Here is a 270237-nt window from a genome sequence, read left to right as displayed (position 1 = left end):
TTGTCCTCACTTCACTCTAGGAGCACAGGAAGGACATCCACCTATCTATTTTAGTAATTAGTTTTCCAGTTGGGCTGGGCAGCACAAGCAGAGTGGAACAAAATCCATCACCTTCAAGCTGGTAAAAAAACCCCCAACCTGTATATAACTCTATATTTTTTCCAGAATCAGTATTAGTTATTGTATAATTATGTTTAGTAATACAAGCCTTAATGTGGTAAATGTCTCTGTGCCATAATGTATTGCAAGTAATTTTCTTCATGCAAACCTACAACAAAAACCCTGCATCCTAATGCATCCTGTATGTTTCCTGACGTTCATCCATCTTCATGACAGTTGAAAACTGCAGTAATTTTCTGATAACATTGCTCCACTTATGAAGCCATCACTTACACCTTCAGGTGCCTGATCCCAATGTACTACCTCCTTGAAAATGTAATCATTTTCCTGCATGCATACAAAATTAATTAAAAATTAAATTTCAATATTAAAACTTTCTAGTATGATTAATTAGAATCCCACATATTTACCCCACTACATTGCAAGTTCTTCTGTCCACAGCCTTCTTCAAGTGAACCCACAAGTTTTATTTGATTTAGTTCTGGACTATAGCAACTTTAGTTTTCAGTTACAATTATTTTGTTAAATTAGATAGTTTTTTCTTCATATTCAGCATTCTAACAGACACTTGGACCTCAGGAAGGGTAGTCACTGTCACAACAATGGCTACTGGGGATCTTAACAAACAAAATTGATGTTTTAGGATCAAAACATCAGGTGCACCGACCCCATAAGAGTTGATGATTTTGTCTACCTTGAACAGTTAGTTTCCTTTGAGTAATCCCAGATTTTGAAGATGCAACCACCATGTTTCTGTGGTAAACATATCTTTCACAATTGTAGCCATTAAAACATCAAGTTTGGTTTCATCAAAGCAAAAAAAGCCCCCCCCCAAAAAAAACATTGACATGGTTTTGGTAAATTTTAACCAGGGCTGGATGTATTCTTTGACAGAAAAGGCTTTTCTCTCACACCACTTGTTATCACATATAGAAATCCTTGCAGATTTCAATTTAGGTTTTTTTTTTGTGAATTTGGAAAAAATAAAAAATTTTAGTAAAGTCCCTTTGTCCCATATTTTCTACTGACTGTCTTCACTGTTTCAGTGCTGTAGTGTGTGGTACCTTCTTATGACATAGCTTAATATTTTTCTGCTTCAACTTCTCTGCAGACTAGGGTTTTAACTAAAGAAAGCAGAGTAAAAATGTCAGAAAAACCCTCAGGTTAGATGAATTTTATTTACGGTTAAGTAGATTTCCAGAACTGAAACTGAACAACAAAAAGCCATAGCAGCTTTTTAAATGTATGTTTTAAATCTTTCACAGATTTGTGTTTCTGTTGAATTGTACAGGATTAAAGGTAAGTATAATCAAAAATCTGAGATTTTAACAAGGGTGTGCACACTTGTGAGATCCACAGTGTTAGTATTAACACTTATGATATTATTTTTGACTTTTAAAGATTGTCCAAGGTTGATCGAGTCAAGAGAATTGAGACAGACTGAAACTCTGAGTTAAACAGCAACCAGGAGTCGGTACACAAATACACACACACCACCTAGTACTACCTTGACCTCACATTCCTCATTCCTGTCAAAGGCAAACAAACCTGTGTTTTCTGGAGTGGTACCAGATTAGATTGTTGGGTCAATCTTTGTTTCTTTGTATGAATGTCTTTGTCAGTGTGAGAATGATTGGAACACAATTTCTCACTGGAACATTTAATGTTCCTAGAAGGAAGGAAGAAAATAGAAGAGTTGACAGGCTGCAGCATTGTGCAAATGTGTGTGAACCCTCAAATGTATTCCCAGAGGTGGGTGCTATTGGATACGTGTGCAGACAAGTTATCAATCATTCTCTCCAAGGATTTGAGATGGGTAACAATATTCTAACATTTTCTCACACGGTGCAGCATTTGTACAGCATTCGATCATTCTTTCTGTTGGATGGATATTTCATTGTTTCTCTGCAGTTACTATAGTTGTACTTAGCCATCTAAAAGTAAGACTCACTTTAAACAATTGACTTGATATTAGCTCACTCAAGTCTCTCCACTCATAGGAAGATGTGCAAAAAAAAAACCTTGAAAAAGGAATAATGTTAGCTGTTGTTGGTTTATAATATTTGTTCTTAATGGACTCAAACAGCTTTGCTCTCCGAGTGTGAAGGTCACTGCACTAATTGCCTGGTTGAAGCTTTAAACATACACGATTTCTATTTTTATTTTAAATAAAGTTGTTGAGCACAACAGTCTTCTGCATTCTGTTTTACGTGATTGGATGCTGTCACAATTTTATTTTCCCTTCTGGGATTAATGAAGTACACTAATACACAGTACCGTAAAGGTATTATTACAGCTCATGCGATTTTATTTTGTCCTAAAACCAAGGTGAGTTTTTAGAATACGCCAGTAAACTTATAATACCTTAATAATTATGATAAAGAGGAGGTATTTAGGGTGATTGAGCAGCTTTAGTAACTGCATGGGTGATGCCAATTAGAGCAACAGAAGGGCAGCACATCTGGCCAAAAATGCTGAGTGTATGAGAAAGAGGCAGCGCACATGGCAGGATATCCAAACCTTATCGTTATCCTAACCAACAGATGAATAGAGGGAAACAGATGTAGACTTTCCTCCATCCTGTCTGCCACTTCCTACTACAATACATCTACAGTGTCTGCATATGCGAAAAGATAGCCGTTCTCTTTTTTGCTTTCACTGCCACAGTGAAAGCAAAAAGCCGAAAGTGGTGCTTTGGCCATCCATAAAACATGAACTAAAATGTCTGTCCTTTCATAGAGTTCATCTGCTTCTATCTGGAATGAAAGAATGTGACTGTAGATTAGCTCAACAAGGCAGATGATGGGAACGGATGGAAATCATTAACCTGCAGTTCCTGTCCGACTGTTGATTTTAAACTTTCACTGAATTTCTTTTTCATGTCTATTGCGGTTCAACAAAATTACATGCCTTGACAATAAGCGTCTGTAATATTTACATTCTGTAATGTTTAGCAATTAGCAAACAGCTCAGGGGCATTTCAGTGAGTTAAATACAACAATTAAACTCTTACTAAACTATTGGAGTTGTCCAGGGGACTTTTAAAAGGTGTCAGCTAGAGCAGCCCATTCAGCTGTCGAAGCTTTTTGCTACTGAAGTTTTCTTAATATGTGTCTAACTATACTTTTATTTGCAATTCCTGTAGTTTCTGAAATATTGTAGTTTCCTGGGTCATCCTTTGGATTTAAATTTATTGTCTTTTAATCACAGTCCAAAGACAAGTGGGTGTAAAAAAAAGAAGAAGGAAGTATTCCTGTCTAAAGTTTTTGCTCCTATTTCTGAAAACATTTTCCGAATTATTGAAACCACAAGCAAAACAAATCCAACAGCTTTTCCTCCCTTGTGGATGCAGTAATGACACGTTACCAGCCCTAAATCCTTCATCTCTCTGCTCATCCCAAACAGCAATTTTCAGGCAGTTCTTCATGTGAAACTTCACAGAGGCCTGACATTTCTCCCGACAACAAAGCTCCTTGCAAAACAGTAAGAATGCGGCCATAGTAATTAAGCCTGGTCTTTAAATAAGCGAGTGTGCTGGTTGTGTTTGTTTTGATTTTGACATTTTAGAGGACTACCGGAAGATGTGAGCAAAGCCGAGAATTAATGTTCGCCTGAAGTCTTAACTGCTTTGCTATGTGTAAAAGTTGACTTTAAAAATAGATTATCTTTCCCGGAAATTCAGGTACAAAATCCCCACTCAAGAATTTGCATGTCTGAGTAGAAGTTTAATGTTTCTCCCAGTCTGAACACTGATTACACAATGGCATACTGAAACTTTGCAGCCAAGGTGAGTGCAGGTATGCAGCCTCCATGTCGTCCCCAGCCTTTCTGCAGATCGCCTTTGATCCTGAACTACAGGGTCAAGCCATTACAGAGTCTGAGAACATTCCACAACTTTTAATAGATCACTGCTGAGATGTTTTACATTGCAAAATCCAGAACAGTATAACTATTTTGAAGAAAAAACAAGCAACATTATTATTAATTTGCCATTTTCTAAGATAACTGAGGCCTACGTCAAATACAGAGGGAAACCTCTGATGTAAAACCATCCACAAAAACAGTGAGGACAGATTTTCTTTCCCCACAAACAAAAGTCAACACTAATATATCTAGAAAGTATTCATAATGGTTCAGTTTTTCCACTTTTTGTTATATCATTGTTTTTTTGTTCCTCAAAATTCTACACATACTGTACATACCATATTGTGACACTTGGAATAGAACGTTTTGGAGTGTTTTTTGCAAATTTATCAGAAACAGAAAACCAAGAAATCATATTTACATAAGTATTCACAAGCTTTTGTAATGAAGTTAAAAATTGAGGTGTCTCTACAACTTAAATAAAGTCCACCTGTAGTAAATTCTGTTGATTGGACTTGACTTCATTTGAAAAGGCACAGATCTGTCTTTATAAAGTCTCTGTTATTCTTGTTTAGGTTAAAACTTTCAGCAGAGAATGATTCATTGCTTCACTGTCTTTTGAGCTTTGCTTGGGACAGGAGAGTCTGTTAGGCATCCAAGACACTCCAAGACAAGAAAAGTATTTGAAGACATCATAGCTCCCAGATATGATTTTACCAGCATTTTAAAAATCAAAGCATGCATGACAGACTGTGACATCTGTCAACATACCGCAGCAGCGGTGGATTAAATTTCATTTCTATCGTGAGTGAAGATAATTGCACTGTTCGAAAAAGCAGCGCCATCACACGCTCACTTAAAACCAACCTATGAAAAAAAGGACCATTCAGACCATTAAAAATATGAATTTTATTAACCCTTTTTGAGACAATTTAAAAAAAAAATACATTAAAAAGTGTGTGAAGTACCAGAAAAGACAAACATGAAACAATAAATTGTTATGAAAGTGACAAATTCCTGGAGAAGACAGTTTTAAACAATCAGCAGATTTACAGCTCAACAGGTTGATAAATCCCAGTCAGTACTTTTATGTTCTGCTGTTCTTAGTTTTTAAATCAACTTTGATTCTCTGGCGTTCAGGAAGGGCAAACTGGTCTGATGTCTGGATGACAATTCTCTAGAAAAAAAATCAGAATAGAGAATCATTTTAGCATATTTCCCACACTGTGATTGGTATATTAAGGAAAATGGTTTTTGCACTTTGAGAAATGTCGTGCAAAAATTTAATTTACAACATCAAGGCCCATTGCTACCTTCTCTGGACCAATGGTAGGAGAGAATTACTTTTGGAAATCAAACTCTTGACGCTCGACACTTTTAGTTTGACAGAGAGCTAAATTGCTTTCTAAGGAACACCAAGTTTCTTTATGGATTCCTGATTCCAGCTGGGACAGAAATATTACAGTAAACTATCACAGGAAAAATACTCACTGTAGCACTATGTAAATGAAACTGCACCAAGACCCATAATCTCACTCAGCCTATGGCAATTTTCTCATCACTCAAACTACTCAAGTCCAAACAAACCACAAAGATTAATGTTTACCCCACAGCAGACATATTCCAGATTTGAATATCATTAAAAAGTTATTTCAGTAGCTCAGTAATTTTTTTAATTCAAATTATTATATACTTGTATGTAACATTCAGCACACAGAGTAGTATATTTTACTTCTTCAATTTGATAACTATTTATTATTGATAATGTAATTACCACAGATAAGCCATTTTACATTTTCTACCATCTATCACTATCTTTAATTTTTCAGTACTCCTTTTGGGTGCCAGTGTAACATCTTCAACAGATAGTATGATGATTAGAGCTTCCTGTACAGAAAACTGCAAAACTAATATTTGTTTTTATATACACCTTGATGTTCGATTTTACTTAAAAGCAGAAGCAGTAGAACGGGGACTGCAAGGAGTGTTTTACTTTCATCTGTGCCATGCACGCTATGAGCTCAGAAATGCTCAGATTAAAACATCAGTGTGTTTGAGAATGAAGTTGTGGTGAAAGCATTTATTGTTTAAATGTGGGAAATGTTTTTTAGTCTGCATCTTTGAGCCAGTTCTTTCAGGCTCATTTGTTACAGAGCATAAAGAGTAATTAGTATGAGCAGGTTAGCCATGGCGGCTTTAGTCTACATGTGGTAACAGGCAGAACAAATCTGACACAAAACAGCCATTTAGTATGACCAGCGGTGTGGTTTTACTAAAGACCAACTCCACAGTAAAGGGTTCCCTGACACTGGCTCCGCATTATAACTCATATAAGCAAGTCTTTGCAGACTTAAACGCCCCTTCTAAGCACCAATGAACTGGGCTTATTCATTTTACCTGACATGAGTACAAAATGAAAGAAAGAAAAGAGAGTACTGTCAGTGCATACAAATACAATAGCAGCATAGAACTTGGCAGTCTCACAGCTCCATGCTTTTCAAGACTCCATCCATTTTCTAACAGTCCCTAGTGGGGTCAGGAGGAGTGCTGGTGCCGATCTCCAGTGAACATTTAAGGCGAGAAGCGGGGTACACCCTGGACAGGTTGCCAGTCTGTTGCAGGGCAACACAGAGAGACAGGATGAACAACCATGAGCACAAACACTTAGGGAGAATTTAGAGAAACCAATTAAACAGTCGCTGGACTGTGGGAGGAAGCCGGAGTATTACGCATGCACAGGGAGAACATGCAAACTCCACGCAGAAAGACCCCGAGCCGGGGACCTTCTTGCTGCAAGGCAACAGTGCTACTAACTGCACCACTGTACAGCCCCTTTTCAAGACTCAAAACGTCAAAAGTCTGACTACATTTGTCCTCACAGTCATTTTTGATTAATAAAAACATTAGCGAAATGTTCCTTTTAGTAACTTGACTTAGTAAAATGCATTAAATAGATTAATTTCTCACAAAGATATTTTCAAGCCTTCACTTTGGTTAATGATGATTTTCTGCTTACAGATAATGAAAACATTTAAGATTAAAATATATTGAATATGACTAAATACACAAAGGTTCACTATAAATGTCCTGCCCATTTTTGTTGGAGGTCAGGTTTGAAGAATGAAATCTAAAAACGTGGATATATGAATGGATGCAGATAGCAATATAATGTCTGAAAATGTAAAAAAAAAAAAAATATATAAAATATAAAACAACCCTTGTCCTTACTAGATCTGAGCATGGTGAACATACAAAACAGAAGGAAATAAAGCCCGGATTTATCTTTAGTCTGTTAAGATGTCTGCGACTGCTCCAAGTGACCTACTTTAGTCATTCGTTTTAGACAACACATCCTCTGAACTCAAGTTAAAACAGTAAGAGTAAATGGACTGAGTTTGTTTAGTTCTTATCTAGACATACTGACCAATGAAAGCACTCGTCACACTGAGGAACAGTCATGCCACATACATGTTTAAGAAATAATACAAAAATATTAGAAAAACACAAAAAGAAGCAGAATTTCTCAAAATGTAAAAGCTTTAATAAATATTTCTTGGAACAGCTTGGAAAATTAATAAAACGTTTTGATTTCAAAACTGATAGAAATCTTATATCGCATCGTTAGCATGTTTTAAAGTGCTTTTAAAGAGATAAAGTACCAGAGTAACTAGAGTTTTCTCTGACAGAGCATTCATGCTGCTTTCACCAAAACTCTAACACTGTCACCTGACAAAACTTTGAAGTGCCGTTTGCTCTTTTAACAGTTTTACCATTCTCTAGTGACCTCTGACACCAACAGGAAATTTTCTTTTTTCAGACTATCTTCGGTTAATTCAAGAGTTGATGAAAATCTCAGCTGATCAGTGGTTTGTGAAACATTCCCATCAGACCAACAGTTACACACATTTAAAGACCCTTATGTTCTCCCTTTTTCTCTATTCTGACACTCATTTTGAATTTCCACAAATCCTCTAGACCTCTTCCCTTCCAGAAGCTGAAAACACACAATTAATTGAGCCACTGTTTGTGCTAACAAGCAACTGAATAGGTGTAACTAATAAAGTAGCCTATAAGTTCTAAACACAAATCTGCATCACTAGATTAACTTTATGAATTATAGAGCCAGTTTACAATACCTCCTGTTCACTACAGAGCATTTGTAAACATCATTCACCTGTGCCGATATCAGCGACCCATTTTAGTTGCATTTGGTAATGATATATTAACTGTGCCTACTGAACAGTTTTATCCAACATAAATGGTAATTGATTTTAAAATATAAGATGACAAAACTATTTTACTGCCAAACAAATAAACCATTCTGTATAGGTTTGAAGACAATAACTTAAGGTAGGGGCGAAGCTCAAACAAGTGTGGTGGGAGGAAGGAAAAGCGAGATAAAGAAGAACACCCACCTTCAGCAATGGTTTGACTTAAAAATACTGTTTGGTGATAAAACCAGCCAATAACTTACTGTTGTATCTTTTGATGTCTGGTCAGTGCTTCCTTTCTTTGTATGGCTGATTATTTTTACCAACAAATGTCTTTTTGACAACTTGGTGACGGGCTCTATCTTTCCAAAACAGAGACAATAGACTTAGTCATACATCACCAACCTTTACAGCACCATCTCCCCCCATCCTGTCCTCAGCAGGTGTTCGCATAACAGTATCAGATACAATCTAACATATGGGTAGAGGAGGTAGTGGGAAGTTACTAAAGAACTCTAGCATGACTGTTTATTTAAAACACAAGGAGCGTAAGATCAGGGTAAGCATTCAGGGCTTCTCAAACACAAAGTTTTCCTTTCTCACCATTCAGAGAATGTGAAAATAGTACTAGCAAGATGCAAGAAACCACTTTCAGTCCACAAACATGAAATACATACACTCTACAAATGCAAATTTCTGCTGGAAGGTCACATACATCCCAGGAGTTTCAGACTTGTTCAGTTTTCAACATTCAATAAACCCTCACTTGAGAAAACTAATTTACATTTTATGATGGTTATTTTGTACACAATGCATTTGTTATTTATCATATACAAGACACAACCTTTCTTTTAAGATTATTGGGTTTTGGGATTTCAAATAAAAGTTAATCTTTGTTTCTGTGTACTGTAAAATGTAATTATTTCCATTTCATCCATAAAAATAATAAAAAATAAACAAAACAATTTTGCAGCAATATATATATATATATATATATTTTTTTACCTTAAGACAGAAAATGGTCAAACTGAAACATTCCTGAATGATTTTATATTTTAGTAAATTGAATTAATGTACCTTTATAAGCATCAAATGTAGCAACATAAAATCTAAAAGATAACAGATTAATAAAATTGTTGCTAAAAAAATACATTCTAGAGAAAAGACTAAATAAACGTAAATTAAAATTTGCTGTCTAAGCTAAACTACATTTAAATCTGAGCCAGGCCTCAGCAAGCTACACATCCATTTGGGTGTAGAAAACAGCTTAAAAAGGGTCAAACATGCTGAGAAAAGTGAAAAAAAAGATGACAAGAAATATGACCATGTAAAAAATAAATACCTCTACACTCCCTGGGCACCAGAGGACTTACAGTGTCTATTGTCCTTTTTTCGCCAGACTCCATTTCCTTTTATATTTCTAACCTCCAAGTGTTAGCATTACAGTCATTAACTGTGACCTTTTCCATTCACTGCACAGAGTTTCATTCAAACAAAACCTTTTCAGGATGATTGAAGATGGGCAATGTCTTATGACACGTTTCTAGGCAACATCTTACAAGCAATACTTTTTCTATTTTTCAATAAGGAATGACACACACCTTGTCACCTTGGGAGAAAAAAATGATAACTGTTACTCAAAGTAATTTATGGCCCACAAATCCAATCTACCTTCTGTGTACAGCTAGCATGAGTGGGACCCGTTTTCTATTTAGCTACAAGACATCTTTTCTGTGCTTCATTCAGAGATTTGTTACTTTTTACTACTTTCAAGATGGACACAAAGGTGTGGATAGAAAGTAATTAACTGCAATATTTTATACTAGCTTTAATAGGCCTTTCTCATAACTGGAAGTACCGTCTCCTGATGTTGGGGCACTTCCTGTTTTTGCCAATCTATGCAAGTACATTAAGGAAAAATTTATTTTTTCAAAATCTTTGCTTAATTTGCCTTCCTTTTCATTTGATGATGAGGAGGCAATCACAGTGGTGGATTTGCAAACCAATAAACTACTCACAGATATCAAGGTAAGAAAAGACGTAGCTTAGCATACCAACCGCTAGGTACAAGATAAGTAAATATAACCATCATAATAAAGAAGTCTAATTTAGTGTGCTAAATTATTTGGAATATTTGAAGGAGACATGGCATAAACCTTTAAGTTATATTAGCATTCTGATATGTTTGCCATTGCAATTTGTGAAAGAAAACATGCTAGATGTTAGTTATGAGATGCTAGACGATGCTTGATACTTGATGCAAAAGCAACATAAGTTAAAAAATCGTTCTGCGAAAAGGTGCCAAAATGTGGAAATTATTTCAGATTTAATTTTCTTCTTATTTTGAATAACATTTAATTTGAGCAAAACCTTATAGCTAAACAGAATCTTCAGGAAATTTAGTAAACAAGTTTTGTATTTCTTCTCCACATAGCTAGCTCTGTTGCTTCTGCCAGGCTCTGACTGTTTGAGAGAGCCTGAAATGCTAGAGGCAGAGTCTTTGATCAAACAAACACCGAGGTGTGGGATATCAGTGGGACTCTTTCTTTCTCCCCTTTTCACTTGAGTGTGACCTGCAGAATCTTGGTATTCACATTGTTAAAAGTTAGTACAGCTGAAGCCAGCTGAAACACACACCAAACAACAGCCGGGAATTGCTGGGAATCTGGAATGATGTCATAAATAAGAGACTAGAATGGTGTAGGGTTTCAAGGGAATAGTAATCTGCAGACAGTGCAGAGGGTGCCGGGGCATTTTGCTAAAAGGTTAAATCAGCAAAAAGTGGATCCATTATTACATCATAACAATATTAGCAATTAAAGTGATCATATTTCAAACCAGCTTAGTGTGCCATCATGGAGTTTAATTGTGTTTGTCAAAGGACCAACCAGAAAACTAAGATTGATACCTCAAGCTTTTAGATGGAATAATGGGAGACTGAGGACATGTGATGTCCCTTCCATTAAATCTGCCCTTGAAGAGAAAAACAGGGCAATAATTTTGAGCACATTTAAAAAAGAAAAAGCTGAACTGATGATCTACAGTAGTTTTTTTCCCCTGCTCTTTTTACTGCTCTTCAAACTAGAATACTTTGTTATGTGGATGGATTTTTTTCTCAAGACTACAGTGGCGAAAGCAACAAATAGCTTTTTAAGGGAGGCATGTGACACTCATGTTTATTAAACATACATGCTGACAGGCAACAGAAAGTTGACAATTTTTAATTTCCTGCGGAACATCCCTGGACAGGGATTCTCATATCACTTATATTAGAAACCCCCACTGACAGCAACTACCAAAGTTGTCAGCTGTGACTCTGAATCTGTAAACTTAACTAAAACATTGTGTGATTCATTCTGACTCTACCTTAAATAACAGGACACAATGATTATAGTGATACTTGATTGGTTTGGATTTGTGCAGATGGGTCCCTTTTGTTTGTCTTGGCACCAAACACTATTTTCACTGCTGCTTTGCTTCTTTGCATAGAATTTGTTCTGTCTGTGTTTGATCACTCATCCATCCTGTAACCTCTCAACACTCTTACATAACACCACATCACACAAACAAGGACAGGAGTGTGGTGAATATATGTTTCTCAAGAACAACATAGTTAGCAATATGCCATTCTCCACTGCTCGAAGGATAAACACAAAAGCAAATTAATAAGTGTGCCATAAAACATGTGAACACAACCAGATTCCCCAGGTGGGAGGGGAAGAGAAGTGAACACAACAGTGGCTCCCACACTGCTCAGCATACGACCCACAACACAGAAGGATCAGATGACAAGCCTCAGCCGACAAACACACGCCAAGCTTGATGCACTTTTTTTTTTTTTTTTCAGCTAGTCCCCTTCTGGCAGAGAGCAGAGTCACGTGTGCACTGCCGCTATTTTGTGGGGAACATTCTGCCTAATTAGGTTAAGCTTCTGCATTTTAATTGCAGTCCTCATAAACAGCGGTTATGACTTTAACCCCCTCGCTGGACACAGCTCATTTGCAGCTTTTCATCCCTTAACCTTTGTTGGCATTAATAAAACACCAGCATCTCTTAGTTAAATAATTACTACATCCTAAATAATGTTTTGTATTGCGCTTGTAAAATGAAAGAATAATAAAAGTCCAACATGTTTCGGTATGTCATCTGAGGTGTGCCTTAATTTTAATTTATATACACACACGCAGCTTCCATGAAAAAAATGCAAAAAGAACCCAGTGCATTTAAAAGAATATTACAAATTTATTCTGACCAACTACAACATAGAAAACATAATTATATATCCAACATAAAACTAACCTGATGCAATTATAGCAATGGGAAAATGTGTTTAAACATGGAACAGCCTGTTCAAATATAACTGCCAAATAACTGGTTGAGCTAGTTACCTGGCACTTTTGTTAATTTATGAGTTGCTTGTGTTGAAAACATGCTATCCTGCTTGCTGTTCTACTAAATACTTTCCTGAAAGAGGACAGATGGATGAGCATTTAACTTTGTCAAAACTGACAGTGAAACACGAACAATAAATCTAGTGATCGTTGTGCAAGTTTAGGCACTTATCCCAATCCATTTTCACTGTATCCGACAGGATACAATCAGGTTACTTGGGTAGAAAAGTATGCCAGAAAAAGGTGATGGGAGAGGTAGTATTATACCTGAGCCATCAGGGAAGATCTCTGTGAAAAAGAACCTAGAACATGGGATGGGTGGAAATTTCTCAGCATTACTTTTCAGAAAACTCAGAATAAACAATAAATTATGTTCATTTTAACTGTAATAGTTTTACAGCTTCCAGCTTGTCTACAGAGACAAAGGCGCCAATTCTACTGCTAATATAGTGTTTTAGGAGCTTGAAGAGTTGGTTGAACTTATTTACTGCTGTTATGTTCTAAAGCACAAATGAAACCAAAAGACACCCATAAAGGAACAAAAATTATTTAGAGATTTTAAACAAATCACTGCTGTGTTTGTATGTCCTGCTGGGACACATTTTTTAGGCTTGATTTAATAGACATCCATTATCACGGACCTTTGCTGCATGTTTCCCAGCTTGGCATCGTTAAGGATGGTCAGTCAAAATAATGTTTATTAATTGAAATGGTGGCACCACAATGCATTTAAAGCAATAAGTAGATTTTAAATTGTTACTTCTGTGCAGCGACTTCCTGGAAAATTCTTGAACAGGACATAATGTTCAGAAGGTGTGTAGCTCACCAAACAGGAAATTACAAGTTTATTTTTGTGCTGCAGTGTTCCCGCCCTGCTTAGGTGTATGAGTCAAAAACTCAACAGGAGGCATTTCACTTTCCAGAATTTGTGAGTCTGTCAGTCACACAAATTCATTTCATATTTGAAAACTAGAAACGCAACAATTTGTTTCCAGCTGTTACATCGCTAATCCATAGCAGCACATATCATAAGAAAACCATGGTTACTAACACATTTGTTGTATTTGCACCATTTATTTATGGTCTTATTCAGTAAATAAAAATTTTTTGACATGCTTTCTGGAAAAAAAAAGTCAATTAATTAAAAAGAAGCTCTGACACCTTTTCTAGACAAAACAAAATAAGATTTTACTATAATATGCAAATTTAGAACTACCGTAATCTTATTTTTAAATACCTTTCATTAGAAAAAAAAAACTCTTCAAGTTGTGCCCTTACCTTTTTGTTGTTCTCAATTGATGACTTAATCTAGAGATGATTGATCTGATCGATTGACCAACAATTAATTGATTAGTGGCCATTTTCCTAAAAATCAGAGTTTTCTCTTGTACCAAGAGGGTTGTCCTCTAAGACGGATGGCTTTTTACAATATGCTAAATAAAAAAAACAAAACACACAAAAAAAACTGAACACGTCAATATATTTTGACAAGTGTTTTGCGTCAGCTGACTGAATGTATGAAAACTTGTTTTCCCACACATTATTAAACTTCAGACATATTTATGGAATACAACAAAAGAGGAGGTTGTTGAATAAAAATAGGGTAAAAATAACAAAATATGTGCCACACATAACCCTTAACCTAGTTTACAACAAATAATTTATATTAGTGTCAGCCCTCTAATTACCTCTCCTGGAGTCTAACAGTTTAAAGGAAGTTTAGAGGAGGAAAACAGATTTTTGATGTGGGGGATTACAGTCTGAAAAACAAGCCCCCTTCCAATAACCAAAGCCTCAAACAGGATTGACTGAGAATTACAAGCTGCTCATTTGATTGTGTGAAACCTGATAAACTCTGATGTGGCTGCCTCTGCTTACCATACAGACTTTAACTCTGACCACAGCTTCATCTATCAATAAAATAAAAAGTTTTACTCTGCAAGTTTGAGCTTTTTAATGACCATTTAGGCCTTCCCAGCCTCTTAAAAGCAGGGTTGGTTTGAAAAATCATGACTATTGGAATTAAACTATGCAGTATTGGCATGTTTAACATGTCCTAAAACGTTGCTGTTTTGGTATGCATATCTTTATAGAGAAATTGTCGATGAGGGTAAAAGCGAGTTTCCATACTAATTCTTAAACCTTCTTCCTAACATCAAAGTATTGAGGTCAGGCTACAGTCTGTGGTATATGGTTTCATATAAACCTTTGTTAAAGTCAAGTCAGCATGTTGTAGTATACTGCGCATTCAATAAATGTCTTCATTGGATAAATAACTTACTCCCCAAAGGAATATGAATTGACTGCAGGGTCATGTCCAGCAGAAATAAACTTTTTCTTAGTGTTCTTGATGTTCATTGTATGGAATATAAGAAAACACAGAGCTAAGTTTAGGGTTAAGGTGATTTATTTTGCTTGTTGTTGGGAATTTGCAACACAAGTGGCTGCAACCTTTCTTCAAACTCTTAGGCTTATTTTTATACTTGAAATAAAATTGAAAAAATTTAAAAATCTTATAGCAAAAAGACATCATGCCTCCTTCGTTTTCCCTGAGTGTAGAACAGCTTTCAATATTTAAAGCTACTCGACAAGCAAAAGTAACTTGTTAATCTTACCTGATGAGAGCTGCATTGATTGTTTCATGGGGTTCTCCACTTTGAGAAGCATTGGTGGACTGGGGACTTGAAGGAGTGGGGGAGGAAGACCGAGGCAGGGTGGAGGAGAGAATCGCACTGGAGTTAGGATTCTGGTCCACTGAGCTCTTCTCATTTTGAGGAAGACGACGAGATTTTGCTCTGGCATGAATACGGATGGTGTGGTTGCTACGACGATGAGCCACTTTGCCAACAGACCCTGTACCAGATCTCTTAAAGGTTTGCTGATATCTTTAAACAGAAGCACAAAGAGTAGGTTTACATGAGCTCCCATGTGTTTGTTCACCAATTGAAATTTAGATTAATACATACAATAATATTTTTTGCTTTAAAATTCCCCATGAAAAAAAAAGGAAAAGATTTCTCTAAGAATGACAAATTTCGAGCTCATTGCAAGACACCCGGGAGGAAAAATGGATGGCATATTCTTCAACTCCATGATGACAGAAACATGTAAAATTGTCAGACTTTCCTTTGTGTCATTGAAATGTTGCAGTCAAGCCTGGTGAGTTTTAACATTTTGGACTCAATCATCTGTGTCAGATATGGGCAGAAAAGCAGCAGAAAGCCCAACAAGCCACATAGATTATTGGAATGCAGGACATGAATGCATAGATCCTTTAATTCAAAGAATTTTTGGTTTTAAAAACTTTTGGAAAAACTATTGTCTTAATCTTTTGAGTGTTGTGTTGAGATGAACCTGGCAGGTAAAGTGTCCCAATATTGTTGGGTCTTTTCTTTTAATTATTGTGAGACTGTAAGAGCTGCTGTCAATTAACTGTTAAAATGACCTTTTTGTGGTTTGTTTGAATTAAATGTAAACATACTGTAAATTACTTTTATTTTCTGATGTTATTTTTATGTACTGGAAAGAACTATCAGTCAAGTTAAAATATTACACCACTTCACACAAAGGAAGCTATGGCAAAACAGTGGTGGGCAAATTCATTAAATGCAGTTTTGCTACAATTATGAGTAGACTTCTTTACAATGCAGAGCTGTCAAACATTTATCATAATTTCTGAACCCTCACATGGTCTTTTTAAGTCACTGACATTCTTTTAAAAGTTGAAGCGAGTTGAAGATTGTCCCGTTGCCTCCTCTTGTCTACAACTAATTTGCCACCAAATAACAATAATCCCTTTTGTGACCCCTGATGACCCACCGCATGCTTCAAATAGCCTGATCCACTCGACACAAGGAGCAAAGCTGCGAGGAATTACAAGCATTCTTGAAACATGGGTGCAAATATGTGCATACATACACATACGGGAGGATGCACAGATAAATACAAACACACAAACCACCAAAAAGGTACCAAATGTTTCTGCTGTCTGCCGTGTGCCGACAGGACAAAAGGAGCAGTATTACAATGAGAAGATTAGGGGACTATTGAGAAATTCTGAATGTGGCTGGGAGCTGACCTGCTTCATCACGAAGAAACAAAAACAGGAAGACTTTGTGGAATAGCAGAAATTTTTAACATTACTGAAATAGGTTCCAGGCCTCCAAGAATATCATATAAATCAGCCCTTCAATAAGCGTGCATCTCCATATGTAGCGAGCCTGATTTGCAAGCAAACAGCTGCAAAGTGTGTATCGTGTGTGCGTGACAATCAAAGAAACATTAAATGAAAATAAATTAACTGGAAACCAACAGATCATGAAGGATTTGCATGTTTTTATTTGCAAATGTGTGTCTGTGCTGCCATTTTCCAGATAATTTGACAAAAAATTAGAAAACAATACAAAAATGTTTATTGAATAATTCAAAGTTAATGTATAGAACTTGGTTTTATATAGGCCTCTCTTGTTATGATGTTCTGATCAGTGGCCAGCTGACCAACAAAACCTGGAAAAGATGAACTCTTAACTCAGATTTAATCTGAGGCTACATCACAGAGAAAAGGTGATTTACAGCCCTTATAGCTAAAGGGAAAAAGCATACAGTATATTGTGTGAATCAAGATTGAGCTACTTCAGTGAGAAATAAAAAACGTTGACGATGAAAAGTGAGACAGTCAGATAAATTATAGCTAGTGCAATTAAAAGGATCATAAAATGTTGAGAAAACGATTTATGGCATCATAAACATTAAATGAGCATGAACTTCAGAAAGCTTTACTATACGTTTCATGCGCTTGATAATTCTCGTCTAGTCCATATTTTTTCAAATGCAACATCCACATATGTAGAAAACAGCAGAGTACTGCTGAAATATGTTGGTACTTAGGAGTACTATGTAACTTCTAAACCCAAAGTCAAATAGGAATAATGCTTTCATCAGTATACTGAAAATAAGTAGCAGCAAATTTGTTGTTTCAAGCTCGAAAAAATTGAATGTTCTAACCTTTCACTTTTCCCACAGCCAGCAAGATTTTTCCCATTAACAGGGGCTACAGCCACCTCTCCACCACTCCCTTGTCCTTCAGGCTGGTTGGTACTACTTTTCTGCTTGCTCTGCCTTTTCAATCTCACCTAAAAAAAAGACAAAAACCCCCCAAAAAACTGGAATAAATCTCATATTGTTAAAGACAGAAATATTGGGATGCTCAATATTCATTAATTCTGGCAAAATGAAATGTATCAATTTCCTCCTTGTGTTTAATGTTTTAATCCTGTAACTCTGAGGTTAAGAGTCTCTTTGAATGGTTTGTGTAACTCTAAATACTGACAGAAGCACAAATCCATTAGAAACAGTTATATTTGAAAAGTGTATTAAAACCGCATAAATGTCATTGATTATTTTGTCGTATTTTAACAACTTATGTAGTTTCACTGGCAGCCAACACAAATTAGTCTCCTGTTATGACTTTTGTTTTTTCCAATTCCAGATCATGCAAACTAAATCTAAATCCCCCAACAAAGGAAGAAATCTATGATCAACTTCTAGACCACCATGCGATTCTAAAGGGCAATCACAGCCACAGTTTACAAGTTTGTAACAAAATAATTATATAAACACTTGGTTCCATACACTAATAATCCTTTGAGTAGCAAGCTGAAGTATCAAAGTGCATTTTCTGGGGGCTGAACTTAGAAAGACCTTGCAAAGCAACCAATTTATGTGGTAATTAGTGGCATTTCATAATATTGCTGCACATGCAGCATCTTCGACCCTGGCCTGATCTGAATGGTTGAGGAAAACAGTGTTATTACTCTGATGCCATTAAACTACAATGAATTCAGGGATAGTTTTAAAAAAATAATTTTAGACCCATAGCAACTAGCTATAGCAAATCACAATCATTGTATAACTATAAAATTTTAAATTACTTGTTTTTCAGGAGCAAGTATTCTCCAACACTTGTAGTTTTATAATCATAAGCCCCTTGTTGTCAAATATTAGGAAAGATCAGCTCAATAATGGGATAAGCCGTGTTGTGTCAAAATGTTTTAAGTCACATGCTAACTTTGTGCGATTTTCTCACTCAAGCCTGTTTTGGCTTAAGCTCAAGGCATTAGACCCTAAATTGAGCTGAGTCTTTAAAAAAATTAATTTGGCTGACTCTGAAGATCAGAATCAATTCAAGAGCTAAATATAATCTTTACCGTTAAGGAAAGAGATTTTAATAATAAAGTCTCGGAAAGCCAGAGGAGACGGAAACATCCTTCCTGGGAAATTAGACCAAAAGCCACACCCTATTAAGCAGATGTTGAAGAACAACATTGTTAACCTACGCACCTGCAGGCCACTTTATTAGGTACAGAGTGAGGAATAAAGGAGATTTAAAGTCAGTATAAACTTCACATGGTTATTGACGCCAGACAAAGTGGTCTGGGTGTTTCAGAAGCCACTGATTTACTGGCACTTTCACACAACACCATCTCTTAGGTTTACAAAAAGAAAAGGAATATATCAAATGTGGATGAAAACGCCTTGTTGATGTCAGTGGAGATAAGGCAGACTGGTTTGAGATGATAGAAAGGTAACAGTAAATAATATAACCATTTGTTGTAACCAATCTCACAATGTGTGAAACCTTAAAGCAGATTGCCAGAGCTGCTGAGCAGCACAATGGGTACCACTCCTTACAGCCAGGAATGGGAAACTGAAGCTACAAATCACACAAAATCACCTGAATTAGTTTTGGAAAAAAAATTGTCTGGCCTAATGAGACTCAGTTTTTAATGGAAATATTCAAAATATTGAATAGAAAAGTAAAAGCAGCAATCCATTCAGCCTCATTTCAACTGTTCAAGCAAGTGGTCGTGGTCCAACGGTGAGGAGTATATTTTGCTGTAAGGAGCTAAGGCAGTTCTAAACACAGTTATATTGGCTTTGCTAAATAAGCTTTTGATTAATTAAAAATAAAAAAGAAGCCAAGAGGGTACAGCAAACTGGTTTGGTACAAACACTAGTAATGGTGTTACTTGGAGTGTCCAACACCTCTGATATTCCTATTAATACATCACGGTTTTTTAATGCAAGGAAAAATAAAAAAAATAAATAACAAAAGCAATATCCAGTTGAACGGTTTTGTGCTTTGTTACTTTTTCATGGTGATTGTGATGACAAATGAGGCAAACAGTCTAGTTCTTGTTTTTATGCAGAGTTAAGCAAATTGTCTGCTTGCTGCACTGTTGTACTGACCAAGCAGATAAAAACTAAACAATGAGATGCATGGATAATATTTTTACCTGAGCTTGTGTAAATGAAGCTGAGGCTCGACTCTGGAATATGTGCCCAGGACTCCGGTGTCTCGGCACAGCCAGTGTTTGTGAACACTTCTCCTCAACTCCCTGTCGACCCAAAGGGCTGAGAAGGTGCCGGTGCACCACGCGCATCACACGGGTCAGTAAACTCACACCCTCTGGAACTGTGTCTGCATGTGGAAGCACCATAGTTTGTTATTTATCAAAATGCGTTCAGTTTATTTAGGTTCGCCACCATTACAAAGCTTTTGAGTTGCAGGAATCTAAACTGTAGGAAATCTAACTGAGGAATAATATTTGTTTCATTTCCCAAACATTTATTGTTGAGCACCTATTAGCTACAGTGAACGACAACAACAGTCCAATGCAAAGTTAGTTTCACAAAACAACTTATCATTCCACCACAGAATAACCCCCACTGACTCGGTGAGTGTACAGTACACGTACTTTGGAGTGTGAATATGTCCTTGTTGTACACAAATGAATGTTATCAGTTCCTCACCATATTTACTCAGGGGGGAAGAATCTGTCTGCTTAGGCAAGCTGTGAACACAAAGACTCACTTGTCCTGTCCCTGATGCACACAGTCACAGTCATGGACTCTACAGCTTATATCTCCTGTTTATGTTGAGGAATATTTAAGCCACCACTTTTAGTAAGGAAGCTAAGATCTGGTGCTTCCCCCCCCCCATCTTAACTGATAACAGCAAACTGGTAACGAGACTAGATTGTGATTTATTTGGAGGGTATAATAGTAGCTTTAGGTTTGTATTGGATATAGAAAGCATGAAATAAAGCCAAAAGTGTTTCTAACCATAAATTCAAAAAAATATGCTTAATATTAGTAATTTTGCATCAAATAAAAAAAAAGAAAGCCAGAGTCCTAAGCTTTTATTGGATTATTAAACTCCAAAGAAAACACATCAGTGATCATTCAGATGTGGCTACAGACTGAAAATGTTGAGTTTTCAGTTCTGATATTTACACTGCACACACCGACACTTGCTACCACTGATGCCTTATAATACAACCTCCTTTGGAGATGATCTCTTAGGAGGTGAGTGATGTTCTTTTCTTAAAACCAAGCCCCCTTTTAACACCTACACAAGCAAATACAGTAAAAGAGTTAAAGAGAGTATGAATAACCTTCTCTCTGAAAGGGACTTGATGAAACCTGTGAGTCCCTGCAGCCTCTAAAACCAATGTTTACCAGCTGCCTCCTTCTTAATTCTCTCTATAATATAGTGACAAAGACTTTGGATAAAACATTACAAAGAACTGTCTGGTAGAAGAGGTCCGACTGAAAGGACTGTTGAGCAAGTTTGTACTTGTTAACTTAAAAATAAAACATCACTTGTTGACAAGCTCAAATGACTTTGTGCCACTAAAATCCTCTCATCTTTCCAGAAAACATTTATTTAATTGGGTAGCTGAAGCATAGAGTAATGCATGAACAGACTCTAAAGCAAAACAGGAGATGAAACTAATGTATAAATTAAGTGTAAATCTATATAAAGACATTTGCTCACCTTTTTTAGAAGTTTTCTTGCCTCCAGATTTTGAAATATGTCGTGTCTCATTTTCTGTTCCAACTTCGTTGTTCATGTTCTGTGGGTTTTCCAACTTTTCTGTAAGAAATAAAACCAGTGCCAACTTTTTGTACAGATGTCTTGGATCAAAGCAGTATTTTGCAAAAATGCATTCAGATGAACTTGTTCATTAGTAGAGTTTATATAGTTAAGAACGTTGCACTAAACAGAACAGTTTTTCCATGTTTGTGAACATTTTTCATTATTGCTGTTGGTTTTTAGCTATATGATAAAACACAAAAAATTGTGTTTGAGAAAAAATGCTTTGAAAAGTATCTCTGTGTTGATTAGATGGCATTAACCCTCAGAGGGATGGGTGACAAGATCCTACACTTTTGTATAAGTTGATCAAAATCGACCAGTATTAGAATCAATGTGTTTTAGGGCTAATTGTCATTTTGTTAAGGATAATCATTTGTAGTATAAAAGTTGGATGCATTTGTAAATCAATATAGCTACCAGGGTGTGGAGGAAGAAGAGTCAATTATAATCAATGTTGCTTGAGATCCAATGTGAAGTTGCCACAGTCAGTGGCAGACTGGTATAATCAATATGACATTACTGTGATTGATTTATATATAAAAAAAATAAAAATAAAAAAATCCACAGAGGCTCTTAAAATACATGGACATACTATTGATCAGGCCTTCAATCTTTATTTTAATTTTCAGAGAACATCTTGGGATTTACATTAGCTCCAAGCTAAAATTGTAAAATTAACAGATAAACACTGTTAATATAAAATGTCTGGAATGAATCTTTACTATAAACAAGTTTTACTTTTTTTTAAAAATCCTTGACATAAATAAACCTTTTAATTATATCTAATTTACTGAATTACCTGCACATGTCATTAAATGTATTAGTCATATTGCATCAGATTAGGACATCTCTAGCAACAGGTTAACAAACAAACTAATCACCATTTCATGAATTCTGAGACAATTTTCCCCAAGAACAAACCAAAAATTGAGATAAACAAGTCGACAATGTTGGTAAAGAAAATCTTGCTCTGGTTAAACATACAAGTGTCTCAGCACTGTCTCTCAAATATATCCCACTGCACAGCTAAGACAGATTTATATGATCCCCAGTTTAACATTGACAATGATTTTCTTCTTTTTTTCACAAAACTATGCCATTGTATTAGGCAAAATGCATTCACTTATTTTTAATTCCCTGATGATATAATGATTATTTTAGGGCATCACCATAATGATTTCTGTTTTCAAAGTCAAATTCTGGCTTTGTCCTTCCACCCAGAAAAGACAACGTTTATTCCAAGTGTTGGACTTTATCTTAATCTCTATAACATTAAGAAGGTCAGAATATTATCTCAACTAAACATATAGTTTTTGCTTTAACTATTGTTTTATGTTGATCAAACATTGACAAGGATGTTTGATGTATTTGCTTGATTATTTTGATGATGTTTATTGCATGTTTCATAATTTGTAACTGTATGATGTTTTCATGATGTAAAGCACTTTGAATTGTCTTGCTGCTAAAACTGTGCAACAAAAACTTGACTTAAAGTGAATTTGATTTTCTGTCAAAAATCACTCTGAGCAGTTATAACTTAGAGTTGGGACGCATGTTTACCAAAAGAATGGTAAATGGTCTGTACTTGTATTGCACTTTATCAAGTCCAGAGGACTCCACAGCACTTCATTCATGTACACATTCACAAGCTTAAGAGATGACGTACTCCTCTAATTTTCATATGCCTGAACAGAGGTTTTGAGGATAAGGCCTTTGCCAAACAGGAAGAGACGATGATAAAGTGTAGACCTAATGCAAGGTCTTTGCAGAATTTTGACTAGGGTCATCTTTGATGTTAAAGCAACTCAGTTTCCCAGACACACCCTCCCTTTTCCTATAGCCCATGGCTCTCACCCTCTGCCTCACGTCTCTGTCTCCTTCCTCCCCTCCCTGCGATCCATCTCAATCACCGTCAGACATCAGTTAAGGAGGGGTTCCCTTCCACAGCAGAAATCAAAACACTGACGTGTCACAGCATGTCTCCAGTCAACCACCCAAAAACCAACCAAGATAAAAACATAAGGCTTAAGAATATCCATGGTCTGAAATAATATGGTAAATAATTTCAAACTGTAAGACTGAAAAGACATCCACCACGACTGAATACGCATAAATATGCAGCCTCCCTTTATGAAGCGTCTTTGCAGTTGACAAAGTGATTTAACAGCATGCAATTTACAGTAAAGTCAGTTACAAGGAAGTAGGTGGGTTTATTTGGAAGTTCATTTTCAATACTAGCATGCAGTTGCCTCTTCTGAACTTTGGTGTTAGTAGAATTGTCACAAACAAACAAGAAACAAATCTACAAACAATTCTATATGTTTAATATTTGTTTTTGTTGAAGACATAAATCCAGACAGTGGAAGTATTAACACGGGTGAGCTCATCTGAGCAGTTTCTGTATGACTCAAGTGGGTAATGAGTAGGCCTGAATGAATGTGTGACTATGTAGGAGTGATTTATTGTTGAAGCTAAGCCTTCTGCAGGCACTTCTGCCCTCACTAGACTTGCCACCCAGCAGCCAGACACTCAGTCAGTCCTCCTCAAACAACTTTAATTAAAGTAAAACTGAAAACAACTTTGTTTCATCACACAAAACAAGCTGCACTCAGCATATCATAAAATGTCACAAAATAAAATGCAACACTACTCCTGGTCTATACACAGTATTTGCTTACTATTAGAAAGATCCCAGGTTCATGAAATCAAGCATAGCACAATGAGTTGAGTCTTGACAAGGTCTATTTTAATATCAGAGGACTAACAGGTCCAATTTACAACATGCCTGGCCCTGCCATGTAGTTAGTCACACTAAATAAAATATGGAAACATGAAGTCAAAGGTTTTGGTCAGAACTACAGTGGTGCTCAGCTGGATAATGGAAAGTTGCTACAGACATATTAATTTACTGGTTGTTCAAATATATTTCCAAATAAGAACACGGTCATGAAGTGGGAACTGCAATCATGCCACTCATCACTATTAAGGTAAAGTTGTTTTTACAACAATCCACAAACCGCAGAAGGAAAAAATGAAAATTAGAAAGCAATTAGATTGTTACACATTTTATTTCTAATTTCTGAGAGACCACAATGACAAATTTTGGCTATCATACTTTGAGAACCTCATAGCCCATATTACCTGCATATAGGACAGAAAACGTTATACCACCAAACAGGGGAAAAACAACTTATTTGACATTTGTTGTCATTTTGGCATAGGATACAATTTTTGTCTCCAACTGTTAATGCTGTAACACCATGATTAATCAAAATTCCCCACAAATATTTTACTACTTTATTACTTCAAACACTTTTAAGAGACCTAATCATGTCATATAGGAAAACAAAGTTGACAACATAACTTATTGCAAGCTGTTCCTTTCTTCCCGTCTTTCCTTTTCATAGTAGAAGATTATTGCATTGTTATTCTACGTTTTTTGGGTGCGACAAAGGCCTCTGTAATATCTCCACGCATTATTTAAAAACCATAATTCATTGGGTATTGGCTAAGGATCAAAGGAAATCCTTCAGATGATTTAATCTTGGATCACGCTCAGTCGCTGTAACTCAGCCAGTTTGGAATATGATAGGTGTTTCCAAACACAGTGCCGTCTTGTTGCACAGGTTCTTCAGTTTCAGTAAATCAAAACATAGATGCAACAGAGACTGGGCAGCACTGGTTTAGTGCCATTAAAGCTACAGTATGTAACTGAACATGAATGAACTGAATAAAAACATAAACATCACATATTTGTTGAAACTGTCATTATGCGGTGACAGTATGGTATGAGACAGATAATCTGTGAAAACCTTTAGCATCTTATGCATCACCATCTGTGCCAGCTGTGTGCTTCAGTGACAGTCTGTCCAGCAGGATGGATATCAAATCGAAATGCAAACGATGCAATGAAGACATTTTGTCCAGCTTATTTAGTAGCCCATCTACTGTTACAGTAGGATGATAGCTTTTTAAAATGAGTTGAAACAAGGACATAGATGGGGCCTCACTTTGTAACCGAAAAGACAAATAACTTTAGTCACCTTCAAATTAACAGCTGGTCTTAAACAATCTGCTGAGGCAGAGATGTGATGACTGCAAGCTGAATCATGTTCGTGAGTCTAAAACATGGACATCTTTTAACCTTCATTACTTTCTCTTTCCGTCTCTAAATGATCAGCACCTCAAAACTGCTATTGAGCAGTGTCAGTGAATTCCCAGGCTACAGGATCTGCTGATCCCCAGGCCTTGCATCAGAGCTTTTCAATCCAAGCTACAGGTGTTCTGTCCCAAAGGACGTCAGAGCTTCAAACACACTAAAACACAACCTTCAAACGGCTGCGTGTCATCAGCATTAATGGCTGGACATTGAAGAATCAGCAGTGCTGTGTTATCTGAAACTGACTTTCAGAGAGAAAGAGTGTGTGGGCAGTAAAACACCCGTTGTCATTCAGACCTTCTCATTAAATCCCTGAGTCATGGAGGAAGCTCCAGACTGAGCTCACTGACTCCGGCATTTACAACCGTGCGTCATTCAGGATATTATCTTATGTTTTTATTTGCTAGTTTTAAGTCAACATAAGTGGTTTGTGTGCCAAGTCGTACATATAGTGCAGCTTTTTCAGTGATTGTAGGTTAAAGAGAAAATACAATCTGTTAAATCTTTTACAATTAGAAAGAAAAAGAAGGGAGACATGAAAGGCTAGAGAAAGTGATGAGATGCAGAAAGAAGGGAGAAAGTCCCAAAAGAAAATAAACAAGATGTTAGAAAAACAAAGCAGGATGCTCAGATGCTTTTGCGTTTGTAGAGATTATGCTGATGTACCCTACTTTCTAAATTAAACATACAGAAATCTCCCTCCAAAACAAAGAAATGAAGCTTTTCTGCCTCTTTCACAAGGAAACATTTCAGACAGTACATATAAAATTGTATCTCTTTTTTTTCCCCATAAGGGAGGTTTCATAGCCCTGGACAAATTTTATTTTGTAAAGGTGATAACAAAAAATGATATTGGGGTTGAAAAAGCTGCTGATCCTTGAGTTAGATGAGTTAAATTATCATAAGAACACTTTACACCTTATATTAGGACTTTTTGCTGTTCAGCATGACTGACAATAAAATAACAAAGCTGAAAGTATACGTGTCAAAAACCTAAAGTATAACTGTACACTGGATTACAGAACAAAGGCAGCAATTTGTTAGGGAGTCTATCTTAGCCTTTCCTTTAAAAAGCAAATAAAATAAAAATACCAACAGATGTGCTGGAAGTGTGAGCATTTGGTCATTTTATCCTTCTGGCTCATCATGAGCATCAAAGTTGGTTAAAGATTCTGGGCCTAATCACGTCTCTTTAAATCTCCCTAAGATTACACAGGTTAAATCAACAACCTATAGAGTAGACTAATCAATCAAAGTATGTAAGTGTACTATAGTAAGTCTCAAAAACCTTTGCTCATTCTAAAGATTTGATACCTTTTTCATTCTACCTGCCAAAAGACAACCTGATTAGCCTGTAATTATAGAAAACTGAAAAAGCACAAAGATGTGTGAACTCAGAGAAAAATGCAGTCATAGATTATAAATGAAAGAATGGGGACTTCCAGAGACAAAACAGAAATGGTGTATAGAGAGCAAGATGGAGGATAAGGCTGGAAACAATAACAAAAAGAAATAAAAAAATTCATATCTTTAAAGTTTTCTCAATTTTCTGGCCTCCAGAATAATGTCATGATAACTGTAAGTAGCCTACTATATGAATAAAGTGTACAGATAAATTCAGAATATCACTATTCCAAAATACTGTGGGATGAAAACTTTATCACAATTTATTATAATGTGTTAAAGCTCTTAGTACGGTAATTATTATTTTATTTCCACTGCTTTTTATGTCTGTTTCAGGACATGTATGTCTACAAAGAGTAACAGTTCTTCAGCTAATAAGAGTTAAAGGACCAGTGGATGGAGGAAAAAAGATAAGGAGGTTAAGGAAATAAAGCATTCAGCAAGTACAATGCTGAGGGATGGGGCCAAGGTGGCTGTATGTAAAGTAAACATAAAAGCAGTACGGAAGCTTACACAATAAGCTACAAAAATGGTTCTCCTTACCAATGCATTAAATGGTTAGACAATTTACAGCCACACAATAAAAATAAAATGTTTTTAGAAATTAGATTTTAAAGGCTATGTTTATATTAACCAGTGCTTTCCGTAATAGTGGACTGCTATGACTGCCAAATCAATCACTTTCTGCTTAGATGGGACGCAGGACAAAGCTATTTTAAATACTGTTAAATATTTAATGCTCAACCTGTATGATTCCTCTCAAAAATAAAATAAACATGTAATAAGATGCCAGGATGAGATCTTGTTATATTAAAGCACCATGATATTTCCCGTCAATTTCAAGTTTCTTTGTGTACTATACTGCTCTGCTGGCATGTGACCTTGCCTGGAAAGGTCAGTGTAAGCTGTTATAGCACGCATCAGATACAAGAATCAATGTTTTAAACCTGACACCTTTTATGTACTGAGGTTCTTATTTTGAAATCAGAAAGAGAGGAAGTCTTGAGTGGTTATTTTAGTGATATAAATGGCTGATGAAAAACAGATCACCTACAAACTATTTCAAGAAATAGTAGAAATACACAAATCCACGGACCAAAATTAGGCAATTATCTGCTGAACTGACTATAAATGATGACCTTTATGTTGAAAATGTAAAAATGTAACATTTTATTTATCCGTATAAAGGCAACAACAACATTAAAGAGATGGTCGTCATTACTGAGTGAATAATGGATCATGTTCCTTTGGAAGTATTAGTGAGAAATTTAAAACTGAAGCTAAGGGTACACAGAAATGTAAGAAACTATTTAAATCAACAAAGCATTTTCTAAAATATAGTGAAATATCAATACAGTTTCTTAAAGTTGGAAGAAAGCGTTAAATTCTCAGAAGTAAACAAGACAGCTGAGTGAGGTAAACTGAATTTGCTTTGCTTTATGTTTTTGAGTTTTTTCATCTGTCACTGGACATACTGCCAGGCTTTTGGAAATAACTAGTGATAAAAGGTGCTAAATAACTCAATGAAGTATGATGGGTGTTAATGTATAGAAAGCATCTTACCAATCTGAATGATCAACTGAACTTGATCAGTTTATGATTACATGGTTTTTGATTACATGGTGGTGAAACCATGTAATCAAAAACCATGTAATCATTAAGTTAAGTAACTGATTGAATCCATCTCTGCCAGTGAATTGAACTGCCTGTGTAGCTTTGTATATAAATGTGAAAGTTTTTTGTAAAGTGCCCAATATATTTTGTGAATAAATACCATATAAATGGACTGAAGGAAGTGAATTAAAGTTGTTTAAAATTTAAACTCTAGTTATTTTATCTTGTTTTATGTTAGAAAGACCCTTAGACATTCATGTTGAGGTTGTACATCTAATATAAATAATTCCTGCTGATGTGAGGAATTTGTAATATTTTAGTCTTCAAAGAGAAATTGGAATCAGGTCACACATAAAAGCCTGATTGGTCCATCTTTATTTTTCAACATTGCAAGAATTCATGCAACCGGCCACTAACTGCTAAAGGAAACCTCTTAGGTAAAGTTCCCACCAAAAGGTTGTTTAAGGCTTCTGGACTGCATTTGATTATTGCAAGTTTAAATTATTGGACAGACTGTTCAAACTGACATTGACCTACACAGTGATTCCTAAAACCTTTACTCTATTTCTTAAGATATAAAAAGAGAGAATTAGCTTTTCTTTGACATTAGGATCAACTTAGAATTAGATTAACATAAAATCTAAAATATATAGATTAGTCAGTGTAAAATGAACTGGAACATTTTACACTGATTAGAGATTATTTAAAAGTCAGATTTTTTTTACAGATCTAATTTATAAAAATAAAAACATACGGAATCTTAAACTTGCCAAGAAAATTTACAAAATTCCCTTGCATGACCTCCATTATAAGTAAGCTACCTGTAAAATGATATCAAAGGACTGTGATATTATTTAATCTAGCTTCTTAATAATCAAACTATGTAAAAATACTTCATTTAAGACCACTTTGTTTGAAAGGTTTTCATTAACATGTTCCTTTTTTTCCCCAAGCAAACATAAGGATTACGGACAAATACTTCCACCCACACTCACTTGTCACAACAGTTTGTAATAATACTTCAGTTCTCAAAGGGATCAACATCTCATCTCACAAACTGTATGTTCTCATTAATCAGACAGGAGCCAAATCATTCCTGTGCTTCCCACTTGCGTGAAAATGACAGACAGGTAAAGCTCCCTAAGGAGTGTGGTATTAAATGATGCTTGGGAATACTAAGTATTTAGAAGGTGCATAAGGAGAAGCGAAAAAAAAACAAACAAACCATTGCCTGCAAAGATTCAGTCAACAGAGTGCCAAAAGCTCAATTAAAAATGGAAGAAATGGAATGAAAATGCATCAGATCTTGATCCTGTAATTATTTCACATGGATAGGTTTAGACAACCACCAGACAAAACAAGGAGGAGTGGAAAATACAGACAACTGCAGCAATGTTCAGAATGTTAGCTAAAATCTAAAAACTTCCCTAATTAAAACCCAACACTCTGACCTTTGATAGTACATGATAAGATGAACTGTTAGACTGTGGCCAGATAAGCAAACATAAACGAAATGCTAAGATAAAATATAGCTGAAATAATGACAAAAATAAATAATGACAAAAATATTTTTTAAAAACTTGTGACGTATGTGGCTGACCCAGAAAACAGTTACTTGCATTCATTCAGGCAAAGAGAGCTTAAGCAAGTGTAATGTCATCATCATAAAAGATATTAGATGTTAGAAACTGCATTAAAGATTTATCCAAGATGGTGATGTGATTCAACAACATGATACAGTGCTGGTTTAGAGCAACAGATTGGTAATGTAAACGTTGTGTTATTAGAAACAAAGAGGTTGAGGGAATATCGAAAGAGCTACAGAAAGGTTTCATCAATCCAAAAGAACACTCAGTTTACGGGACATTACACTCTCAAACTTTCCCCATCTACTCTTTATATTGTTCCATATAAATTCATTTCCCTGCCAAAGGTCAGTTTTAACATCTACACATATTTTGTATGTAAGAGCAGAGTCTTCTTACATTATTTGGCAAGTAAAATATGACCCACATTGATGATTTGCATGCGTGCAAATCATCAAAGGCTCTTTGAAATATCATGTCCTAGATATTAGTAAAAGTTGACACAATTAAGATAATCCAGTAATCTTTAACAAAGCACATCCCCCTCTTTATTCACAAGTCTTTCCCTTTGTGGAATTTCATCCACTCCAAATACACACGCAACCTTTCGTTGCTTCAGTTTTATGGCAAAATTCCAAGACAGCCACAGGGTGTAACTGCAGAAGAGGGAAAATGGCAAAAATTTTTTTATTATTGTTGCACATAAGGAGAGCTGGCAATGTGAATATTCATTCAAAAATGACATCAGACTGGAAGGGAAACTTTTGGTATCTAACCCAGGAAGATATGAGCCAAGACCAACATATTTTTCCTGTTTTTTTTCTCTTTTCTCTTTCTCATATTTCATGCCCCAACTGTGGCTTTTAATCCCATTAACAGACACATATCCTCAAAAAGAAGAACTAACCAACTCTTAAATCGCTGACTACCTAAAGGGAGAAAGAAGCGGTGTACAAGCTTCCTTTCATCAAAAAAAAGAAAAAAATCATCACTAAGTGTTTGGAAAAAAGGTATTTACTTTCACATTAATACAATCCCCATTTCATCCACACACATTTTAGAATAAAACCTGATAAAAGAAGAACACCCACTGCAGTTTAAATCTCAAAAGCTGAGTGAGTCATCTCTAAAATCATGATCTGCATATTGAGTCAAAGTTTTTTCCAAATTATAACCTCAGTGTAATCCTGAATTTTAACGCACAAGAGTTTAGGTGTCTTAAGTCAAGAAAAAGATTCAGGGAAGTGTACCCTGAATGTCATCCTGCTTCAACACATCTAATTCAAGCTGACAACAGATTAACAGGATTCTGCAAAAACTGGCTAAATTCAGGTGAGCAGAAAAAGACTAACGGTATCAAAGTGTCACTCCAATTCAACTTTTTAATACAGTTAGGGATCTTCCATGCATAAAAACTATTAACTGCTACTCAAAGATTATATCAAAGTCGAACTAATTAGAAGTAGAATATAAAGAAATATCTGATTGGAATTTTGAGGTAGTTTAAGAATGCAGTCCTTTATTTTCTACAAAGTAAAGAAAAAGTGTGTGTTAAATTGACAAAAGCTAGATAAGCTAAATGCAAGCTACTATGTGCCTGTCAAAATTTATGAAATTAAATGGCAAAAGTCCTGCTCACAAGATTTTGCCTAATAACAGGGCTGGATCAGCCCTAGAGGCTGATTGAGCAGGTGGCATTCCACCTTAACTAGGAGAAACAAATACTTTGTGAAGAAGGAGGATTACAGCAGGCTTACTAGAAAGCAAGGCTAGTCTGAGGGTCATAAGTAGGCTAAACACCCTTAGAGGTTAAATAGGTCACATTCCTGCAGGACTAATGGATACAATTCAGTTTCAACAATGAGATATATTACCAGAAAATTGCCAAGATAGCACTGACATCCATGTACCATGTTCATTTAAAACCTGAAAAATATAATTTTTACTCCTGAAAAATATTCCCTTTTATAAAAACACACAGTGCAGTAAAGTTATTATTCTGAGCCTGAATCATTTATCATGATACCAGAGGGGAAAGTGATAATAAAAGCAGCTCGTTAAGTGATTCTAGGTGGATTCTGATACTGACTGTGCTTGTAGATCCCTGGACTGTAAGATACACACAAAAATATGCACAAGCATTTTAATATACATAAAGCAGTGCATGTGTCTGAGGGAGGCAGATGGGCAGAGGTCAAAGTACTGTAAACAGTGACATGGAATGAAATGGAGAGGGATGAAAAAGGAAGAACTGAAAACTTTACCAAAGTACTTTTCAAATCAAAAGTTTGCATAAAAAACTTACTTATTTATAATTTAATCTCTGGAATAGTTTAGGCATGAAAATAAAATGTCCACAAAAACATGAAATAAGTGAACAAAAATAATCTTTACCTTTTTCAATAACAAAGGGTTAGATGACTAAAGCAGACATGAGTTAGAACACCAGAAAATGTTTTTTTGTGTGTGTATGTGTGACATAATTAAACCTAACCATGGTAGAATATTGTTGTCCTGCTGCTATTTTCCATTTGCAAATTCTTGAAACACTTCCAAGGCAGTTGGTTTTCAAAACATGCAAATGTTTCCATTTCTAAAATAGAACAATTTGACTAAAAATATTCTAACTGCATGAGTGTGAGGGCTAATCCAATTTCCTTTAAAACCACTAAGTTACGGTACTCTATCTGGGACAATAAATTCCATCATAATTTTAGATTTTGTTGTGACCACCTATAACTTCTTGGATTTGGTTTGTCTGACATTGTCTGTCTTGAAACCAAAGCATCTTCTCTAATTTCCCAAATATAACTAAGTTTTGAGTTTTAATTGGCAGCAAGTCAAGTTATGAACATTGAGGAGAAAAAAAAAGATTGAAGCATATAATTCTGTCTGTAATGTATCTTTATACATAAAAAGCTTCAGTTTTAGAATTGATTTACTAAAACAAATATTCTAATTTAATCATATTCATTTGTCTTGAGTTTAATTTGATCATCTGGATCTTAGAATGTCAATATAAGAATAATTTATTGATGTTAAAAAGATGTTGAGAATCAACCTTGAATGCTACTGGGTGCATTTACATTTGTGCCGTTCAAAATGTTCAATAATGTTCCTCAACAGAAAATAAATGAAATTTGATACCCAATGACTATAAAAACAATGATGCCAGCTACCTTTTCATGGATTAGGCAGTTTATTCCTTAACATTGCATAAACAGAAGACGTGCTTACATAATATCAAAATTAAGTTGGAATAATAGTTTTCTAATCTACTGTGTGCAGTTTCTTTAGGCTTTTGGGTTGGTGATGTAACTTCTCATAATGTTAGGTAACTTCATGCAAATGCTAAAATTCAAGCACCAAACAGGTTTTTGATTTAATGACTTCATAATTAGTTGCAAAACAGATGTCCTTGGCCCATGGCAACCTGAGCATTAATGAGTACCAGCCTTGCAGAAGAGTGTGAAGAGTGAAAGAAAGAGTCTAATTATGATAACAAAAAAAACCTCTTTCACACACGTTCCTTTCTCATCAAGACCAGTGGGCTTCCTTGTCAGTGATGATTCACTTACATTTTAGCAATGGTTTGGGTACCTGGTCTAGTCATCAAGTCACTACGATTAACCCATCAATCACAATCTAGATGCATAATAGAAGCATATAAATATTGGCCGGTCTGCTAATGGTAAAATGCATCTTAATTATGCAGCAGTGACTGTGGAAGGTTGTTTTGGTTGAAAATAAAGCTGAGTCACTGCACTGAGGCCAAAGCAGAAGGCAGACAGGAAGACAACGGAGCAGGTATCCTGGGAGCCCGCTGAGGAGAACGAGTCCCTGGCATCTGCTACAGTACAGGGAGAGAAATAAAAAAAAAAAAGAGAGACAGAAAAGCTCTGGGGTAGAAATGGAAGATGCATTGGGAATGAAAAAGATGCAGTTAAAACAAAGAGAAAAGAGATTTTTCTGAAAAATTAGAAGAATGATGAAGGAGAAAGATGGCAAGGGTCATGAAGTGGAAAAATAAGGAGGTGCAGATTAAAACAGGAGGAGAAAGAATGGAGACAAAAAGGAGGAGAATAAAAAGAGGTAAGCAGTCTCTAGAGGACAGAGGAACAAGCCTTTGTGTTCTCAGCCCCTCTTAGCCTGAGTAAGCATAATTTTAAATCACATCAACTTTCTTTAAATGCTGACTCAGCCTTCTGTTATGGACAGGCAACAAATGTCTGCTCTCACTCGGACAACGCTAACTGCACAGGCAGGCCAGGCTGGTTTGACCTTTAAGAATGTTTCTTTTTCTAGTTTACTACAAGAGCAACGAGAATGAGCTGGTACATTTAAAGATTGTTTTCTTTTTATCTGTGTTGCAAAAGTGACATTGGTTAGTCATCTATGACACATTTGGTATATTTATTTAATTTGAATTAAACACCTGCTAAACTCACACTTAACAGTAATTTGATAATTTTCAAGTAAACTTTCATATTGGCCCCAGTATCATCTACTATTTTTGCCAGTCTGCTCTTGACACAGTAAAACTAAGTAAGCTGGTAGACAGATTATTTTGGATGCTGCAGTTTCCAAAATGCAGCAGAGAAAAAAGTGGGGAAAAAAAGTGGGAGAAGCTAATATTGTATATTTCTTCTTTATAGAAAAAGAATAATTAATTACACTATAAAACATGTAATTCAGAAAAAACTGAAAATATTTTAGCAAAAAGACTGTCCATGTTAAGTGCAATAAAGGCGTAAAACTCAAAAACAGCGTCTTTGTCAAATCATTGTGATTCTGTTTTTATTTGATGATTCAGCAGTATTATAGTTACGAGTAACATAAAAAATGTTCAAAAGGTTCAGCAGAAGTTATTCGTGTTCAAAAGCAAGGAGAGGAAATTCTTTCCCACCATTTGATGCCGTTTCAGACCCAGCGTAGCATGACAAGATTAAACAATGTGACGTAATGAGAGGACCTCACATACAGGTCCTGACAGAGGACGTTTTTTTCTCTCTCTCAGATCATTTAAGCAACCTTGCAGTAATCCTTAAAACAAGCTCTATAAAATCTTCACACTCCTCTCTCATTACGGACAATGTTGCTTTTTGATGCTAAAAACAGGACTTAGAACTGAGGTAGTGTTTGCATCTTTGCATTTCAAACATTTCTCTGAGGAAAGTTTCAAAATTTTTGTGCAATCTCATTAAAAATGCCCCAATGTGGAGATTCAAGAAAAAGGAACATCAAGAGCTGATAACCTGAACTGATGAGATAGTAAAAAGCACTCATAGATAGAATTATTTTGAAATGACAACATATAGAGGGAGTGAGTGAAAATCTGATAGAGAGAAAGAGAGAAAGCAGTAAAACAGCATCAGTAGGCACCAAATGAATCAGCTCAATTTTCCCAGCTGTCTTGAGGGCTAGACCATCTGACAGGCCAGAAAATAAGGATGACTCATCTCGATTTACTGAGACACACATACATATATATTATATACGTATATATACAGTACAGACCAAAGGTTTGGACACACTTTTTAATTCAATGAGTTTCCTTTATTTTCATGACTATTGACATTGTAGATTCACACTGAAGGCATTAAAACTATAAATAACACATGTGGAAATATGCACTAAACAAAAAAAGTGTAAAACAACTGAAAATACTCCTTATATTCTAGTTTCTTCAAAGTAGCAACCTTTTGCTGTCATTACTGCTTTGCACACTCTGCATTTTCTTGATGAGCTTCAAGAGGTCGTCACCTGAAATGGTTTTCACTTCATAGGTCAACCTGCCCTGTCAGGTTAATACGTGGGATTTCTTGCCTTATAAATAGTCATGAAAATAAAGAAAACCCATTGAATTAGAAGGTGTGTCCAAACTTTTGGTCTGTACTGTAGTTCTCACTATATAGTGAGATATAGTTATCTCTCACTATATGGAGGTAATCCATATAGTGATGGATTATCTCCAGTATAACGATCATACTCGCACACACTCACAGTAAAAGGTTCTTCTCCTTCATCACTTAAATGTGCAGCAATTTAATTGTTTTTTTTTTGGATGATGCTTTCAGGTGGCCATTTCTGTTTTTGAATGTGCTGCTCTTGTTGCTCTCAGCACCTTTTACATTGCCTCATTGGGATGAATAAAGTTTTATTGAATTGAATTTACAATCCAAGAGCATAAAAATGGTTTTGAGCCATTAAATTGTATTAAAATATGTAGATTTCAGCATTTTTGGTCTCTTTAGGAAAGTGTCTGATTTTCCTAAAGAGAAGCCAGACACTAAACCGTTTGTGGGCTCTCAGTTTTAAGGCTCAGCAAATAAAAGAAAACACACAAGCAAGACTAATACCCTGCAGTCACCAACATGTGACTCATCTATTAGCCTTTTCTCAGCCTGTCAGGATGCACCAACACACACACAGAAGCATCTGTGCACAGAGGACTCTCACACGCACGTTCATAAGACACTTGCATTCCAACATGTCTTTAGAGAGGATCAGACTCCGGTGGTGAGGGGTTTCCAGATTGTGTGTGGGTGATATCTGAACAAGCTTCAAAAGACATCAGCGCCTTTGATCTTTCCAGTTACACTCTCAGACTCTCTTGTACACATGCATGTGCACATCAGATTCTTTTTTTTAACAGGAATTTTATGTCTGGTTTTCTGAAGAATTCACTTTTACAAAAAGTCTGCTTCCATGAGCGGCTTTAAAAAAATAAAATAATTAATGATGTAAGCAAAACCAGAAAAGTTTGTTTCTGGAGTATTAGTTATTCACTTTCACATGCTTGCTAGCTATTTCATATTTATCAATTAAGTTGTTGGAAATATTACTTTTATAACAAGTAATTGATATTTTTAAAGCTGGAAGGATTTTTGAATCAACTTGAACATGTTTTTGATTAGAAAAAAGGTGAATTATTAAGGCAATGTTCTCAGGTACATGCAGAACCATTATTCAACCACTTACAGAGTGAGAAAAATGGCAGTGAAACAACAAAGCTAAAGTAAATTATCCTCAATAAGATACTAGTGTTTGATAAACATAACAGGGTTCAAATGGTCCTTTTTGTTCTATGCTAGATCTTTAGCTAACAAGACCTTCATGCTACACGATCTGTTTACTTCTTGGGATTTGGATTTTTTATTCATCACAGAAACTTGGCTACAAGAAGGTCAGTTGTTCCCGTTCTCTGAACTTCTACCTCAGAACTGTGCTTTTATAAATTCTCCCCAGTTGACTGGCAAACGTGGAGGTCTGGCTGCAATTTTTAAATCCAGTTTCCACTGTCAACAATCATCTAGAAATTCATTTTCCAGTTTTGAGCTCCAAGTTTTTGAAGTGAAATTAACTGAACCAATTCTGTGTGTGGTGGTCTACCGTCCGCCAAAGTACAACAAGGACTTTATTCATGAATTCTCAGAACTTATGGCATGGATTACTTTAGAGCACGATCATATTTTAGTTATAGGTGATTTTAATATACATGTATGCTGCCCAGATAAACCACTGGTGAAGGACTCTTTGGACTTGATTGATTCATTCCATTTCACACAATCTGTGGTTGGGCCAACGCACTTAAAGGGACGTACTCTGGATGTGGTGTTATCACATGGGCTTTGTTTGGATATCATTGAAATCCTTCAGACATGTATTTCTGATCATTTGCCCGTTTTATTTTCTATTAATATTTCATCTTCTGTGGATACAAACAACACTAAACCCCTACTTTCTCATACTGCTCTTCAACTAAATGCAGACTTGCTAATACTACATTCCCTACTGATAGGAATCTTGATATTGAAACTCTTATTCTAAATTTTAACAACGCATGCTCAAATGCTCTAAACACAGTAGCTCCCTTGAAAACTAGAAAAACTACAAAAGAACCTTTTAGAGCCGTGGCTAAATGAAACCACTAGTGCACTCAGAAGGGAATGTAGGCGAGCTGAGAGGAGGTGGAAAATTTTGAGAGACAGTTTATTTAGTTATCAGAATAATGTCAAATTATCAAAATCTAAATACTTCATTAATCTTGTAGCTTCAAATAGGCACAGGCCTCAAGTCCTTTTGAATGTCCTGGATGGGATTGTTAATCCCTCGATTACATCTGGCCCTTTAGCCTCTGTTGAACTTTGTGAGGCTTTCTCCAAGTTTTTCACAGAACAAATTGTAGCTCTTAGAGGCTTGAATATCCTGTTAGATTTAGATTCCCAAGAAAAGCCACAATGCATAGCTACTCTGGAGCATTTTCAGCCAGTTTCTTTAGATGAACTCATCTCAGTTATTAAGCATCTGTGGCCATCAAATTATCCTTAGGATTGTCTTCCTACTCGTCTGATAGAAGACATTTTTCTCACTTCTGGCCTATATATCTTAATGGTGATAAATGCCTCACTGCAGTCAGGTTGTGTCCCATCAATACTTAAACATGCTGTGGTTAAACCCCTTCTTAAAAAACCTAATCTAGACTCAAGTGTACTAGCAAATTTTAGGCCCATTTCCAAACTCCCTTTTTTATCTAAGGTCCTTGAACAATTTGTTTTTATTCAGCTTGAAATGTTATCAAAAGACAATAACATAACAGAAATTTCAGTCTGGGTTTAAAGCTGCTCATAGCACTGAAACAGCTTTGCTTCGAGTGTATAATGATCTTCTTTTAACAGTTGATTCGGGCAATGTCGCAGTTTTATTACTTCTAGATCTGAGCACAGCATTTGACACTGTAGATCATCAGATTCTCTTACATAGATTAAAACATTGTGTTGGCCTGAGAGGCCCGGTATTTGAACGGTTTAAATCATATTTAGAAAATAGAACGTTCTCAGTTCTTCTTGACCAATGTTGTTCTGGGGCCAAACCTTTAAAGTACGGCGTTCCCCAAGGTTCAATTTTAGGTCCTATTTTTTTTATTTTGTATTTATTGCCTCTTGATCAGATTTTCCATAAATTTAATGTTTCTTTTCATTGCTTTGCAGATGACGTCCAGATTTATATGCCCTTTAAACTACAAAATGGTAAAAATGAATCTCTTCAGCTATTGATAGATTGTTTAGCTGAAGTCAAATCTTGGACGGAACAAAACTTTCTTCACCTCAATCAAAGTAAAACTCAAGTTATATTAATTGGTCAAAGTCTTCACACTACAAATCCAGATCTGATTCTTGGTTCTTTAACTTGGTTTTGTCAGACCTCTGCTAGGAACCTTGGTTTTACGTTTGATAGCTGTTTACAGCTAGATAAACAAGTTAGCTCTGTCGTTAAATCAAGTTTTTGTCACCTGCGGATTTTAGCAAACGTTAAATCTTATTTTTGTTTTAAGGACTTTTAAGAATTTATCCATGCCTTCATTACATCTCGTTTGGATTATTGCAATTCATTATATAGAGGCATGGATAAATTATAGCGACTTCAAATGATCCAGAAGCAGCGGCACAGCTTCTTACAGGAACCAGGAAGCGTGACCATATAAGGCCCATACTGGCCTCTTTACACTGGCTACCCGTCTTTTATCGAATAGATTTTAAGATTCTTTTATTAACTTATAAAGTTTTAAATGGGTTAGCTCCCCCTTATCTTTGGGACCTTTTAAAATTTCAGTCTGTGTCCAGAACCCTACGATCAAATAATCAGCTATTACTGACAGTTCCTCAGACTCAACTTAAGAGGAAAGGAGAACGGACTTTTTCTGTTGTTGCTCCTATTCTATGGAATAATCTACCTTTCCAAATTATATCTGCCCACAAACCTGGATCATTTTAAATCGCTTCTCAAAACTCATTTTTATTCTTTGGCATTTATTTGAAGTAGTGTTTTGTTACTCTGTTTTTATCAATTTGTGTTATTGTCATTCTTGTACAACACTTTGGTGCAGTTTTACACCTGTTTTTAAAGTGCTATGTAAATAAATTTGACATAGGAACAAACACGCAGTGTTAGCATGTCTTTTATGCCCACTTTACCTGTTTTGGGTTCATGACGGCTCTCATCCAGCACCAGGCTATTCATGCATTTAAGCTCCCAGTCCTGGACCTCAGTTTTCCACAGTGCAGAAACCAATACAGTATACTGGGCCCTGCAGAAGAAAATGTGTTTGGAGGAGAGAGAAATAGGGGTTAAGAAATATGACTGGAAGTTGCTGATCTGTGTCTGCATGCATTTAAGAAAATTAAGTTAAAATACCACAGATTTATACTGGATCCAGTAACAAGTTTTTTGTTACTGGATGGGTTTAGTTGAGCACACAAGACAGTCTAAAACAAGTAGGGAAAACAGAGTAGGAATGTAGATCCGCATATACAAAATGTTACAGTGAGTTTAGTCTTCACAGATTCACCCATTTCTGGATTTTTCTCTGGAAAATAACTCCTGTGAATATTATTCACAGAATATTTGTCAACTAGCAAATTTTTTATATCTAACATATTCTAAATAGGGGTGCATCGACTGCAGTGTTGTGGCCGATCACTGATCCTTAAAAAGCATGATCTGCCAATTCCGATTTCTGGAAAATAATCTTATTCCAAGTTATTGTAACCACCGGTGATCCCTACATGATATTGATTCATTTGGCATACATAGCTTTTTGTAGAGCGTTTCTGTATCTTTACTTTTCTTGTTATATTTGAAGTTTAATGTAAGAAGAATCATGACCATAACAGACAGATGTAGAAAATAATAATAATAATAATAATAATAATAACAAAATCACAAAATATCTTCACTGTTGTGGTTTCAATTACAAAAATCATCATCAGCTATGTGCGAAGTGAGCTTCTATATCATTACTTTTGCTAAACTGGATATGACTAAAATCATCTTTTAATCTATTTGGTGGATTGCAAATGGAAGATATGGATCCCATTTACGAAAAGTTTTTTCTACTGTTTCTACCTTCAATGTGGGAAAAAAATTGACAATTTTTAATTTGCTTATAAAAAATACACAACATCAAACCGACAAACTACAGTATGCATAGTTTAAAGATTTAAAGAAGTGACAAAAATCTGAGCTTTCATTGAAGCCAGCTTTCCCAGTGAGAAGTAAACAAATGATGTGTCAAATCCTTTACTGAATGAAGGCGTCAGTACAACAAAAAGGACAAATGAATGAATGAAAAGAGGCACAGAGGAAGACATGGGGAACAGAAAAAAGAGACTGTGGGAGGATGGATGGCACAAGAAGGTTATGGGAATTATAAAGAAAGGAGTTTAGACTAGAAAAAAAACAAATAAGCTAATAAGAACAGAGTGTAGAGGGGATGAGTGGGAAGGTGTGGGACAGAGATCGATTGAGATGGGACTGTTTGCACGAGACAACACATTAAAAAAAGATCAAAATAGATGTGTTTCAGAGAAGTAAAGGTTAAATACTCTGCGTTAACACTCTGCATGTCCACATAACATGTACAATTGATTAAACAAAATCTAAAAAATAAAAAAAAAACAGTAGCAAATTAAACACTACTGGTTCATGTTAGGGTAAACATGCAAGTGATTTGATTCTAATTTCATAATATATTGTGAAATTTTCTAAAATTGTCAAACACAGAATTTCCTTAAGCACTTCAGGACTTTCTGCAATAATATAGAAATGACACTTGTTTAAAACTGCAAACATGTTCAAATACAACAAGAAACTACTGCAAATCAAGTTCACACTAATGTTTGTTGAGCTTCCTTCAGCTTGTGCAACTGCTTATAATCTGCTGATCTTACATACTGCCTTTTAGGTCACATGTCTGTCTTATTAAATTTTAAAGTCCAACCTTTATTGGTATTGACATTCTCTGTTTCTCAATAAATTAATGCAATTATTTAACATATGTTTGTAAAAGCAGGTACCACACACAGGGATATCCTAATGTTGCAAGAACACAAGCCACAGCCTGAGATGTGGAAAAAATAAAGCTGAGACCGACGATAGTCTCCCTTCCAATTTCTTATCTTCGTGCTGCTTTTTGACCCGACAGCACTTAACCTTTCCCCCCCCCCAGGATCTTCCCAGTGTAAGGAGATCCCGTCCAGAGAGCCAGTCATACCACTTAGTGTTGACTTCTGACCAACCTTTCGCAACAATGCCAAGAAGGCAACAATGACTTCTCAATGTTATGCGGTGGCAGTCTGCCCACTGAAAACCAGAGCAAGAACAAAACCGGTTTGTGAATGGTTGCCTTAATTTATGCATGAACAAACTGCAAAAGAGGTTCACACATGGATCAAAATGTGATAAAGTAAATATCTGCATAATTCAGTTATATAAGGTGGTAAGACATGAATAGCATTTTAGGATGAGCAGCTGTAAAGATATTTTCCAAAATAAATGTCCTTAGTTTCGCTCCTCGAAGTTACCAGCACTTACTAAACCAGAGGCTTTAGACTAAATATGATCCAAAATGTTAGAACTATGAATACCTCACATGGGTTAAATATATGCTCTAAAGGGAGCATATATTTATGCAAATATGATTAACTAGATCTTAATTATTAACTTGCATCAGTTCTTCCATAGACACATGCTTCATAAATCAGGATCAGTGACTCTACCAAGTTGCCATAACTACAGCTCCATGTCAGCAAACATGTCAGTCGCCATGTGACACTTGTATTCAACATCGCAAGAGATAGAAGACTGAGACAGAAAGCTGCTCTGACTGCCATTGAAGGAACAAATTCAGTAAAAAGGATGTCATCCAAGCTTTTAAAAAAAAAAAAAAAAAAAAAAAAAGACTTCCTCAGAATCATGGACCACCTTGTTTTTCCAAAACGCTCAGCATCTAAACATCTCCAGTTCTGACACCCTGATTGAGATTCATGAATAGATCTATTTGGAGTTGAGCCTAAAAACTTTGCTGCACATTTCTAAAGATGACACATTCTTTTAGATAATTCATGAGGGTGCTGTGGGAGATTTCTGAATGGGTTTCTCAGGCAACATATTTCAGAAAACAAAATTCAAATTACATTTCCATATTTGTGATTCTACCCAGTAAAGCAACAATGTGTGCCTGCATTCTTTATGCTATAAAATAATAAATGTCACTTACATATCCACTGGTACTCTTAATAGCAGAGGTAACATTGCTCCTTCATCATTCAGCTCCATCAGTCGAGGCTCCAGAAGTTCGATGATGGTCAGAGCAGTTCGGAACACAGCTTGCAGGCCTATCCAGAGAAAACCCTTTTTGAAAATAACGTCCAGCTTGTAAAATTACAGAATAATGTCAGTTCTTCCTTTGGATTACAAGAGAATATAACATTCAGTGCAGGTGAAACGCATACAAATACTAACTGGCATAGCTGCATTGATGAAGAATTTTTAAATTTTTACATTTGTTTGTTTGTGTGCCTGCCTTGTAAAATGATGAGGTCCCAGACAGCGAGAACAGAATCCCAGCAGGGCAGGGAAGTGAAGAGGGTGAGAAACCATGGCATCACAAAATGGACTAATAAGACTCCCGCTGAGTCCTGCAGGGAGGATGACACAACAGGAAACCTTGATTTGGCATAACCAACAATGTATTCAAGATGTGTTTTACAGACACATGGATGACAAATCTGTTCTTTAAATTAATCTCAAGTCAAGCTTCCAACACCACTTATGTATTGTAAAAGTTCTGGATGACAAACTTCTTTGGTCACTTTCCCTTGGAGGTGTGCTTGCACAAATATTTTTTGTCAATTGATCTGTGAAAAATACCAAAGATAATAAATTGATTGCAACCTTTGTATAATTTCAATTTTTATTGTATATATAAAAAGCTCCATAACAAAGACTAAAAAGAGTCAGTGCAGAAGAAAGTTTTCACCTGTGCTTCCTTCAAATAAAACATTGGCTAAAAGCTGTCATTTTACGACAAGAGTGAATGAGATGGCTTTAGCCAACACCATCTTCCCACACATTTAATTTCTAAAGCAGTGAAAAACAAATTTTAACTGATAACAGTACAGAAAAAAAACAGTACTTAGACAAGCTACAACATGCAATTCTATTCCTGCTTGCACATGCTTTAAATGGCACTCCATGAAAAGGAAAAAAGAAGACTCAAAGAGGATTATATGATGGCCACGACTGAGAAATGTACACCAGTGGGATCAAGTGGGATTGCTTCATCTCATGTGGGCCTGCTAGTGCTCCTATATGGCGAAACTGGTGAACAAAATCCACTAAATAAGCTTCCCACCCCCCAAAAAACTAAATAAATTTATTTTTACACAGATTTTAAAGTTTGTTTATTCAGGGTTGCTGCAAAACAGTTTTCCTTTTTGCATCCTTTTACTTAAAATTACTAGAAAGTAACTTATTTTACCCTTTAACTGAGTTGTAAAAGTTGCATCAAATCAATTTGGAAAAAAAATGCAGGGATATAAATTATCTGTGGTGGTACATTTCCCACTGTTTGATTCAACTGTCCAGTCTTTGCGCACCTGCATCAAACCAGAAGACTAAATGCACCAAATGAATGGTTCAATCACGTTTTGTACGGCAGGAAAGTGACGTCCCAGGAATGTGCTCAATGTAGAACTGCATCAACAACAATGACAAGCCTAAAGTCAATAGTGGATGGCAGAGGAGGCCCAGCTGATGATGGATTCATTACGCAGGTCCCTAAGAGAGGACTTACTCATTATTTGGCTATGACATGCCCTCAACAGTATGCTGAATATTTCTCTCTTTTCAGAGCCTATGAAGTCCACAGTAAACAGGAGAACCTGAGTTTACTCCCATTTATTTGCTTTCCCCAAAAGAGTGGCCGGCAGAACAAGGTTCTCATGGTTTGATAGTTTCAACAAAAATACCATGGTCTTGCAATACTTACACATATACTTTAGGCAAAAAATGTATATGTAATCCAGTCCGTTTTTAATTTTAAACCAAAAACTCATACTGTTTCAGAGAAAATAATACAAGTTATTATAATGTAATCTGTAATATTTATTTATTGGTATTTTGAGATGTAGACTTCTGCAAGAATATAGTAAAAACCAAATCACTAAAGTAGGCGCTAATAAGCCAGGGTTTGTTAGTTAAATGTGTCATTTGTTCCAGTGCAAGCCTGTGGAGAAGCATGCTGGCTTTAGCTTTGTAATCCTAGTGGATTGTTTAAAACTATTTTGACTCAGTGCTTCCATTATGGAATACATGCCATTTTAACTGACAATACTACCTCATCTATTACAATTGCAAAGCAATATTCAGATCATGAATCTTAAAAATTCTGAATGATCGCTCAAGTAATAATCTGTTCATTTTTTTTATTAGCAACACTAGCTGGTTTACAGTGAGCTGGATAAAACCTTCCTTGGAAAAAATCATTAAGGACAGAAAGTGCAAGAGTGAAAAAAACAAAAATCAAACATAATGATAGAGAAATTTCTTTGTCTTCATGAAAAGTAAGAACAGTTTGTGAAAATGAGATGAGTGCGGTAAAGTTTTTTTTGTCGCTGCTATTTAGATCAACACTGAGGATTTTCTTAAGCATGGAGAAAACATCTAAGCCTATAAACACTATGTTGCTGGCAAGTAAAGCCAAAGGCCCTTTGTTTCTCACCAAGTGCTTGGAGAGCCGAGCCTTCCGGTGTTTGAGGAACTGATCAAAGACCTTCACCTGATGTTGGACTCTGATTAGAAGAAGAATAAAAATGTTAGTTTAGTTTTATTGTAGTGGAATAGAGAGAAACAGAGGCAGATACAACAAAAAAGGATTTTGAATGCAGTTTCAGGAGATGAATTTAACATACACTGAAAAGAGGATGCAGAAATTAAATGCTTTCATCATCCGTCTCTTGTACATAAACCTACACAAAAAGCATCACTGGTCTGATGCTTCTTGCTACATATTGTAAAGTTTATTTTACAATAAAATAAACAGATTCAGAACCAAAATGTTGTGGATAATATCAACATTCTTAAGCTTATTCAGATCAAAGATTTAAAGAAATCATAAGACTGAGTAGGTCCAGAAATCAGAAATAAATGCTAAATACTTGAAGAGTAAATACTTTTCCAGGCAAATTTCTAACATTTCTTCAGCTTTCATGAATTTCTCAGAAAACTGCAATATAATTTTTCCAAAGACATGTTGTGCACCTTCAAACTCAGTTCTTACTTTGTGAGACTGAGGTCAAACAGTTCAGCCAGATATTTGGATTTATCCAACAAGGCTGTCAGAGCCCAGAAAGCCTCCTCCTCTCCCAAATGCATCAGCAGCACAGCAGCTATGTAAGACATCCCTGTGAAACAAACAAGAACACGCATGTATGCTTTTTTTTCTGGACAACAAAGTACAAATTAGATTTAACGTAAATATTGTAAACATTGGAAAATGTAGTTAATAGGCTGTATATTGCTTGAAATGCTTTAATAGTGTTTGTGTCTAAGAGAGCAACTACAATAAATAAATGTTTTCCTTACTGATTCAGAGACAACAAAAACATTTTTCTTTTTCTCATCTAGTCCATTTATTGGGTAATAACATGATGTCAAGATTTTACACAATACAATGATGATCATACAATAAACAAGGCTTTCACATTTATTTAGCTTACTTTTACTTCTTTGGTTTAAATTTGCATGTAATGAAAGGCAAATTCTTCAAATGAAAAATAGTTATTTTATTTCTTATTACTTGTAATCACCAAAATTATATGCATTTTTACTATTTAAATTAAACTAGAGCAGAAATGTCAGAACAGAATCTTATTTACTAATTTTAAGCTATATTGGCTTTTTTCTAAAGTAAAGCATATTTAATACATTGCCCTATACATTTATTGGAACTCCTTCAGGATGGGGAAAAAGATAAAATAAAAAATGAAACTATATAATTATTGCCCTCTACTACCATCTTCTGGTCATAATGTGTATTGCAGTCACCTCTTCATTTGTAAATACTGTTGGAAAAAGTGGGATACTTTGATGGTTTAAACTTGGTTTCACTTTGAAGTTTTGAATGTTTCTTTCAGTAATAAAATACATGTAATAGAAATAACAGGCTTGCTTTATTTCAAATGCAATGCTGTATATTGTTATTACAGGATGTAAATGAAAGAAAAATATAGACACAGCAGTGTCACCTCAGGAAAATACAAATAAATATGTAAACATATATAACGAGATACTTGTAAATATATGAACTCTTCTTTAAAGTCAGTGACGTGTACCTGCAGACAATGACTTTGTATAATGACAAAGTTTGCATAGTAGCCTAAGGTTTTTAAGCTGAGAGGACAAGTCAGGAACAGAGAGAAAGGCAGGGATGTGCAGTTATGAGAAAATGTTACCTTGACTGTAACCAACTTGTGGATTGTATTTTGCATAAGCAACGAGGACCCTGAAGAGTTTAGCCTGACCCTCAATGGCCTCTGAGCTCTGTCCCATCAGGGACTGGTGGGTTGGAAAGGATCGCTCTGTGGTCAGACGAGATCACACACAATAAACAACATTCATTTTTTCTACTCAGCCTAAATCATTATAATAGGTAATGTCTTACCTTAACACTTTGTATTAATGCACATAAAACAAATTATACATATGCGATTACAGAGAGTAGTGTGGCATGAATGGTAGCAAAATTATGGATTAAAATTATATGACTGGAAGTATATGAACCTAAAGGCAAAGTTTGCTTATATTTTTTACCCCTTCACACACACCTTGGAAAAAACTGGTAAAATTGAGAAAAAAAAAATCAGTAGTGCTGTGATGTAGTTTTTGCAGCCGTAGTGATATCTGTTGGTTTTTTTTTTTTGTCACCTTTGAATGTTTGCGATGAGACAAATTTCAATATCAAAGATAGTTTGAGTAAATACAAAAGCTGTCTGAAACAACCAATCACTATGTAGAATTTTTAAAAGTCAATGTTTTTTAACCAGAAATTAACTGAAAAAGAGAAAAACAAAATTGGAAATCTGGGTTCAGTTTCACCACTCACTCCCAGGACTGATTACTGCCAGACATGTCGAATCATAAAATCCAAAAGGCCAAAAGATATCAAAGCTACACATCATCCCTTAGAAATCCAACTGGGATTGGGTGGCAAGACCTTAAACAAGCCACACATGTTTGAAAATGCTCGAGTATGTCTGGCTTAAAACAACTCAGAAAAGAAGAGTGGGCCACACACAATGCCTCCACATGGATCGAGTCTGTTATCACAAGCACCTGAGGAACAGCTGTTACTGGAAAGTGGAGCACAGAAAGCTGCTCATGTGGCATTTCTATTTTCTCTTTGAGAAAACTTGGTTTGGTCGACTTTTTCTACACCAAAATAAAATCTGCTTCTTTTTTTATTTACTCAGGCTATCTTTGTCTCATGTTGAAGTTTGTTTAATCATATAAAACAAATTTATCTAACAAAAACAGAAGAGGTCTCTAAGGGGTTAAATGCTTTTTCACAGCATGGCAGTGTCAGGAATGGAGTAAGGCTTGAAATGTGTTTTCCCGTATGAACTCACGTAGGTCAAGGGCGATCTGTCTGAACAGAGTTATTTCATCGATAGAGTAGCAATTCTCATTCGAGCCCGAGAGCTGTCGTTGGTTCAAACCCAGATCATTCTGAGTGTCGCTCAGTGTGGCAATCGCAGACAAAATGCCATATTCACTGACGCCCAAATCCACAAGGGGTCCTCGCACTTCCAACAAACATGTCTGTTTAGGGGAAAAAACAAGAAAAAAACAACATGCATAAACTTTTCTTATAAGAAAATTTATAATGTTTCATCTATTGAAGAATTAACAACTGTTTTGAGATCAATAAGTTAATGATGTGTTGTAAAGAAATACTGTAAAAAAGGGACAAAACACACACTAAACATAAATATCATGGAAAAACAGAGAATCTGTAATTTACCTGATAGTTGAAGTCACTACATTCTCTCACACCGTCAACGTTCAGAAGGCACTTCCACACTCGCCCTCGCAAACTAGGAGGAATGCCCATCCGGATAAAGCGATCAATCTGAAAACAATAAGTTGAAGAACAAACAAGCTTAGATAGTAAGGAACATGTTTTCACTCTTTGTTTCCTATTTAGGTCTAACCTGACTCTTGCAGATGAAGCTGGCTCCATTCCAGTAGCTGAGCAGTTCACACAGCTCCTTCACCCTCACCAAGCTCAGCTGTGGATAGCTGACAGAAAACAGTTGTGGAATAACCTTCAATGTCGTTCACTCTTAGAAATATATCCAGTCATGTTTTCACTGTTCTCCTGTTATTGAAAATTAGGTTGTGGAGTTAGAAGGTCCACAAGGAGAACCCAAACATCCCTCCCCACTCTGCAGCTCATTCATAAAGGTACATAAAGGTTTTTCAACAAGTTCAGGTCCCAGCTCTACTGACTACTAAACATAGTCAGTTGACCTTTAGTGGTCAGTTCAGCCTTTCAGTAGTTCGTTCTGGCAACTGGGGCAATAACTGGATGCTGAATGTTTTGCGTTTTTGTGTTAGTATTATGATACAGCAGAACAATGGTACTTTTGTAAAAGATCATTACATCCTGAGAATCTAATTCTGGACAATACCTTCACCACTGAGCTGTGGGTGCAGGTTGCATCACAGCTGGGAATGTCAGTTATATCTCTCTGAACCAGAGTTAAAGCAAAGATAATTAGCAAAACCTCTACAGACAGTGATGTGAAAAGAAGGTGCAAACAATTAACTTTGACGTCTGCCATTCTGACAACACATTGTTGACGTTCCACCACTAGCAAGGAGGCACACAGTGGAATCAAGAGCAGCTTTTAATCGAAAAGGCCCTGGAATTATTGTATAAATTGTATTTGTTCCCAGTCTCTCTCTTTTATGGAATCATGAACCATTCCATTTATTCATGCAAGGCCTGCTTTGCTTTGGATGTTCTTCTGGTTCATGACTTCCTGGATGAGTGGAGTAATTTTGGTAGGCCAGTCACCCCACCCCACTCCATATTTATCCATTATTGGATAGTGACTCTCACAGTGCTTTGCTAGTCCCAACATTTCAAGAAAGGATGTGTAACAATTTCCAGTCCTAGAAATGCCAGTGACTTATGTCAGTGGCTCTTTGATGGTCAAGATGCACTATGTTGTGAGAATATTTCTGCTCACTTCATGTGGTCACAGGTTCTATTAAGCCTAATTTAAAAAAGGTCTTGCTAATAATCTAGTGTGACAAGTAATTTTGAATTCAGCTAGATTTCCAAAAATGTGATTAATGGCAGTCATTTTAATAGAGCGCCATTACTTCACACCAGGCTGGGTTGCCTTACTACATTGTTTAAAAAATTAATTTGGAATTTAATCAGACTGAAACGTCTTTTTACATCACAAAATGAAAAACATATCTTTAGCCTTATGAGGTCATGACAAGCTTAGCTAGTATTAATTTCACGGAACTAAACCAGCATTAATTAGATCAAACATGTGTCGCACCTGTAATCGTGACATCTGTGGTGAAGTTTTTGCTCCCTTCTGTTGGTGAAAGCAAAGCCGAATTCATCAAAACGTACACTCTCACTGCGCCTTTTATCTGTTGAGCTTCTCCAGCTGGCGCTACTGCTGCTTCTTCTTCTCATTTTGCTTTCCTTTTTCAATCTAAGTTTGAATTAAATGGCGTGATTATGGAAATTTCTAAACGACCCGCTTTGTTCAATTACTGTCAAGCTCAACGAAATTCAAATTTGAGAACGCCCCTAATCCTACGTCATGGAGCGTCACTGGATTAGTTTCTTATACTACCATAATATTGGCAAATTAATTCTGATTATGGATTATAATGTATTTAAAATAGTAAATATAGTTTAGAATAATTTAAAATATCTTAACAAATCTGTTTCTTTGTTAAGTGAAAATACCCGGGATAAAGACTTTCGTTCTTCTATTTGTTTAACTCTTACCTACCGTTCAGCCTGTGAAATTACCGGGCTGAAAGTGATGACAAGAACCGAGGGAAGAGTTGTTATCTTGAGTATAAAAAATACAGTCAAAGTGCGTCAATGGTTTCATAAAACGCCCTGTCCGAGCATGGCAGACCGTAATACGGGTCCCTTTCTCCGCCGCCCTCCCAGCCGGCTGGAAAATGATGCGGACCCGGACCAAGTCACAAGACACTAAAAAGGTGACCTCTCATTGGCGGACTTTATGATAAATTACTTATGCAGTATTGTTGTTTATTCTTGATGAAGTCGAGGAAAGCTAAATTAAAGAGGTTTTAAAAGTCGAAAATTTAAATTAAAAGGGAAAAAAAGCCACGGAGTGCTTTAATATTTATTTGCGTCGATATCTGGAAATGCGAATGAATGAAATAATATTAATTTTTCAGAAACTCTTATATATAGAGATCACAAACCAAAGCGGAAGATGGAAGCTCACATTCATTTTTAATACATGTAGAGCAAACTTTGGTGTTGTATAATAGATAGATAGATAGATAGATAGATAGATAGATAGATAGATAGATAGATAGATAGATAGATAGATAGATAGATAGATAGATAGATAGATAGATAGTATCCTATCTAACATGAATTAAACATTATCTTGTGATTGTGAGTGTGAGTGGGAATAAAAATAGCAATAGGTATTTTGTTCCATGCAGTAGGAGTGTAACAGGTAAACCTTCTATGGATGCAAACTCAACTAAAAACCCACCTGTTTAGGATTGTATTTGAAACGTAATAAATTACAAAATTATTGATGGAACTTGACTTAATGTCGTGTTTTGATTGTTGATTCTACGTTGCATTGTGTTTCCGTGTTTGATATGATGTAAAGCACTTTGAAATGCCTTGCTGCTGAAATGTGCTATACAAATAAAATTTGATTTGATTTGATTTGATTATCATTCCAAAGTCATCTAAAATTATGTTCACCCAGCCAAGACATGAAGTTTGATCAAAATGCACACAACTTATGTTATCTTTATTGCTCTGACATAAACACTAAGGTTTGTATGAAGCTTGTTTGCTTAGCCAATGATAACCATAAGGAATACATCCATTGCCAGCAAAGGATGAAAGAAGTAACATTTGATGAGATCCACCAAATTCCTTGATGCTTTTATTGTAATTACTTTTTCGGGGGGGGGCATGTTAGATGTGCTAATGCAGGTTTTGTACAGGGTGAAAAGAAAACATGTTTCACTGGGATGTGACTTGGGCATTGCTGCGCGTTTCCACTTTGTATATTGTCTGGTAGCCATCATCCCAGGCATACAGCTGTTTGTCCCCTGGGTGATAGTGGATGCTGCTGTGGCTGGTGTAGCGCTTTGGGAAGAACATCACTGGACTCTCATTGCTGCATGGACACAACATAGAAAACATAAATCATTTAACCACATCCATTTAAAATGTGTCAAACTGCAGATTATTATTTTAGTGTGCATTGTTGGTAAACCTGACATTTATGACTGCACACTCAGACTGCGTTGTACACTAACCTGTGAATGGTGTCATGGATGTCGTACAGACACTGGATGGTGGAGCGACCTCCATAGCGTGTGTTGTAGACCACATAAAGCGTCCCACATATCAGGAAAGCCCCCTCAGCGTCGCTGCTTCTGCACTGTGTGTCCCAGGTGTACTCCACTGCTAAACTTACTGGTGAAAACAACAACATTTGTTGAATCATTATTGGCAGTTCTTGCCTGAATGTCAACCTGGACAAACCCATGCTTTTTCCACCCCCCAACAATTACAATTGTTATAGGGTCAGGATAGATTATAAGGTGATCCTGCACAAAGCATGCAAGCTACCCTTCCTATTTTTGTTAGCAGAAAGTACATGTATAAAAGCAATAACAAACTTGTTCAGGGTACAACTGGAAAAGAAGTTATATATTTTTTGCTTGCGTGCCCCCTTTCCATACCACCATAAACTCTATACAAAGATTTTATACACCAAAAGAAAATAATTATTGAATCCCCTGTTGGTTTTATCTGAGTCTCCCTAAACATTTTTGATTCAATTTATATGGAAAGACAGAATAACACAAGAAAAATCAGAAAATGCATAACTTAACTGTTAGGTAAAAACGACTTATTAATCCACCTCCATAAAAACATGACTTAGAACTTGGTGATGAATTATATTGGCCCGCACAGCCTTGAAACATTTCTACATAGCTGGTCACCAGGTTTTCATGTATCTCTGGAGGGATTTTTTCTGACTCCTCAGCTTTGCAGAGATTCTTAATCCTTAAGGCTGATTTTAAGAAACTGGAAGCTCTCTTAACAGATCTTTTGAATGCAAGATTTTAATCCATTATTAACAATCTTTCCACATGTACCTGTGGACTGTCCCTCAACTTTGTCATGATTATTCTCTCAGCATGAGCCAAGCCTTGATAGTAGCTACAGACTGAATGTGAGTGGTGGTCATTTTAGGTTTCTTCCTATAATCAACACTAATGGAGTATGTTTAATGGTGGAAAACATAACCCCATTTCTTCCTAATTAACTACTCTTTCACATTGTCTGCAATGTCAAGTGGTCCTGGAACACTTGTTTTGCATTTAACTAATGTCAGGACAGAGCCATTGATTGATATATTGTTTCTATTCATGCTTTAGCTTACTGAATATGAGCTCAGCCTTATTGTCTTAAAAAACAAAACATTGTCTTGTTAAATGAAATTTTCTGTCAATCGAATATAATAAACTGAATACTAATGAAAATTTAGAGATGTATTGATAAAAGGTTTTATTACGCTGTTAGTAGTTCTGTGTAACACAGACCTATCATTAATTAATTAAGAAAAAAAAAATGTCCACACCTTTGTCTAGCTTGGTGATGACCAGGTTTCCTCCGTACTCAAGATCCGCATGAATAACCCAAAGGCCAAGTTCATCTACAGCCATGTCCAGATAAGTGTTGGGATTGAGGCTGTAGACAGGAAGACGGCCGGCTCCGGGAAGAAGGGTTCTATCTACCACAGTGCCATTGAGCAGATCCACCTTTAAAAGTGAAGAGAAATCATTTAAGGAATACAAACTGTGCTCATCAACACAGAAAACGGAGCGTGAGTTTTTCTTGTTCGGAACAGATCATTTCTCCATTCACTATCTTATGCAAGGTCGCAGAGGTAACAGGTCTGAAAGTAGAATCCAAACGTTCCTGCCATGCTTTTCAGCATGTTCTTAAGGATTCTTTGGTGTTCCCAAGCCAAAAGGAATGCATAGTTCATCTGGTTCCCTTTGCCCTCGTCCTAGTGGAACATGTAATGAAAACCTCAAAATGGAGTCAATCAAAATTCAGCTTAATTAAAGGCATGGCTGTTATTGCCTTCAGCAAATTCTAGAAACCCTACAAAGGAAAATCTTTTAGCTTTTTCTCTCTGGAATGTGATTCTTAGTGGTGATCCAGATTCCTTGATTGCAGATGAGAAGTAGAATGTAAATGGGAAATACAAGTTGGAAGCTGTTTTTTTTTTAAAGTTTAAAGTTTAAGTTTATTATCAAACAGTCCTTGCATTAATACAGAGAAGGGCTCAATCCATCTATCCATTGCATGTTTTATGCACCATAACCTCACTTTAGAGCAAGAAACTAAGACAATTGAACCCCAAATCTGAAAAAATGGGGTTTATGCATTTTTGGTGTGAACACGTTGTACAAATGCAATTTCCTCATAAACACTCAGAGTTTCCTGGAAAAATTAGCATCATTGGAACAAATTTGTTTCTTTTGGCACTGTGTTCTCAGTGACCTCAGCTAACACAGTGGGACAAAGAAAAGAGCACAGAATTCTGTTCCTGATGTTGACGATTCCTTAAACTGACCAGACTTAAGGCCAACAGCTGCTATGAGTTCAAGAGATTATCTGTGTGAAATCATGTTCAGGGTAATAAACTGTGCAGTCAGACTGTTCTTTATAACACCAACAACAGAACATGAACTTGCAGTTCCTATCTCTGCAGTTTTTTTTTCTTTGCTTGACGTAGCTCAATAGAGAAATGCATGAATGACCTATTAGGTTGCACTTTGACAAAAACTCTCAGTGACAAACCTTCAGTATTTCATTGGGTGTATCTGCCTTGTGGCAATAGAGGAATCCATTGTAGATCACGTGACCCGTGCCCTGCCAGTAAAAAGGCAGCTGCACCTCATTTGCTGGAGGTGTGGAAGTCTTTGTGAAGCTCTTCAGAGATTTGTACTCCAGAATGGTGTTGTTACGAAATCCACTGAATAGATACACCTGGAAGAGAAAAGGCAAAAAAGGAACATGTAAGAATGCAGATAATTTTTTTTTCATTGATGCAAAACCCAATCTGCTTATTGGTGAATAAAGACAATACTGTACTACCTCATACCTAATTAGTTGGGGATATATTTAGATAGGCTAATTTTGACTTTAAAGGCAGCCACACCCCCAAAGATTCCCCACCAGGTCCTTAATATGAGCCATAAACAGGGAATCTGATAAGACTAACTTGTAACACACACACAGAATATATAGAGCACATTTAAAAAAATACAGATTAGCAGGGTTACTACACAGTAACAAAGCCCCAAAGGTATGTAAGGTACAGTGATTAAGGCTTTTTGTAAGTATGGGATAAACTATATGGAAGCATATGGATGGATGGATGGATGGGTGGATGGACATACATACTCATAGATGGATGTACAGATGAATGGATAGACATAGATACGACATTCAACAAAGTGTGGTAACAGTAATAACAAAATAATAATAAATAATTTTCATTCCTTTTTCATGCTCACCTTGATATCGAAGTAGCTTAATTCAATTCTAGTGTAGAAACCCTTGATCAAAACTTGTAATATTTTGGAATTTTATTTGTCTCTGACGAGATTATGTAAAAATTTTATGTCGTTATATCAGGAAAATATAATGATTTTGTGATATTAATATCAACAAAGAAGTCACTGAAAACGTAGATGAGTAGGAATGATAACAATACTATGCACAGCATATTTTGATTGTATCTGGATAAGAAAACTCAAATACATTACTAGTCCCATAGTAAGCTTAATTTAGAAGGACAGTCACTGTATGTTTCAGATATTATTTACCTTATTTGATCCTTCAGAGGGGTCCTTGAACCAGCATCCATTTGGATCTCCAGATTTCTTCACAATCTTAAGAGACTTGACTTGACTCAGAACTGTGTTGCAGTCTAGATATATTGCATCAGACCAAGAAAAAAAAATAGTCTTACAAAACAAAATCATTGATTTTTTTTTTTTCATTGATCTCTGTTCCTCTTGCATTATTTTCCAGCATTCCTCTAAGCAAATGCTACCTACCGTTCTCCACATTTATCTTGGCCTTCTTTTTCAGCTGCTCCAGTTCTACGGCTTTTATCTGCTGTTCTAGCAGTGCTTCCTCCATCTCAATGTTAGACTGAGTGGGAATTTTGTTCTCCAAATATTCCAGCTCCCTCTCCACCCGGTCAACACGCACAGAGACACTGTCCACCTGGCTCTTTACTTCTGATCTAAGAAGGAATAAAACATATTTATGAGTCAGCAGAACCGATTTTGTCATTTGAATTATGTCTTGTTCTCAGATAATTCAGGGAGGTCTACCTCAAACTGCTCAGAGTGGACAGATAGCCTCTGACTTCAGAGGAGAGGTCATAGGTTTTCTGGGTGGCACTCACTGTGTTTTGCTCACACAGACTGAGACGCTCCTGATTTTATTCACAGTTGGAAGGAATACAATGAATACAAATAAAGTTGTTATTATGTGTACATAGCAACATTTTAAATGAACATCAGAGATAATTGCATAAAATACAGTCTTTTTAGTTAGAAGAGAGAACAAATTTTAACCAAGAAATACTTTAGTCATTTAATTATTTAACCTTGCTTAACCAGTAGCTGATCCAAACAACCAGAAAAAAACTGAACATAGTTTTAGCTTTATTTTATTGTCACCCTATTTTACTCTGTATTATATGAAGAAGATTAACATTTATTGAAATTTTGGTACTTCACCTGGATTTAAAAATACTGCTCACATTTTAATAAATAACCATAGCTAAACTTTGGATGCTTGTATGGTATTATAGTGTGACCTCCCCAGTGTGTTTAGTATTAAAGAAACTCCACTTTTAGTCCATTCTCTCAAAAACAGAAAAAAATGTAATTTAAGAAGCAAGAGGACTGAGCATGTATTTTAGCACATCTAGTAAGGTATACTAGGCTTTTCCATGCATAAAAACAGATAGATATTCTGTGTTGACTCCTCCAGATTCCTATGACAGGAGGTCCTAATAAAAAGCAGTTAGATAGCTGAAAGGGTGCCAAAACATTGCAGCCAGATGATCTGACAGTAGCAAAATCCAAAGAAAACACAAACTTTTTGAAAACAAGGTGATAAAAAAGAAAAATGTCCAGTGTGGAATAAGTGTTAAAGGTGGCAGCTTGTTGAGGAAAAGTAATGCAGAAATGAACTCACCTCCATCTGAACAAGCCTTCTCTCTAGATATTGGATTATGAAGGCATCTTGGGAGGAACCCTGGCTCTGGACTGATCCCAAAGTCAGGCCCAGAGATAAAAGCAACAGCAGAACCATCCTCGTTGATGCTATTTCCCCGTGTCTCGATTCCCAAAACGTTCCTGAAAAAACCTGAATCTGCTGTGACGTCTTCAGAGGTTTTGCCCTGAAATGAGCTGTAATAACAATAAGATCCTCCTTCAAACTTCTGTCAGGCTCCAACAAAAATGAGCTGGCGAAATCCTAAAAGAAAGGCAGCTTCAGACACACTTTATAACTTTCCTCCTGTATTAAGAGCAGTTCTTGATTCCTTGCTAGACTGATTTTCCTTTCTTTTTGCTGCTGCCAGACTTTCAGCTCGCTCATGAACTTTCTGCCTGTGTTCAGTGGCTGCCCACAGTCCCTCCCAATCTCCCACTCTCCCAGTTTTTCTGCATGCCTCTCTTTCATTCTCCTCCTCTCTGGATTTTGTACATTTGTGGTATGAAAGAGGATGCCAGTAGAGGAGGGGGAAAAGACAGAGAGTGAGCTAGAAATAAGCAAAACTTTCTGATCCATTTAGAGCTTTTTGGAGATGGAATACTCCCCGGTAGGTTTATGGACACATCCTCAGTTCCACGCCGATGTGGAAATACAAAATATATCAGCTAGGCAGTAAATTATATTTGCACACAAATAGATTTTCATAAAATTTAAAACATGTGCCAATATGTGTAAATTTTCACGTTCCATCTATTTTTCTGCACATCTGACAAGAACAATTATAATAGAATAGTTGTTGTTCCAAAACTTTGAAAGAGCGTGAACTGATTCTTAAAATTGAAATCAGATTGTGAACATCTGAAGGAGTGGACACTGTTGGCAGGGTTGTTTTCAGCCTTATTGTTGCTGCTTCTGATCCTGAAGATATTCTCTCTGAATTAGATCCAAAAGTTGTCACTGCCTTTGTAGATAATCATTATCTTGCTGCTGCTTTAAAAGAAAAAAAGAAAATAAAACCTTTCATCTCCATCTGGAGAGTTTCAGAGACCATTTCCTGCTTTGTCTTGATGGCAGGCAACATCTGGATGCCTTCTCTTATACATAGTAGGGCATACAATATGAAACAGGGAACTCAGATTAGAGTAAATGCATAAAAGAACATAGACGAAATGCCAGTAAATTCACAAAGAAAAATATATTTTCCTTTTTTCATCTTCATTTTAAATCTCAATTTTATAACATTGTGCAACCACAAGATGGGGCCACATCCTAGAATGTCCTAGAACGGCTAACGAAACCAGCCTGACAGTGTAGCTGCTTCCCCCACAAAAGCCATAACAACCACCTTCCTGCCCAGGTTTTTACCTGTGGTCTGGCAAAATAAACAACTGACAAATACAAACACCAGGGCCCAATGAAAAGTACAGAGTGCATTTTCAAATGAAAACCTAGTGGTTTAATGCTTTCAGTCTTCTTTAAATGTATTGAGATTATTGGAAACAATCAAAAAAGTTCAATACAAACTTCAGTTTTGGAGAGCTGGTCTAAATATTTACATATCTGGGTGTCAGATCTTTCTATTTTCAGATGTTTCTACAACTAACTCTCAACACTAAATGTGAATGAATAGAGATGACGATGAACATTTTCTCTGCTTTAAACGTGTTGCTTCATATCGGCAGGGAGAACTTAAACAAATAAAATCTATGAAAAGTCAGTAAATCTAAGGTGAGTACTTGTCTTGAGATAATCTCATTTAGAATTACTAAAAATAAATCCAATCTGTTTTCTTCACATCTGTTTAAAAATCAAAGCTAAAGTTTTTGCTCTTTCATTTTTAGGTGATCAGATTACTCTCATTGATACATTTACATGTATCTAGACAGACCCTACAGACATAAACACAGAATGAGATGTAACCTCATAAAATATTCAAGATGGTTCACCAAGGAGTGCCATAAAATATCCATGGAGTCACAGCAGGAGATGTGACTGAGCTCACATCCGTAAATGACAGCAGGAATCCCATGAGCAGCAAATGTGCATGGCTTGCATAAATGACAGTATGTTTGATGCAGATTGTTGAATTTTTTAAAAACGTAATATATTTTTGTGTTTTCTTTATTATGCATACGTGCAAGAATCTGTGGGATTTTGTGTAATATATTTCTCCATGTAACTTTTTGATATGCTAATCTTCACAGATGGAGTTTAGACTGAGACTGTCTCATGGTAAGGGTTGATATAGGAGCAATGTTGTGATGACTTTCTGTAGGTGGAGTTTTAGAAAGAGCAAGAGTTTCTTAAAGAGACAGAGGCCCAATTCCACACCATTAAATTCCAAAGTCAAATTTCTTTTAAGTCATATTTGATATACACAACATTTTTATTGCATATGTTTAATGTGCAATAAAATGGCATTATGTGAATTATTATTAAGAAGTATAGTGACCACAGGATGACATGTGCTGTAGTACATTTTGTGCCACAAAGCATTATGGGAACAGTAGTTCCACTGCTATAGTGACAACAGCCAGTAAACTGCTAGGACCACCTTGGTGAAAAAATGTACATGGACAGAGTTATGACAGAGTTAAGATGGCAAACAAGGTTATAGCAGACAATTCACACCCCCGAAATGTCATTGTTTATTGTTTGTGTATGCATATACTGTATATATATATATATATATATATATATATATATATATATATATATATATATATATATACAAAATGCAGTCCAAAAATGTGCAGTCCTTGGCACAGCCAAGATACTGCGCAGAACCCTCAAGCTCCCAGGCCTCTGGTAGAGGACCCAAGCTCAGAGGATAAGAACCACCCGCGGTGGGTGAGAAGGGAATTTTTATATATATATAGGGCTGAAAACCAATTTTCTTACAGGAAAAAATAAAAACCAGACATCTGTCATTTCTAATGCATGCATGCGTGTCAGAAGAATGTAAATAATTTTGTTCAGGTTTCCTACCAAGTATATGTAAGCACATGTGTGCTTGAATAACTGTGTCTTGGTGATTGAGTGAGAGATGCCAGCCTGCCACCACCCTCTGTCTCTTGACCTTTTGCATCAGTCTTTGTGTTTGGCAGATGATGAGTTTTTAATGCCAGCCCAAGCAAACAGCCACTATGTCAATGTGACTGAGTCTAGAGAGCGTGAACGTCAAACATGGGAAAGAAAACAACTTTTTAAAATCAAAAGTCAAAATAAATATTTTCTTTTTTCCATGAGAGAATAGTAGTAATATGCGTGAAATGCAGAGATACAATGGAGAGAGCTGTTTTTAAAGGGCAGTGTCCACACTAAATGATGAGTGTTACATCTGAGATCCACAACTCAGTGCTTTATACTTACAAGGTGTTTTGGGGCATTTTTACCAAATAAGCCTGGGAATTTTTTCCCAGTCACGGAGAGTAGAGCGGCATGGCTTCATTTTATTTTTGCTTGCAATGTCCCTGCAATATTGTCAAGTCAGTTTGCACAAATCAGTTTAGGAAGGAGTCCTTTGAAATGACCAACAGTACATGGAAGGATTTGCCAAAATACTTTGACTGAAAGAAGGTTCTGTTCCTACTGTTCATCGCAAATCTGCAGATGATGGCAAAGTAAGTACATGAAGATGTCTTGCAGGTTTTGTATTGTTGTTCAGCATGAACATGATACGTTATTTAGCACAAGCTAATGCTGAATGATAGCCTCTGCTGTGTCTCTGCTGTGTCTCACATTATGCTACCCAAAATATATGTGCATTTACTGTCGGAATTGTAGTAGACTAAAAGTCAAAGAGAAGATGCAATGTTTGTGAAAATATGTCGGACTCTTGGACATTGTTTCATTTTTTTTTTTACATTTTGAGAGAAGTGTTCTCCCACTAGTGTCGCAATTAAAAAAAGGTTGGATTTGTGGGGGAAAAAAACGGTCTTTGTGCTGAATTATTGTGCTGACATCAGCTGCTCAACTTCAGATTGCGGCACACTGCTCCGAAGTGAAGCAGAATACTTATAATTTGAATTCCCTATTATGTGAGTATGTCAGATCCACAGCATTTAATCCTAAAGTTGGCTTGATGGTTGTTCAAGAGGCTCCACTTCTTCTGCTTCTAAGTCTGACTCGGGGTCAAAGTTGTATGGTTATACCACTTTGTTTGTACCCATTTTCTCTGAGGTGCTGAGATGGCAAGGCTTGGCCAACAGCAGCTAATTTGCATATTCATGATGTAGCCCTAAAACAGTGCATTCCAAATGAGCTCAAAACAAGCAGAGCTGATTGGGTGAAATCTCAATGTTTGAGCATGATTTTGCAAATTAAATGTAATGAACATATTTTCTGTAGGGTTACAATGTAATTTCCAAGGCTTTGGAACTCCAGGGAACCAAAGTGAGAGCCAGTTTCCACAATTGGGAAAGAATGGAAGATACACTCTCCTAAAAGTACCTGCCCTACCAAAATTACACTCAAGGGACATCAACGACTCATCTAGGATTTTACACAAGAACCCAGAAGAAGATCTAATGTACTGCAGACTCATCAAACATTTCCAAAAAACGACATGTTAATGATCCTCAAGACTCTTAGGAAATCTTTTTGTGCATCAACATCAAAAAACATTTTGTGTTTTAGTGAAGCACACAACTTTAGTTGTTCCAGGTAGATTTGATCTGCTGTGTTGTGTCTTTCATTCAATATGGACACCACAGACAAAAAGGTATATTATAAGTATGTTATAACAAGTAAATTCTGAAAAAACGTGCATCATAATGGTCAATAATTAGCCTTGTAAAACCCAGACCCCTGTTCTATGTTTTGCTTCCTACAGACGTTCTGGATTATAAACAACCATCCTCCACTGACAAGAGGGAAGTGCTGAGCTGAATGAGGCGGCTGTTAGTGTTAATTGCATATTTGGAGGCATGGCCAACATGGACTGAACTGCTTCTTTCTCTTCCTTCACTGTCGTTGCTAAAAATACAAGCAGACTACAATTCTAAAACACCGCAGAAAATCAAAATCATTGTTCAGAACTTCTGTTCGCTGATTGGTCTAGTTGAATTTCTACTGGAGGAATCCAAGTAAATGAGAGAAAGCCCAGTTAGAGAGCTGAGGTGAGATTTGCATCACGCTGAATTCTATAGGAAGGCAAGTCATTGATTGATTGATTAACTTATTGTGGATTGGTTTTCTGGTAAATTAAATATTTACCACACCTTTTTTAAATAATTTTTTATTAGGAGATTATTTTTTCTGTTTTATTTTTACTATAGTTGTGTCTTTTTGAGTGATTCATCTGCTTAGAACTGATAGCACTTGTATTGTTAGACTGTAATTTAGTCTTCATCACAACCTGTGAATTTACTGCAAAACTGTTACATTCTCTGTTTACCACCTCACAGTTAATATTACATACAGAAACATCTTCCACCCACCAAAGCTCCTTTAGTTTTGAACAATATTTCACAATTACTACTTGACCTTTTCTTTCTGTTCTCCCTCACTTTGTCACTTAGTCTGTTTCTCTCAGACTCAGTGGGTCACCAGGCTTCCTGTGGCTCCACTCTTAAAAATTTCATTAGCAGGATGCTCCCTGGTGCAACAGGCCATGATGAATGCCATGCCAACCCCAGGTATTTAAATTAATTAGGGTTTAACACAAGTGCAAGCCATTGTTCGTTCCCAGCAGTATTTCTATTGTCAGAAGCACAAGTCTTACTCTTCCAATCCTGATAATTCAACTGCTAAAGTCAGCATTTACTGCAGATGTACGTGTTAAGATGCACTGTGGGCATGAAACCGACAAACACTGAAAATATGTAATTAGACCAAACATATAAAGACACAACAGAGCTACATCTTCAAAAAGATATTTTTATGCTAAGAAACTAGTGATTTTACTACATTGTGTTTAACAAGCAAGTTATTTAACCTGCAGTTTGTTCCTCCTTCTTTAACTTTAATAAAGGTTTTACTTTCAATGTGATGGCTAGAGCTGCATTGTTTTCATCAACTGTAAAATTTTGGGTGATAGAATACTTTTTCATAGCAGGATTTCACTGTGAAAATAGGATGCCCATCCATGCGCATCAACATTTTTTCACACTCAGAGTACTCCTGGGTCACTTGTATCACATTTTGCAGGATGTCACTAAACTGCAAGGATAAAAGTAAACAGTGGACAAACATTTGGCGATATTCTGCTAAAATCGAAAAAACATAATTTTGCAATTGCAGTGTTTCCATTAACCCTCCTGTTATGTTCAAATTGACCCGTTTTAAAGTTAAATTTTTTTTGTATATAGTTGGAAGTATTTTTTTTTGCATAAAACTTTTTCTATTTGTCTTAATAGGTGAACTCTACATATAAATTGAAAATTTATTCATTTTACATATTTGCACCAACCCCTGCGTCTACTTTTTACATAGATACTGTTCAGGTCAATTTGACCGGGCAGTCAGGTTAAAGTGCAATAAAAGATTAAAAAATGTCAAATTCTATATGTTTCCTTGCAGCTATGAACCATATTTCACCACACACACACAAACACAATACACAACACACATACATGCGCATGTGCACCCCCACAAGCCCACTTTCTCACTATTCTCTTTACTTCACTAGGAAACTGCGAGAAAGCAGGTGTTCATACAACTTTTGACGGGAATCTTTTCTGTTTCTGTTTTCTGTTTGTGAAACTGTATTTTGCAGTTTCACAAAATACACTTATTACAGCCGAAAAACCACCTCATCCTAGCATAAAAATATTTTTGTGAAATTTGGGTGTTTCCATTAAACAAATTTATTTTTGTAATTTTAATTTGTGCAATTATATGATCAATTATATGATCAATTATATGATCAATTATTGAAGTTCAAGGTAGTCATCTGGCTTTAAGATATCTTGTGCTGGACAAGTGACTTCACAGATTTTCAGATATCTTTATCTAGATTGTAGGTCTTTTACCCAGAGGTATGAAACTTAATACACTAAGGATCAGCCAGAACTGATGTAGCACTGAAAGGACAAATCTGTTTATTTTGCCACATCATGCCCTGTCATAATCCTGTCATAATCCTGGGATGGTTGTCTTTCTTTTTTGTTTACTTCCTTTTAGCTCTCCCCATCCTCCTTTTGAATGTTGATTCTTGCCGAGTGCTGCTGCCATGTGCTTCCTACGCACCTAAAGGCCAATCATCTAATCAAGCTCTTAGCTTTAAAGGATCTGAGGGATGGCCACTTGGTGCCTGATTGTCAGCTGTGTAGTGGTAATTAAGGTCACTGTCTCTGCTCTCAGTGCTTTCTATGTACCTCTATGTATTTAAAAAATTATATGGATCCTTTAGAAACTACATCAGGCCCAAATAACATCTTCCAGGTTTACTTACCTCCAAATGTGATCATCCACTGCACATCTTTCCTTCTGGTCAATATCACATAGATCACCTGTCTGTCTTTTATCTTTATCCCTAGGCCTTAGGCCTAAATTACCAATGAACATTTATATGTATGTATTTAACCTTTATTTAACTAGGTATGTCTCATTGAGATTAAAAATCTTTTTTTCAAGAAGTATCTGGTCAATAATTGAATCAGCACACCAACAATTTAGAATTACCTTTTAGAAGTACCTCTTTCAATAATCGGATGAAACCCCCCCCCCCCCCCCCCAAATATCTGATATGAGCTTCAGACATGAAACTGGTATCTGGTTCATATAAGTTACAGGAAGCATGATGTGGGGCTCAAGTAACTTAACATGTTTGTGTTTTGGTCTTAGGCTGTTTGGCCCTATTCAGATTTTACATTCCCAAAATCCAAACCACCACCATTTTCCTATGCTACTAAATTAATTCTGTGATATTAAATTATGTTTTCTTTTAAAAAAGTGAGAGTAGGCAGTGATTGGTTGTCAGATATCTGAATAATATGAGTAAACTCACAGTGTGTGATGGCGTTACCTGTGAGGGTAGAAGCAGAAGTTTATTCTGTCTGAAGTCTGCAGATTTTCTCAGCTGCATTCTTGCTTTAGTAACCCTTGGCTTCCTTTTCTCAATTCAAATACTGTACCTGCACATTAAGCTTGTGTAAATATAAACAGAATTTATACAATAACCATGATCACTTAGGAATACCATTTCATCGACATGTGACAGAAGGAAGATGCACTCAAACCTACAACCTTCTGATTACAAAATGACTGTTCTATCACTGAGCCTAGGTCACTCAAGGCCATAACAAGTCCATAATTGCTTGCTTGCATTTTTTTCTCATATGTGTGTTTCACTGGTATGGACTGATTTGGAACTCACTTTCAGCAATTTTTTAAAACAATCCTAAAACTTTTGATAAATGTTAGGATTTCTATCTATGTTGGGTTTTATTTTTATTATATATAATTTTTTTTGTTCTGGTTCTCCTCAATAAGCCTTCATGTTTGATTAAATGCAGCTGTTCTGTTAAGGCTCTGGCTGAAGGCTCTTATTTACTCTGTATTTATCTGCAACAGGCAGCTGTTTTCAATGATACAAACCTTATATATTATCTGTACACCAGTTGCCCAGTGCCACATGGCAACCAAGGTTAGCAACTGGTAAAAGCAAAGGTGCAAAAACAGTATATAATTCTGACTTAATTTCACTGGGTTGAAAGATGAATCGTCAGTTACCTTGTGTCTACTGAATGTGCTAATTAGTGAATGTTTGCTGTATCCTTTCAGATAAGGATGCAACAGGGTCCTCTGTATTATTGCAATGTCTGAAAGTGGTCAAGAAAATCAATTAGTGCATGTTCAAAGAAGAAGTTCACAATATAGTAAGTCATAGAAGCCTCATGCTGATAATTGGTATCAAAGGCATGGAAGAAATTGACAAAATATGAGATGAAAGAACCGTCTTTGGCAGAAAATTTAACATGATTCATTTGGTGCAGGTCTAAAAGAAGACACTAAAGTGATTTTGAAAAGATCTCAAGAAGACAGAAAGCAAGCACAAGGCTGAGCATGTGGGCTAAGGTCACATGTAGAGACTAAAAAGTCTCCAGGTAGAATGTGGACAAATATACAGGAGGTTCAGCAGTGGGAAGAGAGGTTTGTTAGAAATGCTCTCTGTTATCAGTCCCTCAATGCATTCCTCAATTTATCATGACTTTTACAAGTGTTTACAGAGTTATTGCATAAACCAAGGTGTGGCTAGTCGGGATAAATCTGCAACTGTCTTCTTATAGTCATCTCCACTCAAATTTACATATTAAAACAAAAACACACAGCACTTACGACAGGAATTATAACATGTTTTAGAACAAACACTGGGAGACCTAACAGACTGGCATCCTATTAATTTGTCCATGCCTTTGTTTTATATACTGACTTTTCCATCCAAGGTTGTGAGGGGCTGGTACCTATGTTAGATGGGTGGGATGCACCTTGGTTAGGATGCCAGTCCATTGCAAGGGGAAACAGAGACACAGAAGAAACAAGAATCTATATTTAAACCAAAGGGCAATTTAGACAGACTAATTAACCCAACTAACATGCATGTCTTTAATTTGTGAGAGGAAGCCTTAGTACCCACAAAGGGAGAACATATTAATGCCATTCAGAAAGAGTCCAGGGCAGGATTTGAACCTAAGATGTTGAATCTGGAGGGCAAAAAGCTGAAAAAACTGAAATTCTGGCTGCATTATCCCACACACATCCTCAGTCTGTCCAACACTGTTACACTGATTTCCACAAATGTTCATAAGCACTTCCATTCTTCCAAGCATCTGCTTAAACAGTGTACTTGATACAAAAGATGTGTGAAACAGACCCACAGTGGATGGAAGCATTGAAAAGCCTTCATTTATTCTACCTAATTAGTCTGTTTTTTATTTGTGACAATATAAATGCACTAAAATAACCCATCTCTCAAATTGTTATTTCAAAAACAACATTGGCTATGGTATTAAAACTTCTTGCGCCAGTGGACAGTTTTCTCACAAATGCTGTTTGACCCTTGATGGACGTATTGTGGAAGGATGGAAGGAAAGATGGATGTTAGTTTTGCTCTAAAATGCCTCTTTGTGCTAATTCTAAAGGTGTTGTGGATGGAAGTAGCTAATGTGCTCATATACAGTCAGGTAGCAGTTGTAGTGAAATGTTATCTCCTTCATTTGGGTCAGAAACTGAAGTTGAGTTACCACGGTGTGGGGAAACAGACTGGATGAACATTTGATGAGAGTGATAATTGTTGTTGCCATCACAGTTATATATCTACTAAGCATATTTCTCACAATGCCTTTTGTTAAAAGCAAAAATAATAATAATAAAAAATCGTCTTTTGTAGCTCCAGGCTGTATGGCAGTGGCTCTTTGCTTTGACACAAACTCTTATTGTGTCAGAAAAGAGAAACTTGAAAGTCTGCTTTCTAAAATGGTCAGAAGAACAAATGTCAATTACGTGTTTTAGGGAATTGCAGGTTTTGTGGGACTGTGATTAAGCATGTTCTTTAATAATACTCATGAAAAGATTTTCTGAGAGGGTACCATTATCAGGCTGTAGGAGTCACAGAAAAGAAAAATCCTTTTTCATAGCCCTGTCATTCTCTGAGTCAGTGTTGAGAGAAAATGACCTATACCGAACATTTAAAAGTCATTCATCATGTCACTATTGCCCTAGGCTGTTATTTGCATAACACACATCCTGCCCAACATGAACTTTTGCATTTTCTACCTTATTGACAGCCCTAAAAACCGAACATTGTCTGGGAGAGTGTTCTGCTCACCGAATCATTCTCCTAAATTTGTGACACTATGGGGCTAAGTTTGCAGATAACTTTCTGACATTACTAACGGAACACCTGGCAGAAGTGCTCACATCTTTGAATATCTTCTTTCTAAAGAGTCATAACTTAGAAATCTGTCTTCAGAAATATTAACAATTTGAAGTAAGCAACAAACCAGTTTTATTCCTGTCTGTTATTGTCCCACCCATTTTATTCTTTATTCACTCTAAGTTCTAATGTACCTTCCAAGGTTTCCTTTACCTCACATTTCCTTAAATATGAGGATGTTGTGAACAACACCTTCAGTAATCCCATCTCTGCAGCAGAGGTTATGAAAGCACAGATATTGCAGACATGTGTGTGAAGTAAATGGATTGTGTCATGCAGCTGTTAAAGCTGGAAACTTTCCTATTGTCAAACAAAGGGGAAGCCTCTTTAGAAAGTGAAACACCATGATTCTAATCAGATGATAAATATGGAGAATATGATAGCAACAATGCACAAAGGTGCATTGTTTTGCAAAATGAGTGGCATTTGAATGAAAGGTTTGAAAAAAAGAATGTATCTCATCACCCAGTAGAATCTTGCAGGTTTCCATAGAGACTGTGAAAGAGATTTAACACCATATACCTGCAGTAAGTAGGAATGATAAGGTCACAGCTCAACTTTACAAATGCACAAGAGCCTCATGTACCATATGAACATCAACACACAAACATGAGCTTTATTGCATGACCTTTCTAGCTTTTTGCTGAGTTGCAAATCACAGTGTGAACAACGGATTGCTTTCTATCACAAAAAGGTTATTTTCCCAGTTGAATTTAAGTGGGAAGTGGAACCGTGTCTTTTTCATGCTACTATGCAAGGTAAACCTACATCTTACACGTTAGTCTGATGGGAAATACATGGACTTCACAGTGGTGCAGTTGGTAGCATTTTCCCACAATCCAGACACATGACTGTTCACTGGTCTCTGTAACCTCAGGTGTGAGTGTGGAAATGCAGATCTACAGTAGTTGTCAAGTATTGTCAAATATTAACCATGTATGTCAATTGGATTTTAAAGCTGAACTGACAGAGGGCAATTTAGATGTTGATACTTATTGTTTGGTGTATATAGTGTTATTGCCTGACTTTTATTTGTACGTTATTTTGCCAGAAAACTCACACTGATCACATTCATCTCATTAACAAATACAGAAGGTGTGTATAAAGTTGAAGACATGCTTTGTCCTCCTTATTTTCTTTATGTCTCTGTTCCCCTTACTGCATTTCATACTTTCACAGACATGCAGCACACTCTGAAACAGTTACTTTGATTCAAGAGAAGTACATTATATTTATAAAAAGATAATCAAATTATGTAACAACTTTTAATGGTATGTAATGTTCAGTCCTTTCTGGTAAGGTTGCTTATCTGTTGATTTATGCTCATCATCAGATGGATGTATAAATAACAACAGAAAGCAAACAGAAGCTTATAGTTGAACACAAAGAGAAGCACAAGAGTCATATGATGATACTGTATCTTGGTCATCATAGCACTCTCAGTGATGAGCAGCAAGTATAAGTTCATTCCACTGTGAATATACAGGAAACCACACCCTGGTAATGAGCAAATGCTCCGATTCCTTCAAGCATGAAGTGAACACAGACAGCAGGCAATGCAACTTAAGTAAGTATGCTGTGTCCAAGTCTCAAATCTTTGAGGGGGTATGCTCAAGTAAATTCTCTGCTGAGTAAAAAAACATGTGTTTTTTTTAATCTATAGCACTTTTAACTCTGCATCACTGTAGTTTAAGATTCCAAAACTTGTTTATGCTCAAGCCTAAATTATGACCATTTAATAATTATTTTTTTCATTTTTGACATTTATAAGCAGTTATCTTTTGCAACTATTTTCCAAATAAAACCTTTGTCCTTAATTCTAGATGGTAAAAATGTTACATAGCGTGAAAGGACGTCCTTTCAAAGTAAAACATGCACAGCAGCTGCAGTGAGTAGTTCAAACACTGGCTTCTGTTCTCTCTTCATTATGAGATCAAAACCGTTAAGACCCAAGTTTCACATCAAGAGTTCAAATCAAGTAGGTTGCCACAGTTTGTCAAGTCAAATGTCTTATTTTTGGAACTTGAATCAGAGTCTCAAATTTGAGTCACCATCTTCTCAGTGGGGTACAGTAGAGTTCCACTGTGATTAAAAGCAGAGCCTATTTCCTCTGACTACATGCCTTTTTCATCTGTATTTTACCTGACTCTGCAGCCTTAGTGCTTCTTTCAATCTGGTGTAATGCTACTTCCGTTTTTCTACTTCAGTTTAATTGGCAAAACATTCAGAAACTTCTCTTTAAACAATTAGTTTCACCAGTGCAGAAAGGGAAAATTAGTGCTTGTGTTTCTAAGGAAAGGCATCATTAACTTCTTCTCAAAACCCCCAGATTACAGGTGTGTTTGCAAATTCATGATGATAATGCTTGAACAACCTGCTGCACCGGTTCGTGCAGGAGTGGTCTGTGCAAAACATCCAATTTAGTAGAGTGTGGCTGTAGAAGCTAGCTCGGTCTGGCAGCAACATTTTGGGAAAAATGAAAGAAATCTATTCACAACACACAGTTGAAATTCAGTTAACATTCAGAATGTGCTTTCCAGATAAGGAAACATTTTGTTTCTGCTTAATGTGTTTCTGCAAAACATTAAACATTAAAGTAGCCAAGTAATTTTACTCTGACTTGTTGTTGACTTTAAAGGAAATGCAATCCAGTGAGAGTACTGTCATTCACCGGAGAAAATAAACAAAATTGTTTACAATTTTCTGCCAAATTAAGCAAAAGACAGTCCACACTTTTTGATAATTTGTAGATAAAGAGGCCTAAGAGGATTGTTAATACTATTTCTTTAAATTATTAGCAGACAGGCAGAGAATCGTATTTTATATGACACAAAAGAAAATTCTTTGCTCTTTAGGAAGAGAGTGGTGCTCAATTTGTGATCAATAACTAGAAAAAGCATACAGTAAATATAAAAATTGTCCTCAGTAATATATTAAAACATGTGCCTAATATCAACACAGTGAAGGACTAAAACCTGAAATTGAGAAATACATCCAGGAGAAAAAGACAATCCCAAAGGAGAGCCGCACTAAAAGGGAGATGGAAAAGGAAGACAACCGACTGAAAAGATTCAGAGATAATTTTATTGTATTAAGGGCGATTCAAAGCAGATGTCTTGGTCGAGTCAGGGAATGGCTAATAGGAAAATCTAATTCAATTCCTGTCTGGATTACATTAGAAAATTTCTCTCAGGCATAAAAAAGAACCTTTCAATTCTCAGTGTGTGCCAGACACCGGAGAAAATGTCCAGACGAGCTCGAGCTTTTCCGGAAATTTCAGAAGTTGTTTTTTTGTATTTTTAACACACAAGTGCTCAAGGACACACAATTAAATGCAAGTTTTAGTGCCTTATTGGAAACGTCAGAGAATAACATCCATCCATCCATCCATTTTCTGTACACCCTTGTCTTTTGTGGGGTCGCAAGGTGTGCTGGTGCTCATCTCCAGCGAACGTTTTGGGCGAGAGGCTGGGTACACCCTGGACAGGTTGCCAGTCTGTCGCAGATTTTGCAAAACATAAGGAATGTAAAAAAAACTAATACTAAAGGTTTTGATGGACAAAACTGCAGAACAGACAGATGCAGGGAAAAGCTCCAGTACATGTGGAGTGGATATGGCTACTGTTCAAATTAGCAGAAGGCAAAATTGAAACAAAGAGGCTTTAATGGTTTCTATGGTTCTAATGGTTATGCAGAAAAACTCAAAGACCTCGGTAAAGGGATAATATTAGACTCCACAGAACTGAGCCCTGAACAGTGCACTGGTACAGTCAACTTTATCACACTGCGTAGCAAATCTCTGCCTGCTCCATTCAATTCTATTTGTATTTTTTAGCAATGCAACCTTTTGGTGTATCTGTTAGCATGCTTGTGTTTCAGAGCTCCAGGCAAATTGGTGCTAAATGGGACAGTCTCCCTCTCTCTCCTGCCAGCAATAACAAATTGGGGGCTTGTCTGGGACACACATATAACACAATCAATTGACCTTTTTTGAACTCTTTCTGCAATCCAAATCAGGGACTCATACGGTGCTCTCTGTTTCTGTTTTTCCCTTTATATTTTCAACATATCAAAGGAAAGATTAATGTGATCATGGAGCACAATGCTTTTTAAAGTTTTTTTTTGTTATGGTAATTGAGCCAGGACTTACTTAAGAATCATAAGCTGCTATTTAATTTTTCTGAATGACTCTGACAGCTCTTTCGATCTCACTGTGGTGTTAACAGACATCTACAATCAGGAGCTCAATGAACTAGCCAAAAAACACACATGTGCAGTAATCCTGCTGTCTAGAGAGCATTTGATTTGACACACCTAAGAGATGGGTTGGATTATTAGAAAAAGGAGAAGTGCTCTCTAACTGAGATTTAGACAGATTTGTGAAAAATATTTGATAGACCTAATTCTCTATTCCTTTTGGATGAGTTCAGCTGATGACAAAAAGGGAACAGAAACAAAAGTGCTGGATTTGTGTTCTGATTCAATGGCAATGTGGGAAAACCTATTTCAAAATGTTGAACCCCCAGTGAAGTGCACCTGATGTTACTAAATTATTTGTAATTTCACCATATAAATTAGAATAAATGTGGGGGATGTCCTCCTAAAAATGTATTTTTAATACACTTAAAAGTTTGTTTTATAGTTTTCATTATTTACTTACAGTTTCTGCATTTTTCAGTATTGTCCAGATAAGATTATTTTTACATGACGTGACAAACGGAAACAAAAATAATCCTAAGTTTCATAATTCAATTCAAACTCTAGTTTTAGTACATTTCACTGCTGACTCAGACCACACACACAATCATTCTCACCTCTACCAGACAACATGTCCTAATGGGTAAAAGCAACATGATTTGAAGGTCTTTACTGAGTTCAACAGTCCTTGCTTGTTTTTATTTGGTGTTGTTTTACTCATTAATAATTTAATGCTGCATGGCAGACCAACAGCATTAATGTGGTACACAGCACTCTACTCTATTACACGCCGAAGAACTGAAGGGGGAAGATGGCACATAACAGCAGTGAGTACGTACCACACATTCAGTGCTCTCATTGTGTTTCTCCACGAGGGATCATGTTCCTAATGATTTCTGATCTGGGAAGTGTGTTTGGCAGCCGCAACGAGGAAGAGCTGAAGGATCAATCTGCTTTTTTATCATCTGCAGGAAATCCTCTCAACTGTCAAAATGAGGCCGTTATTATACTTGAAGTAGACACAATGTTGATTTCTCCAATGTGTTTGTGATTAAAATGGAAACTGTGTGATTTCTTCTGAGAAGTTTTGTTAACCTAACTTTTTAAATCCAAAGTTTTAGGAAATAATCTGTACAAAACTGAAATGACTGCTTAGGCAAAACATATCCACAACTTCACACATGTGGTTAACAGCTGAATGGCTGAAATTTGCAAATCCTTACAACTGCCTATTTTAATAGTTCAAACACCAAACATACTTTAATGTGCCTTAATAAGCACAGTGGAAAATGTCTTAGCACTACTACAGAAGCTAACATCCAGAGTGTTTCCTTTTTCTGCTCCTGGGGTGTGCAGGGAATCCGATTTCAAGGAAAATAAATGGCACTTCTTGATTGGCTGTTTTGCAAACGCCAGTATTATGTAGTATGTCAAGTAGTATTGCATATATGTATTTTTAATTTTTCTATATTTATATTTTAGATCTGGTCAACAAAAGCAACAATGTGAAGTTTACTACGCACAGAGTGATCATTCCATGCAAGAAAATGGATGTTATATATGACATATTGATGTTTTCTATCAATATTTTTCCAAATTGTCATGTAATTTTGAGACAACATGCTGTTATTTTCTTTACACTTGCAAAAAGAAATAGAAATAATAATGTTTTAAGGTTATATTTCATGAAGGTCTCACTATGCTTCCCCTCCCCTCTGTCTGCATGTTGTGATCTGGAAGCACTCTTTGGCTGTAGATGCCCAACCTTTTCACTTTGATTTGATAATTCAATCCATGCATCCATCAAGTTCTTCTTGAGAACCCAAGTGCTAAAACATTCAGAAAGATGAGCAGGATAAATGTTTGCTCCGTTCCTCCACAGTTGAAAGCAAAAATCTGTCTTTTTTTTTATTTGAATCAATATTTCCATTAAGGTTAGCTGATTTTTGATTAGTTGTAGGTATTGAGTATGTCATTTAGTTTGACTGTTGTGCTTGCCAACAAACGTGTGAGTCAATCCTGACCAATACATTTTAACTCAACTAAAAAAAAGCAGAAGCTGTTCAGAAGTCTGAACTAATCTGATTTGATGTTGGTTCTCTCAGTGGAAATGAAATGCCTGACAAGACATGACATGCAACAATAGCCTATCTTTAAAAAATATATTTGCAACTCTTTTGTGCCTGAAGGTCTATAAGCTTTGTTCAAAATGCTTTACAGTGTCCAGAAGTTGTTCCATGTTCCAAGTACCTATTTGGCTTCACTTGGTTTTTGAGGGTTTTTTATTTTATTTAATTATTTAAATAAGATATTATTCAGTATTTACTCAGCTGTGGTTCAAGGCATGCCAAATGGAGCCACTAATGGGATGTTAGATCACTGACTGACCAGGAGGAGGCATCACTGGTTGAGTCATTTGAGTGGCATCAACTGAGCAAATCCTTACCTTTATAGAAAACAGTAACACAGAAATCAACACTGTGGTCCAAGAATGAAGAGCACTGAACTTGACTGAAATCACAGAGCTTTCCATTGGCTGTTCATCCACAAACCAAACACGTGGAAGTGTGCAAAATGTGTGCACTTTTTTTGTTCTGCAGATTAGAACAGAAAAAGATCTATTTTAAAGTGAGATGAAAATTAAGTGCTTGACTGTGGATAGATGCAGGTATACATACAAAACAAGCTACCACTAACCTCAAAAAGTGAAAGTATGTTTTTGAAACCCATCCAAATTATTAAGATCTACCTTCTGCTGAATGCTTAGGAACATCTCCATTCATGTAAATTTTAGGGTTATTTGCCAAAATAATTATGTGATGCATAGGCAACATATGGAGTGATTTGCATTTGTTGTTTTTATTTATATTTTAAAGTCATCAACTTCTTCCCTTAAAGGGGTAGTATGATGTAAAGGTGACATTTTGAGCATGATTTGTGCATCTAATGAGCTCAATATACGAGCTATTTTTTTAATGCTACACTGCTAAAAAACATTGTTAAAGGTCTAATGGAGGAACGACGTTGTAGTGACTACATGAAGTTGAGTTTCTGTTTCAGAAATAGTAAAAGTATTAAAGAGACAGAAGGCCAATTTCCAAAGTGTTAAACTACAAAGTCAAATTTCTTTTAAGTCACATATACAGTATATACATAGCATCATAAGCATAACAACTGAAAGTAACATAGTTACTTGATTGTGCTATAAAATGACACCAAGTGCCTGGAATGCACATAATATTGCTGCTTTAATGCATAAAAATTGCTCAACAAACACAGACAGGGTTAAGACATCACTTCGTGCTTATTCAGCAGCATACATACAGCTGAAGTCAGATTATTTGCATTCAGTCACAACAGGTTTGTTTAAACAAAATCATTGCTGAATTATTGGCTAACCATGAATAAGGGAGGAAAGGGGAATGTAGAAGGGAACAGGACAGGAATGGAGTTTACTGAGTAAATGAGTGAATTTTTGAAGGTCTTGGCATTTGACTGCAGAATGTGAGAAGTGAGGAAGTAAAATGCAAAAAACTGAGGTAATTTTCTTTTTACGCTGAAGGTAGAGTAGTCTGAGAATTTTTTGACTGACATTTTGTAACAGTCCGTCAGTCAAACTTTTTTCAACTTCAAAACCAAAAATTTACTCTTTTTTTTTTTTTTACAATTCTTTTGAAATGTAGTCATGGCACAATGTTCAGGCTTAAAGTTTTGTGTACTTTTTATGTTGGGACATAAAAAGTGAAATTAACCAAATAAGATTAAATACATGATGATTAGAAAGCCTTGAAAATTACTTTTAAAACAGCAGAAGACTGGAAAAGCTAAAAATAAAAGAATAAATATCATTTACATTCATATAAGTTCCAAAAATGCCTTTTAATCAATTTAAATTTCTCAGTATAACACATTCTTTTCACAAAATGTGCCTTGATTCTAAAATGTTTAATATCAATTAACTTTTATACAGTTATCCCAAACTGAATAAATGTAGATAAACTAAAAAGGAGTAGTTTTGTTCAAGTCACTTTTAGAAAGTAAATTGGTTCACCCAGACATTTTAGGAGAATGTAATGAAAGTGCAATTAAAATGCCCGTCATATGTGAAAAATGTAAAAGGTATCACACTATATTTCATCAGCTGGCCGACATGGAGTACATGCACTCTTCCCCATTTATAGTTATTTATAGTTGCTAATTTTATCCTCAGAAGTTCAGACATCTATGGCTGTAACACTTAATTGGGTTTGTGAAAATTACTACAGTCATTTTCTGATGGCTCTGTGGAAGGGGGTTGTATGATTGCACAGTTAGCATTGTTGCCTTGCAGTTTGTAGCCCAGGGATGCAAACCCTACTTGTCTTTTCTACATGGAGTTAGCATTTTCTCCTTTCTGCTTTTCTCCGAGTTTGCTGGCCTCCAACCTCAGTTCAGGACTGTTTGGTAATAATTACTCTACATTGCCCTTGTATGTAACTGTAATGTGAATAATATAGATACCAAACCCAAGCCTGTCTCGAGGCAACACTTCTAACAACCTCCTCACTGTGTAACCCAGTTTCATCAAAACAAGACAAACAAAATCAAAGCACAAGCACATGTTGTAAATTCTTACTTTTCCAATATTTTAAAAAGCTCTTCTGTGAATATTTCAACGCTTTGATTAAATAATTTTTTCATTTGGTCCTTGATGTTTGTTTAATAAAAAATGTGCTATTTTACAGTTTTGTTTATAATCCCTGTTTGAATGTCAGTTTCTTCCACTTGTGTGTCTTTACCATCTACTTTCATTCTGGCTTGTGTCTCATATAGATATATATATATATATATATATATATACAGCCTATATATACAGAGTATATGATTATATATAGTCCCAAGTTTTTGTCTTTTTGGGGAGTCAGTCTGTTCTCACTGTTTATTGCCTGATCCATTCTTGTTTGCCACACACTTATGTTTGTTTCCATCTGCCGTGGTGCAACGTGTTTTTGTTTTTTCCTTCCTACAACATTTGCATCTCAACTTCCAAACATACAAGTACATTTTTGCTCTGCAACTCTATGATATATTTACCAACATGCACAGAGAATGTGAAACAAAAGAAGCTAGAAAATGTGTATTTTACCAGTGGACAGATTTGGTGTTGCCAGTTTTGAGGCTACTAATCAATTGATTATAGGTGTTTAGCCAAATTAGCAAAAGTGATGTCTTTAAGTTCTTCATCTGTCTATCAAACTGTTCATTAATGTATTATTTGTTAGTTAAGTGGTACAAGCATGTTACTGGGTATTGTGGTATTGTTGTGTGCACCACATTGAACACACAAAATCAGAGGAAGGAAAAAAGAGGAATGATTGAGAAGATAGGAAAGAATATCCATGCCATAACTAAAGATGGAAAGACCATCTCCATGCAGCATCAGGGTCCTTTGACCGAAGCTGTCATTATTGTCAAAGAATAAGCTTCACGGAAATGCATCCAACCTCAACAGGATATGGACAGAGAAAAACACAACCTCAGACCGAGGTGTCCTGTGGGCTCTTTGTGTTCTTTCTGTTCTGCATAGCCTAGCTACTGACTTACCAAACTGACTACAGTGGGGCAGGAAGCTTGACATAGCTTAGCATTTATTATTAATGTAAATATCATAAACAGTTATCATAACAGTTACCATGATTATTGAAATCATTTGATTCTGCACTTATAACTCAGAAAGAAGTTACAGTAAAACAACAGCAGACCAAAAACAAAACAGGTTTGTTTCCGAACATTCCTTCATAACAGGTGAAAAAAGATGATTAGCAACTGGTTCCCCATCAATGTTTTTGTCTTATAGTCTAAGGAAGCCACATGCCACAAGATGTCATTGTTTTCTTCCTCCAAATAAAACATTCTAAAGACAAAGATAGAAAATCAAATCAAGGTTACCATCCAAAACCATTAAAGCTGAACTACAACCTCTCTTTCTGACTGCAACATTCATCACATTTTGAACAGAAACAAGCTCAATGGCCGACGACTCAGGAGGGGTTCGCTACTGACAGAAAATCCATGAATGCAAGACAAAATGCCTATTGACAACCCAATAGTTTTATGCTAATGTCAAACATGAAGGCTGCTTTTGTTTTGAAGGAACAGCAGGGAGACATTGAATCTGTGGAGCGTTCAGTCAAGTTCAAAGCGTCTTGGAGTGAAGCATTCCACCCAATATCAGAAACCACTGCATCATAGTTCAACAGCATGTTTTGTTTGTCCCCCACTGTGGAAATTTCCTTGTGTCAGCAGCAAAGGGACATGCAAATTAAAACACGCAAACAAGCACAATAAAATAAGCAATAATAATAAAGAATGGGAAAAGAAAAACTATATATTTGTGACAAAAGCAGATTCTTATACAAATGTATTCAATGAAACTGATGAAATTGAGCTTTTTATATTTTCTTCTGAAATCAGCACATGTACAAGAGTAAGAAAATGTGTGTAAAGAATGGCAAGAATAGTAAAAAAAAAAAAAACCAACAACAAAAAAACCTTCCTTGATTTGTTGGGATCTGTGATTGTTGTACAGTCTAACAGCTGCCAGGAGGAATGATCTGGGATATCGCTCCTTTCTGCATTTAGGATGCAACAGCCTATCACTCAATGAGTTCTCCACTGTTGTAATAATATCATAAGAAACATTGTCCAAGAGTGATGTTATTTTTATCAGAGTTTTCCTGCCTCCCACCACCTGCCCAGAATCAAAGGAATATCCTACGGAAGAGCTGGCGTTCCTAATGAATTTGTCCAATCATTTCCTCAGATAATTAAAAACACTCAAGAATGGTAAAATGTAAAAATGTATATATATTGATTTATTCATATCCCTCCATGGTGCCAAATCTTAATCCTGTTAAAGGATTTCAAAGGAAAGACTAGGAAACTGCAGTGAGGAGAAGAGACACCTCAATCCCAAGGCTGCTTGAGCAATTTGGTGAGGAAGTGAGGGTCAAAATGCTGGAAAATGCACATTTCTACCCACTGTGAAGTGCAGAGATCACTTGTTGGCAGAAATTGCTGTACAAAAGCTACAAAACGTCCAGAAGATTATCATCTTTTATGTCAGTGCCATTTTCATTTCTTTAGTTATATTGCATAAGTTCAGGTTAAATTATTTCAGTTTCAGGTTCTTTCAGGGAAAGTTGTGCTTTGTTTTTTGAAAGGCACCAGCACACTTGTCTATCTTTGTATGTTTAGCCAGAACAGGTATTAGCTCGGGGATATCTAAACCCACTTTAACCTCAGCTAGAAGTTGATGTGCAGCTTCTGCTCTGTGAAGAGCGTTGAAGAACAGAGCGACTGGTGTGGAGGCTGAACAGAAGCCTTCAGTTCCCCTGAGCCAGCTGGGCTGCTGGCTTCGAGCCCTGGCAACATCCTCTCAAATGACGCTAAGTCAAACATATTCACAGGAAGCACACACACTCACACAGTTGGAGAGAACTGGTCCATGCAGGTGCACTGATTTGTACATCTGTATGCTGTGAGAAAACACAATCAGAAAGAGTTTTGGAAATGAACACATAATGTGCACCAAGATTCAAACAAACAGAGTACGAGAGGCACCCACACACACTCCCACACAATCTAAACTGCTGAATAGATTTGAGCAAAGCGTCAGCAGGCTCAATTTTTTAAACATGTTGTGGTTAAATTATTTGTCATAGTATGGTCAGTTAAACACCACCATAAAACTTCTCAAAGCCCATTAGTTGCATCAGTAGGTGGGGGTACATGCAGCAATGGCACACAAATATGAATTGTAAAATAAAAATAAAAATACTTCAGCGTGGACTTGCATGCTTTAAAAGGAACAAAAATACCAGTGTTAATTGTGGCATTATCATTTACAAATTAAAAAATAACTTATCCTTTCACGCAACATGGAGTCTATCAATGGAGCTTGGAAAATAATTATTGTCAGTCACTGTTTGAAAAGGAGTGCTACTAATTTATCAGCTTTGCGCCTTTGTAGTTTTGATAGCTTCATACCTGCTGTCCGCCGTGAGATGTACCGATTAATCCAAACACTGTTGGGGACATATTGCACCCGCTTTGGCCTTCGACGATTTAAAGTAATTCCTCAACATTTTGCTCATACATTTACAACAAGGGAATATGATTTTATGATTCAAGTAAATAATATCTACCAGCAGGAGGGGTCATAATACACTAGATTTCTTAAATCTCAATGTACATATAAACCAAAAGAAATAGGAAAGTGTGGAAACACAAAGTTTTATGCACTTAAGCTACTCTTTAGACTATAGTGTTTTGATAACAATTATCTCAATAATTCTTGACAATAATAAACTATAAAGACACTAAGCTGACACTGCATGGTTTGATTGCATGCTGCATGCTGCAATGGTTTGTTTGAAGGTATGAAACAGTAGAGTGTAGAATTTTTGAGTTAAGAGCCATGTGCCTAGATGTTATTTTATCCATCAAATCAAAGCAGTTTTTGAAAATATATGAACAGTTCTAAAAAGAAACCAGTTTTGACCCCAAACCTTCAGCATCACAGTAAGTCCAACTACATTTCAATCTGGAGACACTCAGACGGAGATAAGAAGACAATTAGAAGAGTTTATTGACAAACAGAATTTAAAGTCTTTGGCGCTCGGGCCCCGGCTGGGGATAACGGTTATCGCAGCGTTAGCGATAGGCTTCAGATGAGCATCCCCGATGCTGTTAGGAACGCCATCCCCCAGGGCCCGGCACTGGTGGTGGAGGTTGAAGAAGGGTGCGGGCCTCAGGACCGGGCGAATGGAGGAGAAGGGGTGGTGGTGGGTTGAGCTCGGCTGGAGAGGGAAGGACGCCATGAATGAAGGTCCTTATCAGCTGGGACTTGGTCGATGATTGGACGTGACGTGGCTTGGTCCGGCGTTGATAGGTCGACGATTGTGGGCAGGTCGCTTCAATTAACGGGTCCCGTTGGGGATAAAAGAGTCTTCCAGTTTGAATTTGCGCCTAGGCTTCATGTATCCAAATCAACAAATAAATGACTCCATAAGCATGAGAGGAAAATGTTTTTTTTTTGTTTTGTTTTTGAATGACTTTGCCAGTGTCTGGAACTAAATCTGAAAGAAAATCTGTGGGTTCACTGGAAAAAGTGGATAAAAAAATATCCTTACAATCAAGGAGATTGGGAGACCTTTTGCAAGATGATGGGGAAATATTAAGTTTAGCCTTTTGCACGCAGTCTACTGCGAGTTTTTTATTCTTTTTTGATCTGCTTGTTTTCGCAGCTGAGTTGTACAGGAAAAGCCACATGATGTTTGGACTTTTTTGAGCCACGATAGGATTTTCCCAGAAGCCTCTAATTTTGCAATCTTTCATTTAATTCCATGTGGAAAATTAATTAGTTTAAATGCAGCTGAAATGCTGTTTGGTCCAATACGGAATTTAAAAAACTTGTGCTGTGCAGTTTCACTTTATCACTCTCTGTCACTCAATATTTTTTCTAATTGCAGACAACAAACAGTACATGAGTTAAATTGGCCTAATTATTTGCTCATGCTTTATGTGTTAAAGAGAATATTTTTTAGAATTACCAACACCAACAAAAAAAATTTAAATTTTTTCTAAAAGGTAGAACAGCATTTTTAAAAACTTTTCTTTTTTTTTTTTTTACTATTTTTTTCAAGATATTTTTAAAGTGAGTTCATGTTATTTGAAATGTCAGTCATGCAAATCCAAGCTGTCATTTTGCTCCCTTTAGTAGAAGGTACATTTATTTTTAAAAGCAAGGCTTTTTAATGTACAGTGCAGAAAGAAAGAAGTACACAGCCATGGTCAAAAATGCACACCCACCTTCAACTCGAGAGCTTCAGGATATAAATAATTTTATGTTTAGAAAATAATTTAACTCTGGCCTTAAATTTCCAAAACCACAAATCTAACATTACAAAACCCAAAAGAGAAAGTCAAAATGAAAAATGTTTGTGAAAAACTAGGTGTACAAAAAATAGCTATGTACAAAATGTTTATCTATCTGATGTATCTCATTGCAAGACATGAGACAAGTGAATTTGTTTGTGTGTGTACACCAAAAAAAAAAAAACTATTCAGTTACTATTTGTCTGCATGCGTTTGAACTGTGAGAGAAAACAGGACATTAGGAAACAAAACACTGAAGCAAATGGAGAATAACCAACCTTGAAGGAGAATGGCCTCCACTGAAATCTGAACCCAAGACCTTAATGATGTACAGGCTAAAATATATGAAATACAATAACTCCGAGTTTCCACCAAAAGGAATTGTCAGGAATTTATTTTACTTTTTTTTCACAATATAAGGCGTTTGGTATGAGTTTAAATCATTTTGCAATTATCTTTCATCACTTATGAGATAAAGAGCTGATTTAAAACCCCTTATGCAGCAGAACGCCTGCGCTCTGTTTTTCTATTGTGTTTTCCGGGGATGAGGGTTAAGGGGTTAAGTAGATCTACTTGACCTAAATTGGTTCTTCAACCTTATAAAACAACAGCCTACATGACTGTAAAAGTATTTACACCCCCATAAACTGTTTATCATGATACAAACAAACTTACATTTATTTTTACTTAGGCTTTGTGTGATAGATCAACATAAAAGTGGACCTAAAATTATGTTGTTTTATACAATAATAAATCCTTGTCCACTTATTAAGCAACTTAGCTTAATTGGATGCACTGAAATTTATTTAGATGCATCAGAGGAACGGGGCTGAACACAAGACAGTGAAAATTATGTAGCATTTCTGTGTAATTTTACAATTATTTTATGTTGTTTGTTTTTGAAGCTTTTAGAAGAAGCTCTGAACTATAATTCACAATGTAATGCCAGATGCAAACTTGTTGCCTTTTTCTCACCTGACACAATTAAACAAATGCTCACTTTCTTTTGTAATATGTAATGTTGCTAAAGGTGAAAAAGTTCAAACAGTATGAAAACTAATGCAAGACACAGATGTACACCACAGTAACAACTCATTGTAGTTACTTGTCAATTTTGTTGGTTTAAAGATCCTCTGTTAATCTAATGAGAGCCAAAAATCCACAGCAAGAAACAGAGATGGAAGAGGGAGACCTTTCTTAGCTTCCTTTACTGAGGCTTTAATGTGACATTTATCTGTTGTTCTTGCCCTTCATTACTTGGCTCAGTAAAGGTCAGGCTCATGCATGCGGCCCTTCTCAGGTGTTTAGGCCCCCTACTACATTTTAACATGTGCTTCCCGGGAGTGCATACCGAAATAACTTCATTACCACGTGTTTACATGCTGACTAGAGATTTTTGACTTAAAACAGGTGCTTGGATTCCCATGACTCTCTGCTCTTTCTCTCGGCTCTGCGACCTTGGCTTCCAGATGAAACACAAAACTTGCTCAGCATTACCGAGCAACAGTCCAGGCCTTTTTTTTTTTTTTTACTTAGCCCTGTTGTTAAGATTTTTGTCTCTGGTTCTGGACTGGCTTGATGCATAAAATGTGACAGTTTTAAACAATGTCCTGGTTTCATCAGAGTAGGGTAGCGCTCTTGAAGCACTGAATCTAACTTCAGTAAATGCAATGTAAATCTCAATCTCTTGAATAGGCTTTGCTTTGGTTTCTCCTGAAGGTTCCAGTTTTTCCAATTGTCTGTGTACCTTTTGAACCATACTTTATCATTCTACTCAACTTGAACACAGCACTTTGTGAACTACACCTACTTCAACCTAGAACTTTAGATGATCCATCTTGTGGAGGGAGTATGACTGTCTGCTGGACACTATATAAAAAATAACGTTATCATTATTAACTCTAATAATGTTGGGCTTTTGTTATCAGCAGATTCACCTATAACAAGGTCCTAATGATGACTAATAGCTTTGGCTTAAAATTATATTTTATAATACTTGAACATCCTGTATTTTATAACATAAAATACAATTTGCTAATATAAATTGCTAATACAGGTTTTATCAATTTGAGCAACATAAAGTATGTGTAAAAATATTTTAGCTCTATGTTGGCATTAGGTTAAAAACTATGTTATATTTTCAAATATAACATATAATATGTATATCATATCATATAATGATATGATATATTTGAAATATAAATATTTCAAATAGAAATGAAAAATAGTGGTTCAACAAATGACTACAGGTTTCCTACAATAATTTTTTCTTGGCTCTTAAAAGCTGCAGACCCCTGACCTTCATCAACAGAAATAATCTGACTGAATAAATATTATATATTATAGTGGGGGGTTTTGTCTTCAACTTTTTGAGTTGAATTATTGAAAATAATTATCCTAAGATATTATGATTCACTGAGATGCACCTTTGAAAGAGGAAGGACTGGGGCTTTTCAACGCTAGTTTTCAGGATGGCTTTGTGATGGTGGTGAAGGAGGAGGAGGAGGGAGTGTTGATGGAGGCTGAACTTCCTGTCTGTCTTTTTTGTATCAGTGCATTGAGAAATAAGTGAGCGCGGTGAAAGGAGCGCATTCATTCAGGAGGGACCTTGACTGGCGCAGCCAAAGCCCGGAGAAGGAGTGATTCAGAAGCATCGCTGAGCGACGAGCACAAAAAAGCAATTAGAGGAAAACGAAGGTGCATAACAGCAATACCTAGTGAACATAAACACGGATTTTTATTTTATTTTATTTTTTTAAATAGATGAAAACTTCTTAAATCTCACCCTAAACCTTGCGCGTCTCCCCTCCCTTCAAACTCACTTCAACTTTGGATAAATCGACTTTCAGCAGATTTCGCGAATGCGCCGAGCGCGCAGGAACTATTTGGTGATCTTTCTCTTTTTCTGTCGTGCGTATTTACGCCGGTGGTTGGTTTTGTGAGACGGAGGGATCGCTTGGCCGAGTGGGCGCTTGTTCGTGTGCGGGTTAAAGAGGATCAGCCGGAGCAGTCAGAAGGATGCTGGAAGGCAATGCCTGCAGAAAGAGAGGATGAGATTTGTCGAAAGGCGCTGGAACTGCTCTCCGACCTGTGTTCAAAGGGAGAGGTGCAGGACGACAACTGTCTGGATTTCATCTACTACTTCAGGGACCTAGCCAGACCGCGCTACACGGACTCAGGTCAGGCTCTGTGATACAAAGCCTTTCACTGCAGTTACTGTTTAGTCAGAATCAAGGCTATATTATGTCATTAAATAGTGAGTTTGTGGAGCTATTTGACGTTTTAAGAAGAGTGAAGCTTTTTTATTATTATTTATTTCAGCAGCTGCGTTGCACTATAAAGCGAGGGACCGTTTCCTCTTTAAAGAAACAAAATGTAACATTTAAACATTTGACACCTGTTCTACTTGATACTTTAACATTTTAAATTGTATAGCAGAATAACATTTTAATTGAATTTCTTTTTTTTTTTTTTATCGATGGTCAGTTTACGGAGGGCAACCCCTGATTTTCTGATGTAAAAAGTAAATAAATAAATAACATACACCAACAGTTTTTGCATGTTCCAAATTCACTAGCAATTCAGAAGTTTAAGCTGTAAACTTGTTGCTCAGATCCTTTAGATCCACTGGATTTAAAGCACTTTAGATCTGAGTGTGTGAGCAAGCCTTTCCTTTACATCACCTGGTGAGAACTGCTGGCTTTATTTGCTGTTCACTCAGCCAGACTGGAAAAGGGAGAAAGAGAGAGAGAAGCTGCCCCACCCATTATCAATCACAACTCCCAGCACTAAGATCAGCAATGTGAACCTCTAGGATTCATTTTAAATCTATTGTACAAACCAAGGGTGCTGCTTGACATAAAACCATAATGGAGCTCTCAATATAAATAAAATCCTAGTTTTTCTTTTAAAGAGGCAGTATTATGGCAAGCTTTACATCTTGATATAATGTTATTCCCTTATCAAAGACATATCTGGAGTTTCATGCGGGTTTGATAAATACTTTAGTCTCCTTTGCACACCGTTAAGCTGTGCAAAACGCCTGGGGGACTGAAAGCCGCCTTTGAGTCACAGCTCTTCTTCAGAGCTGCAGTTTGCAAGGTACTGAACTTTCACATCACAGAGCACCCCTCCTCCACAACTCCCCCGCTCAGCTCCTTCAGACTACCCAGCAGCAATTAGCAAACATCTGGTGGAACTCTGCTGAGTTCATTATATGAGCTACTTATAAGTGCAAAGCTGGCAAAAACGTTTTTAAAAGGTGAATAGAGGAGCGATGTTGTGATGACTGTCTGAAGGCAGAGTTTCAGAATAAGTGGGAATTTTTAAAGAGGCAGACATCCAATTCCAAAGTGTTAAATTACCAAGTCAAATTTCTTATGAGTCATATTTGATGTATAGTATTTTTTATAACAACTGAAATTAACAGTTATTTGATTGTGGTATGAAATGGCATTATGTGTCTGGAAAATACACACACCCCTTTAAAGTCACATTAAATTGATAAGAATATGTTTTCCAATGAGACTCTTCTCAGATAAAAAAAGTGCCTTAAAATAACATGTAAGCAGGTATTAAACATACCTTTCATTAAGCCAACATTCCTGTAAAAAATTCTGTTTGTGTTTATGTGCCTTAGCAGCAGTTCAGATTACTAGAGAGCACTTCTCCTGGGAACTCCCTTGTTCTGCTGGGGAACTTCAGTGTTCATGTGATAGTGAGAACTGGAGGAGCGTGGTTGGGAGGAATAGCCCCTTCGATATGAACCCAAGTGTTATTTTGTTATTGGACTTCTGGGCTCATTATGGAGTCTTCATAGCAAACATGATGTTCAAGCAACAGGGTGTCCATCTGTGCTCTTGGGACCAGGACATTTTAAGTCGCAGTTTGATGGTCAACTTTGTTGTCGACTGAACTGCAGAAGCTTGTCTTAAACCCCTGGGTGACGAGAGGGAAGTGGCGCGCCACCAGCACGGTTTATGGTTGGAATGGTGTGCTGCTGACCTTAACTTGGAACGTCAAGCGTCTGTGGGCAGAATCCTTCAAAGATGAGATTAGATCTTCTAATTTTGAAGACATTAATAGGTCCCTGACATATTCTCTCTGTCAGTATTTAGTAAACAGAAATACGTTATGTACTTCTAACTTACCTAACATAAGAGAAGTTTGGTCTGCACAAAATTTAAGCTAATTGTAAAAATATTCTGCAGCTAAAACCACCATAAAATATATCTAAATGAACCTATTAAAAATGAATGGAAATACTTGTACTGATGGACTTGATAGACGATATGCAGTGCATGTCCACACGTTTTGTTCATTCTACTATTTCCCTCTTATTAAATTGTAACAAGCACACCCTTTAAAATTTTTACAATCCATTATTAAACGTGTGTGTTGGAGAGAAGGTTCAAGCTACCAGATTGGTTCCCCAGAGACAGTATGACCCACTTCCTCTTGTAGACTACTATTAATGTACGCACATACACGGTTTGTTTCCCAACAACCAATCTTCCCTCTGATCATTGTGGCAGAGGGTGGAGATTAGCAGTGATACTCAATATTTCTGTTTTTTTCTCATTTTGGCAGCTGTAAGAGTTTCAATTTGGACCTTGTGCAGCTGAGGCCCAAATAAGTGGCTCACAGAAAAAAATAGAATCACAACAAAGGATAGATTTTCTGCTTGCGTTTTGGGGTGTATACTATGGAATAGAATCATTTGAATTGTTTATTGAACAGTTTGGTTAAACTGATATTATATAAATATTAGGAAAATACAATTGATTGAAAATGATCCCGACTTACAATCAGCGAATCCCACGTTTATCTTCTCAAGTTTAAATTTCTGAACTGCAAGCTCCTGAGGAGATTATTAGACATAGCGGTCAATCACTTTTTTATAGCTCAGGGCCAGGTTGGTTTGGATGGCTTTAAACCTCTCATAAGGAACGTAATAATTTGAAAACAGTTTTTTGTTTTTACTCAGTTCCTCTTGGTTTAACTTAAAAGACTTACTGGGTCAATGAAGCCTGGCATGAAACCTTAGTCCAGTTTCTTCAGCAATGACCTTCTGTGGCTTATTCGCCTTGCGAAAGGTGTCATGACTACCAAACTAATAATAAACTAATAAACTTATACATACACACAAACAAGAATTCTGGGTCCAACTGATTGGTTAAGTAATCTTTGTACTTGTGGCACACAGATTACAATCAGTCGATACTGAAACTTCCAATACAAACCAAACCTGTCCACAGAATCGGTTCTAACCGCTCCACCTAACGTGTTGTGAAAATTGCATAACAGTTGCATGCAGCCCAACTCCATTTATTAAACATTTAAAATATGTGGTCAATTGTAATCAATTACCCTGTGTACTGTGAAAAGTGAATATGTCTTTGCTGCTGTGAAATTTGTAAAACTGTATTACTACTGTGCCACTATTTTTATGTGGGTACTTGCTACTTGATGGAACTTCACAATGCCGCCTGCTGTGGGTGCTAAGATTAGTGGCACAATCACAAAGTCTGCTTTCTTGCCCATATTTTCTAGTTTCACAATTACTGCACATTTTTAGTATGCCTCTAGGAAACGTTTGTACTATTTTCAGGTTAAAATAGATTATTTATGTTTACTGTACTCTATAAATGTGGTTTTACACATGTAAACTTAAATAGATATGGACTGTGGCTGTAAAAATGATTAAACTCAGTGGCTAAGTCTCTCTTTGCTTTTCCCTAAAGTGTGTCTGATTATTTCTGGCTTCTGGTGCAGCTTCTTTCAGGAGGACAATGTGCAAAGCAAATTCCATGATGGTTTCCACAAACATTTGCTCAGTTTCTCTGTTTGGAGAAGAGATAAGACATTCTAAGAACTATTTTTATGATCCCAACTTGTTCTGCTGGAGTTGATTTGTTCAATGGCTTTTTGAACATAAAAAAGCCTGCAGTTACAAAACTTGAGGTACTATTTGAGCTACGATCATCTCACAAAACAAATAATTTGCTGAGTCCAATCAGTATCGTTTTCAAAGTCTGGGCTTGTTCTTTTTTCGCTTGATTGCAACATTTTCAAACAGCTAACTAGGTCAGTGTTACTTTGATGGCAGCATACAGAAAAGTATACCGACTAAGATGGTGTCTGGACACTATGTGCAATGCTAGATCACTATACCACTCGGAGCCATCCGCCGGAATGGATATATGTCCTCAATGATTGACTATATCAAACCTTGTCCTAGACTCAATGATTGATACAGTTACACTAGTGGCATGTCAAAGTACTTTTTTTAAATTTGGTGCATCTGCTGAAATCCCCATAACATCACGTGGCTTTAAAAATGGTCCACCATCACCAGTCTATGTACCTGATATTTGACATGGGAAAGGTTGTTGCTGGGGAAGTAACTAATGTGACTTAAACTAAACAGAATAAAACTATATGTGTTACAGTTTTAATCTGTAAAATTGTACAGATTAAAAGGAAAGTACCATATTTCCTTTTATCCTGTGTAAAAAGTTGAAATAACATAAATACTTGTGTGCTCAAACTTGCAGCTTCCTGCATCTATAACTATACAGCATGATGATTTTAAGTGTTAAACAAGTTTGTTTCATTTTCTATCAAGCAGAACAGATTGAACCAAATCACACACAAGAGCAATGTTGAAATTTAAATGTTGAAAGACAAAATCACGTTAATTTCTTCATCTCCGAGTTGGGAGATTGATTAAATGCCGAGAGAAAGGTTTGGTTTCATTACACCCTTGATTGCATTTTGGAGGTATCGTTGCTCGGCAACATGACATTATTGGATATTTGGTTTAGACATCTTCAAGCCTCTGGTGATGTTCTTGAGTGAACCCAATAAAGTTAATGATTCCTCTCTCCTCTCCTCTCTTAAAAATGTCTATGAATGTATGTGCAGCTCTTATCTTTCAGCTGTTTGAATGGCAGTCATGTTTTAGAAGTACATTTACAAAGACCCTTACATCGCTGTGTCCTTTTTCCTCAGTCTCTGTGGGCCTGTTATTGACCCACAACTGACTGGGCTGTAACTATTTCTTGAACTGAAACGTGTTTTGTGAATAGAAGATTGTTCCAATTGGAAATAGAAGAGTTTAATGAGATAGCCACAGGCTGCACCTTGACCTGGGTCTGTACATGATGCTGGACCTTGCAGAAAACAACAATTCTATCACAATCCTTGGCTTTCTCTGTCTTTTCTGCTTGGAATAACAGTATAACCATAAGGTTGAATCATTTACTGTTATTAGAAAGTTTATGGAATGCATGCCAGAGTAATTGTCAGTATAGTTGCCTCAAAGAAAGAAGGTCCAATCTTCAAATCCAAGCCAGAGAATATCTCTGTGTATGGGTAGGTTTTCTCCTGGTACTCTGTTTTCTTTTCACAAGTTAATTGGTCACTCTATAGGCTCACACATTTCGTCTGAAGCCGAACAGTCAACCTACAGTCGTGTGGTTTCGAACCACATATATCCGCACACTCCTTTCATACAACAGCACAGACCACCTGAGGGACACCGCGCCCACTTCAGTATGCGTCATGCAACTACCAGTTTTGTTTCTCTTCTTTCCATGAATCCCGTTTTGCTCCTGCAAAACTGTTAGGTAAAGAGTGCCACACATTTCTGCAGACAGCCTTATCTATTAACAATGATGCTACCGTTTCCATCCAGGAGTTATTAACCATTTGTCAGTCTTATTATGATATCATTTAGTGAAGAACTGGACAAATGTACATAATTCCTTACCACATCAAATACGTATTCATGTCTCCTGCAGATACAAAAACCTGATTTGTGAAAGATCCAGCAAATAGAATAAACTATTAGAGCTACGTTTGCTCAGTTTTGTGCTGTTAAAATTTCAAAGCAAAGTAGAGCACTTTGGCTTGTTTTGGAGCTCAGAAACGAAAGCTGCACAAAGAACAGTTTTAATGGCACAAAGCAACTCAAACAAAGCACTAAAAAACGTAGACCACTATGGTTTGTTGTGGGACATCTGGATGACCTAAAAATGTCATGTCTACACTTTTGCAGTCAACAATAGTCACCCCACTGTTGCCAACTCAACAACATTCAAGACAAAAATAAATAAAAATTGTATCGGCCAAAATTGGAATCAGCAGGTCGGGTTCTCAGCGACTGGCCAGAAAACTTTGATTGCATATATGAAGCAACCTTCAGGTTATACAGTTACAGATTAAGACTTTTTCCATAATACAGTGTGTTTTTGGAAAACTAAACACATTGCTAATGCAGAAGCACTTCATACCAACTGTACAGAAAAGGGATGGAAAGCTGATCATTTGGGCTTGTTTTGCAACCATAAGACCAGGGCATAGAACCTAAACATCTTGCAGTCAGTGAACTACCAACATGCCATACTCATCTGTATTTCAAAGTATTCTAGAGGCAACTGTGATGCCATCTTTATGGCAGCTGAAGCTTTTCTCAAATTGAGTCATTACCTCAAACAAAGCAGCAAATCTATAATGTTATTCCTGGTAAAGGTGGCTGTGCAATCTATTGGATAATAGATGATTGGAACTCATTGGAAATCAATGTAATGGATGGATAATGAATCTTACTGAGAGGCAGAGGGACCATGGTATTCAGTCATGATGTGTTATGTGTGTACCACAGAGACAAAAATGGAAACAAAAATCCTCCACAGAGAATATGGAAAAAACAACAAAATCTAATACCAGAAACATGCCATTTTAGCTGGTATATTTTTAATCAACTGTTTATATTATAATGAGGTGTAGTGTTGACAATCAAAAATGTAAGCAAATTCTGTGAGATAGCAGTTTAGGAAATAATTTGAATTTACGGAAGAGAAGTAAAGTTTTGCTCGGGGTTAAACAGTCATGTAAAAAGTGCATTATGCCTCACTAGTTAGGTCATGCATTGCTCCTTTTGAGCATGTTTTCATTTGGAGCAGTAGCTGAATGTTGCCATGTTTACTCTCACTTTTGATATGACTTGTTGATGGGTCAGCTAGTGTTGTGGTTCCAGCTAATGAAGCTAAAAAACTTACAGAAAAAAGCTGTTGATTTATTATGAACACCATAAAATTTAAAATCTGGTGTTGTAGTTGCACTCCAGGCAACTCTCTCTTCACAGACAGCAATATGTCTGAGAAAAGCAGATATAGAGAAGGTGAGGAAGCAGCAGCAACCAAAACAGACATTCTTTCACTGTGCGGACAAAATTGTAAAGGGTGTGTAGGGAAAACCTAGATTTTTTTCATCACCAAAATAATGTCCAGCCAGTTGTTTTAAAATGTAGCTGTGCAGTAGGCAGGAGCACTGCGTGTTGCTTAAAACTATATGCGACATAAAACCACACAGTAGATAAGCAAATAATGGGGATTAAGTTTTGTCTTGGAGTCCAGAACAGATCAATTTAAAATTTAAGGTCCAATATTTAGGCAAGCACATTATTTTAAATAATATGTAAAGATATTGGCTACAGCTTTTTGTATGGAATAAGAAATAGGTATAAGAAACTAAAATGTAAAAATATGACTTACCCTATTTGTCTTAATTTTGGAAAACTCTAAGGCTGATTGAGTAATTATGAGAAATGACTGTGAGCTGAATACAATTTTATTTTACCTAATCTCCAGCTGAAGTACTGGTAAAGCAATTGATTATTTATGAAAAAACAGAAGCAAATCTTGCTTAACATTGTAAAGTGGTAGCTGTGTTTATGCTTTTATTTTAAGAGTTAAACATGTGGAACTGGCAGCATATTGAAACCCCAAAGCTAGTGGGGGTGGGATTTTTTTTATTTTCTATTTTTTGGCTGTGCATCACAATTCTCAGTTCAAATAAGCCTTAGACAATCATCAGCCACACTAAAACCTGCTGTTTGTGTACACAGTGCCTCATCAAAGGGAGATTTGTTGAAATCAATAAAAGCAGCCGTTGCTGTGTCAGTTCACTTTGGGGTTCTAAAGTTTTATGAGCTTCGGGGGCAGGAAAACACCTTTAGTGCAGCCATCCATTTGGCACAATGTAGAGTAAAACACTACCGCTGGTCTTCTTTTGTGAAGTTCTGTTTCACCCTAATGCATCGTAATTTTACTGCAATAGCCAAAACTAAAAAGATGCTCTTTTGGAGTCTTAACCAAGTAATTGAAATTTTTCATTATAGATTGCACTGTTTACATTGATCATCTTTAACTATTATTGGTTCTTGGAAGCCTTGATTCTGTTACCATTATTTCTGTATTTATTGTCACATAAAAAGAAGCAGCCCCATTGCAAACAGTTACTTAGAAAACCTCTGACCTTTTTTAGTTATAATTGTTGACTTCATTCAGTGACAAATGAGCTTACTGATTAACAGAATCCAATTAACTCAATAGAGAGGAGACTTGACTGTCTTGATTGCACGCTGCAAAAGGGCTTCAACGGAAGAGACACCCAACGGGTTTCAAAAAGGCTTTAAAAAGTTAATTGACTCAGACTAATGGATTTTGTGTGGGGTTTTTACCCAAAATAGTGGGCAAAACCCATCAGTGAGGCAGCAGTGGGGATGTTTACTGCAATGCCGGTAGGATTGTGAAACGAAAACATGTCTGCTGAAAATAAAAGCAGGTAGTCATTTTTTATTGCCTCTGTAACAATAAGAGCAAAATTGAATACAAGAGAAATCACAACGCTTTGTGGCCACAGGTGCACAAAGTTACGGAAAACCTTCCTGGCCACATGCACATAAATATTTCATGTTACTTTGATGCATAAACAATGCATAAACAACTCATAAAGCTCAAATATCCATCACTACTTGTCGAATACATGTCAAAAGTTACATCTAACACATAAACTATACGTTACAACATTTAACATACATACTGTGCATTTTGCAAAGGTGCAAACAGCATCTACTGTATTTATGTCACTTTCTGGCAGTCTGATTTAGGTCTCTTCTCATTGGCTGTTTCTGATCCTCGGCTAAACCAGTTTATTAAAGAGGGTGATTCTCCCACTCTTCATTGCTGGAATAACTTGCTGTCTATGTGCTTCATTGATAGCTAGTAAATCAGATCCAGTTTAAAAGTCTGCTCCACATTTTGATCAATCATGAATTGTTTAGCTGCAGAGATGCTGAGTTTTTTACTTCAGCTGCCACTTTTAGGTTTAATTATGTTTTATGAAACTCATATCAAGAACGTTTTTTTTTTTCACAACAGTCAGCATACTACACTGACAAAAATATGAATTAAATGAACATAAAACCTGGCACACCGGTTCCACGTTCACAGCCACCTGCTTTGCTGACAAAGCAAGTGGTAGTTGCTATGGAAACCACTTGACTATCCTAATTTCTACATCTTTGCATTTTAATAACGTGGTTTGAATTTAGAGGCATTATCATGGACAAGACAGCATTACAAAATTCAAGCACTGAACTATGAGAATGTTATAGTGTTAGATAGTTTAGCATTTTGCACACAACCACTGGATTTAAAGTTATTTCCATTGGAGTTCCAGGTTGCTTAACACTCTAAAATACTTTACCAGATTTCTATAATTTCTCAGTCCTAAAAAAATAGAAGTGTCTAAAACAAAACACTATCGTTGCTTGGTGTTCTAATAAATTCTGTAATTGTTGATGGATGGATGGATGGATGGATGGATGGGAGATGTCATTTAAATACATATCAGTGTAAATAACCTTTATTCATATTTTTGCATTTGATGTCTTGGAAGAATTCATAATTTCTGGAAACTCAAACTTTTTTTATTTTAAAAGTTACATATATTTATTTCCAGAATTTTCAATGCACATGGGAAATTATCCTCCTTGAAACATTGTGGGTGCTCAATGGATCACCAATTTTGGTGCTGCTCAACAGTTCAGATGTTCCTTCAGTTTGTTGAATCTAATTTGGAAAGACTAGCAGCAAAGAAAACCATTCAGAGAGACATGTACAGGGGGACGCTCTCAGCTCTGAAACCCTTCCCCTGAAAAGCATCTGACCTCAGCAGACTGCCTCAGCCATTGTTTTTAGATGACTTACTGAAAGGCTGCTTCCCAAGAAAGATGTAGTAGGGAGCATCATCTGTCTGACTCTACACTGCTCTATTACCCAGCTGTTAAAGAGAAAAACCTCTTCTCTGCTAATGGATAACATAACTCATGTTTGATGAGCTCAAATATCCATCAATCACTATGCATCCACTTCTGAATGTGTTATGAACCCCCTTTGCAAAAAAAGATGTGCAGTAAGGCTAAAGTTTTGTTTTGTTTTTTTTATCTTGTCATGGCGGAGTATTTTTTTTTTTCAAATACAAACCTAACTGGATCCACATTCATCCACAGTTTTCTACTCAGGTTCAGAATGCTTCTCTACTGCACTGCTTCTGTCTCTTTTGACTTTAGCTCCAGTTGTCATTCAGATAAAACAACGTTTATACTAATAAGCTCCAGGGTGAATGACATGGTGGACATTTCACTAATAGAAGGGACTCATTAATGCATGTGATTGCACTTAATTGATAATTTTATGTGATACAGTCTAAATCAAGTATGGATTATGGAAGAAGTACTAATGTGTGGGTGACCATGTGCAGAAACATGAATATAAAACTGAATTGTTTTAGCTTAAATCAGAATATTTATTTCCGGGGAGTTAATTTGAATCAAATTTGACTAAACTTAGCTGGATTGACACCCCCTACATGGGGTGTAGAACAGAGAGGGGGTGTCAGGTTATTGGATCAAAATCCGATAAGGTTTTGATCTGGTTAGGATCAGTATTTTATTATAGGTATTTTGATCCAATACTAATTTTGCTGGATCAAAATATCTATAAGGTACACCACAAACTGAAAGTGTTTATGGTCTGTTCTTGCATGACTACATCATCTTTTGTAATAGTCGCATTACAAAAGAAAAAGTCACATTGTGTTCTCATTTAGCAGTCTGAATAAATGCAGCTTGCCATCCATGGAACTCTGCTGTAGGTTTGTCTGTGCCAGCGTTTTTCACTGCCAGAGCTGTTGCTGCCTGTTCACTGAACACCTGCTCTTTCTCTGCAGATGTATCGGTGAGTCTGCTGTCCCTACTGGTGACCACCTGTGGTCTGGCGCTCTTTAGCGTCTCTCTCTTTGTCTCATGGAAACTGTGCTGGTTGCCACTAAGTGGCCGTTTCCTCCCAGATGTCCTCAAGGGGGCACACTTCCTGGGAGGAGATCAACAACCTGTCCTCACAGAGGTAAAGAAGGTCTTCCATGAGATGATGTTTCATTTTAGTAATGCGACTTATAATGAATACAGACTCAAAATCGACCAAGTACCTATAATAAACAGCGCACTTGTGTGTGTTATTGAATACAAATACTTTATTCTAGCACACATTTAAACATAATTTTGAGTCCAGATGTGCATGATAATTCTGGTTAAATGTTTGTGTGAGTTAGGATGTGTGTATGAGGTGTATGTTTCATCTGAGTCAGGTGACATTCTTAAATATATGACAATTCTCTAGATCTGTCCTTGTAACAAGAGCAAATCAAGTTTATTTGTGTGGTACATTTTAGCAACAAGGCAGTTCAAAGTGATTTACATGCTAAAAACTTAATGCAGTAGCCAATTATGAAACAATCAGCAACCATTACATTTTTTTCAAATGCCATTGTGATGAAGATAAGAAAAACTGTGCAACATGTTTCTCATTCTACAGTTACTGTATATTCATAGGTAATATTTCTGCCAACCTGTTGGTAGTAACGTAAATGTTGCTGGATGCTGCCTAGGTGGACGGAGAAGAAAGGGAGTACAGCGAGGATGGTTGTGTGAAGGAACCATCGGGCCCCCCTTCGGCTGTGACTGTGCCTGAGTCAGCCTTGAAGATAAGCCACACATCACCTGACATCCCGCTAGAGACCCAGACTAAAGTGGAGAGGAACCAAGTTCACACTCTGGCCAGAGACAGGGTTCAGAGGCAAATTACTGAGCCTACCTCTTCTGTACGGTTAGTAGAAATTAGTCCCTGAAGGTTTTGTTTCAGTATTTGGTGTTCAATTCAATTAAATGCTGATGAGAGATTGAGGACAGCTAAACGCATTGAATTTCCCCAAAACCAATGGCTATTAAAAAACTATTGTGTTTTAGTTGCCTTGAAAGAAAAACAGTTACAGTGGAAATAAACACACCCACCTTTAAATGACAGGCTTTTGAGACTTTAGGCAAGTCTGGATAAATTTTCCAAGTCTGTTTTTCAATACGAGCCATTAGTCCAACCGGAAACCACTTGACATGGTCACTTGTAGAACACAACCTGTGCCAGCCAACCTTCTGCCACTTGTTCCATGCTACTGCCGGCCACTTGACAGGCTCCATTCTATATAAGGAAAACGGCACATTAGAAGCAATGCCCACGTAGCCATTGCAAGTCGAGCATCCAGAATGCTGACACTACAAATTCAGGGGCACGGAAGGTGCATAGCGCTCTGCATTGTGTGCTTGCAGATGACATTCTGAACATTCCAGTGGAAATTTGTAATTGGGGCAGTCGTGCGGTATTTGTCTTTGACACATACTCACATTACATTGTACAGATTAATTGCCATATAAATGGGAGAAAGGGTTTGGAAATTATTTCACATTGTTTTGTTTGTCACAGAAACCCGGCATTTTAAGAAGGATATATTAAGTTTTATATGCTTTGAGATTCCATAATATTAAATGTCAGACTTGATATGTCATATGACTAACATACGTTTTCACAGGCATAACTCCATTCGTCGTCAGATGAATCTGTCTAATCCTGACTTCAACCCAGCTCAGTTTCAACGCCAGGACTCCCTGTCCGGTTTGGGCCGGATAAAACCAGAGCTCTACAAGCAGCGATCTGTAGATGCTGAAGACGGTCGTCGGACTGACAGCTGTGGTCGTCTTCACTTCATCCTAAAGTTTGACTTTGACCTGGAGCAACTTATTGTGAAGATTCACAAGGCCCAGGATCTGCCTGCCAAGGACTTCTCAGGGACCTCAGACCCTTATGTCAAGATCTACCTTCTGCCTGACCGCAAAACCAAGCACCAAACCAAGGTGCACCGCAAGACTCTCAACGCAGTGTTTGATGAGGTGTTTCTGTTTCCTGTGGCGTATGCTGAGCTGTCAAGCCGCAAACTGCACTTCAGCGTCTATGACTTTGACAGGTTCTCACGACACGATTTGATTGGCCAAGTGGTGGTGGACAACTTCCTGGAACTGGCCGACTTTCCCCGGGAAACAAAACTATGCCGGGATATACAATACGTGACCTCGGTGAGAACGCCATCTTTTTCTCGAAATTCTGTCACTGTCACAGTTTTTGTCTTCCATTTTAAAAATAGCCTTCTTAGTAGCTTTATACAAACACAGTTCAGTTTATTAGATTTTATATATCTAATGAGATTAAATTACTGTTAAAAAAAAAAAATCCATCTCAGTTCGTTTTTAGATGAGAAAAAACTGCTCAAACAATAAAAAAAGAGCAAAAACTTCCATACATTCATTTCATTGGGGCAGATGGAGAAATATATCAGCTGCCTTGCATCGTATTTTCTCTCCAAGTGGAGCTCATCTGGGTTTTCAGAGGCGAGGACATAGAAATATACTTAGACATAGTTAATGTTTAATGAAAGCAGTGGGAAACACTTGGGGGTAGTGACCCAGATCTTTGCTGACATAAGACCGGGGTTGGCTTGACAGAGATACAGCAACGCTGTCTATATTACATTTTTCACTTAGATAAATCTATAGGAGTGAAAATCAGATTCTCCTGCCAGGATGTCCCTCACGGTTTAGCTTCCTCATTTAGAAAAACTCCAGTCTAGCATGAATCAGTTTGGGATCTTTTCATTCTTTCTTAGCAGTTTCTGACGATGATACCAGTTGACTGTGAATATTCCACGCAACATAAAATTATAGGAATATTTGGAAAAGATGAAGGCAAATTTTTCTGCATATTTAGCTAGCTTCACACAAAATAATTTAGAAGCATTATGGGTAATTTAGAAGGACAGATGTTTATATACTATAGACCAAAACAAAGGCAGAGGATCCAGTTGTAACAGAGATTTTGTTTGTAAATAATACAAGAATGGAAGCCAGCGATTTACACTGTTAAATGTTACTCAGTTTTTGTTGTTTGTGCACAATGATCAAAACTGATCTCTTTGCTGATATGAGGATGATTCTAAACTTTATATTTTTACTGTCAGTCTCTACTTTGGCTATGACCCAATGCTTTTGAGAATGATATTCACAGTTCTTTGAATGGTGCCTTCTACAACTCTTTTAATGCCTCACGGAAATAATGTTGAACAATAGACTGCAAAGCCTGATCTATTCGACCTTCTGTTTTGTTGATGTTATGATCCAAATACAGTCTGCAGGCTTTGCATGAGTCTTTTTTATGCATTAATTCCTAGATCCCCCATCACACACTGTTGTGTATTAGTCTTGCGTGTCTATGAAGACACACACCCTTAAGTAAATGTTGAGAACACTGGAGGTTGTTCTCTTTTTTTTTTCTAAAAAATGTTTTTTTTTCTCTTTGGCAGAAGCATGATCAGAAACAGTAGCTGACAAATGATTTTCATTTCTGCTCATCTGATATAACAGCATGCACTATTTTATATTCAGATAAGTCAGATAAGTTTTGTTTTTGGAAAATTGCACCAAAAGACCCCATGCATGAAAAAGATATGGTTGACATAATAATGCCTCAGATAATAATTATTTTGCTTTAGAGGTCAATTATCTCTAAAATGAAATAATAATTAGTTTAGACAAATTGACAAACTTGGTATGTATTTCCAAAAAGCAAGGAGAGTGGAGAGTTGATTCTTAATTATTCACATTAGTGATCGATAATTTACAGAGTAAGACACAGAGTCCAATGTTTTGCTATTTAAACCATCTCTTTTTTTATACAAAACAGCAAAAATAACCATATTAATTGTTTATGAGTGTCGGGGGTTCACTGCGGTTAGTCAGTCAGTCAGAAATACAGTAGTGATGTTTTTAATACTTTAGCCTTTATTTAGCCTAGGTGTTGTTGCAGCTAAAAGAGCAGGGCATTTTGGGATGATTTTAGGGCTGTTTTATGTAACTTGGTGGCATTAAAAAGAAAGAAAAAAAACAGGTGCACTTCCACTTACCCAGGAAGTCAGTCTTTGATCAGCAACGTCACTGAGTTTAGTCTCCAAAGAACTGCTGTACTACCCAAATGGTTGTGGTAGTCTCTACCACTTCTGTTACTACTCTGAGTTTTTGCTCAGACATAATCTCATATATGTGCGATAAAAGGAAATCCTAATGTCCGTAAACCCATTGTAGCGCATGGAGAGAGCCATAGAGGGTTAGGTTAGGGAACTAGAACTCTACCTCATGATAATTCATCAAACCTCAGAGTTTAAAACATTTGTCAGGAGGCACAAAACTACAGTGTTTTTATATAGTGTTACTACAACCACGAGAGAAGTTTCCCTATCGGAATGTTCAAACAGGGAAAATATGTGTTTGTTCTTTATTTCCATCCAGTTTTACATAAAAACAAAAATACAAAAAAAGATGGGCCGCAGGATAAACTGGCACGTACGTGCTTGCACACAACCCAGAGGAGGATGTTCAGAGGCCAAAGAGAAGAGGCAGAGGAACATTAGAAGCGGAATGAAAAAAGTTAGAGGGAAACTGAAACAAGTAATAAAAGATAGAGAAAATTCAGAGAGCATGCCCCCCAAATATCTTCTAAAAATTCCGGTTTTATTATTTTCACTTTTGTTTGCACCACTCACAACAAATAGGTGAGAAACGGGAGAGAACAACTAAAAAAATCTAGGCAAAATAAAAATGCAGTTGTAGTCATGTATATTTTCACATATTCAAGAGCTGTTGTAATCATCAAATTATACATTTAAAAATCCAGCAATCTAATTTATTGATGTATAGAAAGAGATCCAAATAAGAATAGATGGTTATTGGTATAACCAGCATTATTGATCTCCAAATTAAATACCATTTCATGTCAAATTTTTAGACCCAATTCAATTCAACACAGGCCACAGTTTACACTGCAAGTAATGCACAAAAACTATGTTGCTAGGAAACACAGCGACTGTAAAGAGCCGCTGCTTTCCAAAGGTGGGCATTTAACAGACAAATAAACGTACTTTCCAAATGTTAAGGCGTGAATTACCAGTGGCGAGAGTTCACAAATCAAACTGCACCTGGACGACATGAAGGGAGGTCTTTGGTCAGCAACAACATCCGGCACTCATGTTTTCCACCAGCACTCTAATTTAATGTGCATTGAACATATAAAGATATATAGTTTTAATAACTGAGCATACAGAGCATGAAAAATCTTGTGAAGAGGGTTAAGATTCTTGTGGGTTTGTAGATATTCAAGCATTAGACCAGTGGCTCGTGTGAAGCTGCTTTTCAGTTAAGTTGCTATGGGAAAAGGCAATATATTCCTATAGCACCATTCAAACACAGTGCAGTTAGAAGTGCTTTTAAAGAATATTAAAAGAAATGCTCTGACACTGGTAGAAGCATTTCAACCTTCTTCATCGACAGATTACATGAAAACTCTGATTTCTCTTATTTCTACTATTTGATTATTCTCATTGTGAGAGAATTTTTTGTAACTGTGCTCGCCTGCTTCTTTTTTCATGTTTTAGCCATTGCAAGCCAGAGTAACTTCATATATTAGAGGTTGTTCCTATTTTTTTCTAAACATTTTTTTTCTCTTTAGCAGAAGCATGATCAAAAACAGTAGCTGATAAATGATATTCAGTTCAGGCTCCTTGTAGAGGCCATAGTTTAAAAAAGCAGAGTCAAAAATATCTCCAGCTAACCTATTCATATTCCAGCTTTATACTATAATAGGTGGTGGGTTCATTTTCCCTGTAGAGCACACTGTTTCTCATTCATTTTTGGTAACTCTTGTTTTCAGGTCTTGTTTGAAATAATTGTTTCTTACAATTGTTCACACTCATTTGAATTTTTTAAAAATATTTTTCACAAGATAAAAACAGCATTAAAGTAGCTTTAGGGAAAGTTTAAAGAGAAATAGAGTATATCTTTTACTCACGAATGATAGGGCTAGTCAGACTTTAGCAGAGCCTTGTGTCTCATAATCTGCCTTTAGATCAGTGGTTTCAAACTCCAGTCTTCCAGTTCTGTGCTTCAGCACACCTGACTCCAATATGAGCTCATTAGCAAGGCTCTTTAGAGTTGACTGCATGCTAGTGAGACACTTTCACCATTTAAATCAAGTGTGTAGGACAAGGGACACATCTGAAAGTTGCAGGACACTGGCCGTTGAGGAGTGCAGTCTGAGTTCAGTGCTTAAGATCCACACATGGTCAAAAACAGATGAAAATTATTATAGAAACTGTTTCATACATTAAAAGTTTATAAAAAATCTCCCTTTCAGCACTTTATTACATCAAGCAGAAACAGTACACATAGTGTGTGGGTGTTCTTGATTTGTGTCACTCGACTTGCTTGATGTGTGTTACATTGAATCCCTAATAATTATGGATGCAGGGAAAACTGATTAGCCCATAAAAACTGGGACAGAAATGAACTATCATTACAGTGAGTGGGAGTAACAAGCACTCAGCAAATTGCCATTATTCTGGCTTGATTGTTGAGGTTTTCATTTGTTCCCTTTGTGATGGCAGAACTGACACTATCCAACAAAACGTTTAATTTTCTCCCCTTATATTAATATTTTGCTTTCTTGTTAACTAAAACTACATATTTTATTTGCTGGTGTTTCCTTTTCCACAACTGATATTTTTCATGGATTTACCACAAATATGTACTCCTTTACAAACTGAACAAAAGGAATCTTTATAGATACATATTTTCTACAAGAATCTATAAAAAAATGCATGTGGCTCCTTTTTCTCGAGGCCACTTGTTACCCAGAATTTTGTTGATGAGGATTTCTAAAGACAGCTGCTTCTTCATCAACTAATTAAGTTCAAAGCAACACAATGATCATTAGCCAGGCCAGCACTAAACGAGCTCCGACCTGTTTGTAGCCTGGTAACTAATGCAAGGACCCGGGGAAAACACTCCCACCTCGGAGCATGCAGACGCATCTTGTTTGTTCGCAAATTTTGTTTTCTTCCCCTCCAGACTCAAACAGCATCCCTAGCTAAATGAGGTCAGTATGAATTGGGTTAGGTCCTCTTTTGAGGCATCTAACATGTGAAATGTGGCAGTTCTTGTCTCCTGTGTCAAAGTCAGAGGCTTCAGAACTCCTAAATATAATCTCCTATTAATCATGCATGCACCCATCACATATTTCGACGTCAGTCAGATGTGAAAGACATGTTTTCTTCTTTCTGCAAATAACTACTATTATAATTATTCAGATTATTTAAGATCACAAGATAATATTTCAGTAACCTCAAACTGAGCAGATTTTGGTGTGAGAATGATTTCATATCATCATCAATAAACAGTTTCATTTAAATTGTGAAGAATATGCAATATATATATATATATATATATATATATGCATTCATAGGCACATATATAAATATCTGCAAAGCCAACACAGCTCCTGTTGTCAATACTGCGGTAGTTTAAAATAATTTCAGACCTCTGACCTCTGGCTTTGTAGTGTTTTTAAATAATTATTTTGTAGAAACCAGTTTTCAGTTTGACTTTAAAAAGTATGTTTTATTTAAAATTGTATTTTAAAAAGCCAGATATTGTTGATCATTATTGATTTGTATAAACAAGGGTAAAACATTGCTTTAACTTATTATTCATTTATAGCTGACTTCAAATATTTTCCTCAACAGCCTTATTGGGTTTAACAAAATTTAGAAACTGATCCTGGGGGTTGCTTCTTACTACTGTTGCTGTTTTTGACACAGTAGAGGAAATATGACCTAGAGTTTCAACAGTTTTCATTTGTAAGGAAGGTCTGAAGACATGATAAATATTAAGTTTCTTCTGCCACTCTCTCCCAGTCCCCAAGCAGAACTAGGTTACGTCCCTTGGGATATCGGCTGTGACCCTGGTTAGTCCACTCTTCGATATGTGTGCATACATCCATGTTAATTGTGACTAAGGACAGAAAAAGCTTCTAACCATTCAGGATTATTTTTTGTGGACAGATTTTGAGATTAGAAGCACATAGGAAAACAACAGGCATTATCTTAAGAAGTAGAGCACGCTCAGTACAACATGCCCCACTGTGCCTGAACCTGCTGATTTGTGTTGCGGGTGAAAATTGGTGAGCATCATGTGTGAGTTTTAATAAACTGCAAACTCAAGCTTGTAATAGCAACTCGTTGTGGATTCATGTTAAGGATGTAGCGCCTCACTTTTAATCCACATGCTGTTAATTAGTGAAACATTAATTAAATTCTCTTCAGGAAGCCACACACATCAAGAAAATAATCCTCTTTCCTTAACTTATCCCTTCACAACACTTTGACTTGATCTCTGCAGTGATAACGACATGTCTCGTGTTTATTGCTACATTTTATATATACAGTACAGACCAAAAGTTTGGACACACATTCCAATTAAAATGGGTTTTCTTTATTTTCAGGATTATTGATAAGGCAATAAATCCCACTTATTAACCTGACAGGGCACACCTATGAAGTGAAAACCATTTCAGGTGACGACCTCTTGAAGTTCATCAAGAAAATGCAGAGTGTGTGCAAAGCAGTAATCACAGCAAAAGGTTGCTACTTTGAAGAAACTAGAATATAAGGGGTATTTTCAATTGTTTAGTGCATATTTCCACATGTGTTATTTATAGTTTTGATGCCTTCAGTGTGAATCTACAATGTCAATAGTCATGAAAATAAAGGAAACGCATTGAATTAAAAGATGTGTCCAAACCTTTTGGTCTGTACTGTATATATAAAAAAAGCATTTCACACAGTGAGACATCTGTAACATAAACAATTTTCTTCCTTAAATTACAGAATTTTCTCATTTAACCTTGACATTTGTGCTTTTTGAGGATTAGGAATGCACCGCTACATCAGCAAAAATCAGCCTGGGCATGGATGGTTTCTGCAAGTTCTAGGAGAGGTTTTCTGGAACTTGCAGTTCACTTCCCATTATGCGTGTGCGGGCTTGAGAGGTCATTCAGAAGCTATGAGCATGCATAAAACTTCTGCGTTGAATTCAGTGCTGTTTGTAACAATATATCAGTGTTTCAAGGAACACGTGGGGTAGCCTTGCAGCAGGACAGGGAGCTAGATTTTGCGGTGTGATCTGTGTGCATCTATGTGATTTGATCATCAGAAATGAAAGGAAGAGGGGCAGGCTTTGTCTTACCTAAACTGGGTTACTCTTCAAGTATAGCCCAATTAAGCCTAAACATTTTGGCATTGCGTTTGTAATGCACATTTTTTTCATACATCTCTGACTGCTCTAAAAACAACTCACCAAGCAGCTGAGATGAACAATACACATACTTAAAAAATAAAAATAAAAAATGGATAGGCTCAGAGCCCTTGCATTTAAAAATCAGTATACATTTTTCACTGCTGAGGAAAAGTAGGGAAAAGCAGCACCCTGCTTATGTTGTCAGGCAACTTAAGCAGGCTGCTTGATGACTGATTTATAAGGCCTAGGGCTGAAGTCCAGATGCATATGATGATATGAACAGATGAACTTGACACCTTCAAGTACCTATAAATTATACCAGACATTTGGAAGCCCACAATTCCATTCCAGATATCATGCCTTATTTATTTTTAAATTTTCTATGATGTCACTAAAGGAACTAGTGCAGGGATGCCCAAAGCCGGTCCTTCAGGGCCGGCATCCTGTTTTAGTTCTCCCTGGTTAAATGCACCTGGATCAAATGATGGCTCATTTGAAGGCCTAAGAAGAACATTGACATCCCTAGAAGGTTGTTGGTACCACCAAGGAGAGAAGTAAAACGTGCAGGATGCCGGCCCTCCAGGACCAACTTTGGGCACCCCTGAACTAGTGTGTTTAGGGTGATAAATCTGAACATTACACAGCCATGAAAATGTCACTTTGGCTTTCCTAAATTGCTAAAAGCAACCATATTGTATGTAAATTTCTGAATTTGAAAAAAAAACTTTCAAAATTCTCCCTCACTATTCTGGAATTTGACAAATAAATCATTTTGGTAAATCTAACTAACATGCTTTCAAATAATCCATGAGTGTTTTTGGTTTTTTATGGTGTTTGTTTTTTGATAATAGGGTTAGTAAATTGGTTTGTTTATGTTGGCATGTTCTCAACCTTGTTCAGTCTCCTATGTATCTAAACTCCCTGGTCTCAATTGTTAACTTTGCTTCCTTCCGTTATGCCGCTCTACTCTCTAGTTCTGCTCTCTTTGTGTCCTCTCTATTAGTTTGCTCAATTCTGTTATTAAATTTGGTGCCTTTTTTGCTCCTGCCTGAATTTTGGCCCTGCATTAACAATGCAAACTTACCTTAAACAGGAAAAGGTTTACCTGTGTCAAAACGTGAGGAAACAATGTTTCCTATGTAACCTGTGTGCAAATATCTAGTTTCACCTTTATATAAGGTACACTGCTTTTACATGATAAGATTAACAAGACCAAGTCTCTTCTCTTTAAAGGAGTATTCCACCTTACTGTGAGATGTTTTGACCCATACTTTAACTAGGTGCCTGACACCCTGGTGGGAAGCATTGTTGTAGTTGTTGGCATTATAGTAAGACTAGGAAATAATATTCAGCCTTTGAATTAACCTAATGTCTTACTGAAAAACATGTCATCAGATTTTACATCTCATGACAGCTGTTCATTTCATTCACATATCTCAGCCTTTTTAAGATGCATCATTTATACACCCACATTTATCCAAAGCTTGAAGTTCTTCTTTCTCCTTACTGTCAGTCAGTGAAATGAGGATGATTAACTGCTTAATTACAAGTAAATCAGCTATGTTTTGTCCACCATGCTAAGTGGGAGGAAAAGTCTGTCTTTGATAATAAGCTTAGATCTATCATGTGGCTACCATGTTTTTTAAAGCCAGTATTTTGAGTATACATGGACAGAATTAAAGCAAATATACAAACTGAACTACAGAAGCCAAAAGAAAAAATTTCACATTGTAACCATTTGAAGATAACCTTACTATTACCTACTTTGAAGCTTGTGTACGCTTCTAAATAATGAAGAAGTTTGCATGAAAGAGAAGCTTTCTACATAATACATAGAACTGTGGCCAGTAAACGTTTTAAGAAAAATAACTATTCAGTCTTTTTAACCTGCAAAAAACTGGCAGTTTGGACAAAATGACAATCTCACTATTCTTCACAGGCAGTTATAAAGAATCTTTTCGCTTAGCCTGATTCTGCCATGGTGTATTTATTACTGCTAAAGTGCAGTCAAGGCAGTGATTTATTTACTTCCAGTGTGCTCACTCAGGCAGATAGAGCTACTGTACTGTTGACAAGCTCAGAGAGAACAGGGTATTTAGTTTAAACCCACTTAACATTTTAACAACTGACCTTAGTCACTGCTATACTCAATATATTTTACCATTTACCTTTGATTTTAGCATGTACCCTGCTGAACAAATAACACAAATAGAGCATCCTTTCAGAATACTCAAACATTACTGACTATCTCTGGCCGCGTCATGTTTGGGAAGAAAGAATTTCAACTGGACAAATGTATGTGTAATTCATTACAAAGAAATAGGCTACAGTGTGTGAATGAGTGCATGAATGCGTGAATGAATGTAGTGTGAAGTGCTTTGGGGTCCTCTGAACCTGATAAATACAAGTACAGGCCATTTGTCAATTGACATTTACAAGACAATATGCAAACAGCTTGGTGGGAAAGCAACAACTGTTGGTGCAATTAGACAATGGAAGAAACTAAAGATGACTGTCAATCTCCCTCAAACTGGGGCTTCATCAAAGATAGACTTAGACTTAGACTAGACTTAGACTTGTACTTTATTGATCCTTTGGGAAGACTCCCTCAGGAAATTGAAGATCTCATCTTGTTGAGTTTCACTGATCATGAGAACCAACCATTACACACTAGAACCTGGTCAATGACCTGAGCAGAGCAGGGACCAGAGTCTCAAAGTTTTCCATTAGTAAAATCTTACATCATGGCTTAAAATCCTCCTGAACATGAACAAGTTCCCTCATGGTTTTTGTTAAACGTTGATTGGAATGTAGAAATCAAATATTCCAAATATTGTTGGAAACATGCCTGCACACATTTTTATACAGTTATGTTTGTTTGAGCATACAGCATATTTCAGTTGAATATCTGCTAAAGGTTTTGTACTTGAGACTCCTGGTCCCTAATCACTCATTAATGTATCTAAAAATAAATAATCTCGCACAACGTATTATTGCAGTGTATGCCTTTGCATCTGTACAAAATAAACAGTCAAATAATCTAAGTTAATATTAGGGGAAAACAAAAGATTGCAGATTAAAGGATTTCATTGCGTTTGCAAAACATGTAGGATTGTCTTTCTTTGGTTGACCCAACTAAAAAGCAGGAGATCGCGTGGCTTCTGCATGTTTAACTTTCTGCGGTCTCCCTCCTCTCCCATTAAGTTGCCTTGTAACGATTTTGATAACACTTTGCTGGTTGTTACAGTAAACAAGCAATTCCCTTGTTGTGCAGCAGCAAGTTTATTTTGTCCCTTTTATCTCCAGGCATCTAGCTCTGTAGAGCGGAAATTGTTCCATGTTACACAACTGGCAAAAATAAGAATCCTGTCTGAACTTTTCTCACACAGGGGTTGGATGGCAAAACTGGAATCAAACTCATGTACTGAAGAAAGAAAGAAATATTATAACATAAGTTACCTTGACAAACATGAGCATTTTAATCTGACCTGCTAAAACATACAAATACATTTGTGAACAATGATTGGATGGTATTAATGAGACCACACACAGACCAAAAGTGGAGTTGGTCTAAGTCTGCAAGATGGTTGCATATAAAACCTGGCAGCTCCTGAGGGAAGTGAGGTGTTTGTCTTATATTGGAGAAGATGGACTGCTCACACTCTCGCTTCTTTATTGGGGTGCTTTAGAGATACAGGCTAATTTCATTGGAAGAGCGCAAGTGACCATAATCCTAACCGCAGGCTTGATTTGAGTGCTCATAATAGTAGTGACCGACACTCTATATCCTGTAAGCCCAACTGTATAGCTCTGTGTGTAAGCGAATGATGGAAGAAGGAGATCACATTATCGCTGGAGCGCTTAAGGGCTTATTTATCCTGCATCTCTTTCCTTGCCTGCATGTATCAGGTTGCAGATTCTTGTGCCTCTGCCAGGATTTATGTGTGCTACACCTCTGAGACATCATAAGCCAGCCATACGTGATTACCAGCCAATGCTCAAAGCAACAGCGATGACAAGGTGTCAGATGTAGATTCTATCTCGGCAACACACTTGTAATGAATTGACTCATCAGTCAGTGTCAGAGATCCTGGCTGATGGTTGTTTGCGTGAACACGCGGAAGTGTGAACATATTCTGTGTTCCCAGGAGTGCAGATGCTGTCAACCATGATGAATTAACTCATTTTTATCAATTTGATTTTCAACAGTATTGAGAAGAAGACCCAGAGCAGCAGGTTTCTAATGTGCATGTATGAGAGTGTTTGTGTCTCTTAAATAGCGCCAATTAATCTTAATAAGCATGTGAAGGAGTACCATATTTCTACACTCATTCACTACAAGTGTCATTCCTCTTCAAACCGGTTTAAGGTTCAGGCAAAAAATTTCTCTGTTGAAAAAATCTCCAGTCTATGGGATTCCAATGAAAAGTACAGTGAGACTCATACTACCCCATCATGGAGGAACAACATTAATGTGACCTATAGTGAAATTCAACAGATACTAGGCTTGGCTAAAGCAGTGCTGGGCTAGAACTTTTCTAGAAGCAGTTGTAGCTTACGTTTTAAGCGATATTAGTTCTATTTATTTTCAGCGGACGTCTTCAGCTTATCTTTGAAATTTTAAAACAGACGGGATGATACTGGAAGGACACATGAAAACAACTTCATTGTTGGGCTCTCTAGCACAGAAAGTGGGAATGCAGGATGGGCTTCAATGATTTTGTTTTAAAATATGTAACAAAATTCCTTCTTCACACAAGTCTGTTGTGACTATTTTAATATAATTATGAACTGCATTGTTATGAGCATGTGCAGTCTTACTATGACACCACCCAAGACCAAGAATACCTGCCTAAGCAATAACTCTGATCACAATAATGAGGATCAATAATGACTTTCCATCACACAGAATGGACTGACATCAGTCCATTCAGGGAACTTTCCAAGACCCAACAAAGATGATCCTGGCTGATTTTCAACACCTTATTTCAATGTGTAGGAGGTTTCAAGACGTTTATTCAGGTTCCAAGATGACATAAATACAATCACCAAAATTAATCTCAACCACTGTGTTGTATTTTACTGGACACAGTAAAGTACACTTCATCATGTTTTAACCTGTCTAGTTGAATGACAATTGTCACTATGAGAAAGATAGTTCAGAATGTTACAATATGCTATTCAGAAGTTGTCTGTGCTAACATTCTTACTATTAGGTTTTATTAACCTATTAATAGGTTTATTCAGCAGGGACTCATATGGCATTGCATAAATATGATGAAAGCATTTCTTCAATATATATATTGAAGGTAGTAACAAAACCTTGTATTTTTCTTTCAGAAAATGTCTTCGTAAGCAGCTCTTTTGGAGCTCAATATGTTTATGAAAGTGTAAAACTAGAGCTTGTCAGTACTTGTGCCTCATGGATGCACAGCTCACCTTCACACCATCACACGTTATTTTCAGAAGTGCTAATTGGGGAAAGGGAGCCTGGCGTGTGTGCAAATGTAAATTCGTTGTGAATTTATGAAAACAGGAGAAGGTAAAATGTGAGGTAGGAATCAACAAGTTTGAGCACAGGCTAAATTAGAGTTACAACAGCTGCAGTGGATCCTAAAATGATGAAAGGATGATTCATCATCCTTTCATCATGGCTCCTCTTGAGAAAAATAAGAGGAGCCATGTGACATGTCATTATGAAAGGTCTCCAATGTTTTCAGTTCGAGGTGTGATCCATGCCTGAGGTGAAGACACGTGTCATCACTTCATCATGGTTGGAATTTGCTGTACTTTAAATCCTCCTGAACGTCAAATTAATTTAATCACCAAACTTTCATTCCCACATTCCCATCCTGATCTATCCATCCATAATAAGATATAGGTCTGGACAGTTTTTCATGTTATATATTCTATGGACCTTATTTCTATCTGTCAGAGTTTGTATATTATAGCATCAAGGTTTCAAGTACTATATGTGTCTGCAGTAACTTTCTAAAGTGATTTCAGTTTTTATATAGGAATGTGGTTTCTGTAAGAGAGGAGACACACGATAGTAAAAGTGTCTCATATGTTTCGTTGTAGGACAATGTGGATCTTGGAGAGCTGATGTTCTCGCTGTGCTATCTCCCCACGGCTGGCAGACTTACCATCACCATAATCAAAGCCAGAAATCTAAAAGCCATGGACATCACTGGAGCCTCAGGTGAGAGCTGATCAACAGTTCAGTGTTTCCTTTGAGATGATTTAAAGTATTTAAAAATATATATATAATAAAGAAACAAAGGGTAAAACTAATTCTCTAGTTTCCTTTGACTCTGATTGGCTGAACCCTCATGAGCAGAGATAAGGAAGACCCTGAATGTTACGTTCTGCGGTTGTGCCAAGACAGTTTCCATTATGTATATAAATGCTTATTAAACTACATATGGTGCTTGAGCCATTAAAATAGACAGTTATGAGGGTTTGCAGATTTCAGCTTTTTGTGGGTGAATACCAGGGGTCTATACTAGCAGTAGCCTAATAGTCCGTATGCTTTTTAATATAAAAGATGCCAATTTTTGCCCTGTAAATAACAGAGTGTAGCTTTATTTGTTTTGCAATCTCTTTCTAGATCCATATGTGAAAGTGTCCTTGATGTGTGAGGGAAGGAGGCTAAAGAAAAGAAAGACTTCAACCAAGCGTAACACACTGAACCCAGTGTACAATGAAGCCATTGTGTTTGATGTTCCTCCAGAAAATATCGACCAAATCAGTCTGCTCATTGCAGTCATGGATTATGATAGGTCTGTACATTTAGAGCTCCTTTTCAGGCGCATTTACTAAAAAGAAAGAACCCAGAAAAGCTCATTGTGTGTGTGTGTGTTCTTTTTTATAATACTATCCCACAGGGTTGGACACAATGAAGTAATTGGAGTCTGCAGGGTTGGTAGCGAAGCCGAAAGCCTGGGTCGAGATCACTGGAATGAGATGCTAACATATCCCAGAAAACCCATCGCACATTGGCACCCTCTCATTGAGGTAGGGCCTTCTGAGACTTTGCGGCCAAGCATATCTTTAAATGTTCTAAATTGACGTTAATGTAACAAAATGATCATGAACTTAAGACTCCTACTTTATTGCGTTTTGAAGGCAATAATAAAATGACAGGATTTTTTATAAAAAATAACAAATGTTTTTTTGCAATAGAATGCTAATCAGTAGCAAGGATAGTTGGAATTTTCTCATTATAAAAGTAAGAGATTATGCTTTTACTGTAGAAAGAAAGTTAAAAAAGGCTTAAAAAATGTTTTTCTTCTATAAACGCCGATATAGAGGGACCTATTCCCTATCCGTATAATGTTATCAAGGCCCCCCGATACATGAAATACATGATCAATTAATTTACTTATCACCAATCGCTTGCTCAATGTTATTTGCCAATAAAAACAACTGAAAAATACAGTAGCTGCTAACAATGGGTAGCACGTTTAGACATACAAAATTTAGTAAACTTGGAGGGGTTTGAAAATCCCAAACAAGCTTAACAAGACTGAAACGTTTTGAATTGCTTTTGTCTGAGTAGTGTTAATTATCTACATTTTCAGTATTTTTCAGCTGCTTTCTCTTTCTCAGAAAAAAAAGGTTGCTGAATCGTACCCCATCATCTGAAATGTCTTGCAGAGAACAGAATCTTGTTCTTGTTCGCTGTCATCTACCTCTTGCTTTTCAAGACATTTTGTTATCCACTACATGTTGCTTGACGTCACAAAATCCTCAGTGAGTAATTAAAATTTTACGGTGTCAGATCTAGCTGTGCACAAGGTAGATATTGTCCCTCACACATTCCCGCTATGGAATACTTTTTATACTCCACACTTATTTTGAAACTTTTTAAAATGTTGTTTTAGTCATGACTTTAGCTTGTGAGAATACATTTTATAACCTCACTGTTGTTAGCAGAGTCAGTGGTCATCAAATCTCACTGGTTTTTCTTTGGCAATCATGTAAAAGGACATTTGTAATCATTAATTTAATAAGGAACACCAATTTTAGGCTTTAATCAATGAATGTTAGTGGAGCAATTTAATAAAAAATTTTACTTGAGGCAATTGCAGTGTCTGTAATTAATTAATCACAATTATTCACATTTTACTAAAAAACTATATATAGTCAAGGTAAACAGCAACTTGATTCAAACACACTTATCAGACCTCTATCAGATTGTTTATATTAATGCGCAGACGAACCAAATGAAGCAGCTTTGTCATCCAATGCTTTTGTGAGCAAATGTCGCTTGTGTCAGATATATAGGTATACCAGAAACTCTGGCTGGAACCTTTGTATTCAAGTGTGTACAAACGATTAACTGCACTAAAATTTTTAACGTGTTAAAATCTATGTAATTTAATAATAATAATCAACATGTTTAATCCTGGCCCTACCAGACTTACTTTCTAACAGTTAGCAGTTAAAATTTTATGCTAAAGAGGACTTTTTCTTGATTAATTCAGTCTCTTAGGGGGTGCTCTGGTGGCGTAGGGGCAGGGCGCAGCCCGTGTGTCGTGGCCTTGGTCCTCGTGCTGGTGGTCGCGGGTTCGATTCCTGGCCTGGCGACATTTGCTGCATGTCTTCCCCCTCTCTCATGGTCCTCTTTCCTGTCGGGCTGCTTTCAGTTAAAGGCCACTAGAGCCAACAAAAAACCTTATTAAATAAATTCAGTCTCTTAAGGAAAATCATTTTTATCACAGATTGATACAACCGGAAGTCATTGCAAGTGACAATTACATTTCCATGAGTGACCAATTTACGTATAGAAGTATAAATTGTAAAATACTGTCTCTGCTGAGTGATAATTTTGAATTAGCACTCAAATGTTATGAAAACAAGACTTAAATAAAATTAGCATAATTATCATTTAAATTAGCCTATGTTAATGACTACATTAACATAGGCTCAATGCTATTCATTAACATTGAGCCTATAGAGTAAATAACAGATGCACTTTATTACAGAAGTTACTTTGATGGATAACTTCAAAACTAATGCGTCTATAATCCCATGTTTACTGTATGTCTTTTCCAATAGAACAAAAACAATTATGTAACAGGAATACTGCATAACCCTCACGTATACTTGGCTTTTTTTGCTGCGATTTCCACAACTGATGCTCTGTTTTCAGAGACAGTGGGAGCGAGGTGGCTGCATTGACAGAGCTGTTTCTATTCCTGACTTCCCAGCCCACACTCATTAAAAAAACAGGGCATGCTAAAACAGATCCTGCACTGATTCATGTAAATTCATGTTGAGTTGTCAAAGCTTAATATGTTGATATTCCGTCAGAACCTCCCAAAATGTATATCTATCCCAGTGAATGAGATCATCTCCATCAACCAGCATTATTATTATTTTTTTATTTCTTCTCACTAAAGAAATTAAAACATAAGCTCAGATCGATTCAAGCTTTCCTGTTATGTTCCACTTGCTGTTCTTGCTGTAATGCAAAGTGCTTTGTTATTTCGTCAACTTATGGGCTATTTGGTCTTGTCTTCACAAAGTCTGTTGATACAAACCCTCTCCAGACATCATTAGTTTTTTATTCATCCACAGGTCTGGTAATGCTCATTATAAGAAAGGTGAGGGACTCCTGGAATGTTATTCTGTCCCTTACGAACATTCAGATTTTATTTGCAACAATCACGGCATTTCCCTCAGAAACAAGACCAGATGTAATGAGCATAATCTGTTTCCATCATTCCACCACCTACATGACTGATGTATCTGCTGCAAAATGACGCTAAACCTCAATTGTGCCTTAGAAAAAATGCAGGCCCTGACAGCTTCATCCAGTTGGAGCATTCATAATTACTGTGTGCACTTACAATATTTAAAATATTTACTTAAGAATCATTTTAACATTACTATTTCAAATCCTATTTGTGCAAGAACAAAAAGTTGAAAGTTACATTACTTTTTGATCTATTCGACAAAAATATGTCATGCTGTAGTAGCACCAAAGACGAACAGTCACATTTTTTCTTGGTAATTTGGTAAATTAATTGTTGAATTATGACAGTCTTGGGAAAGTAGTGCCTAGGCTGCACTTGGACACCCTTGTATTAAGGGCCTTGCATAGCAGAAAAGTGATGAGATCAACTTTTATATACAATCTGTGACTGTAACAATTCGGCCTGATCCACCTCCGGTTAAATCTTTTTACAAAAAGAGTTGATTTGTCTGCTTTGCATAACATCCGGTAGGCTTTGCAATTGCTTTTTACACCCCACCGTCAAACAACATTATTGTAATTCTTCTTCCACCAAATTTCCACCCACTTTCCCTAATTAGCACATCAGTGTTTTTGTGAGAGTTGCATCATACAAGATGAGGCTTTAGCCTTCACTCAGATTATCCACAGATTTTCAGTGGTAGTGAAGGGATAGTGACCCTAATATTTTCACAAGCTTTGAGTGCAGAAAAGCTTTTTTTCTCTCTGACACATGGATATAACTCCTCACAAAAGTATTCACACTATAAACATGTTCAAATTTTGTCAGATTATTGCCATAAGTTTCAATGCATTTTAGTGCATAATGGTGTGAGAAAGCGGGAGGTAAGAGAGATTAATAGTTTACTATTTTTTTTCAAACAGTATGAAAATGTAGCATGCAACTGAAATCAGTTCCCCAAATATTTAACACTACCACATTTCACTGTACTTACAGCTGCAGTACCTTTACCAGCTTTGCACAATTAGAAAATGAACTTTTTTCTCATCCTTATATATATATATATATATATATGTGTGTGTGTACCGCATAAAATCACAACACACCTACAAATTCACCCCCGCATATACAGATGTTGGACATTAACAAAAACTTTGAACTTCTCACTAGGGGCATTATTGATTCATCAGTTTGATCTTTTCAGCCACTGCTGTAAACACATGCACTCATTCACCAAAAAACAGTAGAGTTTCCCTGAGTAATTCCAACCAGTTCTGATGCCACTGGGTGAAAAGTAAAGAATATATGGGAAGCCGAGAAGCTGTTTCCTTCTCTTTGTCACATGAATGAGTGACTGAATCTCAAAAGAGTTTTACTGCAGGGAGAGCCTGCTCAAAGAGAGGTAGGTGTGTTCACAAACCAACTTTGAGGTTCAATCTCTGCCTTTGTGGTCTCAGGGGGCTGGCTCAGGTTGGAATCCGTCAGTGGGGCATCCTGCCTTTTCCTGGGCAGGTTAAATTCAGATCAAATGTGACCAGATCAACCCCCACATTGTTTTGTGAAATGTGTTATACCCTAAAGCAGGGGTGTCAAACTCAATTTCACCAAGGGCCACTTCAGCATATTGGCCACCCTCAATGGGCCACATTGACAGTATAAATCAGGAATGCCCAAGTGCAGTCCTCCAGACTGCAACTTTTAGATGCGTCCCTGCTAAAACATACCCCAGACAAAAAGTTGACTTCCCTCATTAGCAGCAACTCAGTTCTGAGGAGGCCTATGAATGAGTCCAGGTGTGTTAGAGAAGGAACGCATCTAAAGTTGCAGAGTGGCAGGTCTGGAAAACTAGACTTGGGCAACCCTAGCATAAATGTATGAAAATACAATGTTAGAAATAAATTAAACAACACCTCATATTGTTAAATAACTGATTTTATGTATTCAAGTTTTAAATATTACATTTGAGTTTGCATGGATGTAAAATTACTGCTCAGTTTAAAAATTACAATGTTTTTAAACTGAGCAGTTTAAAATTATGCTCAGTATTTTTAAACTGCTCAGCTAAACTTCGCTCTTTAGCTCGTTAGCTTGTCGATGTTTCAATTTTATTCGCTGGGAAAATTATTCTTTGTCTGCGTTAAAGATAAGCAGACAAAGAATAAAAACAAGTTTTGATATTAACTCTCAACTTCATTCACAAAACTTTTTCTTTATTTATTACACAACGAACATGTATTTCACATAAGAACAAAACAATGAGGTGATGCTGCCTGTAATTGAACACAACGCTGATCCCTCTTCACCTTGTCACCAACTCATCCTCATTGTGTTGTGTTGTGTTGTGTAAATAAACACAAAACAAAACACAAGCAAAATCAATAAACTATGTGAATATTCCAGTATACTGAGTTTTGGTTTTACATTCATTCTATTTCAATTTAGTTTGTTTGTGCTTACCAATGTTTTCTGGCCGGATGTCTGGCACCTTTTCCCCTGGTCAGTTCGTCGATGTCTGGTTTTAGTTCTTGTGCTGTGGCAATCCCCAAAATGGCGTGTAGGTTTTCGTCAGTAATGCGCGATCTGTGCTTGGTCTTGTTTAAATTTATTTTTGAAAACATCTGTTCGCACAGATAGGTGCTTCCAAACATGGACAAAACACGAGCTGTGGCATCAAATCAGGGGGCAGGAGACGGTAAAAGTCCTCGATTGAAACGAAACATCACGGGACTTCGCTCTTTAGCTTGTTAGCTTGTCAATGTTTCAGTTTTACTCGCTGGGAAAATTAATAATCAGCTTGAGGTGACTCTGCTGAACTCTAGTGGCGAGAAGCCGTAATGTTGGCTGGTAACAATCGGAAGGCATCATGGGAGATGTAGTTTGTAGTCAATTCGTGCTCAAAACCTATTTTAAGTCAATCAATGGGGCTGTAAAACGGTGGTGGGGGGAGAGGGCCACATAAAATGACGTAGCGGGCCACATGTGGCCCGCGGGCCTTGAGTTTGACACATGTGCCCTAAAGGGTCAATAGACAATGATGTTAAAGTAGTCAAGTAATACTGAAGAAATTCTTCTTCTCCTTCTAACGATAGACCATAGATTTATGAGACACTAAAATAAAACCAGAGAAAACCTTTGTAATACCTCTGTTTGAAGTGAAAGAAGCTCTGAATGCTACTTGTTTGCATCTCTGCCAGTTACTAATGAGAATGGGACTAAAAAACTTGGGTTTAGTCTCTGAGAAACTGCTTGAGGCTGGAAATTATATTCATAAAACCAGAGACAGAAACCATAAGATTAATTTAAATGAGTTAAAAGAGTTTCAGAGTTGGGTGATAATTCCCTTTACATGAATAAAATAGTTATATTAGCATTTATAATGGAAAACACAATTTGTTTAATATGTAAATTGTAGTAATCATTCAAATAGTTGCACAAATCATAAAGATGATGGTGATGTGCAGGCTTCATTAGGCATGGCTTTCCTTGGAAATGGGACCTCTACTCTCTGTGTCCCATTTGTACACAAGTATGGAAATATTTTATTGCCACACGTGCATATCTGTAGTGCCAAAAATGTATTGTAGTGTTTAGGAGCACCACTGAGAGTCAAGAGTCTTCAAAACTCTGATGCACCTCCAATTAGTACCTCATTCAGTCAGCTGTACATGCCACAACTGTTCACAATCCAATGATGTACAAAGGTATTGACAGATGTTTTCCCACCATAGAGCCCTTGTTTTAAATCCCAAGAGTTTGTTTTTTAAATCCAAAATGTATAATAGAATAAAATCTTGATTTTAACACTTGACCTCTAAGTGTTAGCAGAGAGCCTCTTCATATTTATTATTCTCCAATTAATGTATTTAAGAAATTTACCAGGCGCATGCATACAATTATGTTAAATTAACTTAAAGTTCACAAATCAGACCAAACCTAACTATTTATATCATGAACTCACACCAACAATTGAGTCTGGATGTTTAAATATGGATTTTCAAAGTTGGAACCAAACAGCCAGACCAAAATAAAATGTGATTGTAAATCTGGGTCTGGGCTCCATAGTGGCACATTGTTGCCGTGCAGCAAGAAAGTCTTGAGTTCCTGATCTTCCTGCATGGATTTTGCATGTTCTCCCTGTGCATGTGTGTGTTCTCTGCATACTCTGCCTTCCTCCCACAGTCCAAAAGCATAACTGTTAGGTTAATTGTTTTCTCTAAATTATCCTTTGGAGTGAGTGTGTTTGTGCATGGTTGTTTGTCTTTTGTGCCTCTGTGTTGCCCTGTGATGGAAGGATAAGTGGTTATGGTCAATAGACGGATATGAAATCCTATATCAAGTCTTGGATTCTCAACAACAGACACAGAAGAACTGTAATACTCAATCCCATTTATAAGAGCCGCTGGGAAACAGCCAAGACTTAAAACATATTTTCACCCTTTGAACCACTTTGCAATTTCTCACATTACAACCTTAAAAGACAGTGTATAAAGCAGGTAAACTCCGAGGATTTTACCGGCTTTATCCTCTGACTGTAAGCAATATTTCTGTTTAGCGGTGGGCCCAGACAGAGTCCAGTTGAACTTGATAGAGAATCTGGGAAAGGAGCTAAAGATTAGAATAGTGGCCAAAAGGTCTTCTACCCCTAAAGACATGGAGTGGACCTCCAAAGATAAATGATCAAAATACATTCAAAAAACATAGAAAAAGCAGAAAACTACCTAAATGAAGCACCTGTTGAATTATTATTTTTTACTTATTTAATTGAGTCACCTTAGAAGTCAAGCTCTCTTTGGGGCCCCCTACTGGTCTGTTCTGTACCAAACAGACATTTAATTTGCTAATCCAATGGGCCAACTCTTTATTTATGCAAATGTGTAATTTATCATTTATTAAATTAAATTAATACGGAATCTTCTTTTAATTTTTTTATACACAAGCAAGTGGTCTGACTGCATATTAGTTCTGTCTCTTCAAAACTTTCTGATGTTTCTGTTTCACGTCTGTCAAAAAAATGTCTTCTTTCTTGCGCTCTAGTGGGTCGGACAGGGAGCGACAGTGAGTGGAAGCCAAGGAGGATCTACCAACTCTCTGAAGACGCCACCGCCACCGTCACCATGATCACATGCACAAGTACAAAAAGATCCAATGTCTCAGGATGGGAAGAGTTGCAAGAGTTATCAACTGATAATCCTGTTTGGAAGTTAAGACATATAACGTGTGACTAACAGTAGCATCATCAGCTGTAGGCCAGTACTAAAGCTGATTTGTCAATAGATTGAAGTAAGTTTCAATGTGCAAAGACCACAGAAAAGGCTTATTCCACTTGTCTACATCCTTTTGTGTCCTCACAAACCAAAAAAAAAAACACTTAACATTCCAACTGAACCACCAGAATGCTCTTATTTGTCATACCAATCTGTTACTGATAGTACTAACAAGATGAAATTATTTAATTATTCTAGTGTTTTGTTTTTCTTGCTTTATCCTAAGCTTGTTGATGTTTGTGGACTAAAATGATTTACTTTTAGGCAAATGTGTTTTGGCTTAAACTGTTGATTTGTGTGAGTGGCCAGTTATAGACAAAGTGTTTGCTTTATGACAAAAGATAAGTTAGAATTTAATAAGAACGTTCTTGTTTAGATAACTGAACTTTTATATTTCTTTATCTGTTGTGAGGCATTGTCAAAGTTTAACATGCACTGTATGTTGTTAGTACTGGCGGAAATGAACAAAGGGGATTGTACTGCAAGCTTTGGTTTTACCCCAGTGGAAGACCTTCCTGCAGAGCAATTCTTGTTAAGATGTTTTGCTAAAAGACTGTAAGTGGCAGAGACAAAAATTGTTTTTGTTTTTGTGCATGTTAAATTGTCATTATTTGTTAACAGGATGTTGTCAAAATAAAGCAAAGAAAATTTTGAGAGTTGTCCTCAGTTGTTCCTCTGGAGCAAATGCCGCACATTGTCTTAGATAAATTAATGTGCTCTTTGATTTTTTTTGTCTGTGTGTCATAAGTACACACATCCCTAACACTGGATGAAGATCACCCCACAGTCTCCAGGACTGATGATTCTGAATTGCAGCAAATTTGTAAAATCTCAGTTCAGTCTAACGACATTACACTGCTGCTTAGAGATTTAGGCTCACCTCATCTTTTTTTTCTCTCTCTGTAGTTTTCCAAGCCATTCAAGTCCAGGGCCAATTTATTCATAAGACACATTTGACAAATAGCGAGCTATAAAAATGGAATAATAAAATAAGATAATAAAAAGACATAAAACATATATTAAAACAAAACAGAACAGAACAGAAATATGTGTCTTTAAAAGAGAATCAAAAACAGGAGGTGGAAATGCATGTGTGGTATTTCAAAGTTTTAGAGTCAAATATGAAAAGCCCCAATCTCCTCCAAGTTTCTACCTAATTTCTGGGACAAGTAAAAATAACTGGCTTGTTGCCATAAAGAGCTACATCAATTCATTTTTAAATGAACTGTGGATGCAATGGGTAGCAATGTTGTCTAAATGTTAATTTAGCATACAGAAATGTGAACACATGTTTGGTAAGCATTCAACTTTTTTTTTGCTGTCTCTTGCTTAAATAATTTTCACCTTGAATATCCATCCACCGATGCCGACAGAAGCAGTGAAGTTGTGAATTGTGATAATCCTAAAATTAGTTTTAAGGCTCACCACAGAGTTGAGGTGAACAGCAGAGGAGAATGAAAATGATCTCTGAATTTGACGCTTTGATAGACCCCTCTCAGATTGCACTAAGTCATTATATCCAATCTTCATGTAGAAAGGAGTAGCAAAGTATCTCTTAAGCTTTCTAATGAATACAACACATTAAAGTCTTTTTATGCTGCTTCTTTTACTAGGTTCATGGGGCTTTGCTGATGTCTCATTAATATTACGTCATATTTTTCTCAAAGCTCCACTAATATTGGTCAGCATATGCCTTTCAGAGTAATGCATACAGATTTTTTTTTATCTACCACTACCTTTGGTCTGTGCAGAAAAAAAAGAAGCTCTAGATAATGAACCCCACATCAGAGCTTGACCTGAGGCTACAATAGCATTGACTTTCTGAATATGGCAGCCAGACTCGCTTATCTTTAACATCGGTGTGCTCCAGTAGACACATGATTGAACATCATTCTCTTACATCTAAGGCTGTAATGGCTTTTCTGTGATATCATACAAAATGACCCAAATGAATGTTTTTAAATCAAAGTGTTTTCTATCTTTTTATTTCAATAAAACATTCTCAGTTCCCAAAAAGGAGAGCAAATGCATACTTGTATGACCCATGGTGAAGATTGCTCAAAAAATAACAGATTTCTTTTACAAATAGCTGGCTGTCTCAGTGTTTGTTGTTGTTGCTGGGGTTTTTTTTGGGGGGGGGGCGGGGGGGGGGTTGTGCAATTTTGTATTCTGCACCTGAAGAAGTAAATGTTGCCACAGGCACTTCCTCTGAGCTTTGAAGAGAAACTGATTTGTTTAGTTTGGTAAAAGTTATGCAATTGTGCAAAAGGACAAATGTTAGCATAAGGTGTCTGACGTGATGCTAGTCTTTTCAACCATAACTTAAAACCTGCTACCTATTTTGTGATGGACTTGCAGCACTGAAGTTGAATCTAACTGAAAATAAAACAGAACACAAAGGTTCACATAACAGAATTTATGGCTTTAAAACGAATTGTTCAGACTTAGAAAACATCTTCAAAAAGCTCTGAGATTTTACCACAAGCTGCTGGATTACTGATCAAAGCCCTCCAGACTTTTAGTTTTTCTAACAAATGTTCCATAAAGCAAGTTCAAGATATTCCTATTTTATTTGGGATATATTTTAACTTACATTATAAACTGCACTTAAGAGATTTCAAACAAATTTTAAGCAAGAAACTCATTCAACTTTAGCTTCTAAATTGTCAACTTAGGGACCAAATTTTAAAGAAACCACTCCATCCTGTAGACTGTTCTGAAATATATCACGATTTCTGCTGAAAATAAGACATGGAGCTGTTACTCGAGGAAAGGGAGAAAAAGGGAGGGCTGGGTGCAGTGATTGGATGAGAGGTCATGCTTTCTTACTCTTGATCTTTAAACTGGAACCTGAATTTTAATCAGGTTGGGCTTCCATCACACGTTGCCATGGTGAAAGACCCAGGTAAGAAGTGAACCAGCTTTGTGAAAATCCCAAACTGACCTCAATAAATCACTAATCAGCAAAGGCCCAAGGCAGGCAGTAGAGATCTTTCTGTGAAAGCACAAATGTGTCATAAAATGAACACACAATTTGTTAAATCAATAAAACTCAATTGATTTTTATGTTAGATTTATCATGGGCCATACAGACAACTGTTGGTATTTGTGTCATTATGCCATAAAACGTATAAGCACACCTTCTATTTTCAATAAGTTTGCTGACCCAGTCAGTCATATATAGAGACAGGTATATATTTGTAACATCAGCAAATTACAAAAGAGAGTGAACACAGCATTTAACAGACTGGGTCAGCGAACTTGTTGAAAATAAAAGGTATGCTTACAGGTTATAGAATGATGAGAGCACTCCACTGACTTTAAAATGAGAGGCCACACTGTGACAGCTGGAACTCATAAAGAACGTTTTACAGGACAATGCAAAGTAGGAAGAAGATTTAGTACAAAAACCATCAGACATGCATTTCTTGTCTGATTTGTATTCATGTGGATCTTCTTTTCAGTCCATAGAAATGATTTGTGCCAGGTCTGGGTTCTCTCTTCAGTTAGTAAGAGATGTGCTGAGGTGACACTCTGCAATTTGACCTGTAATAACGTTTATTGTCCGTTATGTGGTGCTTTTGAAATGCCCTTGATAAAAAAAAACAACAAAAAAACAAATTACAGCAAGACAAAATTGCAGTCCTTTGAGAAACTTTCCCGTGTTTTTCTTTGGAGGAATAAAACTTTTAGATAACACAGAACAGCAGTATTCACATCATAAAGAAACAACCATGTGGAATCTGTTGGGAATCTCTGTCATCACCCACAAGACTCATTTTTCCCTCACTAGATCTCCTCAGGGAGCAGGATGGGAGTAGAGCCTCCCTGAGGTTCTCCCGCACACCTGAAGTCAATTTCTTTCATTAGGTGGAGCATAAGAAGAGCTGCTGGCCGATCCTCTGACGCCATGGTGTTTGCCTATGTGGTAACTCCAGCCCCTCAGAGCCTCAGGTCCTTGTCTGAAGTTTTTTAAGTTTTGAGCTCACCTATGTTTGTGTTCTGCCCTACTAGGTACGCTGCTACTCAGGATTTCATCCAGATCGTGGATCCCTTCCACTGGTTTGGAGCGATCCCCTATAGCAGTCTCGCCCCGCGGCTGCTCCGGCTGGTCCCAGCTCCACCGTTCTTCCTCTTATTCCCACGTTGCCCCTCCCTAGCGGATCCAGCCAGCCTCCCGGTGTGGGTTTTGTTTCAGTCCTGGGCACCTGCATTAACACGCTGTTGCAATTGATTGTAAATAAAGCGAAAGTACTGTTCTGATCTCCAGATGGTGTTTCTGCATGTTGGTTAATCAGCTTTCCAAAAGCATGACAGAATCTTAATTAAGTCTTCAGTTGTTGATTGCTTTTCAACATCAAAACACCAAAGCGATTGTAATTCTCTTACAGAATGCCAGTGGTATTTATGCACACCATCTCAACGTATGGCCTCTCATTTATTGATATCCTACAAATCAGACTATGACTATTTTATCTTTATTCACTAATGTGGGCTTAGTCTGGTGTGCACATTGGTGTGGACTTGTAGGGTTATGTGTTGTGTTCTCGTATTGCATATTTATATGTTTCAAAGGTCAATATTGATCTCAGAAACACCTAGTGGAAAAAAAAACACCTCCCATGAACAAGTCAAACTCTATAGCGGAAAAATGTGCTCTTCCACTGGCAATTTCTTAAAAACATGTTTTTCCCATAATATCTTCCCTCCACATTTGTTTTGATAAACCACGTTTTGACGCTGTATAAGAGAAGGGGCTGCATACAGGAAATTTGAGACACTCATCATTAAATGTTCCAGTTGTGGTTTGGTTTGCTGTTCATTCTGCTTATGCAGACATGTAGGTGTTCCACTAGGGCCCAATTTGATTCCTCTCCCACATGCTGTTTATCTCCCTGTTCCCATTTTAACATATAATATTTTCATTTCCTTAGAGACCTGTTTATTTAGTTCTACTCGACCATTTACTGACATGAGAAAGGAGATTCTACACTCAGCTGTAAAAACCTGTTGCATTCAAACTTTTGGGTTTACATAAAATACAGGATTTCAAGAGACCTTTTTTTGAGACAAAGGCCTGTTTGTGTTTGTCCATGGATGTACTGTATCTACTAATCACATGGTCAGTGTGTTTGCTTCAATGAGGTTTAAGAGTTTTCACTGATCAGAAATATCAATCAAAACCAGGTGTTAATTTGCATAGTGGATACAAATTAAAACTGAACACTGGCCTGTATGGAGTTTGCACATTAATCTTCTGCGTGTTTGTTCTCTCTGGGCACCCCAGCTTCCTTCCACAGTCCAAAAATATGATTGTTAGGTAAATAAACAGTCTCTAAACAGACCTTAGAACTGTGCGTGTGCTTGGTTGTTATAATGTAAGGTTGGTCCTGTGTGTCTCTGTGTTGCTATCTGTGCGCAGATAATTCATTTATTTCTATTTTTGTTAAACGTGTGCCAGTTTTGCCACAAGTACAAGTCAGTGAACACAGCTTCACAAATCTGTTGCTCAATATGTGTGACTTCAGATCCACTTCTTCCAAGTTGTTTGTATAACAACCCAGCTGTTAGCGGGAGGGGATAGAGTGTGAGAGCGTTGTCAAGGCAACATATTCAGCCAATCATAGTGAGAGCTCTAGTTTGGCCTGGTTTGTCATTCAGCCTTTTTATACAGTATTAAATGGAGCACAAAACTGAGGCAAGCTATTTTGACAAAACACTTCCTTAGTTTTTGCTACTTCTGCCTTTGATTAAAAAAAAACAAGTAACATACATCAACTCCATCTTACTCATTACAAGTAATGTAATATTTTTTTATCTTGGGTTGTTTAGGGGTTTTATTTATTGATTCTAGTCTCATTATTATTCTGTATTCCTTAGTCTTATTCTTTGATTAGATTAGCTTTGTTGCTCTTGTCTCTAGTTTAGTCCTTTCTTAATGATTCTAATTTACTATGTTTGTTTCTTGTGTCTAGTTATTTAAAGTTAGTTTAGTTTTATTATGTCTAGACAGTACAAAGAGTGAACAGGGCCTCTTTGTTCACTCTTTTATAAAGTGTTCACAACTTTTTTAGGGCCCCTGTATAAAATGATGTTTCTAATGAGATTGAAATCCACAGTCCACGCTATTTCAAGTTGCTCCTTACTTTTTGAGAGATTTTATTGGTCAGAAGTTCTTATAAGCAGAAGTTATTTTGACTCCTGTATGAAATTTTCTTCCTGTTTCCCAAAATTATATCTGACTGCTATGTATTATGGGTGAGATATTCATTTATACTTTAAAAAATAAACTGAAATATCCATTTAAAAAGAGGGTACAAGCCACTAATTATGAGTGAACAATAGCCTGCTCCGAATGGAAGCTAATTATAGAAGGTCGGGTAAATGATGCCCCATTTTAACATTCTCATCAACATGGAAACTGTCAACGCACAGAATTGTGTGTTTTTGATCTCTAAAAAAAAACAGGATAAAAGGGGCTTAGAGGTGGTGCTGGGATCATCCCACCAGTAAGTAGATGTGAAGCAAGAGTAAGTTGAAAGAGCTGCAAACGAGGTCACTTAGTGTGCAACTACTTCATCCCCCAGCGGGACTCTGAGCATCAGCTGCGATGCACACAAACATATGTACGCACACACTGATTCACATACTGTAATTGCTCAGGCATGCTAATGGTACCACTATCGAGATCTATTTTCTTCTTCCTGTCAGTGAGCAGTGAGTTACTGACTTGTTTGTGATCTTTGTGGGACAAAAATGCCAAGTACTATGTTCAAAATGCTCTGCGACTAAACAAACATTTAAACTTGAAAAGAGATAATGGACATTGTCCATCCTTTGTTATTTTGCAGAAAATAAAAAAAAATTAAATGAATGTTTTGGTGTTTTTATATTATTTTATTGTATTTAGTTTTCAACTTTCATCATTACGTTAATATAAAATAAAATCTATTCTACCTGTGTTTAGTTGTATGATTGTATGTCAGCTGTATCTAAGGCTTAAACTGCCTTGCACAATTTTTTTTTTTAATTACAGCATAATCGCTTGCTCACTATTTGAAAAACTCTACCACAGCCCATGTTTGGATAGATTTAATACATCTGGATTTTTCCAAACAACCTAAATGTTGTTTTCTTTTTTTCATTCTTTACAGTTTACAGTAGCACTTCACCAAAGGTAAAGGTAGGCTTTTGGATGTAATTGTGATGGATGCTAAGAGGATGGAAAGAGGAAAGCAAACAAGAAACAGCTGTGAGAGGAGCAGGAAGCAGAGACAGTGAGGAAAGGCTGGAGGTAATGGCTCTTTCTTATTCCCTAAAGAATGTTAGTGTTACCTATTGTTAAAAAATGACATGCATTGCCTTGATAGTTGGACAAAATAAATAACATACTATGATGATCTCTGAAAAGCCTGTTATTTAATTTTAAGATTATTACCAAAAGTAGAAACTCACTATGTCAGTTATTAATGTTAACATTTTTTAATTATCATAATTTATAGGTGTTAGGTAGTTTCTTGCTTTAATTTTTATCTTTGCGTTTGAACTTCTCTTTACATTACTGTTTTATTGTTAGTTTTAGATTTTTTTTCCTTTCACCCATAGTGTGCCTGTACCTGCCTTATCTTTCTCCCTTCTGACAGCCTGTCAATCTGCTTCTATTCACAGCTGTTGCCTATTATCTGATTGTCATGACCTGCAACCAATGCCGATCTCAATTCTTCCTCTGTGTATTTATAAATCACCAGTTTTATAGTTCTTTGTTGGATCCTCTGTTATTCTACTCCTTTTATTTTGGTTCCCATATGTCTTCCCGTAGTCTTTGTATATATTTTCAGTTCTTTGTTAAGCTCTTCATTATTGCGCATTTGTCTCTATCCTACTGTTTTTGGGTTCTCCACTTAACGGCAACATGACAAATTACATCAAATGACTTAATAATATTGAATAATACTGATAATTTACTACACTCTAATTTTTACATTCTCTCTGTGCTGTGTTTTTATTTACAAGACAAAAATCATGCTATTATATAATCTGTGAATATCAGTTCAGAGCACTTTCAAAGTTTTTTGTCATTTAGTAAAAGAAGAAAAAAAAACAATATCCTTCCCAAGCTACAGATTTGCCCCTATCACATTTCTGAGACGTCACAAGCACAAAAAAGTTACGAAACAAATGGATTTATTAATCCATCCAGATTAAGTAATGGGGACTGTTTATCTCTTTTAAGTCATTCTTAATAGTTTCATGGAGAACAAAATGTTCATAGCAAACTAATATTCTTATAAATTTTTCTGGTGCATGTAAGTTAAACACAAGAAGATAAGTAGTTTTGACAAACCTAAAAATCCAACAAATTACCAACATAAATCATAGACATTTTTTTTTATTATTTGTGGAATTGAAGTCATGCTCTCAAACAGATTCAATTTGGATTACAGATTATCCACATTATGCTAACACCTGGACATTTTCGACTTTACTTGAAGGGGGTCCTCCTTAAAATGTCATGAAATATGGAAAACCTTTTTTCTTCTTCTTGTTTACCCAAGAAGGTGGGAAAGCTTTTCACCTTCTCTGAGTGAGCCTTAATGTCTGCCCTGGAGCACAGCTTATGGCTTCATTTACCTTAGTTTCTGGTCCACTAAATTGTGTATTTTTATTCAGACACCTTCACTTAAGTGAGCAAACGTTTTGGTTGGATCTGTACATACAAATCTGTCTACAAAGATGCTCCCAACGCTGATGCTTGGTGGGATAAACTGGAATAACAAGTGTTACAGCTTAGCTGCAACAGACAAATATGTGATACATCTGCAACCATTCTGAGTTTTAAATAGCCAGATGTATTTAACTTCGCAGGCCTTTTCAGGCTGGATCAATCTTTTTTGCTTCATTATGTTGAGTTGGTAGTTTATACTTTCGCAAATGGAATCTGCAAACAGGACTACAGACCAATTAAGATGTAAATACATCATATAAAATCGCAAGATATTTTTTTGAAGCTTCAAAATGTTAAAACGTTAAAAAGCAGCTGTGTCGTTCAAAACCAAAAGCTGCATTATTGAACATCTTTTCATGAATCCCTGCAGCTGCAAAGTCACCAGCATCCGGTTAATAAAAAGGAAGAGTAGGGACCACAGACAAATAAACTGGAGAGAACCTTAGAATACGAGCATTAGAAGGTTCATGCTGATAATGTAAAAGCTAAAATGTCAAAAACTATTGCAAAATAAAATAAAATCACTTTACAACTTATGCTGTTATTTGTTACTTTGCATAGGTCAAGGGAAACTCTTTAACCTCTAGAACCAACACAAAACCTGTGTACATGCTTCAGAAGAAACATAGACGGACTATAACCGCATCAGTTTATTTTTATTCAACTAATGAATATTTCTGTGCATATTTAAAAATGTATTAATTTAGAAGAGTCAGAACTGCATTGGCAATTTACAAAACCTCTAAAATATTCCTTTCAAGGTGTAAAGAAAAGTTTGGTTGAAGCTAAAGGTCAGGACAAACATAAAAATATAGTGCAATTCAGCTAGAGGAATTAATGTGTATAATAATTGTTGCGATAAGTTAAAACTGTGTTTTTTATGCTTCAAATGAAAACATGCATAAAAATCATTGGCTAAACAAATGAAACAAGACTTGGTTATGATTATATTATTTTATGTGTCTACAGACTCAGGTAGAATTCCTTGCAGATACATTTTAGAAAAAAATGCAGGAAGAAATTTGCTTTCATTTTGAAAATGCCGTATTTAAAAAAGAGTCAAGGTAAAAAATAACCCTTCTGCTTCCATCTAAGCTTTTTCTGGTCTACACTTTGTGTTCTTGCTATTCAGATACTGCTTATTATCTTATTATCTAAACCTTCACTCAAATGGACATTGATGTGTGAGGACCCTGCGTTCTAATAAACAAGTGACAAAATAGTAGTTGTGGTGGAGAGCCTAAGACAAAGTGAGTAGATGTACATCTGTTAAGAAACTAGAGGTGTGACCTCGCTCTCAAGCAAAATCATCTCATCACGTACTAAACTACAGAACCGATGGACAGACAAACATGATGTCCAGACTGGGGACTTTATAAATCTCCTTTAAAACTGGCATAAAAAGCCAAATGTTTTAACACAAACTCACTATTCTAACAGTTTTCTTTTAATACCTTTCTATGTACAAATCAATCCTTAGCTCTCTGAAGAACTGCTGAACTCAGGGGTCATGTTTTTTCTTTGCCCTTAGTACCACAGACAAAAGCCCTGGTGTGGTAGCCTACGTCAGTATGCAGAGGAGATAATAAAAAGAACTAAACCTCCAAAAGGCTTCAAAGGAGGATTTATTTGTCTTTTATAGGAAGAGTATATATACAAAACTAACATTCTTTCTGCTTTTGTCCGACAGGGCCAAACATCCAGGTAAGGATGTACAGGGCTGTTCAGGACTGCCACCATGTGGGAAGAACATGCTATAACATGTGGAAATATTTGTGTAGCAACTTTCCAAAAAGCATTATGTGATGGCGCAGTATTTTTATCTAGTACACTGCCTTTACGAAGTATTCACCTTCTTGTCTGTCTTACCATTTTTATTACTTTTACAAATTATGGACAAAAACACCCCAAAACTTTTAATGTCAAAGTGAAAACTGGTTTTCAGAAAATAGTGATGGTAAATAAAAATATTGAATACAAAATAGTGATTGCACAATTATTATTTAAGGTAACTGACCTAATTCAACAGACGTAAAGCTGCTTACAACAGACGAGCTAGTAGTTCAACAATGAGTGGACTGGAGACAGCTAAGTATTTCTGGCTGCCATTAAAGCATAAAGACAAAATAATGCTCAAAGAAATTCAGAGAAATGGTTTTTGAAAAGTCAGAGGATAAAAACAAAAAATATCTTAGGCACTAAGCATCCCTTGAAATTCTGTTAAATCTGTCACCGAGAAATGGAAAAAAATATGACACGTGTAAATCTGCCTGGATCAAACTGTCCTAACAAATTGAGTAACTGTGAAAGAAGGAGTTCAGTGAAAGGAGTCTAGTGAACGAGGCCACCCGGACACCTGACCATGCTAAGAGTTACAGGCTTCAGAAGCCAAGCTGGGAGAAACATACAACACATTGCACAAGCAGGAATCCCCACAGTGAATCACAGTGGTAGTAGCATTGTGGTGGTAGCATCATGCTGGAGTGCCCCAGTCAAAGCCCAAACCTCAATCTCATAGAGAATCTGTGGCAGGACTTGAAAAGGGCTGTGCAAATCCACAATAGTCAGTGCTTTTTATAGGCACTGTATAGCTTTCAGAATTTCAAAAGATTCCTGTAACATGTGCGTTCGGGGGTGAAGGGTTTAAATATTGAATATGTTAACAATGTTGTCAGGAAGCCTTCCACGGATTCACAACATCCACAGATAAACAGCTCCATGAGGCTTGACTTGCCTGCTTGGGAGCTGCTACAAAGTGCCTCTGCTCTCTTTTAACCTGAAAGCATGTCTAATGGTTTCCCTCATTGTTTGAGCTGAAATAACATCCCCACAACACAAACAGAAGCACAACATCATTCACTATTGATCATTGGTGGATAAAATGCTGTCAGACTTTGCTCAGTTTTCATTATTTATGTATCTTAATGTCTCTTTGTGTTGAACAGTTGAGTTCATCTGGCAGTTTAAGTAAAGAGTCGCTATATCTAAGACTTTTAAAGGTTTGTTAGGTTTGCAAGTCAGGTGAGGTTTTTATCAAGATACATTAATCTGTCAAAACAATATGACCAATTGCTTATTACTGAGTAGGTGCTCACTTTGCTGCAAACTGAACTGTCACCATTTAGAGTAGGGAACAAGAAAGTCTGTCAGAAGTTTAAATCATCTTAACCCAGATGATTTAAACTTCTGGGTTAAAGCAGCAAAATACTGCAGTATTTTGCTGCTTTTAAGAATTGGAACTGGTCTTTCCCAGTACAGAACAAACATGCAGCTTTGAGAATGTCAATAACAAGAATTGACTGTACACATGTGAAGTTGTTAGTCTAAATTATACATATACAGTAGTCTCATGTATACACCATCCTCACTAATGTGTTGTTAAGTAGTAGGGTGCAAACCAATCATATGTTTAGTGTGTGAGATTTGGTTTTTGTTTTTCTGGTGTCAATAAGGTTCTGTTACAGGTCCGGCTGGATATTTTACTATTCTTCATGTCAGAATTGCTAGACTTTATGAAAATGGGTTTGTCCCCTATAATAATAATAATAATAGACCAATATATTTTACTTTATTTTTTTTTTACTAATTTTGACTGTATTACTGAAGTTGTGGGAATCTACATTCTTGTGTCTCCATCTAGCGGACAAAAACTAAAATTACATAATTTCTTTGAAACTTAAGACTAGTACAGGTGCTCAAGTCTAGTCCTCTAGTCATGAATTAGAGACATGAAAGAGTATTTATGTGCTTTCTGTATCATGAAAAAAATATGAGAATATTATCATGAAGAACATATTTCTTGCCATCAGAGAATAATGTTGCCTGTTTGTTTTGTACAGTTGTATTGTGACATTTGATAAATAAAAAGTAGAAAACTGTGTTCAAAACTGAAATGCCCTCGAAACGCAATTCTTGTGTTACAAGGCAAAGTTTTGTCCATATTAATTTCAGTACTTGTTCACTTTTACCAGAATGGATTCTCCTTGGTCAGACAATTATATCTAATCTATTAATCAGTAAGTCACAAATAGGTTCAAACTTGTAACTATTTGTGTTCGACAGGACACATTGTGTCAACTGTTAAAACTTTAATATGTAATATTTCAGTAACATCCACTTTTATACACAGGTGTATGTGTATGTTTTGGCAATAGCTAAACTCAAATAAGATGAAAGACCAATTATCATTCTGGGAACTAAAAAGTGAATTACTGATTTTAGAAATAAAAGCCCCTTTTTTGAATACAATTCTATATTTGTATTTATGAATAGGAACATATTGCACTCATTTTTTTTCTGTTTTTGATAATAAACCTTATTGAACTTGGATAATGCTGAAAGTAATTTTAGATTTTAAAAATGTTCAATAATTAAAAAACTCTTCACATTTACACTTTTATTGTAAAGGCGGTTTCTTACAAAACACTTATGTGACACAGAAATGAACAAAAGCAACAAAATAATCAGAATTTAAAGAAAGTAGCTACAGAAATCTAACTTTGGTGATGATGTTTTTATGTTTTTATTTAAACAGAAAACTAACCTGCTGACAAATACAAAAAAGGTACAAAAACAAAAAAGAAAGTAAGCAACATAAAAACTATATACGACAAAATCTTCTAGCAAAAGCTCAGATAATGACTGGCTGCATGGTGACCTGTCCCATATGTTTGAAAAGTGTAACAACTTCCACATCAAAGCAGCAGATCAGCTCAGTGCGACTCTCCTAGGATCCCATCTAATTTTTCCTTTCAGAACTAACTAAAGCAGATGCAGCCTTTAAACGATCTGTTCTGTGGCAATAAGTACACCTGGAGAAGCATACTAGCAAAAACAAAAAATTGCACATGCTAAATCAAAGTTCTGTGATGTTATCGCAGCTTTTAATGCTACATCAGCTGAAACAACAGATAAACAGCAGTACAGTATATAAAGAACTAATCTGAACAGTATAAAACATTTCCACATAAAGTATTTGTTTATTAGAGAAAGCAGTTTAGTGATTACCTAGCAGTGTCTTGTATAAGTGTGGTTAGATAGATTTACAGTACATTTTGAAGCCCTAAAAGATTTCCTGTTTAAACATCTGTGTCCTGCAAGAAGCCCCCAATATTTTTATTTAAAAAAAATCATCATAGCCTTATGCTGTTGGAGACAAAAAGTAAAACTTGTTAATGATAAATTATAAAAAATACATGATTGTAAGGAAGAGTAACAATCCTCCTTTCACAACTAAATTACTGTTATACTTTTTAAAGCTCACTGAAACCAGGGGAATCCCATTTGAAAAGAAACGTTTGATAGCTTGGGAATCAGTTTTATCTACTGTCCTTCTCCATTGTAAGTTGGATGGAAAAGTTTGAATCACACTCAGTCTTAGAGTAGTATACATGAAACTTCTACCAGCAGCTATTTTGTTTTTCCGTTGCAAATAAGCAACAGAAAAACTGGCTGCTTTCAGATGATTAGTTTATGTTGAGAAAAAAAAAAAGCAGAGCAAGTTAATGCTGCACATTTCACACATAAAATCACAGCAACAGTGTTACATATGCTGTGTATTATTTAGTATTAAATAATGATTACAAAAATCTTTTTTGTTGGCCAATAACTTATCTTTCATTGATTTAAATTACAAATCTGTGTTTTTGTTTAAATCTCAAAATAAAATTTCTAAGAAAAGTTTTCTGCATAATTTGAATTTAAATGTTTGCACATTGGTATTACTGAGATTTATAAGTGACGTCTTTGTTTAATATGTGATAAACTGTGGCAGCCTGTTAGTATTTTGGACAAGAAAACAGGTGGAAATCATTAATCAAAATCTCAAATTTCTGGAGTTACATTTTAAACTTGAGCTACAAGCATGATAAAAACAAAAGTATTTCCGTCTTTCAGTTCTAGGACAAAACATAACAGAACTGGTCTGGCCTTTAACAGCTTCTACAATTATGTAAATATAACTTCAAGTGTACAAACACCCAATTCATTCTAGATTATCAATCACTGCACAAATGTGAAGCCAAAAAGAAAATGTTTGATAAAATAAACATCCAATTTACTTGATAAATGAATCATCAGAGTGATCACTTACTATAAATTCAGGAGTATTGGCAGCTTGCTCATCTGGGATAAGCAATTGTTGATGCCTGCCAAAATAGGCAGTTAAAATGCCATTTTTAAATTAGTTGAGTCCATCATTCTAGAGTTGGAACAACTTTTTACAGTTGGAAAACATTTAAGAGAGATAATCTACCGATGGGTGTACATCCCAGAGACAATGCCCCAACAACACACTGTGCACTGCTTTGAGAAGTGACAGAAACTTCAAGATCATCTCAGTTACAAGATAAATTTAGTTAAAGAGTAATTAGAAAAATTCTCAACAAGTATAGATTTTGGAAAGAGTTTCTGAGCAAATCCTCCTTTACCTAAAATTAAAATGGCATCATGCTATAGGTTTGTGAACTTGACTCTGAATGAACCGCAGAACTTGTGGAATAATGTCCTTTGGTCATATCTCTGGTCATCAACAGAAGAGAGATACCAAACACAGCAGCCAAACATTATGGCTTTAAAAGGAAACAAATTGATTTGTCTGAATGTCCCAGTCCAAGTCTAGATATTAACACGGTTCAGATGCTTCGGTTGGACTTTAAAAGAGATGTTTCAGAACAAAATGTCTACAAACCTCAGTTTGATACAATGCTGAAAGACGAGAGGCACACAAATCCTTCACAATGAAGTGATAAAGTCAGACAAATGACTATTGAGAGTCACAGCAGCTAAACGTGCTTCTACAACGTATTGGAATTATGTGAGTACCTAGTTTTTCAAATGAAGCTTCCTCCATTTGGCTTTATCTTTGTTGAATAGAAAGCACAGACCAACATTGTGTTTTTACACTCAAAGTTAGACTTCAAAAGCTTCAAAATCTTGTAAAGACCAAATCATCATTGTTATACTTTGCTAAACATATTTGAAAAAGAATGTCTTTTCTTTTTACCATGATTGCATAATTTAAAACCAATACTGCAGATGGTGGGAGGGTTGTGAGTTGGTAATGCAGAGGTTAACAAAGCTGTTAGTTCTTTGAAAGCATTTTTGCAGGACACAGATGATAGTGTCTACTTTCTTTGTGTTCTAAAGTGAAAACCCTTCCTGTTTACTAATTTCTACAACAGCTTCACTAAACATCAAACCTTCTCTTTCTGTACTCTGTTTTCCATCTTCTGAGTTTATCACTTGTTTCCTCTTTCGCCCGTTTCTCCTTTTTTAAAGTTTGAAACTAACCCATTATCATCGCCCTCTCTTCCCTTCTGCCAACACAGAACAAGTTTTTTATTAAATTTTGACATTTCTGATGTTTGCAACACTCCTTTCCTCCCTGCTCAGAAGTAGCAGGAGTCACTGTTACAGGCACGGATCTCCCTCCGGTCCTTGCAATTTAACTTTCCCCTTCTTTTTGCCGTCCTGTAGCGCTCCTGTAAGCCTCCTCCACAGGGTTTAGTGCAGTCAGTCCAGCTGGTCCACGGCTGCATACGACAACCCGCTGCACCTGAACAAACGAGAAGCAGCAGGAGAGGCAGAAACAAAGAAAGAAACCGTCATTCAGAAGTAATCAGCAACGCACATGGAGGACTCTCTGTTGTACAACACAGTGCATGCATGTCGCAAAAAAGAAAGACTTATGTCTACATAGTTATGAATTAATCTGATTTTAAATAGAGATGCAATTAAATTATCCAAATACTTCTGTTTCTCTTAGTCAGTTGTTGAAGTGTGGACTATATATATCTAATTGGGTGTCTTGGCTCAGTGTTGACATTTTAACAGGGCAAAATCAGCAAAAACTAAGCTTCTTGTTCAATTTAATGCTTTACATTTTTGCAAATTTGCAGCTTTGTTCAAACTTGAGGTTTGTTAATTACATCCTGTGAATTGTTTTGTTAGAGTGTATGGAAAATAGTTTCTTTTTTAGTTCATGTGTTGTATAAACACTGTATATCAGCTTTCATCCAGTTTCTTTCATGGTGCATCTATTTACCCGATCCCTTGGCCTTACTTCCACCTCCCCCTTTTGTGCGGCACTTCCTGATCTTGCATTTCTTCCGCTGGATGGTCTCAGGACAAGAGCTGCCCCCAAACTGCGGCTCCAATTTGATCATTCGAGTGCGAATTGTGTGTCCTTTACCGCAGGACTTGTTGCACTCTGACCACTCCGACCACTCTGAGACCATGCAGTCCACCGCTGGATGATAAGATGATAGGAGCAATGGGAGGTAAAAACAGAAAGAGAAAGAAAAATCAAAAGAAAAAGAAGATGAATAAATAAGCTTTTTTTACAACCCAAACAATTTTTATCATTTTTTGGGGATTTTCACAATGCACAATGGTCTCTGTTAACCTTCTTAAAACCTCTTAAGTACACCTGAATCTATAATACACTTACTTAAATCTACTCTTACTTAAACCATGAGAAAACCATAGATTTTTTGTTGGTCTATCACACAAAATCCTAAAAAAGATGACTGAAGTCTGTGTCTGTTATGTTCCAAAATGAGAACAAGTTCAAGCTTATGATAACTTTATCAAGGCACTGAGCATGTGACACATTTTGGCTGGGTACAAACTGTGCAGAGCTCCTGGGAGACTGACTCCTTAAACAGTGATGAATATTTAGGAGGATCTTAAGCAGAATACCTTTTACCATTTATGAGATTCAGTTTGATACCACAAACCCAATAGATCATTTTATTTTATGAAACTTGCACATTCACAGCTAACTTTTTAAACAGCCTTTCTGCAAAGTGAGGGTTGTGAAGTTTTATCATCACATTGGACAGATCAGCACACAGCAGAATAACTGCTCCCACTGATGCTGCACCTTCCTGTCCAGAAACAATAGAACATAAAAACAAGCGTTTCATGCTACACTGTGCGTTTTTAAGACAAGAGAAATGACCAGGAGACACTTATGATAGATGGCGTTTGTTCTGTTGTAATGTGCAAATGAATCCCAGTTACATAACGCATACCAATATTATCAAAAAACAATATGCAATAACACATGTATTGCATATGTTGCTGTTTTAACCATCAAACCCATATCTGTGTAAACTCATTTGTCCTTTGAGATCAAAGGTGGGCAACATTTTTTCCACTGGTTTGTTTTGTTTCAATTTAAAGAAATAAAGGGTGACAAACTGAAGTCAAACATGGAGTAATCTTTGTAAAACAGCTAAAACATTTCTTTATGGTAGTGCATGTTGCAGAGGTAGAGTATGCAGTCTGAGAATGGTTGTGTGCAGTTAGAAAATGATGATTGGCGTAAACTAAGCTGCAAAAAAGGTTGAGAACCATTTTCAGATGTGATGGCCCCGTCATTGATTGTAACCCTCCAGTCCATCCCAAAAAAGACAAAGCCTCTTGATAGTGATCTTTCTTCTCACAAAACTTTCCTGGCATTTCAAACACAGCATTGAATCATGTTGTTTAGATGCTGGCTAATGGTTGAAAAAGGCAACATTGAGAATACATTATTTTTAGGGTACTTCTTAGGAGTACATATGTTGTGGCAGCATTGTCAGTTAAGAATATTAAAAAAGTGAATCTCCTAAATGAAAATATTATAAATATGATCAATTCTCAGAAACTCACAAGTAGAAAAATTATTGAGTGTTCTGAAAATGTGACTCATTTTGTTAAGCAAGAAATTAGAGGGGGGAAAAAGCTAAATTTGTCCCATTTTTCTTTATCTTTACAATAAGGACAAAGTTCAGATTGATCCATGAGCTCCTTCTCCAAAGCTACGCATTTTACCTGACTATATACAATGAAACCACAGTGAAGAATGACAAAACCAGTGAGGTTCATGACTGGTGAGGCACCAACTCATCTGGAGTCGCATATATAAATCCCAAACAGAAACTTATTGCTCACTTTTGACCTTAATCTAATCATTTAGTTGACTTAATTATATTTTAATGAACTCCAGACAGATGAGAATAAGGCTGTCTTAATGGAGATGATCACCACAGAAGAGAGTTGGTGCTATTTTGACTATATTTTTGGTCTTTTCAATCATGAAGAGAGAAACATGCAGGAACCCTTTGGCACCCTCTGTGTCTCCGGGACTCGACACTGCCCTCTATCAGTACAGCAGAGTACGTTTTGCCTCAATCTGTGCATTTTCACTGTGCATTTATGACCAATCAGAAAGACTAAATATCACACACACTTTCATTAAATATTAGATATACTGTGAAACTTTATGTGTACCACATGTGTAAACAAACATGTACATTGGCGATATAAAGAGCGACAGAAATGGCAGGATCTTTCAGTGTGTCTTCAGAGAGGAGGCACGGTTTCTCATTGCTTCACCTTGCCTTTCTCCCATGTATTTGAAAGGCAATGCATAAACTCAGCAATTCTGACCATGAAATGTTGAAATCCTAGAGAAAGCAAATTTATAGACTAGTCAACTGGACAAATTGATTTTCTCTTATCACTGCTAATTTACTTATCATGATGACAAGTGAGGCCGCCTCACATATCTCTGCTCACTGCACGTCACTGTCCTGAACTGAAGGGAAGAGTTTAAAATTCAAGAACTCACGGCATTCAGGCAACATGCATTTCTCGGTTTGCTCCAGCTCCTCGGTGCACTCAGCAGGATCCGACTTCAGCATCCTCTGACGGTTTCGAACTCCCCGGCCGCACGTCACACTGCACTCACTCCAATCCGACCAGGGGGACAGCATGCAGGGGATAGTGTCTGTACACACACAAACACACACCCGCACGCACGCACACCCCCCCCACACACACAGTTACAATCTGAAAAGTGTAGATCAATTTCCCTAAAGAGAACTTAAGTTACTGAATAACATTGTAAAGAAAAAATATGTAATAATAGATCTAAATCATGACTTTTATGTTGGTTCCTGATTCACACAAATGCAAAACAACATGAAGAAACAAGCATGAATTCCAAGTAGTCGGTTTCTGCTTTACATATGTTAAACGCAAATCAACCCACATAGCAACAGTGACAGGACAAAAACATCGTGAGTAGGTTCTGAGGAAGTGGGTTATTTAAAGTAAGTCTGGATTTGTAAGAAAGTAAACTTTACATGTTTAGAACCTTTCATAGGACAAAGACTACAAAATACAAAATAAGCAAGCTCAAGATAAAACAAGGAAAAATAAAAACAGCATATATATAATAACATGCAGCGTAAAACTAGTTAAAAGTCAGTCTGAATATATATATATATACTGTATATATATATATTTATTTATTTAAAACCAACAGAACCCAGACAGCGCAAAGCTATAGCATTGTACAATCTGAAGGTGACAGGACAAAAGCATTTATGCCCTCTGGTCTTAAATTTTGCTTAAGGAACTATTAACAATCTTTGGCTAGAACTAATAAAAGTAAGAATAACTGTAAGCTCACGGCATTCTGGCATCATGCACTTCTCCACTTCGGCCACCTCGGTTTTACACATGGATCCATCTATAGGGGGCATCTTCACCATGCGCTCACGTCTTCTCATGCCAACACCGCAGGTGATGCTGCAGGGGTCCCACTCTCCCCACTCTGTCACCACACAGCTGCTGGGAGCTGTGGGGAGCAAAAAGAAAAAAACCCAAAAAACTAGAACTTCCAAATTAAACACTTGTGCTTAATCTTAATGAAATGAAATGCTCACTCTTTTAGTTCACCTTTTTAATTCTGCAGAAATTATGGGATATAACAATAGGGTTTCCAAAATGCCTAAATCTAAATGGGACTTTTGGTAACTCATAGCAATGACATTCACAAAGGGTGTTTTTTTTTTCTTTCTGGCAGCCTGGTCAGATGTGAAGTTGTGTGATTAAAGCTACTTAGAAAGTGATGCTGGTTGAATAACCTCTTAAATATGAACTATTTCTGCCACAGACAACAGTCTGTTAAAAACCTGGCCTGAGTTTTTAGTGATTGGTTTAATATTATGTGCATATTTCAGATCAGAGCTGCAAAAAATGTAAAAAATAAAACCATAGTATCACACTGTGCACACCGATGGAACACTTTAGTAAATGAATGAATGAATGAATATACTTTATTAATCCCAGAGGGAAATTCACAATACATGTGTTTTTAATTTCTTCGCATTTGAGATAAAAGTAAGTAACATGATTCAAGCTTTAGGGCCATAAAATTTAAATCGTAAGGTAAAAAAAAAGATTTCAATATTAGACAAGCATCAAGACAGGGAGAATTGTTGGGACAAAAGGCACTGTAAGGAAATTCTTCAAGCTGTTCTTATTGCCACTGATTACTTATGCAAAACCATGTTCCTCAGAGAAACCCATTATGATTGAAAAGGAGCATAAGGCTTAATAACAGGGTGTGAATAGCAGAGGGAAGTGTAGAGAGCCAGAAGTCCCTCTGCAGGCGACCTGAATCATATTCAAGCAGCCACTAGGGATTAATGAGGCCTGACCAAACGTGTCTGTTTTTGGTTGATCAAACACCAGACATGCTGCTGTTTGGACTGTTTAAAGGAGTTTCACTGTGAATTCTGGAAGATCTTGTCAGTGAGCACAACAGAATGAAAGTGGTGGCACTCAGAGTCCGATGCTACACTGCAATAATTCTTATTTTTTTATCCTGCTAAAATGTCACATGTTTAACCAGGTATTTCCACGGATTTTTATTGTCATTTTAAAGATTTAATCTATTTAAATTCATATATTTCATTTCTCCGTTTCCAACCACACAATGTGTGCCCTAGAAGTGGAAATAAATGAGTTTGCTTGCACTTTTTACCAATTACTTTTCAATATTTTTACTTAATCTAACTATGTTTCAAATGATTAAGAGGAAGGGGGCAGCATGTAACTAGATTTGAACAAGATATAATGTAACTATCACAGTTCAACCAGATTCTAAGTTCTGGCAAATTGGTCACGTGATTTAATATAGTCTGAAGTTTGGTAAGCTTAACTACAGCATACATCAAAAACAAAGTATTTAAAAAAAACAAACCCCAAAAAACAATCCAAATATGATTTTATAATGCCCTGAAAAGCATAGAGGGCACAGAGGATTGTGAAAGTGAAAAAAGTTTCATCATCCATCCACCCTGTAGCTCTGCGACACCATGTTATTTCCAGGCCTATAAGGAATTATGTTATAAAATTGATATAATGTTTTCCAGGATCACTTCTGTAAAGAAAAAAACTAATTACCATTTCCAGGTGTACTTGTAGTTGTTTAGAGGCATTAGACTTAAACCTCAATGCTCAAATTTATTTTACTGGTATTTCATTTGAAAGAACAAAAGAAAGAAATGCATTATGCATTTTTGAGAAGTGGAAGGAAAGCAAACTTTATGACAAACAAGAAACTGGAAAATGTGGTGAGAATTTATACTTAGCAACCTTCATGATGATACCCCTCAGTAAAATCTGGAAAAAAACAATTGGTTTCAGAAATCAACAACTTATTTCCAGTATAAATTCAAAGCCTTCAGATGTATGAATATTATTTTTTTCAGCATGAACATGGGAGTTGGTCAGATGTGAAGAAGAATAGAGTTAAATACGGTACAGGAACATTCTAAAATTCAGGACTTTTCAGGTTTTTGTAAAACCATGTGCTATGATATTTTCACCTCAACTTTGTGTTTGTCTATCACCTAAAATCCAGATAAAGTACAACAAATGTCCCAAGAGTAAAATTTGCTGTGAATTTCAGCTTACATATATTCTAAATAGACTGGGAGCTGTCAGGAAACAGAGAGGAGCTGTTAGCCGGTACATCATTGGCACATTAATGTGATCTTTGATATTTTTTTTTACTTATTTTGATCTAACTTGCTTTATATACATCTTTGAACACAGTGATACAAGCACTGCATCTCTCAAGGCAAACTCACAGCATTCGTCGTTGACAACACATTTCTCAGTCTCCTCAGTTTGAAGCTGACAGAGCGAACCGTCCTCAGGATACTGTTTGACGTATCGCTCTCTGGACCTCATCCCCATCCCACAGGAAACACTGCAAGCAGACCAGCTGATCCACTCTGACATCATGCATGTTGAAGGCTCTGTCGACCAGGATAAGAAACAGATACTTTAATGTGTTACAAAATTAAATTAATATTTCTCAAAATTCTTACGTCAACAGCAGACAAGTCGTGAAAAAAAAATTCTTGACAAGTTTTATTTTCTTCTGATTTTACAACTTGAGATCAAAATACACTGATTATTAATGCCAACAATATGAAACTCCATTTAAACAAAAATAAATAAAATACAAGTAATGAATGGCTTTCCTTGGTGTCATAAAAATGTGGTTCCCCCAAAAATTACATTTGGTAAGCGTTCTTTTTAGTTCAAAGTAAGTTACTCGTCATCCAAATTTCATTATGGATATCAATTTTTAACATCCACAAAACAAGTTTCAAATTTATTTGACAAAATTTGCAAACGGAAGCTGAAAGAAAGAACAAACAAGAAAAAAACATTTTTGCTTCTGTACAAAAAAGCCCAATTAAGAAAGACGGATTTAAACAAAACGTCAGACATGCTTATATAAACTGTATACGATTCTTAAAAGTAATTGCTAAACCCTCAGTCAAATGTGTTCATCTCAACTAGCACTACAAATGAGTGCCATCTTATGTTTATAAAGATTAAATAGAGCACTTTTGAATCAGAGAAGCTGTTTTGAGTTCTTATTGAATGGATGTGAAAATCTAGTTAGCTGCAGGTATGGTGGGCTTGTATGTTTGACCTAATGCAAACTTTACTTAATAAATAACCTTGACTTTTTTGCTTGTGTAGCTGTGATTCACTTCAGCCTTTATTGTCATGGATCAACAATATTTACTGAAACATAATCAATCTGATATATAGAAGTTCAATGTTTGTTAATAGAGGTTTCTGGTATGGATTTATATTAGAGGTGTGGAAGGTTGGTTTGACATTTCCCCTAAATGTCAAGCAAAACATTAAGTGAAATAAGTAACAACTTTCTCTAAGCCATTTAGATTCATCACTACTAAATAAAAAGGCAGCCAATCTTTAAAGAAAAAGTTTGAAATACATTAAGAAGGGCTGTAGACCTTTTGATGAGGAGCACCTTTAAAACTTAGTAAGGTCTGGCTGGTTGGAAGAAAAATCTAAAGAAATAAGGTGTATTATTATAGTGACCAGAAATCTGCCACATTTCACTATGACCAAGGCTTCTGAAAAAGCCTCCACCATGACTTAAGACTACGATAAAATAATATTTTATCTCACAAATAATGTTCCTAAGATCTTAAAATGATGGAAAATGAAAGGAAAAGTTATCACCAAACTGTTTAAATTACTGAATACATGTGAAATGCTTCTTATATGTATGAATGTATACTTGCACTACAGACTTAACAAGTTTGTGTCATTTATGGCCTTTATTGATGAAAAGCTTCACAGGGAGAAGGTCAGAGAGAGAAAGGGAAACATGCAGTAAATGATCCAAAGTCAGGAATGAAAACCACAACAGTTTTGTGGAGGACTGTAGCTGCTATACACACGTGTCTGCTGTAGCAATGAACTACGCGGCACCCCGACATAAGTGAACTTTGGCCTTTCAAAGCATGATTTATGATCGTTTAGAATTTTAAACATATATTACTGTGTAAAAAAGAGCCTTAGTCTTTTCATCCCTCAAATTCTATAGGACAATCTGTAGTTTATAGAAGGAAATACAGATAAATACATATTTTTCTCTCTCAGGTTAAATGAAAGGTTTGAAAAACAGTTCAAGATATTTTGGTTTTGAATGGAGACTGTGCAATAATCACATGAGATAAATGGTTATTGCACCCCAAAGCTAGAAGCTCTGAATCTGACATCTCCATTCTGAACTTCATGTAAAATGCAGTTGTAATGTTTTTGGTTCATTATATGCCTTTGCTATTCAGTCAAACCCATTTGTCATCGTCAATTGTTAATACACCCCATGCTTTCAGAGCAGGTTCAAAGAGCACAAACATCATGCTGCTGGAATTCAGGATTATACCAGGGACCTTTAGATTTTCAGTCAAACGCTCTCCAAACTGAACAGTTTCAAAGGCTGCATGACAGGAATGTCTGTGCCTTGTCCCCTGGTCACAGGACACCTGTCCCTACACACTGAATATTCCACGCAGTTGCTTGGCTAGCAGCCTCTCCACTAAGCTCAAAGTTTAAAGAAGCATTTTCAAAGAGCTCTCTTTTCAGAAATGACTTCAACCCCGTTTTCCCGTAGGGACTGTCCTATTCACAGCAAGGGCCTGAGGGAGCCTAAGTCAATATGTATGACCTCATCTTGGATCAGGTGAAGAGTGAACTGCAGCCTCCGAAGCTTAATGAGGCTCAGCTCTGCCATTTATTCATCACTATTAGTCAGGGTGGTGCTCCACGACCCCACTTTTATTTGCTTGTGGAAAGACACTGTACAACCCTAACTGCTTTCGACTGAAACAACCCCTCTGAGATAGGAATAGATAACATATCACAAGTGTAAAGAGGGGGGCTGTCAAAAGCAGGTGATTATGTGGGAATAGACCTTGTAAATTGTAGATTTTCTTCGGGAATGATCAATGAACTCTGACAAACCTAAATGAGTCTTTCTTTGACTAACAACACTTGACTCTCGTATACTTCAAACAAACTGATGTTGCTTACCAGCTGCAGCCTAATAAAGCAGAACTAAGTGAATCATTAATAAAAGATACAGGTATCTCAAGCTCAGCAGGGCCTCCAGAGAGTCGGAGTGTTTCCCTGGAATATTAATCATCCTGAGTGTTGCTTCCCATCCTGCCCCAGCATGGACCCCACAATTATCAATCTCCCACCACACACTAATGGAGCACTAAATGAAAACAAAGGAGAGGTGCTTGGGAATAAAAAGCTATCTGTGTTGCGGTCTAATAATCGATAAAGGGTGTAGTGGAGGGTAGAAGCGTGGGTGTCTGTGAGAAGCTCCTTTAGCCTTGAACTGTTTCACTTGTCTGATCACTAAAAGACTTCCTGGGAGTGAAAACTGAGGACTTGAGGAGACAGCGGAGACAGGCACTGCCTTTCAGCACTTATTCCAGATGCTTTCAATAAAAATTGGACAAAAGCAAACTTCAGGCATTTTGTGATAATGTGTGCGCTTCTTCAGCATCATCATCTCTACCTTGCAGGATAAGAGAAGCAACTTGACAAATTGGGGATTAACTACTGAAATTTGTCATAAGAGAAGAGAAACACAATAAAAGGCTGATGTTAATCTGTGGATATCTTGAAATTTAACAGAGATCTGAGTTATTAAATATGTATTTTTAACTTCCCTGCTGTGTGTATTAGTCCTAATTATCCTTCAGAAAAAGACATTTGTTGTTTTTTTTGCATGGAGTGTTGATTTCTTTGATCCTCAGAAAACAAAATCAAATCCCTGTTTAGAGATCCGGGAAGCAGAGCACTGCTGAGATTTAATTGCTAATCCTCACAATTTTACCAAGTGATTATTAGTCTTCATGCTATGTGGGATTTACGTGTACATTCCTTATTTGCCTATCCACCTCAAAGATCTGTGGACTTGTTAGGACCACTTTTTTGTCAAATTGCTGCTGATTCTCCTTTGTGCATCTTAGTGGGAAGAGCGTTGTCTTTCAAACTTCCTGATCTGATAAAAAAGCATTTTGAGTCATCAGGATGGATAAAAAGGTTTTATGCAAGTTCAGACAATTTGTGCTCGAGAATCACATTTGTTTGAAAACTACAATTTGGGATCAAGTTTTTATTCTTCTCTAAATAACTTTAATCTAGGTAATTGGAAAGAAGGTTCAGATTCACAAGAAAAATTGTTGATGTCATCCAAGGCACGGGACAGCAGATCGTGTTTTTATCCTTGAAAAGCTGCTTAGAGCATTCTGAGATTTTGGTTTGATTTTCCACTTGTTTAGAGGATATGGAGAAGGGTTAGAAAGAGTTCAAGTCACGTGATATCTTGTTCACAAATGATGGTGAGATTGAGCAGGAGATGGATGCCCAAATTGGAGGCTCATGACTCCATTGTAATGCAGGTGTTGATCCCGTCTGTTGTGGTAAAGAAACAACTACTGCATAAAGCAAAGTTCTCAATTTACCAGTTCATCTATGACCAAAAGCCATTGTGACTGAAAGAATGAGATCCCAGATTCAAGTGGCTGAAACACATTGCTTACATTGTAGGGTGGTTGAGGTTAGCTTTCAGAGATTGGGTAGGGAGGCAGAGGAGTTCTTAGTAGTTTCTGCTCCTCTGCATCAAAAAGACAAAGCTGAGGTAGTTCAAACATCAGCATTGACTCTGTACCTTCAAGAACCAATTCGTAGAATGGATTTAAAGTATTGAAAGAAAATAAATCATTTTTGAAAATATCTTCAAAAAGGCCTGACATTAAAATAGCTTTAACTAGGTTGAACATTAATCTGATTGAGCATCCCAAACTCTGAGATAATTACATTACAAGAAAGTGCTGCAGTAAGCTGCTTAAACAAAACTTAAATGTAATCCTCTTTTGATGTTTTGTGGAAACTACACTGATCTCCTCTTCTTTTGGGTAATCAAGCTATAGATGACATTGGTAGGTATTCAAGTGCTTTAAAAAATATAGTAGGTCTTCTGCTAAAACCAAATGAGATAAATTGTAAAAATATTATTTTTAGCTAGATATTTTGGATGATACAAAGCTCCTTTTTTAACCAAAGACAGTATTTTATGCTGTAAGTTAAACAAGGACAGAATATTGAAATATGTTCTATATGAATTTACAGTGCAAGGACAAAAGTAATTTAAAACTTACATATTTAAGTTTCTCTTTAGTCTATGCTTTTTTGTCAAACTTAAATGTACAATTTTTATTTCAGATAAATATAACAACAGGAAATAAAAAAAACTGGACTTTAAATAAATAAATAATTTTGAACCTTGTGCAACAGATTATGAAGCTCAGGTTGGTCCAAAATGGGGAAGTCTATGTCAAAATATGGAGCTATTATGCAAATTTTGGCCTACAAGTTAACTTCCAACTTCAAATCCAGACTAAACTCAGAACACAATTGAAATAGCAATTTGGTGAAAACTGTGGGCAGCAATTGGGCCCACAATTGGACCAATCCTAAGCAAGAGCTAGGATTTGTAAGCCAAGTGTAAGCAGGGCCTAACTCATAAATATCCAAAGTATTGAAGTGGCTCAGTAAGATAAAGCTGACCCCATTAAAAGAGAATTAAAGGATGCTTTCCTTCAGTTTAATGAGAGAAAATACAGAATTATCCTGATCTGTATTTCAGCAGTGTAAGCCCAGGCTGTTTCATATGCAAATAAATTTTACTTATGCACAGCAAGCTGCCACAGAATGCTTATTCTTTTAAAATCTTTATATGCATTTATTGTGTATGCCTTCTTACCCTCCATACTGCATCCTGGCGCCATGCAGGGCTGGAAGTCCTGGGTGTGAGGGCAAGGTACGCTGAGATCCAGCTGAGCCTTTAGCATCCGTTGCCTCATTCGGCGGCCTTTGTCACAGGTGGCACTGCTACAGGCTGACCAGGGAGACCAGGCAGAATAGATACACGTCTCCGGTGTGTCATCTAAGAGAGGCAGATGGACAGATCATGAAAGGGTAAGGGCTAAGTTCATTTATTTCCTATTATTCGGGGAAAGCCTCAGGTAAAACGGTCAATGTGGGAAGTTTAATTTGCATCTCAACAGATTAATAATCTATTTCACTGTGAATGAACCAGAATTCTCTTTCAGGTGCCGTGAGAATGAAGAAAATTACTTAACACTGAGTGTAAATGTGAGTACAACACATAGCAGACCACCAGAATCCCCCAAATCATATCCTGGCAAGAAAGGAAGCAGCAAGGGATTCAGGCTAAGCACAAGACGAATGTGATTTGTGAATGTCTCATCCAATTATCAGCTGAAGCAGCGGTATGAGAAGTAGCAGGGCTATGAGCTTCAATTAAAATTTCTCTCCTGGGACTTTGGAAAGGCAGGAAAAATGAGAGGAGGAGGTGAGAGTGAATATACTTTAGGACTGCAGGGACGAACCGAAATGGACCCAGTTCCCTGGGATAACACATAATGACAAAGGAAAACGAGGAAAGAAAAGAGCTTAAAAGCTAAAGAGAGAGATGGGTGGATCTGTAAGTGAAAGCGTTAAAGGTCTGGGCTGACCAGAGGGAGCAGCCTGAATGGAACCTCTCCTCTTTAGACTCATCCCACATAGAAGCAAGAAAGAAATCCTGGACATGTAGAGGGACAGAGAAAGTCAGGAAAAAGGGAAATGGGTCATGACTCAAAGGGGAAGAAATTTATTAAACAGCTGGAGATGCTTGCTAAGATTTTTGCCCTGTGTGCAAAATCTTGAACTCAAACCAAAAATCGTTTCATGTAAAAACAGGTATTAGGCCCGAGATGAGAGAGGAAAAATATTACACATCACTTTCTTAATCACGAGTTGTTCAGTGGGTTGAAAAAAATATTAATACTTTGACTAAAAAGAAGTAGAAAATTGAATCTAATCAGCTCTAATTACCTAGTTTGTTCACACAAAGACAGTAATTTTACACCAGTTTCACACACTCTCTATATACAGATATTTAAATCTAAATAGTAATAAATAAATAGTATATATATCCATATGAATAGAATAGAATACACGAGAAAGAAGAGAAGAGAAGAGAAGAGAAGAGAAGAGAAGAGAAGAGAAGAGAAGAGAGAGAATAGAAGTTGTTTGGACTGGATGCTTTGACTATAAACATCAAAGACTCTTGTAAAGCAAAGTGCAAAACATTCAAACAGGTATTAATGACAGATGCATTATACCTGTAAAATATTGCTCAATAGCTAGAATTGGTCAGTTTCATGTAGAATCTCATCTCTGCAAGGACTGGGGCAGAAGAATCCAAATGGCTGACCACAGTCCAGATCCCAAATCCAAATCCAGTCTTGTCTAATAAAATTTTTTTCCCCCATGTCCACAGTTGAATCACTTTTTTATGTAATACAGTACTTACAATGAGTACAGAATGACAATGGGTCTATCAGCTGCTTTAATGATCTATACTTTCTTGCCCACTCTGTCAATTAAGGTGGATGGCAATCTCTTGTTAGGTTTCAAGTTTAAATGATAGACTGAACAATGCTTAGAGAGATGCCTTGGGATGTTGTTTTATTATCTATCTCTTTTGTTACTTGCTACTGATTTTTTTTCATCAATTTATATTGTTTAAGAAACCTACGATTCTTAAGACTTTTTCAAAAACAGCTGTATTTATGCAGAGAATAAATAAAACACAGGTGGACAAATTAGGAGACTTCTAAAACCAGTTACTTGCTTGTCAAATTACTGTATCCTTTTCTTTCTGTTTCATAAAAATGCACTACAAATCAATCAAACAGCTGCAGCTGATCCAGAATGCTGCTGCTCGCGTTCTCACTAAAATCAGGAAGATAGAGCACATAACACCAGTTTTAAAGTCCCTCCACTGGCTCCCTGTAGCTCAAAGAATAGACTTTAAAATACTGTTGTTAGTTTATAAATCACTGAACGGCTTAGCACCACAATACATTAAAGATCTGCTTTTATTGTATCAACCCTCCAGACCTCTCAGGTCTTCCGGTTCTGGTCTGCTCTGCATCCCCAGAACCAGAACCAAATGAGGAGAAGCAGCTTTCAGCATCTATGCACCACAAATTTGGAAAAACTTCCAGAAAACTGTAAAACAGCTGAAACACTGACTTCTTTTAAATCTCAACTGAAAACCCACCTGTTTAGAATTGTATTTGAAATGTAATCAATTACAAATTTATTGATGTAACTTGACTTAATGATTGATTCTATATTGCTTTGTGTTTCTGTGTTTGTAGTGATGTAAAGCACTTTGAAATGCCTTGCTGCTGAAATGTGCTATACAAAATAAAATTTGATTGATTGATTGACTTTGTTTCCTTGTATTTACAGTAAAATACAAGTTTTATGTTGTTGTTTTATTGTAAAAAATAAAAACAACAAAAAACATAGAAACATTTAAAGTGATATGACTTTCCAAAGACCCGCTATGCAGTGCTACTAGGATATCAATATTCAGATCAAAAAACATTATCAGGTGTATTTGAGAAGGACAGGACCCTGAACCAGGGGTGGTGCTCTGCAACAACACAAACTCCACCTTCACCCAGCAGGTTGAAGCCAAAGGCCAGCTAGATCTATAAAGTTACTATTTGACCTCTAATCTTAGCTTCATCTGAAGCCAGCTGTGTCTGCAATGAGCATGGTTTGCTTTCTCAAGCTTAAAAATACTCAGTTTCAACACAGCCTCCAGGGTTCAAATAAAGAGGTTCAAATGTTAAATTTACAAGTTTATATAAATACAGACATCTGAAGAGAACCATTTTCCAGGAAGATGAAGGAAATATAAAATCGCATAATAATAAGGCTTGAATTATTTAATAAACACTTCATCAACATCTTAAAGTTACTGTGTTGCGTTATGGTTCATTTTCTGGTCAGCTGTAATACAGAGTGTCTGCTTGTCCAATTTACTTTACCTTCCTCCTTCTCCTCCTGTCCAATATCGGCTACTATGTCATCGATGGTGTCTGGCACCACATTACACTGTTCTCCCTGTAAACAGGAGGAAAGATTAAATTAGGATCACAGGAAATGTAGCTCCTACGTGTCGCTTTTAAGTTAAGTTATTACCAATGTCTAATCTATGGTTTCTTCAAAGTTGGACCAGATCTATCCAACTAAAGAATATCTATATTTGTGTACCTTTAACCATTGATTGTTATTTGGGCATGCCTATTTTCTATGTCATCGACACAGTAGCATAATATACATATATGGTGAATATTTTACCTTTCTAGCAATACGTTCCACCATTACCCGAGCCACCGGAGTAATTGCGCCCCCTTCTGGGTCATAGAAGGGGCTCTGAGGGTGATCCAGACTGGTCAGAGGCCGGATTTTCTCCTGAGGAACAGTGGGCTTGTTTGGTGACTGAAAAACCAAAAGGAAAAAGTGTCAGTGATCTGTAAAATGCTGTGAAGTAATAGTAAATCAAGAAGCAAAGATCAGTAACTGAATACAAAAGAAGTGTTCATATTCAAGAGATATGCCCAAGAGAGGACAGTATAGATTTGAAACAAGGAATGGTTAGTAATTAAAAAGAAGAAGCTGAAATTTAGAACCAAGAAATTATTCATGGAACAAGAACATTATTCCAACTGCAGCATAAAAGGAATGAATGGCTATAAAACAAGCTTTTCAAAAGAGGATAATGACATTGTTTCTGTTGATGAGAACAACTTAGTCACAATTCTTCAGAGTCAATAAAAAAGTTATGATGAAACAATAACCCCTAGATTTAATTACTAGCCAAGATGGCAGGTGTTTTATTATTTGATCTCTGCATGCATCAGTGATTCCCTTCTTACTCTGCTTTAATAAGAAAGACCCAGCTCTCTTTTCAGGTGCATCAAAACGTGTGTTTTCAGGCACTTGGTTTAAAACAATAAGAAAATGTAAAGAAAGAAACATGACAAATATCAACGGCAGCAAACTGCATGGTCTATTAACATACAGCATCACTGGATATGTTCCATCATTCTGACCAATACTATGGATGAATAAATACTTTAGCAACATTATATTTTCATCAATTGAAAGTTTTTTTAAACCACAACAATATATCTATGAGGTTGATGAACAGTGCATGACATTAATTTAGACCAGATTGCTCCAGCATAGCTTCACAGAGCTAATTTCAAAATCAAACGAGAATGTGTCTGTATCTGGAATATCAGCAGGTACTTGGGTTCTTAATTTATATTGACATAGCTTTGAATTGTGACTCCCACTTCATTTTTGTTTAGTAATATGAACAATATTTTCAGCTATTTTTATAGGAAGATTAATTGTTAGCATACAATGTTCAACAGAGGAACCATAATGAATTAAAGCATAAATCCTGGTAGAGGTTATTACAATCAATGCAAAAGATGTTTGATCCAAGATATTTTTTCAAAGGTTTTTGTTAAAGAAAAAGAAAAAGGCCTAGTATAATCTAGTATGCAATATGTAGTAATAAATCTACAAATTTGTGAGTATAACACAACACAGGCATATTAGTCTCACTCTGTCCAAAAAGTACCTAGACTAGGTTAGGCCTAGGAGTACCCTGGCGGTTTTAGAAAACCACACACTAAAAAGGAAGAGAAAACATAATTTAATAGACAAGTGTTTCCAGGAAAATTCTTCAAACACATTAATCTTAAGGAAGAATGAAAACAAAATCCCACGGTTTTGTTTTTGTTTTATATTAAACTGACTTTCATAAAGAATAACTTTCCCCTGCTGTGCGTGCTAATGCTTACAGAAGTGACACTGTCAAAAAGCTCACAAGGCTAAAATTAAGCCCTGAATACTGAAGAAACACTTTGCCTTTCAAAAGTAACACACCTGGCTTCATGTGAGTGAGATTTTTGGAAAGTATTTACCATCTTTCCTCTGCAGGATGAGATCCATGCGTATTCATGAGTACACAAGCTATAAATAAATTGCTCTAGTCTCAAAACACTTGGTGAATATGGATAAGCCTCTTTTATTCCATGACTGTAGAATCTAAAGATGCCTTTCACAGTACCAGAAAGCAAAAGTGAAAAGCACTTGGATGCTGTGTTTAATAAACAGACTGATTTAGACATACTGCCTGTGGTCCTTCCATCATTGTACAGAATAACACGTAGCAAGTCTAAGTTTGATAGACTGCCCTTAAAAAGAAGTTCAGTATAAACTAAAATAGAATTATGGGAAAATAAAACACATACATTCCAACCTTGCTGCCTCTTATGGAAGATGTAAGCTTCCATTTAATATCACATACAAGTAACTTGAGACAATGGAAAATGGAGCTGCTATGTCTGTTAGCACCACATCAGGCCAAACAGACAAATGCAATGACTTTAGAGGAGGGATTGTTGAATCACATAAAGTAACAAAGGTTATTCACAAGTGGAAAACATTTAGAACAGCTGCTATTCCCAGGAGAAGGGATCAGAGAAAATGTACCCTTATGTTCTGAGAAATAACTAAAAAACACAGTAACTTTATCTCAGGCACTCTAAAAGCCTCAGTTAGTTATAGAAGTTAGTAAATTGTTTTAATTTTCTTGTGTGAAGACGACTTCTTTTTAAGAAGAATGTACTGTAGTTTGAATGAACCAAAACACTTCCAGAACAATGAAATCTGAACAGATAACACCAAAGTTGGGATGTCTGACTATAACTTACAGTACCACATTTAAATATAATCTCAACATATCTGCATAGGTAAGTTTTAGTAATTTTCAAGCATGGTGATGCAGTGGTGATGATATGGGACTGTCAGGACCCTTTCACTCTACATTCCTTAAGTTTACTATGAACTCTTCTGTAAGTCAACATTTTCAACTGTCTGACAGCTGATGATTGTCCCAAACTGGGTTATAAACAGGACAATAATCCCAAGCACAACAGCAAATGTACAACAGGATAAATGAAATAGAAAGGAACTGAAGTCTAGCAATGTTCCCCTTACCCGGACTGAAATGCTAAGGCTGCATTTTGAGAGACCATTAACAAGATAAATCCTAATTGTGTGACAGCATTTGTCTATTACCTCATGTTTCATTGTGATGGCAATCCTGAACAGCAAAGACTTCAGTAATGTGTCTCTAATGTGACCACGTTTCATTTTTTGACTTAATGACCCTTTTTCCTCACTGATGTTGTGATTCCTTATTGACCGTCATGATGACAGATTTTATAAATTGCCAACATTGTCAACAAGATGCTTCTTTGTGGCAACTGCAGGATTCTTAATTTGATAGTTATCTGCCTCAGACATAAAAAGATGTAATAATACACAAAATAGTACCTCATATGTAACACCACTGTCTGTGCCTGCATCCCACGGAATGAGGTCTGCGACAAGTCTCTGGACCCAGCCACAGTCCTTGGTACAAAGGTCCTCTCCGGACAGCCCCACGTTCCAGTCTGGGCTGGGCCCAAGCATAGTCAGGAAGGACATAAGGTGCCGGGTCTGATCCACAGAAAACTCTGCCGAGGGAGCAGCTCGCCTGATTTAGGTGGTGAGAAAATAAAACACGTTAATGTTTCACATCATAAAGATGCTTTAATATCACACACAAATAATGCAAGTAAAACACAATGCAGTTTTGAAATTATGATTTCATTTATTAAGGAATAAAAGTTATTCAAATCATTAACGCTCTGTGTCAAAAGTAATTGCCTTCTAAATCTAATAACTGGTTTTGTCACCCTTGGTGGCAGCAAGTGCCATTAAGCTTTTCTCCTTACTGGCAATCAGTTTTTCACCACATTCGGGGGTGATCAAACACAAATGGCTGCTTAAGGTCATACCGCAGTGATCAGATTCAAATCCAGACATTGAGTTGGCCACTGCAAAACCTTACATGTTTTGGAGCTGTTTAGAGGCGGACTGTCAGGCTTTTTATATTACTTACACTTCTCGAATGAGTTGTTAATTGGTTTATACTTGTCAGACTTGCTATTCCTGAGAGCATTTACCAATGTTCTACTGCATGGTTTCTTTATCTGTAAATAGATAAATAAAATTTACTGGGATTTGCTGGCATTGTAACCATTTCCACATCAATAAATGTCAGTGGAAATGTTTCCTGCTGTCTTCTAAAATTTTAGCCAATGTGTTGTTGTCAGAAATGTTTTATCTTAGCACTAATCATGGCCGGATTCAATTTATTTTAAATAAAATTGGAAATTTCACATAAATCATGATTTACATGGGGAAAGGCAACTAGTTTTTCCAAATATGACAGACTTGGTTTAGGATGCCTTTTTACTTTGAGAAACAAAATAACGTCAAAACTCCTTGTTGTACATGTTGTACGTTGTCGAAGCACTGTTTATGCCATATTTGTAACTGCAATGTAAACACATTGTAAAGTTGTGCCAAAAAAGTCTTGTTAAAAATCTTGTTTTTAAAATAGCTGACTATTTAAATTTTTGAGGTGACAATCATCCATTTGCATAGTGCTTGAAATCAGTCTTCTTCTGTTAACCATGTTACTTGAGAGGAAACGGGCTGTCATCATCAGGTCACAGCAAAAGATTTTCACAGGAAATAATTTTGCTTCCCGTGAAACTTTGCATAAATTAATCTTTTGCTAGAATCAACAACTCCAACAAGGAAGCTTGTACTGCAGTGAAGGAAACGTCACTAAGGAAGGCCACTAAGTGCAATATTCTAAAGATGACTCAACTGAGGGAATGGATTGCTGTCAGTGCAGAGATTGCTCAGGAATCGCAGTTGTACCACTGAGAGTTTTGGATTCTAGCCTTATGCCAAGTGGAACAACAAAGAAGCTACTCCTCTTCAAGAAAATCATCAAGGCCAGGCTGACACTTTGCAAGAAGTTCCAGGAAATGTCAGCAAAGAACTGGGATAAAGTTCTTTTTCTGGTGATGGCCCCTTCAGGCTCTTAGGAGAAGAAAATGTGAATAGAAAAGGTTAATATTACCATAAGTCCTGAATCATGCTGACAGTAAGTAAGTCAGCAAGGCAGACTAAAACCATTCATGTCTGTGTTTGTCTCTCATCAAAGGTGGTAGGTTCACTTACTAGTAAAAGTACTTACGACTTAGATTTAGCCAAAAAACACTTTCATGAATAAAAAAAGGGAACCTAATATTGTCCAAGACCAAGTTCTGCAATCTTTGCACAAAAATAAGGAACAATTTTGAAATTAAAACTATTTTTTTCAGCATGAAGTGTCTCAAAGATTAAAACAACACACCTGAAACAGAAGAGTTAATGAAAAATGAAATTTCTGTTAGTCTCAAAACCTTTGTCCAGGTCTGTAATTTATTCACATACATAATCATTTGCAAGTTCAGGAAATCTTTGGAATCTCAATTAATTGCATGCAAATTTGACAGTTTACATGTTTTGACCTCTGACCCCAGTTAGACCGCTAATGGCTTGATAATTGCATCCACAAAATAGCTAATCGAAAGCTGAAAATGTCTGATTATGCTGCAATCATCTTGCGTAGCCATAAAGTCAAGACTGCATTGAGACATCTGGGAAAGAATTAGGTTGCAAGAGTTTTTGTTAGTGACTTAAACTTTTTATTCTAACCCATACAAGGGCAAAAACATTACATCTCAGCAAACACAGTTGCAGAATAGAAACAATGTTTCAGATTCACTGAGAGTGTGACTCTGCAGGTGCATGCAAATATGTGACTGCTGGTACTCATAAAAATAAGAGTTACACAAGCTATCGCAAATTGCTGACAATTCGTGGAAGGGCAATTAAACAGATGTTTAGTGAAAGATACACAAGTGTTGGCGAGTAAGTGAGTGTGCACATAAAGCCTCCAGGGTTGCAGTCGTGATAAGATCCTAATTGCTCTTGAACTAATTCTAGAGGATGCTAGTGTGTTAATATTCAAACAAGTCAGCATGCCACTTACCAAGCATATAAACGATGCCGTCAGAAAACAATAAGGTTTATTAATATTCATGCACAACAATAGCTCATTGATTGTGCTGGAGCTGAAACTTTATTCAAACAACTTCTATGTTCTGCTTATTAATTGTAGTAATTGCTACTTATGATGCAGATTAATTCTGTCATTCATGTATAAACCACATTATCTGAAGATACATTCAGGACAAGAGAAATAAAGTGTCTCATACTTTTCTTTTGATCATCTGTTACAGATGATGAACTTTCTTTGTTATTTTTAGTCATGTTTGTTTGGTTGTTATTTCTTGGAATATGCTTTGAATAATTTTGCAGTCGTGTCCATATAATTTCTCAACAAAATATAATCATTCGTTTCTTTGTTTATCTCAAAAGTAAAGTCAACGTTGTCCAGACTTCTGAATGTTCAGTGAGCAACTATTTTTTCAGCAGAAATTACAAAAAAAATTAGATTAACACATTTCTTCAAGAAGCAACCTCCAGTAGTGCTAAACAAGATGAAAACATGTTTGCTCACACCTACCTAACAAATACCACCCATATACAAACACAAATACATGCACAATTGCTGCAGCATAAGTCCCATCTTTCCGCTAATATCTGTTTTTCAATCACTAACACATTCTAAGAAGCACAAGATCAGCAAATAATTGTTTAGCTTCTGTGAATTAAACTAAGCTTTATTATGAAGTCGAAGGATACCACTCAACACCAGCAATTTCCTAGGTATCGGAAAAAGTTAAAATATTAGTATTTGGACAAAATAATCAAAAACATGTACACCTATGTATTTTTTGTTGATCCCAAACTTTTGCTGGGGAAAGCCATCATTATTGCTCAATTTTTGTTTCAATCCATAGATTCAGAACCTTGTCTTATGTGAGCCAACAACTGAGGAGGTCTGCTACAGCCTCTTGTAGATGATTTCAGACCCCAATATGAATGCTAATAAGTTTTTAGTTTCGGCAGAAACACAAAGTGACAACTTGTTATTGCTGTGCTCACATACAATTAAGAGAATTGTCCTCAGACAATTAGAGTTACATTAAAAAACAGCTTCCTGACAAATCTGCAGGAATAACGGTAACACTAAGGTGACACTAACGTGATGCTAATATCAATGAATGATACCAAGGACTGCAAGTGTTACAATTTAATAAATGAATAAGCCATTATATGAACCTTTTGATATAATAATATAAACAAATATTTTAATATTGCAATAATTTATAAAGAATACAAATAACTAAGCAAGCTTACAAATCATTAATTAAAACAGTTAATTATATTTCTAGGATATGCAAGTATATCAGTAAGTATTTAAGAATAATATCTAAATTCACATTCCTGTGTTATATCACATTGTGAATTGAATTATTATTATTGAATAATTATTATTTCATCAGCCATACAATTTAAATTCAGTTAGGACTAATAATATCAGAAAATGTGATTGATTTCTAACTGCTGTGCAGGTTAACTAATCATATATTAGGGCTCATTTGATGATTCACAAAGACAGTTTAATGATAGCTGGAATACAGGGGTGGATATAAAAATGTGGGACAGGAGATTTTGCGAGGTGGTACGGTATATTCAAGATATACAGTACAGACCAAAAGTTTGGACACACCTTCTAATTCAATGGGTTTTCTTTATTTTCATGACTATTTATAAGGCAAGAAATCCCACTTATTAACCTGACAGGGCACAACTATGAAGTGAAAACCATTTCAGGTGACGACCTCTTGAAGCTCATCAAGAAAATGCAGAGTGTGTGCAAAGCAGTAATGACAGCAAAAGGTTGCTACTTTGAAGAAACTAGAATATAAGGGGTATTTTCAGTTGTTTTACACTTTTTTGTTTAGTGCATATTTCCACATGTGTTATTCATAGTTTTGATGCCTTCAGTGTGAATCTACAATGTCAATAGTCATGAAAATAAAGGAAACTCATTGAATTTAAAGGTGTGTCCAAACCTTTGGTCTGTACTGTATATGTTAACATAATCACAGCCAATAAAAAATATTTATCAGTTTTCACTCCTAAATTACAGTCCATAATAAGTCTAAACAGTGCACATGGCGATGAACTTAGGAGAACTTTGCCTTCCTTGTTGTATCTATCCATTTATTGTGTGTGTGAGCATGTCCTATCTCCAGCTGTTATTGACAGAGTAAACCTTGGACATGTCACCAGTCCACCGAGAGACACCTCAGACAAACAACATGAACAGACACACTCTTACCGAAAGACAAATTTACTTTATTGTGACACCTTTGGCCACAAATAATCAAGGAATGATCTGCTCTCATTAAATTGCTAACAATCAATTACCAAATCCAAAACTGTATGCAAAATGCCCTCACAAGAAAAACTGTGGTGCTGTAGTCAGTAGATGTTTTCTTATTGTTGTCATAAATTTAAGCATTTTTTAGAGATCAAACAAATATCTTCATTTCATCATTTAATGTCAAAATCTTATTTGGGCAAGACCAGAAGAACTTTAAATACACACATCGCTTAACACGGCAGTAAATTCAGAGGCTGGAATATATATATATATATATATATATATATATATATATATATATATATATATATATATATATAGCTACTGGATAATTCATATATATATATATATGTATATATATATATATATACTGTATGTACACAGTATATATATAATGATCCTATTTCCTTCACTGTGTATTGTTGGAGTTGGAGAAGTTACTCTCAATCAGTAAAACATTTAAAAAACAAGAAATAAATACTTCTTGGCCACAAACTTTTCACTTATATTTCTGTTTAATCTCATCTCAGAAGTACAGAAGTACCCTCTGTTTCGAAAATTGTGTGATACTTACAGGTTAAGTGGCTGCCATGCTGGCCACTGAGCTTTGGTTTTAATGACGGTCAGCACTTCATCACCCTGCAAAGAGACAGAAGAGTGGGTGTTACGCAGTGTAATGTGCTTCTAAATGTACAATCACAAAGGGAGAAAAACGAAACATGCACAGGGAAAAGACGAAAATTGACAAATGGACATGACTGGTGGGGAGAAATCTCATTCAAGGACAACATAGTATATACCAATTTTCTTAGGCTTAAGAGTGTGGGTAAAGTGGGTGTCATCATGACAAAATGGTCCTCAAGTGTTTTACTTTAGATGTCTTTGATTCTACATGGTGACGTCACTGTGCCCCCACCAGTCTGGTTGTTCTCTTTGCAGCATTACAGCCACTTTATGTACTGCAGCATGCTCTTTCCATTACTATGAAGCCCAACAAATTATTCAGCCAAAAGCAGGAGAAAAAATGATAGATTTTGCCTAAACTTGAAGAAGTTAGTTATAGAGGAAGGAAATTTGAAGTTTTAAACACACCTTTACAGTTCAATAAATATCTTTAATGCAATCTCAAATTCTCCATCTTTTACACTTTCTCAGACACGCAGAAAGAAAAACGTTTTATCTGGTTGACTGAAGGTTACAATCTTCTCTATGAGGCTGAATAAAGAAAAACAAGTTCAGGCTGGAGCATGGATGTGTGTTGTGTCCTCTGTTTGAGTTTGTGTGGTTAAAAACAATTTTAACAAGTGAGTGTTCATTTTCTCTTTCGAGCATCCTGGGGCTTTGAGGCTTCAGTGGCTTCAGACCTCACCCCACTCTTCCACACACACAAGCACACACACACATCGCCAAGCACCAAATAGTCACATACAGACAGAAAGACACACACACACACAGACAGATATGGAGACAAATACAAAAACACTTCTCTTGAGAGGGCAAGAATCAAAACACAGTTCCAACAAAGTGACAAGAAGTCAAGAGGAACAGAGTCATAAATGCATTAATCAATGTGCAGTGGACAGAAATCCAGACAGGAGCGGTTTCAGGCAAAGCAATAACAGAGATCCTAATCATACGTTTCCTTCTGCAGCAAAGCCTTTTTGTGAGGAGAAAAACTACTTATTCAACTTTTCTGGATTTGGCATATTTTCAAGTACAACAGGTCTTTGCATGAAAACATCATGATTGTATTCAATAGAACGAGCAAAAATAAAGGTACATGTTTTGATTTATGCAATTTATATAGATGTAACAGCAATAAAGTTGCTACAGGTGTATAATTCTGAACTGAGACTAATAAAGTATTGGTGATAAAAAGCATTGGTGACATCCAAACATTTCAAATTGTTTCCAGAGACATGTTTTAAGGTGCGAAAGAAACAATGAGCCATTTGGCCACAGTGATAAAAATAATGTGTGAAAGACTTAAGATGAGGCTTTCAGACCTAAGAACACAATATAGCTGTCGATTATGGATAGGCAGTATGGACTCAAATGTTTTTCAAAACACTTTGCGATATTTATTGTGTCAAACATAAAGTGATGACAAAAAACTCCCATGAAGTCGTTTTTAGTAATACATTGTATTTTATTGTGCATCACTGCATAACAGCATACAATGCCTCATAAACACAACACTTGTTCTAACCCCTCCCCTGCAAACAAAATCAAACACCCATTTATTAATAATGAATAGGCTGTTTCTGGGCACCAAATGAGTTAAGTGGTGCAATTTCAAAGACAACAACAACTGTCATTTAGAAAATATTCTTATTTATTGTTTCACTAATGGAAGTAACAGAAAAATAGGAAGACAAACAATCACATTAATGCTTGGTTTTGGGTGATTTGATCATCATGAAGAGTTTATTGTTGTCACAAAAAATCAATATTCTCACTGTGATAAAACATGAATTATAATGAAGATAAACAGTATAACTACTCATCTCTACTCTCAATTATGATGACACTGTGCTGCCACCTAGTCTGGTGAATTGCACAAAGATAATAGAACACCTAACAGAAGCTCAAGTCACTTGTTTTGCATTTCATTTTATCCAGTACACATCAGCAGTTCAAAAGTAAATTGCAAATTCTTTGACCTCTAAGTCAATTATTTCAGCCACATATCTACTATTAAGTCTATTTTGTACAATTTAAGTGGATGGCATAATGAAATCTCAATCAGATTAACCACTGTTAGAGAGTCAGTCATGCTTAAATTTTTCCCCTCGTCTGAGCAATTTGGTTCTTGGAATAAACAGGTTTAAGGTAATTTTATGTCATTTTTCTTACCAGCAGTCATTACCAGACAGCCAAAGATTTTCCTCAATAAAGGATAAAAGAAAATCATTCTCTGACAGTCACACTGTCCTGCACATTTTAGCTGAAAACACATGGCACAAAAAGCTTTGTGGAGGCTGTTTGGGAATGCAAATTTCTCTGTAATGGTCCTGTTTGTTTATGGTAATTATAGTAATGGTACAAAATAACTGTGATTTTCCAATTTTTCAAAGCACATGACGTTTTTTTTTCAGAATGTTTTTAAGAAGAGAAGAAAGAAAAGAGCTCAGGAAGGTAGACTTTGAGAAATTGGTTGGGAAGGAAAGAAAATTATATGGAAAACAACTAAACTGAAGAAATTTTATTCAGCATGATAAAAAGAGCCCCAGATGTGATGGAGGACTCACAAAATTATACAGCTGAACATAACAAGGATAGCAAGAAAGATGAGAGGAATATAAGGACTCAAATGGAACAGGAATGGGAATTAAGTGGGTTTTGGTACTAACAAAAACACATCTAAGAGGAGGAAAGGGAGTACAATGCAGTCAGTGGAGAAAATAAGTGTGGAGACTAAAAAAGAAGACATGAAGAGCAGATAAAAAAATATAGATTTCTTTGAGTCTTGTATCCTTTTAATTCAGTCGATATATTATCTTTGGAATTACATCTTTAAATGCCTCCATTATATGCCAGCTTCTTTCTGCCATTTTTACACAATGTGCTGATATCAATCACTTAACTAGAAAATTTCGGAAGAAATTGAGCCGGGGCCTGCCGAGGCGCGCCCGTCGGGCTTGGGCCCGGCGTCGTCACGCCACAAATCGGCACGGACGCTAAAGAACGCCGCGACGTAATCAATGGCATGCGGAGAACCGCAAGAACGTTAAGTCAGGCGGACGCGCACCAATCGGTACGATTTAAAATTTTGTCAAGGCATTTATTTTGGAAGTTTTGTTAAACCTCATTTGAAAGGGCCAAACTAATCCCATGCGTAATAGTCATTGGGTTAAAATAGTTATATAATGCGCAAAACACAAGTAGTTGATGTAAAAAATATTCAAGGCTTTTATTTTGAAATTTTCAATATGCTTAATTTCAAAGTTCAAAACTAATCCCATGTGTAACAGTTACTGAGTTAAATCAGTTATATACAGCCCATAGCAGCAATTAGTTCTAAAGGCCAGTTCAGTCCTGATCTGTTTCAACTGACTCTTCCTCCATAGATAGAACTACAGTGATGCGTATTTGTAGTCCTAACCACCAGCCAATAGCCTCTTGAGTTCCGTTGCTATGGTAAATAATGGTCTCAGCAGGTGTGAGCTCTGAGCTCTGAGCTCTGAAACACACAAATGTGTGTTTGAGCAAACACGTTTTACTGAAAAACAGCATTGGAAACAAATCCGTCCTGCTTGGGAACCGTAATACATATTCGAAAAGCGTTTGGAGCGTATGAGAGGGCAATGGGTCTTCTGCGATAGTCCCGAGATTCATATCTGTACCTCACTCAGAGCATTTACAGCGATGAGAGAAAGAAATGTTGTGCCCAGATCTGAACAGATGTCTGCTCTCACTCTAATTTGAGGAAAAATGAGAAACTTTGGGTCGCTTAGAGGCAAATTGTGGACAAACCGTAACTGGTATCGACGAGCCGTCTTCACTTTCGAAGAGATCACAGACGTATCTACAAAATGAAATTTGAATGGCATTTCTAGGTGAATTTGTGACGACACAGCAAATCCTCAAAAATAGGGTATTTCTAGGATTTTTCCCATTGACTTATAATGGGTTTTTTTTCGTAGTTTTTTGCGACTTATGTCCGCACGTTAATCCCGAATCCCACCAAAAGTAATAGCTCCAATGGCGTGAATTTTCTGCACGTTTTGATACCTCTTTTGTAGGTGTGCACGCAGCAGTATGAGCCGCATTAACGGTTACGGATGAAAAATAAATAATAATAATAATAATAATAATAAAAAAGAAACCTTTCTTGGGAGAATAGCAATAGGTTCCTGCCATTGCTTTGCATGGCAGGCCCCAACTAGAAAATTTCGGAAGAAATTTAGCCGGGGCCTGCCGAGGCGCGCCCGTCGGGCTCGGGCCCGGCGTCGTCACGCCACAAATCGGCGTCGACGCTAAAGAACGCCGCGACGTAATCAGTGGCACGCGGAGAACCGCAAGAACGTTAAGCGAGGCGGACGCGCACCATTCGGTACGATTTAAAATGTTGTCAAGGCTTTTATTTTGGAAGTTTTGTTAAACTTCATTTCAAAGGGCCAAACTAATCCCATGCGTAATAGTCATTGGATAAAATCAGTTAAATAATGCTCAAAAGAGCAATAATCTCATGTAAAAATTCTCAAGGCTTTTATTTTGAAATTTTCAGCATGCTTCATTTCAAAGCGCCAAACTAATCCTATGTGTATCAGTGCTTTGGATAAAAAAAGTCGCATAATGCCCAAAAGAGCAAATACCTGATGTAAAATTCTCAAGGCTTTTATTTTGAAATTTTCAGTATGCTTCATTTCAAAGGGCCAAACTAATGCCATGTGTAAGAGTGATTTTGGATGAAAAAGTCAAATAAAGCCAAAAAGAGCAATTACATCATGTAAAAATATTCGAGGCTTTTATTTTGAAATTTTCAGTACGCTTCATTTCAAAGGGCCAAACTAATCCCACGTGTAACAGTTACTGAGTTAAATCAGTTATATACAGCCCATAGCAGCAAGTAGTTCTAAAGGCCAGTTCAGTCCTGATCTGTTTCAACTGAGTCTTCCTCCATAGATAGAACTACAGTGATGCGTATTTGTAGTCCTAACCACCAGCCAATAGCCTCCTGAGTTCCGTTGCTATGGTAAATAATTGTCTCAGGCAAGTGTGAGCTGTGAGTCATACATGCTGGGGCAGACAATTCTCTCTTTGAGCCAGCCAGTTTCACCCAAAAAAAGCATTGGAAACAACTCCTTTCCATTCGGGAACCGTAATACATATTCGAAAACCGTTTTAAAGCGTATGAGAGGGCTATGTGTCTTCTGCGATAGTCCCGAGATTCATGTCTCTACCTCACTCAGAGCATTTACAGCGATGAGAGAAAGAAATGGTTTGCCCAGATCTGAAATGTTTGAGAAATATATGGGAGAGAGCCTGAGACAGCCTCAGAAAATCCCTGTCGCATGACTTTGCTCTGAAGCACCGTGACAGAAAACCGTACGGTCTAGATAAATTTCGAAAACATTTTACCGGAGCAGACATGCGTATCAATGTCAGGACCGATTTTGATACCAATCGTGCGATATTTGTGGGCGTGATGGTGATTTCAAAATTATTTTGGGATGAAAAATTCTCTTCATTTCTCACTCTAGCAGAGGGGCAATCAGTCTGAGGCACACTCTAATTTTAGGAAAAATGAAAAACTTTGGGTCACTTAGAGACAAATTGTGGACAAACCGTAATTGGTATCGACGAGCCGTCTTCACTTTCGAAGAGATCATGGACGTATCTACAAAATTAAATTTGAATGGCATTTCTACGTGAATTCATGACGACACAGAAAATCCTCAAAAATAGGGTATTTGAAGGATTTTTCCCATTGACTTATAATGGGGTTTTTTTTGTAGTTTTTTGCGAATTATGTCGCCATGTTAACCCCGAATCCCACCAAAAGTAATAGCTCCAATGGTGTGAATTTTCTGCACGTTTTGATATCTCATTTGTAGGTGTGCACGCAGCGGTATGAGCCGCATTAACGGTTACGGATGAAAAATAAAGAATTGGGAGAATAGTAATAGGTTCCTGCCATTGCTTTGCATGGCAGGCCCCAATAATAATAATAATAAAGAGACGCTTCTCTCCGACAATAGTAATAGGTTCCTGCCATTGCTTTGCATGGCAGGCCCCAATAATAAAGAAACCTTTCTTGGGAGAATAGCAATAGGTTCCTGCCATTGCTTTGCATGGCAGGCCCCAATGAGCTTTTCCATGTGCAAAGATAATAACTGAACAAACAGCTAAATAAGCTGGTTAAACAGTGCTAGACAGGGAGACATTAAAGCATGCATTCTGTGGTTACGATGCAACAACTTTGAAACACTGATTGTAGTTAAAAGAACTATGTTACACAGAAACAACTCTTATGGATTTAGTTTTAAATAGGTAGTCACACAACAACAAACAGTGAACAAAAGTAAAAATGGCTCTATGGCCTCTATACCATGTTAGGTTGTAGTTGTTGTTTGCATCATGTCATCGGTTATTAAAGGTTTTACAATATCTTGTTACAAATGGTTTTATTATCTACTGCACATACATTGTTTGCTGGCCACTGAGGGAGTACCAGAGTACTAAATAATTCTACTTAAAGATGTACTGCTGTAGTGATTGATGTTACTGTATTAGTAATGAAGCAATAATAATAATAAAAAACACCAAAACATAGTCAATGGCAAGTGATTGTGGAAAATTTACAGTGGTGCTCTTATGAGATCTCTCATCTATTTTCAACACTGCTGACTTTGAGATTTTGTTTCATAGATTCTGAGATGAATTTAGGCTTTCTTTACTTTGGTTTATTTCATATCTTTCTCCACAATCACACTGTAAGCTGCACAGGCAGGAACAGTATGGAGGGCGTTCTGGTTGTCTCCTATGTAATGATTAAATTAACATCATATAGACTTCAAAGTCCAGCAGACAGCACAAAAGGCTGGGTTCTAAATTAATTTAATCCCATTGGCTGGCCATGTCCCATGGTGATGTGTACTTAGATAGATGAGGGCAGTATCATGGAAGCATCATGAATCGTCACACCTCCTCACCACTTTGGATCCTCGATTGAAGCCTTAGAGGTGTGACAGCCACATATTGACTCTAAACCTTCAGCTAGACCATCCCTTATCTCATGCCACACCGAGATGCCAAAAAAGCATGACTTTAAAAATGTTATAAAAGAGTTTTCAGACAATGACTGCAGTGCAAATGCAGCACCAGCAGCTTCTCCACCTGTTGAATTCTCTATCTGTCAGAGATTTGCTGTCATCTGTTCTTTTCCAGCCTCCACAGCACCAGGTGTGACAGCAATAAAAATAAAGAGGAAACAGCTGAGGCACCGGACACATCTTTCAAAGAAATTACAAAGATTAGTGAGTGACATTGCTGGCAAACACGAGGGCATGCAGAGCTCAGGTGAAAGCTTCAGTAAAACGATTACTGTGACTCAGTGCTGCATCTGCACTGTGACAGCAAACATCTATATCTGGTCTGTCAAATAGATGGATGGAGAAAATGTGAAAAATATAAAAAAAAAAAAGGGACACAGAGAAGGAGAGGGATGGGAAAATTTAAAGGCACATTGGATGTAATGGCTCCAATCATTCAGCTCTTGTGCAACAATTTTCGAATGAAAAGCTGAATGGCTAAAGCCATTCAGTTTTATGTTCATAATAAACATAAAACAACTTAGATTATGACAAGATAAACATGTAGTTGCAGACCTCACCCTTCGCACAAAAAAAGTGTCCTTGTGACAGTTATGGGGTTCAATTTAAAGTCCACATGCCATTAACCATATAACATAATAGTTGAAGACATTTTGACTGCAGTAATCAACAGACTTGTGAAAAGAATTCCAATAAAAGGCTAAAAACATTACCATAAGCATGTTGCTTAATATTAATTCATGCCAATATTAGCTGAAACAGTGAACTTTGGACTGTTGTGTAAAGTATACTAATGGATTACTGTAACTGGAAGTTGGTGGCTTCAGTGGCCCAGGGTGTGGGGTTGTCTAGTGATGAGAACATTGTAGTGTCTGACTGAACAGGAGGACTCTTTGGAAATGCTTGAGAGAAACAGTCACACCAAAAGATAATGAGTGTGAAAAACAAGTTTAATCTATGAACTCTAGACGCAGTAGCCAAGACCTAAACATGCCTTGTGTGATACGTGTGTGATTATAATTACTTTGTGTTGATCAGAACCCTATGAAAGAGATGCTGTCCAGCGATTGGTGGGATTTCACTATGACTGGGTCAAGATTTCCTCGGGATTCGGTTGTGCTGTCTTAGGTTGCAGTTTGTAAGAAAACCTTGCTGTTCAAAGTCATGCATGCAGAGTCTTCTTCCTGAAGCATCACTGCACCAACATCTTGAGGACACTGACAGAAAACACCACAACATCTTCAAGTTTCCAGTTATATGCAAGACTGACTCATTTGTCACTAGCTAATAAACTAGCTCGGTTGGTTTTACATTTGCTTGTTTGACACCCTTTTTAAAAAAGCAAATGTCTGAACAGCAGGATTGATAGAATCAGTGAGCTGACAATCTCTGTTGAGTCTAGAAGGACTATTCCATCTGCAAGATTTAGATCTGGTAAACATATATATGTTATGGCTATCTAGTATAATATAAATTCACATTTAGGTAGTTTTTATTATTTGTAATTTCTTGTTGAATGAGTCAAGGGTCCTTCATGTAACATATTCATTATTTGGCAACTTTCAGCTTTTTTCAAGGGAGCTGTGTGCTTCTATTAAAATATTTCTTAGCACAAACAAAAGGCAACCTGCAGCATTTCCATGGCAAATCTCCTCAATTGGCTCAGTTCTGCCCAGTTATCGCTCTGTTCACTTTGGAATAAATTTTTGTCTGGAGAGACTCAATGACAAGAGGTTCTGTATTGTCTGTTTAGACTTGTCTAATAAAGGAAAATGAGCCTGGAGACTTTGGGAAAAGGTGTCTAATAAAAAATCAACACTGCACTAATGCAATTACAATTGCATAGAGGCTGTGGAACAGATTGGTTACGAGGCCACTATGTTGTAACTCAGTCAGATAAAATTCACAGCTCAAGTCAAAACATAAGAACTCACACACACACACTGTCTGAAAAATGGCAAACAATTTTAACAGTACAATTTTTATATAAAGGCGAGTAAATGATGAAACAGTTTAACCTGGGGGAAATAGACCGCAGTTCCACTCATCTTACAAGGTGTCTTCAATCATTTGCTGAATCTTATTTTGCAAACACAACTCTATGGGCTCAGGAGCTTACTTATCAGCCACCTGTGACATGAAGCTGTATCATCTGTCCAATTACGTTGTAATTTCCTTGTCCCTCAAGCAAACGGCTGTAATTGTACTGTACAAAATAACAACTTGCATTCCCTTAAAGCAACAGTGAGTTAAATGCACAAAGTCCACATCTTATTTTCCCTGAGGGATCACCAGTTCCAATTATTTAATGTGTTTTTCATTTCCAAGACATCTGATAAATTCTGGTAGTGAAATGGTTTGCGTTTGAGACATATTCATAACTTGGGTAGTAATTATATAGATCCAAATGTTGGCAGAATAATGTATGTGCTCTGAGATCTCCATCAATGCTCATACTCCAGCAAGTTGTGTTAAATTTAATTTCCTGACGAAAACCACAGTTTGAGTATACAAAGCTCCACAACTTATGTTAGAACACAGATTTAGTGAATGTTTTCCTGTAATTTAATGATGGAAGCTCTGACGCTCCTGGCCACTGGAGCAATATCATCCTTTAAAGGAAGAAAACTAGATTTTTTTTATGGTGCTGCTCAGAGGATTATTTTTGCAAAATGAAAAATCTCCACATGGTTTTTGACACAAAAAAAGACAGAATCACTATTCAAAGCCTGACAACCTTTGTCCTTACTAACCCCTTTAAAATTGAGGCTATACGGGAACGTAAATAACTCTACTGAGTAAGCAGTGTAGCATTTTTCAATAGAAATATAATATACAGAAACAAAGCAAACAATAAAAGCACATTACAGATCACGAAACACAGCAGGCACAAAATGAACAGTCTCAAGGTAAAACAAGAAATTAGACACCGACATTACCATAAAAACACATTGGCGGCATGAAAGAGCTTTTGTAATAAGAGCCTGGGTATAAAACAGGGAAAATGAGGAAACTGCTGCAGAAAACGATATGAATTTGCATTTGAAGTGGATCTGGAAATGGAGATGACATCCTAAAGACTGTTATCCAGTCAAATTCAGCTGCTCAGCTGAAAAAACCTCAGAGGCTTTTAAATCTTAAATGTCGTTTTTTTATGATCATCTACTGAAAGACGAGGGAAAGAGAGGGAGAAGAACAAAAGGTGGAAGATAAAAATATAATCTTATTAACCTCTGTAATTTAATACAAGTAATAAGGATTTTTATGCTTTGTGATGCCTCTTGTTCCCTCTTGTATCCTTTGTGTTTCTCTTTGATCTAAAATATGATGAGTCCTAAGTCTTGCATTATCAACAGTCAGTGAAATCTAGTATGCGTTAAATTATTGTATTTTAGAAAAATACATGTTTTGTATCATCTCTCATTATCCAGAGAGATGATTTAGAGCTATTCTACTGTAACACTACTCCTAGACTATAGGTCCCTTTTAGCTGAAAATTATATTTAAAACACTGCAAGGGAAGATCCAGAATGTGAAATTCTATGTAAAAAGACAGAGAATGGTTTTCATAAAGAAAAATGCCATTTCATCCAATTGTTGCAATCGTTCTGTTGCTGTTATTTGATTAATTATTGCACTTTATTCACAAACCAAAGGCACTATTCATGCAGGAGCAGTCCAGCCAATCAGGTCCAGAAGATTAAAATTAAACTGCATTTTATTTTATTTTCTTTTCAGAAAGAAACCATGTGAAGTGTAGACATTGCATATTTAAAGTGAACATGTTGGGGAGATTTCTGCTTCTCTCCACCCGATTATAGGTATGAAATAGGTAGATACAGTAAGTATTTTGTTATTGTTACACTGATTTAAAAAGTATTTCAAATGATAAACTTTGTTTGTTCAAAGGAGAAAGGGAATTTACCTATTTGAAGAGTTGCTGCTGATGCAGAAGTGCTTTTGACCAAACTCTTGTATTTCATCAAATTCTGCTCTGTTGTCATTTTTCTCTTTTTATTTTACACCAAGTTCTGCTTGAACTACTAAATTCTGAGACTTTTTCCATATTTTATCAAACACCGTTCTCAAACATCTGAAAGCAAAAAAGTTATCACACTTTACTATTTAAGACCTGAATTACAAACAAGTCAGAAGATTTACTTCTTGCTGACCTGGCCTTTGCATTCACAATTTTACTGGCAGTTAATTTACAGAAAGAACTACAATTCTGAGGTGTATAAAGTACAAGGAAAAAGGAGCAGCACAGAAACACCAAAAGCACAAAAAACCATAGATGTCACACAGAAGCACTGTGCAGACTGGTGAGGCAAAATAAAGCAAGGATCACAAGGGAGCAAAAAAAGTAGTTTGTTGGAGTGCAGATTGAGGTAAAAGGAGAAGAAGGGGGTCAGAGAGTGAAAGTCCAGTAATTGCTTTGACCTTGCGTTGAGACAGGGTGTAACTCAGTCAAAGCGAGTGATGAATTTCATGCCCTCAGCCCTGTTGTGGGAATAAAGCCACCACACTCAGGGTTTTTGTTTATGACCACTTCGAGCAAAACATGTAGGGAAGACAGAAGACTGGCAGTGGGAGATTCTGGGCGGGTGAGCTCTCACCGCAGCCAGGGGAAACTGTTAAATGGGAGAGATAGACTGAAGGGGATACTTAAGGTCCAGAGAAACAAGACGGATTGCAGATGGGAAAATTGACGTTTAGGGAAGATGGGTTGTGATCGTGTGACCTGTCAGATGGACGTTTATGAGTTTTAATAGACTGGACTCAGAGAATGACCTGCAGAAAGCTGCCCTTTCAGGTAAGTTACAGCAGCTCCAGAGTTTTCTAGCACAGACAATATATGTTTTTCTGATTATTAAAGTTTTATAAGCCCCACAGCAGCAGTAAAACTTGACATCTTGTACACTGCATCCACCAGGTGACCCCACTGTATGAAGGATTCTTCATAAGCCATTATGTGCTTTTTATGCAGTTTTAGACCCCAAGATTAGAACAGAATTTTCTAAGAGATTTCTGTTGAATTTCAGTGTTTTTTTATTTAAAACATTATAGCCATTAGCTTGTCAAACTGCACATATGTTTTGAGTCCAAATACTTTGAAAGAAGATAAAGAATCGCTAAAGCTTATATAGAAAACGCTGTTTGTGTTTAAACATCTCAACCAACTTGTTTCCTTTCTCAGAGAATTTCAGTCTTTATAGGTTAAATAGTTCTATCGACAGAATCCCTAATCTTTAAGGTTTGAAAATAAAAACATATGTATGTCATAATTATGGGTGTCTTAACGAAGAATATTTTGTTCCAGAAACGCCATTTAAGTGGTATTAATTACTAAGTGTCTACATTATAACCCCAATTTTTTCAACACAAAGGGGCTCAAGAGTTTTTAGATGCTTCTTGGTATTCAATATTTTATGTGATGCTCTGCTGTGAGTACAACCAAGCACTCAAGCTTCACATTTATATACAGTACAATCCCTGTTCTGTACTGCATTTCTTATCCCTTTAAACAAAAGGAGCACACTCTTAGTTGAGTTACCTGCATTCAATCCTTTTACTAGGTTCACTTATTTAATTTCTTCTTAAACACATAATCAGCCAGTCATATATTGGCAAACAAATGCACTCAGCCATCTAACTGTAGTTAATATGATTCTCTAAAGTTCAGAAAGAGCATGACAAAGATGAAGAAAGGGCATGGATGTTGGTTCCAGATACACTTTTCTGAGCAATTCAGTAATTCATGATCTACTTTGATTTAAATGGACAACTACTGTATATCTCTGGTCTACAGAGAATAGTAAAAGGGTGCAACCCTATGCTAGTAAATTGTACCTAATACATTGGCTGGTCAGTGTATGTGCTGTGTAGTAATGGATCACCAGAGTCTGGATATTCATCACATAATGGTTTTGATCAGATGGGTATCTATCCAGAGTGCTGTGAGGCTAAAAATATAAATCAGGGAAACAACTAATTTTATGTCTGTTCTGAGGCCAATAGTCACATTAGAAAATATGCCCTGCTAGTGATGCCCAACATTTTATCCAGCTTTGGCAGCAGAATGCCAAATGTATGCAGAAAGGGGGACATACTCCATCAGTTTCAAAGGACAACAAAAATACCTCCATCACACACAGTGACGGTAGTATATAAATCATATCAACCATTCTGTGATTCGTTTTTGTCTTAACATCATCCGATAACTTAAGGTAACACTTTTAATTTTGTTCAAATTCACCCTTAAGAAGAATTTCTATTCATTTTCAGAGACTCTCAGGGTCAAGTTAAGTTTATTTTGTTCTTAAGTCATTCAATACATTGTTTAGTTAGATAAATTTATTCGGTTGTTATTGTGAAGCTAACATCAACAGACTGTTATGAGCTATTAGCAGTCCATAACATACGAATGTCACTGCCTGATGATAAGGTTCGTCCCTTCACAGTAAAACATAAACCGTATCACATTACCTGTCTGAGCTGCAGTCTGTAGCTTTTCTTAGTTTTCCACGTCTGAGATTCATTTCAAATGCAATGAACTATAAAAGGACAAATACAACATCGTTGCACTCAATGAAAAATAAACCTTTGTGTAATCATCTGACACGTCAATGGGCTTCATGAACACTCTCTTAGGTAATTAATCACTGTTTGGCCTTTGCAACAGTCCCTAATGAAAGCATTTCCAACTTTCCATTTCTAAAAACAGCTACAGAGAAACAGTCATTAAACTGATGCAACCAGAACTACACAGAACTCTTAAAAGGTGCAACTGCCTCTCCGACTTCTATTTGAGTTCCCCGGTCCTCCACATTGCACGTCTCCCTCGAGATACCATGATAATTATCTTGTCATGGGCGAGATTGGTTTGTTGAACACAAGTGATTACACTGAGGCTGATTGGCGCAAAATATAACTGGCTCCAGCGTCTCTAATGAAGAGGGATGTGAACTGGTGTCGAGCTGCTGTCACACATTAAATGCCAACCCACATGTCAGAGCTGACACGGGCACTAAGGTGGAGATGAGGGCCCTGATTATGCCTTATCCTCCAATATCCGGCTGATAAGTGTTAAACAACGATGGACTTACAAGAATAACACAAAGCAGAGGAGAGGAAGAAAGGTGGCAAGAAAAAATATCTGGGTTATTTTACCTAAAAAATATAGATTTATTGTTACACATTACATATTTTTAAAATAAAAAATTAAATGACTTGTGGAAGCAATGTGTCTCTGTTCTTTATTCCTGATCAGGGAGGTGTGTACATGTTGCAAGCACATTGGAGGTGTGGTTGTCCTCTTACAGAGAACAAAGAATCTACCTGGCATGTTAAAATGCTCCCAACGTTGAAATGTGCCACTTAACTAAGGAGAAACCAGTTATGTGGTTGCTTCACAGCAATGGTCTACAAGTCTAAACCTAATTGACTTTGTTGGTTCAAATTAAACTAAAAAAATTTATGAAAAAAAGAGATTCTCCAATTTATACCAGTTCAGACTCACATGTGATGTATGTCTTTACGTTGCTGCAAGGATTTATTTTACAACACAATCGCAGGGATAGAAGATGTTTTCTTTACAATGAGAGTCTTGCATTCAGGTTTAAACTCAAAGTTTTTCCACTTTGAAGCATCAGTAAAAAAAAATACAATCACATTTAGAACGCTAATTAATAAGTAATTACAATGGTAAATACATTTTAAATAAGACCCCAATAAAATTCCATTGCTGGAAGCAGCAAAGGATAGACAATTATAGAAGTTTGTTCTTTTTTTTAATTGTTCAAAATCTGGTAACACCCTGTTCATTAGTTTTGATTCATAAGTCAAAACTATGCATTTCTATGGTTACCAATTCAGAAAATCAAAAAAACTACATCCTGCCAAATTTACAAACTTTTATCAGGCAATGTAGAGTTGTGCAGTGCTGCACAAAATGGATGGAAAAATGAAGAAGGAGGATGACCTCAGATTCATCTATTTCACCTCAACTCATTAGTTGAGATGTTGACACAATAACTGGTTTGAACAAGACAATAATTGTAAACACACATAGAAACTAGCCTTGGAATGGATAAAGCAAGTCGAGCTGTAGCCCTAGGAATGACCTTTTGTAAGCCCTGACCTCAGCGCTGTTGACAATAATAGACTCTAACTTAACAAACATGCTTAACTGAGCTCAACCAATTGTAGTAGGACGCACAGTCAAATATCCAGACAAAACTAAACATGAATCTCATCAAACCCGCCCTTGTTGTTTGTGTTCTTGGGCAAGTCATGTCAACCACCTTGACTGCTGGTGTTGGAGAGAACAGCCTATTGGACAAAATTGCAGCCTCACTCTTTGCTATCATCAGGGTGTGAATGTACCCTTTCAAATCACAACTTTACACAAAGATTTGATGTTAATTATTATTATGATTAGTTAGTGTGGAGACTAACAAGTTGATATTAGCTGAGATTGTTAGTCAAACTACCTGTCTGCTGCCTCGTTGCTTGTAGATTTCCAAGTGTAGTTGTAAATTTTTGTCGCTTAAATAGCAGAAATTGGGCAGTTTTTATTTAGTTTAAAAACTGCAACTACCCATGTAGTAACCAGAAAAATTTTAAATAGCCAATTTTCTCTTTCTTGTAAGAAAAAAGTGCAGCAGCCTTTGCTCATCCAGCTGACTGGAGTTCAGTCCTGGCTACTCTTTGATAAAACAACCAACAAAACAGCTCCCTGCAGCACTTCCTCCCATGTCTCATTAAAATCACTTTCTTTCAAACTTAGGAAGAGAACGATGTAGAATGAGTTTGAAACTACATTCTAAAAACCTGTTCATGTTGAGGGCATTTACTAAAGGCTTGAAACTTTTGTTTCGATGAAACTTATAGTTAGGCTAGCTTGATTTATTCAGCACTTTTTTTGTAATTATGCTGTTAAAGGCGTAGGGTGCTTGAGGACAAACTGATCACTTTTTTAACTTTTCTCTTCTGCTACTCTCCAAAATGCTGTAATTTCAACTGCTAACTTTCTGCTCTCTCTCAGTTTTTTCTCTCTCCACAATGATGTGATGAGAAAGAAACTTTTCAAGCTACTTTGAATAATTAGTTAAGCTTACTGTGCTGTTTGATAACTGGGATCAATTGGAATGCATGTGTGACTGAATTGAAATACAGTGCCCAACATGACATTTGTGAATTGGCCTAATAGCTTCTTAACATCCAAGCATCCGTAGATAGGACCGGTAAACATGGGTTTCAGTTTTCAATTGGGATTTCTTTTTAAGCGAAGTGGTAATAAAAAAAGATACATGAGATATAGAAGTTATGTTTTGTAGGAACAAACTGTTGCCATTCTGCCCACATTGCAAATGCCAAGTGGAATTGAAATTATTTGGCCTGAAAAAAAAAAAAAGAAACGGGTAAAGTCACTTTGAATACTAACAAGACGACAAGGTCAGAAGAAACAATGTGAGAAAGTAGATGAAATTTAAGCAAAAAGGAACATGGAAAGTGACAGTGCAAACTCTGGAAAGAAGAGGAGCAAAAGGTGGAGTTAATTATTTTAGAAATAAGAAGTCAGAATAGTTGTGTTTTGAGAGGTGAGTAAACCTCGTTAACAAGTCTGCATCTTTCATTTCCAGTCAGTGTATTTCTGTTACCATAAGAGAGTGAGACACCTGATCATGCCATCTCTGTTGGTTTATCATGCTTGCAAAATCCCACATGCCCAAGTGCACCTCTTCTCATCAGAACTTAATCTTTCCTTTTCAACACTAATGAGGTAAAATAAAAAAGAATAATTACGATAGAAACGGTGATGTGTAGCACATTAATAGCTTAAAAGTTATTCATCATTTCAAAATAGGAAGACGGACTCTGAATTTGCCAGGGGGCCAGCAGCTTGGGAGATAATTGGAGATTCTTGAAGTGATTGTGATTATTGATGAGAGAAGTGGAGAGGATGGCTGAATGCTATTTATTCAGACCTGCCTCAAACAGAGGTGGGAGTGACATAAACAACAGGTGTGAGCGTGCATCTCTGTGCTCAATTATAGGTTTTAATGAATACAAATTCCAAATTAGCAGAGGGTGAATGCGCAAACACATACGTGCACACAAACACAGCAGTTTCATAAGCAAACATGCAGAATGACAGGTTTTAAACCTCACCGCCTGAGGAGCAAAAACAAGATAGCAACAAAGAGAGACTGGAGGCTTGCAGTAATTTATTTTCTATCTCTCACTGGAGCAATATTGACTGAAAATAACTTAAGGAAGTATATTGAAGATGGTTTCAAAATGCTGGAACCCAATTAAACAATGTTAATGTAAACATCACATTGTGATATTAGAAACAGTATGGCAGGAAATGCCATAGACCAGCACACTGAATAATACAAGTTATTCCAATTGTTTCAGTTTCTCACTGATTAGCTCTGCCCAGTAGTTGACTTCATTTTTTGTTTATTGAATACAGAGGCATCTACTTGCTTTCTGCATTTCTTTTGTCCTCAACATTGACTACATTTAGTTCACCCTGGATCCCAGCTACGGAGAAAATATATTTGTCCAAGAAACAAAATTTGAACTCAAATTTTATGATTTTATGACATCTTGGGGTAAAAATACAAATCACAATTAACTATTAATTTCCTTCATCATATTCACAAAATGAAATCTACTCTGTATTAGTTTGGGGGGTAATTTAAAAGAACATTTGCAAGGTCCTACCGATTTACAGAAAGGACTCATTACATTCATAGGCTTACCTTTGGGCTTATAATACTCCAAAAGTTAAAGACAAACTGTGGAAAAGGAAGATTCACTTCACAGTTGCAGCAATTAACCTTGGCAGCTTCAAGCTTTAGAGTAATGACAAAACAACACACAACACAGAAACACCAAAAGTGTAAATAATTAAAAGGAATATGTGTGATCCTCAAGTGGTTTAAAATAAATCTGCAGAGTGAGAAACCTGAGCTCAAAAGTGTCCAGCAGGTTTTTAATATTTAATGGCTCCTGAATTTGGACACTTATCCATCAAGAAGGGATATGTATTGAATGTATTGACATTCTAGTACAACATGTGGCAAAAAAAACCTGTAGAAAACAAATCCTATTAAAAAAAAGCAATGCAAAGTTTCCTTTTCATTTAGATCTGAGATTAACTTCAGATTTTATAAAGAAATCACTAAACAAAATAGTTTCAAGACTCAGCTGCATAGAAAAGACCCTCATTAAGTTGCCTCTGTTTTTCGCATGTCATATTCCAGTATTGTTATCATATAATTTCATGTCAGTGGTTATAATAAACCAATGTAAACCACTTCACATCTGCTAAACAGCGAGGTGAACCAGTCAGCATGTGAGTCAGTCGGGCATAGTGTCCTTGTTCGGCATTGGCTAAGATCTCACAGAAACTTCCCAGTCCAGACCTAAAGAAATATTTTTGACACCACTTTGCACAAAAGTGGTGTCAGATGTTTTACTAATTCCAATATAATTAATTACACCTGAAGATGTATTAATGTAGGTCAATGACTGGCCAAGCATTGCTGAATTTACAGCTTTATAAATGTAATTGATACATCACGAGGTAATCCTCAACTGTCACAGTAACTTTACGAGGTCAAATCTGATTTGGGCTTTCAAAAGACAATCTAAGAAATCATCTCAATCCACAGCCTGACATGTAATACTGGGTATCACATCACTGCACAAATGGCTGCAGTGTCACAATAAGAATTGATATGTTAAAATGTGGGCAAATTGTGGGATAAAAGTACTTTTGAGGTGTGGTAATCTCCACAACAAAGTGGATATGATACAAAGGTGACTTGTGAAAGCAGAAATTCCCTCAGTACTTTTGAGCGTTGAGTCAGAATGAAGTCCCACTACAAAGTGAAGCGATAAAGCCTTTCAACATGAGATGAAAGTCAGACATAGACATGAGAAGAGCTACGAGGGATGTCGTCATCCTAACACCAAGGTGTAATTGAGCTATAAACTCTCTTAGTCAATTGCTACTAATAACCAAGAGGAAAACCTTATTTGGATTAAATCATTTGTGTAAAGTTCATTTGTTTGAAGAGTTTCTGTGAAATGCATTAAAGCTTGCGAAAACTTTCCTTTTATGTTGGAATCACCATTCGGCAGCAAGAGGAAGGAGAATTTCTGAGGTGTTGCTATCTTTAAGCTGCACATTAATGGTCACCCACCAAGACGGTATACGCTTCTTTATATCAAAAGGGGATGAAGGAGAGAGATATCCTATGTCTGTGAGTCATGCTGCCTCTCGCTACAGAGTCTGCATTTCACATTTGAGTTTGGATGCGTCTCCTCAGCTAAGAGTAGAAGCAACCTCATCTAAGCCCGTAATTTAGTCCAAGGACCCAGAGCTCAGTTCAATCAAATTCCACCAAACAAGAATAAAATCTGCATCATAACAAGTAGAGAAAAACAGCCATGACTGGTAATATTTACTGTGGATGGTTGAAGCACAACTGAAACAGGAAAATGAGGATATGCTGTTATGCAAATTGGCTTTTCTGGTGTTTCTTGGTGTACATTCCATCCCAAAATATTTTATCTTAAGCAAAAAAGATATTTTCTAGAGTCAAGCTTTGAGTATTTTTATCCTCCACACTTATTGAGCCTTTTAAAAAGGGAGCTCCACTCCTAATCATGACTGACTGTTAGTATTTGAACCACAAATATTCAAATGCAGTCCACACACAAAAAAAACTGTAAAATAGTTTGTGTTGAAGATGCAAAGGAGATCCAAGCAGCCACATTCCCATTCTCAGCAAAACATAGAATTCACAGAGCTTCATGTCATTGTTTAGACCTTAAAGTTGCATTTCACTATTATGGATTTGTTTATGCATTCTAAAGAGGCATTATTGAACTTCATTCAATCTCACAAAAATAACCAATTTTTGTGAGATTGGTTATTGGCCGCTTTTTACACGTGAAGCCAATATAATCCACCGATGTTATCAACCTCGGAAAAGGTCTAAAAATCAACCACTGTGCTTTTCTTTTCTCCAGTGACAGAGGTTTGACTGGCCGACCAGGTCATGTCTGCACATTTACAGTTAACAATAGTTACCCCATTGTTGCCAATTCAGCAACTTTCTTAATATATTGAGCAACATTTCAGACAAAAAAAATGGTGTCGGCAAAAAAACCGGAATTGGTAAGTCAGGCTTTTTAAAAGATTGGTAATCGGCGATCAGCCAGAAAACTGAAATCGGTAGACCCCTCATATCCACTTTGGCAAATTTAACAATCTTACAGCTGGGATAAGTAGACATTTTTCTGTGAGATTTGTCTCATTGGAAAAATAAAATGTTCAATTAAGTATAAAGACTGACAAACACATTGAGAGCAGTGAAGTTGGATAATTATTATGCAAAAATGTTTTTTGATTTCATATCTTGAAATAAACATCTGTCTTAGCAGAGATGAACGGAATGTTTTATTCCAGCCGATTCTTGAAATTAGATTTTAGAAAAAGTAATTCTGTGAACTGACATCTGTTCTCAATGACTCACAATTGCTTATTGATTGTATTTTAACATACTGTTTTATTGTCAGTACAGCAAGCTCCTAGAAACCTTAAGATTGCAGCTGGTCTCTGATTTCCTGGTTTTGCAAAAAAATTTAAAAATAAAGTGTACAACATAAAATGTCCTGACATGCAATGAAAAGAAATATAGAACTAAAATACATGAAGCACAGCCTTTAATTGGTGCTTTGAGCTGATAGGTTACAGGAAAATGGAGTCAAATCCATGGGATGATGCTGCTTGACTGTCACTATCTTCTGCTTCATTTGTCCAGTTGTCTCCCTCCGATAACTCTCAGCCAATTAGAAATGGCTATAAGCTGCCATCCGTCTATTAGCTGCCAAAAGCTTTCCAAGAATCCCCCAGGAATGGGTCTCTTTTGTGAGGTGTGTATGTTCTCCCTGGCTGCTCTGACTTAACTGTATCTCTGTCTTTTGCATCAAGAAATCAGGATAGCCCTAAATTGCATAAGATATAAAAAAATAGTGAAGACTCAGACACACACACAGAGCCAACACATGGTTGAGCTGTCTCTTCATTTCCACCCACCTCTCACACTCCGAGACAACCGAGGTGGAGTCCAAATATAGTGTGGATGACAACACACCCTTCATAGCAAGCTGCTACATGACCAGCTTGACAAACAGTGAAATCACCGTTGAGACCAGTGATGCATAGGGAAGACACATTAATAGAAAGAGAAAAAAAAGTGATTATTTTTTAGCTTTGAAGATTATATATTATGCATTTTTAAATTTAAAAAAATATAAGTAAGTGATTTAAAAAGTGTGAAGACACAAGGAGTTTGTGTTGGAGCATCAAAACGCTATTGACATTTATATGACAATTCATCAGCATACAATGAAACTGAATAAATGGCAATTTTAAAATAAAAATAAAACAGTTAGCTTCAGTTTGTATATGTATCTGGAGCTCTGACAGGTTATTACTTTCTGTCTGTCAGGAGAGAGAACATGTCCCAGCGCCTGGATCTCAGAAGTAATTACGGAGTGGTTATGGTACAGAGCAAAGATCCAATATCCTTAGTATTTTTTAAAATAGCTTTAAAAATTATGTCAAACGAAACAAATTCTGAAACAAAAAAAATACTAAATGTGGTTCTAGAAAAACTTAGGATAAATTGCATGATAGTTAAACTGTTTATTGAACAGCTATTGCCTATTAAAACTGTTCAGATGTTAAATGAAACTTGGTATCTACCCAAATCATCTCGTTCTAAAAGTATGTGGTTTCTTATTTGGGTCTGGTTTGTATAGCACAGTTTGAATAAGTCTACAATGCATACAGCACAGAGAAATCTACCTGAGAATGCATGAAGTTTTAATAGACGTGTGATAATGGAGAAGGTGGTAGTTTACCATGTTGAGGAAAGAAACAAGTTAATGAGACTAGCAAGCGCAGCATGCTGAATGCACATGTGGCTCCATCTTTCTCCACTCCTATCTATCATACATCCAGAAGATTTGCACCTGACTCACCCTGTGGTTACAACAAGTGACAAAATGGAGCTGGAAAATGTTTAACAAAAAGCAATAAATGGGGGAAGTTACACTAAAACGTCAACAGAGTGCAAAGTCAGAGGTAGTTAAAAATATATGACATATTAACTAAATAGAGCAACTAACTAGAGCAATTGTTCTGGTTGGACTGGATTTGGACACAATGCCTATGGGCTCGGGCCAGGTTGGCTTTTCAGGCCTGATCTAAACTCTACTGCAGTTATCCCATCTACTGTATCTTCAACTCTGACCAGCTTGACAATAATAAGAAAAACCATAGTACTACTGCTACAATGCTTTAAGATGAACACGATGTGTTCGGAGTGAGATCCAGTGTCAGTTTTTCCACCACATTTATTCATGACTTTTCGGGTTCTTCTTTCTCTGTTGCTCTTTCATGAGTGACAATTTTTTCTGAGTACATGAATGTCCTGACAACAGATTCTTCCACCTAAGTTGTGGGTCTTTGCAGCTTATTAAAGATTTCCAGTGGTTCTCTTGGATGCCTCTGTGATTTAGTGTCAGTGTCAGTTTGGGTGGACAGACATGTCTTAGGCTTGCTGTTGTGCCATAAATGTTCCATTGTTCAGATGATTGTTTGAACAGTGCTCCACGAAATCCTCCCAGGTTGGGATTTGTTTTACAACCTTGTTCAGCTTTGAAAGACTCTGCAATGGTTTTTTTGTTGTTGTTTTTTCCCCCACACCATGACGTTGCCACCACTATATTTCACCATAATATATGTTCAGGGTGATGTGAACAGTCAGCTTTCCTCCACAGAATGTGTTGGGTATGGGCCAAAAAGTTCAAGTTTTGTCACCTCTTTCATATTTGCTGCATCCTCTGATCACTGGCAAATTTCAATCCTTCCTTTTTTGTAGCAGATCATTTTCATTCCATTTCATAATATAGCAGTACTTTGTGCTTTTCTACCTTTTCAAATCTAAATAAAACACATTCAAGTTTTTTGGTCACAATGTGACAAAGTGTGGAAAAAGTTCAAAGTTTATGAATATATTTGCAAGGCAGTGTCTGAACAATTGTTTTCCCAAATCAACAAAATTTTTCTGCTGTGGCATTTTGAAAAAACCACAAAGACAGTTCCCTCCACTGTGTCTGGACACTGTGACAGCTTGACAAAACTTTCCAGAAAGCAGTAACTGTTTGTGAGCATTCACTCTGACAATGATACAGTGCACTCCACATCATTGCTTCCTTAGCTCTCAGCCTGACAGATGTCAGCCATGGGGAAAGAACGGATGGAAGACTTTTCAGCACTCTAAGAGCAACTTGCATTGCCTCACTGTCTACAGTAGGGAAATCCAGACCTTTGTGGGAATCAATGAATATGTGGAGAATGGTCTGCACTTGTGTAAAGCTGTATGTTTTTCTGTTTCTATGCCTATCCATAGCTCTCCTGGAGTGTTCATGTAACGTGTTTGGAGTAGAAAAATATAGAAGAGCTGTTTTTTCGGTTCTAAACTTTCACTCTGACTTTTCTCAGTCTTCTCCTATTTCATATGTCCAACAACCTTTCAGCAATGAAGTGTTTCAAAAAAAGTTACAAAGGTTCTAAAACACAAAGTGAAACAAGATGATGGACTGCAAGCATTGTTGTGTTCAAAGAGAATGAAATGGTGACAAAGGAAGAGAAATTATGAAGCAAGGGAGAGAATAAAATGTTAGGTCAAAATGGCACAAATACAGAGTGATAGCTGGTGGTTTCAATCAGAGGAAAATCAAAATTACAAATGGAACCAATTCAATTCTGTATCTCCATCCAAACCAATACTGATGTGATTCTTGGATATATCCAGAAATTGCTTGATATATCCAACCTCTATCATACAGTACATCTATGATCCAGAGGCTTGTGTTACTGCTCATCATGATGTGGCTCATTATAATCTAATAGTTTATGCCTAGAGTCAAATAAACTCCTAGATGAAAAATTGTGTATCACAAAATACATGACAAATATTTGACAGATTTACTGGTCTATTAAAATATCTTAACAGAACACCCCAGTTTGTGGACGGTCTCTGCTTAGCATGGCTTTTTTTGGGAGATATTTAAATATGAGGAAGAAAAATATTTAGATATCAGTACAGTTACAACAATTGTTAAAAAATCTCATAGAGTGATTCTCTAAACATTGCTAGGAAAATAAGCATCCAGCAGAAAATGCTTCACTTCATTATTTTGAGCTTTAAAATTCTGCTTTAAATCTCTGTCTACCATTTACTGTATGCTGATAAGTAAGGTAGAAAGTGAAGAAAATGAAGGCAATTCTAAATCAAAAAGACATCAAGGCTTGTTATAATCCAAAAACAGAGATGATTATGGTAAATGTTCCATACACATCATGTTAAAGATGCAAAGGTTCATATATAAAACGTTCGCATGTTATAAAAATAGCAAAAGTAACTTGAAATAGGTAGCACACAGCTCACCTTCTTGCCTTGGCTATACTTCTCCAGGCTTTGAGAAGGTCACTATGACATGTATCACATTTCTAACGGTTAAGCTCTCTGTCCAGCTTTGAGAATTTGAAATGGTAAAGGTTTCTTTCTGTGCAAAGGAAATATCATCTGTGGCTTCCCCAAAGGAACCTTACAGATGCCTGAGGATAAAAAGAAATGATCAGCTCTGTGTCTTAAAGCAAAGTTTGCAGAGAAACTGTGTCCACCTGTCTTTACACTCCAACCTCCTTTGTCTCATTTCAAAAGACCTCTTCTCACACTGCTAAAAGCTCAGCCAGTTTTTAAAAAAACATGTTGAACCTCAGCACAAAGGAACTGCACATCAAATGTCACCTCCTAACAGCTGTAGCCGTGGCAGGCAGCGACCTGAAGCACCTTCTGAATGAAGCTTCCAGAAAAGTAGAAGAATGCAGTTGGAAAATCCTTTCAGAGGTGAGCAAAGGTGCATTATGGAGCAAACAAGCCCAGAGAGGCCTTAAGATTTGGGTGGTCAAAATCACCACAGAGGGAGAAAACTGTGTGAATTACAATGAAGTGTAATTGACCAGGACCGTAATCACAGTTCTACTTTTTAACAGTGACACGCATAATTGTTGCACAGTAGCTCTTGACATTTTGCTGTCCAATCTTCATGTGATTACACCCTGGCTGCAGAGCATGTGGCATTTCTCTGAGAGCAATAATAAGGTGGTAACAGATTGTCCTTTTGGTTCTGCTGGTGTGCCGTGGCATTAAAAAGGTTGAAGATTTATTCCTAGACCAGCCGCACTTCACATTTTGCAATCAATAATTAGAGGCGCTGAGTAAATCCGTTCCTTGAGAGGTGATATTAAAAACGTAGTTCAAAATCTAACTTACTACTCTGTTCTTAATCTGTGGACATCCGTACCTTTGGTTTCAATTTCAATCTGTTGTACCATAGAGTAGTTTGTCTTACATACAGTGATCAAGCATAACATTATGACCACAGACATGCAATGTGACTAACACTGGTAAAGTTTTCATCCCTTTATTGTTTAATGTCATCCTGTATGTTTCTATTTTCTTTGCACTTTGGTTTAGGCTCTTATTTTAGTGTTACTCAATTCTCTCTTTGATTATAGCTTCACTTGATTTTCTCATTGTTCATTGCTAGTTTCTTTTGTTAAGCTGATTCCATGTCCTGTTCTCCAAGTGTCATTTTTGTAAGTGTCTTTGCTTAATTATTAAACCCTCTCAATATATTTTTCCACCTCCAGTCTGCCTTCATCCGGGTTCTCCAACACCGAATTATGACAAAGTTTCGCTTTTTGAACTGAATTACTGAAAAAGGACACTAATTCAGCTATATTCTTTTTGTTGAGATGCTTTGAATGAGAGTTAATCTGTCCTAGATGCAGAATTTACACCTTAAAACATTAGTAAACTTACTAATGGATTTGAAGGATGCTTGCACATTTGATCTGTTACTGCATGTCACTAAGTTTGATTTGATTGAAGAACCGCATGCACTGCAGCACAAACTGATGCCTAGAGCCTTGAAAATGGTCTTACTCACATACGTTTTACACATGTCTCTACATGATGAATTGTTTTTATTGAACCTTGATGCTCAGATGCTTAGCAAAGAGTGTTTGATGAGGAGGTGTATTAGCCAAGCTCAACTTAAGGCAACAATCCAAAGGAGAATCATTTAAATCATGGCTGCTGAGTAATGATGCAAATAAAAACTTTCCATTCGAACCTCTCAAGGTTTACATTAGTGAGATGGGGCAAGCTGTTATGTCAACATCATATTCAGCTGCTAAATATTTGCTTCCAGACAACACCTGTATGCAATTTCTCACAGGTAATGCATTTGTGCGAGCAGACTTTCTAATACAACGTCCCACTGCGTGCAGTGCTGTCTGAGGAAGCGCTTTTCTGGAAGAGAACTTCTGGCTTTGTATTCACATCATTACAGTGAACGCGCTCAGGTCTTGTCATTCTTTAGCACCTGTGTGTCTGCTCATGTCTGTCTGCGAGCCTGCTGGTGTTGTTGCAGGCTTAGCCCTCTTAGTTATAGGAGTGCCGGTCAGCACTCGGCTGGAGATGTGGGTCTTAAGGCTTTGTCCACAATTCACCACAGCTGATTGCTCTTCTGGATGGTTGGGATTCTCTGCTAAGACTGGAATTACTGACCCATGTCGGCTTCCCACCTTTACAGCAGACTTTTCAATGTGTACCCAGCCGGAACTCCAAAAACTCAGAATTGAAAAAGTGTATTTCTGTATGTGAACAGCTTTTGATTATTATCTTGTTTTCAATGTTTTTTAAAAATCCCCTCAACTCTCTTACCTCTAAAAGCAACCTGAGAGTCTTCCTTCTAAGTAGTGTAATTATTAGTTTTTCATTGTCATATCCTCATTTTTAAATTGCTTTCCTTTTGATATAAACTGCCAACTACAGATCAACAGTGGTAAGTACGGTTTCAGTTTCAAGCTATTATACATTTTAAAAATCACTAAGGTTTTCTGTCAAACAGTTGCTTTTCATGACAAAAATAATCAACTCCTGCACCAATTATAAGATCATCAAAGTTGCTGTGAGCTGTCAGTCAGTTGTGTACAGAATCCAGTTCCTTAAAACTTGACACCTTTTATTCAATCTGGTTCCTTTGAAAACAAAATAACCACATGAACTGATTCAGATTAAATTACAAACAATTCAATATAACACTGTCCAAATTCAGTTCAATCAATTCAGCTTATTATAAAACTTTAATTAAATAAATTAATAAAACTAAAAGGAAGACCAGTCAATTACTTAAAATATTTGACTTTACACCAATCCTTCATTTTGCTTTGGTAGCAGAGGACCACATGCCTCTCCTTTTGAAGAAAAGCTGCTTTGAAACAACCATTTGGATAAAAAACAAAAAACAGTAAAAAAAAAAACAAAACAATAGTATCTTAAAAAAAATAATCTACTGATTGTTTGATATATTAGCTGGATGTTTATTTACACTCCAAACTTTGAGGGTTGACATCCTGTAACTTTTAGATATTTTGCTTCTAAATACAGGTGACTCAATTACTATGGTCATTAGAAGGACTTGCAAACAGATACAGTTAGGCCCAAAGTAATGCATAAATCAATTATTTATACTCCTCTCAATGATTCATGGCAATATCTTTTTTTAAGTATTACCACAATCATACCCTTCATATAATCACTGACTGAGTTTTTGAACTTCTCTACTGGTATTTGGTGATTTTATCTTTGGTAATGAGCTTCAAATCTCTGTGGATGATCTTTAGCTCCCTTTCTTATGAATTTTAAAAATTACTTTAAAGCTGGATCTTGCAGATGTTATGAATAAATCTGGACTCACTGTTAAGTTTTATCTCCGTAGAGAAGGGCCCTGTTTTTATTTTGAAATCACTTAGTTTTATAGTCTTAGGTTTTTGTTTGGGGAGTATGCATTACAGAAACTGGAATTTATTGCACAAAACAAAATAGATGTGTCCCTTTGGAAAGATTATTCTGCTGCTGTAACTTCATATGCATGACTACTGAAGTTGAACTACTCCTTCCAACTCGACAGCTAACATTCCAGCCTATAGAGCACAATGAAGCCATCAAATGTTTTCAGTGAAACAGGCTGAAGTTTCCATTGTCTCCTGGTAGTTTTTAGCTCATGAGAAAGACCAAGCCAGCCAAGAGAGGGGTTAGGACTTTCTGTCAGCATAAAATGTCTCCACACTGCAGCCCAAACCTGAACTGACAGGCACACACCTCACCGACAGTCCTGTAACAACTCACTATTGTTCCCATCTGAAATGTCCAGCCCACACCTTTAAGAGCCAGGAGAAACAGGAGCGTGTGTGGCGTCCACGTCAAACAGGGATATATCTGCAGCACATATTCATTTGAACTCATTTATTATCTTACTTTTGATATATATTAGCGGCATTTTACTCAACCCTAAAGTTTTAATTCATGGATTGAAAACAGTTTAAACGCCAAAATGGTGAGGCTGGTCTTTAATATGTGAACACGACAACTAAATTGACTGCCTGCAGGTCTGTTTGGTGCTGTTCTTTGTGTGAGTGAAAAGAACCTTATACAATGTCCTTTTGTATTCAGTAAAAGGTTTTTAAATGCAGTCCATTACCGTTATCATTTGCCATCAACAATCATTTCCACCATTTTGCCCTGTTCCTATTTTGAAAACCATCATAGCAGCTTTTTGAAAGCAATTTTTTTTTTCTAAAGGTTTTAGGTAAACTTGCTGATCTGAAATACAATTAAATATGAGATTTTGAAAGAAAGTACAGATGTAGAATTTAGGAGTACCAAGAAGTAAAAAGTCTAACATAAAACTCAAATTCAAAGCAGGAAGAAACAAGCAATGAAACACAGTGTTTGAATAACAATAAAATCTGAGAGAAAACAAAGAAACTATGCAACATTTACACCCAGGAAGCACAGTGACCGACACTTTTTAACTGCTATTAGCAAAAAAGAAAAAAATTCTGCTTATGAACCTTTTTCCACCACACTTTCCTTTTATTTAACTTTCCATCAATAAGCTTGTAATCTGTGAACAGACAGCTTGTTTACCAATGATCTTTTGTGGCTTGGTCATCCGCCTTCCTTGTGAAGGGTGGCAATGACCAAGTGAATGGTCTTCCCAATGATTCTGCAGGCCATAACAACATTATAAAAACAAAAATATTTTCTTTACTGGTGAGGAATATTGTAGGCTTTATGTTTTTACTATAGCTGGCAGCCAAAATTATCAAAATTAATTTTTAACACAATCTGATACATGATAACAAAGGTTAGGAATAAAACCTACCTCCATGCAACCAAGGCCATTAAAAACTGGATCATTGCTTATATTCTTAAATGTAATTTATTGATAACACATTGTATGGACAAGCAGGTTTTCAGTTTTCTTACATCAGAAAAATAAAGATTGCTGCTATTTTTAACAGAACTGATGGCTATGTGCTGGCACTGTGCTAAAATTGTTAATTAAAAGAGTAACATTTAACACCCCATCTTCATGTAAATACCAATATGAAGATTTTACAGAAATGCCAAAATATTAGGTTTTATTTTGACCAATTTTCTGTATGTGTGTGGAGCATTCACAAATGTTAGACTATTACTGTGTTGGAACATCAAAAAACCCTAAAAATATATACACAGTAAGCTTAAAAGCAAAAAGGGAATGATAATGATTAGGCCTACATTTTGAAAAAGAATAGTCCTTATCTTATGGAAAAAGATAAGTCAAATTTTGTTCTCAGGGGGAAAAAAACCCTGAAGATATTATTCAGTCATAAGGACAATACATTTTTGTGGAGATGAAAATATAAAACCTAAGAAGTGAAAAGGATGCTATTTCAAATTAATGTCATTCTTACCTTCTGTCGAATCTCTTCTTCCATCTTGATGGGGGAGCCGAGTTCAGCCACCTGCCGAACTCCCTCGCTGGCATAGCCGCCATATTCCCACAGCACATAACTCCTGGAGTGGGACGCACCAATCAGGGCAGACCAGTGGTTGGCACGTTCTAAAGGAAATGGGAACTTTAGCACTTAAATAACTAAGTTGTGAAAGATGGTAAACAATAGCTTGGGTCCTCTGTCAGTAACTTAAAAACCAAAAAGGAAAAAAACAATCTATGACTAAAAGACTGATTTTGATATGGCAAGCCAAAGAGTCATAGCTATACCTGAAGGTATAGGCATCCTTAAATTATACAGATTTAACAACTAACCTAAGCACATCTTAATCATTGAACTGTTTTCCCAAAGAACTTTCCTACTTTCAAGTTTGTCTGTTTTTTTAACTCTTTCAAGCTTTATATAAGATCAATCAGTTGAATATATATTCCTTTATTTAATCAGGTAAACCCCATTGAGATCTAGATCTCATTTTCAAGAGGGACCTGAGCAAAAAATTTGCAATACAGAGACTTGAGTAAAATAAAGTTCTTATGTGAGACTAACTAATAGTGAATGTCATTAGAATAATGCATAATGGATCATGTCAAAGGAAATTCTGATTCTTCAAGCCATTTCAATTGCCTTTTAAGTCCAGGAAAACAAAAACAAAAAGAAAAAGAAAAGTTCATACCAGTGACTGTGAGGAACAAACTAATAGCTGAAAACTAATCAGACACAGAGTGTATGTGAGTGTTGGGCTGAGAATGCTATAATTACTCACTTGGATAATCTTTTGGATGTACTTTTTCTGACCAATTGCCATAGAAGGTAAGTCTATATTTAGCAGTTCCACAAGCACAGCATTCGATTGCAGGTACCTCTGTGACTTCACCGGGAACACGCTCTGCAGGGAGATGGGATGTGAAAGATCGCAGATACTCAAATAGTACAATAATTCCACAGACCGGTCATCTACATAATATCATGATAAAAATGTTAATATTTTTCAACTTATTAAGGTAACATGTAAGTAGGTTTTGAATCATTTGTGACCTCATTCTTTTCAGCTTCAGTGCAAGCCAAATAAACAACTTCAACACAAAACCTAAGCTCTATAGATTCTCAGTGGAGGAACATAGACTGTTGTTTAAATAATAGTGTAGTTTTTTTAATAGGATGGGTTCAGTCAGCACCAAAACCAATCAAAGTAAGCATCACACTACAGAGGAAATTAAACAATCCTCCTGAGTTTGCTTTTATTCTAGTAGTGTATTCTCATATATTTAACCAGGAAACATAAGATAATGGATGGATGGATGGATGGATGTGCTTAAACCTAGAAGTCAGGAAATTACTACAATAAGAAAAAAGTGCATTGTTTAATCTGGTCCACATGAATGGTCAGACCAAAAGTCCCTGCAAAATACATAATATTGTCCCTTTTTACAAATGTTCAAAGGGAAACTCAGTGACTTTTGACTGATTTACATGATTTCTGACTACTGAATAGACAAAACTCCACTCAAACAAAACTATTTCAAAGTTATTATGGTGTACAATCCTAAACAATTACTTGGGCAAATTTAAATCATGATTGATAGCAATAAGAGGCAGTAAGAATCTAGCAAGCAGGAAAAGAAAAGAAAAGACACACAGACTCATAAATATTCTACTTTTGCCCTGGACCAAAGTTTCTGAAAGATAGGTCAAGGCGATAGTTTGAATATTTATGAATCACCCAATTATTTAGTGGAAATTTTCTCTTGACATCTAAGTTGCAGAAAGGCGAGTCAAACTTAAAGCACCTAACATATGTCAGAAAATCGAAACAGAGTGGCTTGATTGACTTGCGTAATAGCATGGAAAATTAGATTTTAGTGTGTAGCGAACAGCTTTATGAAGACAGGATTCCTCTGAGATTTAGCATGATAAAATCATTCAACCAGATATGGCTTTCATTGTACAATGAATGTTTGCGTTTGAGTGGAGAGACCCCTGTGAGTGTACCATTTTACCAGACTGTTGTGCTGATTTTAAGAGATTTTAAAAATGGTGACGCATTCTTTTTTGCGGAAATACAATCAATATAAAACCTCAGACATTGCCCTGGTGATCTCACAGTTTGACCGTGACGTCCGCCTCATGCTTCCTGAGTGTTTTGTTAGGACTGTGGGAGGGTTAAACAGTTTGTGTCCAGGATGTGTATGGTCTGCAGAGATGTTGGCTGACTTTCTTCTTTCCCTAGAGCTGTACATGTACTTTATGTAGAGAGACTGGTTTTCTGCTATATGTGGGCTACTGGCATTGAAAGATGGATGACAGGAGAAATCTAATGAAACATTCTTGATGATAATCTGAAGATGCAAGACAGTTATCCCTAGTACACAACTACAAATGGAAAGCAAATAAAGCTTATGAAAACCATCCATCCATCCATCAACATACTAAACAGCATACTAGTGACATTCCTTGTTTTAAAAATATTTATGTCTCTGTTGTCTAGCCTCTAGCTGCTTATTCTTGCTGGGCAGCATGGTGGGGGCTGTTCCCTATCTGAAGGAGTTACTGGGCAAGAGGCAGGGTACACCCTGGACATCATTTCATCACAGGACAATATATAGACACACAGGATAAGCAACCATGCACACACCAATGCAGAAAAGTTTAGAGAGACCAATTAACCTAATGCTAATATTTTTAGACTATATGTATTTTGTTATTACAGCCATTACTTAATTCAAGAATTAATTTGTTTTGATGCTGAGGATCACTAGTGTTCTTACAAATATCTGATGCGAATTTCATGTCAATAGGGATTTTTTGTATATTCATAGAGAAAATGCATCTATTTTCTCCCATGTAGTTTTTGAAACATGATGAGGGAGGTGTGAGGTTATCAGAATCAGAACACAGGGAAAATACTACATTTGGAGAAGGTTACAATAGCTGCATGATGACAAGTCTAGGTTGCAAAAATGAGCTGCAAAAGACAGAATGGAAGAGAAGATGGGCAGCTGTCATTACCTTTCTCACACAGTCGAATGGTGAGAGAACCTTGATCCTGGAAAAAGATGACTCTTTTCTGCACAATACTGGCCCTGCAGACACAGAGAACAGGTTTGGAAGAAATGTAGAGTAAGAATAAAGGTGAAAAAGAAAATGGAGAAAAGTTGGATGATCATAGGAGTGCAAAAGCTGCATGAAATTGAGATTTTTTAGAGTTTCTTTTCGATGTCTGATCCATGAAATCCTCCTCAAGACGGGAGGGTAATGGCTTCCCTGAGGTTTCATAATGGACACTGAGTACACATTTTTTCACAGGAAAAACACATTCTCAAATTCTCACAGCCAATCATCCTGTCGCAACAGAAGCAATCATACCCACAGATATGAAGAAGAGGGAGAAAAGACCAGGAGTTACATTAAGAAGAGAATATAGATCTGTGCAATTGTTGTAGACAAAACCAGGCTTTAACTGATGAGTTAATCTCGACTGAAAATTAAACTGCCCCATCTAAAATTGATTGTTTTTTACCAATGCTTTTACATTGTTTTGTAAAACGTGAGAATGGAGGACAAAGACAGCTCACATGCTTTGTTTTCTACCTCTTCTACTGATATTTTGAAAACAAAAAGTTACAAATAATGAGAGGAGCACAAAGGTGGGGTGCCCTTACAAAACTTTCCAAACAAACCTGCCAAATGTTCTTGCAGTAAATAATACAGTCTGTTGCAAATTCGTCAATCCCAATAAAACCATCAAATAGCCCAGTAAATGGTTCTAAAAGTCATCATGCTTTTCTGGTAAGGTAACAAACACACAGACAACTAAAATTCAGGAAAGACTGGAAGAATAAGCCAAAAACATAAAAAATACTATCCTTATAACAAACCTCAACTGTTTAAGAGTATTGTTCCATCAAAACTTGAAATTACTTGAACATAAGAAAAATCCAAACTGATACTGTAAGCAAGTAGTACTGTATATTACACTAGTGAGAAAATAAATAAATAGCTGTACTTTTCTTTTTATAAAAGTAGTGTGCTGCACGTACAATAGAGAGAAATAAAACTGCCTCAAAGTGAGCTGAACAATCCTGGCAATGAAGACAGAGGAGGGTGCGCCAACTGTAGGTAGGAGTTATCGGTTATATTGCTTCTATAAATCTTACGTGGGCTGAATGGTGCAGTAGACTCTGCAACATGGGGTGACTACTTGGGCATGAAATTGGAAAACAAAAGTGAAATATAATGACTATTACTGAGCCTGATCATTTTTTATCAAATTTTCTAATAGGTAAAGAAAAAAATGCTGGTAGTTTGTATTATTCACTAAGTCAGCGGAAGGATGCATCTTTAGGTACCCAAGTTCCAGCTCCCCTTTCCACTAGACATCTATGTTAAAATTTGGCTGTTTTTAAATAATTTGCTTTTTTTTTTTGTCAGTAAGCAGCCACTGCTAGTAAAACAAGGCAAATTGTATTAGAAGTGTGCAGAAAACTCGGTTACTGCATCTTGTAGGCACAAATAGGTAAAACTTCATATAAAACTTTATTCATGGTGTTTTAGCCTAATTCTTTAAATAAGAGTTAAACTATGAACTTAAGTATCTTTTGTGTTCATCTGCAATGTTTTGATACACATTTTTTCAGTTGTGTGTTTTTCTTCAACATCTGTAAAATTACTCTATGCATCAGAGTTTTAAATTTACTTTTGTTAGACATTTCTTTCCGGATTTTGTGACTAGAGTATTGTTCTACAACAAATTGATATCTTCTATTTGTTTTTAACAGCCATGCCACATTATCGTTACTAGTCTCCTTGCTTTCACTCCTCATATTTCCTTAAGGAAAAGTCCTAGTCAATGTTAGAATACATAACCTTTAATGAATACACTCTGCTATTTCAGTCAAAGAGCCATGCTAATGTCACCAACCTCTAACCAGACTACATGTTGCAACTCGGGAAATAATGAGAAAAGAAACACACTTCTTCTTTTATCTGATGAAGCCTCTACTGCACAAGATCAAACTGTTCTCTGACCAAATTTCTCATCTCAGTGTAGGGAGATGAATTAGACATGAACAGTACAAATATTTTTTTAACTGGTGCCTGATATTAAAAGTGATAGCAACACTCAGAGGTCATTACTCTTCACAGCAGAGGAAAGCAAGAAGCACGGCAGAATAAGTGAATTCATATGTGTCTGAATTCATGTCCTCTAGTTTTTATTCAGGGAACTTCAAGGATAAAAAGAGTGGTAGTTCTTAAAAACTGAACATGCTCCAAATAATCCTGTCGTGTGATCAATAAAAAACTGCGTCTGACTGTGACAAGACAGAGAAGTCATCTTGTCAAACAACTTCAGAGTCTCACAGTTTGACTTGTGTTGTCATTGACAGGCGAAGGGTGTTCCCCCTCCTCCCGGTACCAGCATCCGAATACTGATGGGGAAAATTAACCAGAGGTCGATGTGGGGTGAAAATGTGATGAACAGACAGCCGTAGGGCAGAGATGGAGAATTCTAAGTATAAACCTGATAACGATCACCAGGACAGCAAAACCTAGATTGGAAAAACAGTCTTTTCACTCACACACACTTGCTTTTCTCTCACCCTCCCTCTCTATTTTAGCTCTGGGTGGGAAACACTTTCTAGACACCAATAGACTTTTCAGGACTTTCTTGAGATTAAAGCACAGATTTGAGGTAAACTCATCAGAGCTACAAGAAAGACCTTTATCACCTGAGGTAGGAAACACAAAAATACCCACACAGTCTAATGTTCGTACACACTCTGCACTTTGTCACAGCCTGGGGGGCTTGCTTAAACAAGAACTTCATGCTTGCAAAAGATAAAAGTCAAAACAAGGCAGGAATATAAAAGAGCTTAGGGCTGAAAATACTCATCATAGCATGTGTCAGATGAAATGGGATGAAGACGTCAAGACAGGAAAAGGAAGGAAATTGGGTGGGTGAGTCATCATTATTGCAAGAATCTGAGAATATTTAATCAAGTTGTTTATGTTATCTGTTCTAATAGAAGCAAAACTTTCAAGTGTAAACCAGTTCTTTTCGCTCTACTCCAAATTCTATGTGCTTTAGGATTTCAAATATTATAATCTATATTAGATATGGTCATTTAGGCCAGGGACGGTACATCTAATATCTCAAATTACTTGCCTGAAAACCTTACAAATATTTTTCTTCAAGCAATATTTTTACTGCAGACTATTCTGAATTCATAACTTTTATAAACGTGTAACTATAGATTATTTTGAGTATATTTCAACAACTGTACATTTTTCTAAAAACATTGGATTGTTACTGATGTTCAAACTGTTTCTTCCTTCATACATTTTAAATCCAATGTTATTTGTCCTCAATTCCTGCTAGATTAAAAAAATAAATGAATAAACATCTGTATACCAACCATCACTGAACAGACTGGAGCATAGCTTCATATTTTAACAGTATTTAAATTTCCCCTAACTCTCTTGGAAATTATGTCTTAACAGAAAAAAATATGAAGGATAAGTAAGTTAAAAAGATAAATATGTTATGAAAGGGGGGGGGGATAAGCATTTTGTGGAGGTTTTACAGCTGCTGTTTCCTGCTGCCTGAGGCAACATTTCTAGGCAGCTCAACAAGATGAATGACAAGAATTTGACCAGCAGAGGAGGAGAAGGGCAGTCCTGACAGTACACAACCAGCCTCAAGAAGATAAGTTGTATACTGCATCTTCAAGTTGCTGTTAGTTCAAGTGCCAGGAACAAGTGAGACGAACAAAGATGGTGCATTATGGACTGTGCTATTTAAAAGATGCTGACATGGCTTGCTTGCCAAGAAACTGATAGCAGTGTTTGCAACAGGTGACTTCTCTCTCCAGGGTTCAGCTCACAATGTGTAAATTAGAAGGAAAAATGTCTCTAAAGAAGCAGCACTAACAAGACTGGCAAACCACAGCAGTACAGCCTGATCTGTGAATGTCCAGAAATAATCTGAATAACAAGTGTGTGACAACAACAAAAGTGTTTTCTTTTACTTTAACTGTGCCTTAAAAGTAACTTTCTTGTGAAATCTTGAAGGTTTCTTGATTAACAGTTTGACAAACTTTCCTAGGATGTTTCACAGTTTTCTTTTGGACAGTGGCTATTTTTACCATCAGTTTACAGCTTACACAGACTGCGATTAAAAAGTGAGGGAAGTTATAGAACCTATAAAAGGTATTCACTCCACTAGACGCTTTACCTTTTTCTTGCTTTTACAAATCAATCATGAGCAACAAAATCTGACTTTTTCACAAAAAAAAATGACCTTATATTGTCAAATTGAAAACAGATTTGTATAAAATAATGTCAATTAAATAAAAATATGTAACATAAAATGAATGTATAAATATTTGCCCCATTTAAAGTGAATGACCTCATTCAAAAAAAGGTCTAGTCAATAGTTTGTAATCTCACAATGAGTGGAATGGAGATCATCTGAATGTGTCTCAAGCGATTGTAATGTAAAGACTTCTGTGTCTGGGAGGTCAACTCACTGATTAATCAGTATTCCTGGCTTATAGCATGAAGACTAGGAGAGCACTACAAACAAAACATAGAATACGTTACTGAAAAGTATAAGCAAACGGATGGAAACAGAAAATCTCTGAGGCAATGAAATGAATAAAATGGAAGCAATATGACCCATGTGTAAATCTTCTAAGGTCAGGCGTTCTCACAAACTGAGTGACGGTGCAAGAAAGAGACAAATGAGAGAGGACTCCAGGACACCTGTGACTACGCTAGAGGAGTTACAAGATTCAGCAGCTGTGCATACAACAATTTAAAAATGTTATCCTAGAAGCAATTTAAAGTTGATTTAAACAAATCTGTGAGTATAACGCTACTATAACTAATACTTCTATATAGTGTAAAGCACTTTGAGGTCCTCTGAGAGTGATGTACAAGTACAAGCCATTTACCATTACCATTTACTTCTAAGAAAACTATAGCACTTTACAACTGACTCCTTTTATTTTTATGTTCCACTGTTTTTCGTCAGTTTACATCAGCTGTAATTATTCCCAACACAGTAAAGCTGGCGGAGCTTCCCCGTTTCTTGTCTTAATGTTAGAATAAACAAACTAGCTGCCAGCTGCAAACTTTGAAAGTGAGAGAAATAAAAAACATCTTATGTAATTCTTGGCAAATCCACATACAGTAAATTTTACAGCAGAAATTACTTTTCCTCCACTGTATTTGTTGAAATGTTGGTAAAGCCGATCTTAATGAAAAAAAAGGAGAGAAAAAAAGCTTCAGTCTTTATGGTATTACAGCTTCTACTGGTGGTTTGAGATAGCAATTTTTTTTCAAGTTATTAGATCTAAACCCCCGGAGGGAGAAGAAAAAAACTAAGAGTCCAAAAGGGCACAAAGACATATTGAAAGACCAATTTAAGGAAGTTGGAGTTGGAACCAGTTCCAGTTAACATGGAGATAAGTGTTTGACATCCTCAAGACTGAACATATTACAGACTGAACATAAACACAAGAAGGAAATGTTTGGCTCTAAGGATTATTAAATTAAGTGATGTTGACACCCGTTTGCATAAAGAAGTCAGATTTAGTCTTGTGTAGTAAAGTTGATTTTTGATTAATTGTTTTCATCAAACAGATTCATTATCAGTAATGTCTTCCTTCACATGCACTGAAGTGTTTAAAAAAGTACTTGACTTTAATATTTATTATGGCTTTTCCCCCTCCTTACTTGCATGTTTAGGATTATCAGACATGCACCTAAAAAACAAAAATTTAGTTTTCAAAATTCTGATTTATCCAAATCAACATGACCTCATGAAAATTAAAAGGAAATTTCTTCTGGGTTAAAGTCTGATCTTTGTCCTTTTTGTTTCTTAATCTATTCAGAGGTGAAAATGGTGTGCTTTGGATACAACTCAAGTGTTCTTGACCTTTTGCTCAATACTGGTGGCCTGACATTCTCCTTCATAATTTTCTGAAAGAGTGCAGAGTTCATGTATCCATCAATTTGACCATGTCCTGAAGCAACCTCAGACCTTTATGTATTAACATGGTCCCCAAAAACTTCTACTTTCGCTTTGTCAGTTCACAGATTATCTTCCCTAAAGTCTTTGGTAAAGACATTCTTGGCCATTTAGTTTCTAGCCTGAAAATCTCCTATGGATGCAATTTTTGGACAGTTTCTTTCTTATTGTTGAATCATGAAGGCTGAGCATAAGAGAGGCAAATGAAACCTTTTCTGCTTTGTACGTTGTTCTGTGATCTTTTTTGATTTCCTGGATCAACCAGTGCATTATTTCAGTAATTTTGGTGAGCTGGTCATTCTTGGCAAAGTTCAGCACTGTTCCATCTGTTTTCTGTTATTTTCCATCTGTAGATAATGCCTCTCATTCTGAATCATGGAAGTCCTAAAGCCTTAAAAATGACTTTGCAGCCTGTCGGACAGTTTCTATTATCTGTGTGTTTTGGATTACACACAGCTTGAATTTGATAGCTCGTTTTCCTTAAGAAATCATGCATTTAAATTTGCAGTTTGTATGTATTCAGTTCTCTTTATTTGATTTGACAATTTGCTTAATGGTCTGAAACATTTAAGTGCACAACTGAAGAAATCTAAACTAGGGCTAATCATTTTCACTCCAGTGTGGCCTATTAACATAGTGTTGTAGACAAAAATAGCCTAACAAGGTAAAACTAAGACTTATAATACAAAGAGTTTGTATGAGGTAATCCTAAATTTCTATCTTGGACAATTGTGACAGTAATATGAGGTGAATTTGAAATAGCAGATGTTCCACAACACAGGGTCAGATTTATTGAACCAGCAATTACTGGAGATGGCTACATGCCATCTGTCATACAACGGCAGTAGATAAATTAAAAGCAACAGCTGTGCTTGTGCTGTGGAGGTAAGGGCAAGTTAAAGCTTATCGCTTAGTGGAGGAAAAGATGCATGTCAGGGAGTTTATTCCCTTCAGGTAGTCAGAAAAGGAGACAGAAATGAACAAGAGAGAAACATTTTTCTTTGCAAGGTTTACCTGTTTATCATTTATATTTCTTATTTGTCAAAAAATGTCTTGAAGGTATGTGCAGTGCTATCACTCCATGTAGTGCACATTTGTTATATTTTTTTGGCACATTGCTTGAATAACATCTCATCATGTATTAATAGTAAGTGATTTCTGTTATCATAGAATATTACATTTACAGAAGCACAAATTGCAGCTGATGTGCATGAATTCAGTCCCTCCGGGCTGTTACATTTCGCTCTTCTGGCTCTGTTCTGTTTTTCTAACGAACCAATTTTTACTCAATGGTAATACAGCCTGCTGCTCCTTTTGGAAACAAAACATGTTGGAAATAAATGTGTTTATCATAACAGTCCAGAGGCTGTCATGAAGTCTGCTGTATTCAATCAAAATTGAATGCAGTTCCAAAATACCCATTTGGTTTTTGCGTGGCAACATAAAAAACTTTTTCCACACACTGTCTTTATTTTTAAATTGGTTTACGTTAAGTTTTTTTTCTCTTTTTCCTTAAACTGAGTAAAATCCTCTAAAAGTTCAGAAGTGAGTGGTCCGGTTTCTGAAGTGAAACGGTAACCCTGCCTTTCCATCCTTTGTTGAATAACAACTCAGATAATGGGCTAAATATACTAAGGTAAGCCAAAGGGAATACTGGTGACTTTTGGTAGACTGTGTCTGGTTTATCCCAACGTGTTGGCATGTGAAAAATTTCAGTAGATGAAGTGATATTATGAATCTTCTTTCAGTCAAGTGCAAAACAGCAAAAACGTTAAAACTTCACTTTAACTGAGTAACTGCGGAGGTTCAAGTTTGTCTGATCTGAAGAGACTATCCCTTCTGAGTATCGACAAGAATGTTTGGGTTTGTCTTACCTGTTGACACTACAATTTGACCTAATGAAGGAAGGAAAGAAAAAATGAAGGAATAAAAGACAGAGGGAAGAAACCAAAAAATATATATCTCCCATTAAGCAAAGCTCCCTGTAAGTCATCCAACTCTCATTAAAGCAAAATGTCACTTACTAATAGCTGACAGGCAATATGCACACTTCCAGTTAGACTGAGCAATTTAATTGTCAGGATAAACCTTTAAATAGCTGCATAATGTCATTTATCTGATTAATATTCCCAGACCATCACCAATGGTGAAAAAACACTGGGGAAAATGACACTAACATTGCTTTCAATGGAGCTCCAAAATGATAAGGTACTGAACAGCCATTTAAATCCTCAAACATGAAGACCACACTATTATAAGTAAAGATTTATTTGAAATTTTAAAGTGTTTGCACACCCATTTTAACGATGAGACACATACTCTTTGAAAGTAACACGGATTCTCAAAATCACACCTGTTTTAAACAATAAATTGTACCCAGTAATTATCATCTTCAGCTGTGTTGTGAAGATCATCGCTTTACAAGAGCTAAGGTATGCTGTGCTTCTAGGCAAAAAAAACCCAAAACAACACCTGGAGTCACCGACTTCACTTTAGCCAGGAACACCTGCTTGTAAGGTCAAAGGTAACTGGGCACTTCATTTATTAAGATGTTGAAATAGTAGTCCCAACACATTTTTTTTTCTTTTCAAAAGAGCAAACTCAACTTAAAAATTTGAAGGAGAAGCAAAAAACATGAACTATGTAAAAAATTTAAAACACGTTTTTTTGCACTAATTTAAGTCAGTCATTTAACTGCTGTTATCTTAATATACACGCAAATACTAAATCCAATAGTTTTTTGATATTGCAACCCTGATATTTAATGGAAAACAGTCATTCAATATCCGTTGTAGCTCTGCACATAAAGATACGAGAATAATTAGATAAGGATAAAACTTACTTGAGAATAACACACCCAGTACCACTGGGTGGTGCAGTCCACAAGACCTGTATCCTGGTTCTTCTGCGAGGTGTGCTCTCTGTCACCGCAGGAGGACAGTTGGTCATGAACTGGGTGTCGTCATTATCGATGATCTGGCAAAGAATAAGTGGTATTATGCAAATATCATATCAGATTTACAGAAGTCACTCTACAAAGATCCAAAACATACATTGTCTCTTAAACAGATCAATTTATGTTGCTTTGTGCAGAAAAAGTGGATAAAGTTGAAGATCCAACAGTAAAAGTTCAACTTAACACACAGAGTGGGAGCTTGGAGCTACAGCAGTGACACATAGAAGAATTACGTCACAGTTTGATGTATTATAATTATTCTCACTTTGCACTTTGACTTTAGTAGAGTACAAGTAGCTGAAATTGTAGCACGTATTTTGTCTTTAAAGTGAATAATGATTTTCGGCTGATGTGCTTATGCAGCATCAAAATTTTATTAAATATGAGACCCATGTTCAAAATGTTTATCTTCTGAATTATGAATGTGACTGAATTTATCAATTTAACTTGTGTGAACTGGACTTAGAACTAGTTCTTGATAGGGGAACTAGATTTGCGCAACATACATGTTGCGCAAATCTATGCAAATTTACTATTTAGTAAATTTACTATATAGTAAACCTTAAAACTTACTTTAAGATAAAGGTTGTGATGTGATTTTATTGAATCAATGTGAAATCATGACATTTCTTTCTTTTAACTCATGTAAAACAATAGTTTTATTTTACATTATTTTCAAAGTGATGATGAAAGACAGCAGAAATATTAGATGGCTACCATGTCATCTCTATAATTATTTTTCACGTCAGGGAACCACAACATCTCGTCTCCTTTGAAGGACAGGAAGTAATAGAGTGTTTGTCAGGGCTTAATAAATATGTATTCTCTGATGCCAACAATGATTTTTTGATCGTTACATCCGGAAAAATATTATTTCACAGCATGATAATTAATCTTCACACAATGTCTCTTATCTTTATTTGTTTGTAGGAGGTGGGTTGGTGATCTGACAATGTTGATCTGACACTTTTTTAATCTGACACATGCAATTTTTAATAAAACTGATATGCATAATATATAAACCGTAGAGCTCAATTTTGCTGCTCTATAGAAAATAATTACTTTAATCTTTTAGTTCTCTCAACACATAACTATAGCTTTTCTGTACACATCACTGGAATTTGGTATTTGACTCCATCTTTTAAGCTGCTCGTAAAACAGGTTGCTATGGGCGGTTTGCTGTCATTTACACTTTATTTGCACAGTTTCAGTTGTCACTGGAAACAAGAAGTAGATGGGGAAAAAAAGACAATTCAACAAAGAGACGTTTTTCACATTTGATCAAGATAAAAACTATTTTGTGAATGCGAAGGGAGGGTGATTTTGGGGGGGGGAAATGACAAAAGGTTTATTTCTTTCACCACTTCATGTGTATGTGGGGATGTTCAGTCATGCAATTTGGCCTTAACTTATCAAGTAGTACTCTCTGTGACCAATCTTTGGCAGTAAGTTGAGCCAAGAGCAAAGCTGTGGGAAAGAAAAACCTTGTCAAAGTCCTAAGATGATGTTCTGGATAATAGCAGACTTGTACATTCAAGACATGTACTTCCCAGTTGTCTCAATACTTAAACCGTGTCACGAACCTTACAGACTAAACACATAGCGAAACAGAACCTCATGTGGTCCTATGACCTTGTAGCATGTGTTCCCCAGCTGTCTCTCTGTAATAATAACAAAGACTCAGCATTCTTTCCCAGAAATCCTTCTTGACGTAAACTCACTAACAGTTTCCCTTTTGGAGCTTTTCTCGCTGATGAATAATTTCCATATTTCTACGGTGACTGATCCACCTTTGATTTACATTTTTTGTTGCTTTTGTCACTAAGACTGAAGCTCTGTCAGTCAAACGCTGAAACAAACAACTCACTAAAAGGCAAATGAAGAGACAGATTTCAGAAAGAACCAAACAAAGGAGAATGAAAGCAAAAAGAGGCTGCCTTTTGACAGAAATATAAAGGTAGATTTGCATCGTGCAAATTTAAATTGAAGTTAAATCTACTGAGACGTAAACATTAAATACAACGATGCTTTGGAGACAAAAAGAAAATTGAGATGCTCTGAAGAGATGCTAAACATGCATAAACATGTTCATGGAGAAAAGCAAACCAGTAATACTAACCACACTGGTTTTGTTTATGAAGCAAGTCAGTTCATATCACTGATCCCAAAGTATGGTTCAAGATAGGTCTGATTAAATATTCTTACAGTCAACTTAATACACTAAATCTCAAGTCAAATGGACACAGTGAAATCCCAAACATAAACTTATAAGCATTAATTATTTAGAAAAAAAGACTAAACAATATTACAAAATTATCTGATTAATGATTTTATAGTCCAATTCTGTATCAGATATAAAACACATTTTACTCACTCTTTATTCTCATCTCTCAACACATTGCTATTAGCTCTGTGTGATCAGGTAGGAGCATCAACACCAGCTGCACATCATCCAGATGGCTGAATATGTCATATCACTGGAATGCAATCCCTTAAATCATTACACTTGGAATAAACTATTGCAGTCAAAACAATACTGTGTAATGTTATTGTAACCGATAATATGATGAAAATATGTGAATATATCCATTTAAAAATGTTCTCAGATGAACTTTAAATTCTAAAGTGTGTTTTCCAAATACCAGAAACAATTTATTGCTAGAAAAAAGCTGGGTGTCTTTTTTTTTTTTCAAAGTACTTGAAGAACATTTTACAAATTGATAAGTATTTTGGTTTAGGGTATATTTCCATTGTTACTGTTACTGTTTGAGAAGCAGAGTTGTCCCAACCACAACCACAACCATATGGAGAATGTGTGGCATATTTTCGATGGCAGAGTCCATGCAAAGGAATGAACCAATTTATGAAAACTCAGTTCTGCCATAAATGATTCTGTTTCTGTCACCAACTGCAAACACTATATTATTTGAAAGCAGAGGCTCTACTCTTTACATTGATGTTTTTCCAAGTGTGACAAAGGCTTGGCAAGTTAGCACGCAAAAACACTTTTGCTGTTGTGTGGTCAAAAGTTCTGTTTCCCTCAAAACCACTGCAGATGTCTCATACTAAACTGATACAACAGCTCAATAGTGGATAAAACAGGGAAAGCCACTTCACCAGTTTAGCAGTATTTCAGATATTTAAAACAAAAGCTAATCAATATTTATCGACAACAAATGATATGAAATTACTGTATCATGATACTTTTTCAGCCATGTCGTCCAGCGATAGTCTGCGCTAGTATCAAATTACAGCTTAGATCTATACTATGTGCATTAATTATGCAGCACACTGCACAATTAATGCACATTGCCCAGCCCTGCTCCACTCATATCAATCAGATTTTCACCTGACTCACTCTGTGGTTACAAGTGCCAAAACGAAACTGGAAGATGTTAAACAAAGCTAAAAATGGAAGAAATTATGCTAATAAAGCAGCAGAGAGCAAAGTCAGAAGTCTGGAATTGATTTTAAACTGAGAGCAGCTTAAAGTAATAATGCATGTTTACTTCAGGCTCAGGACTGTAATTAGAGTTCATTAGTCTGGTTGGATTGAGTTCAGGCACAATGTCTGTGGCCTCGGACCGGGTCAGGTTGGACTTTTAGACCCAATCTAAACTCCGTTTTAAACTGACAACTTGGTTGTTTACATAAAGACAAAGATAGTTTTAGAGGAATGAGTGATGAAATGATATATGCACTACTGAAATTGCTCATAATTCAATTAAACTCTCAGCAAATCTAATGCAGCACAATTTAAAATTGATCAATGATACCAGTGCATGTACAAACTATTGAGCTAGTGAAGAATAGAGTAGCAAGACAGGTTAGTGTGGGAAGACTGTCAAAAGAGGTGTTTGTTTTCTTTGCAGAGTCTGGCATGTCAGTGAGAGTCCACGGTTTGTCTATCTCAATCTCGCTCAATCTCTTGCTCCCACTTCAGTCGGTAAATACAGATGCTTTAGAGTGCCTGCACAAGCAAACGCAGAGCTCTGTTCAAACACACTCACACAAAGTCTGGGTGACAGGCACGGCAGACCTACGATCCTCTGGAGAAATCTGACAGAAACGGCTGATATTAGCGGGCACATGTGTGTGTTTGTTGGTCGCTGTGTGCACACACACATTCCAGGATAGCAATTAAATGTCATGCAGTTGCAAAGCAGTGAATATAGTTAAAACCATTGGGACTTTAGTTCAAATATGAGAAAGAAGAAAAGAATTACAAAGAGACAGAATGATAAATTGAAATGTCACATCTCCACTTGAGGATGAGCTCATTTCAGAGAATCACAAAGTTTTCTTGTCTTGATGAAGACCTCGGAGGCACCGACATTTTGCCTGAAGTTTTTCATCAATCAAAGCAGTTCTATTACTGCAGAACACCTCTGAGATCTTGGGGCTATCATCAATATTGCATCATATTACATTCGATGTCTCACCCACCCAACCATAGCAGCAAAGTCACATGTGAAAACAGCCACCCTTTGAAAGTCCCTTTACTTTCCAACATATGATTCTCTGACTTGAACTGTACAACTTCACAAAGCAACAATTAGGAAAATGTTTTGCATACTGTTCACTGAGTATCACAACTCACACTCTTCCACATATAAATCCATACTTTCAGTATAATGATTGGAATATCCATATCAACCAGCTAGTCTGCAAGAATCCTAAAGCTGTTGTTTTTATAAACAAATTTCTGTTGTTTTTATGTTCACAAATACCAAAGAATGAGCAAGAGTCTGTTCTGTTTTGAAAAGAAAGCCTCATTTTCTGCCTTTTCACTTAGTCGTGACCTTTTCTTGTCATTTGTCTTTTTGTGTGAATGCCATTAAGGTGTGTTGTAAAAAGCTTTGACAATATCAGGCAAGTCTATCACGTGGACAACATATCACGGAAACAAAGTAAGTAATATGTAGAGGCAAAATATCACACAAAAAAGTGAAAGAACTGGACTGTTTGACACTGATCATTTACACATAAAAACACATTTCATTACTAATCAATCAACCAATCAAGTTTATTTGTATAGCACATTTCAGCAACAAGAAAGTTTAAAGTGCTTTACATCACAAAAACAAATTATACAGCCATAAACAACACAGTCAACAATTAAAACAAAACATTTCATCTGGTGGCAGTATTACACATCAGAATGTATAATATCATGCATGTGTATTATCAATGTTTCATTTATAATGTTTCAAAAGAAACTCTAAACAGGTGTGTTTAAAAAAGGTCTTTGGTTTTTATATCTGGAAAAAGAAAATCCCTGAAAACCTGAAACATGCAGAAACTGTTGGCACCTTTTAGACAGGACAAAATGTGTTTGTTTGCTTCAGATTTTAATCAAAGAATCTCACTAATGAACTGTTGACTGATTATAAATGAGAGATTGAAGCAAAAGATTGAACACAGTCAACACTGCTGTAACAGAGAATAATGATCCCTGGATAAATATCTTTTGCTACCTATTCACCTGATTTAAAACTGTAGTTTAATGTTTGTCTTTATTATGTCAGGCAATTAGGTGTTTGACATACTAAGCTGAGTTCCTGTAAAGCACTTTTGATTGTCTTGTATATAATATGAGCAATATAAATAAACTTCCCTTGTCTTACCTTCTGTAAATGAAACAGTAAAATGTCCAATATATGTAGCAAGTAAACATTTTAATAATTTCACTTGAGGATTTTCACAAATAGTAGTAGTAGTAGAAATACTAGTAGTTGCTAAAGGCAATATTTTATTTGTTGTTTGCTATTGTTTGTTTGTTGCCACTGGTTTGTCACTTGTCTTGTTGTTGCCACTATTACAGGAGTAACGACCAGCAGTGTGGTGCTTAACATACACCAACAATACAAAGTATTCAAGCTGAAGATATCCCATCTGGGAGCATCCATCAACAAATTACTGTTCTAGATCTTCCCCAAGTATCCCGAAGGGGATATAACCAATGATGTTTGCACCATTATCATCTTGTTATGTCAGTAACATTGTGATATGTGTCATTATTGGCACTGTGCTGTCCTCAGGATACAGATGCTTCATTCAATTCTAATTATGGTTTGCTGTCATCTCCAAGGTACCATTTGCACTTTATTTAAATATTGTGATAACACTTTTCACACAGATTCAAAGCATTATGGGAGTCAACATTTGCATTGCAATAGCTATTCTCTGTAACATTTGTGCAACAGATGTGCACTGATGTATGTAGGAGTGTCTAATATTTTAAAAACGTCAAGGTAATGCATTGCTTGATCGGCAACATAATTACATACAGGCAAGTGTTGATAATGTTTTATCATTTATGCTAATATTTATTAGCACAAAATGGTGGTCCACACAACTTGCATAATAACTGTCCTTAGAGGATTTAATGAAAAGAGGTGACAACCATCCTGTCACAGTGTACAGGAACATCAGCTGCAGAGAACTGGACTTTATTGCGAAAGAAAAATTAGGTCTTAAAAAAAATCGCTCCCAAGTTGCACACACAAACAAGAACAGTTGGTCTACCACAAACTCTAACGGAGGCAGAGGCAACATGTTTTTCTACTGCAACCACTGGAATGGATCAAAACCACTCTCGTGTAATGCTTTCCTTTCCACCAGATGTCTTCGAAACTGAGCTCTGTGTAAACACACATCTGTTTTAGTTCTGATAAAACTGACATCTACAGACTAGATTAGTCAGACAGGATGACAAACATAGGAACACCACAGGGAATCCAATCAATTTTCAAAACCAAACAACCTCGGCAAAGTCCCAATGCTACATCATGCCACAATTAGTATGCACAGTGTAATAAGTTACAGGAAGATTTTGTTCATAGTGAAAACATGCTTTATTATCAGCATTTCGAACTGGACAGAATTATACACCCATTGTAAAAAATTAAAATTTCTCTCATTTTAGAAAAAAAAAAAATATATATATATATATATTTTTTTTTACCTCAAATAAAACAAAAACAAGTTTGTATACATTGTTAAGCAACACACCAGAAATGTTAAATAAATATTTGAGGGAATAAACCCTGACTTTCATTTTGTCAGACACATATTATTGTGTCTGACATCCATATTATTGTTGGATTCAGAAGATCACCCAGTCAGAACCTCACCGAATGATGTGAGCTTCTGTTGGAATTCAATTAGCACTGGAATGCAATAGCTGTAAAAAAAAAAAATAATAATAATAATCAAGTCTTATTTTAGAGCTGCGTATTTGGAAATAATTATTTTTATCTCCACATACAGTTAGTCGCAGCTATGTGGCCTGTTGGGCAAAATAAAACATTCAACTTTAAGCTGAATCCTTAAAAGGCCAAATTATCATCAACTATGAAAGAAAAACAAAGTAGATACGTAGTTACTCCCACACTATAAAAAAAGTCCTAAACACAAACCATATCACTTAACTAAATGTACACCTTTTCCTAATACAAACATAATTTAACAGAAGCATATCATAAGCAAAAGTCACAAGCAAGATGTTGATTACTAACAAGACGTGCTTCATTTGTGTTTTGATCCAAAATACCTGCATAACAATCAGTGCGAAAGCAGTTCAAGCTGACTTCTACAATTGCTTTAAGTTGCTCCACAGTCATGTATTACATATATAATACAATTTATCTTTTTTAGTCCCTATGGAGCCTATTTTGACAAGCTCCATCTTGTCCTTGTGTTCTGTCTCTGTTTATAAAGTCTTTGTTAAAAAATGGATTTACCTTGAGGTGTTTTCTGACTGGACTTTCTGAACCTGTCATTGAACTGCAGCATGATTAGTTTTCCATTATCAAACCTTTTTTTGTTTGCTTTATCTCTAGTTTCCCTTTGTCCTCATTTTGGCTGAGCCTTACCACATAATAGTGCAGCTACTTTTAACAAATTAATCTATATGTATGAGCCTTCTTGTGTTTACATGTGTTGCTGTCTTTCCAGTCTATTTTGTCTTGCTTTGTTTGCTTAAGCTGTTATCAATAAGAAACAGCATGAATAAACTACAAAAAAGCTCCCGCACAGAGTCGCAAGAACGTAATGACGACAGCAGTATAATGATTTTTGGCTTCCAACCACTAAAGACTTAAATGGAGACATTTCTAATGACATCATGGAGTCATAATTAATTTTCTTTCATAAGTAATTTCCCTTGACCCATTATTTCTGTAGTGCAGATTATAGCATTATTCTGAACAATACAGCTTAATCAAGCTTTAATGTGGCAAGATGAGAAACCTTCAAATCCTCATGTAGCCCTTTTTTTCTGAAACCAAATTTTCTTTGCTGCAGTGTTAATTTTCACAACCTCCCATGTCAGTCACAAAGTTCATAGCAGGCAAGAACAAGCCATGTCAAGTGAATTTACTCTTAGGTTTTCTTCAAGCTATTTCTTCCTTCCTTAGCCTAAAGATACACATGCATTATATAATTCAATCAGTACAGTAATGTGGAATGAAAAGCAGACTTAGAAATATACTTATTTTTATTTCTCTCATGTAAATATCTCTACAAAAGTCTGATTTTCCAAAAGCATACAACTGAGGTACTGACAGACTGTGAAAATGACATTTTTTTTTATGACTGATTGCTCAGAATTTTCTGTATTCTTGTAACTTGTGTAAAAGTGGTCAAATATCAAAAGATGAGCTCAGGTTGAACTCTGTATGTAAGCCAAGATTAAATGAACCTTCATTACAATGTTACCCTTAGTTAAAACAAAAAGATAAATATATTATTTATAGTTTAGCTTTACATTTTTATTTATGTTTTATATTTCTATTGAATTGGCAGGAGCAGCTGGATGAGGAAAGAAGTCAAAGTCACAATGCAAAAAGTGTGAAAAAAGGGATCAGTAGACCAGTTACTCAAATGTGGTAGTTTGCAGATAAGTAGTGTTTTAAACATGGTTTCTAAAATGCCTTAGGATCACTTCACATGAGATTATGTCTGTGTGACAGCATTAAAAATCTGTCAGAGGGGCGTGCTATGGTGGCGTAGGGGATAGCGCGACCCACAGTTTAACCCACCCTCGAGTCCTCAACACAGCCGTCGCGGGTTCGATTCCCGGACCCGGCGATATTTTCCACATGTCTTCCCCCCCTTTCCTGTCAGCCTACTTTCATATAAGGGACACTAGAGCCCACAAAAGACCCCCTGGAGGGGGAAAAATAAAAAATAAAAATCTGTCCGAACACAGATAGTCTCTGCACCAACTTGGAGAGGCATGCTGTGGTTCACCAGGAATGCAATGGGCTTTTCATTACATGTTATTGAGCGTCCACAAAAATTCCGTTGTGGTTTGTCATCACGGCGGTGTCGTGACGTGTTGGACTTAGAGTTTCAGTTTTTTGCTTTTTGTTTAGTCAGCACTTTAAACACTTTAAAGTGTTTAATGCACTTCAAAGTGCATAAGTTGGTTTTATGTTGAGTTATTCACCCCATGACTTCATTGGTAAAATGCTACTGCCCCATTTTTCTGCTAGTCCATATCTGTGTTTATTCTTTGTATCTGAAGCCAGTCTTCTTCTTCTTCCCCCACCTATTCTATTTAGAATTCTTCTGCTATACAGAAAACAGTATTGCCAATAATACTTGTTCCTCTAGGATAATGCTAATCAAATCCCTTTGTGTGTTAAGATTCTTTGATGCCTCTCGATCCTCCGCCTCCTGCCACCACCTTCTGTCTGCATTTAGGTCCTACACTAACACACATGATCACAGGTGGGAGTGTATCTGGGTCCTTGGCGCTGCATGAAAAAGCATAGTAGCAGCACTGATAGTCTAACCCATGCAGTGTGGCTTAGTTACATTCCTTAAAGAATTTGAAGAAAAACTGGACATGCTGGGCTCACATGCTGGATACATGTACAAGCTAATGACACCCACACTCCAAAGTGCACCCCGACAGGTTACTTGCAGACGTTTTATTTTTTCAGACTTTCAGTTCTGGTTCCTCAGAAAAATAATGTGTCTAATAAAAATAATACACACAAACAATGTGTGTAATAACGTTTCTAAAAATGAAATTCTTTCCTGTGTAAAAGAGGAAACTATTGGATAATAAAGCTGATTTTGGTTTGGTTGTTGGGTTGTTGCATAGCTCTTCTCATTCTTCCTGTACTGCTGATTCCGCTCTGTGAGGGCATGGCAGCTCATACAGCCAATTCACATGGTCTCCATTAGGCTAAACAGCCTGGCTGCATAAGAGGTGCTAAAGGACAGTCCTCAGTGCCTGATTGTCCATCAAAGTAGTGGTAATCAACCCTTCCTCTTGCGATCTCATTTGATGTTGCCTATATAAATATGTCACGTCTCTCTTGTGTTTCTCAGTAGACTCACTTGGGCCTTACCTTCCACTGCTGGAAGGACAAACAATGGCACACAAGTACTCACCATCTCAAGAACCTACCCTACAAAAAGCTACAAAACATAACACAAGAGTCTAAAACAACCAGACATGAAAAATATATATACTGCTCAAACAAATAAAGGGAACACTATAAGTGTGAAACACCTGTTTAGGTGTTCCCTTTATTTTTTTGAGCAGTGTATATGTCAGCAGTACAAAGTCATTTCAATAAAATCAACAAGCCTGTGGGTTTCCTCATGAGGTAATGTTAAAAGGAAAACAGGAACAAAGATATATTCAGTTAGAGCTTTGCAAACTACAGAAACAATTATTTAAGGATTATCTTTGAGTTTGTGTTATATATCAGGTCACTGTCAAGCTTTGTTCCTGCTTTATTTCAGCTGCTGCTTTTTACTTGTCTTTGAGATTGTCTGTATTCCCTCTACATCTATGGCTTGGGTTAAACTGATTAAGTGTTTGTACCCCCAAAAAAACTCCAGACCGTTTATAAAAGATAATCTAACCTCTTCTTATTGCTTCCCCTATTCAAACAACCTCCATTTGTTTCCCAGAGCAATAACACACTGCTGACCTAGATAAATATGACCCATGTCCCACAGTAACACACAGAGGGCTGGGAAAAACATACACAAGCAGAACCAGACATGTATGTCCTGTCAAAGCACATTTAAGCACAAAGACACACATCTTTAAGCAGAGAATGGGCCAATTCAATGAGACATTCACACAGACTTTCAGACTTTTTTCAAACGTTTGACAAATTCAAATGAAAGTCTTTCAGTGGCAGTAATGCGTTAAAAGTGAATATTATTGTTTGAAGAGATGTCAATGAACAACAGCTCCTAGTTGTGGTGTTTTAGAGAAGCAGCATGTAGGCACATTCCAGGACAGCTGCCAGAAACAACCACAGCGTGAGGAGACAGAAAAGCCTTACAGGGAACCTCAACTTCCTTCAACTGTCTTCCCTTCCAGTCAATAAGAGCAGTCATGACACTGATGTAGAGACATAGCTAACCTTTCAAAGATATACTTTGACTAAATTATATGAACTTTCATAATCACCATCATGCTTTCTTTTTTTATTATCTGTGCATGAATGCAATAAGAACATCATATTTGATAAAAGTGATTCTAAAGCTAATTTCTCCTTCTACGTATTTTCAGAGTAATGCTTCTATAATTGAACCAGATACATTTCTTTTTTCATAGCTGTGTTTCAAAAAATTTGAAAAGGAAAACATTTTTTTAGCATTTGACAGTGTTTGCCAAAAGTATTTTGTTTCCTGAGTGTAAACGGGTAAATTACGTCTGTCGTTTAAAGACCATAAAAGTCTGAATATGTATCAGACAGATTGCAAAGCCAGATTGTCAACATCAATTCTGCTCATGCTCTGCCCACATGGTTCCAGTCTCAGCTCGCTGCCTTCTCCCTGGTCTCACTGCAAACTCTGCAGGGACTTCGACTTAGACTGCAAGCTGTTTGTTGTTTCACTGAGATGTTGAGTTTTGAACTATTTGAACCCTAAAAAGCTAGATATTTGCACTAACCTTCCCCGTCCTTTTGACCTTCCCATGGCCTGGATTTTTCAACAACTTCACAGAGGTCCTCGAGCAATCTTGTCCTCGAGCTGAAGCTCAACATGTTTTTCTCTTGTCTCAATTTTCACACAGCAAACTAGTTTGTGAAAATTGAAGGGTAGGCAAGTTCAAGCAAAAAAAAAAAAAAAAAGTCTGATATTGAAACTTTCCTCTCCCTGAGGGCAAGAAGAGAAAACGAACAGCTTGTCCATATTTTCCAACTTTTAAAATTATTGTAAATAAATACATTCAGGTGGCATCCCTGGGGAAGATGTGTCCAAATCTTGAGATTTTAATCTTTTACTAATGCTTTTTTTAATTGTCATTGGTCTTTTCTGCTCTTTCACTACTTGTATTACTTTTATTGTTTTTGCTGTGCAGTACTTTGGTGCAAAGTGCAACAAAATACAGTCAACAATGACACTGTCATAAAATTTTAAATAAATTGAATGGGTAATCATTTAATGACGTCCTACGAGCAACTGATCAGGGTGCCTCCTATATGTTTCACTTTGAAAGTTTTCAGGCACATCCAAGAAGGACACGCATTGGCCGCATTGGCAGACTCAGACTATATTTCCCATAACTAACATTTAAAGTATTATTATTACACACATATTCTAAAGACAATAGATGGATGAATGGATGAGTCATCAGTGGATCTTATTTTCAAGAGAATATGTATTTAAACCTTATGGTCACATCTACACAGAAATAGTCTGCAGACACAACATCAGCCTATTTCCATTGTCATCTCAATCCACAAACCTAAATTCTCCAGAAAATCTGTGGGGCAAGAAACTGAAGAGAGGAGAAGAGACAATAAGAGAGGATGCAGGACTCTGGATTAATAAGAAATATCCATCTCTCTGTATGCTTCAAACTTATGAAATGTTATGGGAGAAGACTATGCACTGTCCTGTTGCCACAAAGACAGCAGAGCACAGGTCCCAACAGTTACTGCAATGACGATTACGCAAAAAACAATAATATATCTTAGCATAACATTTTCCTCAATAAATATATCCATTACGTTGGTTAGAAATAGAAAACACAAAGCTTCACGGAGCCTAAATGAGAAGGATATATTCTAGATTGAATGTCTGTGTAAGTGCAAAGTGCTTTAATTGAATGTAAAATATAATTGCAATATCAATGTGGACAAGGAGAGCCATCCAGAATTTGGACAGTGCAACAATTTTTTATTTTTATTTTTTATCTGGGCTGACTCATAGAGAGCAGGTCAGGGAAAGATAACCCGAGTCTCAAGGGAGGAATGCATGTTCACATGTACACCCAAAGGTCATAAAAGAAAACTGTGGAACAAGACTGGACAGATTTCCAGATGAAACTTTTTTAGCTTAACTCAAGTGTTTCCATAGTTTGGTGCAACTGAGAATATGTATACACAGGTATTGCACAGATTGGAGCAAGACAATGATTGAAGAGGAGAAGGAAAATATGACAGAGAGTTTATGACCATAGATAGCATGAGAAAAATATTGTGATAAAAGATGTGGTGATTGATTTTATCTGAAACTGCTCCCTCCAGGTCAGAGGTCAATCTGTGCCTCAAGCAAAGAAGTTCAAATATGTTGGTGTCTTCATCAGTAGTGGTGGTAAGACAGAGTGGGAGATGGGTAGACATATTGGGGTCTTGTCTGCAAACAAAGCAGTTTCTACTCCAAACTGTCAAGGTTAAAAAAAGAAAGCTCAGCCCTTAAGTGAAGCTCTTGATTTACAGGCCCCTCCAGGTTCCAAACCTCAGCTGTGGTCATGATTAATGGATCATGACCAAACGCAGAAGATCTCAGATGCCAGCAGCTGAAATTTGATGCTTTGTATATTATCGTAGCTCTGTCACAAAGATGATTTGATGGGCTCTGTTATCCTTGAAAGCCAAAAGGAGAGCTGCTGCTTCTCCACATTGAAAGAAGTTAGTTGAGGTGATTTGGGCATCTGATCAGGATTTCACAAGGATGCACCCAGAACTCACCGGGTATACAGTATGTATGTATATATATATATATCAGTGGCGGGCCGTGCATTTCACACCTAGGCCTTCAGTAGTGCTCCGTCTGAATCAATCAACCCTCAATAACTATTTTATGGCTATAAACTTCTTCAGCTGCGACACACATAAAAAAAAAGCATCAAAAATAACCTGATAAAATTGCAATATTATTTAGGAATATAGCAACATTTTACTCACCAAAAATCCAGATTATTTCTACACAAAATCCATCCTCCTTTCTTTCCTCAAGATTTCAATTACTCTGTTGTGCAGATTATCCGTGCGTTTCAGTTCCATGAAAAAGTCCTTTTCTATCGCCATCGAAGCTAATGCTGAAAGTCGAGCCTGAACTGTCCTATTTCTGGCATAAGTTTTAGTTAGTAGACTGAAAGTGGCGGACAAATCCTTTTCCCGGTTGTGACAGGCTCGCTAGCTCTGGAGTTGCCCGACCTTGCTTAACAATGTCCAGCTTTTCTTGAAAAGTCCATCTTGAAAATGGCTTTGACAGTAAATCTCCAACCAAATCCATTTCTTCTCCTCCTTCACCCATTGTGGGTTGACAAAACAGCTATTAAATCAACACAACAACATCTTTGCTTGTGCTGCTCGCCACAGATGCAGTTTGCTAGCTCTGGTTAGTACACGCTTTGACTAGCCAATCAGAGCGTGTGAATACGCTGACGTTTCCGTACGCCTGCTAGAGGGCCTCGCCAACTCAAAATCTGATTGGCTGAAGCAACAGTTTGATCGACATTTATTCTATGCTACAAGGCCCGCGGAACTGATTGTGAAGGTCTCCAGGCAGATTTCTTTGACCCTGGCAACAAATAGCGGCTGAAATGTGATTGGCTAAATGCTTAAATATGAAAATACACGTCTGGAAGCAGCGCAACCAGGGGGCTAGCAATGAAAGGAAGCGGACAGACCATTTGGATTTATATAATACGTATTCATGGACAAAATATAATTAACATCAGTCTGTGATTCAGATATTTTTAGGCCAGCAGAGAAGGCCTAGCAGGCCCTGACGGCCCACCACTTATATACAGTATATATATATTCATCCCAGAAAGACCCTAGATTTACCAAACAACAAACTGAAAAGTGTTAATGGGAAAAGAGATATCCAAGTTTCCATCCTGGACATGCAAGTGTACAAGTCTGCTAGATGAAAAAGTGAAAAGCTAAGGGAATGCAGATCTGCAGTAAAAGATGAATGTGTTTGTTTTTGCTGAAACTGTCTGACAGAGGTGATGACTCACCTGTACACAGATATTAGACGATGCTGTTGGTGCGAGTGTTCAGGTGCAGGGATTTATGCAGAGATCCATTATGCATGTCTTACTATCTCAAGTTCACACTAGGCACTGCACTACTCATTTTACCCACAGCTCTTTGTACACAAATGTTTCAGTTGTTTACTTCAATCCATTCACCAACCTCATGACTTTATTTTCCAAAACACAGCAACAGTCAGATAAACAACACATTAATAGACTGAATAAATGCTAACACAAGCAGAACTCACACACCTTGTCAAGTATGCAGATGCTGAAGGTTTAAGTAAGAATTGCTCCAACACCTCTATTCTTTCACCATAATGTAAAAATTACACCAACATATCTTACAACTACAGAGAGCAAGGAAATATGTTTTACTAAAAGGATTCTAGAGCCTATGGAGCCCCTGTAGGAATTTGAAACTGTGACTTATTAACTGGACTGCAGTTGTCTTGTTAACCAGGATCCATAGAAGCCTGGAGTTTTAAAGAAAAGTATCATGTTTACCAGGCGGAAAAAGTGCAATCAAGAACACCTCATCTAGACGCAAATCCTCTCTTCTCAGTCTGTAAATTGAGGGTTCAGTTCCTGTGGTATAAAATTTCTAATGATTTCACATAATTCCCATTTCCATATATTCACATACTATGAAAAAATATACGATGGAATCAATCATAAAGACACTTTTTAAGTTAAGAATTTTATGGCCCAAAAGAATAACTTTTCAGCCAGTTATTCTTAAGACCTGCAATCTTCTAATTGCAACAATACAGCATCTTCTAATATCTGTGTACCCTATTGCGAGTATTGTTGATACTCGCAATAGGTTCGAGTATCAACAAATTTGGGGTGGTGAGGTCTTTTGTAGAAATTAATCTTGGCAATGTTTTGGTAGCAGTAAAACATATTTCCATCCATCCATCCATCCATCCATTTTCTGTTCACCCTTGTCCCTAATGGGGTCGGGAGGGTTGCTGGTACCCATCTCCAGCTACGTTCCGGGCGAGAGGCGGGGTACACCCCGGACAGGTCGCCAGTCTGTCGCAGGGCAACACAGAGACATACAGGACAAACAACCATGCACACACACACTCACACCTAGGGAGAATTTAGAGAGACCAATTAACCTGACAGTCATGTTTTTGGACTGTGGGAGGAAGCCGGAGTACCCGGAGAGAACCCACGCATGCACAGGGAGAACATGCAAACTCCATGCAGAAAGACCCCGGCCGGGAATCGAACCCAGGACCTTCTTGCTGCAAGGCAACAGTGCTACCAACTGCGCCACTGTGCAACATATTTATAAAGTTAAATATAAATAAATAAATATTTAAAAAGTTTAAAAAAGCAACATATTGTCTGTTGATGTGTTCCCATTATGCTGTTTTAATTGACTCAGTATTCAAACAATAATCAGAACCAAAAGTCTTCCACTCTCATTTTGTGAGTCAGAAGCTAAAAAGTTTGGAAACAGCTATTTTTGAACTGCTACTAACAGGAAAGCCATTTCTTGCTGTTTGCTGTAACTCTGGTAGGAATGAGTGTGGAAACACAGATGTTTGTTCCTGTTTACACTGAGAGGAAGGTAATTGAGAAAGTCTGGCTCACTCCTTGGGAGCTCTCTGCTGCTCAGTGGGAGCTGTGTAACTACTGAAACAAACATTTCACATCTCTTTCTCACTGTTTATATCTCCTCTCTGTTCCCACATGCATTTTTCTCCCCTTAATCCTTTTGTCACCTTATTCTTCCTTTGGAGGAAATATCTGGTACTTAGCAGGAACTGGGTGCCATGTTTGCTACACCTTGGAAGGGTGGCACCAAAGACAGGAAGAGATCCTCTATTCTTTTCCATCTCGACACCTACCCAGTATCTGTCAGAAACACCTCCTTTAACCTCCACATCAGAGAACAGCAGGGTGCCGCCTTGTCGACTGCAAGGTGCGCTAAAGCTTGCAAATGAGCTCCTTTGCTGCGAATGTTCCCATAGAACACAGAACACATTCCATATGTGGAGATTCTTCTCCCCACCTAGTCAGGCTTACCTGGAATTGGCCGGCGAAATCTTCGTCCGTGGTGCCCTCTCTGCCCTCCTTCAGCGCGATGAGAGTAAAGCCTCTGAAATAAGCAGGGCTGCTAGCTAGAAGCACCACTGTGAGGAAAACAAGAATATGAGTCAGCTCCACAGAGAATCAGGGTATTAAACTGACTTTGGATTTTTCATGGTTTGTCTGCGACGCCCAGGGTCACTGCAGATAATCGTGACAGACGGTTTATCGTAACAGTGTGCATGATGTGGAAGAGTGAAGGTTGTAAACAGCAGCTTAGTATCCTACAAAGGAGTTAATAAAGGAGGATACAGCTGAATCACACTTCCTAGCATTCTCCTCATCTGTAGCCCTCAGTTCCTAGTTAATTAATCAGATATTACTTAAAACGGTCAACTGAGAAACGGGATACTCTCGAAGAACCTGGAGCAGCACCAGGTCTTGTTGATTTCTACTACATAAACATACAGATACATACGTAATATGTGCAACAGTTAACATCCTTTAAGCACGACAATAAAATAAAATCGACTTTTATATGTTTAAAATGCATTTAGATTTTCAACAAAGCAAAACCACAAAGAAGAAATCTTGTTTATGATACATAGTTAATCCAAAAGTAACAGATGCTAAGAGTTCTCATAATCAATATAACTGCAAGTATGTTTAAGTATAGTCATATCTACTAAATCAGGTTAAGTGTTCTGACAAAGCTTGTCAGAAAAGTACTTTTTTGGAAACAACCTTTATGAAGGTTTTATTTACCCCACATGTCTGCATTAATTTTTTTAGTCTAATGTAATGTTTAAATTGTAATTGTGTTTACATTAACTACGAGCAAAAAAGTCATCAGTTATCAGAAATAAAGGCTTGAAAAGATCAGTCTGTGTGTAATTAGTCAATATGTGATTCACTTAGTGAACTGAGTTACTAAAACTGATTGATTTTACAATAATTATCTAGTTTATATGGCTACATCTTAAAATAAAAAGCCTTAAACTTTAATATTTAGAGTTTTCATGGGGTCTTTAAAAAAGCCTAAAATTTCAAAATCACAACATTAGGCCAATGTCTTAACTTCATTTAATTATTACAAGTATTTTATTAAGACTTTTATAAAATGCCAGGACACTTTATTGTGTTTATGGACTGTATTTTCAACTACAAAAGTTCCAAAAACACAATCAGCCAATCAGCTTTTTTGTTACTGGCAAAACCACAAGATAGACCAACGAAGCTCTGCTGCTAGAATGGGGAAATGCAAATTCAACAACACTTAGCCTCAAAGACAGAAGTGTAAAGCTTGGTTAAACCCTGATCCAAACAGCGACTTTGAAGTCTACAAATATGCAAAAAAAAAAAAAAAAAACAAGGCCAGTGGAGTTGATTCAAAAAGAGACAAACTCGTAACTGCTGTGAATGGACTGAGAGAAATGACAGCTGTCAGTCAGTTCTGTTGCTCTCCCCTCAGACATTGTTTGCACTATGGTTTGAACATTATTTCTTTCTCTGTTTAAGATATTTCTCTTTGGGCTAATCTGTTTCTAGTCTCTGAAAATAGCTCCACTCTCTCTCCCCTACTGTTCACCTCTACTCCATCTCAGAGCTGCTTTGTGTGCTGTGCTGCAGAGTACAGGAAGAAACCTGAAATTGTTTTACTGTTTTAGCAAATTGTCTTTTGTATGCAGTTATTCATTACTGAAGCAACATTAAACTTCTATGAAAAGAAAGAAAGGTCATAAACACAATAGAATCAGACGTGAGAAAGGACTCCATGTTCAGCCATGCTTGTAAATAATTTACTTTGAACAGCAATGTTAAAATCTGTTTAACATTTAATAACTTAATATAAAGAGATTGTGCAGACTTTGAGGGTTTATTGTTTTAATAAGCTCCTCCTAATTAATCTTCCTCAAAAAAATAAAAGAAAAAGTGTAATAATTATTTGGGTCAGCTTCCTCTGTAAGGTCAGATGTTTTTGTTTTCTTAGGGTTTTGCATCAAATATATACACCAAGTGAAAGCAGCATAAAAATAAGTCTAACAACTTCTTGTTTTACAAAAAACACAAACGTATTCCCAAGAACTGTCTGAATGTTTTTTTTAGCACTTTGACAGTTTCTAGAAGCACTAGACACTCAAATGGAAATACATAACTATCCAGAAAGAGAATTTTGCATAATAAATTTCTTTTAATGTCATGTTAGCTATTTGAAAATATTTATATTGGTGAATCAATTTGCAAGAACACTCCCAAACCCTTCACTTCTTTGCAAAAATGTTCATACCCTTTGTACCTCCTTATATTATGTCGCCTTACACCACAAGCTTCAGCATATTTTAATGTGACTTTATGTCATACAAAGAAAATTATACTGAAATCTGATCATTTTAGCATGCGTTTGTATTCAGCTGCATTTATTCTGATGCCATTACATAAAATCTGCCATCAGATCTCACCCAATTATGTGAAATCTCAGTGTAAGTCCAGCTGTTAAAGACTACTGGTGAACAAACTGCATCTTTAAGACCAAGAAACACCACTATGGTCAGGAGTATCTAAGCTTTGAACATCTCACACAGCACTATTCAATCCATTATTCAAGTATGCAAAAAACAATAGCACAACCAGAAGTGACAGGCCAAGCATACAGTGTTAATCAGGGAAATGGTCTATGTCTGTTCTCCCTCTGGAGGAGTGGCATGTGTGAGAGTAAGTGCAGTTGCATACTCCACAATGTGGTCTTTACAGAACACTAGGAAAATAACCCTTTTATTTAAAACAAAACCATTACGAGTCCTATTTCCAGTCAGCCATGCACAAAACAGTCTGAGCATAATAATTTTGGTAAAAAAAATAAAACATGGTGGTGGCAGCATAACGTTGTGAAGGTAAATACAGACCAGTCCTGGAAAATACTGCAAAAGACTCCAGACTAGGGCAGCAAGACAGTCTTACATATACAGCTACAATTGAATGGTTAGTTTTAAGTCATATTTATTTGAGTCCAAATGTAAATACAGTTAAGATAAATATTTGAAAATCAGAGATGCTCTTCATCCAATCTAAATTGGCGTTACCCATTTTCAAAGAATTTTTTTTAAAATTTGAGATATTAAACCATAAACCACATGCTGAGTCCGACGACTCCTAAATATGATAAGTACAAACATTTTAGATTTTAATAATTTTTTTTAACTTTCATTTTCATTCTGCTTCACACGCTTTGTGTTGTTCTATCACAACAAATACTGTAGTAAATTAAGTTTGTTTGTTATGTGGCCAAGTATGGAAATAGGGGTAAAACTACAAAATTTACTTCATCAATCACCTGCAGGACTTTGTGCAGCAACAAGGATAATTATGCCATAAATAAGATGGGCAAGCAATTCAGGTTCAGCTTCAAGATCTATTTTACAATCTCCTACATCTCTTTACATTTATTATATATGTTTTTTAGTTTGCTGAAAAAAATGATCAAATCCCAGCTTAAATGGTTTGAGTAACCTTTTGTGAGTTTTTCTTTAAATGGTTGATTCTGAGTTTGAAACTTTCAAGGCATTCTTCTGAGCTCATCTGAAATCACTGTGAGAAACTCGCCCCTTTTTCACTGTGGCCAAACACATCTGGCCGGCCGGATGGGAACTTAAAATTTGTTTTGTCAACTTAATTGGATCCAGATCTGTCTGTGTGTGTCTCGAAGCCCGTATCTGCATGTTGTTATAAGAGAGATTCCACTTTCAGGCAGGAAGAGAAGAGGAAGTGAATAGGCTACACGTTTTAACATTAAGTAGCCTTATCAAACGGCATCTCCCAGCAGGAGTCTGAGGGAGACTTGCTTTGGAAACTGGATCTCCCGCGGCTGCAGTTTCCACTTAACATTGTAAAAGACAACATAAATTTAAAAAAAAAAAATACATGTTGAAGAAGTGCTCTGTTTTCAATTTGGTACAATTTGGTAATCATCCACTAGTTTAATTGGACGCAAATTCCCGCACTGACTGCACGGCAGACTCTGGGAAGAAAAGTGAAGATGTACCTCTGTATGTGCTGCCCGGCAGGTAGGTCTCCGGGTCCCCTTCCACCCTGATCCTGAACTCGTGGTGCCCTTCCCGCCGGGTCCCCTGCGTCTGCGCCCGGAGGATCCGCCCGCAGTACCCGTCCGACCTCCCGCCGGCGGGCTCCTCCACGAAAGCAACGGCATTGCACAAAAAATTCGAGACAAAATAACCCTGCAAGAGCAGCAGATGCAAATACATTCCCATTTCTGAACTGCCGCTCGGAAATGACTGTGCAGTGGGTGTTCAGTAAAAAAAAAATTAAATTAAATTAAGCAGACAAAGACCAGCGCTTGCTCCCTCCTGCCGGGAACTCCCACTGAACTACAGACGGAGACAGCGATGCGCAGAAGGAGACCAAGACAAGTCCATCCTGAAGTGGAGAGAGCGCGGCTGGAGCTCTGCGCGGTGTAGCGCTGCTTATAAGAAGAGAGGGGAGAGGAGCAGCAGCTGCTGATTCTGGATCAGTCAGTGTGATGTGCTGGAGTGGTAGAGAGAAGATAGGAGGGCTCTGCGAGCAACGGTGCGGCGATACAGGCGATTATCTTCCTGATGCGAGACGAGGAAAAGTTCAAACTGACTCCCAAACACTTCCTCCCCTCACACTTTACTCACACAAGCAGTTAACTTGCGGTCTGAATGTGCACAGATGCAGAAACGTCTCGCTGGAAAGTAGCCCCATGCTTTCCGTTCACTTGCATTAGTTTATTGTATTAGCCGTTTTGTGACATGACATCACTAGTCATGCAACGGTGCAAATAATATTTGATAAACAAGAAATTTATCCAAGAATCTATACATTTCCATCTACTGTGTGGACAAACCACAAAAGCATATTTTGTAAATATTATCTATTTGTGGTCAAAATTTATTTCAGCTTTTCATTGTGAACATTTTCTGCATTCTGATAATGCAAAGAAAATGTAACTATCCCCTGATCATGCTTTTCCTGACTAATATGAATTTTTCTGATTGCCCTTTAGTTTGAACCTGATTTGACTAATCAGATATTATTTATTTTTATTGTATTTGTTGTTTTAAACACATATGAGTTGGCTATTTTATATTCCAACAGAAAATTAAGGAATTACAACATACAAAATTTTGTACCTAACCGTATTGGGATATTAGGAAGTAAAAGTAACAATTTAGAAATAGAAATAGCCTTTTTATTGTCCACAGAAGGGAAATTCAAAAATTTTGCAGTTCAGTTAAATTTGCACAAATTGCATTTGCTTAGATAAAAATTTCAGAATCAGTTAATTTGTTAACTTCCAACCAGTTCCTAAGATATCCTTAGTTAACTAAATTTGTCAAATTCTCTTTGGTCATTCTGTTCTTTCAGATTACTTTACTCAGTGCATTTGTTTCAACAAATGAATGAAGTTCTGATTGTTCTGTTTTATACTCAGATACAACCCATTTTATACCCTGCAGAAACAAAAATTCAGGGTTTGAATCTCAGCCACAGCGGTATAATGTACGTTCCCCTTGTACCAGTACTTCTCTCTGGGTACCCTCATAGTTCAAACAAAGTTAAAAAACATCCACATTTAATCCCTCTTAGGGGCGTGCAAGCGTGTGTGTGCATGTGTGTGGCTGGTTGTGTTGCCCTGTGACAGACTCGTGACCTGTCTCATCTTGTCAGGGCTGCAGCGGTGGGGTGCCAATCTCCAGCAGTCACTGAGTGAAAGGGGGTGTACCCTGGACAGGGCTCCAGACCATCACAAGGCAACACAGTAACACACATAGCAATCACCCATGCAAACACACACTCATACTTAAGGGTATTTTCTGTGTTATGACTTAATAATTATGTAGTTTTTCCTCTAAAAAGAGGATTTTCCATACATAAATATTGCTAAAAAAAAGTGTACAGATTTAGTTCAAACTGTTGTGTAAATCAAAATTCCTCACTGAGACGTGAAAGTCAGTGGTATGTGGTGTGCATGAGTAGAGAACGTAAATGTTGCAATGTGCAAGGGAAGTGATTCATAGTCAGGTTGAAAACACCTGACATAGTCCGGTTGAAAACACCTGAAAACACTGGGTCTTCAGGTAAAGTAGTCACAATAATCAACGTTACAGCACAGGTGAAACTTTCCCAAGCTCAACCATAATGAGATCTGCAGGTGCCCTAACGTTAGGTAAACAAATTAATTCTGTGGTTTGGACTGCAGGAGAAAGTGAGAGAACCTGAATAGAACAAACTAACAAAATAAAAAAGTAAATTTTATGCAGGGAAAAAGAGGCTTGGATTTGAACTTTTGATATTGCGCAACTCTGCTGAATGTCTCTTTTGTCAGCTGATGCCAAATTCACCTGGCAATTTTGAAAGTATCATTTCAATTGAGAGTGTAATGTTAGGTTATTGTAAAATATGCAGATAATGCCACAATTTCTAATTTGAAAAAGTTTAAATTAGATTACAATTGTAGTCCAATATGGTTTGGTTTTTTTACTTCTTGAGATTTTTTTTTTACAACGCATATTTTTTCTCTATGTAAATACGACAGTGAAATGAGTATGAACTAAACTTGACTTCCATTTGCATTTCTGGCTTTTATGCTCACATGTGAAACAAGTGTGGATTCTTCTCTACATTAAGAGCTCCCAAAAGGAACGTTTTTCAATTTGGAAATGCTTAAACTAAACAACATCAGCCTGAACGCCTGCAGAGACACTGCAGATGGATTCCATCTGGAGTGTATCTGCTTCGTCCTCTAGGTGGGTAATGTCCAATGTCCACAATATGCTCTGGACCAAGATATGGAGCCTGAAAACAACTCTTTGACCTTTTGCAATAAAAACAAATGTGTTTCAAGGCCTGCCAGCAACTTTCCCATGCAAACACACAACTTTGTTGGAGGAAAATCAAAAGAGAATTTTCTAATCTGAAGAAATGAAATGTATTGTAAAAGATACATGACATGTACTGTTTCAGCAATCCCTGTTAGAAATAGAGAATTTACTCCGAGGGATATTTAAAAGCAAAGAATTCACAGAAAATTATTACCGCTTCAAAATGTGATATGCTTAATTTCAGTTTTTTTTTTACAGGAAAGTCCTGCAGGCCTTCTTATGACAAATAAATTTGCCTGCTCAAATTACCCTTTCATGAGGGTGATAAAGTTCTGATGCAGACAGCATGGGTCAAAGGGGTGTATTAAATATGTAAATTGCAAAGATCTCAGACTGTGCAAGTAATTTCCTCTAATGGACTATAAAGGTTCTTAAAAAAACCCTCTGTATTACACTCAGGTGTGTTATAGAATTTCTAATCATTTTATATAGACTTTTAGGAAGTCAGGAAGCATTTGCTTCATTTAGATCTTTGCCTCCAGTAATATAAATGACCCTCCAAGCCATGTCCGTTAAAAGCTTAGTGTTGAGATGTCATGGATTCAATTTTCTGTTAGTTTCAGAAATGGTGAAAAATCATACTACTCAAGCTGAAAATGAACCAACTGTGCATACATGCCTGCTTTACAAAAAGGAACTAGGGACATGTATTAAGTTATTAAGGATAAATTGTTCACATTTGGTTACATTTGGTTGGACTCTGATTATGCTTTGACTGGGTGCAGCTAATGGTGTTATCATTTATTTGAGTGAAAACCATCAGTCTATCTATTGACTTTACACACTTATTGTATTAGGGGAGCTGGTATAAGTGAAAATATGATCCCCAAATATAATTTGATGATATTCGGGGATGGTTATTCTTACCAAGTTTATTTTCTGTACTTAACTGCATCTACAAATCAACACTATGGGCTAATTTCATGTGTGTATTCAGAACTGTTTATGTTTTAGCTTAACAGGAAAACTGGATTGTAATTTTTGCATGTGAAATTTTGAGCTTGTGCATGTAGACGTGCACGTGTGGCACTAATGATGTAACACAAGAAAGTTGAACATTTTTTAACTTTTGTTGCTGTTGCAATCTCATCCCATATGTTGTTGTTCACCTTCTGCGGTCATTCAGCACTCCCTGTGTGCCGAGCCGATTAGACCTTTAACCGGTTGATAGTATTCTATTTTGGACCCCCGGAGCTAGCCGTAGCCCCCTCTGTCCCCCAATCATGGAAGTCTAGGTCTGCCACTGACAGAAAGCAACAGGGAAAGTGGCATGAGCAGTGGAAAGAAAAAGGACTACCGGAGAAACAACAGAAAAATCTATCATGGAATGAGTAAAATAGAGAGGCTTCAATACCTATCAGATTAATCACTAGAATGGAAAACTGGTGAGTCTAATCACTTAATTGAAAACAGCTGAGGTACTGTAGGGTGAAGAGGGGGGGAACCCATAAATAAAATAAGTAATACACAGTATGAGGAAACAATGGCTAAACAGAGCATGGCCTAAGAGACAGGTGCTAGAACCTGCCTTTTAGGCCATGCCTCAGCAACAGGTGTAACCAGGAACACAGAAAAACATAGTTCCTGCACAAGGGCAGACAAATTACCAAAAATAAAACAGGAACTAAGGCAATAAAAAACAAATTAAAAACTTGTAACAATATTTCTAAAACTAAAAGTACAACACTAGCCAGAAATTTAACACAAAACCAGAACCAATGTCATAAGAATCATAAAAAAATACTCATAAAAAAATACATTGTTTGTTTTTATTATGGTTATTCTAAATGTCCCAGTGAATTAGCAATCCACAATTAAGAATACAAGTACAATGCATCACAGTGTTTATCCTCTCTAGGCTGGTTCTTGGCACTGGCATTTACTTAATGCACCAACTACTGAAGTTGGCTCCAACCGATCTGGAATCAGCTGAATAAACAATGGAAATGAAATGTTTAAATTTGGTAAAATTAGGGTCAAATTTGGAGTAAAATGATTTCAGAGAGGGATATCTAACATGTTCCTTAAGTTACAGTTGACTTAAATAATGTTAGCAGGCAGGTTATGTTATTGTAAAAAGCTGGAATTACATGACCTGCAGTTTCTGACGGAGCCCTTTTACAATTTATATTTTCCATCTGAAGCAGCTGTGAGCTAATCTTAGAATAGGCTAAGTGAGTTTTCCTGCCTACTGGCTGCTGGAAGGTATTTGGTCTGTGAATAGACCATGAAGCGGTCATACCAGGCCAAAAATGAATTCGTTGTTTACATAAACTCACAAATATCAGTTTCGTTCATAAAAGGACTGTAAATATTTATAGTTGCATTTTCCTGTTGCCCCAGAAATCAAAGGTTGTGTTAACTGTTAATTTGTGTTTGCTTGTTAAGTGTGTTAATTTCCATCACTTGGTCATTTAACATAGACATAATTTTACCAATAGATAAAGTGAGACGAGTGTAGTAGCCCTGTTCTGGCTTTTACTTTCTCTCTTATCTGTTGTCTGAAATATATTTCATAAAATTATTTGACTGTTTATTTGTTACAGTTTTAGTGTTCACAGAATAGGATGACAAAGTTTTAAATAAGTAGTTGAGAACATTTTTGACACCATAACATAATTATTACTCAGAAAATGTTGCAGATTAAATTATTGGATCATGTTTCTATTACTAGTTAAGAGCCAAGCGGCACTAAATGTTGTTTCAAAGGAACATCTTTCTCTTTGTCAGGTTATTTGTGCATTTTAGACACAGCTCTGCGCCTTTTGTATGTTGAGGGTCTTATTTTGTTGGAAATGCAAAGTTGCCTAATAATGCTGCTGTAGATATTGTTGCTGTTGTGTAAAAATGTGTGTGTTGTGTAACTTCCTTTATTCTATGTTCTAGTTTTATGATCCATTTTTTCCTACATTTTACATTTTAATCGGTGACCCTATTACTGCATGTTCATCTCGTCTGTTTCACCTCTTTGGGTTTGTTTGTGCCACTCAGGTTCTTTATTTGTTAAATCTATTCTTCCTGATTTCGTTTGCTGTCCATCAAATGCTCCAGCTTAATGTCAGCGTTTTCAGCGGCTGATGTATATTTATTAGTTTTGCTGCCCAAGAGCACTTTTAGCTTTCTACTACTTAGTTAGTAATGAGAACTATAATTTTTTACCACTTTCCCTGCATTTAGGTGCTCAAAACCACTGCATGACATTAATCTCTTTTTTTTCTCCAACTGCATTTGACTGCTGCCTACTGGGAAGTCAGTACTTATACATGTTCCTTTTTACATCATGCTCTTGAATGAGAATTAGCCCTCTTTTTTATAGACATGATTTTGAAGTTCTTGATTATATTTCTTTCAGAGAGCTGCTGAGAGCCCAGATAATTATGTAATGATTTTTCTTATTTTTTGGAGGGGGATGGAGGGTGCATGGAGAGGGATCACTGCCGTCAGGAAGTAATATTTGTCTGAAAAAATTATGTGAAGCTTTATTTATTTATTTTACACTAAACCAAAATCTTAAATAGCAACAATGTATTTTATTATAGGATGATGTGCCAATGTTTTACTGGTCTAAGGACCCACAGACAGCTAGGTTTCAGTGGAAATGATTTCTTTTCAGACATCTCATTGCTAAGAAACTGAGTATTTATTTTAATGCGGCAATTAACCACATTTGTCAAAAATGTGGTTTATATATATATATATAAATATATATATATTATTCCATGCAGTCTGCATGCACAGACATTTCTGCTCAATTTCCAAACCCTCACTGCCCTGACACTCACCACAAATTTTTGGTTCTGTCACTCAAATTTAACAAGCCATGGACGGGGAGGAGTGCAATGGGTGTGAACAGGAGAAACTGTGTTAGTGGTTGCCCTTGGAGGGAAAAAGTCAAGAGATTTGTATTCTGAGCAGCAACTGAAAGCTGAATTACTGTAACTACAGTCAGGGCAGCGTGTATTGATGCCATACTGCTCTCATTCTGTGTTCATGCAAACAAAAGATTAAATTTTATTTCATATAAGCATTGCATTGTTAATTAAAGGCAGACTAGTGAGGAGTAGAGGAGCAGTCAGCCAAGTCTGTGTATTGGAACATAGGTTAAGAATGAGTTTTATTACTTTGGCCCTAAGGAGGAGGAAAAAAAAGCATAAATAGTCTGACCTCATCAAATCTTCAACTGGTTTGAGTTCTGTATGAAGATGGAAAAATGGAGCTGACATTTAGAGAGGGAGGTAATGGCTTCCTATTCTGTGCCTGGACTTAAAACTAATTTATTTCTCCATTAAACCAACTCACTATGTAATTCAATATTTTTCCCTTCCTCTCGCTTCTGTTAAAAGGGTTTTATTTGACATATTTTCAGGGTCCATATAATTTTACTACTGGTTATCTTATTGTAAAAAGTGACATGGCAAATGCATCTCATCCACACTCGCTGTCCTTTTTATTAGGTTAGCCTTGCCAGCATTGGAATGGTTTTCCTTTTGCCTTCAGAACTTCCTTGATTCGTCATTGCATATATTCAACAAAAGTGTTTTTTGTGATGACAGCAGAACACAAGTATTCCAGACTGCGCGACACGGCACATTTTCCTGTTGGAAATAGTTTTCAGATGAGTACACAGTGGTCCAGATATACAAAGTTATCAGCAACAGGCTGTGGTGTTTGGACAATGCTCAGCTGGTACTAAATAGAGCTCCTGGAAAGTATTTACTTGTAAACACTGACATATAGATCTTGACTTGGATCTCACTCTTTATTCTGCTACCACACTCTTACGGCATGATTCACGGAACATTTTTATATCAGGTCTTCAAGACGACCAGAGGCACACAAGTGTCATCTCTTTGCAAAAGTTACATCATCTCTTTGCTAAATGTCACCCCTGTTTTTCTGCGCTCCTTTAGTTTCTTCAGTGCTAATTCACTGACCTCTGCTCAGTGCATATTTGTGTACAAGTGAATCAAAGCTGAAATAATGTGCTGACTTTTTCCACTCAGTAGTTCTGGTGAATTATACTATTTCTAGTCATTTTACTTCTGTACTCTCTATTTTTCTTAGTGTGTTTAATTAAAACTCACACTTTTATCTCCCTATTGGTTCTACTCCTGTTACTTAAAACCATATTTACACCTCTTTTCATATTTTGTCAAAGAAAAATGATACATAGCTCTTAAACATTTACAAAAAAGCATGTAAAAAAGTATGATGTAGATTTGCATTTAATGGATTGAACGGTGTTCCACAAGATCCTCCAAGGTTGTCAAGCTACGATTACATAAATCTACTCTGTTGACCTACTCCTTTAAATACCCACTGTATTTAAAGGAGTCCATGTGGTCATTTATTCAGTAATGCTCTTTTGCAAATCTCATATGCAGGGATGGAACAGTTTCAGATTCAAATTCTTCAAACCGATCAGATTTGAATTACATATACACGTTATAACTGCAAGCTGGATTTTATTTAGGGGTACAGAAGTAAAAAATTATATGCATAGGCATGCCGTACTTGTCATATTTATACTTGTAAAAGATGTTTAAATTAATACCCCTTTTCCTTCCACTCATCAATTATGTTCTTCTTTGCAAATAAATCCTCCCAAAACCCAATGAAAATTTGTGGCTGTAATGACAAAATGTGGAAGAGTTTTTCAAAGCACCTACATCTGCAGCAGCTTTTCACTCTCACACAGTTGTTCTAGTTTTGCCCAAGAATTGAATGCTAGGATGCTTCTCTAAAATCCTGCTACATAAGGATTTTCCAATCCAACTTTCCTGCAAGAATTTGTGTACACATACTGTTTCTGAGTGCACATAATTGGTTTATGGAATTCATGGTTGGATTATTATGGTTTAGCATGAGGCTTTACAATTCATAGCTGCAGGAATAACACACTTTCTTTTCTTTATGTCAGGATGGAATCAATTCATGATGAATGGAGGGGAAAATTAGCTCGTGCACAAGCAAGAAAATTACTAAAACACATGGGCCAAAACAAAAGAAAACTTGCTGTGGGCATTAGAGAGGAACACACCGCAAATGCAAGCTGCAGTTGTTTCTTGGTGTTGTGCAGTGGGAACCATCTGTAGAGATGAAATGAGACTCTGTTCCTTGGCTACATCCTTAAGAGTCGTAATGTGTTGTAGTACAATAAGCTTTGCTAGTAAATTAGATTTACTAAGATGTAATTCTGAAGAATCTTCTTGATTTGTTAACTCGGGCTGACTTTTTCTATTAAATAGATAAATGCTGCAACGTCATCCTGACAGAGTCGGCATCTGAACAATGAAGCTTGGAAGTAATTCCTAAAAGCACTGGGTCAGCAGTTTCCAAGAGGCAGAAAGTTGTCATTGAGCTTTTCCTTCCCACTAAAGTACACTGAAAAACAAAATTACAGTGACAAGAGGAAATCAACCATATATTGCTTACATTATATGTAAATAAACTAATAAATTAGTTTATTTTACCCAAATATGACTTGAAAAATCTAGTTTTATCTTGTTAGTTTAGATTTTTTTTCTCACAAGGGTAATACATAAATATTTTTTGTTATCACAGATTAAATGGATCTCAGTCCAGAACCTCAAAACCTTACTTTTTCACTTCTGATAAAATAAAGATTTGAGAATATTTGCTCCTGAAGGGCCATTACTTGCTCCAAGAAATGCAATCAGGGCTGTAGCACCATTTCACTGATACACCAGCTGCGGCCTCTTGCCAATGACACTTCTCTCATAAAGCTATTAATTAGGAGTCCTTCATTTTGAATAGAGAGTCTTTATTAAAGACAGGATCCACACAGGTGATAGAGCCAATAACTAATAGAACTGATAGTGAGAGCAGATGGTGGAATTTGTTTACTTTGACTAGCTGTTGACTTGCATTATTAATTTGACAGATAATCTTATCATGAACAGATTCCTAACTTATAGTTCACCGAGTTCTGTCAGAAAACCACTCTGAAGAGACGTTCTGTCTTTTCTGTGCTACATAAACCCAATATGTTAGGATCTTGGGTTGTTGGAACTTTTAGTTCTTAAGTTCTGACTTATCTGTTCTTATTTAGATCAGCCTATTTGTGTTTTCCTTTGTTTCAGTACTTTCTTAGTTACTGTAGTTTAGTTAGTGTTTCTTATGTCTAGTTATTCTTAAGTGTTAGATTCAATTCCTAGTCTCCAGTCCTTTGTTGCAGCATTCACTCTCCCAGTACTTGTACAACTCTTCTCCTCTCACTAAACTAACATTAGTAAGATTTTTGAAACTAAACCAGGACAGAATTAAAATGTTAATTGTTGAGCACAGGCCCAAAAGGATCCTTACTGTCAATTTGCAATGCAGTTTACTTTACCTTCTTTACTGTTTGAATTCGCAGACATTATTGGGGCATCACTATGCATTTTCTTGGGAAGAAAATTAGAAGCTGACAAAATTGTGTTTTATGTAGAAATTGTACAGTGTCAGGTAACTGTTTTGTCTTCAAGGGAACCCACATTTATGCTTGATTTATGATCTTTTTTAACTGCAGCAGAACTACCAGGACTGATGCTAGTTGTAGAGAATATTCCAAGAGTTAAACTGTATAGAAGAGTCTCAGCTCTGAACCCATTGCTGTCTGTCAGTGAGGAACTCAGAATTGTTGCCTGAGTGCCAAAGTGAAACCCAACAGACTTACATTCACAAGTGGAACATTAAAGCTTTTACTCTAATTATCCACGTGTATAATATGGTGAAATTGAACTGACAGTTATTTTTTTATTTCATTGATAATGACAGCATGCAGTATCTACAGTTCTGTATAATTGAAAACTGAAAGAATTGGTCAGTTTTCAAGACGTGCTTTTTGAAACCTGATCCGTCATTTACTGTACTTTAAATAGTTAAAGCTAAAGTTTATCAGAAACCCTAAAGATGCCTCCACAGCTCCAACAAGGAGGACTGTGGAACATGCTTGCACAAGTTCATGTTTGAACACATTCCTACTCTGGGCAGCATTCCTCCCTTATGTGTATGTTAATGAATCGCTGTCTAAGCAAAATATATTTTCAGACAATCCAGAGGGACTAGATTGTCTAAATTTTTCCCTAGAGTATTTTCTGCCAAGACATATTTTGTTCTTCTAAATCTGATAGTTCTTCCTAGATTCCTCAAATCGAAGTATACAACAGACTTTGTCCGTACTTGGAGCCCAGGGTAAAGAGTGCGTGTGTGTTAGGTGAAGTGAAGAAATGAGTGAGCTTTGTGTTCCATGTGGCTGACCCTGCACAATGCTGACAAAGCACATTGTTAGCTTCTCATTTACAAAAGACATTTTTAGTGGAATAGCGGTGTTATGGACATGAATACATTTCCAGGTTTATTCTAAATGCTCAAATCGATGCAGGCAGAACAGCAATTTTTTAAAAAGCCTTTCATAACCCCCCTGGCATAAATGCAAGCATAAGATGCAGTTTTCACTTATGTCTGCTTAACATTTAAAATGAAATAGGATTTACTAAAGTATGTTACAGTTTACCAAAATCCCTAATGAAAAGAAATAATACAGCCATCAGAAAAATGAATGCTCAACAGAATGACAATAATAATGGTACAATAACTTTAGGCACAGCAACAAACTTTCTGCCAATGACTTCTTATTAAATCATTAATTAATTAAAAAGGGGGACACATGATTACTAGAAGCTTGATGGATGATATTACATTTGATTTGTTTTATTCAGAAGGTGGCTGTATGAGAAATACCGAAACAAAAAAAAAAATAGAATGTGATTTAGCTCACAATCATTTCTAAGCTGTCATCATCTTTACTTTTTAAATATCCAGATGTGTAGCAGTTGTTTTTCAAACTGCTGTGGGCTGAGCAAAGTTTGGATTCCCAGTGCTACGAATGGACTTCTGTTTGTATTTGAACTTATTCATTTATATTTTCAATTAATGTTGTGTCAGAATAATTGTAATTTAAGAAATGTATACCCAATTTAATCAATTGCCTCCAAAAGTTACCATATCAGGCCCACCTGTGTAAAACTGAGTCCTTGTTTAAATCCAGCTCTGAAGGTTTCAGAAATTTGTTAGAGAATATGTTGGTTTGAACAACTTACCTTTATCATAAAATTTGTTTAAGCCTTTCTTAAATTATAAAATTGGCATCGATTTTTACAGCAAGTTTAGAGGTATAGTCAAAATAGTTTGTAGGAGGGGGTTTGAGTATCCTTCTGTGGCAATCATCATTTTGGTTCACTTGTCAAATTCCTAATTTTAAAATAACCTTTGGTGAAACAATGTATTGTGAACTTGGGAAGATGAATTTATTTTTATGGCTGGTTTGTTCTGTGCAGCACAGAGAGAGGCCATCAAGACAACATAAATGCAATTTATACCGAAAGATTAAAGTCCGTTCTTGGACTCAAAAACAACATGAATAAAGTTGTTGGTTGAGCACCTTGGTGTTTTGTTTCAAACTGATGTAGTGTTGTTTTAAAGTGTCTTATGTTCTCTCAGGTCACGGAGTTGCCTTTTCATCACACCTTACAGCTTCAATTAATAAGCTTTGCAGGTTGTTCTTTGTCTTCACTCACATGCAGTGAGTGAAGACAAAGCCTCACGTTATGAATCTGCCCTGCTTCATCCACATTAATGGGTTCCTTCTGCTGTAAGCTCTGATTTACAAGGCACACGTTTAGAGCTGAGGCAGCACAATTCCCGCTCAGCTCACTGTTTCTGCTCAATAAAACAAGAATAACAATGCAAACATTCATTCAATATAGTATCTTATCCATTAAAGAAAAAGAAAGACTGAAGATGTGAGGGGAGAATTGTGAAGGAGAGATAAATGGGTGGGTTCATTATCTATTATGAACAGGTATCTCTGTGCTCCACTTTGTTCAAAATGATTTTTATAGCATCATAGAGAGCTGAGGTAGCAAAAGTTTGCATTGTGCCTGGAATGAGCAGGGCTTCTCTTTTGAGGCTGTGGCATCCTTTGTGTACAAGTTGCGAGATGCTGCAGGAGCAAACAACCCTTTATGAGTTCAAAACAAAAGCAGCAGCATGGAGATAAATAAGGATTCCTTAGAACTGTAAAAGGGTTTTGAATGGTGTTAAGAAGTGTTTTGTTTTTTGTCAATTTTATATCTGTTCAACTAATTGACCCCAGTGACAGTCTTTATCACTTATTAGTTTATTATGCAATAGTGGCAGTATCTTAAATTCCTTTTTTTTTTTGCAAAGCAAAGCTACCCAAACACAAGCAGACTGCCAGGTTTATTTTATGGTACGCCACAAGGAAACATGTCCTCCGCATGCTGGGCACAAGAGGAGTTAGAGGGTGGCAGAGAATTTTCTTTCAATGCGAAAGCAAAAGGCAGATAACATGTCTGCAACAATCTACTGTCTTTAAAGTGAAGACAGTAAATTGTCTTAAAAAAAGGACAATTTACTGTTTGTCTTAAAATAAAATCTTTGTTTAACCAACATTTGGAACATTGCATCTGCTTATTAGCAGTTTGTGACAAGATGAACAGTGTTCTTAAAGACATGTCGCATATCAATCATTTGCACAAACTCACAGATATAAACAGGACCTTTGACAAACCTTTTCACTTTGCAATATGACTGTTATGCAGGTAATGTGTTTCAGCTCAGTAAACAAAAAGCTACTCTTAGGTTTGATTACAAAAATAAGTATAACATTGCAAAATCTGTCAGATGCTTCGTAATATATTTGATGCGATCCTAGAAAACAATGGCTACGTTTTGTTAAAATATCCGCTAAGGTCCAAAAAAGCAGCTGCCACACTCAGAGAAAGAAACTGCTACGTTCAGAGAAAGTTACCTGTAAGCTTTAAGAAAGTACCACTTAAGTGCAAAGAAGGTTTTCAGTAAGGAACCATTGGAAAATACATCACCTCATAATACAGTCCAAATCCTGAAAGTGCCCCAAAGTCTAAGTTGTGGGAAAGTAACATGTAGGTTAGAGAAAATCCTAACTTCATTGTTTGAATCTACAGGCAAGCTGGTTTTAAGAAAGTTCAGCCAATAATGTAAATATGTTTTCGATGTTATAATTATTATAACAGTTTCACGTTATTTAGCATATATTTCCTGTGGCTATTTCGGGACAGGATGGGAGATTTGTGTTAATCTGCCTCATGTTTTGTCATGAATAAACAGAACTCTGCTGGTGTAAATTTTGCAGTTGTTCCATTTGAACCCCACAGAATGACCACCTGAGTTTCTAATAAATCATTGTGTGTAACCATGTGCACAACAAAATGCAGACAGCATGATTAACTACATTCTATTCTCAGACTTTCTTTTTATTTCACACTAATAGCACTGCTGCGCTCTTGGTAACCAGAGCCAAACCAAAGGTACTGCAAGGGCTAGTGACATCACATCGCAATGGGTCTACACAGAACAATTTCAACAGCAAAGTCATCTCTGCTTTAGTTTTGTTGCTTGTGCTGGACTGAGCTTCAGGACCTGGTTTATGTCCCTGTCATTCCCTAGTTATCTTACTCTGAGCGGCTTAATTAAAGCTACCAGCTGCCACTGGCCTCAAGCACCATCAGTTTTATTTATACATTCACATTAACAGCTGATTCATCACAAGCAGCCTTTCATCAAGGTGGTGCTTTTACACCTTAAACAAAATATGCACAAACAATTACCCATTGATTTAAATAGATTTGAAATGCAGCACAGATGGACATGCAATATGTTTGTCATGCTCAGTGAACAATAACTGTCCTCTTGATCGATTGCACGCATTGAAATTAGCGACAGTATTTCCTTCTTTCATGTTGTGATAAAATGTGGGGTTTTTATTGTATGACAACATGTAGACAACATTTTCAGTCAACAATGAGAATAATTATGTTTATTAAATATTTTAAAGGCAGGTAGCGAATGTCATTCTCTAAGATTACAAAAACAAGCTACTTGAAAGGTTTTAATTTCAGGAAAAAAACACATTGAAATGACGTCTTTAATGTCACATGAAAAAGATTGATGAAAAACATATTTTTGTTTGACGAGAGAGGATAGGATTTTCTTGCCTAGTTAAAACATTTTTTGCAATTTAAAAGATTTTCTCTAAACACAAGGATCAATAGCAGGAATTTAGTTTTTCATTCAAAACAGTTCAAAATCTTAACCGTTAATCCAATTCTTTTTGGCTGCCTGCAACACAGAGGACAAGAGAAAATACACAAACATTGTTTCGTGTAATTTTTTCAAATAAACAGGGGACAAGATAATAATTCTGATGGCTTCTGAGTATCACAGATGGAAGCAGATTGGGTTTTTGACATGGCATTTTTCAGTCAGCTTTGGTTCAGATTTTTTCTTCAGAGGACATCAAGTTTGAATCAAATGTGAAGCATCTGCTCTCCTAAATCTTGTATTTTCATGTGACTACATTATCACTATATATTTTTCATTGCTCTCTTTGCCCTAAACATTCAAAGATATTGGCTCATTGTATTTACATCCTATCATCTAAAGACAAAGGAAGAGGTTTTTTTATAGTTCTTTACTTTCCTTCTTTTAGTGATCTATCCCCAAGTACTTTGATCTTCTTACTCCTAGATCATTTTTGTGACTTGTTTCTTCTATGTAAGTGTTGCTTAAGGGTTGTATTTGTAAAAAATAAAATAAAAACCCTCACAGTTACACACTACTTTGTCTTGGTCTATGACATACAATTTTAATACAAATAAAGTTTATTTTGGTGTGAAAATGACTTGGAAAAATGTCTGTGGACACTTTTTCAAGCCATTGAAAATCCATGGGTTTTAGGTGCAATGTTCATGATTTGTGAACACACACACACATATATACAGTATATATACAATATATATATGTGTGTGTGTTCACAAATCATGAACACACATGATTTATATATATATATATATATATATATATATATATATATATTGTTTTCTCTCTCTTTCAATGAAAATGCCACATCCAACCCAAAGAAGTCACTATCTTGTGCTCTGACTGCTTTAGATGATTGACTCTAGCCGGTTAAACTCAGACACCTTCAGAGCCTCCACTCCTTACAGCTTCAGCCTCCCTCTATTTCACACATAATCTGACACATATTTCTCTTCAGCACACACTCAACTCTCCACTTTGTTTCTCCTTACTTTCACTACGGATCATAGTGTTCCACTGGCACCCCTGTCTGATCTTATGTGTTAATCTGTCTCTTTAGAGGAGAGTAAGAATTTATCCCATATTGCTGGTTTTAAAATTACTGACTCAATATCTTCTGTCTGTCTATGCTTTTCCATCACACAATTCCTGTGTGCAATTCTTTGAGTGTGTTCGTACATTTATTTTTTAAACTTACAATAATAACTGGTTGCAGTTTAAAACCACTTCATCCTAATTAGAGGTGGAGAGAGCTGCAGCTTAAACATACCTTTTCCATAGGCAATTGAACATCTCCCCCATGAGGTGAATTCAGGACAAATTGCTTTTCAGGGTGAACAAGTTTTGTCCAACACTGAGAGCTAAGTCAAATATTCCCATAGCAACATATGCGGTTGAGTCTAAACTCAAACTCATCTGAACAATTAAAATGAATGGTATACAATGCCTTGCAAGACTATTTACCCATTAAACCTTTTCACATTTCATTATATTACAGCGACAAACATCTTTGTATTTTGGGCAGATATTATCCGACTGATAATACAAAGCAGTGCAACACTGCAAAGTAGAAACACAATACATTGTTTTTAAATATCTACTACAAATAAATCTATACACCTGGCATGTGCTTATACTCAGCCTATTTTGTTTAAATATCTCTCCTTTAAGATGGAGGAAAATGTTGACAGATTTGGCCTTTGTGGAAAAGTATCAAGTAGACAAATCATGCAAAATGCTCTGTCGGATCTAAAAATAACAACTTTAACACTTTTGCAGAAAACAGTGCACACGCCATCTCAGGTTGAATCACATACAACAAACATTCAGCCACAGTCACTATAAAAAGTCTAAGACTAGTTAAGAACATTTGGTGAAACTTTACTAGTATGAACTCATAGGGGCTGAGTACAAAAGCATACAAAAGTCTTATTTAGAAAATTCTTTTTAAACATCATCAATATTTTTGTTAGTTTGGGTTATAAAATACTAATAAAACTTTTTGAAGTTTGTAGTTGCAACAACACATGTGGGAAAAAGTTCAGATGTTAGTAGAACATTTGCACGGCACTGTATGTGGACATCCCGTTTCCTTGCTCTCATTTGTTTGTATAAAATATCACAAATGTGTGGTTTAAACTTTACATGATGAATTGAGACATAAAAGCAAAAAGTTATTTATAAGTAGAGGAGGAACTAACCATGTACCCTGCATTTTGCCATGTTTCTATTACACCTAATTAATATAAATTATACAGTGCTGAATATTATGGGTCATGCATTGCTTTCTGTAATTACCTAATTAATTCCATGTAATGCTGTGAAGGGTTTTGCACAAGCCAGAGTGGAATCTGTTTTTACAATCCAATATTCACTACATGTCGTTAAGAAGCTGCTCCAGATTGGTTCATTGTTTCTATCTATGATGTAAATCTATGTGTAGGCATGCAAGCTGAAACTCACAACGACATAGTTTTGGCGCACTCACACACTCATGGACTCCAGGGTCAATTTATAATCTTGAAGATGACTTTCCCATAGTCCACTGCTCCGGTTATTGCCCTTCCATGTAATTTGATTTCAGGGAAATTAAAAACTGATTGCACTGGGGTTTTGATCCAGCCCACCAATGCAGGAACACACACAAAACCATTATACTCACTTCTCACCACCACACACACATAGATACGGTGCTAATAGCAAAATCATCTTAGTTCAGTAGATGATTTCTAAGTAGTTGCAACACAGCAATTACATGTCCATTCTATCACCTGCAAACAACATCTGTCACTGGTATTAAAAGCCTAATAATCTGCTAAGTATATTACTGCATATCTGCAGCTGTTTCTGTTCGTTAAAAATGTCAGCATTTAGGTTTTCAGTCTATTTTATAACAGGTGATTGGTTATTTTTTTGTGTGTTTTGTTAAATATTGAACTTAAGCATAACATGTAAAAGTCAAAGTGAGAGAAAGCAACTTTTTCTTCTTTTTTTGTTCTCTGTTTGGGGGAGTAAATTATGTCTATAAATAATCTGAAGGTTTTCTTTTTCAGGGTCTTAAGTTCTTATCAATATCAAACTATAGGTGCAAATTGTATGTTTAATTGTAAACAAATGGTGCTGCAAAGTTTAGGAAAAGGCGTTTGATTCCAGCCATCACAATCGTGCGACACACATTAGTTTATTTATGTAGGTTCAAATTATGGGAGACATTCTCAGAGTGCTTTATATAAAATAGCCATGTCCATTCAATCAGTCAATAAAGACTTTATCATGTTCAATCCGACCACAAAGAGTCCCAATATTCACACAACTAAAAGATTTGAGGTTATTGCCCCAAATATACAGGTTTCTGTGGTTTGCCTCTGCCTCTCACCTGGAATGTACATGGGTAAAGGTTTATAAGCTTACAGAAAACCACTAAGAGCATTATAAAGACTGTAAGACTATTTCTTCAAACGATCCAAATCATTGTTGTGCGGTTTGTTTTAAGAATGGACACAAACCCTTTTTCATTTTGCTCAGATAGATGCTAATTAAGATTTAGAGGGAATGAAACTTTATCTTATTTTTCTTGTTGAATTAGTTTTGTTGTCGTCGTTTCACTCTCAATTAGTGGTTGGAGTTTACCATAAGAATCTAATTTGTCATTCATGACCTCGATTTTCTCAAACTGAGTGGCACTACTGCAGTTTGGAAGCCAAACTGTGCTGAAAGTAGGATTAAGAAAAACAAACTAGGCGGATTTTTGGCAGCAAATGTATTACTTAAAACCACTGCTCGTCTTGCTTTAATTCTTGAATTTTAAAAATCAATGAATGCATTTAATGATACATCGATTTTGTTCCACTCTTTTTTAACAAATAAATGCCCCAATAAACAATGTTTTTACTGGGCCTGCATTTCATTTGTGGAACAGAAATTCAATATTTATTGATTTTACATTTTAAATTAGGAACAGCTTAAATAAGTAGTGCACAAATGAGCGACAAAAAGAAAAGTCAATGTTAAAGCTCAGTGGATTTTTTTCCACCAATTTGTTAACTATTTGAGATGATAATTTGGGAGATTAAGCAATAAAGTTAAAAATCAATTAAACTTAACCTAGTCAGTGCTTTAGATTGACATTCCTCATCCAAAATCCAGATTATCTCTGCAGGATCTCGAAGAGTCCTTTTAGTGTAAACCGAGGATGAAGTAAGTTTAGCCTTGATGAAATGTGTGAACTTCACATCCGTTTTAAAACACAAAGTAGTAGTACAATACTATTCATTCTGCATACCCCATACCACTTTGCCATGGTCATTTGAGATTTTGAATCAGGAATAGTTATGCTGGCCTACAACCAAGGCTACGACCTCAAGCTTATCATGCACAAACTAAGTGTAAGTAGACTGATATCTTGTAAGATCTGCTGCTTTCTTGGCTCTGCCACTGCTCTGACAGCTGAAAAAATTAATTTACAATGAACTTCAGGGTTTTTGAACATGTCCAAAAACTCTACTATTGAAATCTCTAACACGGAACCTCTAAAAACATAAGGCAGTCTGCAAGATCTCACAGTCTTAAACATTATACCCTGCATGAAGATATTGGCAGATGACAATGTCAGAGAAATGAGAAACAGGGAGAGCAAATAAAATTTTTAAGAGGTTACAAACCTTTGAAGTTTGGGACTCCAGCAAATCACAGTGAGAGCAACTATCCAGAAATAATGTTCACTGTTGTTCCAAACATGGAGCAAACATGAACCTTCCCAGGCGCCCTTCCAAAATTATTCCAAGAGCATTCAGTTGACAAACTAAGGAGGTCACAAAAGAATGTAGAACAACATCTGAAAAGCTGCAGGTATCAATTGACTTAAGTATGGCTGGTATTCATAATTTAACAATAATAAAGGAACTGAGAAAAATGGACTGGAGGAATTCAAAGGCTGTTGCCGTTCCTGACCAAAAGGAGCAGAAATCCGTTTCACATTTGCAGTAATAAATCTTAATTATCACTTTTAGGACAAAAATGTGAACTGGCAATGAAAATGAGGAACTTTTTAAAGCAGTTTAATGGTAAAGTAATGGTGGTAGTGTGATGTTCTGAGGCTTCTTTGCTGTGTCAGGGCCAGGTGAAACTTGCAGTAATTGATGGAAATTGTACTTCTGCTCTATCAGGGAATTGTGAAGGTTAATGTCCAGCTAGCAGTTTTTGACCATAAACTCAAGTAGATTAAATTATGTAGCAGGATAGTGATCTAAAACCCACAAGTATTCTCACCTGTGTGGACAAGTAAAACAAAGAGAAGGTATAGGACTGACCTAGTCAAAGTCTGGATTTAAATCTGTCTCTTCACAATCCTCCTGCGTAGCTAAATGAAAACAATTCTGCAAGTACGACTGAGCCAGATTTCTTTAACAGTGGTGTCTGATTGCTAGTAACCAGAAATATATAATTCAATGGCACAAGTTATTAGTTTTATATTTTGTCTCTTAAGAAATTCAATCATTATTTGAAAAATGATTTTGCATGTGTTCAGGTCTTCTTTGCATTATGAAAAAATGTGGTTGATGAAAATAAATATTGGCAAAGAAGCAAAGGTGCAGAGCACTATTTGGCTTACAGCACAAATGTAGAACATATTCAAAAAATTCAAATATATATAATCTAGATATTTTTGGTTTGTCTATCCATACAGCTTATGCAGCATACAAATGTTTTATATAAAAATAAATAAAACAGAATGGTTGATATTAACTAAATTTTGCTGTGTTGATAAATATCACTTTGATAAACTTAGGTGAGAAAATCCTATGGAGAAATACACTGCTACATTTATGCTACAGATTTAACTCCATAATTTTATCATCCTGCACAAGTGGATGATTGACAGATTTTTTTTTATTGCATCCTCTCCTTGTCTAAACTTTTATTGCTTCTTCTTCTGTCTGACCTTTTTGACTGTTTCTGTTATGAAAACTTGGCTATGATGTCTGTCAGGAAGATGGCATCAGACACAATCAGTCTGATGTTCCAATAAGACGAGTGATAGTGATAAAATGTCAGCTGTTTTTGATCTCTGCTCAATGTTTCTCTTCCTTGCTGCTATTGCCAGCCTTTATGATAGGGAGTCTTATCTTTATATTACATCCCAAGGATAAAGTTAATCAGATAATGAACAAATGACATTATAAATACACACATTTCTTTTATATAAATATATATAACCCTCGTGTGACATCATCCGCTTTCATGAAAAATTACCTATTGACTCAAGGAAGTTTACTGTTTAGGTAAGACTGCAACCATCAAATACTGTACCAAAAAGTTCAACACAGCTCTCCAGTTTCTTTAGTAGTAGGTCTTGGTCAACTTTTCAAATACTACACTATGGTCCAACAAAACCAGCACTGTGGTTCTTCCACAGTTTGTATTTATGTGGATGTCATTGAACATTTTGACGAGGGCAGTCTCAGTACTGTGGTGAGCACGGAAATTGGACTGAAAGACGTCAAAGCGGGTGGTCGTTAAGAAACTAATTAATTATTGAATCTCCCATTCATCAGTTTTTTGATGAATGGAAGGTTGGAGATTGTCCTGTAATTCTGCAATTGTAGTTGGTCCAAACTGGTCTTCGTTAGAGGTGGTTTGATAACTGCTGTTTTTAAACCTGGGGAAAAATCTGATAAGAGGGATGAGTTTACTATTTCAATCAGATCAGACGCAATAAGAGGCAGAACTTTAAGGTGTGGTTCATTTAGAGTTTTCCCAGATTTTACATTGTCTTTTTGTACAAAGCATCGGACGTGGAGGAAGAGTCCGTTGGATTTAGTCACAGTAACTGGTAGGATCTGACATACTTTTTTTTGGATATTTCATTTATTTCAGGACTGCAACAAAACTACATCATTTGTCTGTTTTTGTTTTTTCTTTAACAGCTTTTACTAAATAAATCCCTTTGTATTGTTAGTGATTTTTCTGGTTTATGAACAGATTTTCCCTCCTCATCAGTTGGCAAATCTTTCCTGGTTCCCTATACCTTTTTTCCTCGTCTCCACAGTTTCCTCAAAGATTCTTTCCAATAATCTCCCGCATAAGTCCACTAGCTATTCCTCTAGCTGAGCTTCTGGAAACTTAAATCATTCACCCATTTGAGGATGCCTGTCCATTTTCAAATGCTTTCCACTCCACTGCTGAACCCTGGAAACAAACCGAGGCACTGCCATCAGTCAAAACACTCACCAGCTCCCAGTCAAACTCAGTTTCTGTTGATATACTCAGCTACGCCTAGACCACTGACATCACCTCAAACAGCAAGGACCCCTCGTCCCTCAGACCTCTCAAAGTCAACCCAGAAATATTTATCTTCAATAAACCTTTCAAATATTTTTATTGTGACTGTAACTGTTGCCTGCATTACAGACTCAGTAAACAACGACAGGGACTATTAATTGGCTACACAGGTTTCTGCCAGTATTTTTAGACCTAATGAAGACTAAATGGCAATTTTCTTCAATAATGAACCACTTTTCTGTCTTATGAAACTTCTACAATACAGCAGCAAAATATTTTGGCCCCGATGGTGCTTGTAAATTGAAACCAGCTTCGCAATTGTCAAGACAACAAAAGAGCTTCTAATTGCCTTTCGGGGCAAAAGAAAAAAATATTTCCAACATAAATTCAGCAACAGTATGACTGTATATGGCAAGTTAATACAACCTACTTGTGTGAAATTTTCTGATAGTCAAAGAAATGTGTTCCTGGACTTGTGGGAGATGTTAAGAGTATCTCCATCTTGCAGTCTGTATATATTTGAGTCATGTGGGCTGTGAGCTGCAAAGATTGAGAGACAACATGTGGAATTGTGTTGAGAAACTCCTAAAGAAGTGAAGGAAAAGAAGGGTGTGTGACAGAGGAGAAAATAGATGACCGCAGAGAGATAAATTCAGGTGTCCACTGCAGGTTTACGGCTATCTTCTCAGCGAGGCTGCAGAGTGTGCTCATTGATTTATTTAGCAGTGTGTTCAGGTTGTCTTTCCTACGGCAATGTGGATAGCTTCTTTTCACCACTGACATGTTTTTTCAGGTGCAAGGAAAGTTATGTTTTGTGTTTTTTTTTGTTTTTTTTACATAATTTGTTAAACTATTTGTCTTCCAGTTCAACTGCACCTGGTTTTCTAAAGCTGTGATTCATTTCAAGTGCTGCTTTTACAGCACATATCAGGAGAAAGTTGGCAATTCTGTTTAACTACAGTCTTGTTGATGTTTATGGTGCAAAATTGACTGTGTAGAAAAAACAGTAAATACAGTTTTTGTATAAATGTAATATAAATTCATGCAAGAAATCTATGCAACTCATTTCATGCCCAAAAGCCTTATTGAGTGTTTTTGTTATGCCAAAAAATATATTATCAGTCACATTTATAATGGCAATCGTTAAGGACTCTTTGTATTGTGAAAACAACCTCAGAAATCCACTTTGAATGCTTCATTGAAAACTCAAGGTAATGGATGGAAAATGTTTTAAGGTGATAAAGTTAACAAATACTCATGTTTATAAAACTACTTAATGAAAAAAGTGCAAACAATCAGTGTGGGCAGTAATACGTCATGGTATGATGACACATGGAAAGCAATTAACTGCTAATTCTAAGGAAACTATTCGCAGTCGCTTTCTCTAAATAGCAATCTGAATCATATATGGAACATTTGGACAAATCTGGAAAAAATTAAACACACCTTTGCTGGTTTCACAGAAAACAACAGGAAAAATGTCAGGCATCATGCTCTAGATTATTGATTATTAAGCACCTCTATGGAAGTAAGGGTTTTGGCAGTATACTGGTGTTTAACTTAGCACTGTGTGCTAACATATTAGTGATGTCAGTAAAGACATCACTAATATTAAAAACAGGACAATTAAATGGATTGAGCAACTTGTTTAGAACATTTGTTATAAGATAACTTTGTCTCCCTCTAAAAATAATTTATCAGCACTACTTTGCAAAAGTTCATATAAATGGGCTGTTGAACTTCTGGTCCCCAGTGTTTTGGACATAGTGGAGCTGATTGGCCATAAAGCATAGCACCAAGCTTGGGGAAGACTAAACACAGCATATTTGCACACCATGATAAGGTGGGACCTTGGGAGAGGGAGGGAGGGGAGCAACACAAACCTCAATTTTATAGGATTTCTTTTTTTCCACTACAGTATGTCAGTTTGAAAAAAATGGGGTTTGATGCCAGATACTTTACATGTACCAATGAATTTCTATATACGATTAAATAAGATTATAAGTTATTAAAAATAGATTGTGTGACCACTATACATTCTTTGATTAATCATATAATTACCTTTTTTTTGTTCAAAAAACAGCCTTAGATACATTTTGTTTTGCTGTTGGAAATATTAACCAACCATATTTCTCTAAGTTATGTTTAAGTCAATTAACATATAATCAGTTCACAGCAGAAGCAAAGCAATGGCTTCTGCCATATCCAAATACCTGGGCTTCAGTTCAAACTCATGCAGATTTATCAAATCTATTCCACTAAACAGTCAATATGAATTTTAGATCCAACTTCACACAGTCCATTGGAGACAAGGTTTTTCAAATAACTCACTATATTTTCAAAAAGCTGTCCAACAGACTGCATCAACCTGACTTTGTGCGAGAAGAAACTGAGAACCACATTCAGACACAGATGAGGTTTTCCACAGAGGAAATGTTCACACTGTGAGATGCAGGAGTTTAACCAGTGGATCAGCATGTCAACATGACACAACACCAGCTCTGAATCACTCATCTCCTATCTTAATAATATCTGTGACTGGGACAGAAATTGATTGTCTTTCTCATGCAGGGAGAGCTGCCCTTCAGAGGACTCGCACAGTGGGAGAGTGTTATCACTCGCTGACATATTGGATGCTACAAGAGGCAGACTGATCAAACACGCCCTGAATCAACATTGGCAGCCTGGGACAAACACAGTGATTAAAATGCCATGGCACTGACAAATGAAAGGCCACACATGCAAATGACCGGACAAATTCACTGTATGGATCACAGAAGTTGCTCCTTTTTTGATGTTAATTTGTTGTGGTATTGATGCAACCTTTGTGGGAATTGCTGGGAAAGTCAGTTTGATGCGTTTCACTGTGTGGGGTGGGCTGATAGAAACAATTTCAAACTCACTAACATCTGTCTCTATCAGATGGTTAGACATGAACAGCTTAATGGACGTCCTGCTTCAAGAGAAATAATTTACTTTCTCATTTTACAGAAAGGTTTTCATCTTAAAACATAGGTATGTGATCACAGCACTAGTTTGAAGTAAATATATTTAACAAGGTAAGCAGTGGCGTACACAGACATTTTGGGGGTCAGGTGCTCAAGTGGAGGAAAAAGGGACTTTGTGTGGCACATGGTACCACATGCTGCCTTGGTAGAGTGAGATTTATCACAGACACGGCTATAACACGATCTTTTGCAAATTCACACATTTACATATTTCAGATCAATACCAACATCCGATGCAAATGTTTAATAATCTCCACCTGGAGGAAAAAAAATGCCTCAAAACAGTTTCAGTGATTTTTTACAAAATTCTTAGGATTAAAAAACACTGAACCCCATGTGTAACGAGATACTCTCAACTATCTCATTCTGTAGTTTTATAATTTTCAAAATATTCTCTGCACCATATAGCCTTATGTTGTAGCAAAGCAGACTACCCTGACAGGTTTGCCAGGTAGATCACACTAAACAAGCCAACTTCATGAATCTGAGTAACAAGTGACTATTCTACAGCTTAAATCAAGTATACCTAGATAAAGAGTTAGAGAATCTTTATAGTGCAATGTACTCGTTGAGTTCAAAACAACAGCATGCATTCACTAAATGAACAAAAGATGCTTGAGAAACTAATGGAATAAGTTCTATTACTAAATAAACTCCAAGTACTTCTAAATAAAGTAGTAAAGCAGTTTACTCATTTGTATTTGTGAACAAACAAGAGCTCAAACTCAAAGATTAAACTCACAGAATCAGATTGTTGCTATGGTAACAAAACAATTTAACTATGAATATTTTTCTTTGAACTTTTATAAAGTAAATCTGCCAGCTCCTTAAAATCTTACATAGAAATGTTAAACAATTTAAAATCTTTTAATTTATCTATGCTGAAACCATAAAATCATATTCAGCAGCATTGATAATCTCAATAAACAAATGTTACTTTTATGTATCTGCGGTTTGTATTAAAATATTAACATTTATGGGCCCCTGAAGCCCCTGAAGGGGGGCCTGATGGAGCCGCTGACTAAATTTGGATTAAACAGAAGTGCAAATAATTGATATTCATTTTAATTGTATTTTTTGATTTGTTGTTTTTAAGACGAGTTGTGGGTTTTGATAGCGTTTCAAAGACGTTTTCCCATAACATATAATTACCCAGTAATATTCTTACATTTCATGTCTACTTAACATCGTTTAGTACAAAAACACGGCGGACCGCCTCGGCGCCCCAACCACCGGGCTTAGCAAGATTTCTGGGGGAAATCCTCTAGTCGTTCTATAAATATTAAATTATGATCAGCATAGAACGCATAAAATAATCACCTTAATTAGGAATTCAAATCATTTGTAAAAAAGCAACAAGAAAGTAACGATGAATAAGTTTCCATAATTATTTCTCCGTGTTATTGTGTTACTCTGGTTTTTCAGTAACACCTATGCTGCTGAAAACATAACAGTCTCATGCAGTTCATAAAACTGACAAAATGTGATATTGATTCAGGTCCAGGGACAGGACTTTCTCTTCTCACTTTGCCATTTTATTGTTAAGAAATGACAGTCTGCCACTTTCATCTGGACCATATGGAATGACATTTTAACAGAGTAGAAGGATTGGGAAAGATGTGCAGAAGCCTAAAAGCTCTAAAGGAATGATACAACAAAATGGGTCCAAAGTGGTACAACACTTACGTGTAATGGCATGAAATTATACGGAGAAAAGCTCACACAGCCAGGAATGAATGAAGTCGTGGCTGAAAAAAATAAAAAATCTCGTAGGCCTTTTGCAAAAGCTTTGTTACATTTACACAAGGCATCAGCAAAACACCCACAAATGTTTTTCAGCACATGGTGTGTAATGTGAGTCCCAAATGAAGACAAAAAGGGATTACTTACAGTACCTTAATATTTTTGGAAAAAATTAATTGAGAGTGCTACAAAAGAAACACAATATATAAAAGTCAAAAGATCTGCAAAAAGGTGTCTACAAAAAGCTCCATGCAATGTCAAGAATCTGTCAAAGAAAAAAACAGAAAAAAAGATTAAGTGTTACAGTGTAGGTGTTATCATTACAGTGGAAAGTGGTGTGCAGGGGTTTTGGTGAATGACATCCAAACACTCAAAAAATATAAGGTAATCTAACTTTTATAGTAAAGTTGTAAATCTCTGTTTCATGGCAGATATGTATTACGCAATACGCTGCCAAGAACCCTATATATATATATATATATATATATATATATATATATATATATATATATATAATTTGAAACCTTTAATTGTAATATCAAAAATTTCATCTGCGATACTTTTTTCACACCACTGACTGCGGCGTCTTTATGGAATGCCAGGATTTGTTCTCTTTGTGCTGCCATGAGATGCTTACAAAATTCAGTCATAGTACATAAAGTTATTTATCTTTCTGATTTGGGATAAAAAATAAAATAAAATCAAGAAATACAGAAATAAAACGTGTCAATGTGGCATATTAAATTAATATTAGATGCCTGCCTTATCCTAGGTCACAGTGGTACCTATCTCCAGTAGGCTAAGCCACATATGGGGCAAATGGCCATACATACACAGACATAAGTGCAACAAGGGGTTAGCATTTGGAAAGATTTTTTTTTATGGTGATCATAAGTTGGAGTACCTGGAAATGTCATGTATGCACATAGAGCTCCACAAAGCCATGGATGGGACTTGGCGGACAGGCAGCAGAAAAGGAGAATTGGCTGCTATAAGAAGGGTTGGTGCTTTCCACAGAACTACCGAACGTTCGAGAAGTCACGTAGGCCATCACCCCATACACAACCATGGGCTGAGAGAGTATAAAAACCCATGAAAAGAGGAACAAATTGTTCTTAGTCCGTGTTGCTGAAGTCAAGCCAACAAGTGGATGCAGATAGAAGATAAGCAGAGGACCGCACCCTGGAGCCACGGGGAAGTGAAGACACCGCACCGCTAGAAGGGACAAGACCCATCGACCCTCAGCCCTGGTTCCTGATTCAACAGCCTACTCAGCCTACTCGGCCTCAACCTAAGGGTCTCAAGGCTACTGCGACAGACTTGGAGAAAAGACAAAGGTCACTGAGTGATGAAGATTTGAGTGTTCGGAAGACAACAACCAGTTCTGCTTTGCTTCTATTCTGAATTGGATTTTTCTGCACAAAGACTCTGACCAAGGACATTTGAGGTTTTCTGTTGCCGAGATCATCCAACATCCGGGTGTGAGTTGAACTGCACCCCAAAGTCTCGCTCAGTAAATTAATGAGACAGTTTAGGAATAGAAGTTAGGATAGAATGAAGGTGGTTTATAATGATTTTAATTCTTATTCTTAATTTGTAATCATTGATAATTAATCTGTCTGTCACTTACCCCTGGTAAATGCTTGCTTCATAAAGATGCATTCAATTCTAATGGGATTTGTGGACAGTGAAATTAATTGAGTCATCTATTATTTTATGGTTCTCCTAATTAGTGTAAAACCTATGAACATGATTCTAGAAAGGTGGTGGCTTTGGAAATTCCTTTAGTGTTGGTAAAATAATGACCTTGGGGCTTAGATTGAGCCACTAAAAATCATCTAGCCGATAACAAGTGCATGCTGTTGATAGAGAGAGAGCTGCGTTAAAAAGAGTGGTTACTGAAGTTATGCAGTTGCGAGGGCTACTCAGCTGATTGCTTCTTAACTGAAAAGGGTCATAGCTCTTGGATTGTAGGCAGTTAAAGCTAGATGAATCTCCCTCGACACCAGCTTAGACAGATTATCTCTCTTAGACCTGCTTCAGGGTAAGACTCGGTGGTTTGGAGATTTTCCGGAACCGTTAAGACAGAGAGCTGGTCAGTAGTCAGTCCTTTGGAGTTGTGAGGTTTAGGGCGGGGCTGGCTATTAGATAACAACAACACAAAACCATTTTAGTGTGAGAAAGATTGCTAAAACTGCTGCACACTGCAGGCATCAATAAAATGTAAACTGAGATGTCATAATTTCATGTTTGACTTTGGAAAATGCAGTAAACTGAACATATTAAGGAACAAGTATTTTCACTCCCTCGTTCATGACACACACATTCGCCTGTCACTGGTAGCTCAAATCTTCCTGCCTTGAGATGTACACAACCTGACAAACAGCAGCTATCTGCATACTTTGACTTGACACAGCAAAGAGGAAGAAGACAGCAAAACATTTCCAGTTCGGAGACGAGCATGTCGCACCACATTTATCAGCATGCAGCACCTGCAAGCAGCCTCAGGGATTCAACAAAAACAACATTCAAACAAACTTTATTCGTGTTTTCACATATACAGAGCTGTAAAAAACATGTTTTCCCCTTAAAGATTTGTTAAATTTGTACTTTTTTGGTCAAATTTAGATATTTAAGACATATGTTAATAGACAAAACATAATGTAAATAAATAAATGTCCCTATGACACACAAACAAAATAAATATGAATAAATTGTAATGGGGAGCTTATTTTGTTAATCACAATTAATGTATAATTTATCTATTTTAGGATTTATTCATTTATCTATTTCATAGTTTATTATTTCATATTGGTGATTTATTTTTGGGACACTTATTTTATAAATGCAAATGTTCATGGACTTATTTTAACTGTTTATATTTCAGGCTCTTTTTTTGTTCATGCTCTTACATTCGAAAGAGGGGATGGAGTTCTGCCTGTGGAGCAGGCTGGCAGTGCAAGGCTTTCATCTGTTTTCCACAAACTACTCCTCCAATCTTAATAACCAGTTGGTGAACCCATACCCAGCAATATGGTATGGGATGAGAATTCTAATGCTAAGGTCTGCTAATGATGGTCTGAGCAACATGATTTAACATTTGATTCTATTTTGGCTGGTCTCATGCTAAGGTAGTAATGCCTGACAGAATTTCTTTCCCAAGTGTCGCCACAACAGGTGCCTTGGTATCCCTTGTAAGCCGGGGATTTAAACTATGTTCATGTGATCTTATTTTGAAACATGTGCCACTTCCAGGACAGCCATTGGGTTGTTATGTAGAGCTTTTGAGAGACAAGATCCGATAACCCAGACATATTATTCTTATCCAATTTTAACCCTAATTGACTTAATTTTTTTTAAATAATGTCATTTATTCTAAATTGTATACAAATTAAAATTACTTTTAGACTTAAGTACAAGGAATATGTTGATAAAAGCCAGTAGCACCTCATCATTAATTCTGGTTATTCTGTGTAGAGTTTTATGACATATAGCACGTTGAAACCTTTTTAAACGTTTTTACCTACAGGGTTTTCACAGATAAGGAACCACAGACGTGATGCTATTCTGCTTTGACCCTTTTCTTGAAAAACGGTTAAAAAAATGCCTTAAATAAATTGACATAATTGTGGATAGTTATTTGAATATCTGATGAGCAAAAAAATATATATAAGCACTGTGTGCCAAGAAAGATCCTGCAAAGGTCCAGTCTAGAGGGGACAGAAGAATGTTCCTTATTAATGTTCCTGATTAAACAGGAGAAATGATGAGACAGGAAACAGCGTATTCTGGTTTGACGCAGCCTGGCTTCATAGGGTGAGCGGTAGCTGGAACAAGGTTCCCTCCACCTGGCGGACCTACTGCTTTCACTCTACACTGCCTTCTTGTGGCGCACTCCACAACCCCATTCACCTCAGGTTCTACAAATTAGATATTAATTATAGAATGACTTTTGCTAGAATGCTAGAATGATTTTTCCGATATAATTGAAATGCTTATAATAAAGTGTAAATAAATTATTCTCAACATAAAATAAACAAATCTGCATGCATAATGTGTGTGAGTGACATACTTAATATCAAAAACAAAGGAATTAGGAATTGAAATGTTGAACGTTGTAAAATTTTCTGGGTTTTATCTATTTACTGTCTTTTAAAAAATGTATAAAAGTAGTTTATTCTACAGAGAATGTTATTGACAGTATGAAACTTGGAAGATTTGAAAGTGCAGTTAAGATGTTTTTAAACTTTGTAACTCTTTGTTCATTTGCCATACATATGTAATGTGAAAAAAGCAATTCCAACTCTCACTGTTTCTGCAAACACAGCTTTCTTTCTACGTGCCACGTTTATCAGCGTCATGTTCACCAGCTTGTGTCTGACTGCGGATGTTTGCCTTAGTTGGACAAAGCTTGCAAAGCAGGGTTATCTTGCTAAAGGCACATGCCTGCAGCTGCTGGAAACAAGTAAAGGAGAGTTTGAATCAGTATCGTTTTTGAACGAAACTAAGTTTTGCATTGAGAGTTTTGCCTCCCTCTCAGGATGATTTCTTCTCTCCGGTAGAGTAGATTTATTTCCAAGATTTATCTCTGAGAAAAAACAAGAGTCTTGCTGCAGTTCTCATAAAACATCATTTTAATCAATACAGTGTTGGATAGATCAATTACACCAATCAACTCATTATGAACATATATTAATTTGGGGTTTTAATGAACTTTTTACCATTTTTTTCACATTGGAATGGTTATACAACATGTAACTTCAAGGAGTTTTACAAAACATTTTAATTCTGTATTTGATTATTCCAGTGTTTCAAAGCTTTCATCCACTCATGGTGTTATCGACCAAAAACAACCATGTAAATTTCATATAAAAATAGTTTTGAAATTAACCTCTGCCTTATCTGCTGCATGCAGGGTGTAGCACAAGTCATTGTACAATATCCAAAATATATATTCCTTGTGCCAAAATGCATTTGCTTTGTTTTGCTTGATTTCTTTCTTTCTTCCTGAACCTATGCAGAGGTCTGCAGGATTGCCCAGACAACATTTTGATCCCTTACTCTTCCTGTTAGTTTCCAGTCTTTGTTAAGTACTTTCTGCTTCTATCATTTCTCCTTAAGTAACAGTACCCTGCAAAAGTATCAAAACATTTTGTCACCCTGCAGCCAAAACTTCACTGTGTTTTGCTACATTGTGCAGATCAAGGATTAGACCAGACAGCCCAGAGTTACAGCTGTGAAGAAGTTTTGAGGAAGATTAGGTTATAAAATAACCTAACCTTACACATCATAACAAGAAGGAGAGCAGCATATGTGAATAAGACGACATAAAATGAAATGGAATCGTTGTCATGCTAATTGATTCATGATGTAACAAAGCATTCAGTTCATGATGGTGACCTTGCACAACACAGTTTAATTGTTGGTCAAAACTTCCTTTTCATCTCTCAATTGATTAAATGCATTTCTTTCCACGCACTGAGTCAATCGTGACTCGGTTGTTATGGAAACTCATTACTTTGCTGAACTCTGAACAGTTCAAATGATTAATCTGGTTATTATGGGAGCCCTGCTGCTTGACAGGATACTTATCAATTTAAAGTCCAAAATTACACACTGTAAGAGCAACGCTAATGGTTTGGGCCATTAGCCAGTTTGAGCTAATGGCCCAAACCGGTCACCACAACAAGGTTACTTTTGCAAGATTAAACCGGTAGTGATAGAGCTGTGCAATCAGAACTGTTGAATGTTCTTAACACTCTCAATCGCGTTGCCATTGTTTAACAACCCATATAACAGCTGCAGTAAAGTTGCATGAAGAAACAATGGAGTTCTGTGTTTTATTCTTTTGCCTTTGCTTTGGTAAAAGATTTACAACATACATACTTGCCTTCTCAAACCGATTATACGCACATTCATTTTAACATTGTGAGTTCTTGTTATTGCTTTTTATTTCCACTGAAAAACAAATCTCTCTTGTTGGCAGACTGAGCAATTTTGGTCTACGGATACTTACAGTTTCCGTACCACAACAGAAGACTAAGCATAATATTTACATGAGCTAAAAGTTTAAATCTTCAAAGAATCTGCATTCCACAATGTGATATGTGCAGTTAAATTGAACTCCTGCTATTTCGCTGTGTAACATTTATTTAAACATCTACTGTTTTACTGTAAAAACAAAACAGTATAGTCAAAGTCTGTTGTTTGCTGACTTAAGTTTTTATTTTTAAATAAACTATAGTGGCCTATTTTTTTCTTGTACTAAACCACAATAGAACTGCGCCAGTTAATCCTATTGTGATTTTTGTTTTCCATAGTGCCTGTTTATTCACAGTCCTAAGTAAGATTTTCTACTCCACTTTTGGATCAATACTTGGGGACGTGCCCAGCAATAAAAGATGAAACTCATTTGTACTACATTTTAGTTAACCGTCTTGGGGCAACATTGCATGATACAGGAGAAGGCTACTTTTTAAGAAAAGAAAAACATATATCTGGCCTTCTGGCCAACTAAGAATAGTTGCTCTGATTCTGGGGAAATGAAATTAGTAGCTGCTTAAGGAGTAATTTTTTCTAGATCCGTCTTTTAAAATAAGTGCATAGTAATACATGAGCTTTATTTTATTCTTTGACGTATACCAACAGCACCTTCAGTAATGTTAATTATTCACTTTGACTTCACATACAAAGCCAAAAAAATATAAAGGGTATTGAAGTGAAAGACCCAAGGCTTTGCCTTGATTTATTCATTCAATAGGCAGCAAGATGATCATTTTTCTCCATTTGGCTGCATTAGCCCTTGGAGGAAAAACTATTTAAGTGCCAGTAAACAAGATATAGAGAGTGGTGTGGATAAAAAAAACAACCTAAGAGATGGACCTCATTCCACCTGATATGATTGCAGTGCTCAGAACGTATGCCAGATGAAACACACATCTTTTTCTTCATTTCAGTACAACTTTTGTCCCCTTTGAGACATTATCCGCTACTCACATCTGCTAAACAATAATCTAATTTCTTCATCTTACCATTAGGAAACAAAGGAGTAACTTCCTCTGGCTTGTACATGCTGGTGGAAAAGAGGAGCACCGAATATGCAAGGCTGATAATAAAAGAAAGCATTAGCAGGAGGAACTGCCTTCTGGACTTACCAGTTTATTCAGGCTGCATGAGCTCATATCTCACTCTTAAATCCATAATTCAACATATTGGTTAGGGGAAGATGAATGAAAGAAATTGTCTTTATTAAATTGCTCTTCCTACAAAGAGAGAAAATCCAAAGGTCACATAGTTAAGAGGTGGTAATAAAAATGATAAATTCTTAAGGCTATATTGGGGTTGCCCCTTTGAGTAGTTAAAAGGTCTGTCTCATTTCTCTGGGATGACTTTAACTTTATGTGTGGCGTGCAACTACACATTTTCTCACTTATTTGGGGGATAAATAAGAGACTAACAAAGACGGCTAAGGCCAGGTTGCAAAGATTGTGTGATGACATAATCAGTATCCAAACTGCTGAATGATGTCATGACCTACCTAATCTATATTTTTGAACAAAATATGATGAACGATTGAGCAATATTCCTTGTTGTAGCTGTGAACATGAATTAATTTATTTTAACCTCACTGAACTGAATTTAAATCTAGCTCTTGCTAAGAATAAACTGGCATAACACTGTCTAGTATGCATGTGAAAAGCTTTATTGTGGGCCCTTGTTAAACGTATTACTACTTCTTCTTCATCCATTTTACTGAAAAAAGAGAATAGAGCTCCACTTAAAAGAAATATTAAATTTGTTACATGTAATCAAATTAAGTTTGTCAAACTTTCTGTTACGGCCAGTGGCCTTTTTCTGTGTTTGTTGTTTTCAGTGGCTAATCAGATTGACTCCACCTGGAAGTGGGTGCTGCCCTGCTTGTCCTGTGCCACATCCTGAGGCCTACCGTAATTGGGTCATCAATTGCCGGCTCCACCAATCACTGTTGAGGCCTCCCTTTAAGAACCAAGGACATCCTGGGAGAAGGCACGGCTGTTTCTTTGTTTAGACAGCTTGCCACTTTGTTAGGGGTTTTGACTGCTGTAAACTTGTTTTGATAGCTCTGATAACCTTTGTTAGCTTGGATAGCTTGTGTCACTCTCTTTGTCCCTGTGTGGGATCTTTGATTCTCTGTTAGAGATTTGTAGTTTGTTTTGTGTACCCTGTTCTGAAAGTCTATTTTTGTTTGGTTAAGTTCTTTGATTTACAACTGATTGTTTTGGGGTATTGTTTTGTTTAGTACCCTTTTTGTTAGTCACTACATTTTGACTATTGTTAACTTTTACCCCCTTTATTTTTGTTGAACCCAAACAATAAAACCTCTAAACTGTTAAACCTTACCACCTAGGTTTCTTTAATGTTACTTCCCTTTCCCCTGGCCGAGCCGGGTCGTAACACTTTCTTTATTTACACTTGAATAAACTTAATTTGATTACTTGTAACAAATTAACTCAATTTATTTAATTTGGATCACCTGCGTTTTGCAGTGTTTGGGTTATTTACTTTCAGAAACTCAGATGTCTTTTATTGGGGAATTTATGTGATAGATGAAGACAAATTTGGGAATATTTGTGAGTGAGAATAAAAAAGAATGCATGTTTTATTTTATGCCTATACACCCCCTTAGTTAATACATAGAAACAGCTTTCACTGGAATAACTGTCTTTTGGAGTATATACCAGCTTTACACAAATAAAGCTTAAAATGTTTTCACTTTCTTGTTTGCAACAATGTTCAGTGACAGTCAAAGAGTCGTCATCTGTGAACGCTTTAAATCTTTCAATAAATTCTCAATTGGATGAAGTCTAGACTTCGACAAGGTAATTTAAGCACATGAATATGCTTCGACTTAAACCACCCCATGTAGTTCTGACTGCATGTTTACCTGCTGAAAGGTGAACATCTGCCCTGTTATCTATTACAGCCAATTTTCTACATCATTTCTCCCATATTCTCATCTATGAATATGGGAGCTGAAGGAAAGAATCTCCACAGCACAATGTTGCAACCACCATGTTTTGCATTTCGCATGTTTAATTTTGTTCTCACTTGGTCAGAGCACTTTGCTTCTTCCAAATGTCCCATACACAGAGTGCAGCCACCAACCTTTCATCACTTTCATGTTACTGTGGAGATGGATATGAGTACTTTTCTTCCTGCTTTTAGTCCTCCATATTTCACAAGCTTTTCAGATCCCATCACAATTTTCCTGAAAGTAATTACATATTATCTGCTTTGATTAGGTTGAATCACTCTGTTGAATTTTTTCTCCCAATTTTGATTTCCCCTTCTCCAGCTGACCATCATTCTATGCATACTGATTATTGTTTTTATAAGTGTGCATTATTTTAAGTTAGAAATAAAGATGTGCAGTATTATGTTAACGTTTTTGAAAAAAAAAAAAAAAACTCTCAGTCAAGCCTTCAATTAAGCACATTTTATAGCTAAAGCAGATGTTTGGCAGGTAAATGGGCTCACAGGGGAGGTAGATGCTTGAGGCGGTGAGTCGGTGAAGCAAATTAAAAGTAATTGACATGAAGGAAAAAAATCCTCTTAGAAAACGAATTTGAGAGTCATTATGTACTGTATGTTCTGTAAATGAGCATATGTGCAGCCTAAAAGTTAACATTTAGCTTAGAAAATGCACAGCTAAATGTTTAATTCCTCTCAATATTGATGGACCGTTCTGCTTATATCCTACAAATATAAAAAAGCTACTAAATAAGTAGATAAGTTTAATGAGCTGATGCATTTACAAGTTTTTGAGTGTTTTTGGTATTCAAAAAGATTTCTTGTCTTTATTTCCTTTTTAAAAGTTAAGAGACCTAGAAGTGTCCTTAAGGACTTTCTGTTGAATGTCACTGCTGAACCTGTTCTTTATTTCCAAAGTTTGAAGCAGCCTTCAAAAACTGAGCTTTTCTCAGGAAGTGAAATTGGATCTAAAAATGAAGCTGAGCGATGCCTTCACACCTGTAGGCAGTTATCAAATAACCCAGTAATTCAGGGTTTGCCATGTGAAATCTCACTACAAAACGGTGCATTGAAAGGGCTTGGTGAGAAATTCACAGAGCGCACAGAGAAACTATTGAAAGATGTAGACAACACACGAGTGGTGATGCAGTGAGAGTACGCACGGTCCCGATGACAGTTGTCCCAACAAAAACCTCATTTGAGACTTCCTCACAGCAGGCCGTGTTTGAAGTGTGCAGAGCAGCTGGATGAGAGGGATTAGTTCAGGGAATGAGTGGTGTGGACAGATGACAATAAAATTGAGCACTTTGGCTCCAGTCAGTAAATCTGTGGTGAGGGGAAGAACGGAGCACTCTCTGAATAAAAGAACATCTTGGCGGTTGGTGCACACGGGGATTGGAAATGTTCATCTGCGAGGTGTCAGAGCCCAGATGGACAGAAAACAATTTACACGACAGGATCTCATTTTATGTCAGCAAAACAAGGAATCAGCAGAAAAACAGGGCGATTTTTCATTTTCATTTTTCAGAACAATGGGCAAGACAATCGATGTACGAGCCAACCCTCAGCTTCTGAGTAGTGAAGAACGTTACTGGCAAAACCTTCAGCTGAACGCCCAAAGAAAATTAGCAGCAGAAACTTATAAACAGATTTATAGCTGGCTGGAATATCCCAACATTACAAATAAGCAAATTCATCATTGCAAAACAATATTTTAATTTTAATTTTAGTTAATGACTAAACTAATAACATTATTTTTAAAGCATTTAAGTTGAACTCATTACTTTGGATGACTGTTTATTGTGTAAATTCACTGAATGTAATCAATATAATATTAGTTGGATGTTTAGCATGAATTAAATCAAACTATAAGACACTGTGATCTACCTCAGTTTTGGAAACGATTGTATACAAGAAGTGACTTTAAATGAAAGTAAACAAATCTGACAAGTACATGAGCTATACTGCAGAAAAGATCATTCAAGTTAGATAAAGGTACATGCATACCCATTAAGCCATTTCTTTTGAATCTTTTACTTTTTATTTGTCTAATAATCTGAAAAGTGTGATGGTCATATACATTTAGTGCAGAAGTAGACTTCTGAAAATGTTAACAGAAGTCTACTTAATAAACACCCAGAAGTTTTATATTTTCCCCAGCTTTTTGCTTATTGTTCATCTTTATGTTCCTCCATTAGTCTCTATGACTTTCACTCCTCCCAGCCAAGCTAATAAACTGTTTACCTTCCTGCTATTCTTTGCACAGACCTTCAAATTCTCAAACAAACCTATTTTATGTACGGCATAAAAAAGGTTTTTTTTTGGTTTCACTTATTAAAACTGTATGTGTGAATTTATTTATAGTTGTATAGTTTTTTCATCTTGGATTCTTGCTAAAGCTGTATAATTAATCATTACTATTTTTAGTAATTATTATTATTGCTCAATTCTATTGTGCGCTCATTTGTCATTTGAACAATCACTTTGCAGCTAATACACAGAAATCTCAGACAAATATAAGATTACTTTATTCCATTCTATAAAAGGATTGTGTTCATGTTCAGTACAAGGACAATTGTCAATGAGGTTGGCTGGTTTTGCAAGCAAGAGCCAGATTGTGATGAGCTTGTTCATTATTTTTTTCCTCAATGTAAGAAGTGTTCCTTTTTTACACCTGACATGATATAACCTTTCCAAAAAAATAATAATCAATTAAAAACAAAAACCACTGAAAGCATTTAGAGCTTTAATTAAAATTTTGAAATCATTAAACAGTTTTATTTTGAAACATTTCCTACTTGCTTGTATTGATGATTAAAGAATGTTTTCTCCTCACGTGTGTGTGTGGCAGCAGTTCTTACTGTCATCAAGGTGACATGTCTCAGTTTCTACCGCTCTGTCTTCTCTCTCCCGTCCCACATTTCACCCTGCCTCCTGGAACACCCATAAACCAATGTGATAATGTCACTGATATTGATGCGCCCTCACCGGGAAGGCTGTGAAGATTAACTAGACAGTGAGACGGGGTGAGAAAGACACGTGAGGGAGGCGGGAGAAGAGCTGCAAAAGTGAATTACCCACAGCAGCTCTGACTGAGAGAGGACAGCGAACAGAAACAGCAGAGATGGAAAGGAGGGAACAGAGTTCATGTGGTTCAGAGGCAAAATCCATGCCAATGGGATACAACTCCCTTTGGTCTCTTGAGGGAATCCACTGACTTCCTTCCTGCAATTACAGGGCCTCGTTTCCTCTCTTAATCCATCTGAATGTTTGTTTGTGTCTGGTTTGGTTGTGCTACGTATTAGTGCTCTCATAAAAAAGCCACCCTCCTCTGTACTAAAGCCCTCATTACTGGCAGTAGGTTTTTGTGCTTTTCTTCTCTGCTGGCAACTGGAGTCTTTTTTTTTTGTTGTTGTTTGTTTTGGTCAGTATGATTAACTTTGCAATGTGGAAAACACCAAATAAAAACTCACTACACTCATGAGATAAAAGAGGAAGAATATTCCAATTAAGAAGAAGCGGCTCACACTGACAATTCTGATAATTTAATCCAAGCAATTACAACTGCTATTTGATGGACACCCTCATGTCAGCTAGATCACATGAGATTTTTGTTAAAAATCAAGATTGTATTGGGACAAATTTACAGTTTGCTGAGCTCTGAATTACCAGTACATTCTCTAACTTCAGGATTTTATGTAAGAGATCAACAAAACGTGGAATATGATTGTGAAGGGGAAAGAAATGATGTATGGCTTTCAAAATTTCAACAGATGAAAATGAAATGTATTTTTTGGATGTTTTCTCTATCCACCTGAGCCCATACTGTGCAGAACCACCTTCTGCTGCTGTTTGAAATCTCTAATGGTAGGTGTGTCTCCACCAGTTTATACAATGATTAATATTTTACCAATTTGTCTTTGGGAAATAGTTCATGCTCAGAATGCAAGGAGAGCAATCACATTTCAAATCTTGCTACAGATTTCTAATTTGATCTCAGTCTAGAGTAGACTATGACTCAGTCATTCTAACACATTAATAAGCTTTAATCCAAAGTATTTTACTGGAGCTATTGTTCTCTTGAAAGGTGAACCTCAGCCCCAGTCTTCTGCAGTCTCGGTATTTAGCATCCATAGGCTGAGCATTTCATAAAGCAGAAGATTTTTTGTACCAAAGTAAAAAAAAAAGAAAGAAAGCTTTTATAATATTAAAGTCATTTGAAGTGTGTTTGACAGGGCGATGTGAAACCTTTAGCCCAGAAATAGTTGCAATTTTCATCACAGTTAATTTAATATGTCTGCTCTCAAAACAAAAAAACTCCTGGACAGACTCAGAATACATTGGTGTATAAAGTTGACCTATCACTGGAGGTGAGGAATACTTTCTCTGATGGGTAGCCTCATTTCTGTAACTGCGAAATTACCTCTGAATCACAGACCAGCCGCTGAATGGACATTATCGCACCCAGAGAGCCTCAGTTTATCATTCAGGACACAACAGCCAAATCCACATGATACTGACGACACAGGAGAGCTGCAAGACTTTTCCTTCAGATTTCTATTTTCCTCCCAGTGGCTCACAAGGTTCTAACAAGCTGTCGAGATTCATGTTTCTGTGTTGTGGTTCTCAGTAGTGTTTGTATTAAGACGAATTTAGTAATTTTATCTAAGTAACATCAGGGTTTTCTGTAAGTTGTTTCTTCCTATTCATCAGGTTGATACTTGATATGGAGAACAGTATCATTGGTCTCGATTCAACTCTGATTTATTTTTAGTCCACTTCAAATGGTCAGAGATTTTTAGATTACCCTTTAAAGTGGTCTTGTTTAGCCATTCTCTTGCCATTTTAAGTTTTTCTTTATATTTTTAATATAATATATCAGAGCTTTTCTCATAAACTTACAGTAATGCAATGGTTAAAATAACAGGGTAAAACATTCAGGAATAACTAATAAAATTTATGTTTAAAGAATACATATAATCTAAAAAGAAGCTCTCTAGCATTAAGAGCCTGATGCATTGGCCACTTTATTATCTAATGAAACAGAGTTCTAGATGAACAGGGACGGTTTTATATTCTGCTTTGTCTGCTTGACAAAAAACTAAAAATACTGAATACAAAGAATCTAAACACCAGACTAGATTGCAATAAATCTGAAGGCTGTGCACACAAATTGATGGCGAAACTGATCAACGTTGGAACTATTCATTTAGTCTTGTACTGTAATACATCCCATGTAGGCAGGTGGGGGAAATTATGACAATTCTAAGGGCCCCTGAACAACAGGGGGCCCTCCACAATTTATTCATTTATTTTTGGTTCATAGAAATTTAGAAAAAAAATGGGGCCCTGTCAATTACAAAATTCATCATATTGTATTTTCAAAGATTGTTTTTAGCTGTAAAAAATGTAATTTTCCCACTCCCAGACCAAAAAACACACATCTATATTTGCCCTGAACCCCCCTGGATCTGCATAAAATGGTTCGTTCCTGCTTGGAGCTTGACGGTGACGATGTTCAGCAGCAGTCAGTAGAAAACAAGAACAACTGTGGCTGTAACTATGCTGCTAAGGAAAATGATAAAATCAATACAGTCAGTCAGCAGCATCTCTAACCCACGTCCCTCCTGACCCGTCCTCTCCTGAGTGAATTTAAAGCTGCAATTTGTAACTTTTATTTAAAAAATTGTTGGTTTTTTTTTTCACATATGTGTTAAAACTGTCATTATGTTGTGACAGTATGATATAAAAGATAATCTGTGAAGAATCTATCTCTTCTGCTTTCTCAGAGTGCTAGAAACAACCAATCACTGGCAGGAGAGTTTTAGTGCTGTCAATCACAATCTCATGTGGCTGTTCATCCCTATGCTGCAGCTAGCATAGCCTGTTGTAAATGCTTAGTCTAGTTAGCATAGCTACCAGATAAACAATTTTCCTGTAATAAGTTGCTTCTCCACCATTAGCACTTTTAGCAGTGAGTGAATGAAGTTGATTGACAGCACTAAGACCCTCCTCTTGGTTCTGATTGGTTGTTTTGGCCGGAATGTTGCATTACTTTATCTAGCAATAGTAATTCACTGAGGAAATTGATTGCTTTCACAGATTATCTGTCTCGTAACAAACTGTCATGACTTGGTGACAGCTTTAACAAATATGGAGAAAACATATTTTTTTATTAAAGCTTGAATAAAATGCAACTACATAGCATTTTTTGAGAAGTCTGGATTGCTTCATGTATATTTTGCATGTTGCCTATGACTGTTGCCGGTGGGGAGAGACATTTCAGTAAGCTAAAACTAATAGAAAAAATTTAAGCAACCTACTTGCACACAGTATGCGAACTGTTGGATGTAAAATTCATGAGCAGTAAATATTGTGCTAGTTATCAGTATTGAACCAAAGAAACCATGGCAGTTGCAATCCTTTAAAATTGTGATGCTTTTGATGGGTCAGATAGACTCAAAAAATTGTAACAGCAGCTGGGTGGGGGGGCCCAATTACATTTTTTGTCAGGGGGTCCAAGATTCCTGGCAGCACCCCTGCATGTAGGATAGTACAATACTGCTGGGTAAGCATATGAGTCACTGAGTAAACTGCATCAAGAAAATAAAGATTTTGAAACACATCTTGCTTCCATCAAAATAAATCCAAGAACAAGTAAAAATAAAGTCTGTGGCATCTTTCAGTATGGAAAGGGTTAAAACACCATTTCTAAGGCGACGGGGCTTCCAGTAAACAAACTGTTGCTGTTCACAGTTGGAGTAAATGCAGTGCCGTAGTGAACCTTCCCTTAAGTGGCCAGCCAAGCACCATTACTCCAAGAGCACATGGGGGATTCATCCAGTGTGTCACAAAACACAGAACAACACCAGTTTGTGACGTTAAGCCCAAGCACATTAGAGATATGTGGAGGGCAGTTATCAATAGTATACCATCAAGTCCTTGTCTGAATGTCTCCGAAAACCTAAATTAAAGTTGTGGTGTGGTCTAGTAAAGGTCTATTTGCAATTTTGTGCCTCACAAAACCCCATTCAACAGAAGAGTGGGCCAAAATTGCTGCAGAGCAACATAAAAGACTACCAAAAGTTGATGGCAGACAGAACCGCCTATAAGATTTACGTGGGTGTTACTTTTCACATAAAATAGATGATATTTTGAAAGCTTTATTCCCTTACTAAATGAAAGTAAGGGAAGATCTTTGTTGAAAAATCTGCATTTGGGGTTTACAGATTATTTGTTGTTATTAAAATTTGCTTGATGATCCAAAGCATTTAGTTGAAAATGAAATGAAAAACCAGATGAAATCTGTAAGTTGCTTCTAACTTTTCACTGCTCTCTATTATTGCAACCAAAGAGCTCAGACAGCAGTTTTTCCTCCTGTGATGCTGATTATTTTATACACAAAATCATAACACTTTCGGTTTCTATCGTTCTTCACCTCACAGACACCGATCAGTGGAAGAGCGCGTGTGCTGTTTTTGTCATTTCATTTACAGCTTCAGCGGTGATAGATGGTGAATCTTCTCTCTGTGCTCATGCAAATAACTGCTTTTCTTCTGCACTTTGCTTCTGACAAACTAGATTTGTGACAGAAAGCATGATGCAAATGTGGAAAATAGCACCTCTTCCATCAGCCTAAAGCTTGTTAAATCAAAATTGTTTAACCTTAAATGTCACTGTTTAAAAATATGTTGGGTTTTTTTGTTGGTGAAAGTTTGATTTGCTCATGCAGAATTTATGTAAACTTTAATATCAAATGCAAACATTTGCAGCTCAGGTGGATTTTGTGTTTGCATTCGGTGCTCAATTTCTTCAGAATGCCTTGATCAACAGATTTCAAAAACCCCTTAACAGATCAAATAACCTTTTTAAAATATTAAATGGGTTTAAAATTATAGGCTGATTTTCACCCATTCTACGTCTGACTCTAAATGTCACACAAAATTGCCTTCACTGATCGGCTACTAATTTAACCTTTCAACTTCTTTGGGCCTTTGAAGTCGTGTCAGCGTATGAGGTAATAAGAAGCAATAATCTGACACCAATTACCATGATTACACCCCCTCCTTGGTGTCAGAACACTGGCTGCACAAGGGTAGAAGGAGAAAATAAAGTGTTGATAAATGGAGAGAGAGGTGGAAGAACAGAGGAGTGACAAATGAAAACAGAATGCATGAACATGGATGGAGGAGAGAGGCAGCCCCTCAGGGACATCACGGGGAAATATGGCTGTTTTATACAGCGCTGTCAGGAGCGGATAGATTGGCAGTAACACACAGTCAGGCAGGCGAGGTGTGCTGAGTGATGGCCGCAAACAAAACTACGACTTTTCTTCATAAATTCACCAAAATTCTAAGTTCTGTGCAAAAGTCAGCTGAAAAAGTTTGACTGGACTTCGGCAAAAATTGCCTCATATGTCTTCCAAACAGAGATGTGTGGAATCAGAGGATGCTGTGGTGTGGAGAAGTGTTTACCCGCTTTCTGAGTCCCTAAATACTTTGCATTTTTGTCACACTTGAGAGTTTCAGAACATCAAACCACATATACATATTAGTCGAAGACAATACAGGTATGCACAAAATAAAACTCTCTATGAAGAAGGGAGACAAAAACAAAGGAAAACAGGAATCATTTAGCTGCTTGGGATTTGATACACGTGATATGAATGACTGGAGCCCCTTCAGTCGCTGCAGAATTACACACTCGCACAAAATCAGTGGAAAAGGATTCTTCTGAACTCAGGGTAAAGTATTATTGCGCTGGCATTTTTCTATTATTCTATTATATTAAAACCTTTAATATAATGTAATATTCAGTAAACCACATCATGCTATTATATCAAAGTTTCAACATATTAAGGTTCCCTGTTTCTCTAAGTGAACTGTGCATTGCCATCTACTGGAAAATTATGGCATTTAGGATTTTCTTGTTAGCCAAAGAAACCTTAGAGCAGCTGAGAGAGTTTGAGCAGATCCTCCAGGAATCACAGCTGAGCCTTCTAAGTTGCAAAATGTGAAATGTCCTCATTATTTCTGTATGATTTTTTTCAGCTCGGTCAAAGTCGAACGGTTTCAATTAATAGTTTTCTTAAAGCAAAATGAAGTGATTCAGTCCTGAACGTCTGTGAAGTTTGACAAACAAAAGCAAAAACTCACCGTATTTTGTAAAATTTACTTTTTTGACCTTTACATCATGTTATGATGTCATTCCCTGATCAAAAACATACCTGGAGTGTTGCTTTGATTCTTTCATGCATGTTTAAGAAATCCTTGAATTTCCTGTGGCAACCATTTGGTTTGTAAGACGCTTGGG

General features: G+C 36.5%; 4 protein-coding genes and 1 long non-coding RNA gene across 9 annotated transcripts; 1 reads left to right on the top strand and 4 right to left on the bottom strand.

The window, feature by feature from the left end:
- Nucleotides 1–4878: 4878 nt before the first annotated feature.
- LOC114150009 (carabin) lies at nt 4879–51927 on the bottom strand. Of its 4 annotated transcripts, none has more exons than XM_028026163.1 (15): nt 50711–51927; nt 49343–49430; nt 49153–49260; nt 48758–48950; nt 47585–47710; nt 46411–46534; nt 45853–45922; nt 43654–43768; nt 43348–43465; nt 40265–40377; nt 21426–21524; nt 19882–20066; nt 17591–17718; nt 15202–15471; nt 4879–5161 (listed from the first exon to the last, which is right to left on the bottom strand). In XM_028026163.1, the coding sequence occupies exons 1-15, from the start codon at nt 50851–50853 to the stop codon at nt 5095–5097; spliced, it is 1947 nt and encodes a 648-aa protein (XP_027881964.1). In that variant the 5' UTR covers nt 50854–51927; the 3' UTR covers nt 4879–5094. The 4 variants fall into 4 exon arrangements, with proteins under 4 accessions (XP_027881964.1, XP_027881974.1, XP_027881983.1 ...); XM_028026173.1 differs by having other exon boundaries at nt 49343–49509; nt 50711–50844; XM_028026182.1 differs by lacking the exons at nt 15202–15471; nt 17591–17718.
- Nucleotides 51928–52171: 244 nt separating this feature from the next.
- On the bottom strand, nt 52172–58158 carry olfml1 (olfactomedin-like 1). The gene is made up of 8 exons (XM_028002893.1): nt 57703–58158; nt 56829–56932; nt 56547–56737; nt 56313–56416; nt 55282–55470; nt 54050–54230; nt 52716–52875; nt 52172–52573 (listed from the first exon to the last, which is right to left on the bottom strand). Exons 1-8 carry the CDS (start codon nt 57817–57819, stop codon nt 52417–52419), a joined length of 1203 nt encoding a protein of 400 aa, XP_027858694.1. The 5' UTR covers nt 57820–58158; the 3' UTR covers nt 52172–52416.
- Nucleotides 58159–65703: 7545 nt separating this feature from the next.
- LOC114136701 (uncharacterized) lies at nt 65704–103074 on the bottom strand. Its single transcript, XR_003593863.1, has 3 exons — nt 102847–103074; nt 75126–75245; nt 65704–65801 (listed from the first exon to the last, which is right to left on the bottom strand). It is a non-coding gene; the product is annotated as an uncharacterized LOC114136701 (long non-coding RNA).
- On the top strand, nt 85285–121752 carry syt9b (synaptotagmin IXb). Its single transcript, XM_028004881.1, has 8 exons — nt 85285–85896; nt 96797–96972; nt 97514–97731; nt 98489–99029; nt 112212–112332; nt 112741–112912; nt 113018–113147; nt 120869–121752. The coding sequence occupies exons 1-8, from the start codon at nt 85749–85751 to the stop codon at nt 120950–120952; spliced, it is 1590 nt and encodes a 529-aa protein (XP_027860682.1). The 5' UTR covers nt 85285–85748; the 3' UTR covers nt 120953–121752.
- A 12452-nt stretch (nt 121753–134204) lies between these two features.
- Nucleotides 134205–225390, bottom strand: spon1b (spondin 1b). Of its 2 annotated transcripts, none has more exons than XM_028039946.1 (16): nt 224839–225390; nt 220797–220903; nt 203381–203514; nt 194514–194587; nt 192271–192393; nt 191466–191614; nt 161290–161354; nt 155807–156008; nt 152750–152890; nt 152437–152512; nt 149286–149468; nt 143758–143928; nt 141288–141455; nt 140442–140600; nt 137886–138071; nt 134205–137378 (listed from the first exon to the last, which is right to left on the bottom strand). In XM_028039946.1, the coding sequence occupies exons 1-16, from the start codon at nt 225062–225064 to the stop codon at nt 137212–137214; spliced, it is 2331 nt and encodes a 776-aa protein (XP_027895747.1). In that variant the 5' UTR covers nt 225065–225390; the 3' UTR covers nt 134205–137211. The 2 variants fall into 2 exon arrangements, with proteins under 2 accessions (XP_027895747.1, XP_027895738.1); XM_028039937.1 differs by having other exon boundaries at nt 137868–138071; nt 224839–225064.
- Nucleotides 225391–270237: the final 44847 nt, after the last annotated feature.

Source organism: Xiphophorus couchianus, chromosome 2 (genome assembly GCF_001444195.1).
Source record: "Xiphophorus couchianus chromosome 2, X_couchianus-1.0, whole genome shotgun sequence".
Taxonomy (NCBI): Eukaryota; Metazoa; Chordata; class Actinopteri; order Cyprinodontiformes; family Poeciliidae; genus Xiphophorus; species Xiphophorus couchianus.
The sequence above is the reverse complement of the archived record's forward strand: the minus strand, read 5'-3'. Positions and strand labels throughout refer to the sequence as shown.

Excerpts from the sequence above, each read along its gene's own strand:
- olfml1 (XM_028002893.1), bottom strand. The coding sequence starts at position 57,819 with ATGGTTCTGCTGTTGCTTTTATCTCTGGGCCTGACTTTGGGATCAGTC. Across the intron at positions 56,417-56,546 it reads CAAGATAAATGTGGAGAACG|ACTGCAACACAGTTCTGAGT; the intron begins GTAGGTAGCATT and ends CAATATATCTAG. Across the intron at positions 52,876-54,049 it reads CATCACCAAGCTAGACAAAG|TAAGTTTAGCAGTGGAGTAC; the intron begins GTGTGGACATTT and ends TGTTTTCACCAG.
- LOC114150009 (XM_028026163.1), bottom strand. The coding sequence starts at position 50,853 with ATGAGAAGAAGAAGCAGCAGTAGCGCCAGCTGGAGAAGCTCAACAGAT. Across the intron at positions 21,525-40,264 it reads CCGTCATGAACCCAAAACAG|AAAAGTTGGAAAACCCACAG; the intron begins GTAAAGTGGGCA and ends TATTTCTTACAG. Across the intron at positions 5,162-15,201 it reads ATCAATGCAGCTCTCATCAG|AGAATTGTCATCCAGACATC; the intron begins GTAAGATTAACA and ends TTTTTTTTCTAG.
- syt9b (XM_028004881.1), top strand. The coding sequence starts at position 85,749 with ATGCCTGCAGAAAGAGAGGATGAGATTTGTCGAAAGGCGCTGGAACTG. Across the intron at positions 85,897-96,796 it reads ACCGCGCTACACGGACTCAG|ATGTATCGGTGAGTCTGCTG; the intron begins GTCAGGCTCTGT and ends CTTTCTCTGCAG. Across the intron at positions 97,732-98,488 it reads GAGCCTACCTCTTCTGTACG|GCATAACTCCATTCGTCGTC; the intron begins GTTAGTAGAAAT and ends ACGTTTTCACAG.
- spon1b (XM_028039937.1), bottom strand. The coding sequence starts at position 225,064 with ATGGGAATGTATTTGCATCTGCTGCTCTTGCAGGGTTATTTTGTCTCG. Across the intron at positions 152,891-155,806 it reads ACAGTGGTGTTACATATGAG|TCACCAAACAAGCCCACTGT; the intron begins GTACTATTTTGT and ends TTGGTTTTTCAG. Across the intron at positions 140,601-141,287 it reads GTGCATGATGCCAGAATGCC|ACACTATCCCCTGCATGCTG; the intron begins GTGAGCTTACAG and ends GTGTGTGTACAG.